A 284716-nucleotide genomic window follows, 5' to 3' on the forward strand; every position below is an offset into this window, starting at 1 on the left:
CAGGTGATGCCCCAGGCTGAGGTCCTCACCCCCTCCAGTCAGGTGATGCCCCAGGCTGAGGGCCTCACCCCCTCCATGCTGGTGATGCTCCAGGCTGAGGGCCTCACCCCCTCCAGTCAGGTGATGCCCCAGGCTGAGGTCCTCACCCACTCCAGTCAGGTGATGCCCCAGGCTGAGGGCCTCACCCCCCCCAGGCTGGGGATGCCCCAGGCTTATGGCCTCACCCCCTCCATGCTGGTGATGCCCCAGGCTGAGGTCCTCACCCCCTCCAGTCAGGTGATGCCCCAGGCTGAAGGCCTCACCCCCTCCAGGCTGGTGATGCCCCAGACTGAGGTCCTCACCCCCTCCATGCTGGTGATGCCCCAGGCTGAGGGCCTCACTCCCTCCAGGCTGCTGATGCCCCAGACTGAGGGCCTCACCCCCTCCAGGCTGGTGATGCCCCAGACTGAGGTCCTCACCCCCTCCATGCTGGTGATGCCCCAGACTGAGGTCCTCACCCCCTCCATGCTGGTGATGCCCCAGGCTGAGGGCCTCACTCCCTCCAGGCTGCTGATGCCACAGGCTGAGGGCCTCACCCCCTCCAGGCTGGTGATGCCCCAGGCTGAGGGCCTCACCCCCTCCATGCTGGTGATGCCCCAGGATGAGGGCCTCACCCACTCCATGCTGGTGATGCCCCAGGCTGAGGGCCTCACCCCCTCCAGGCTGGTGATGCCCCAGACAGAGGTCCTCACCCCCTTCATGCTGGTGATGCCCCAGGCTGAGGTCCTCACCCCCTCCATGCTGGTGATGCCCCAGGCTGAGGGCCTCACTCCAGGCTGGTGATGCCCCAGGCTGAGGGCCTCACCCCCTCCAGGCTGGTGATGCCCCAGGCTGAGGGCCTCACTCCAGGCTGGTGATCCCCCAGGCTGAGGTCCTCACCCCCTCCAGGCTGGTGATGCCCCAGACAGAGGTCCTCACCCCCTTCATGCTGGTGATGCCCCAGGCTGAGGTCCTCACCCCCTCCACGCTGGTGATGCCCCAGGCTGAGGGCCTCACCCCCTCCAGGCTGGTGGTGGCCCAGGCTGAGGGCCTCACCCCCTCCAGGCTGCTGATGCCCCAGGCTGAGGGCCTCACCCCCTCCAGGCTGCTGATGCCCCAGGGTGAGGGCCTCACCCCCTCCAGGCTGCTGATGCCCCAGGCTGAGGGCCTCACCCCCTCCAGGCTGCTGATGCCCCAGGCTGAGGGCCTCACCCCCTCCAGGCTGCTGATGCCCCGGGCTGAGGGCCTCACCCCCTCCAGGCTGCTGATGCCCCGGGCTGAGGGCCTCACCCCCTCCAGGCTGCTGATGCCCCGGGCTGAGGGCCTCACCCCCTCCAGGCTGCTGATGCCCCGGGCTGAGGGCCTCACCCCCTCCAGGCTGCTGATGCCCCGGGCTGAGGGCCTCACCCCCTCCAGGCTGCTGATGCCCCGGGCTGAGGGCCTCAGCCCTCCAGGCTGCTGATGCCCCGGGCTGAGGGCCTCACCCCCTCCAGGCTGCTGATGCCCCAGGCTGAGGGTCTCACCCCCTCCAGGCTGCTGATGCCCCGGGCTGAGGGCCTCACCCCCTCCAGGCTGCTGATGCCCCAGGCTGAGGGCCTCACCCCCTCCAGGCTGGTGATGCCCCAGGCTGAGGGCCTCACTCCAGGCTGGTGATGCCCCAGGCTGAGGGCCTCACCCCCTCCATGCTGGTGATGCCCCAGGCTGAGGGCCTCACTCCAGGCTGGTGATGCTCCAGGCTGAGGGCCTCACCCCCTCCAGTCAGGTGATGCCCCAGGCTGAGGTCCTCACCCCCTCCAGTCAGGTGATGCCCCAGGCTGAGGGCCTCACCCCCTCCTGGCTGGGGATGCCCCAGGCTGAGGTCCTCACCCCCTCCAGTCAGGTGATGCCCCAGGCTGAGGTCCTCACCCCCTCCAGTCAGGTGATGCCCCAGGCTGAGGGCCTCACCCCCTCCAGGCTGGTGATGCCCCAGACTGAGGTCCTCACCCCCTCCATGCTGGTGATGCCCCAGGCTGAGGGCCTCACTCCCTCCAGGCTGCTGATGCCCCAGAATGAGGTCCTCACCCCCTCCAGTCAGGTGATGCCCCAGGCTGAGGGCCTCACCCCCTCCTGGCTGGGGATGCCCCAGGCTGAGGTCCTCACCCCCTCCAGTCAGGTGATGCCCCAGGCTGAGGTCCTCACCCCCTCCAGTCAGGTGATGCCCCAGGCTGAGGGCCTCACCCCCTCCAGGCTGGTGATGCCCCAGACTGAGGTTCTCACCCCCTCCACGCTGGTGATGCCCCAGGCTGAGGGCCTCACTCCCTCCAGGCTGCTGATGCCCCAGGCTGAGGGCCTCACCCCCTCCAGGCTGGTGATGCCCCAGGCTGAGGGCCTCACCCCCTCCATGCTGGTGATGCCCCAGGCTGAGGGCCTCACCCCCTCCATGCTGGTGATGCCCCAGGCTGAGGGCCTCACCCCCTCCAGGCTGGTGATGCCCCAGACAGAGGTCCTCACCCCCTTCATGCTGGTGATGCCCCAGGCTGAGGTCCTCACCCCCTCCATGCTGGTGATGCCCCAGGCTGAGGTCCTCACCCCCTCCATGCTGGTGATGCCCCAGGCTGAGGTCCTCACCCCCTCCATGCTGGTGATGCCCCAGGCTGAGGTCCTCACCCCCTCCATGCTGGTGATGCCCCAGGCTGAGGGCCTCACCCCCTCCATGCTGGTGATGCCCCAGGCTGAGGGCCTCACCCCCTCCAGGCTGCTGATGCCCCAGGCTGATGGCCTCACCCCCTCCATGCTGGTTATGCCCCAGGCTGAGGGCCTCACCCCCTCCAGGCTGCTGATGCCCCAGGCTGAGGGCCTCACCCCCTCCAGGCTGGTGATGCCCCAGGCTTATGGCCTCACCCCCTCCATGCTGGTGATGCCCCAGGCTGAGGGCCTCACCCCCTCCATGCTGGTGATGCCCCAGGCTGAGGGCCTCACCCCCTCCAGGCTGCTGATGCCCCAGGCTGAGGGCCTCACCCCCTCCATGCTGGTGATGCCCCAGGCTGAGGGCCTCTCCCCCTCCATGCTGGTGATGCCCCAGGCTGAGGGCCTCTCCCCCTCCATGCTGGTGATGCCCCAGGCTGATGGCCTCACTCCAGGCGAGGCTCTCCCCCAGCCCCTTGGCTTTGCCATCAGTCAGACACACTTTGCTCTGTTCTCCCTTCAAGAGAAGGGCATAGATGCGAATCACTAACATTTATTGAGTACAAAAATCAAGGCTGGGCACTTGCACTGGAGTTAGTGAGTGGAAGACAGAATGTGGGAAGTCTGGGATCCCCACCCACTCCTGAGCCCAGGAGGAGCCAGCCTGCGTGCCCGGGCATGGCACCCATCTTCAGTCAGCCATGGCAGGTCTCCAAACTGGGTTCCTCACGCTTTTCTGGCTCGCTCCTGCCTTGGAACCTTTGCTTCTGGTTGTTTCCTCCTTCAAGGTTCTTTTCCGAGACACTTCAACGGATATCTTGTTTCCTTCCCGGCTGATGTCCACCTTCACACTGTCCTGGACCTCACGCTTCCTTTGCACCTCATTGCTGCCTGCAGGCGGGAGGGGTGCCGTGAAGTCAGCACCGGTTCTGCCTTAACTCAGCATCACCAGTCTCCACCATTCCTAGGGGTGGGGGGAGGACAGGGCAGGGTGGAGTGGAAGGCCTGAGGACCTGGCCTTGTAGACCTGCAGGTGCTTCTGAAGAAAAACCCCTGCCCAGCAAGCTATTCTCCCCGAATTTGAGACAAAAATAAATGGAGCATGGAATTACAGAACCTTAGAACTACACAATTTAAATGAAGTGATCAACCTTTTTGTCTCAGAGTTAAACCAAATTCCAGATATGACCAATATAAGGTTTAAAATGACATTCATCCATGTGTAAGGATATACAACTTTAATTCTGCGAATACAGGATTCTTTTCTTACTGTAATTCTGCTTTCCACAGTGGCTTCAGACTGTGACCTTCGTCATTATCTTTGCTTTCTGAGGCATTTCGGACTGTCACTGAAATGAGGAAGTCAGCCATTACTGCAGCCAAGGTCATTATCATAAAGCCTATGGATTCCATAAATGGAGCTTCTGGCCCCTGAGCTGCAGGTCACAGTGGAGGCAGCTTTTACTTGTGGGTAATGACACACGTGTGTCTGCCCTTCTTGGGCAGCGTGTGGGCTGCCCGCGTGTTGGAACAGATATTACAGCAGTTAAACTAAGGCCTCCTTGAGGAACCCAGGCTGTCGGGAGGTTATTCTGAGGTTATTGCCTCGGCCTGCGACTCCTGCTAGGACCCTCCCTCACTCTTCCATGCCTTGGCGTTGCCGGCCCTGGGACTCAATGCCACAGGCCTGGGAGCAGTCATGCACACCCCCTTCCTCCCTTTATAGAAAGAAGCTGTGCAGGTGCACCCATAGGGCTCGGTCAGCTCGAACCGAGGAAACATCTGGATCTTTCTATGTCTCAGGGAACAGCACTCAAGGCCTTTCCTTCCACTAGTGACAGTGTGTCTCCAGCAGAAGCAGGGAGCTGGATGTGTCCAGCTTTGAGCCAGTTCGTGGCCAGAGTCCCCGGGGTCAGGGGGTGAGGAAGACAGAAGCAAAAGTAGGAACCACGAAAGAGTGAGGCTCTTACCCGACTTCTCCACGGACTTGTCGCAATTCTCTTTCCGCTGGATCTTCGGGGCCCTTTTAGGCGCCATGATCTCTGGTCCTGTCTGAGCCTCAGTGCCGCCCCGAGGAGAGAATTTATTCTGTTTCTTATCTTAGAGCCAATCTCGCCCTGTGATGTTTAAAGTTCAGGAGGTCACCTCACCTAAGTTCACTGAATGCAAAGCAGGTTTTGTTCCTATAAATCCCTTAGCTCCTCTCCTGAACTCTCACTGAATTGAAACAGGATAAGCATGCCTGCTCTTTCTTAAACTACAACTTGCGGAACGTTTGCTTAAAGAATTAGAAGGCATAGGATCTGAAGGAAGGCTTTTTGGCTGTGAGGTTCAAAGTGCACGCTACATCGGAGGTAATTTGGAGCATAAATCAAGTAACAGCTGGGCAGTGAGACTTAATGGCTACTCTACTTTCTCAATAGCCACTTCCTTGTAAGTAAGACTTTCGGGCCAAGTGCAGCTACACAATCAAAGTTAATAAGACACTGACACTGAAAATCCACTCACTTTCAAACGTGTCACTGCCCCGTTTTCTGGGGTTGTTGGGGGCTCAGGCCCGCCCCCCCCCCCACACCTGGTGGGGAGCCTGGCCCGCATGCAGACTCGGCCAGCTTGTGTTTTGCCTTCGAATGGTGATGGGCCTGTGTGTGTGTGTGTGGCGGGGGGGGGGGGGGTTGGGGGGGAGAGGGGGGTCAAGATGCAGAAAGGAGGCCGGGTAACATGCAAACTCCCATCAGAGAGTCAGCTTCGAGGCTGTCACACCGCTAGCTGAAACCTTCCCTTCTCCGCTCTCCCTGCCCTGCCTTCTGCAAACCGGGCCCAGGGGACATGGGGACTCATGCGTGGGGGACCGGGGTGGAGGGTCCCAGGGAGGGAGTGCAGGACTCAGCCTCTCCCAGCACAGGCTCCCGCCCGCCAGGCCCCAGGACACTGTGAGCTGTGAGCAGAGCGAGGTCACTGTGCACCAGCTGAGCGAAGTGATCCCTGAACACGGCTGCTGTGAGGGGACGTGACTGCCGAGCCCGTGGTTACCGCTGGGCAGGGGAGCAGCTACCGGGCAAGCCCAGACCCCTCCAGGCCCGGGGAGCGATGGCCACACATCTGAGCAGACTGGAACCCGGCCAGGTTTACATCTGGTGCCCCCGGGGACCCCTTTCAGGGAGCTGCTCACTGTCCATTCCATCAGCCGGGCCATTGCAGGGCGGTGGCCACCAGCCCCAGGTGTGGCGTGGTGATCGCACCTGCTCTCGCTGGTCAGTCCGTCCTCCAGGGCAGAGAAGGAACGGCATGAACGGGGCCTTAGGGCTCCTGCTGTGTGTGCAGCCTCGCCTCCCCTCTGCCCCGAGCCCCCATGTCCTCCAGGTTCTGTCACAGGCAGGGTCTGCTGTGCAGGCCACGCATCGCTGCCTCTCCCAGGAGGCTGCCCTGTGCCCGCGAGGCCCGCCCTCCTCCCTCAGCCTTTCAGAACCTGCTTTGCAGTCCCCAGTTGGTTGCCTTTTTTTGCTGGAGGGGAAGTGGTCTGTGTCAGGGGAGGGGGCTGAACTCGAGGAGGGGAGTCTGGAAAGTCCCGCCAACCCTGCAGGGGCTCCGCTCTCTCTCACCCTGAGCCACTGCAGCCCAGAGACTGAGGCCTGTGCAGGGCTGTCCTAGAGGCTGTGCCTGGCAGACTGCTTGGTTTCCTCCCCGAAGACCATGAGTGGCAGCAGCTGGGGGTGGGGTGGAGTGTGTGTGTGGGGGGGCACATGTGCAGTGGGAGGGGCTGCCTTCTCAGGACCTGGAGGGTCAGCCCAGTGACCTGCAGCCAGGGATTGTGACCTCCACCTCCTCCTTGACTCTAATCCCAGACGCCTCAGGATGAATATGTGTGTGTGTGTGTGTGTGTGTGTGTGTGTGTGTGTGGAGGGGGGGGGGGTGGTGCTCCTCTCCTGCCCGCACATGTGCCCCCCACACAGAGGCAGGCTAGTTGCATGGTCTTTGCTCCTCACCCCACATCCCACACCCAAACCTTAGGTTTCCGTCTGTTTTCTTTTTTTAAGAAAAACTGTTCTTTTGAGCCCATTTCCAACTGGCCATGACCTTCCAGCCTTGGCCATGACCTTCCAGCCTCGGCCTCAGGCTATCTACCTCCTCCCAGCCTGTCGTTATCATCTGTCCCCATCGCCTGCTGTCTGCCATCTACACTGCAGCTGGCTTGCTGCCACCCGTGTCCTGCCACCACCCAGGTGACCCCAAACCCATGTGGAGAAGCCACTTGTCATTCTGGCCTCCCAGCTCCTGAACCATAAAACCTTCTCATGATTCAGCAACACCCTCACCGCGACTCCTCCACCCTCTTTCACACAAAACTTGTCTTTAACAACCGTCTGTATCCGTTTCCTCGTCTTGTCCCCTCACCTGTGCTGTATCCTGCTGCTGCCTCCTCGCTGCTGCTCATCGCGGGGCCCACACGCCCCCCTGGTCCGCATGTACCCCCCCACCCCCCCGGCCCTGCACCTCTCGGAACCTGCGTGTGTGTTGCCTTCTGCTGCTCCTCCATCGGCCTCCCTGCTCAGCAGCCACGTCTGTTGGGCCCAGCGCTTTCTCCTCCTGCCCCGTCCATGTGAACCTACGTCCCCGAGGGTCCTGCCCTCGCCTTCCCTCCTGGTCTGCTCTCCCACCGCCCGCATGGGAAACCTGCTCTCCAAACACCCCGCACGGGAAACCACACTGTGGACGCTGCAAATGCAGGGCCACCCCCAGACCGCCACCTCCATGCGAGCCCCAGCCCTCACCCTCTGTGAGAGCCTCAGCCCTCACCCCCAGGCCTCACCCTGCGTGTCCATATCCATCGGGGGTCCCGCAGCCTCACCGTCCCACGTTCTAAACCACATCGGCCAGCCCACGTCCTTCCCATTCCCGCTTGGTTATACAGGCGCCATCCTTCTCATCGGGCTCACGCGCCTTCTTTCTGCCTCACAGGTAGCGCCATGGACTGTGCACAGCCCTGGGGGTGCACTGTGTGTCCTGGCTCCACTTCCTGTCACAGTGACCCTGTCCAGCCACAGTGGCCCTGAGCCAGCCACAGACCCTGATCAGCCACAGCTGGTCAGGTCAGGTCAGGTCAGTTTCCCAAAGAGGGGTGGCAGCAGGGGTTCACAGCCAGGGATCGGAGGCTCCAGTACTAGGAAGCAGGGACACCCAGTGCAGGAGAGGCATAGGCTGTGGGAAGTGAGCCTGCGAGGCGGCGGGCGTGGACAAGGGCCCAAGCACTGGCTGCCGCTGCTGGACAGTCAGACCTGGCTCAGTGGAGCGCTGTTCTGGGAGCCACTGAGGAGCCAGGGACTTTTTTTCTTAAGATACTTGTGTTTGGGAAGCCACCCCCCCCCCCGCACCCCCTCACCCCCAGCCCGACCTAAAATCAAAAGCAAGCAGGACCCAATTTTGAATGCAGGCACGCTGCATCTAGGCTATTTCGGTTAATGCTGCCACCAGAAGCTTCAGGGCTCTCTCCCGCCAGGCTTCCCACACTCCCCCAGGCCTTTCTTTCTATCCAAATAACCACCTCCCCGTAAGCACTGTACTACCCCTGCTGGCTTCCAACTTCGGGGCACCAGCTTCTGCCGCCATGCTCCACCCTAAGATTCCCAAAGGCAAACAGAACAGCTGATAAGAAGTTGGTTAGATGCTCAGGAAGGCAAATACGGCCTCCTGTAAGCAGAACACATGCAGATTATCACTGGAAGGCAAGTCAAGTCAGCCTCACCTCCAGCTCAAGGGATGGAGATAAACGTGGGTGCACACATGTTCCACACATGTTCCCGGGGCAGGTGCATTTGGACCATGCCTCCTCTGGCCACGCGGGGAAAAGGACGGAAGAGGTACTACCATTTACTGGGTGCCAGCCGCCTGGGCCCTAGGGGAAGGCAGAACCAGGCCAGCGGGGACTGTGGGGGGAGGAGGGGGAGATAAGGGCACTCAGGGTTCCAGGAAAAGAATCCAAATAATCTGGTTCATGCACCAAAAATACTGAAATTTTCTTACCATACATTCTGGTGCATTGACTTGCTTTGCAGCACAAATTTACGTGAATTGTCTCCCCTGTCAGAGTCATAAGTGTTCTTTACGGGGGGGACTATCTTCTTTACCATCTTCCCAGCCTCCACAGTCCCTCCCGTAATACCTTGAACAGGGAAGAAATCCAGGATTTATTCAGTTATATTTTGTTGCACCAACAGCATTGGTGACAACTGCCCAGCTCTAAAGAGAACTGTCACGGGGGCTGGAAGCAGTAATGATGGAGGAGGAAACGGACGGAGGGGCCTAAGGATGCTGGGGTGGCCTGAGATATGGTTGTTTTCAGCGACCACCAACACAGTCCTGTTCACAAAGTACTTGATGATCTCTTCCTGGCAGAGTAGTGAAATGGTCCCTCCCTGTCAGGCTCCTTCAGGTACTGGTGAGGGACACGCACGAGCCACGCCCCCGTGGATGGCTCCTCTTTAATCCCAGGAAGCAGTCTCAGAGTGCTGGCGCTGAGCAGCCCCGGGAGACCCAGAGGCCATGTCCTCCAGCCTCAGCAGGACCGGTCTCCACCACAGCACAGTGGTGTGTGGCCAGCAGTCTGTCCTGGATCCCGAGGGTGTGCATCTGCCTGGGTGCGGGGAGGGCCACGCGGGACAGGCTGTGAATGAAGGGCCTCTCCACCTGCCGCTCACACACGCAGGGACCTCCGCAGTGGAGCTCGGTCTCCTTTATTTCATGGTGCAGGGTTCATAGGAGATTTCATTTTAAAATAGAGGAGACATTCCTCTGCTTTTTAAGGATTAAAAACAACTCAATGGGGCCAAGGTCACTTAATTGACAGGCAGACATAGATGACAAAGATGGCAGAACCCACAACCTTAAAATATCTTCATCCTCATCAGCAGAGCAAACAACCAGCTTTTGTTTTATTGGAAGGCGGAGGGACAGTCTCAGTGGGTGGAGACTGGAGGTGAGTCAGCACAGGGCCCATCTGCTCTCATGAAGCGATTGAACAAGCTTCTAGGTGAGGGTGTGCCGATGCCATAGGCACCATCTGGAATAACAGTGCGAGCTGAGTGGATGCCTCGTGGTCCTGCCACCCACCAGACACTCACCAGAACTGGGCATTGTTCTAAGTGTGGGAGATGTCAGCATGGTAACAGCGGTTACCTCAGGAAATGGGATCGCAGATCGTTTTATTGCTGTGCTTTTTCATATTTTCTAAACTTTCTCAAAGAAAATTAACTAGAAGTTGGGGAGGAAGGTTTTTGAAAGCAAGTTAGGAAATAAATGAGGCCACCTGCGCCAAAGCTCCTCCTTAGTGATTTCTGACGTGGGATCAGAGCAGGAGGGGCGTCAGCGTGGGATTGCTGTGAGGGTGGCTGCTCGTCAACCTGCCCTTCATGGAGCTCTGACTCCCGAGGAAGCTTTGACGCCCACACCTATAAATGTCCCCGGGAGGAAACAGACTTACTTTCCCTTCCAGCCCGGTGACCTCGGTGTCAGAAGGTCCTCGGGAGACCCAGGTTTGGAATGGTGGAGAAGGCAGCTCCACGCCTCATCCCTCCACGGAGACCTGGGGAATGAGCAGGGACTGTCCCGAGCAGTTGTCAGGACTCGGCAACAGTCAGAGGCTTGCAGATCTGAGCCAACACTGAGTCAGTGACATGAAGAAGACGTGGGCAGAATCGAGGGAGAATAGACAGTTCTGCAGTAACAGTTGAAAGTTCAACACCCGCTGTCAGTAATGGGTGCAACATCCAGACAGAAGGTCGGTAAGAAAGCAGGAACTTGAATGGCACTGTAACCACCAGACTAACAGACATGGAGTTGTACCCACCAGCCCCAGAATCCATGCTCCTTTGCTCGGCAGCCTCAATGATGGGACAGGTCATGCATGAACTTTAGAAAGTGGGAAAACTAAACTTTATAAAGTCTCAATGTTGCCACCTCACTAAAGAGTCCTACACAAATCCCAGGTCCCAGCAAGCAAGAGGCTGTGCTTATACATCGCGTCCTCTGCTCTCACTACACCCGGCAGCCTGAGCCTGGATCAGCACCCATAGATAATGGGTGTCAGATGGCACAGGGCTGTGGGGGCAGTGAGCCTGGATAAGCACCCACTGATAATGGGTGTCAGATGGCACAGGGCTGTGGGGACAGTGAGCCAGACTGCTTTGGTTCCAGTCCTAGATCAGCACTTCTTGACTGTCATGTTGTCCAAGTTCCATAACCCCTCTTTAGTTTCCCCATCTGTTAAATGAGGGTCGCAGTGTTGGTTCTTGTGTCGAGCCGTGAGCATTAACACGCATTGATTTTTAAGAGGCATTTCAACGTCTGCTCATTACAGATATCACAAAAGTGTGCGAGGTACACTGAACTTCATCTCAGCTAGTGCTGTGTTCTGTGGATAAAACACTTATTTATAGTTTACAATGCTCTCTTTGTATTTTGGAGCCAATTTGTATTTTGAAGATATTTTATGTCCTGGGAACCAGCCTTTTCATGTGTGGTTACAAATTAAAATAAGGATGGAAAGAACACATCCTTATTAAGTGTGCGACAGGCCTCCTATAACTCATGGAGGCCACATAACCAGCATGTGGGGAAGGAGGCCTATGGAAACATGAGTTTAGATGCTGCGGGAGTCTGTGAGAGCTTCAGCCACTTCCTGGTAACACCTATCACAGTGGTTTCTGTTCGTTTCTACCTCCAGATTCTGTCCTAGGCTGGATTCGAAGCTCTATGGGGACAACAGATCTGTCTCATCCATCGCTGAGTTCAGATTAGCTGGAGCGGGGTGAGCTGACCAGCACAGGCTTATCTGTGTGTAAGCCCCAGAACACAAGTGGGAAGGCTGGCTGGCTGTCCACCGGCCCAGGTATCATCCAGCTACAATGATTAATGTTTTCTGTGTGTGAGAGGGACATGGGTGCACGGAACTGAGACCATCCTGGTCTTGGAGACCTCACGGCCTGCCCGTGGCAAGTGAACCCACTGGGTCCAGAGTGCTGGTGTGATACTGGCGAGCCCTCTGTGCTGTGGGAACACAGGAGGCACACTCAGGGGCCTAGGTGTTAAGTAAGGGCCATCCTCATTCCAGTTTTTCTGTCCAAGTACATGTTGAAACAAAGACATTCTGGGTCATATTTGTCCTTTGATATCCTTATTATCTTGATATCTTCTTTTAAAAAAAATACATAGAAATGATTACAACAGGACAGCAAAAATGGGGGAACAAAGAAACAATCCCCAAAGGAAAGAAAAGGAGGAATTGCCAGAAAATAACTAAATGAAATGGAGGCAAGTAATTTGTCAGAATAATGGTTATATGGATGTTCAAACATCTGGACGAAAAATGTATGCAGCTTAATGAGAATTATAAGGAGCCAAATGAGAATTTCACCAATATGAGAAAGAATCAAGAGCAAATGAAGAATGACATAGCTGTGATAACACAATAGAAGGTTTCAATAGTAGGTCTGAAGAAACTGAGGCCTGAGTGGGCGAGTTAGAAGACAAGGTAAAAAAAAATTATCTAAAGGAAAACCAAGAAATGGCAGTAAGCACATACTCCTTGACCTGAAGCACCTTGGGTATGTTTTTTTGTGAAAGAGGGGGAGCACAGTTCTCTGGCTCCAGGTGCTTCCTGTGGTGTGAGCAGTGGAGCAGAACTGTCTGAAAAGAACACCTTATACCACTGTCCTCTGGGACATGAGCTTGGGACTAGGCAGAGGTCCAGGAGAGCTTCCTCCCTCCCCAGGCTCCACTCCTCCTCCACACACAGGAGTCCTGCCCACTTACTACTGGGCAGGACTTGCCTTCCCTCTTCTCTTACTGGTTATCTGGCTGCCACCGAAGGCAGGACTTTCACAGAGTTCTCAGTGGGAGTGGTGAGGGACCAGAGACGCCCTCGGAACACTCTTTTGATAATTTGCTCCATGGCCCTACATTTTGCTACTTCTGCCACTTCCTGCTGACTCTGCCTGCTGATTGTGACGTCTCTTCCAACTAGTAGCCTGAAGGTGGTTGTTGAACCTGGTGGTCATAAGTATACATCACCTTGCATGTCAGTACACGCTGAGGGTCACCCTACATATCAGTACACACTGAATGAGTGTCACTCTGCACGTCAGCACACTCAGAATGCGTGTCAGCCTGTACGTCAGCAGTCAGAACGAGTGTTACCCTGCACGTCAGCACACTCAGAATGAGTGTAATCCTGCACGTCAGCACAAGCAGACCCAGTGAATCTGTTGATGACAGTCTTAATAACTATCTTACCAGTGGCTTTATTATTGAATACTTGATGCCTGACACACAGTGCTGTTATAAAACCAACGGAAGCCACTTTGGGGTTTGTTCAGGAGGAAGAGAAGGAGTTTTTGCGTTGCTTCTGTTTAGTTTGGAAGTTGGCATGAAGAAGCCTTTGCCAGGTATTGCCAACTGCCCAATGCAGCATGCCCAGCCCTTCTGGACTCCTCCTACTGAAAGGCACCTGCCCCGGAGGCCTTCAAAGAGCTCATGTCCATGACCATCAGGTGGCAGTCTCATCCTAGGGTTGGGAAACAGCAAGTGGCAGCAGAGGGTCAAGAGCATTTCATACCCCTTGGAAGTGCCTCCTCAGACAGCATCTCACCCACCCCGCCCCATCTGCAGGTGCCAGGGCTGGCATTCTGCCAGGCTCTAGCTGCTCGTGGGAAAATGGCTGTTACAGTTAGTCCCCGTGGGCTCACAGGAACGGGGCCTGTGTAAAATGCACATGTGGGGCTCCTGGTTGAGAATTTCCTGAGTGTTAGTGCAGTCACAGCCGTGAGGCAGCATGCTGAGGGGTTCAGAGGTCACTCCCTTTCCACCTCTGCCATCGCAGCTGCTGTGACACAGAGCACGGCACTTAACGGAGTCACTGCATGCTGTTCACCGACCATGGAATCTGGCACCGGGACGGGGGTGTAGGGACCATCTAGTCCAATGGCCTCGTAAAGAGGACTGAACTACGTTCCAAGAGACCAAGTGACTCCTGTGCCCTGAGCTGATGATGTCACAGACTGCCCTGAACTCAGGGTCCTCACTCCCAGGCGAGACTCTTCCTCCCGCCCCCCAGGCTGGTGATGCCCCAGGCTGAGGGCCTCACTCCAGGCGAGGCTCTCCCCCAGCCCCTTGGCTTTGCCATCAGTCAGACACACTTTGCTCTGTTCTCCCTTCAAGAGAAGGGCATAGATGCGAATCACTAACATTTATTGAGTACAAAAATCAAGGCTGGGCACTGGCACTGGAGTTAGTGAGTGGAAGACAGAATGTGGGAAGTCTGGGATCCCCATCCACTCCTGAGCCCAGGAGGAGCCAGCCTGCGTGCCTGGCATGGCACCCATCTTCAGTCAGCGATGGCAGGTCTTGAAACTGTGCCCATCAGGCTCGCTCCAGCCTTGGAACCTTTGCTGCTGGATGTTCCCTCCATCACGGTTTTTTGAGATATTACAACGGATGATACGTTTCCTTGTCGGCCGTAGTTCACCTTCACCTTTTCCTCCTGGACCGCACGCACCCTTTGCTGCAAATTGCTGCCTGCAAACGCGAGGGGTGCAGTGAAGTCAGCACCGGTTCTGCCTTAACTCAGCGTCACCAGTCTCCACCATTCCTAGGGGTGGGGGAAGGACAGGGCAGGGTGGGGTGGAAGGCCTGAGGACCTGGCCTTGTAGACCTGCAGGTGCTTCTGAAGAAAAAGTCTCTGCCCAGCAAGCTATTCTCCCCGAATTTGAGACAAAAATAAATGGAGCATGGAATTACAGAACCTTAGAACTACACAATTTAAATGAAGTGATCAACCTTTTTGTCTCAGAGTTAAACCAAATTCCACATATGGCCAATGAAGGTTCAAAATGACATTCATCCATGTGTAAGGATATACAACTTTAATTCTACAAATACAGGATTCTTTTCTTATTTCAACTCTGCTTTCCACAGTGGCTTCAGATTGTGACCTTCGTCATTATCTTTGCTTTCAGAGGCATTTCGGACTGTCACCGAAATGAGGAAGTCAGCCATTACTGCAGCCAAGGTCATTATCATAAAGCCTATGGATTCCATAAATGGAGCTTCTGGCCCCTGAGCTGCAGGTCACAGTGGAGGCAGCTTTTACTTGTGGGTAATGACACACGTGTGTCTGCCCTTCTTGGGCAGTGTGTGGGCTGCCCGCGTGTTGGAACAGATATTACAGCAGTTAAACTACGGCCTTCTTGAGGATCCCTACGTTGTCGGGAGGTTATTCTGAGGTTATTGCCTCGGCCTGCGACTCCTGCTAGGACCCTCCCTCACTGTTCCATGCCTTGGTGTCGCTGGCCCTGGGACTGAATGCCACAGGCCTGGGAGCAGTCATGCACACCCCCTTCCTCCCTTTATAGAAAGAAGCTGTGCAGGTGCACCCATAGGGCTCGGTCAGCTCGAACCTGAGGAAACATCTGGATCTTTCTATGTCTCAGGGAACAGCACTCAAGGCCTTTCCTTCCACTAGTGACAGTGTGTCTCCAGCAGAAGCCAGGAGCTGAGTGTGCCCTGCTCTGTGCCAGCACCCGGCTGGAGCCCCCGGAGTCATGGGGTGAAGAAGACGGAAGCAAAAGAAGGAACCACGAAAGAGTGAGGCCCTTACCCCTCTTCTCCAGGGATGTGTTATAGTTCTCTTCCCGCTGGATCTTCGAGGCCCCATTAAACGCCATGATCTCTGGTCCTGTCTGAGCCTCAGTGCCGCCCTGAGGAGAGAGTTTATTCTGTTTCTTATCTTAGAGCCAATCTCGCCCTGTGATGTTTAAATTTAAAACTCAGGAGGTCACCTCACCTAAGTTCACTGAATGCAAAGCAGGTTTTGTTCCTATAAATCCCTTAGCTCCTCTCCTGAACTCTCACTGAATTGAAACTGCTCTTTCTTAAACTACAACTTGCGGGACATTAGAAGGCCTAGGATCTGAAGGAAGGCTTTTTGGTGCGAGGTTCAAAGTGCACGCTGCATCGGAGGTAATCTGGAGCATAAGTAACAGCTGGGCAGTGAGACGCAATGGCTACTCCGCTTTCTCAATAGCCACTTCCTTGTAAGACTTTCGGGCCAAGTGCAGCTGCACAACCAAAGTTAATAAGACGCTGACACTGAAAATCCACTCGCTTTCAAACAAATGTGTCACTGCCCCGTGTTCTGGGGTTGCTGGGAGTTCGGGCCACGCCCGCACCTGGTGAGGAGCCTGGCCCATGTGCAGACTCGGCCGGCCCGCTTGTGTTTTGCCCTTGAATGGTGATGGGCCTGCGGGGCCTGGGGGCGGGGGGTGGCAGTGGGGGGTCAAGATGCAGAAAGGAGGCTGGGTAACCTGCAAACTCCCATCAGAGAGAGCCAGCTTCAAGGCTGTCACAGGGCTAGCTGAAACCTTTCCTTCTCAGCTCTCCCTGCCCTGCCCTCCGCAAACCTGGCCCAGGGGAATTAGCGACTCATGTGTGTGTGGGGTGGGGGGGAGCCCGGGTGGAGGATGGGAGGGGACGGGACTGCCGAACCCGTGGTTACCGCTAGTCAGGGGAGCAGCTACCAGGCCAGCCCAGACCCCTCCAGGCGCGGGGAGCGATGGCCACACATCTGAGCAGACTGGGACCCAGCCAGGTTTACATCTGCTGGTGCCCCCGGGACCCCCTTTCAGGGAGCTGCCCACTGTCCATTCCATTAGCCGGGCCATTGCAGGGCGGTGGCCACCAGCCCCAGGTGTGGCGTGGTAATCGCACCTGCTCTCGCTGGTCAGTCCGTCCTCCAGGGCAGAGAAGGAACGACATGGGCATGAAGGGGCCGTAGGGCTCCTGCTGTGTCTGCAGCCTCGCCTCCCCTCTGCCCCGCGCCCCCATGCCCTCCAGGTTCTGTCACAGGCAGGGTCTGTTGTGCAGGCCACACAATGCTGCCTCTCCCAGGAGCCGCCCTGTGCCCGCGAGGCCCGCCCTCCTCCCTCAGGGTTTCAGAACCTGCTTTGCAGTCCCAAGTTGGTTGACTTTTCTTGCTGGAGGGGAAGTGGTCTGTGTCAGGGGAGGGGGCTGAACTCGAGGAGGGGGGTCTGGAAAGTCCCGCCAACCCTACTGGGGCTCCCCTCTCTCTCACCCTGAGCCACTGCAGCCCAGAGACTGAGGCCTGCGCAGGGCTGTCCTAGAGGCTGTGACTGGAGGGCTGCTTGGTTTCCTCCCCAAAGACCATGAGTGGCAGCAGCTTGGGGCAGGGGGTCGGGGGGGGCACATGTGCAGTGGGAGGGGCTGCCTTCTCAGGACCTGGAGGGTCAGCCCAGTGACCTGCAGCCAGGGATTGTGACCTCCACCTCCTCCTTGACTCTAATCCCAGACGCCTCAGGATGCGTGTGTGTGTGGGGGGGGGGGGGGGGCGGGGAGGGGGGCGGGGGTGCTCCTCTCCTTCCTGCGCATGTGCCCCCCACACAGAGGCAGGCCAGTCGCATTGTCTATGCTCCCCACGCCACATCCCACACCCAAATCTTAGGTTTCCACCTTTTTATTTTTTTTAAAGAAAAGCTTTTCTTTTGAGCCCATTTTCAACTGGCCATGACCTTCCAGCCTTGGACTCATCCTATCTATCTCCTCCCGTTATCATCTGTCGTTATCATCTGTCACCATCGCCTGCTATCTGCCATCTACACTGCAGCTGGCTCGCTGCCACCCGTGTCCTGCCACCACCCAGGTGACCCCAAATCCATGTGGAGAAGCCACTTGTCATCTGGCCTCCCAGCTCCTGAACCATAAAACCTTCTCATGATTCAGCAACACCCTCACCGCGACTCCTCCACCCTCTTTCACACAAAACTTGTCTTTAGCAACTGTCTGTATCCGTTTCCTCGTCTTGTCCCCTCACCTGCGCTGTATCCCGCTGCTGCCTCCTCGCTGCTGCTCATCGCGGGGCCCACACGCCCCTGGTCCGCGCGGAACCCCCGGCCCTGCACCTCTCAGATCCTGCATGTGTGTTGCCTTCTGCTGCTCGAACTTCGGCCTCCCTGCTCAGCAGCCACGTCCGGCCCAATGCTTTCTCCTTCTGCCCCGTCCATGTGAACCTATGTTCCCGAGTGTCCTGCCCTTGCAGGGAACCATGCCGTGGACGCTGTGAATTTAGGGCCAGCCCCAGACCGCCGCCTCCGTGGGAGCCCCAGCCCTCACTCTGAGTGTCCGTATCCACCAGGGCTCCCGCAGCCTCACCGTCCCACGCTGTAAACCACATGGGCCGGCCCTCCTCCTTCCCATTCCCGCTTGGTTGTTCAGGTGCCATCCTTCTCATCAGGCTCACCCGCCTTCTCTCTGCCTCACAGGTAGCGCCATGGACTGTGCACGGCCGTGGGGGTGCACTGTGTGTCCTGGCTCCACTTCCTGTCACAGTGACCCTGACCAGCCACAGTGGCCCTGAGCCAGCCACAGACCCTGATCAGCCACAGCTGGTGAGGTCAGGTCAGTTTCCCAAAGAGGGGTGGCAGCAGGCGGTCACAGCCAGGGATTGGAGGCTCCAGTACTAGGAAGCAGGGACACCCAGTGCAGGAGAGGCATAGGCTGTGGGAAGTGAGCCTGCGAGGCGGCGGGCGTGGACAAGGGCCCAAGCACTGGCTGCCGCTGCTGGACAGTCAGACCTGGCTCAGTGGAGCGCTGTTCTGGGGGCCACTGAGGAGCGGGGGGACTTTTTTTCTTAAGATACTTGTGTTTGGGAAGCCCCCCCATCCGGACCTAAAATCAAAAGCAAGCAGGGCCCAATTTTGAATGCAGGCACGCTGCATCTAGCGCAGTCGTCTGCAAACTGCGGCTCACGGGCCACATGCGGCTCTTTGGCCCCTTGAGTGTGACACTTCCACAAAATACCATGTGCGGGCACGCACGTACAGTGCGATTGAAACTTCGTGGCCCATGCGAAGTCAGTATTTTGTGGAAGAGCCACACTCAAGGGGCCAAAGAGCCTCATGTGGCTCATGAGCCAAAGTTTGCCGATCACCGATCTAGGGCATTTCGGTTAATGCTGCCACCAGAAGCTTCAGGGCTCTCTCCCGCCAGGCTTCCCACACTCCCCCAGGCCTTTCTTTCTATCCAATTAACCAAGGGTAGTAAGCACTGTACTACCCCTGCTGACTTCCAACTTCAGGCGCCAGCTTCTGCCGCCATGCTCCTCCCCTAAGATTCCCAGAGGCAAACAGAACAGCTGATAAGTTGGTTAGATGCTCAGGAAGGCAAATACGGCCTCCTGTAAGCAGAACACACGCAGATTATCACTGGAAGGCAAGTCAAGTCGGCCTCACCTCCAGCTCAAGGGATGGAGATAAACGTGGGCGCACACATGTTCCACACATGTTCCCGGGGCAGGTGCATTTGGACCATGCCTCCTCTGGCGACTTGGCAGAAAGGACGGAAGAGGTACTACCATTTACTGGGTGCCAGCCGCCTGGGCCCTAGAGGAAGGCAGAACCAGGCCAGCGGGGACTATGGGGGGAGGAGGGAGGGGGAAGGGCACTCAGAGTTCCAGGAAAAGAAATCCAAATAATCTGGTTCATGCGCCTGGTGGGGGCGGGAGGAGGGGGGCGTCGGGGAGGAGGGGGAGCTCCCAGATGGCCTGCAAGGAGGAGAAAGCAGAGTAGAAGCTGCTCTGGAGAAAGGGCAGCCCTGGGCGTGGGGAGCTAGGCCAGAGCACAGGGGAGCCCAGTAGGTCAGGGATGGGGAGAGGGAGCCGGAGGACGCGCTCCACATGAAGGCCAGGGGGAAAGCGCCAGGCGAGCCTGGAGACCGTGACCAGGCCACCGCGGGGAAAAGATAAAAGATGAAATGACCGAACTGGTCAGAGGGCCCTACATCCCACCCGGGCACTCACCTGGGCCCCCGCACGGATCGCAGCTGCAGCCTTGACAGGGCACAACTGGCTCAAACCTAGTCAGGCTCTCTGACAATGGCAGCAGCAGCGGCAGCGTGGACTCGCTCCCTCCTGGGAAATGAGGTTGTGGACCCGCCTTTCCTGGCCCACTGACATGCGCTGAACTCCGTGGGCGGCGGTCACGTGGGTTGCCCGGTCCATTTCCTCCCCCGCACTGGTGGCCTGGGGAAGAAGGACAGAGGTGGGCGGAACGGGCTTAGGGTACTGGGCGCGCACTGATGGTTGGCTTACTGTATGGTCCAAATAGGGACAAGGGCTTAGGGTATTTGGCAGGTGCGGATTGTTGCTGCAATGTATAGTCCATATAAAGTACATGGTTAGTCACTCAGGTATCTCCTTGCTGCAGGTTAGGTCATACTCCGCCCACCAGTTGGGGGAAGGATCTATCAGTTGCCTGACTTTTGGCATGAAATCTGGAGGTTTTGACTTAGGTTAGATTCTAACCTTCTAACCCTTAGAAGGTCCGAGGAGGTTTCCCTGAGAAAGTGGCCCATAAACTTGTAGTTAATCAGGCCAAGAACTGGGGAAGAGCATTCCAGGCCGAAGGAAGAACACATGGGAAAGCACTGTGGTCTGAATGAACCTGGCACATCCTAAATATTGGTAGCCTGTCAAGGACTCTAGGATGTAACCGGAACTAAAGCTCATGAGCCTGGTGCGGTCATGAGGAGCCAGATCCTCTGGGTCTGATAGTCCAGGTCCAGGATATTGGCTCTTACTCTGAGAGCAACGGGAAGCCATTGAAAGGTTTATAAGCAGTAGGGGGATTCAGATTTCCTTTTTTTTTCAGTATTTTTTTTAACGATATATTTTTATTGCCCTAGCTGGTTTTGCTCAGTGGATAGAGTATTGATCTGCAGATTAAAGGGTCATGGGTTTGATTTAAAAAAAAAAAAAGATACTTGTGATTGTGCTGGGCTGGGTAACAGCATAGATCCCATGTACAGGACTGAGGTCAGGGCCTCAGCTCCTGGGTCACCGTGGCCTCCGACACAGCAGACAAGCTAGTGAACAACATGCCAGTTTCTCCACCTTCAAATGCGGTTAGCATGTGCCTTTCCCCACTTCAGGTGTGTGGAGACCCTGAGCCAGAGAGGTGAGCTTAGAGAGGGACAGGTGCCCTGAGCCTTTGCTTTTACAAAAGCATGTGAAAATCTAAATCCTGTTTCCTCTGTGAAGTTTTCAGTGAAGTTATAACCTAACAGTGGGTTTGAGGGCTCGCTTTTGCAGAAGGGCAGGTGTTCTCCAATCTGTGCATTTACATCTTGTGCTCACATCTCTTTCTAGTTCTCATGTATCTGCCATGTGCACACACCCAGCAGGACAGTGCTGGATCATGGCTAGGATGACGTACATGGCAATTGTGACCTTCATAGTATGAATAAGAGGCAGTCAAAACAAAAGCTCATAGAGACTCACAAAATATCAACCGCCTCTCCACCCCCTGATGCACACCCTCCTGTAATGCAGCTGCTGGAAGAAGATAAAGTGGTACATCGTGTGAGAACATGAGAAAGTGGTACATCACATGAGAACATGAGAAAGTGATACATCATGTGAGAACACAAGAAAGTGGTACATCATGTGAGAACATGAGAAAGTGGCACATCACATGAGAACATGAGAAAGTGATACATCATGTGAGAACACAAGAAAGTGGTACATCATGTGAGAACATGAGAAAGTGGTACATCCTGTGAGAACATGAGAAAGTGATACATCATGTGAGAACACAAGAAAGTGGTACATCGTGTGAGAACGTGAGAAAGTGGTACATCACATGAGAACATGAGAAAGTGATACATCATGTGAGAACACAAGAAAGTGGTACATCGTGTGAGAACGTGAGAAAGTGGTACATCATGTGAGAACACAAGAAAGTGGTACATCGTGTGAGAACATGAGAAAGTGGCACATCCTGTGAGAACATGAGAAAGTGTACATCGTGTGAGAACATGAGAAAGTGGTACATTGTGTGAGAACATGAGAAAGTGGTGCATCCTGTGAGAACATGAGAAAGTGGCACATCCTGTGAGAACATGAGAAAGTGGTACATCGTGTGAGAACATGAGAAAGTGGTACATCGTGTGAGAACATGAGAAAGTGGCGCATCCTGTGAGAACATGAGAAAGTGGCGCATCCTGTGAGAACATGAGAAAGTGGTACATCGTGTGAGAACATGAGAAAGTGGTACATCGTGTGAGAACATGAGAAAGTGTACATCGTGTGAGAACATGAGAAAGTGGTGCATCCTGTGAGAACATGAGAAAGGAAAAGGCCGCCCCAGGTGGTTCTGCTGCGGCGCGGTCGCATCGCCTGGCCCTCGCCGCTCCCGGAGCCCTTTCCAGCCACTTCCTGGCTGTCGTGTTGGTCAAGTTCCATAGCCCCTCTTCCTCAGTTACCCCTCGGTTAAGTGAGGGTTGCAGTGCTGGTTCTCGTGTGGTCCGTGAGCATTAACACACATTGATTTTTAAGAGGCACTTCGACAGCGTCTGCTCATTACAGACATCACGAAGGTGGGGCGAGGTGCACTGAACTTCATCTCAGCTCGTGCTGTGTTCTGTGGATAAAATATTTGTAGTTTGCAATGCTGTCTTCGTATTTTGGAGCCAATTTGAATTTTGAAGATAATTTTAGGTCCTGGGAACCAGACGTTTCATGTCCAGTTACAAATTAAGTAAGGATGGAAAGAACACATCCTTATCAAGTGTGCGACAGGCCTCCTATAACTCAGGGAGGCCACATAACCGGCATGTGGGGAAGGAGGCCCATGGAAACATAAGTTTAGATGCTGCATGAGTTTGTGAGAGCTTTGGCCATTTCCTTGTAATGCCTATCACAGTGGTTTCTGTTCGTTTCTACCTCCAGATTCTTTCCTAGGCTCGATTCGAAGCTCTATGGGGACAACACAAGTCTGTCTCATCCATCGCTGAGTTCACATTAGCTGGAGTGGGGCGAACTGCCCAGCACAGGATTATCTGTGTGTAAGCCTCAGAACACAGGTGAGGATGCTGGCTGGCTGCCCGCAGGCCCTGGTATCATCCAGCTACAATGATTGTTTGCTGTATGTGAGAGGGACATGGGTGCACAGAACTGAGACCATCCTGGTCTTGGAGACCTCACGGCCTGCAGGCGGCAAGTGAACCCACTGGGTCCAGAGTGCTGGTGTGATACTGGCGAGCCCTCTGTGCTGGGGGCACAAAGGAGGCACACTCAGTGGCCTTGGTGTGAAGTAAGGGCCATCCTCCTTCCAGTTTTCTGTCCAAGTACATGTTGAAACAAAGATATTCTAGGTCATATTTGTCCTTTGATATCCTTATTATCTTGATATCGTCTTTAAAAAAAATACATAGAAATGATTACAACAGGACAGCAAAAATGGGGAAACAAAGAAACAATCCCCAAAGAAAAGAAAAGGAGGCATTGCCAGAAAAGTAACTAAATGAAATGAAGGCAAGTAATTTGTCAGAATAATGATTATATGGATGTTCAAACATCTGGATGAAAAACACATGCAGCTCAATGAGAATTATAAGGAGCCAAATGAGAATTTCACCAGTTTGAGTAAGAATCAAGAGCAAATGAAGAGTGACATAGCTGCGATAACAAAATAGAAGGTTTTAACAGTAGTCTAGAAGAAACTGAGGACTGAATTGTCAAGTTAGAAGACAAGGTAAAAAAATTACCTAAAGGAAAACCAAGAAATGGAAGCAAGCACATACTCCTTAACCTGAAGCACTTTGGGTATGTTTCTTGGTGAAAGAGGGAGAGCACAGTTCTCTGGCTCCAGGTGCTTCCTGTGGTGAGTGTGGGCCGTGGAGCAGAACTGTCTGAAAAGAACACCTTATACCACTGTCCTCTGGGACATGACCTTGTGACTGGGCAGAGGTCCAGGAGAGCTTCCTCCCTCCCCAGGCTCCACTCCTCCTCCCCACACAGGAGTCCTGCCCACTTACTACTGGGCAGGACTTGCCTTCCCTCTTCTCTTACTGGTTATCTGGCTGTCCCTGAAGGCAGGACTTTCACAGAGTTCTCAGTGGGAGTGGGGAGGGACCAGAGAAGGCCTCTGAACACTCTTCTGATAATTTGCTCCATGGCCCTACATTTTGCTACTTCTGCCACTTCCTGCTGACTCTGCCTGCTGATTGTGACGTCTCTTCCAACTAGTAGCCTGAAGGTGGTTGTTGAACCTGGTGGTCATAAGTATACATCACCTTGTATGTCAGTACATGCTGAGGGTCACCCTATGTATCAGTACACACTGAATGAGTGTCACCATGTACGTCAGCACACACACGTGTGTCACCATGCACACCACACACTCAGAATAAGTGTCACCCTCCCCGTCAGGACACACAGAACTAGTGAATCCGGTGATGACTTTCTTAATAACTATCTTACCAGTGGCATTTAGTATTGAATACTTGATGCCTGACACACAGTGCTGTTATAAAACCAATGAAAGCCACTTTGGGGGTTATTCAGGAGGACAGAGAAGGAGTTTTTGTGTTGCTTCTGTTTAGTTTGGACGTTGGCATGAGGAAGCCTTTGCCAAGTATTGAAACTGCTGAATGCAGCATGCCCAGTCCTTCTGGACTCCTCCTATTGAAAGGCACCAGCCCTGGAGGCCTTAAAGAGCTCATGTCCATGACCAGCAGGTGGGACTCTCATCCTAGGGTTGAGAAACAGCACGTGGCAGCAGAGGGTCAAGAGCATTTCATACCCCTTGGAAGTGCCTCCTCAGACAGCATCTCACCCACCTTGCCCGTCTGCAGGCGCCAGGGCTGGCATTCTGCCAGACTCTAGCTGCTCGTGGGAAAATGGCTGTTACAGTTAGTCCCCGCGGGCTCACAGGAACGGGGCCTGTGTAAAATGCACATGCAGGGCTCCTGGTTCAGAATTTCCTGAGTGTTAGTGCAGTCACAGCTGTGAGGCAGCATGCTGAGGGGTTCAGAGGTCACTCCCTTTCCACCTCTGCCATCGCATCTGCTGTGACACACAGCAGGGCACTTAAGGGAGTCACTGCATGCTGTTCACCGACCATGGAATCTGGCACCAGGACGGGGGTGTAGGGACCATCTAGTCCAATGGCCTCGTAAAGAGGACGGAACTACGTTCCAAGAGACCAAGTGACTCCCATGTCCTGAGCTGGTGATGTCACAGCTGGTGATGAACTCAGGGTCCTCACTCCCAGGCCAGGCTCTTCCCCCCACCCCCCTCCAGTCAGGTGATGCCCCAAGCTGAGGTCCTCACCCCCTTCATGCTGGTGATGCCCCAGGCTGAGGTCCTCACCCCCGTCATGCTGGTGATGCCCCAGGCTGAGGTCCTCACCCCCTCCATGCTGGTGATGCCCCAGGCTGAGGGCCTCAACCCCTTCATGCTGGTGATGCCCCAGGCTGAGGTCCTCACCCCCTTCATGCTGGTGATGCCCCAGGCTGAGGGCCTCACCCCCTTCATGCTGGTGATGCCCCAGGCTGAGGTCCTCACCCCCTTCATGCTGGTGATGCCCCAGGCTGAGGTCCTCACCCCCTCCATGCTGGTGATGCCCCAGGCTGAGGTCCTCACCCCCTTCATGCTGGTGATGCCCCAGGCTGAGGTCCTCACCCCCTCCATGCTGGTGATGCCCCAGGCTGAGGTCCTCACCCCCTCCATGCTGGTGATGCCCCAGGCTGAGGGCCTCAACCCCTTCATGCTGGTGATGCCCCAGGCTGAGGTCCTCACCCCCTTCATGCTGGTGATGCCCCAGGCTGAGGGCCTCACCCCCTTCATGCTGGTGATGCCCCAGGCTGAGGTCCTCACCCCCTTCATGCTGGTGATGCCCCAGGCTGAGGTCCTCACCCCCTCCATGCTGGTGATGCCCCAGGCTGAGGTCCTCACCCCCTCCATGCTGGTGATGCCCCAGGCTGAGGGCCTCACCCCCTTCATGCTGGTGATGCCCCAGGCTGAGGTCCTCACCCCCTTCATGCTGGTGATGCCCCAGGCTGAGGGCCTCACCCCCTTCATGCTGGTGATGCCCCAGGCTGAGGGCCTCACCCCCTTCATGCTGGTGATGCCCCAGGCTGAGGTCCTCACCCCCTTCATGCTGGTGATGCCCCAGGCTGAGGTCCTCACCCCCTCCATGCTGGTGATGCCCCAGGCTGAGGTCCTCACCCCCTTCATGCTGGTGATGCCCCAGGCTGAGGGCCTCACCCCCTTCATGCTGGTGATGCCCCAGGCTGAGGTCCTCACCCCCTTCATGCTGGTGATGCCCCAGGCTGAGGGCCTCACCCCCTTCATGCTGGTGATGCCCCAGGCTGAGGGCCTCACCCCCTTCATGCTGGTGATGCCCCAGGCTGAGGTCCTCACCCCCTTCATGCTGGTGATGCCCCAGGCTGAGGTCCTCACCCCCTCCATGCTGGTGATGCCCCAGGCTGAGGTCCTCACCCCCTTCATGCTGGTGATGCCCCAGGCTGAGGGCCTCACCCCCTTCATGCTGGTGATGCCCCAGGCTGAGGTCCTCACCCCCTTCATGCTGGTGATGCCCCAGGCTGAGGTCCTCACCCCCTTCATGCTGGTGATGCCCCAGGCTGAGGGCCTCACCCCCTTCATGCTGGTGATGCCCCAGGCTGAGGGCCTCACCCCCTCCATGCTGGTGATGCCCCAGGCTGAGGGCCTCACTCCAGGCGAGGCTCTCCCCCAGCCCCTTGGCTTTGCCATCAGTCAGACACACTTTGCTCTGTTCTCCCTTCAAGAGAAGGGCATAGATGCGAATCACTAACATTTATTGAGTACAAAAATCAAGGCTGGGCACTTGCACTGGAGTTAGTGAGTGGAAGACAGAGTGTGGGAGGTCTGGGATCCCCACCCACTCCTGAGCCCAGGAGGAGCCAGCCTGCGTGCCCGGGCATGGCACCCATCTTCAGTCAGCGATGGCAGGTCTCCAAACTGGGTTCCTCACGCTTTTCTGGCTCGCTCCTGCCTTGGAACCTTTGCTTCTGGTTGTTTCCTCCTTCAAGGTTCTTTTCCGAGACACTTCAACGGATATCTTGTTTCCTTCCCGGCTGATGTCCACCTTCACACTGTCCTGGACCTCACGCTTCCTTTGCACCTCATTGCTGCCTGCAAGCGGGAGGGGTGCCGTGAAGTCAGCACCGGTTCTGCCTTAACTCAGCATCACCAGTCTCCACCATTCCTAGGGGTGGGGGGAGGACAGGGCAGGGTGGAGTGGAAGGCCTGAGGACCTGGCCTTGTAGACCTGCAGGTGCTTCTGAAGAAAAAGCCCCTGCCCAGCAAGGTATTCTCCCCGAATTTGAGAAAAAAAATAAATGGAGCATGGAATTACAGAACCTTAGAACTACACAATTTAAATGAAGTGATCAACCTTTTTGTCTCAGAGTTAAACCAAATTCCAGATATGACCAATATAAGGTTTAAAATGACATTCATCCATGTGTAAGGATATACAACTTTAATTCTGCGAATACAGGATTCTTTTCTTACTGCAGTTCTGCTTTCCACAGTGGCTTCAGACTGTGACCTTCGTCATTATCTTTATTTCTGAGGCATTTCTGACTGTCACTGAAATGAGGAAGTCAGCCATTACTGCAGTCAGGGTCATTATCATAAAGCCTATGGATTCCATAAATGGAGCTTCTGGCCCCTGAGCTGCAGGTCACAGTGGAGGCAGCTTTTACTTGTGGGTAATGACACACGTGTGTCTGCCCTTCTTGGGCAGCGTGTGGGCTGCCCGCGTGTTGGAACAGATATTAAAGCAGTTAAACTAAGGCCTCCTTGAGGAACCCAGGCTGTCGGGAGGTTATTCTGAGGTTATTGCCCTGGCCTGCGACTCCTGCTAGGACCCTCCCTCACGCTTCCATGCCTTGGCGTTGCCGGCCCTGGGACTCAATGCCACAGGCCTGGGAGCAGTCATGCACACCCCCTTCCTCCGTTTATAGAAAGAAGCTGTGCAGGTGCACCCATAGGGCTCGGTCAGCTCGAACTCGAGGAATCATCTGGATCTTTCTATGTCTCAGGGAACAGCACTCAAGGCCTTTCCTTCCACTAGTGACAGTTTGTCTCCAGCAGAAGCAGGGAGCTGGGTGTGCCCTGCTCTGTGCCAGCACCCGGCTGGAGCCCCCGGGGTCATGGGGTGAAGAAGACGGAAGCAAAAGAAGGAACCAGGAAAGAGTGAGAACCTTACCCGACTTCTCCACGGACTAGTCACAATTCTCTTTCTGCTGGGTCTTCCGGGCCCTTTTAGGCGCCATGATCTTTGGTCCTGTCCAAGCCTCAGTGCTGCCCTGAGGAGAGAATTTTTTGTTTCTTTTCTTAGAGGCAATCTCTTCCTGCGAAATTTAAGTTTAAAGTTCAGGAGGTCACCTCACCTAAGTTCACTGATGCAAAGCAGGTTTTGTTCCTATAAATCCCTTAGTTCAGTGATGATGAACCTTTTGAGCTCGGCGTGTCGGCATTTTGAAAAACCCTAACTTAACTCTGGTGCTGTGTCATATATAGAAAATTTTTGATATTTACAACCATAGTAAAACAAAGATTTATATTTTTGATATTTATTTTATATATTTAAATGCCATTTAACAAAGAAAAATCAACCAAAAAAATGAGTTTGCATGTCACCTCTGACACACGTGTCATAGGTTCACCATCACTGCCTTAGTTCCTCTCCTGAAATCTCACTGAATTGAAACTGCTCTTTTTTTAAAAAATATATTTTATCAATTTTTTACAGAGAGGAAGGGAGAGGGATAGAGAGTTAGAAGCATCGATGAGAGAGAAACATTGATCAGCTGTTTCCTGCACATTCCCTACTGGAGATGTGCCCACAACCAAGGTACATGTCCTTGACTGGAATCAAACCTGGGACCCTTGAGTCCACAGGCTGACGCTCTATCCACAGAGCCAGACCGGCTAGGGCAATACTGCTCTTTCTTAAACTACAACTCGTGGGACTTTTGCTTAAAGAATTAGAAGGCCTGGGATCTGAAGGAAGGCTTTTTTGCTGCGAGGTTCAAAGTGCACGCTGCATCGGAGGTAATCTGGAGCATAAGTAACAGCTGGGCAGTGAGACTTAGTGGCTACTCCGCTTTCTCAATAGCCACTTCCTTGTAAGTAAGACTTTCGGGCCAAGTGCAGCTGCAAGACCAATGTTAATACGACGCTAAAACTGAAAATCCATTCGCTTTCAAATGTGTCACTGCCCCATGTACTGGGGTTGCTGGGAGTTTGGGTCACCCCCGCACCTGGTTCGGAGCCTGGCCTGTGTGCAGACTCTGCCCGCTTGTGTTTTGCCCTTGAATGGTGATGGGCCTGCGGGGGGTGTCAAGATGCAGAAAGGAGGCTGGGTAACATGAAAACTCCCATCAGAGAGAGTCAGCTTCAATGCTGTCACACCGCTAGCTGAAACATTCCATTCTCGGCTCTCCCTGCCCTGCCCTCTGCAAACCTGGCCCAGGGGGACTTGGGGACTCATGTGTGGGGAGCCAGGGTAGAGAGTGGGAGGGTCCCAGGGAGGGTGGGACAGACTCAGCCTCTCCCAGCACTGGCTCCTGCCCGCCAGGCCCCAGGAAACCATGAGCTGTGTGCAGAGCGAGTTCACTGTGCAGCAGCTGAACGCAGTGATTCCTGAAGACAGCTGTTGTGAGAGGACGTGACTGCCGAGCCCGTGGTTACTGCTGGTCAGGGGAGCAGCTACCGGGCAAGCCCAGACCCCTCCAGGCCCGGGGAGCGATGGACACACATCTGAACAGACTGGGGCCAGGCCAGGTTTACATCTGCTGGTGCCCCCAGGGCCCCCTTTCAGGGAGCTGCCCACTGTCCAATCCATCAGCCAGGCCATTGCAGGGCAGTGGCCACCAGTCCCAGGTGTGGCGTGGCGATGGCACCTGCTCTCGCTGGCCTGTCAGTCCTCCAGGGCAGAAAAGGAACCGCGTGAATGGGGCTTAGGGCTCCTGCAGTGTCTACAACCTCGCCTCCCCTCCGCCCTGTGCACCCATGCCCTCCAGGTGCTGTCACAGGCACAGGTCGCTGCATCTCCCAGGAGCCTGCCCTGTGCCCGAGAGGCCCGCCCTCCTCCCTCAGGGTTTCAGAAGCTGCTTTGCAGTCCCCCAGTTGGTTGACTTTTCTCACTGGAGGGGAGTGGTCTGTGTTGGGGGAGGGGGATGAACTCAAGGAGAGGGGTCTGGAAACTCCCACCAACCCTACAGGGGCTCCCCTCTTGCTCACCCTGAGCCACCGCAGCCCAGAGACTGAGGCCTGCGCAGGGCTGACCTAGAGGCTGTGCCTGGAGGGCTGCTTGGTTTCCTCCCTGAAGACCATGAGTGGCAGCAGCTGGAGGAGAGGGGGAGGGGGACACATGTGCAGCGGGAGGGGCTGCCTTCTCAGGACCTGGAGGGTCAGCCACGTGACCTGCAGCCAGGGATTGTGACCTCCACCTCCTCCCTGACTCTAATCCCAGACACCTCAGGATGCCTGGGGGGGGGGGGGGGCGGGTGTTGCAGGGGGAGGGACTCCTCTCCTGCCGGCGCATGTGCCCCACACACAGAGGGAGGCTGGTCACATCGTCTTTGCTCCCCATGCCACATCCCACACGCAAACCTTAGGTATCTGCCTTTTTTTTTTTTTTTTTTTTTTTTTTTTTTAAGAAAAGCTTTTCTTTTGAGCCCATTTCCAAGGGGGCATGACCTTCCAGCCTCAGCTATGACCTTCCAGCCTCGGCCTCAGGCTATCTACCTCCTCCTGGCCTGTCGTTATCATCTGTCCCCATCGCCTGCTGTCTGCCATCTACACTGCAGCTGGCTCGCTGCCACCCGTGTCCTGCCACCACCCAGGTGACCCCAAACCCATGTGGAGAAGCCACTTGTCATTCTGGCCTCCCAGCTCCTGAACCATAAAACCTTCTCATGATTCAGCAACACCCTCACCGCGACTCCTCCACCCTCTTTCACACAGAACTTGTCTTTAGCAACTGTCTGTATCCGTTTCCTCATCTTGTCCCCTCGCCTTCGCGGTATCCCGCAGCTGCCTCCTCGCTGCTGCTCATCGTGGGGCCCACACCCCCCTGGTCCGCATGTACCCCCCCACCCCCCCGGCCCTGCACCTCTCGGAACCTGCGTGTGTGTTGCCTTCTGCTGCTCCTCCGTTGGCCTCCCTGCTCAGCAGCCACGTCCCTCGGGCCCAGCGCTTTCTCCTCCTGCCCTCTCCATGTGAACCTACATCCCCGAGGGTCCTGCCCTCGCCTTCCCTCCGGGCCTACCCTTCCACCGCCCCGAACTGGAAACCACGCCGTGGACGCCACGAATCCAGGGCTACCCCCAGACCATAGCTTCCGTGGGAGCCCCAGCCCTCACCCTCCTGCCAGTCATTCCTGCCTGTCCATATCCATCGGGGGTCCCGCAGCCTCACCGTCCCACGTTCTACACCACATTGGCCAGCCCTCCTCCTTCCCATCCCCGCTTGGTTATACAGGCGCCATCCTTCTCATCGGGCTCACCCGCCTTCTCTCTGCCTCACAGGTAGCGCCATGGACTGTGCACGGCCGTGGGGGTGCACTGTGTGTCCTGGCTCCACTTCCTGCCACGGTGACCCTGGCCAGCCACAGAGACCCTGACCAGCCACAGTGACCCTGACCAGCCACAGACCCTGACCAGCCACAGCTGGTCAGGTCAGGTCAGTTTCCCAAAGAGGGGTGGCAGCAGGCGGTCACAGCCAGGGATTGGAGGCTCCAGTACTAGGAAGCAGGGACACCCAGTGCAGGAGAGGCATAGGCTGTGGGAAGTGAGCCTGGGAGGCGGTGGGCGTGGACCAGGGCCCAAGCACTGGCTGCCACTGCTGGACAGTCAGACCTGGCTCATTGGAGCGCTGTTCTGGGGGCCACTGAGGAGCGGGGGGACTTTTTTTCTTAAGATACTTGTGTTTGGGAAGCCCCCCCAGCCCAACCTAAAATCAAAAGCAAGCAGGACCCAATTTTGAATGCAGGCACGCTGCATCTTGGCTATTTCGGTTAATGCTGCCACCAGAAGCTTCAGGGCTCTCTCCCGCCAGGCTTCCCACAGTCCCCCAGGCCTTTCTTTCTATCCAAATAACCACCTCCCCGTAAGCACTGTACTACCCCTGCTGACTTCCAACTTCGGGCACCAGCTTCTGCCGCCATGCTCCTCCCCTAAGATTCCCAGAGGCAAACAGAACAGCTGATAAGAAGTTGGTTAGATGCTCAACAAGGCAAAAAACGGCCTCCTGTAAGCAGAACACACGCAAATTATCACTGGAAGGCAAGTCAAGTCAGCCTCACCTCCAGCTCAAGGGATGGAGATAAACGTGGGTGCACACATGTTCCACACATGTTCCCGGGGCAGATGCATTTGGACCATGCCTCCTCTGGCCACGCGGGGAAAAGGACGGAAGAGGTACTACCATTTACTGGGTGCCAGCCGCCTGGGCCCTAGGGGAAGGCAGAACCAGGCCAGCGGGGACTGTGGGGGGAGGAGGGGGAGAGAAGGGCACTCAGGGTTCCAGGAAAAGAATCCAAATAATCTGGTTCATGCACCAAAAATACTGAAATTTTCTTACCATACATTCTGGTGCGTTGACTTGCTTTGTTTGCAGCACAAATTTACGTGAATTGTCTCCCCTGTCAGAGTAATAAGTGTTCTTTACGGGGGGGACTATCTTCTTTACCATCTTCGCAGCCTCCACATTCCCTCCCGTAGTACCTTGAACAGGGAAGAAATCCAGGATTTATTCAGTTATATTTTGTTGCACCAACAGCATTGGTGACAACTGCCCAGCTCTAAAGAGAACTGTCACGGGGGCTGGAAGCAGTAATGATGGAGGAGGAAACGGACGGAGGGGCCTAAGGATGCTGGGGTGGCCTGAGATATGGTTGTTTTCAGCGACCACCAACACAGTCCTGTTCACAAAGTACTTGATGATCTCTTCCTGGCAGAGTAGTGAAATGGTCCCTCCCTGTCAGGCTCCTTCAGGTACTGGTGAGGGACACGCACGAGCCACGCCCCCGTGGATGGCTCCTCTTTAATCCCAGGAAGCAGTCTCAGAGTGCTGGCGCTGAGCAGCCCCGGGAGACCCAGAGGCCATGTCCTCCAGCCTCAGCAGGACCGGTCTCCACCACAGCACAGTGGTGTGTGGCCAGCAGTCTGTCCTGGATCCCGAGGGTGTGCATCTGCCTGGGTGCGGGGAGGGCCACGCGGGACAGGCTGTGAATGAAGGGCCTCTCCACCTGCCGCTCACACACGCAGGGACCTCCGCAGTGGAGCTCGGTCTCCTTTATTTCATGGTGCAGGGTTCATAGGAGATTTCATTTTAAAATAGAGGAGACATTCCTCTGCTTTTTAAGGATTAAAAACAACTCAATGGGTCAAAGGTCACTTAATTGACAGGCAGACATAGATGACAAAGATGGCGGAACCCACAACCTTAAATTATCTTCATCCTCATCAGCAGAGCAAGCAACCAGCTTTTGTTTTATTGGAAGGTGGAGGGACAGTCTCAGTGGGTGGAGACTGCAGGTGAGTCAGCACAGGGCCCATCTGCTCTCATGAAGCGATTGAACAGGCTTCCAGGTGAGGGCGTCCCGATGCCATAGGCGCCATCTGGAATAACAGTGCGAACTGAGTGGATGCCAGGTGGTCCTGCCACCCACCAGACACTCACCAGAACTGGGCATTGTTCTAAGTGTGGGAGATGTCAGCATGCTAACAGCAGTTACCTCAGGAAATGGGATCACAGATCGTTTTAGTGCTGTGCTTTTTCATATTTTCTAAACTTTCTCAAAGAAAATACATTAACTAGAAGTTGGGGAGGAAGGTTTTTGAAAGCAAGTTAGGAAATAAATGAGGCCACCTGCGCCAAAGCTCCTCCTTAGTGATTTCTGATGTGGGATCAGAGCAGGAGGGGCGTCAGCGTGGGATTGCTGTGAGGGTGGCTGCTCCTCAACCTGCCCTTCATGGAGCTCTGACCACCAAGGAAGCTTTGACGCCCACACCTATAAATGTCCCCGGGAGGGAACAGACTTACTTTCCCTTCCAGCCCGGTGACCTCAGTGTCAGAAGGTCCTTGGGAGACCCAGGTTTGGAATGGTGGAGAAGGCAGCTCCACGCCTCATCCCTCCACGGAGACCTGGGGAATGAGTTGGGACTGTCCCGAGCAGTTGTCAGGACTCGGCACAGTCAGAGGCTTGCAGATCTGAGCCAACACTGAGTCAGTGACGTGATGAAGACGTGGGCAGAATCAAGGGAGAATAGACAGTTCTGCAGTAACAGTTGAAAGTTCAACACCCGCTTTCAGTAACGGGTTCAACAACCAGACAGAAGGTCGGTAAGAAAGCAGGAACTTGAATGGCATTGTAACCACCAGACTAACAGACATGGAGTTGTACCCAGCAGCCCCAGAATCCATGCTCCTTTGCTCCGCAGCCTGAATGATGGGACAGGTCATGCATGAACTTTAGAAAGTGGGAAAAGTAAACTTTATAAAGTCTCAATGTTTCCACCTCACTAAAGAGTACTGCACAAATCCCAGCTCCCAGCAAGCAAGAGGCTGTGCTTGTACATCGCGTCCTCTGCTCTCACTACACCTGGCAGCCTGAGCCTGGATAAGCACCCATAGATAATGGGTGTCAGATGGCACAGGGCTGTGGGGACAGTGAGCCTGGATCAGCACCCATAGATAATGGGTGTCAGATGGCACAGGGCTGTGGGGACAGTGAGCCTGGATCAGCACCCATAGATACATAGATAATGGGTGTCAGACGGCACAGTGCTTTGGGGGCAGTGAGCCTGGATCAGCACCCATAGATAATGGGTGTCAATGGCACAGGGCTGTGGGGGCAGTGAGCCTGGATCAGCCACTTCTTGACTGTCATGTTGTCCAAGTTCCATAACCCCTCTTATTTAGTTTCCTCATCTGTTAAGTGAGGGTTGCAGCGCTGGTTCTCGTGTGGTCCGTGAGCATTAACACGCATTGATTTTTAAGAGGCATTTCAACGTCTGCTCATTACAGACATCACAAAAGTGGGCAAGGTGCACTGAACTTCATCTCAGCTAGTGCTGTGTTCTGTGGATAAAACACTTATTTATAGTTTACAATGCTCTCTTTGTATTTTGGAGCCAATTTGTATTTTGAAGATATTTTATGTCCTGGGAACCAGCCTTTTCATGTCTGGTTACAAATTAAAATAAGGATGGAAAGAACACATCCTTATTAAGTGTGGGACAGGCCTCCTATAACTCAGGGAGGCCACATAACCAGCATGTGGGGAAGGAGGCCCATGGAAACATGAGTTTAGATGCTGCGGGAGTCTGTAAGAGCTTTGACCACTTCCTGGTAACACCTATCACAGTGGTTTCTGTTTGTTTCTACCTCCAGATTCTGTCCTAGGCTGGATTCGAAGCTCTATGGGGACAACACAGGTCTGTCTCATCCATCGCTGAGTTCAGATTAGCTGGAGCGGGGCAAGCTGACCAGCACAGGGTTATCTTTGTGTAAGCCCCAGAACACAAGTGGGAAGGCTGCCTGGCTGTCCACCGGCCCAGGTATCATCCAGCTACAATGATTAATGTTTGCTTTGTGTGAGAGGATATGGGTGCACAGAACTGAGACCATCCTGGTCTTGCAGAGCTCACGGCCTGCAGGTGGCAAGTGAACCCACTGGGTCCAGAGTGCTGGTGTGATACTGGGGAGCCCTCTGTGCTGTGGGAACACAGGAGGCACACTCAGGGGCCTAGGTGTGAAGTAAGGGCCATCCTCATTCTAGTTTTTCTGTCCAAGTACATGTTGAAACAAAGACATTCTGGGTCATATTTGTCGTTTGATATCCTTATTATCTTGATATCTTCTTTTTTAAAAAAAAAATACATAGAAATGATTACAACAGGACAGCAAAAATGGGGGAACAAAGAAACAATCCCCAAAGGAAAGAAAAGGAGGAGTTGCCAGAAAATAACTAAATGAAATGGAGGCAAGTAATTTGTCAGAATAATGGTTATATGGATGTTCAAACATCTGGATGAAAAATACATGCAGCTCAATGAGAATTATAAGGAGCCAAATGAGAATTTCACCAGTATGAGTAAGAATCAAGAGCAAATGAAGAATTACATAGCTGTGATAACACAATAGAAGGTTTCAATAGTAGGTCTGAAGAAACTGAGGACTGAATGGGTGAGTTAGAAGACTCGGTAAAAAAAAAAAATTATCTAAAGGAAAACCAAGAAATGGAAGTAAGCACATACTCCTTGACCTGAAGCACTTTGGGTTTTTTACTTTGTGAAAGAGGGAGAGCACAGTTCTCTAGCTTCAGGTGCTTCCTGTGGTGAGTGTGGACTGTGGAGCAGAACTGTCTGAAAAAACGCCTTATACCACTGTCCTCTGGGACGTGACCTTGTGTCTGGGCAGAGGTCCAGGAGAGCTTCCTCCCTCCCCAGGCTCCACTCCACCTCCCCACACAGGAGTCCTGCCCACTTACTACTGGGCAGGACTTGCCTTCCCTCTTCTGTTCCTGGTTATCTGGCTGTCACCAAAGGCAAGACTTTCACGGAGTTCTCAGTGGGAGTGGGGAGGGACCAGAGAAGCCCTCAGAACACTCTTCTGATAATTTGCTCCATGGCCCTACATTTTTCAACTTCTGCCACTTCCTGCTGACTCTGCCTGCTGATTGTGACGTCTCTTCCAACTAGTAGCCTGAAGGTGGTTGTTGAACCTGTTGTTCAAAAGTATACATCACCTTGCATGTCAGTACACACTGAGGGTCACCCTGCACATCAGCACACTCAGAATGAGTGTCACCCTGCACGTCAGCAGTCAGAACGAGTGTTACCCTGCATGTCAGCACACTCAGAATGAGTGTCACCCTGCACGTCAGCACACGCAGACCCAGTGAATCTGTTTATGACATTCTTAATAACTATCTTACCAGTGGCATTTATTATTGAATACTTGATGCCTGACACACAGTGCTGTTATAAAACCAATGAAAGCCACTTTGGGGTTTGTTCAGGAGGACAGAGAAGGAGTTTTTGCGTTGTTTCTGTTTAGTTTGTAAGTTGGCATGAGGAAGCCTTTGCCAAGTATTGCCAACTGCCCAATGCAGCATGCCCAGCCCTTCTGGACTCCTCCTACTGAAAGGCACCTGCCCCGGAGGCCTTCAAAGAGCTCATGCCCATGACCAGCAGGTGGCAGTCTCATCCTAGGGTTGAGAAACAGCAAGTGGCAGCAGAGGGTCAAGAGCATTTCATACCCCTTGGAAGTGCCTCCTCAGACAGCATCTCACCCACCCTGCCCCATCTGCAGGCGCCAGGGCTGGCATTCTGCCAGGCTCTAGCTGCTCGTGGGAAAATGGCTGTTACAGTTAGGCCCCGCGGGCTCACAGGAACGGGGCCTGTGTAAAATGCACATGCGGGGCTCCTGGTTCAGAATTTCCTGAGTGTTAGTGCAGTCACAGCCGTGAGGCAGCATGCTGAGGGGTTCAGAGGTCACTCCCTTTCCACCTCTGCCATCGCAGCTGCTGTGACACACAGCACGGCACTTAACGGAGTCACTGCATGCTGTTCACCGACCATGGAATCTGGCACCGGGACGGGGTTGTAGGGACCATCTAGTCCAATGGCTTCGTAAAGAGGACTGAACTATGTTCCAAGAGACCAAGTGACTCCTGTGTCCTGAGCTGGTGATGTCACAGACTGCTCTGAACTCAGGGTCCTCACTCCCAGGCGCGACTCTTCCACCCACCCTCCAGTCAGGTGATGCCCCAGGCTGAGGGCCTCCCCCCAGGTTGGTGATACCCCAGACTGAGGGCCGCCCCCGGGAGGCTGTAGGCCTTACCCGTCCCCCCCCCCCCAAGGCTGGTGATACCCCAGACTGAGGGCCCCCCCCGCAGGCTGTGTGCCTTACCCGCCGCCCCCCCCTCCAGGCTGGTGATGTCCCAGACAGAGGGCCTCACTCCAGGCGAGGCTCTCCCCTGACCCCTAGGCTTTTTCATCAGTCAGAAACACTTTGCTCTGTTCTCCCTTCAAGAGAAGGGCATAGATGCGAATCACTAACATTTATTGAGTACAAAAATCAAGGCTGGGGACTTACACTTGAGTTAGTGAGTGGAAGACAGAGTGTGGGAAGTCTGGGATCCCCACCCACTTCTGAGCCCAGGAGGAGCCAGCCTGCATGCCTGGGCATCCACCCATCTTCAGTCAGTGCTGGCAGGTCTCAAAACTGTGCCCCTCAGGATCACTCCAGTTTGGAACCTTTGCTCGTGGATGTTCCCTCCGTCGTGCTTTTTTGAGTCATTTCAATGGATTTTATGTTTCCTTTTGGGCCGATGTTCACCTTCACCGTTTCCTCCTGGACCTTACGGATCGTTTGCTCCGAATCGCTGCCTGTAAACGCGAGGGGTGCAGTGAAGTCAGCACCGGTTCTGCCTTAACTCAGCATCACCATTCTACATCATTCGTAGGGGTTGGGGCAGGACAGGGCAGGGTGGGGTGGAAGTACTGAGGGCGTGGCCTTTGAGACCTGCAGGTGCTTCTGCAGAAAAATTCCCTGTTCAGCAAGCTACTCTCGCCGAATTTGAGAAAAAAAATAAATGGTGCTTGGAATTACAGAACCTTAGAACTACATAATTTAAATGAAGTGATCACCGTTTTTGTGTCAGAGTTAAACCAAATACCAGATATGACCAATGAAGGTTCAAAATGACATTCATCCATGTGTAAGGATATACAACTTTAATTCTATGAATACAGGATTCTTTTCTTACTGTAATTCTGCTTTCCACAGTGGCTTCAGATTGTGACCTTTGTCATTATCTTTGCTTTCAGAGGCATTTCTGATGCCACCGAAATGAGGAAGTCAGCCATTACTGCAGCCAAGGTTATTATCATAAAGCATATGGATTCCATCAATGGAGCTTCTGGCCCCTGAGCTGCTGGTCACAGTGGAGGCAGCTTTTACTTGTGGGTAATAACACACATGTGTCTGCCTTTCTTGGGCAGCGTGTGGGCTGCCCGCATGTTGGAACAGATATTAAAGCAGTTAAACTAAAGCCTCCTTGAGTAACCCCAGGTTGTCGGGAGGTTATTTTGAGGTTATTGCCTTGGCCTGCGACTCCTGCTAGGACCCTCCCTCACTCTTCCACGCCTTGGTGTTGCCAGCCCTGGCACTCAATGCCTCAGACCTGGGAGCAGTCATGCACACACCCTTCTCCCCTTTATAGAAAGAAGCTATGCACGTGGACCCATAGGGCTCGATCAGCTCGAATGCAAGGAAACATCTGGATCTTTCTGTGTCTCAGGGGACAGCACCCAAGGCCTTTCCTTCCACTAGTGATAGTGTGTCTCCAGCAGAAGCCGGGAGCTGGGTGTGCCCTGCTCTGTGCCAGCACTCAGCCAGAGCCCCTGGAGACAAGGGGTGAGGAGACAGAAGCACAAGAAGGAACCAGAAAGAGTGAGGCCCTTACCCGTCTTCTCCAGGGATGGGTTACAGTTCTCTTTCCGTTGGATCTTCCGGGCTTCTTTAGATGCCATGATCTCTGGTCCTGTCCGAGCCTCAGGTCCTCCTGGAGGAGATAATTTATTCTGTTCCTCATCTTAGAGCCAATCTTGCCCTGTGATGTTTAAGTTTAAAGTTCAGGAGGTGGACCAGCCAGAGGAGTCACCACAGCTGTGAACAGCACCCCCCCAGAGGAGCTGCTGTCCACTGAAGGGCAGCTGCTACCACAACAGTCTGAGGAGCAACCGCAGCTCAAGGAGCCACTGCCACCCAAGGAGCAGCCACTGAATGACTCAATATCTAGATATGTCGGTGAGATCAAACATGGGTAGACAAAGAAACCCCCAAAGGAAAGAAAAGGAGGATTCGCCAGAAAAGCAGCTAAGTGAAGCAGAGGCATGCAACATGACAGAAAAGAATTCAGATTACGGGTCCTAGAGTGCATAAAGCAGATGGAGGAAAAAAATCAACAACTTATGCAAGAATCAAGAAGAAACAGATGAAAAAATCAACAACTCATGTAAGAATCAAAAAGAAATGAATGAAAAAATCAATAACTTAGGTAAGAACCAAGAAGAAATGAAGAGTGATATAGCTGCAATAAAAAACACCATGGAAAGTTTCAACAGTAGACTAGGAGAAACGGCGGACCAAATTAGTGAATTAGAAGACAGGGAAGCAAAACACAACTGAACTGCAATTGGAGAAAAAAATTAAAAGACAGGAGGAGAGCCTAAGGGAACTATGGGACAACATGAGACGAAACAACATACGAATAATAGGGGTGCCAGAACAACAGAAAGAGGAACAAGGGGTTAGAAAACCGATTTGAAGAAATAACAACAGAAAACTTCCCTGAGGTGGGGAAGAAATAAGTCACATAAGCACAGAGAGTCCCAAACAAGGTGAACCCAAAAAGACCCAAATCAAGACACATCATAATTACCATGGCAAGTGTTCAGGACAAAGAGAGAATCTTACAGGCTGCAAGAGAGAGACGGAAAGCTACATACAAGGGATGTCCCATTAGATTATCAAATAATTTCTCAACAGAAACACATCAGGCCAGAAAAGAATGGACAGAAATTTACAAAGTGATGCAAAGCAAAGGACTGAATCCAAGAATACTCTATCCAGCAAGGTTATCATTCAAAATTGAAGGGGAAATAAGAAGCTTCACAGACAAAATAAAGGCTGAGGGAGTTTATCACCACCAAGCCGGCAATGCAAGAAATGCTGAAGGGACTTGTGTATAAAGAAGAAATAAAAAGCTAAGAAAGAAAACAGGCACAAAAAATAGAAATGGCTACAAACAAGTACCTTTCAAAAATAACTTTAAACGTAAATGGATTAAATGCTCCAATCAAAAGTCATCGAGTGGCTGATTGGATAAAAAAACATGACCCATATATTCACTGTGTACAAGAGACCCACCTCAGAATAAGGGACTCACACAGACTGAGAGTGAAGGGATGGGAAAATATCTTTCAGGCAAATCGAAATGAAAAAAAAGCTGGGGTAGCAGTATTTATATCTGACAAAGTAGACCTCAAAGTGAAGGCCATAACAAGAGATAAGGAAGGCCACTTCATAATACTAAAGGGATCAATACAACAAGAGGATATAACCCTGATAAACGTATATGCACCCAATGCAGGAGCACCCAAAGACATAAAAAAAAAACCTCCTGAAAGATATCAAAGGAGAGATCGACAACAATACAATCATAGTAGGCGGCCTTAATACACCACTGACATCAATGGATAAATCCTCTAGACAAAAAATCAGCAAAGGAACAGCAATCCTAAATGACTCACTAGATCAGATGGACTTAATTGACATCTTCAGAACATTTCACCCCAAAGCCATGGAATATACATTCTTCTCAAGTGCTCATGGGACATTTTCAAAAATAGACCACATATTGGGTCACAAACAAAGTCTTCCCAAATTCAAGAAGAATGAAATCATACCAAGCATCTTCTCAGACCACGATGGCATAATATTAGAAATAAACGACAATAAAAACAACCCAAAATACTCAAACACTTGGAAGCTGAATAGCATGTTATTAAATATTGATTGGGTTACCAATGAATCAAAGAAGAAATTAAAAACATCCTGTAAAATAATGACAATGAAAACACAACGATCCAAAACCTATGGGACACAATGAAAGCAGTCCTGAGAGGGAAGTTTATAGCTCTACAGGCCTATCTCAACAAACAAGAAAAAATGGTAGTAAATCATCTAACTCTACAACTCAAAGAATTAGAAAGAGAGCAACAAGAAAACCCCAGAGTGAGCATAAGGAAGGAGATAATAAAGATTAGAGCAGAAATAAATGACATAGAGACTAAAAAAAATAATAATACATAAAATCAATGAAACCAAGAGCTGGTTCTTTGAAAGGATAAACAAGATTGACGAACCTCTAGCCAGGCTCACCTAGAAGCAAAGAGAGAGGACCCAAATAAACAAAATCAGAAATGATAGAGGCGAAATAACAACAGACCCCACAGAAATACAAATGATTGTTAAAAAATACTATGGACAACTCTACTCCAACAAACTAGACAACCTGGAAGAAATGGACATATTCCTAGAAAAATACAACATTCAGAAACTCAATCAGAAAGAATCTAAAAACCTCAATAGGCCAATAACTATGGAAGAAATTAAAGCAGTCATCTAAAAGCTTCCAGCAAACAAAAGCCCAGGACCAGATGGCTTCACAGGGGAGTTTTACCAAACATTCAAGGACGAACTAAAACCTACCCTACTCAGACTACTACAAAAAATTCAAGAGGAAGGAACACTTCTAAGCTCATTCTACGAAGCCAGCATCACCCTAATACCAAAACCAGGTAAAGACAACACAATGAAAGAGAATTACAGGCCAATTTCCCTCATGAACATAGATGCCAAAATCCTCAACAAAATCTTAGCAAATTGGATCCAGCAGTACATCAGAAAGATCATACACCATGACCAAGTAAGATTTATCCCAGGAATGCAAGGATGGTATTATATCCGCAAATCAATAAACGTGGTACATTACATAAACAAATTGAAAGAAAAAAACCACATAGTCATATCAATTGATGCAGAAAAAGCATTTGACAAAATCCAACACCCATTTTTGATAAAAACTCTCAGCAAGATGGGAATAGAGGGTTCATACCTCAACATAATAAAAGCCATGTATGACAAACCCACAGCCAACATCATACTCAATGGACAAAAACTAACACCATTTCCCCTAAGAACAGGAACAAGACAGGGATGCCAACTCTCACCACTCCTGTTCAACATAGTACTGGAAGTATTAGCCATTGCAATTAGACAAGAAGAAGAAATAAAAGGCATCCAAATTGGAAAAGAAGTAAAACTGTCCTTATTTGCAGATGACATGATATTATACATAAAAAACCCTAAAGACTCCATCAAAAAACTATTAGACTTAATATATGAATTTGGCAATGTAGCTGGATACAAAACAAACCCAGGAAATCTGAGGCATTTCTATACACCAATAGTGAATGTGCAGAAAGAGAGACTAAAAAAAAATCCCATTTACCATCGCACCAAAAAAATTAAGCTACCTAGGAATAAACTTAACTAAGGAGGTAAAAGACCTCTACTCAGAAAACTACAGGACGTTGAAAAAAGAGATAGAGGAAGACATAAACAGATAGAAGAACATACCATGTTCATGGATTGGTAGAATCAACATCATTAAAGTGTCCATACTACCCAAAGCAATCTATAAATTCAACGCACTTCCCATCAAAATACCAATGACATATTTCACAGATGTAGAACGAACTCTCCAAAAATTCATCTGGAATAAAAAAAGACCCCGAATAGCTGCAGCGATCCTGAGAAAACAAAGTAGGTGGATCTCAATACCAGATATCAAGCTGTATTACAAAGCCACTGTTCTCAAAACTGCCTGGTACTGGCACAAGAACAGGCATATAGATCAATGGAATAGAATAGAGAGCCAAGAAATTGACCCGAACCAATATGCTCAATTAATATTTGACAAAGGAGGAAGAATATACAATGGAGTCAAGATAGTCTCTTCAATAAATGGTGTTGGGAAAATTGGACAGATACATGCAAAAAAATGAAACTAGACCACCAACTTACACCATACACAAAAATAAACTCAAAATGGATAAAGGACTTAAATGTACAACGGGAGACCATAAAAATACTAGAAGAATCCAAAGGCAACAAAATCTCAGACATATGCCGAAGCAATTTCTTCACCGATACAGCTCCGAGGACATTGGAAACTAAAGAGAAAATAAACAAATGGGACTACATCAAAATAAAAAGCTCTGCACAGCAAAAGAAACCATCAACAAAACAACAAGAAAGCCCACTGTGTGGGAAAACATATTTGCCAATGTCATATCTGATAAGGGCCTAATCTCCAAAATTTATAGGGAACACATACAACTTAACAAAAGGAAGATAAACAATCCAATCAAAAAATGGGCAAAGGACCTAAATAGACACCTTTCAAAAGAGGACATTCAGAAAGCCAAGAGACATATGAAAACATGCTCAAAGTCACTAATCATCCGAGAGATGCAAATCAAAACAGCAATGAGGTACCATCTCACACCTGTCAGACTGGCTATCATCAACAAATCAACAAACGACAAGTGCTGGAGAGGATGTGGAGAAAAAGGAACACTTGTGCACTGCTGGTGGGAATGCAGACTGGTGCAGCCACTATGGAAGACACTATGGAGTTTCCTCAAAAAACTGAAAATGGAACTCCCATTTGACCTTGTTATCCCACTTCTAGGAATATATCCCAAAAAACTAGAAACACCAATCAGAAAGGATGTATGCACCCATATGTTCATAGCAGCACAATTCACCATAGCTAAGTTCTGGAAACAGCCTAAGTGCCCATCAGCAGATGAATGGGTTAGAAAACTGTGGTACACCTACACGATGGAATACTATGCTGCTGTAAAAAAGAAGGAACTCTTACCATTTGCAACGGCATGGATGGAACTGGAGAGCATTATGCTATGTGAAATAAGCCAGTCAATGAAGGAAAAATACCACATGATCTCACTCATTCATGGATAATAAAGACCATTATAAACTTATGAACAATAATAGATACAGAGGCAGAGCATCCTCGAACAGACTGTCAAACTGCAGCGGGAAGGCCGGCGAGGGGAGGGGGGCAGGAGGGGGGGTAAGATATCAATTGAAGGACTTGTATGCATGCATATGAGCATATCCAATGGACATAAGACACTGGGGAGGGCCAGGGGACTGTCAAGGGTGGGGGAAAAAAAGACATATGTAATACCCTTTGTAATACTTTAAGCAATAAAAAAAAATAATAAAATAAAAAAAACTAAAAAAATACAAAACTAAAAATGGAACTCCCATTTGATGCCTTGATCCCACTTCTGGGAATATATCCCAAGAAAACGGAAACCAATCAGAAAGGATATATACACCCCTATGTTCATAGCAGCACAATTCACCATAGCTAAGATCTGGAAACAGCCTAAGTGCCCATCAGTAGATGAATGGATTAGAAAACTGTGGTACATCTACACGATGGAATACTATGCTGCTGTAAAAGAGAAGGAACTCTTACCATTTGCAACGTCATGGATGGAACTGGAGAGCATTATGCTAAGTGAAATAAGCCAGTCAATGAAGGAAAAATACCACATGATCTTACTCATTCATGGATAATAAAGACCATTATAAACTTATGAACAATAATAGATACAGAAGCAGAGCTGCCTCGAACAGACTGTCAAACTACAGCGGGAAGGCCGGGGAGGGTTGGGGGGCGGGGGGGAGGGGGTAAGAAATCAACCGAAGGACTTGTATGCATGCATATAAGCATAACCAATGGACATAAGACACTGAGGGGGTAGGGGAGGCCAGGGGATTGTTACGGGCGGGAAAAAAAGAGACATATGTGATACTCTTTGTAATACTTTAAGCAATAAAACAATTAAAAAAATAAAATAAAAAATGAATGAACTACAGCTACTCACAACAATATGGATGGTTCTTAAAAACAAATGAAAGAATAGAACAAAAGAATGCACACCGTAATTTATTTCATTTGCAAAAAGTTCAAAAACAGACAAAATTAAACTATAGTGTTGGAGATGCAAATACAAGTAAATAACAATAAAGAAAAGCAAGAAGCCCAGCAGGTGTGGCTCCCAGGTTCGATTCCAGTCAAGAGCACATGCCTAGGTTGCAGGCTCAATCCCCAGTGTGGGGCATGCAGGAGGCAGCCGATCGATGATTCTCTCTCATCATTAATGTTTCTTTCGCTTCCCCCCTTTCTCTTTCTCTCAGAAATCAATTTAAAAAATATTTTAAAAAAAGAAAACCTAGAAAATAACTTCCATGCAGTCAGGGGAAGGAAGGGTGTTGTAATTAAGAAGGGGTACACGGTGGCTCCTGGCCATGTTAGATGTCTTGATCTGAGTAGTATTTAGAAAAGTGTTTACAGGCATACCTCAGAAATATTGTGGGTTCGGTTCTAGACCATCGAAATAAAAAGTAACATGGAAAAAAAAAAAAAAAGCTCAGGAGGTCACCTCACCTAAGTTCACTGAATGCAAAGCAGGTTTTGTTCCTATAAATCCCTCAGCTCCTCTCCTGAAATCTCACAGAATTGAAACTGCTCTTTCTTAAACTACAACTTGCGGGACATTAGAAGGCCTAGGATCTGAAGGAAGGTTTTTTGGTGCGAGGTTCAAAGTGCACGCTGCATCGGAGGTAATCTGGAGCATAAGTAACAGCTGGGCAGTGAGACGCAATGGCTACTCCGCTTTCTCAATAGCCACTTCCTTGTAAGACTTTCTGGCCAAGTGCAGCTGCACAACCAAAGTTAATAAGACGCTGAGACTGAAAATCCACTCGCTTTCAAACAAATGTGTCACTGCCCCGTGTTCTGGGGTTGCTGGGAGTTCGGGTCACCCCCACACCCGGTGCGGAGCCTGGCCCACATGCAGACTCAGCCCGCTTGTGTTTTGCCCTTGAATGGTGATGGGCCTGCGGGGGCGGGGGGGGTAGGGGGGCGGGCGGTGAGGGGTCAAGATGCAGAAAGGGGGGTGGGTAACCTGAAAACTCTCATCAGAGAGAGCCAGCTTCAAGGCTGTCACACTGCTAGCTGAAACCTTCCCTTCTCAGCTCTCCCTGCCCTGCCCTCGGCAAACCTGGCCCAGGGGGCATGTCGGAAGCTGGTCCATCCTTGCTGCTTGACACAGTTGCTGCAGGAAAGAAACATCTGCACAGCATATGTTTCAAAGGACTTGGCGTATATAGCATACTGTTCTTAATATATTTGCTCCCCTTAGTGCTATGTGTTTTAACGAAGGTCACCTCTCAGAGAAAGGTTGTTTCCCCAGGTAGGGATTTTTCCCTGAAGTTAGAGAGGGTTTTATCCCCTTAACTAAGTGCCAGGCGGGTAGTTAATCACTTTAACTATAAACAATCACGCTTAAGCTCCATAATCTTTACTCCCTGGAATGGAGATAAGAAACGCCCTAACCTTTGGAATAGAAATTGATAGGATTGGAATCAACTGGTATAAATACAGATGTAACAAGACAACAGGACACAGAACCTAGACACAGAACCTAGCTACAGAACCTGGATAGAACATGGCAAGAGAACCTGACTAGAACCTGGTGACTGAACTTGGCAAGAGAACCTGAATAGAATCTGGCTAGAGAACCTGGCAACCGAACCTGGCTGGAGAGCCTGGACAGAACCTGGCTGGAGAACCTCTCTATGCTGATCAACAGAACCTGGCTGGAGAACCCAACTATGCTGATCAACTGAACGCTGTCTCTGTGTCATTCCTTCTTCGCTGACTCTGTCCACACCTTTGGGGACCCCTGGACCTGCTGGGGTTGGACCCCAGCAGGGGAAGTGGGGACTCATGTGTGTGGGGGGCGGGGGGGGGGAGCCCGGGTAGAGAGTGGGAGGGTCCCAGGGAGGGTGGGAGTGACTCAGCCTCTCTCAGCACAGGCTCCAGGCCCCAGGAAACCATGAACTGTGTGCAGAGCGAGTTCACTGTGCAGCAGCTGAGCGCAGTGATCCCTGAAGACGGCTGCTGTGAGGGGACGTGACTGCCGAGCCCATCCTTACCGTTGCTCAGGGGAGGAGCTACCGGGCAAGCCCAGACCCCTCCAGGTGCGGGGAACGATGGCCACACATCTGAGCAGCCTCCCCTCCCCTCCGCCCTGTGCACCCATGCCCTCCAGGTGCTGTCACAGGCACAGGTCGCTGCCTCTCCCAGGAGCCTGCCCTGTGCCCGCAAGGCCCGCCCTCCTCCCTCAGGGTTTCGGAACCTGCTTTGCAGTCCCCAGTTGGTTGACTTTTTTTTGCTGGAGGGGAGTGATCTGTGTCTGGGGAGGGGGCTGAACTCGAGGAGGGAGATCTGGAAACTCCCACCAACCCTGTAGGGGCTCCCCGCTTGCTCACCTTGAGCCACTGCAGCCCAGAGACTGAGGCCTGTGCAGGGCTGTCCTAGAGGCTGTGCCTGGAGGGCTGCTTGGTTTTCTCCCAGAAGACCAGGAGTGGCAGAAGCTGGTAGGCGGGGGGGACACCCATGCATTGGGAGGGGCTGCCTTCTCAGGACCTGGAGTGTCAGCCGAGTGACCTGCAGCCAGGGATTGTGACCTCCACCTCCTCCCTGACTCTAATCCCAGACGCCTCAGGATGCGTGTGTGTGTGTGTGTGTGTGTTTGGGGGTGGGGCGTGGGGAGGGGGGAGGGACTCTTCTCCTGCTTGGGCATGTGCCCCCCACACAGAGGCAGGCCGGTTGCATCATCTCTGTTCACCATACCACATCCCACACTCAAATCTTAGGTTTCGCCTTTTTTTTTATTTAAAGAAAAAGTTTTCTTTTGAGCCCATTTCCAAGGGGCCATGACCTTCCAGCTTCAGCTATGACCATCCAGCCTCTGCTATGACCTTTCAGCCTCGGCCATGACCTTCCAGCCTCGGCCTCAGGCTATCTACCTCCTCCCGGCCTGTCGTTATCATCTGTCCCCATCACGTGCTATCTGCCATCTACGCTGCAGCTGGCTCGCTGCCACCCGTGTCCTGCCACCACCCAGGTGACCCCAAATCCATGTGGAGAAGCCACTTGTCATCCTGGCCTCCCAGCTCCTGAACCATAAAACTCCTCATGATTCAGCAACACCCTCACTGCGATTCTTCCTCCCTCTTTCACACAAAACTTGTCTTTAACAACCATCTGTATCCGTTTCCTCCTCTTGTCCCTTCACCTGCGCTGTATCCCCTGGCTGCCTCCTCGCTGCTGCTCATTGTGGGCCCCATGCCCCCCTAGTCCTCACAGACCCCCGGCCCTGCACTTCTCAGAACCTGTGTGTGCATTGCCTTCTGCTGCTCCTCCATCCGCCTCCCTGCTCAGCAGCCATGTCTGTCCGGCCCAGTGCTTTCTCCTCCTGCCCCGTGCATGTGAACCTACGTCCCCGAGGGTCCTGCCCTCGCCTTCCCTCCCGGCCTGCCCTCCCACCGCCCCCCAGGGGAACCTGCTCTCCCACCGCCCCACACGGGAAACCACACTGTGGATGCTTCGATTCCAGGGCCACCCCAGGCTGCCGCTTCCGTGGGAGCCCCAGCCCTCACCCTCCTGCCAGTCGTTCCTGTTATGCCCAGATTTCAAGATCCCCAAAAGCCCACCAGGGAGCCAGCCGAGTCCGATGCAAAAGATAAGAATCTATTCGAGCTAGCTCGGCTCCCCGACCACACTCACCGACTCAACGGCAAGCCAAGTGGCAGAGAGAGAGAATTCTGTGTGGAGAGGGGTTTTATAGGGGGTTGGAGTAAGGGGAGGAGAAAGGACTGTGGGCCCTGCCGATTGGCCAGGTGCAAGTCGGTGTCTTGTTACACAGGATGTAGTCATATCTATGGCGCGCACTTCCCTTGATTGCCATTGGTTAGTTTAAAGAAGTCCTGGGTGTGGCTAGCAGAGGCTTGGGCTTCCGGGAAGAAGCTCCTTGCCGAGCACATGGCTGCACAAAAATGGAGGATCCAGGGTAAGATGGTGGGCGTAGCCCTTACCCTGGGGCAAGATGGAGGGCAAAGCCCTCACCCTTTCAGTTCCTGCGTGTCCATATCCATCGGGGGTCCCGCAGCCTCACTGCCCCACATTCTACACCACATGAGCCAGCCCTCTTCCTTCCCATCCCCGCTTGGTTATTCAGGCACCATCCTTCTTGTCCGGCTTACCCACCTTCTCTCTGCCTCACAGGTAGCGCCATGGACTGTGCACGGCCCTGGGAGTGCACTGTGTGTCCTGACTCCACTTCCTGCCATGGTAACCCTGACCAGCCACAGAGACCCTGACTAGCCACAGTGACCCTGATCAGCCACAGCTGGTCAGGTCAGGTCAGTTTCCCAAAGAGGGGTGGCAGCAGGCGGTCACAGCCAGGGATCGGCGGCTCCAATACTAGGAAGCAGGGACACCCAGTGCAGGAGAGGCATAGGCTGTGGGAAGTGAGCCTGCGGGGAGGCGGGCAGGGACCAGGGCCCAAGCACTGGCTGCCACTGCTGGACAGTCAGACCTGGCTCATTGGAGCGCTGTTCTGGGGGCCACTGAGGAGCGGGGGGACTTTTTTTCTTAAGATACTTGTGTTTGGGAAGCTCCCCCAGCCCAACCTAAAATCAAAAGCGAGCAGGGCCCAATTTTGAATGCAGGCACGCTGCATCTAGGCTATTTCGGTTAATGCTGCCACCAGAAGCTTCAGGGCTCTCTCCCGCCAGGCTTCTCACAGTCCCCCAGGCGGTTCTTTCTATCCAAATAACCACCTCCCCGTAAGCACTGTACTACCCCTGCTGGCTTCCAACTTCGGAGCGCCAGCTTCTGCCGCTATGCTCCTCCCCTAAGATTCCCAGAGGCAAACAGAACAGCTGATAAGAAGTTGGTTAGATGCTCAGGAAGGCAAATACGGCCTCCTGTAAGCAGAACACACGCAGATTATCACTGGAAAGCAAGTCAAGTCGGCCTCACCTCCAGCTCAAGGGATGGAGATAAACGTGGGCACACACATGTTCCACACATGTTCCCGGGGCAGATGCATTTGGACCATGCCTCCTCTGGCCACACGGGGAAAAGGATGGAAGAGGTACTACCATTTACTGGGTGCCAGCCGCCTGCGCCCTAGGGCAGTGATGGCGAACCTATGACATGCGTGTCAGAGGTGACACGCGAACTCATTGTTTTGGTTGATTTTTCATTGTTAAATGGCATTTAAATATATAAAATAAATATCAAAAATATAAATCTTTGTTTTACTATGGTTGCAAAGATCAAAAAATTTCTATATGTGACACAGCACCAGAGTTAAGTTAGGGTTTTTCAAAATGCTGACACTCTGAGCTCAAAAGGTTCGCCATCACTGCCCTAGGGGAAGGCAGATCCAGGCCAGCGGGGACTGTGGGGGGAGGAGGGGGAGAGAAGGGCACTCAGAGTTCCAGGAAAAGAAATCCAAATAATCTGGTTCATGCGCCTGCGGGGGGGGAGGTGGGGGGGGTGGGGGGTGGGGGCTCCAGACGGCCTGCAAGGAGGAGAAAGCAGGGTAGAAGCTGCTCCAGAAGCTGCTCCGGAGAAAGGGGGCGAGCCAGAGGACGTGCTCCACATGGAGGCCAGGGGGGAAGCGCCAGGAAAGCCCAGGGACCGTGACCCAGCCACCGCGGGGAAAAGATAAAAGATGAAATGACTTACCAGTCAGAGGGCCCTACATCCCACCCGGGCACTCACCTGGGCCTTGGCACTGATTGCAGATGCAGCCTGGACAGGGCACAACCAGCTCAAACCTCGTCCCTGCTCTCCCACGGCAGCAGTGGTAGCGTGGCCTTGCTCCCTCCTGGGAAATGAGGTTGTGGACCTGCCTTTCACCCGCTGATGGTTGGCTTACTGTATGGTCCACATAGGGACAAGGGCTTAGGGTATTTGGCAGGTGCGGATTGGTGCTTCAATGTACAGTCCATATAAGGTACATGGTTAGTCACTCAGGTATTTCCCTGCTGCAGGTTAGGTCATACTCCGCCCACCAGTTGGGAGAAGGGAGGATCTATCAGTTTGCTGACTCTTGGCATGAAATCTGGAGATTTTAACTTACAGCAGTTCTCAACCTGTGGGTCCCGACCCCTTTGGGGGTCGAACGACCCTTTCACAGGGGTCGCCTAAGGCCATCGGAAAACACATATATAATTACATATTGTTTTTGTGATGAATCACTATGCTTTCATTATGTTCAATTTGTAACAATGAAAATACATCCTGCATATCAGATATTTACATTACGATTCATAACAGTAGCAAAATTACAGTTGTGAAGTAGCAACGAAAATAATTTTATGGCTGGGGGTCTCCACAACATGAGGAACTGTATTAAAGGGTCGCGGCATTAGGAAGGTTGAGAACCGCTGACTTAGGGTATTTGGCAGGTGCTGATTGGTGCTTCAATGTATAGTCCATATAAGGTGCCTGGTTAGTGTTAGGTTAGGTGGCTCAGGAGGCGGCGAAGGGAATAAAGAGAGTTGATCAGAAAAGGAAGGAAGGAAGGAAGGAAAGTTTATTCTGCAGCCCCGGGAGACACACGTACCCCAAGGACAGGGCACCCCAAGGACAGGGCACGTGGATTCACACCAATAGGGAGGGGGGCGCTTTTTTTTATACTGCGGTTGGGTGAGGGGCAGGGCCATGAGCTGAGGTATTCAGTTGAGGAAGTTTCCCCTGCAGGGGGTCAGCAAGGTATTCAGGAAGGAGTCAGTATCTGTGTCTGGCACGTTGATCTGTGAGAAATTCCAGGGGAAGTCCATTGTCTCATCACATGTCTGATGTATCCGATTCTGGGCTCTCTCTGACCTAACAGGTACTCAGGTATTCCTGGGCTGCTGGTTAGGTCATACTCCACCCACCAGTTGGGGGAAGGGAGGATCTATCAGTTTGCTGACTCTTGGCATAGAATCTGGAGGTTTTGACTTAGGTTAGAAGGTCCAAGGAGGGTTCCCTGAGAAAGCGGCCCATAAACTTGTAGTTAATCAGGCCAAGAATTGGGGAAGAGCATTCCAGGCCGAAGGAAGAACACATGGGAAAGCACTGTGGTCTGAAGGAACCTGGCACATCCTAAATATTGGTAGCCTGTCAAGGACTCTAGGATGTAACCGGAACTAAAGCTCATGAGCATGGTGCAGTCATGAGGAGCCAGATCCTCTGGGTCTGATAGTCCAGGTCCAGGATATTGGCTCTTACTCTGAGAGCAACGGGAAGCCATTGAAAGGTTTATAAGCAGTAGGGGGATTCAGATTTCCTTTTTTTTTTTTTTCAGTATTTTTTTAACGATATATTTTTATTGCCCTAGCTGGTTTTGCTCAGTGGATAGAGTATTGACCTGCAGATTAAAGGGTCACGGGTTTGATTTAAAAAAAAAAAAAGATACTTGTGATTGTGCTGGGCCCGGTAACAGCATAGATCCCATGTACAGGACTGAGGTCAGGGCCTCAGCTCCTGGGTCACCGTGGCCTCCGACACAGCAGACAAGCTACTGAACAACATGCCAGTTTCTCCACCTTCAAATGCGGGTAGCTCCTGCCTTTCCCCACTTCAGGTGTGTGGAGACCCTGAGCCAGAGAGGTGAGCTTAGAGAGGGACAGGTGCCCTGAGCCTTTGCTTTTACAAAAGCATGTGAAAATCTAAATCCTGTTTCCTCTGTGAAGTTTTCAGTGAAGTTATAACCTAACAGTGGATTTGAGGGCTCGCTTTTGCAGAAGGGCAGGTGTTCTCCAATCTGTGCATTTACATCTGGTGCTCACACCTCTTTCTAGTTCTCATGTATCTGCCATGTGCACACACCCAGCAGGACAGTGCTGGATCATGGCTAGGATGACGTACATGGCAATTGTGACCTTCATAGTATGAAAAAGAGGCAGTCAAAACAAAAGCTCATAGAGACTCACAAAATATCAACCGCCTCGCCACCCCCTGATGCACACCCTCCTGTAATGCAGCTGCTGGAAGAAGATAAAGTGGTACATCGTGTGAGAACATGAGAAAGTGGTACATCATGTGAGAACATGAGAAAGTGGTACATCACATGAGAACATGAGAAAGTGGTACATCGTGTGAGAACGTGAGAAAGTGGTACATCATGTGAGAACATGAGAAAGTGGTACATCACATGAGAACATGAGAAAGTGATACATCATGTGAGAACACAAGAAAGTGGTACATCCTGTGAGAACATGAGAAAGTGGTACATCCTGTGAGAACATGAGAAAGTGATACATCATGTGAGAACACAAGAAAGTGGTACATCATGTGAGAACGTGAGAAAGTGGTATATCATGTGAGAACATGAGAAAGTGGTACATCACATGAGAACATGAGAAAGTGATACATCATGTGAGAACACAAGAAAGTGGTACATCCTGTGAGAACATGAGAAAGTGGTACATCCTGTGAGAACACGAGAAAGTGATACATCATGTGAGAACACAAGAAAGTGGTACATCGTGTGAGAACGTGAGAAAGTGGTACATCATGTGAGAATATGAGAAAGTGGTACATCATGTGAGAACATGAGAAAGTGGTACATCGTGTGAGAACACAAGAAAGTGGTACATCCTGTGAGAACATGAGAAAGTGGTACATCCTGTGAGAACATGAGAAAGTGGTACATCATATGAGAACATGAGAAAGTGGTACATCCTGTGAGAACATGAGAAAGTGGTACATCGTGTGAGAACATGAGAAAGTGGTACATCCTGTGAGAACATGAGAAAGTGGTACATCGTGTGAGAACATGAGAAAGTGGTACATCGGGTGAGAAAATGAGAAAGGAAAAGGCCTGGACCACACCATCAGTGATGCACGTGCTGATGAAGGGGGGTGGCAGGTGGCCCGGCTGGCATCTGCGGCCCTCGCTCTCAGATCCAGGAGCCCTGCCCAGAGGTTCTGCCCAGGGCTGGGTGGAGCGGAGGAGCGGAAACCTCCAAGCTCCTGGGGCCTGGGACCCCGGGCAGTCAGAGACACACAGGCCAGGCCTCTCCCTCACACATGGTCACATGGTTGGAAGTGATGCCTGTGGAGAAATGCCTGTTTCCACAGAGATGAGGCCGGGAGGGGTCTGCTAAGACCAGAATGCTGACCAGGCTGGGTCCTGGGCTGGTGCAGATATGAATTTCCCATGTGCTTTTCTACTTCTAAGTTTTCTGGTTGAATATATATTGTTTTTATAATAATATGTTTTACAAGAGGAAATATTTAAAACCAGGGCAGGATTGTAAAGACCCCCGTGCGGGCTATGCGTTTAGTTTTCCAAGTGTGTGAAAGAGCCCCAAACAGTCTGTCAATACGCAGGGTGACGTCGCGGAGCTTTTCCCTTTTTTAAAGGAGAGGCTGCCTGTAAAGTAATGTAGGAACATATTTATTCATCTTTTAGAAAATTTCAGATTCTTTCAAACACCAATCGGTGTACATCTGAGAGAGCGCACACCCTGTTAAACCCAAACTAGCTTTCACTTCTTTGCTCTGCCGGACGGGGACACGGAAGCCGGGTCGTTGACGAACGGGCTGGCCCGTCAGTTGACTGCACTCGGGAGGAGGCGGCCACAGCGCTGTCCCTGTGGGTCCGCCTGACCTGCAGGCATCGCTCACTCCTTCTTGAAGATCCTCTTGGCTTCTACCCCTTCGTACATGTAAGTCTGAAAGGTGTGAACAGACAGGAGGTGTTAACAGCATTAAGATTTAAGGCTAAATTAAGAAAAAGATTAAATTGATTCATATAATGTTATTGCTTTGAAGTGAATTCATAGTGTTTTTCCTTGTTCTTGATAGCAGTATTTTGTACAGATACAGAACACACCTAATTAAAAACATTCATTTTTCCTGGCTGGCATGATTCAGTGGTTGAGTATCGACCTATGAACCAAGAGGTCCCAGGTATGATTTCCAGTCAAGGCATGTGCCTGGGTTGCAGGCTTGATCCCCAGTGTGGGGCATGCAGGGGCAGTCGATCAATGATTCTCTCTCATCATTGATGTTTTTCTCTCTCCCTCTCCCTTCCTCTCTTACATCAATAAAAATATGTTTAAAAAAATGAAAAACATTCAGTTTGTAATCACATTTCAGTTAAAATAGGCATCGATGTATTAGACATAGATGTAAGTTCTCTTCAATACATAGGCACCAGAAAGGATGCATACTGTTAAAATCAGAAGGTTTATGAGAGTAATAGTCTGGTTATGGAGCTATAACTCAGGAACCACAAGGATAAAATTGCTGTTGTGTAGTTACTTGGCTTTGGGAAGCAGTATCATCAGTTACAACTCACCTGGACCAGCTCACCACCTACGATTTCTCGGACGGCGTGCAGCTCCTTGCCGTTGTCCACCCGCTTGAATCTCCCGACGAGTTTATCTCCCTCCAGGCTCCAGGTCCCCTACAGAACAGGAACGTCACAGGAATGAAATGGACCGCTGCGGTTGCCCACGTGTCAGGTGCTGCTCTGAGTCGGGTGGGTGGACGCCTCGCATCTTCACAACCACCCCGTGAGGTGGCCGTTGCTCTCCCTCTCATAGGTGAGAACACAGGTGGGAACCAGCCAGCCCGGAGCCGGACTGACCACAGCTAAGCTGTCACGCAGCCCCACGCGCTGGCTTGCAAACCCGCCTGGGAGCAGAGCGCCTGAACCGCTCTGTGGTTCTGGTCAGTTCCAGGGCCGGGCCGGCACCCCCGCTGGCTTTAGTTATGGACTGTTATAGGAACTTTATAAGGGACACAGCGGGTCAGATGCTAACACTTCCATCGTCACTGCAAGCATAGAATTTAACTAGAAAAAGTCCGAGGACAGAAAAGTTTTCAAAAAATCAGTTGAAACATGACTCCCTAAAATTTAGTATCTTAAACATGACACGGTATGAACTACAGTTAGCATTAGACCTTTCCCTCTCTCACTCATTCATAATTATTTTATTTAAATTACACTTATTAAACGTCTGTGATGTCTGGTTAGAGAGCTAAACGTTCTGGTTGCGTCAGGTATGGAAAGTTGGTCTATGAATAGGTCTAGAGTCAGTCATTCAACGGGCTTTTTCTAATTCTTATTGTTCAGTCCCGGTTCCTTACAGATACGGGTGGAAATAAAAATGTATCCAATCCTCCCTCTGCAGCTGTGTGATATGCAAGGTGGTAAACTCATAAGTGAGTGAGACCCGCCTTAGCCAACTGCCAGGGATGGGCAGCGGCTCCCGGGCTGGGCAGGGAAGCCAGAAGGCATCGTATGAAAATGTCTCACAGTGAGTTCTGTGCCGTCCGCAAGGCTGTAGTTGAAATTCACACCGAGCTCGAAAGCGATTTCAGCGGTCCGGAAGGTGCTAGACTCCTTGATGGTGAACTTGTTTCCTTCATGGCTGATGATCAGCTTCAGGTTGTCGTGGGCGGCCAGCTTCCTTTTCACCATGTTGATGCCTGCAAGCAGGAGGGTGCAGTGAAGTCAGCACCGGTTCCGGTTCTGCCTTAACAGCCTCACCTTTTGAGTTTGCAATGGGGGGCGGGGGGGGGGGAGGGAGGAAAGGCCCCAGGGCGCGGCCTTGCAGGCTGGCAGGTGCTTCTGCAGAGAAAGTCCCTGCCCAGCAGGTCCTGAGCCCTGACAAGCTATTCTCCCTGAATTTGTGAAAAAATAAATGGAGCATGGAACTACAGAACCTTAAAACTAAGTAATCTATAATAATAAAAGGGTAATATGCTAATTAGACCGGACGTTCTTCCTGATGAAGCTGGAGCAGAGGAAGCCAGACCTGGTCCCAGGTGCCTGCCGGCTGCTAGAGAAGGGAAGCCGGTGCCAGCAGCCGGGAGTAGAAAGGCCTACTCTCGCATGAATTTTCATGCATTGGGCCTCTAGTTTAAATAAAATGATCAACCTTTTTGTCTCAGAGTTAAACCAAATTCCAGATATGACCAATGAAGGATTAAAATGATATTCATACATGTGTAAGGATATACAACTTTAATTCTATGAATACAGGATTCTTTTCTTACTGCAACTCTGCTTTCCACAGTGGCTCAGATTGTGACCTTCATCAGTTTCTTTGCTTTCTTTTTTTTTGTTATAAGTATTTTTATTTTTTTAAATTGTTTTATTGCTTAAAGTATTAAGAAGAGTATTATATATCTCTCCTTTTTTTTTCTCCCCTTGACCCTCCCCTAGCCTCCCACGCCCCCCAGTGTCTTGTGTCCATTGGTTATGCTTGTATGCATGCGTACAAGTCCTTCGGTTGATCTCTTACCTCCGCCCCTGCACCCTATCTTTGCTTTCTGAGGCGTTTGGGCTGCCCACATATTGGAACAGATATTAAAGCAGTTAAACTAAGGCCTCCTTGAGGAACCCTAGGCTGTCGGGAGGTTATTTCAAGGTCATTGCCTCAGTCTGCAACTCCTGCTAGGACCCTCCCTCACTCTTCCATGCCTTGGCGTTGCCGGCCATGGGACTCAATGCCTCAGGCCTGGGAGCAGTCATGCACACCCCCTTCTTCCCTTTATAGAAAGAAGCTGTGCATGTGCACCCACAGGGCTCAGTCAGCTCAAACGCGAGGAAACATCTGGATCTTTCTGCGTCTCAGGAGACAGCACCCAAGGCCTTTTATTCCACTAGTGACAGTGTGTCTCCAGCAGAAGCAGGGAGCCGGGTGTGCCCTGCTCTGCGCCAGCACGCGGCCGGAGCCCCCGAGGTCAGGGGGTGAGGAAGAGGGAAGCAAAAGAAGGAACCAGGAAAGAGTGAGGCCCTTACCCATCTTCTCCATGAACTTGTCATAGTTGTCGTTCCGGTCAATCTTCCAGGCCCCGTCAAACGCCATGATGTCCGTTCCAGTCTGAACCTGTTGAGCGAGACTCAGGTCCGCCCGGAGGAGAGAATTTATTCTGTTTCTTATCTTAGAGCCAACCTCGCGCTGTGATGTGGAAGTTTAAAGTTCAGGAGGTCACCTCACCTAAGTTCACTGAATGCAAAGCAGGTTTTGTTCCTATAAATCCCTTAGCTCCTCTCCTGAACTCTCACTGAATTGAAACAGGATAAGCACGCCTGCTCTTTCTTAAACTACAACTTGTGGGACTTTTGCTTAAAGAATTAGAAGGCCTAGGATCTGAAGGAAGGCTTTTTTTGCTGCGAGGTTCAAAGTGCACGCTGCAGTGAAGGTAATCTGGAGCATAAATCAAGTAACAGCTGGGCAGTGAGACTTAGTGGCTACTCTGCTTTCTCAATAGCCACTTCCTTGTAAGTAAGACTTTCTGGCCAAGTGCTGCTGCAAGACCAAAGTTAATAAGACACTGACACTGAAAATCCACTCGCTTTCAAACAAACGTGTCACTGCCCCGTTTTCTGGCGTTGCTGGGAGTTCGGGCCACCCCCTGGACCTGGTGCGGAGCCTGGCCCGCATGCAGAATCCGCCCGCTTGTGTTTTGCCCTTGAATGGTGATGGGTCTGGGAGGGGGGGAAAAATTCAAGATGCAGAAAGGAGGCCGGGTAACATGAAAATTCACATCAGAGAGAGTCAGCTTCAAGGCTGTCACACCGCTAGCTGAAACCTTCCCCTCTCCGCTCTCCCTGCCCTGCCTTCTGCAAACCTGGCCCATGGGGGAAGTGGGGACTCATGTGTGGGAGACCGGGGTGGAGGGTTGCAGGGGGGATGGGAGGGACTCAGCCCCTCCCAGCGCAGGCTCCCGCCCGCCAGGCCCCAGGACACCGTGAGCTGTGAGCAGAGGGAGGTCACTGTGCAGCAGCTGAGCGCAGTGATCCCTGAAGACGGCTGTTCTGAGGGGACTTGACTGCCGAGCCCGTGGTTACTGCTGGTCAGGGGAGCAGCTACCGGGCAAGCCCAGACCCCTGCAGGCGCGGGGAGCGATGGCCACACATCTGAGCAGACTGGGGCTCAGCCAGGTTTACATCTGCTGGTGCCCCCGGGATCCCCTTTCAGGGAGCTGCCCACTGTCCATTTCATCAGCCGGGCCATTGCAGGGCAGTGGCCACCAGTCCCAGGTGTGGCGTGGCGATCGCACCTTCTCTTGCTGGCCTGTCCATCCTCCAGGGCAGAGAAGGAAAGGCATGAACGGGGCTTAGGGCTCCTGCTGTGTCTGCAGCCTCGCCTCCCCTCTGCGCCCCCCCCCCTCCAACCCCCACACCCCCCAGGTGCGGTCACAGGCACTGCCTGCAGGCCAGGCTCCAGCGGGTGTGCTGTCTGCTGTGTAGGCCATGCATTGCTGCCTCTCCTAGGGGCCTGCCCTGCGCCCACAAGGGTCAGCATCCCCCCCAGGGCAGTGACCTCCGGGGTCTCAGTGTCACTCAGAAGAGACACCAGAGACACGCAGCCCAGAGACTGAGGGAGGCGGTGCCATGTTGGGGGCTCACCCCAGAGGGCAGGCTCTGGAGGTCATGGGTCCTTCCCATCCGCCCCTGCTCAAGCCCCAGAGGCGGGAAAGGGCTTGGAGAGAATTGTGCCCAGGATCATTCATGGGAAGCAGCCTTGTCAGCCTCCCTTCTCCCTCAGCCTTTCAGAACCTGCTTTGCAGTCCCCAGTTGGTTGACTTTTCATGCTGGAGGTGTGTGGTCTGTGTCGGGGGAGGGGGCTGAACTCGAAGAGGGGGGCGTCTGGAAACTCCCACCACTCCTGCAGGGGCTCCCTTCTCGCTCACCCTGAGCTACTGCAGTCCAGGGACTGAGGCCTGCGCAGGGCTGTCCTAGAGGCTGTGCCTGGAGGGCTGTTTGGTTCCCCCCCCCCCGTCCCCCCGCCCCAAGACCACGAGTGGCAGGAGCTGGTGTGGGGCATCCGTGCAGCGGGAGGGGCTGCCTTCTCAGGACCTGGAGGGTCAGCAGAGTGACCTGCAGCCAGGGATTGTGACCTCCACCTCCTCCCTGACTCTAATCCCAGACGCCTCAGGATGTGTATGTGTGTGTGTGGGGCGGGGGGCACTTCTCTCCTGCCCGCACATGTGCCCCCCACACAGAGGCAGGCCAGTTGCATGATCTCTGCTGCTCCCCACACCACATCCCACACCTAAACCTTAAGTTTCTGCCTTTTTTTTTTTTTTTTTTTAGAAAAGCTTTTCTTTTGAGCCCATTTCCAAGGGGCCATGACCTTCTAGTTTCAGCTATGACCATCCAGCCTCAGCTATGACCTTCCATCCTCAGCCATGACCTTCCAGCCTCAGCCTCACGCTATCTACCTCCTCCTGGCCTGTCGTTATCATCTGTCCCCATCACGTGCTATCTGCCATCTACACTGCAGCTGGCTCACTGCCACCCATGTCCTGCCACCACCCAGGTGAGCCAAGTCTACGTGGAGAAGCCACTTGTCACTTTGGCCTCCCAGCTCCCGACCCATCACCTCATGCTTCATCTGCTGACACCCGGGCTGCATCTGCCATGGGCCCTGGTGGCAGCCCCTCCACCCTCGGCCACAGCTCTCAGCTCTCAGCTCCACTTTCCCTGATGCATGGCTGGGAGACGTCCGTCAGCGTGGCCTCTTCCCCCCACAGGCCAGCTGAAAGGGAGAGACCTCAACCTAGAGGCCCTGATGCCCAGTGCTCCCCGCGGTCGGTCTCGGCATTCTCCACGGGGGGCTCCCACCAGCCCATCCCCGCCCGTCTCCCGGCACCAGGGCACCAGCGCTGGGTTGGCTGCCCCTGATCTAGTTTCCTGCCCGGGAAGGCCGAGGGCCGTGGAGAGGGGGCAGGCCCGGGGCTCTGAGGGAGTAGGGGTGGCCTGAGCCCCCTCCAGCAGGGGAATGGCAACCCCGGGTTCCTGGGTGCTGGGGAGCGGCCTGCGGCCTTCAGGGAAGGACGCCTATCGAGGGGCGAGGAGGTGGGCTGTCGGAGCCGGGGTTGCGGTGCGGGGCCAGGGAGCTCGGGAGGGAGGGAACAGGGCAGTTCGCTGGAGGACTGGTGTGCTGGGCTCCCACCTGTGCTTGGGCTAGGAGGCCCCGCATGGCCCTGCGGACGGGGGGATGGTGGGGACCGCCCAGGCTGCAGCTGCCCAGAGCCGCGGGCCCATCCCAGGATGGCCTCCTTTTCCACGCAAGCAGAGACCAGCGGACGCGCAGCCCCCACCCTTCCCCGCACCCTTCCCCTCAGTGGAGGGGCGAGGACTGCGCCCTCCATCTTGCCCTGGGTCCTCCATTTCTGGGCAGAGCCATGTGCTCTGCGGGGCTTCTTCCCGGAGGCCCAGGCCCCTGCTGGCCACGCCCAGGATTTCTCTGGACTAACCAATGATAATCAAGGGAAGTGCACGCCATCAATATGACTACATCCTGTGTAATGAGACACCGACTAGCGCCTGGCCAATCAGCAGGGCCCACAGTCCCCTCTCCTGCCCTTACTCTACTCCCCTATAAAACCCCTCGTCCCATCAGGCTTTGCTCTCTCGGCCACCTGTTTCTGTGCCAGTAAGGAGGGTAGGGGAGCCAGACCTAGGTTTGAAATAAAGGACTCTTTGCTTTTGTATCTGGCTCCCTGGTGGGCTCTTGGGAATCTTGAAATCTGGGCATAACACCAGCCTCCTGGTTTATGCCCATTCTCCACCCAAGCAAGGTGCTGTTGCCAATAAGAAACCCCTCCCACTTTATCCTGTGCTGAGCAGGCGCTCCCCAACCCCTTCCCACTGCGTTTCCATTGCACCCCTTTCCTCCGCCTGGAAACCCCACCCTTTACCCTGCTTTTCTCCTAACACTCGCTTGGCCAGTAAGAAGCTGCTCAATGCCACGTCCAATAAGCCGGCCTCGCACTGGCTGCCTGCTTGTGGCCGTGCTAACCTCGCACCTGCTGCCTCCTCCACATGGACTGTCCTTCACACTCTTGGGTCGCGGTGCTGGCAGCGTGTTTCTCCAAGAGACGCCCAGGTGTGAGGGCAGAGATGCCCCCAAATGTGCAGAGATTCACGTGAGTAGCTAACGGTGAGTAACAGCAGCAGGGCCCGCGCTGGCTGCTCTGATTCTAGGGGGTTCCCGCCCTGCAGCTGAATTGAGGAGCCCCCTTCTCAGGCCCCCCCATTGCAGATACTCAGTCTCAAAGCTGGTCAGAGCCATAGCTTACATACTGTTTTGTAAACACTTTAAAAATGAACAACTATCACAACATTTTCCCATTTTATTAAATACTCCTTTACATCATTAAGAAAAAATTTTAGCCCAGCCACGCGTGGCTCAGTGGTTGAGCATCCACCTTTGAGCCAGGAGGTCATGGTTTGATTCCTGGTCTGGGCACATGCCTGCGTTGTAGGCTCAATCCCCAGTAGGGGCTGTGCAAGAGGCAGCCGATCCATGATTCTCTCTCATCATGGATGTTTCTATCTCTCTCTCCCTCTCCCTTCCTCTCTGAAATAAATAAAAATATAGTTAAAAAAAGAAAAAATTTAAATTATAGGTTAAGGAGTGGTCAATGCATGTAAGAAAGTGCTGGAAACCAAGATCAACAGTAATTAATATAAATGTGAGGAGTCCAACAGAAGGCTGACCTGGACTCCTTTGATATTCACAGGGTGAATTTGTATATTATTACCTACTGCTGACTCAATGGCCTAAAGCAAACTCCCCCCAAACCTGATAATCTTATTGTTTACTAAACATTACCATTGATACGTCTGTTTGCATTCCTAAAAGGCAATTGTGTATTCTAGTAAACAAAAACAGCTGGGAAAGGAGACTCAGTGGAACTTGACTACTACAGTTGAATTTTTCCCTGGCTTCCCCCCATAATTTCAAAATGAATATTTCTTGTCTTGTGTGTTAATTTGCGTGTCAGCTCTTTCTCCAAGCCTTTGAGCCCGAAAGCCACGCTGGCCGTGGCCTTTCACAAGGAAGTATTAAGAGGCATAAAGAAAACAATGAGTCAAGGACCCCTAACCCTACCAGCTGGACAGAACTGTGGCAATGTATAGGATTCTGTTAGCTTGACGTGCATATTTCATGTGGTCCCATGCACACAGGTGTGTGTATGTGCGTACACACATAACTTCATTTGGCACCAAATACAGGAGGGGTTTGGGAGACCATCGGGAAGAGGAAGACCGAGAGCAAAACTGGCGTGGAGAGAAGCAGCGGCAGGTAGCGACACCCAGGTGGCGGGCAGAGGAGCTTAGCCAGCAGACCGCGGTGCCAGCGGGGCCCCGTGTGCCCTATCTCCCAGCAGCATCAGGGCAGGATCGCTCCTCAGGGCGCTGCTGTGGGACAGGGACCTTTGAGGTGCAGATAAGGCCCTGCACACCTCAGTCAGTTGGACATTGAGCTCTGCCCTCCACATTCTGCTGTCCTTGGCAATAGCAATTTGCTTAACTCACCAGCTGATAAGGATGGGGTTAATTTAGAGAGAATTACTCTCCTTAACCACTTAATTGGCCTTTCACTCTCTGCTTATCCCTCCATCCCTCGTCCATCCTCCTGTGACAGCACAGCCATGGAGTTGGAACTAAAATGCAAGTTCCTTTTTGCCCTCGGCGAGAAGTGTGTTCCTGGGGCAGCATAAAAACCGCGCAGCTCCGTGTTTTCTGACCATGTGAGCAACCAACACTCTCAGGGCCCTCAGTGGCAGGACCCAGGGCACTGGGCATGGAGGTCTCTCCGGCCACCCTCCGATGGGTCATAAGGGGAAGTTGCGCAACCGCCTTGAGTCCTAAGGTCATGGTTTTAATCTTTAACATCAGTCACATTTTTAATTCTGTGTTTAGAAGGGATCTGCCTTCTCTATTAAAGCATACTTTACCCTGCCTTCAGTTAAGACATCTCGTCACCGCCTGCCTCCTCGGAGGGCCAGGCTGCAGGTCCGCCAGCCTCCTCAGGGAGGAGAGGGCTGCAAACCTTCCTTCCTGCTGGCCCCAGTGGGGGTGGGGGATGGGGGGGCGCAGAAGGTGCCCTCTGACTGCTCTGGCCCTCACACCCTTTCCCACTAGCAGGGTCTCCTCTGCACATGCTCACTGCCAGTGTCCTGGCTTCTGCTCACAGCAGCACATCCCAGGGCCGCCTACTCCAGGCAGTCCTCCAGCCTCTCAGACCTCCCTCCTGCCCAGGCTGCCCTGTAGATGACCCCAGGCTGGTATCCTGCCTCCCACGTCCATGTCATTGCTGGCCTTTGGGTACTTTGAGCCTCTGCTGGAGGAGGGAGGTGCCTGCTCAGCGCCCACCCAGTGGCCTGTCACAGCTGCTCAGCGCCCTGAGATTGGGGGAAGCTAGTGAGGCACTCACTTCCAGTACAGAATTGGGGGGGGGGGTTGGGGAGGGTGGGGGGCAAAAAACTCAGCAATCAAACTTTGTGTCAAAGATGCAGAGAGGCACATCATGCAGGCTCTGGGGATTTTTTTTGGAAACTTATTTTTTAAAAATACATCTTTATTGTTCAGATTTATTATAGATGTTCCTCTTTTTTCCCCCTATAGCTCCCTTCTACCTGGTTCCCACCCCACCCACTGCCCTTACCCCCCGCCACTGTCCTCATCCATAGGTGTAAGATTTTTGTCCAATCTCTTCCCGCATCCCCCCATACCCCCTTCCCCCAAGAATTGTCAATCCACTCCCTTTCCATGCCCCTGATTCTATTCTATTCACCAGTTTATTCTGTTCATCAGATTTTTTTTATTGACTTAATTTTTAGATTCACTTGTTGATAGATATGTATTTGTTGTCATTTTGTTGTTCATAATTTTTATCTTTACTTTTTTCTTCTTCTTCCTCTTCTTAAAGAACACCCTTCAGCATTTCATATAATCCTGGTTTGGTGGTGATGAACTCCTTTAGCTTTTTCTTATCTGTGAAGCTCTTTATTTGACCCTCAATTCTAAATGATAGCTTTGCTAGGTAGAGTAATCTTGGTTGTAGGTTCTTGCTATTCATCACTTTGAATATTTCTTACCACTCCTTTCTGGCCTGCATGGTTTCTGTTGAGAAATCAGCTGACAGTCGTATGGGTACTCCCTTGTAGGTAAGTAACTGTTTTTCTCTTGCTGCTTTTTATATTCTCTCTTTGTCTTTTGCCCTTGGCATTTTAATTATGATGTGTCTTGGTGTGATCCTCTTTGGATTCCTCTTGTTTTGGGTTCTCTGCGCTTCCTGGACTTGTAAGTCTATTTCTTTCACCAGGTGGGGGAAGTTTTCTGTCATTATTTCTTCAAATAGGTTTTCAATATCTTGCTCTCTCTCTTCTTCTGGCACCCCCATAATTTGGATGTTGGTACGCTTGAAGTTGTTCCAGAAGCTTCTTACACTATCTTCATATTTTTGGATTCTTTTTTCTTTTTCCTCTTCTGGTTGGGTGTTTTTTGCTTCCTCGTATTTTAAATCTTTGACTTGATTCTTGGGATCCTCTAGTCTGCTGTTGAATCCCTGCATATTATTCTCTATTTCAGTCAGTGTATGCTTAATTTCTAACTGGTCCTTTTCCATTTTTGTTGGCATTCTCACTAAGATCCTTGAAGGTCTCATTAAGTTCCTTGGAGGTTTGTAGAAGATTCTTGAGTAACCTTATAACTGTGGTTTTGAACTCTATATCCAGTAGTGTGCTTTCCTCCATTTCTTTCATTTGTGACATGTTTCTTTGTGTCCGCAGTTTGGCTGCTTCCCTGTGTTGATAGAGTGGCTTTGTGTGTTAGGTGTCCTATTGGGCCCAGTGGCTCAGCCTCCCCAATCACCTGAGGTGGACACTCTTGGTGTACCCCTTTGTGGGCTGGGTGCACAGTCTTGCTGTAGTTAAGCCTTGATTGCTGTTGGTATCCCTAGGAGGAAATGACCTCCAGGCCAATTGACTGTGAGGACCCACTGTGTTTATAGTGGAAGAACTGCTGTGCTGGAGACACCCTTATGGGGCAGGACTTGCTTCAGTGGGGCTTTGGTGCTCACTGAGTCTGCCTCTTCAGTGTGTCACTTATGGATGTGAGGAGTTGAGATCTGGAATCTGACCACTGGGTACACTGGCTCCTGGATCTCCAAGGAGGTGCAAAGTCAGCTGAGTCCACCCAGCAGGCGCTACAGTGAGATATGCAGATTTCTCTTCTTTGTTTGGGGTTTGGAAGTTTTGGAGCTCTCTGACCCAGCTGCAGTTTGTTAGGTTAGGCTGCGAAAGGACAGGAGATTCATTTGTACCACTGCACACAGCTTGGGTGGAGTTGTAAATTGGGTGGGGCGTAGTCTCAGAGAATCACCAGGATGGAGAAAACAGTGATGGCTGTTCGTCAGCCGTCTCTGTCTCCACGTCTCCGGGTCTCCGCATCACTGAGTCCCCGAGTCCCGTGCCCCCACAGTAACAATAATCCCTGCGAGCAGCTCTGTGAGAAAGCCACCCTCGCTTTCTGACCCCCTGCCAGACAGTCCAGTTTCTCCCTGTAGGAGTCTGGGTCCCCAGAGTCTCACCAGAAATGAGTTCAGAGCAGTCAGGAGCTTGTATCTCCCTTCCAATGGAAAACAACCGTGCACCCAGTTGCAGCCCATTTCGCGTGCCTCCGCACCTCCTACCCAGTCTCAATGCGCTTTTTTCTTTCCTTCTAGTTGTAGCACTTCCACTCAGCCAGCTTTCCCATGGCTCTGGATGATAGCCGTTTTGTCTTTTAGTTTTAGTTCTAATGTGGTTGTGGGGGGCAGCACGTACAGTTATATACCTTATGCTGCCATCTTGGCTCTCTCTGGAAACTTATTTTCAAAGTTTTTTTTTTTTTTTTTTTTTTTTTTACAGCTGGTGCACTAAACGGGTAATTTAATCAATAAATATTTGTTATCTATTTAGTTTTTGACACAGAGTGATTATTGGTGCCAATGGTCAAAGATACCTCTACAGTCGCTGGCGGCACCTCTAGCCCATCCTGTAACTGGGTACAATGAGCACGGGGCAGGTGTGCCCATGGGAGACCCCTGGCAGACAAGGCGAGGGGCCTGGCGGGCAGAGTGCAGGGTCACTGGGGCTGTGCTCTGTGGGGATCTGGGACTGGATGGGTCTTTAGTGCTGTCCCTCACTTAGACAGGGTCAGGTCCTTGTCCCCCCTAGAGCCAGGCAGCCCCCCAGGGGTGGGACAGTTTCTGGGGAGGCCCACCTGTGAGCTGACACTTGCCAGCAACCTGGCACCTGGCATCTGCCCAGGGAGGAGGCAGAGGGGATCCTGAGGAGGGGCCCACAGCGACTTCTGCAGTCGGCCTCGTGCTCCATAAGACCAACCGCCTCATCTAACAGGTGCACCCACCTGGGAACTGCTCCTCCAGGCCCCGCTGGTCTCTGTCTGGGAAAAAGGGAAGGTTAGTGGGAGAGACTATTGAGCCTCCTGGTGGCAGCTGTCCTTGCAGTCACCACTTCTAATCGCACCCCTGTCCCTGAGCGTCCTGCCCTGGGGCTCCCCTGGGGCCCTGGAACCCTGGCCATCACTGATCCCACCCCAAGGCTGCTGAGCTTCTCCATTTCTTCTCAAACTTTGGGGAGAAGTCCTAGCACCACTGTGTTCACCTCCGCCCTCCCTTTTATCTCACGTAAGATAAGGAATGACGGGGGTGTGACTGGGATGGAGGGGTGACGGGGGGGTGGGGAGGTCGGATGGAGGACTGGACAGCATCAGTGAGGAGCATTCCTGAGAACAGCTGCCTGCACTCTGGTCCCAAGCCCCGTGGGTGGTAGGACTGTCACTCAGGACAGCATGCAGAGGGGGTGTGCAGGTCCGGGCGTTGGGGACCCTGGGAAGGTGTGTGTATCCGAGAGGTGGGGACCCTGGGAAGGTACGTGCAGCTCCTAGAGGTGGTCCAGGGGTGAGGGGGGGTGAGACTCTGGGAAGGTGTGTGCAGGCCAGGGAAGTGGTGGGAGGTGGGGATTCTGGGACAGGTGTGTGCAGGTCCTGAATGTGGTGGGAGTGGGGATTCTGGGATGGTATGTGTAGGTCTGGGAGGTGGTAGGAGGTTGGGCCCCTGGGAAAGTGTGTGCAGCCCCTAGAGGTGGTGGGCAGTGGGGATCCTGAGAAGGTGTGTTTAGGCCTGGAGAGGTCGGGGGTGGGGGGGCCCTGGGAAGGTATGTTTAGCCCTGAGAAGTGGTGGGAAGTGGGGACCCTGGGAGATGTGTTTAGGCCTGAGAGGTGGAGGGGGTGGGGACCCTGGGAAGGTGTCTGCAGACCTGAGAGGTAGGGACCTAGGGAAGGTGTGTGCAGGCCTGGGAGGTGGTGGGAGGTAGGGATTCTGGGACAGGTGTGTGAGGCCCAGGAGGTGGTGGGAGGTGGGGATTCTGGGACAAGTGTGTACAGGCCTGGGAGGTGGTGAGAGGTGGGGGTTCTGGGACAGGTGTGTGCAGGCCTGGGAGGTGGTGAGAGGTGGGGGTTCTGGGACAGGTGTGTGCAGGCCTGGGAGGTGGTGGGAGGTGGGGGTTCTGGGACAGGTGTGTGCAGGCCTGGGAGGTGGTGAGAGGTGGGGGTTCTGGGACAGGTGTGTGCAGGCCTGGGAGGTGGTGAGAGGTGGGGGTTCTGGGACAGGTGTGTGCAGGCCTGGGAGGTGGTGAGAGGTGGGGGTTCTGGGACAGGTGTGTGCAGGCCTGGGAGGTGGTGAGAGGTGGGGGTTCTGGGACAGGTGTGTGCAGGCCTGGGAGGTGGTGGGAGGTGGGGGTTCCGGGACAGGTGTGTGTAGGCCTGGGAGGTGGTAAGAGGTGGGGGTTCTGGGACAGGTGTGTGCAGGCCCAGGAAGTGGTGGGAAGTGGGGATTCTGGGAAGGTATGTGCAGGTCCAGGAAGTGGTGGTAGGTGGGGATTCTGGGAAGGTATGTGCAGGTCCAGGAAGTGGTGGTAGGTGGGGATTCTGGGAAGGTATGTGCAGGTCCAGGAAGTGGTGGTAGGTGGGGATTCTGGGACAGGTGTGTGCAGGCCCAGGAAGTGGTGGTAGGTGGGGATTCTGGGAAGGTATGTGCAGGTCCAGGAAGTGGTGGTAGGTGGGGTTCTGGGACAGGTGTGTGCAGGCCCAGGAAGTGGTGGGAAGTGGGGATTCTGGGAAGGTATGTGCAGGCCCAGGAAGTGGTGGTAGGTGGGGATTCTGGGACAGGTGTGTGTAGGCCTGGGAGGTGGTAAGAGGTGGGGGTTCTGGGACAGGTGTGTGCAGGCCCAGGAAGTGGTGGGAAGTGGGGATTCTGGGAAGGTGTGTGCAGGCCCAGGAAGTGGTGGGAAGTGGGGATTCTGGGACAGGTGTGTGCAGGTCCAGGAAGTGGTGGTAGGTGGGGATTCTGGGACAGGTGTGTGCAGGCCTGGGAGGTGGTGGGAGATGGGGGTTCTGGGACAGGTGTGTGTAGGCCTGGGAGGTGGTAAGAGGTGGGGGTTCTGGGACAGGTGTGTGCAGGCCTGGGAGGTGGTGGGAGGTGGGGGTTCTGGGACAGGTGTGTGTAGGCCTGGGAGGTGGTAAGAGGTGGGGGTTCTGGGACAGGTGTGTGCAGGCCTGGGAGGTGGTGGGAGGTGGGGGTTCTGGGACAGGTGTGTGTAGGCCTGGGAGGTGGTAAGAGGTGGGGGTTCTGGGACAGGTGTGTGCAGGCCCGGGAGGTGGTGGGATGTGGGGATTCTGGGATGCTATGTGCAGGCCCGGGAGGTGGTCGAAGGTGGGGATTCTAGGAAAGTGTGTACAGGCCCAAGAAGTGGTGGGAGGTGTGGATTCTGGAAAGGTATGTGCAGACCCGGGGGTGGTTAGAGGTGGGGTTCTGGGACAGGTGTGTGCAGGCCTGGGAGTTGGCCAAAGGGTGGGAGGCTGGGAAGGTTTGTTTAGACCCGGAGAGGTTGCCGGGGTTGGTACCCTGAGAAGGTTTGTGCAGCCCTGAGAGGTGGTCAGGGGTTGGGGGGTGAAACCCTGGGAAGGTGTCTTTAAGCCCCTAGAGGTGGTAGGGTGTGGGGACCCTGGGAAGGTTTGTTTAGACCCCTGTAGGTGATGGGAGGTCTGGACTCTGAGAAGGTTTGTGCAGGCTGCGAAGTGGTGGGAGGTGGAGATTCTGGGACAGGTGTGTGGAGGCCCGGGAGGTGGTGGGAGGTGGGGATTTTGGGACAGGTGTGTGCAGGCCCAGGAATTCGTGAGAGGTGAAATTCTGGGAAGGTGTGTGCAGCCCCAGGAAGTGGTGGGAGGTGGGGACTCTGGGACAGGTGTGTGCAGGCCTGGGAGTTGGCCAAAGAGTGGGGACCCTGAGAAGGTGTGTGCAGCCCTGAGAGGTGGTTTTAAGGAACGGGGGTTAAGACCCTGGGAAGGTGTGTGCAGGCCCGGGAGGTGGTGGAAGGTGGGTATTCTGGGACAGATGTGTGCTGGCCTGGGAGGTGGTGGGAGGTGGGGATTCTGGGACAGGTGTGTGCAGGCCTGGGAAGTGGTGGGAGGTGGAGATTCTGGGACTGGTGGGTGCAGGCCCTGGAATTCGTGGGAGGTGAGGATTCTGGGAAGGTGTGTGCAGCCCCAGGAAGTGGTGGGAGGTGGAGATTCTGGGACATGTGTGTGCAGGCCCGAGAGGTGATGGGAGGTTGGGATTCTGGGAAGGTGTGTGCAGGCCCAGGAAGTGGTAGGAGGAGGGGATTCTGGGAAGGTATGTGAACCCCCGGGAGGTGGTGGGAGATGTGGATTCTGGGTCAGGTGTGTGCAGGCCTGGGAATTGTCCAAAGGGTGGGGCCCCTGTGAAGGTGTTTTTAGACCCTGAGAGGTGCCCAGGGGATGGGGATCCTGAGAAGGTGTGTGCAGCTCCTAGAGGTGGTGCGGGGGTGGGGGGGGGGTAAGACTCTGGAATGGTATGTGCAGGCCTGGGAAGTGGTCGGAGGTGGGGATTCTGGGATGGTGTGTGCAGGCCCGGGAAGTGGTGGGAAGTGGATATTCTTGGATGTTGTGTGTAAGCCTGGGATGTGGTGGGAGGTGGGGATTCTGGGATGGTTATGGGCAGGCCCAGGATATGTTGTGAAGTGGAGATTCTGGGATGGTATTTGCAGGCCTGGGAGTTAGTGGGAGTTGGTGCCCCTGGGTAGGTGTGTGCAGCCCCCAGAGGTGTTGGGCGGTGGGGACCCTGAATATGTGTGTGAAGCCCTGAGAGGTGGCAGGGCGTTAGATTCTGGGAAGGTGTGTTTAGGCCCTGGGAGCTGGTGAGAGGTGGGGATTCTTGGAAGGTGTGTGCAGCCCCAGGAAGTGGTGGGAGGTGGGGATTCTGTAAAGGTATGTGCAGGCCCGGGGGTGGTTAGAGGTGGGGTTCTGGGACAGGTGTGTGCAGGCCTGGCAGGTGGTGGGAGGAGGGGATTCTGGGAAGGTATGTGCAGGCACTGGAAGTGGTGGGAGGTGGGGACTCTGGGACAGGTGTGTGCAGGCCTGGCAGGTGGCCAATGGGTGGGACCCTGGGAAGGTGTGTTTAGGCTCTGGGAGGTGGCTGGGGGGTGGGGACCCTGATAATGTGTGTGCAGCCCTGAGAGGTGGTCGGGAGTGGGGGTTGGGTGAGACAGACCCTGGAAAGGAGTGTTTAGGCCCAGGGAGGTGGTCAGCGGGGGCGGCTGGGTGGCTCCTGTGCTCTCCAGTGATCAGTGGCCTGAAGTGATGTCTCAGAGACCAGGGTAGGCCCACTGGAAGCCTTGGGCTGGGCAGCGTGGAGGTGGGAGGGGAAGACCCTCGCTGCCCCTGCTGACCTTGGAGTCATGGTCCATCAGGGAGGATGCAACTGCTCTGAGGGGGCAGCTGATGCCAGGGGCCTGCTGACGCCCAGGTGAGAGAGGAAGCACTGGGACCAGCCACTGCCCTGCCCCCAGGGCCTTGGTGTCCCCTGCCTACAGAGGGAGCTGCTGCCTGTGGGGAGAGAGGGGAAGTCCTGTAACCAGAGAGGGAGGGGGGAGGGAGCAGGGTGGGGGGCAGTGAGAGGAAGGGTGGGTTCTCAGCTGTCTCACACTCAGGGAGCATTGGAGCAGCTGAGGTGGAGGTCAGAGGTCAGGTAGGGGCCGGGACTTGCATTGCCTGCAGATGCTGCTTTGGCCTGGGAGCCGCAGGCGGGAAGTTAGTGACATAACACAGGCTGGAGGAGACCCTCGGAGAGGAGAGGGGGCACAGCGGCGCTGTGCGCAGGCGTGGGCTCAAGGGCACCTCAGAACAGTACCTGTGACCTGTGGTGAAGCGCTGAGCCTCGGCTCTGAAATCGGGGGGCAGGCGGGGGGCACCGCCAGCTGCACAGAGTCGCTGTTGGGGGAGGGCAGCACAGGGACCCACAGGAAAGGGCTCGGCAAGCGCAAACATGACGAACATGACGCAAGTTGAATTCATTCTGGATGTGGTTTCAATAGTCACGTGGCATCTCAGCGGGAGAGCTTTTGTTTTTCCTTCTGGGACAGAAACCCTCCATCAGGACCCCCCCTCCCCCCCAACCCAGGTAGAGCCCGCTCCCCTCTCCTGGCTGCGGGCACTGGGCGTTGTTTACAGCCTCCACTTCAGCAGGTGCACTCTCTGCCCCTCAGAGCAGGCAGCATGTGACAGCGACCTGTGCTCCGAAATTCCCTGTCCCGGGGACCCTGACTGGGTGACGGACAGCCCAGACCCTAGACCTGGCCGCAGGAGCTGTGCAGCGTGACTGACTGCTGAGCATCTGAAGTGGAAGGCTGTCCGGACCACCTGGGTGGGCCTGGTGTTGCCACAGGGCCCTTCCCAGAGGGAGACGGAGTCAGAGAAGGAGACGCGAGGGTGGAAGCAGAGGCCGGGTGTGTGTGTGTGTGTGTGTGTGTGTGTGTGTGTGTGTGTGTGTGTGTAGAGGCGGGGGGTGGGGGAAGGACACGGAGGGTACCCATTAGTTTAGAGGAGGAGGAGGAGGCCGCCAGGGCTGAGCGGGGGCCCTTGAAGAGCAGGGCAGGGGCCACCACAGGAAGCAGGCTGGGTTTTGAGGCTGTTTTTGAGACTGTTTTTGAGGCTGGTGTTGAGGCTGGGTTTTGAGGCTGTTTTTGAGGCTGGTGTTGAGGCTGGGTTTTGAGGCTGGGTTTTGAGGTTGGGTTTGAGGCTGGGTTTGGGGCTGGGTTTGAGGTTGGGTTTGGGCCTGGGTTTGAGGCTGGGTTTGGGGCTGGGTTTTGAGGTTGGGTTTGAGGCTTGGTTTGGGGCTGGGTTTGGGGCTGGGTTTGGGGCTGGGTTTGAGGTTGGGTTTGGGCCTGGGTTTGGGGCTGGGTTTTTTTTTTTTTTTTTTTATTGCTTAAGGTATTACAAAGGGTATTACATATGTATCCATTTTATCCCCCCGCCCTAGACAGTCCCCTTGAGGCTGGGTTTTGAGGTTGGGTTTGAGGCTGGGTTTGGGGCTGGGTTTTGAGGCTGGGTTTGAGGCTGGGTTTGGGGCTGGGTTTGAGGCTGGGTTTGAGGCTGGGTTTGAGGCTGGGTTTGGGGCTGGGTTTGAGGCTGGGTTTTGAGGCTGGGTTTGGGGCTGGGTTTGAGGCTGGGTTTGAGGCTGGGTTTGAGGCTGGGTTTTGAGATTGGGTTTGAGGCTGGGTTTGGGGCTGGGTTTGAGGCTGGGTTTTGAGGTTGGGTTTGAGGCTGGGTTTGGGGCTGGGTTTGAGGTTGGGTTTGAGGCTGGGTTTGGGGCTGGGTTTGAGGCTGGGTTTGGGGCTGGGTTTGAGGTTGGGTTTGGGCCTGGGTTTGAGGCTGGGTTTGGGGCTGGGTTTTGAGGTTGGGTTTGAGGCTGGGTTTGGGGCTGGGTTTGAGGCTGGGTTTGGGGCTGGGTTTGAGGTTGGGTTTGGGCCTGGGTTTGGGGCTGGGTTTGGGGCTGGGGTTTTTTTTTTTTTTTTTATTGCTTAAGGTATTACAAAGGGTATTACATATGTATCCATTTTATCCCCCCGCCCTAGACAGTCCCCTTGAGGCTGGGTTTTGAGGTTGGGTTTGAGGCTGGGTTTGGGGCTGGGTTTGAGGCTGGGTTTTGAGATTGGGTTTGAGGCTGGGTTTGGGGCTGGGTTTGAGGTTGGGTTTGAGGCTGGGTTTGAGGTTGGGTTTGGGCCTGGGTTTGAGGCTGGGTTTGGGGCTGGGTTTGAGGTTGGGTTTGGGCCTGGGTTTGGGGCTGGGTTTGAGGTTGGGTTTGAGGCTGGGTTTGAGGTTGGGTTTGGGGCTGGGTTTGGGGCTGGGTTTGAGGTTGGGTTTGGGCCTGGGTTTGGGGCTGGGTTTGAGGTTGGTTTTGGGGATGGGTTTGGGGCTGGGTTTGAGGCTGGGTTTGGGGCTGGTTTGATCTGAAAGGTGAGATGCTGTGTCGGTTGTTCTAAGTCCATACACTGTGGTCATGTTACACACAATGGGAAATGAATACGGTTTTGAATGGAAATTTGGAAACTTGAGTCCGAAGAGGAATTCCCACACTTTGTTGTCCAGCTGGTGCATGTGGGGTCTGTCCCCCGGGCAGTGTCTGGGCCATGTGCTCCGCGTGTCCCCACCAGGCGTGCCCCATCCCCACTCCTTGAGCGCCCGCAGCAGGAACAGCTCAGCGCCAGGCCTTCAGACCTGTCTGCGTGGAAATAGCGCGGGTCTCGTCCCTGATGCGCTGGCCCTGCTGATAGCTCAGGATGCCGCCTGCCAACAGCTTCCATTCCCAGGACTCAGCATCCCCGTCACCCCAGCGGACGGCGGAGAACGGGCAGGAGAAAAGGCGAATGCTCGTGGCTGGTCACGCTCCATCGGCTTTTCCAACAGCAGCCCTGGTGGCTCAGGGGTGAGTGGCGGCCCAGGCACCAAAGGGTCTAGGGCTCGATTCCTGGTCAAGGGCTGGTACCTGGGTCGCAGATTCGACACACAGCCTTGGTCAGGGTGTATGCAGGAGGCAGCCCATTGATGTGTCTCTCTCACATCAATGTTCCTCTCTCTCTCTCTAACCCCCTCCCCCTCCTCTTCCCTTCCCTCCACTCCCTATACAAATCAATGGGAAAAACATCCTTGGGTGAGGATTAAACAAAAACAAACACACATACATAAACACAAATCCTCAAACCGCCCCTCCCCCCACCACAAGAACAGATCTTTCAGCCACACCTCTCTCTCCCTGCACAGGGCCACACCATGGCCCTCCTAGTCTGGGGTCACTCAGGGTGGACTTCACCCACCGCCTAGGAGGAGGGAGCACACTCTATCCCTGGAACTTCACGGCCGTGGCAGGCCCAGGAGAGATGGTGGACGCCAACCAGAGGCAGGGGCAGCGAGGGAGAAGGCCGTGGGCCCGGCAGAGTGGCCGTCAGGAGCCCTGGCGGGAGCTAGGGCAGCGCTCCAAGGTCCCTGAGGTCACGGGCGGGAGCGAGCTAGTTGGGAAAGGAAGTGTGTCCTTTCCTCTCTGAGCTGTCCCTGCTGGGGGCGCTCAAGGAGTGGGGATGGGGCACGCCTGGTGGGGACACGCCGAGCACATGGCCCAGACACTGCCCGAAGTGACACATCGATGGGCTGCCTCCTGCATACAGGAGGAATTAGCTGGATCTGGTCACATAAAGCCTGAATCACTCCTGCTGGGCAAGGGGATACAGGGCAGGGATGTGACATGGCTCTAGGAGTAGTCACTGCAGGAGACAGCACAGCCTATGTCCGTTGCTCCCTCGACCCCCTCCCAGCGACCCCTCAGCCATGCAATCTTGTCCCTTAGTTTAGAAAGAGGGATCGAAAATGTGCCCGTGGGAAGCTATCAGATGACTGAGTCAGCTTAGTTGGTGTTTATCACATGCACACACACACACACTCACTCACACACACACACACACACACACACACACTCATACACACACTCACACACACATACACACATACACACACTCACATACACTCACACATACACACTCACACACACTCATACACACACTCACACACACATACACACATACACACACTCACATACACTCACACATACACACTCACACACACTCATACACACACTCACACACACATACACACATACACACACTCACATACACTCACACAAACACACATACACACTCACACACACTCATACACACACTCACACACACATTCTCTCTCTCTTTCTTCTTAAAATGAAGCAAGTGGAGAGGGAGATCATACATGACAATTAGATCTCTTCTTTAAAAATGTTTTTTTTTATTGGTTTCAGAGAGGAAGGCAGAGGGAGAAAGAAACATCAATAATGAGAGAGAATCATGGATCAGCTGCCCCCTGCACGCCCCACACTGGGAGCCCACAATCCGGGCATGTTCCCTGACAGGGAATCAAACCGTGACCTCCTGGTTCATAGGTCGACGCTCAACCACTGAGCCATGCCAGCTGGGCTAGCCAGATCTCTTTGATGCAAATATTTTGATTCCATTCATAACTCCCATGGATTTCCATTTTGAATAAGTGGTTTGTGAAATGGAAACATGTCACGTTGTTCCTTTCGAGGCTGAATGTAGCTTGAAATCAGAGTATCATCTCTGCCCATTCAATGTGTTTGTCCACTCGCTCTCCTGTGGCTTAAACACAGAGTCACCCCCACACCAGCCTCTGTCACTCAGGGCCCATCGGGTGGGAGGCAGCACAGCCGGCTGCAGGACGGGGTGCAGAGCTGCCGGCTGCTCTTCAGTGAGAGGGAGCCTCGAGGAGGGGTGTCGAGGGTCAGGGGGACCCTCCTGGTGGTCAGTTATTGTTCATTTGGAGAAAATCAGGAAGAAATGTCACTGGACAAAGGGCAGCCAGTCTTCTTTCTCCATTGATTTTTCCCATTTATTTCTCCTTTGCTAATAAAACCTTTTTATTTTTATTATTTTCTAAAACATATTTTTAGTGTTCATAGTATTATAGATGTCGCCCTTCCCCCTTCTCCCCCTCCTCCAACCCCCTCCCTGCAGATCTTACCCACCCTATTGCCCATGTCCATGGGCTGTGCCTATCTATACTATAAAAGGGTAATATGCTATTTAGACTTGGAGACCTTCCGGAAGTCCTTCCAGACAAAGCCATGGTAGCAGGGCCAAGGCAGAGGCAGTTAGGTGTGATCATTGTGTTCATTAGGTTCCACAAATAAGTGAGATCATGTGACATTTGTCTTTTTCAGTTTGGCTTATTTCACTCAGCGTGGTATTTTGCAGCTCCTAAAAACTTTTAAAAGCAGCTCTATTCACTGTGCCCAGTGTGTGTGTGTGTGTGTGTGTGTGTCTTTGGGGGGGGGGGGGGGCGGAGAGATGATCATTTTTAAATATAACTCAAACTCTGGAGCCCTCTAGTGGCCTGGAAGCCTGAACTCTGGCTGCAGGCGAGCTCCCTGTACTTGGCCTTCAGCCCTGACATGCAGGCCCAGCCCCTCGGCCATGGGAAGGGGCTTGTCTAGGCAGAACCTACGAGGTCTGCGACCCTGCGCTGAACCCCACCTCCCGCCCCTGCCCCGCGCTGGAGGGCCCTGTGCTGGAGGAACAAAAGGGTCACTGTGGATCCCAAACACACCTATCTGCAGGGTGAGTGACGCCCATCTCTGCGCTTCCAGGTGCCCACCTGACCCACCACCCATGGACTGGGGGCCTCTTACAATGAAAACGTAAAAGGAGGGCTGGGTGGAGTCGCACTTACTTGGAAACTGGGCAGCTGGGCTGGGATCCAGCCCATGTACGTGGCCAGCATCCCCCCCACGCCTGCACCTCTGTGGCATGAGGCTGGGCCCGTCCTCCGGAGCGTGGCTGGGCTCTTGGAGTGAGATGGGGAATGTGGCCGCAGTGGGTGGCAAAGGACACTGTTAAAAAAAGAGGAGCGCAGGCTGGGCTGAGGGACACCCTGGCTGCCGAGAGGAGTCTGGGCCGGGGAAGGACTTTTCCCAGCTGGCAGGACCCAGGTTAGCAAGGTCTAAAGTCTCTCCATCTCTTCGACCCATTCCCACTGCCTCAAATCCACACCCAATAACCGCTCCACACTCATGCGTGGCTGCTCATTCTTTCTTTTATTTTTACAAAGCGTGGCAACACGAGGGAACAACGCACAGTGAGGAGCCGCCCTCTGGGGGCAACCCTGACTGTGGCCTGTAGGGCTGGTCCCCGAGGACGTGCCTCTGAAATGCTTCTCCCGGTGGAGGTGGGGGTGGGGGAGGGGAAGATGAGAAATCAACACCCACAGTTATTCAAGTGGACTTAACCGCTAAACACAATATACACAGTACCTCCGTTATCCTAGTACAAAAATAGTGCCAGAAACTATATATTTGTTCAAATATGTTGAAAAGGTATAAGAATACAAATAGATATTAACAGTGGCTAGTGATGATTCATCAGGTTTTCTTAAACTGTAATAGAAATTTCTATTTCCCACTATTTACACGGCTTTCAACAGCATTCGTTCGGACGTGTCTCCACAGGCTTTGAGGGGGGTGTGGACGGCGGCGTGAGCTGCCGAAGGGCCCCCATGTGCATGGGACAGGGTGTGGCCAGCAACCTGGGGACAGTGCAGCACACGGCCCCACCCCAGCAGCGGCGCCCTCGGGGCTGGCGACAAGCTCGCAGGAAGACAGGTGTCCTGACGGATCTCCTAAGGTCCAGGTGAGGAAATGCATGACCACAGGTTATCGATGAAAACAAAAGTGACACAGTGGGACACAGGCAGGCTCAGCGCTGAGCTGGTCCCACCAGCGCCGCCCACGAGGCTGGGAGCCCACGAGGCTGCTGTGCTGTCTTCTCAGCGGCCTGCGCCTGGCGCATGGCAGGGACCGAGGCGGACACAGTTCAGCAGGGACCGTGGCAGGGACCGAGGCGGACACAGTTCAGCAGGGACCATGGCAGGGACTGAGGCGGACACAGGTCAGCAGGGACCGTGGCAGGGACCGAGGCGGACACAGTTCAGCAGGGACCATGGCAGGAACTGAGGCGGACACAGGTCAGCAGGGACCATGGCAGGGACCGTGGCAGGGACCGAGGCAGACACAGGTCAGCAGGGACCGAGGCGGGCCAGGCAGAGTGGTACTGCCCCCGTGTAAGCAGGCGCTTGGGGAGGCAATGGCGGGGCCATGGTTTCCTTCTCTCATCGCCAAGGATCTCAGCAGGAAGCAGAGCAGCATCGCTTGTGCGGCCGTGAAGTGTGAGGAGCACAGACGATGAGAAACACAGGAAACGTGAAATCCACGGGGTCCAACACGCATGCTCTGTGCCGGACACGGGCAGGTCCCGGCGAGGCAGGCTCGCAGCTGGGCCCTCCCCCCCGAGAGCTAGCACTCCGGCAGGTTCCCACGCTCCAGGCCAGCAGGGCTGGGAGGAAACCGCTGGGGATTAGGAGACAGGTGACCACCTCACAGCCAGCTGTGCTCTGAGGCCACGCTCAGCCCGAGTCCCCCGCGCACCAGCCGTCTGGTCTGCGTGAGCAGCGAGTGAGCGCATGTCTCTGAGGAGCCACCCGTGGGATCACAGCCCTGTGGCCGCCTGTCTCGTGCGACAGTGGTCTCGGCTGCTGGGCGGACAGAGCAGCCGCCACCTGTGACATCCTGGGGGAGACAGAGGCTTCGCCCGAACACAGCGCCTCCATGTCCAGGTGACAGAGGTTGTGACCCACCGAGTTCGCACAGGATCGCGGCCGGCAGAGCCCACGCTCCGAAAAGTACCCGGCCAGGCACGTTCACAGATTCAAACAGCTGAGTGAGCAGTGGGGGCTCGGGGGCTGACCATGGAAATGAAATAATGGTGCAATGTCACTCAGCTAAAACCACACCAACCGCTTTCTCTGGAGCAGAGCGCATGCCTGCTGGTTTGGGTGACAGACACACAGGGGAAGGCGGAGACCTCCACCAGGGGGGGCAGGCGGAGGGCTACAGCTGTGAGCACATGGAACAGCGTTTTCTTGTAGCGTGACTTACTAATTGCTGTGTTACTTTCCATACCAACAACTGTAAACCCACTACCGGCCCACCCTGGACATGTATTTCCCACCTAGGAAGCGACAGGAAAGGAAATATTCACATGAGAATGAAAACTTTGTGCCACATACCAGGTAGGAGCCCATGTATGGAATGATTTTCCTAACAAGTCAAATGGCTGCAACCAGCTCTAAAGACGTCTTCTGCAGGGACTACAGTGCCAGGCGTGGCACAGCCTAACTTCTAATTTCTAAACGAGTGAAGTAAAACCAGCGCATCTACAGGCAAACCGAATGGTTTCTAGTCTAAGTGTATCTCTCTGCCTGTTAAAACGGCCCCTCACACCCTCCCAGACTCATCTGCGGTGGCTTTTACGGTCTCAGTGACATGTGGCGGGGAGGTCGGAACCGAAGCGTATGACGCAGACGGAGGCACAGTCACAGGGCACGGTGACAAGTAGGTTATGAGAGACACCGTTCAGTGTTCCACGCTGAGGAACATGCGTACACGGGGATGTGCACAGGATGCAGGTGTGTGATTCAGGGGCAGCCTGTGGCAGACACACCCGTGCCCCCAAGAGGTGCCTTGGCTCATCTGAATGACATGAGATAGAAATAGGGTCACATCCTGAACATACAAGTGTCATGACAATCACACACACAGCATCACCCAGTCCCTAACGCTGCAGACTGGCCGTTCTCACAGAGTAAAGGCCGTAGATTTGCCCGCCCACCCTTTTTTTTTTAAACCTGAATGGTAAGAATGCAGATACATTATCCCAAGGCACATGTACATATACAACTTCACCTGCTGTTAGGCAGTTTAGAGGACAATGCTACCCATGGGAACCTTGTTTCCATGAAAGCTTTGCTCATGCTGTTACCGGCCCCCCAGAAACTTCCCTCCAAAACAGAAACTTGTTTGGAGTTGGGGGGCAGGTAACAAACCAAACAAACGTCGCTCTTCCTGCTCAGTCCAGACATCTGCACGGATTTGAGCGGATTATCTTTCTGGAAGCAGCCGCCTGCCCCCTGTGTCTCCACTGCTGGACTGCACAGGAGCACACACTACAAGTGGAGCTCAAATGCTAAAAATGTTCACATTTTCTAAATGGATGGGAAGCGAGAGATGTGAATACACCAGGCCCAGCTCAGGACCTGTGGTTAGGGCACACGCCCACATCCTGTGATCCCGGGCGGACTGGTCCCACGAGCCCACACTGGGCACTGCCTCAGGCACAAAACAGACTGCTGACCATCCCTCAGGCCTGGGTGTCCTGCTGCCGCCCCCACGGGCTCATTTCCAGCCCATGTCCAGGTGGCCTTCTGCTGCGCTCTCCTATTGGCAGTCACATCTCACGCCAGCTCTGGGCTCCAACGGCCACTTGGTTCTTGTTTTCCCACTGGGGTGCAAACCGGCCCCCTATAAACTATGCTGTATGATGAACCGATGATAAACGCTGAGGGAGTTACACACAAGAAAGGGGCAGAACTGGTGACCGTAGTGTTTCTGGGTCACACTGCCTGTTGATAAGATCAGCGATGGTCAGTGAAACAATTCTGCCCGCAGCACTTTCCATTGCTTGGGAGTTTTAACTGTTTTTTTAACATAATACGTTGTTGACAAATAGACCCCTCCCCCCTTCACATCCACGCAGCCCAAACTTTTCTCTATCTTACGAAGGTTTTACGTGTCACGAAATATATTCCATTTGCTCTGGGCCTATTTTTGAGAAATAAAAGATTCCAAACATTCTTGAAAGGTCGGCGATTCCAAAACCACAAAACCAATCACTTAAAATTCCCAAGCCAAACAGCCAACTGAACGCGAGACGCAGCCCGCACTCTCAGCACCAATTCCTGCGTGGACCTGCGGTGGGGGGTCGGTCCCGTGGTGGGGTGGGGCGGTCCTGTGCTTAGCGAGCCTCAGCTCAGTGGGCAGCACACACACACAGGCAGGCGGGACCGCCCCCTGAAAAGTCCCCGCTGTGCTCTCAGAAGCTGTGCAAACACACCAGGACACCGTGGAAGGGCACACGCAGCCTGTGCAGCATCCAGCGAGGCCGGGCCGTGCAGACCACGGTCGCCAGCATCCCGTCCGGGGCCCAGGCGGTCAGCTGCGTGGGGCGGGGCCGCCAGCCCCGTTGACCAGTGTGTCCTGCTGCTCAGCCAGCGCCTGCCACTTCTGCCTGTTGTGCCTGCAGCCATCCAGCAGGGGGGAGCAGTCAGGGGACACGTGCGCCAGTGCCTGGGGAAGAAGAGAGAGCCGCCTTAGGGGGTGCTGGGCAGCAGCCCTCCCCATGTGCCAGCCGCACCGCTCATTGCGGGCAGCCCGCGGCTTTCACAGGCTTCGTGATCACCCAGAGACCATGGCTGTGACACACAGAAGGTCCCCTGGGAATGAGTCCGTGCTGAGACAGGGCAAACACGCGTCACAAACCACAGCACTGGGCTGGGCGGCCCCGCGAGCTGCTGGCAGGGCAACAAGGGATTTTGCCTTTTTACGTAGCACAGACGTCGCCCCCTGCTTGTGACTGTCCTGGACACTCTGTTTATGCGTTTTTCTATAAAACTAGAGGCCCAGTGCATGAAATTTGTGCGGGGGCGGGGGGGTCCCCTCAGCCCAGCCCACACCCTCTCCATACGGGACCCCTCAGGGGATGCCCAACTGCCAGTTAGGCCCAATCCCCAACCGGGCCTAAACCGGCAATTGGACATTCCTCTCACAATTCAGGACTGCTGGCTCCTAACTGCTCACCTGCCTGCCTGCCTGCCTGATTGCCCCTAACTAGCCCCCCTGCCAGCCTGATCACCCCTAACCACCTCTGCCTGCTGACCTGATTGCCCTTAACTGCCCCCCCTCCAGCCTGGTCACCCCCAACTGGCCCCCCCTGCTGGCCTGGTCACCCCTCATTGACCCCCTCTGCTGGTCTGGTGGCCCATCACTGCCTCCCCCTGCCGGCCTGGTTGCCCCAAACTGACCCCCCTGCTGGCCTGGTAGCCCCCAACTGCCGCCCCCCCTGCTGGCCTGGTCACCCCTCACTGCCCCCCCGCCGGCCTGGTTGCCACCAACTGCACCCCCTGCCAGCCTGGTCACCCCTAACTGCCCCCCTCTGCCAACCTGGTCGCCCCTCACTGCTTCCCCCCCCTCCCCTCCCGGCCTGGTTGCCCCACGCAGCCTGCTGTTCAGTTGTTTGGCCGCCCCTCACTAACCCCCCTGCTGGCCTGGTTACCCCTAACTGCCCACCCTTGCCTGCCTGGTTACCCCTCACTGCCCCACCTACCAGCCTGGTTGCACCTCACTGACCCCCTCTGCTGGCCTGGTCACCCCATACAGCCTGCTGTTCAGTCATTTGGTTGCCCCTCACTGCCCCCCACTGCCCTCCTGGTTACCCCCTCACTGCCCAACCCTGCCGGCCTGGTTGCCCTTCACTGCCCCCCCTTGCTGGCCTGGTTTCCGCCAACTGCGCCCCCCGACGCCCTGGTCGCCCCTCACTACCCGCCTCTGCTGGCCTGTCATCCCTCACTGTCCCCCCTGCCGGCCTGGTCGCCCTACGCAGCCTGCTGCTCAGTCGTTTGGTCATCCCTCACTAACCCCCCTGCCGGCCTGGTCACTCCACGCAGCCTGGTGTTCAATTGTTTGGTCGTTCCTCACCAACCCCCTTGCCGGCCTGGTCACCCCACGCAGCCTGCTGCTTAGTCATTTGGTTGTCCCTCACTAACCCCCCTGCTGGCCTTGTCACCCCACTTAGCCTTGATCGGTCATCTGTTTGGTTGTTTTGGATGTGATGGCCCCTGGCTCTTTATATATATAGATTTTTTTCTTATCATGTACTTAAATCCATTTTTATCCACGATTACAATAAAGATGGATTCATAATTCTTTGTGGTGCTATTATTTTCCTGCTATAGTGTCATAAATATTTAGAAAAAAGGATGTTCATGGCAGATTTCTTCATAATAGAGAAACAATGACTTAAACACCCAACAACAGGGTTAGGTGATGGGATACCATTTAAACTTGGAAAGACAAGGGCAGCATCTATCTTCTGTACGTGGGGCATTAAAAATCTAAACGAGTGAACTGGTTGTGTTAGGGCAAATATCTTCAACTCGAAAATAAAGACCCCAAGCAGCAGGAGCCTGGAGGTAGGACTTGCAATAGTCTCCCAGCCACTCCGTTACCCTCACAGACACATATCAACAGTATTCAGCTGCACTGTTCACTGAGAAAGAGTTGGATAATTAGTTTCTCTATTTAGGCCAGAGTTAACGTAAAAGGAATAACACTGACAGAGAGTGTGCCCAGCATATGTCCTCAGGGAGGTCACCGGGACATCAGTCCTAATGTCCCTCACCGCTGGGACTAGCACATAGCAGGCACTCACTAGATGGCTGCACTCGATGACGTGAAGTGTCTGGGAAACTGCAAATACGAAATGTAGGGGTTTAGCAGCCTAGCAGTGTGCATGGAGATACCTCATACAGCTGCAGGCAGATGGCGTCGATGAAGCCCACCTGCATACTCGGGATCTTGTTCTTCTTCTCCCTGTTCATGAGGTCCTGAAGCACAAACACAGGAGAGACACTCAGAACTGCAGCCATGGAAAGAGCACAGTGCCCGTCCCGGGCCAGGGGAGGACGGGCTGGCACCTACTCACCGCCTCCTGACCTTTGCCAGCCTCCGGCACTGCCCGAGGCAGCACCCTCAGGAAGGCCCGATCCTCAGCCTTTTGTCCTGACGGTGACCTTCCCACATCACCCAGAATTAACCGCTGCCCTAGAGCTGACACTGCCCTAGAGCTGACACTGCCCTAGAGCTGACATTGTCCTAGAGCTGACACTCCTAGAGCTGACACTGCCCTAGAGCTGACTGTCCTAGAGCTGACACTGCCCTGGAGCTGACACTGCCCTAGAGCTGACACTGCCCTGGAGCTGACACTGTCCTGGAGCTGACACTGCCCTAGAGCTGACACTGCCCTAGAGCTGACACTGCCCTGGAGCTGACACTGTCCTGGAGCTGACACTGCCCTGGAGCTGACACTGCCCTAGAGCTGACACTGTCCTAGAGCTGACACTGCCCTAGAGCTGACACTGTCCTAGAGCTGACACTCCTAGAGCTCACACTGCCCTGGAGCTGACTGTCCTAGAGCTGACACTGCCCTGGAGCTGACACTGCCCTGGAGCTGACACTGCCCTGGAGCTGACACTGTCCTAGAGCTGACACTGTCCTAGAGCTGACACTGCCCTAGAGCTGACACTGCCCTAGAGCTGACACTGTCCTGGAGATGACACTGTCCTGGAGCTGACACTGTTCTGGAGCTAACACTGTCCTAGAGCTGGCTCACACTGCCCTAGAGCTGACACTGTCCTAGAGCTGACACTGCCCTGGAGCTGACACTGCCCTGGAGCTGACACTGTCCTGGAGCTGACACTGCCCTGGAGCTGACACTGCCCTGGAGCTGACACTGCCCTGGAGCTGACACTGCCCTAGAGCTGACACTGTCCTAGAGCTGACACTGCCCTAGAGCTGACACCGTCCTAGAGCTGACACCGTCCTAGAGCTGACACTGTTCTGGAGCTGGCTCACACTGCCCTAGAGCTGACACTGCCCTAGAGCTGACACTGCCCTAGAGCTGACACTGCCCTAGAGCTGACACTGTCCTAGAGCTGACACTGCCCTAGAGCTGACACTGCCCTAGAGCTGACACCGTCCTGGAGCTGACACCGTCCTAGAGCTGACACTGTTCTGGAGCTGACACTGTCCTGGAGCTGGCTCACACTGCCCTAGAGCTGACACTGCCCTAGAGCTGACACTGCCCTAGAGCTGACACTCCTAGAGCTGACACTGCCCTAGAGCTGACACTGTCCTAGAGCTGACACTGCCCTAGAGCTGACACTGCCCTAGAGCTGACACTGTCCTGGAGCTGACACTCCTAGAGCTGACACTGCCTTAGAACCGACACTGCCTTAGAACCGACACTGTCCTAGAACCGACACTGTCCTAGAGCTGACACTGCCCTAGAGCTGACACTGCCCTAGAGCTGACACTGCCTGGAGCTGACACTGCCCTGGAGCTGACACTCCTAGAGCTGACACTGTCCTAGAGCTGACACTGCCCTAGAGCCGACACTGCCCTAGAGCCGACACTGTCCTAGAGCCGACACTGTCCTAGAGCCGACACTGTCCTAGAGCCGACACTGCCCTAGAGCCGACACTGCCCTGGAGCCGACACTGCCCTGGAGCCGACACTGCCCTGGAGCTGACACTGCCCTGGAGCTTATACTGTCCTGGAGCTGACACTGTCCTAGAGCTGACATTGTCCTAGAGCTGACACTCCTAGAGCTGACACTGTCCTAGAGCTGACACTGCCCTAGAGCTGACACTGTCCTAGAGCTGACACTGCCCTAGAGCTGACACTGCCCTAGAGCTGACTGTCCTAGAGCTGACACTGCCCTGGAGCTGACACTGCCCTGGAGCTGACACTGTCCTGGAGCTGACACTGCCCTGGAGCTGACACTGCCCTGGAGCTGACACTGTCCTGGAGCTGACACTGCCCTAGAGCTGACACTGCCCTAGAGCTGACACTGTCCTAGAGCTGACACCGCCCTAGAGCTGACACCGTCCTAGAGCTGACACTGTCCTAGAGCTGACACTGTTCTGGAGCTGGCTCACACTGCCCTAGAGCTGACACTGCCCTAGAGCTGACACTGCCCTAGAGCTGACACTCCTAGAGCTGACACTGCCCTAGAGCTGACACTGTCCTAGAGCTGACACTGCCCTAGAGCTGACACTGCCCTAGAGCTGACACCGTCCTGGAGCTGACACCGTCCTAGAGCTGACACTGTTCTGGAGCTGACACTGTCCTGGAGCTGGCTCACACTGCCCTAGAGCTGACACTGCCCTAGAGCTGACACTGCCCTAGAGCTGACACTCCTAGAGCTGACACTGCCCTGGAGCTGACACTCCTAGAGCTGACACTGTCCTAGAGCTGACACTGTCCTAGAGCCGACACTGCCCTAGAGCCGACACTGTCCTAGAGCCAACACTGTCCTAGAGCCGACACTGCCCTAGAGCCGACACTGCCCTAGAGCCGACACTGCCCTGGAGCCGACACTGCCCTGGAGCTGACACTGCCCTGGAGCTTATACTGTCCTGGAGCTGACACTGTCCTAGAGCTGACATTGTCCTAGAGCTGACACTCCTAGAGCTGACACTGTCCTAGAGCTGACACTGCCCTAGAGCTGACACTGTCCTAGAGCTGACACTGCCCTAGAGCTGACACTGCCCTAGAGCTGACTGTCCTAGAGCTGACACTGTCCTAGAGCTGACACTGCCCTGGAGCTGACACTGCCCTGGAGCTGACACTGTCCTGGAGCTGACACTGCCCTGGAGCTGACACTGCCCTGGAGCTGACACTGTCCTGGAGCTGACACTGCCCTAGAGCTGACACTGCCCTAGAGCTGACACTGTCCTAGAGCTGACACTGCCCTAGAGCTGACACCGTCCTAGAGCTGACACCGCCCTAGAGCTGACACCGTCCTGGAGCTGACACCGTCCTAGAGCTGACACTGTTCTGGAGCTGACACTGTCCTGGAGCTGGCTCACACTGCCCTAGAGCTGACACTGCCCTGGAGCTGACACTGCCCTAGAGCTGACACTCCTAGAGCTGACACTGCCCTAGAGCTGACACTGCCCTAGAGCTGACACTGCCCTAGAGCTGACACTGCCCTGGAGCTGACACTGTCCTGGAGCTGACACTCCTAGAGCTGACACTGCCTTAGAACCGACACTGCCTTAGAACCGACACTGTCCTAGAACCGACACTGTCCTAGAGCTGACACTGCCCTAGAGCTGACACTGCCCTAGAGCTGACACTGCCCTGGAGCTGACACTGTCCTAGAGCTGACACTGCCCTAGAGCCGACACTGTCCTAGAGCCGACACTGTCCTAGAGCCGACACTGCCCTAGAGCCGACACTGCCCTAGAGCCGACACTGCCCTGGAGCCGACACTGCCCTGGAGCTGACACTGCCCTGGAGCTTATACTGTCCTGGAGCTGACACTGTCCTAGAGCTGACATTGTCCTAGAGCTGACACTCCTAGAGCTGACACTGTCCTAGAGCTGACCACTGACTTGCATCCAACTACTGACCTAACATTCATTTCTGATGTAGAACCGACTGCTGACGTGTACTTGAAGGACACACAAGCTGTGAACTGCATTCAGCTATGGATCTAACACCTTCTCGGTGGGAGGCGCCGAGACCACAGTGGGTACAACTCAGGTCATGAGCCTCCAAGAGAGGCTCTGCAGGTGCTGCTGCTGCTTTGCCCAAGAGCTCGTGACGAGACCAGGTGAGCCAGCACCCGCGTGGGAAGCACCGCGTCTGTCTGGGGCTTTCAGTCAAGCACATCCTCCCTCGCTGTCGCCACCACTCTGCCCACCACTTTCTAAGAAGATTCTGAGCTTCAAACAGCCCACCTCACACTGTGCAACTGGAAGAGATGAGTGAGACACAGCCTGGGCCTTTGTTAACCACGGCCCATTCACCATGGGCCCAATAAACGTCCACTGGAATTGGAAAAAATGACTATGCTTCATGTGCAGGAAAACTCGTTCCAAATAGTTCAAGGGGAATCTTTTTCTTGTATTTGAGATCCATACCCTATGCAAAAGGAAGTAGGTATTCAAAAAAACCTTCAAAATCCATGTGCCCTTCTGGGAATCCATCCTAACAGGACGATGGACATGCTCAGCAACACAGATGGTTATCACGGTGCTGGGTGGGATGGTGAGCATCGCAAATATCCACCGAGGGACGTGGGTAAGTGACGGTTAGATCTGCTTTATGTAACCACGATAAACAATATTTGGAGGGTAGCATTGTTAGAATGAAAAGTGGCTGATGATACTTAAATGGAAAAAACAAATTACAAAACAGTAGGTATAACAGGATGGGAAACAGAATGAGAAGCCGTGTTCCTAAGGAAAGACCTCACTGGCACCTAAAGAGAAGTTCATAACAAAAGAGCTTCTGAGTCATTATTTAATAATTCCTAGCTATGGGCCTCACACTCACCGCAGGCTCTATGTTGAGTTCTCTTCTCTCTTTGTCTCCTTGGTCAAAGAATTCCGCCGCCACAAGCTCTGCGATCTGAAACAGACAGCACAGGGCGTTCGGGGGTTACACCCTCTTCTCTGTGAAATAGACAACACAGGGCATCTGGGGGTCACAGCCTTTTCTCTGAAGGAGACTGAAGTCCTGGATCTCCAAAGTTCAATGGCTCTTTGGAGTTTCAGATAAACAGCATTAGAATTCTTATCAGTTTTTCAAATGTTGATAGTTTATATAAATAGAACAAAGAATGTTCCTGTATTTTTGACAGAAATCTTAAAAGTTACAATAGCATTTTCAATGCTTTCCAAATACAAGTCATCAATATAAGGACAAATAATTCACAAAACATAGGCTCGAAAGCAATTATAAAGAGGAAAATATAAATACTTTATGTTGTATTATTAAAAAAGGGTAATCCTACATAGTTATACCATTTTATATGCTAAAACACCATAAAACTTTTAAAATGTGTCAATGTTATAAACTACAGAATTAGGAGTATTTATGATGTGTAAGTACATGGTAAAATATTGATAAAAAATACCAAGTTATGAATTTTGCAAATAGAATATTACTTGTACCTCTCAAGACCTGTATATCCATTCCTAACACTTTTACCCTACTACACCTGCACAAGTAACTGTGCCCTAAATTTTGTGTATTTCATTTATTATGTTACCAAATGTGTGTGGGCATTGAAAAAAAAATTGTTTGGTTTTATCTGTTTTTGAAATATATATGATTTTAAGCTAAAAATAAAAGGTACTAAAACCGGTCAGGTCTACAGCTTTCAAACACATCAGTACACTTAGGACCAGGCAGGAACGGGGAATGAAATTGTATCCCCTTTGCTTTTAATGTGTGCTGGTCACCAAGGTGGAGTCCGCACCCTCTCACTACGCAGAAAAAGCTGCCGTCACATCTTCAGCGCTTAGCGGGGAAAAGCAGGGAGCCTGTGTGGGAGTGCAATCAGCGAGGCATCAGGCACAGGTTCCCCGGGCTGTGAATATACAACAGGTAGGCGCGTCCTTTGCACTCCATTCATAGGCCTTGTGGCTTTAACCTCCCGGGCCCTCCCTTCTCCTTCTAAGCCAGTGGTTCTCAATCTGTGGGTCGCAACCCCTGAAAATACATCCTGCATATCAAATATTTACATTACGATTCATAACAGTAGCAAAACGACAGTTATGAAGTAGCAACGAAAATAATTTTATGGGTGGGGGTCACCACAACATGAGGAGCTGTATTAAAGGGTCGCGGCATTAGGAAGGTTGGGAACCACTGCAAGCGCTTCCCTTATGATTTCTGTGGTTGTTCTTATTGAATATGTTGAATACGCTGGGTTTTGCCGCCTGCAGTTCCCACTGTCTAGGCTTTGCTGACTGCGTCTCGGGTGGATTGGGCACCTGTGCTATTTCTGTCACTGGTGATGAGATGTGGAGCTGCGATGAGATCGAGACGGGATCTTTCTAACTTGCATCTTTGCTCAGAGGCAGCGTCCTCCTGCCGCGGATCCGAGCGAACGCCTGGTTGACTCTTTTCGTGACCTTAGCAACTGCGGATGACCTCTGTCTACCTCCAGTGATGTAGGGGCTGCAAAGCTGACAGCCAACCAATCATTCCTTTCTGCTTTATTAGGTGAAATACAATGAAGAGAAAGTTAATTGGTTCCCCTAAAGCACCGCTGGCATAAAAAAGCAGGGGAAATGCGTGTTCCCCACTTTTGTTACCATTTTAAAACTAACTTGGTTCTCCCAAAGCACCCGCCAAAGATGACCAGGCGAGGCTTTGCTTCCTTACCTTGATTATTACTTCAAACTCTGAAATTCAAACGTATTTAACGTATTCTGATCCCTCATGATGCTCAGATTGTCCCCTTTCAGCCAGTGGATGCTCAGCGCGTGACTTCTCTGGTACCACCAGGACCCGCTCAGCCTGCACCTCCTCGCTCCCTGCTGCTCCAGGTCACCTGGTCACCTGCCAGGACCATTTCCTGGCCGTCTCCTGCTTCAGCCCCAGGACCAGCCATTTCTCTCCGGAGCCCGCGCTCCTCTCCAGGGAGGTATTCAGAAACCTCAGTGGCACCAGGTTTGCTCATTAACCATGGTGACCCATGTAAGCCCTGTGAGGGGGGCGAAGCTGGGGCACAACACAGGTTCCTACAAACTCTCATTCCCGGCATCCGCATCCCTGCCTGACTTTGTCCATGATCTTCATCACCACTTACTCCCAAATCCTACTTCTCAACACCCCATGGACTCTCTTACCTGCTTCTACCCTCATCACCTACAACACGGGCTGAACAGTTACACAGCATCGCACTAACGACACCATCCCCGAGAGCAGCTTCCAGGGCTTGTTTTGATGACGCTGTCGTTTTGAAGGCGCATCCTACTAGAGATACATGATTCGGTTGTTGTGTTAATGTCACCTGAAATGCAACAGTCGCCCTCGGTGTGGTTTCACAACCCAAATCAGGTTCATGTTACTTTCAAGGCTGAGTGATGTTCAAAATTTAATCCTATATAATAGAAGCCTAATATGCTAAGTATCTGGTCATCCGTTCAACCAATCAAAGCGTAATCCTATCTAATAAAAGAGAAACATGGTAATTGGCGTACGACCGATACCCTTTTCATTGGCTAATCAGCGAGATATGCAAATTAACTGTCAGCCAAGATGGCGGCCGGCAGCCAGGCAGCTTGAAACTAACATGAGGCTTGGTTGCCTCAGTGACGGAGGAAACCAACATTCCCCGCCTGCGGCTGCAGGCCTCTGAGCGGGCAGTTTAAGAAACATTGTAACAAATACGCCCAACTTCAGCCAGCAGATTGGCAACATTGTAAGCAAAGGCCAGAAACCTACTTTCAGCCAGAGGCCTAAGAGCTGGAGCCAAGCCTCAAGCTAAAGCTGGCCCAGAATTAAAAAAAAAAAAAGGAAAAAAGGAGCGTTTGGGAGTTCAGTCACCCCCAGCCTGAAAACAGCCCTCAGCCCCTCAGCCAGACTGGCCAGGCACCCCAGTGGGGACCCCCACCCTGATCCAGAACACCCTTCAGGGCAAACCAGCCGGCCCCACCCATGCACCAGGCCTCAATCCTATATAGTAAAAGGGTAATATGCCTCCCAGCACCGGGATCAGCGGAGCCGTGAGGCCTCCCGGCACTGGAATCAGCATGACAGGGGGCAGCACCCAAACCCCCTGATCGCCCTGCGGCTCTGTGTGTGACAGGGGGCGGGGCCACAACCTCCCTATCCACCCTGCTCTGTGCCTGATAGGGGGGAGCTCCCCCCCCCCCCCACGGGCCCTGCTCTGTGTGTGACGGGGTAGAGCCATAACCTCCCCATCAGCCCTGCCCTGAGTGTGAGAGTGGCGGCGCCCCAACCCCCTGATCCGCCCTGCTCTGTGGGTGATAGAGGGCAGCACCCCAACCCCCTGATGGGCCCTGCTCTGTGCGTGACAGGGTACAGAGCCCCAACCCCCCTGATCGGCCCTGCTCTGTGTGTGACAGGGGGTTGCTCCACAACCTCCCCATCGACCTGCCTTGAGTGTGACAGGGGGCGGTGCCCCAACTCCCCAATCAGCCCTGCTCTGAGCCCGACCAGGGGCTGCACCTAGGGATTGGGCCTGCCCTCTGCCACCCGGGAGCAGGCCTAAGCCAGCAGGTCGTTATCTCCCGAGGGGTCCTAGACTGCGAGAGGGCACAGGCCAGGCTGAGGGACCCCCCCTCTCCCCCCGAGTGCACAAATTTTTGTGCACCGGGCCTCTAGTATACTAATGATATACTAAGGCTGCTCAACCACTTGCTATGACATGCACTGACCATCAGGGGGCAGATGCTCCAACCAGTAAGTTAGCTTGCTGCTGGGGTCTGGCCAATTGGGACTGAGTGAGAAGGGCCGGACACACCCTGGAGCCCTTCTGTGGTCCCTCCCTGGCTGGCCAAACTCCCGCATCCCTCCCTGGCCCTGATTGTGCACCGGTGGGGTCCCTCGGCCTGATGGCAATCCAAGACTCCTTGGAGGATGTCAGAGGGCCGGTTTTGGCCTGATCTTGCAGGCCTGGCCCAGGGACCCCATTGGTACATGAATTTGTGCACTGGGCCTCTAGTTTTATTCTATAACTAGTGGCTCTGCGCACGAATCCATGCACGAGTAGCTGTCACTGCCTCAGCTGGCCGCCCCACCCACCGCTGCTCTTAGCTCTCTGCCGCACTTAGCTTGCTGCCCTGCCCTCCTGTAGCTCTCGGCCCACTACCCCGCCCTCCTGTAGCTCTCTGCCACTCATACCTTGCTGCCCTGTCCTCCTGTAGCTCTCTACCACTCGTAGCTCACTGCCCTGTCCTCCTGTACTCTCTGCTGCTTATAGCTCGCTGCCCTGCCCTCCTGTAGCTTTCCACTGCTCATAGTTTGCTGCCCCACCCTCCTGCTGATTGGACGTTACGTGTTATGGCATAATGACCATTTGCATACTACCTCTTTAATATATAGGACTAGGGGCCTGATGCATGAAATTCATGCACTTGGGGGGGGGGGCGGTCCCTCAGCCCAGCCTGCACCCTCTCGCAGTCTGGGAGCCGTCAGTTGGACATCCTTAGTGCTACCGAGGAGGTGGAAGAGGCTCCTGCCACCACCGCTGCACTCGCCAGCCGTGAGCCCGGCTTCTGGCTGAGCGGTGCTCTCCCTGTGGGAGCGCATTGACCATCAGGGGGCAGCCCTTGCATTGAGCGTCTGCCCCCTAGTGGTCAGTGTGCATCATAATGCCTGGTCATTCTGCCATTCGGTTGATTTGCATATTAATCTTTTATTATATAGGAATATAAGCACTATTTATATGGTTCCAAAGTTAAATCTACAAAACAAGCCTAGCGATGCAGCTCTGGCTAGCATCTCTGTTCCTCACCCCTCTTCCCTCCTTAACTTGCCTTGTGGTTAATCCTTCTGTTTTTTTTTTTCCTCTCACAGAAAATGCACCCTTGCGATCACTCCATGATGGTTACAGATGATGCTCAATTCCTGTCCCAGCCCCATGGAACTCGTGGTGTAAAGTACTCGGCTTACTAGTCAGTACCCTGGGGATGAACTTTGGGCCGATGCTCTATCCACTGAGCCAAACCGGCAAGGGCTCTTCTTTGTTTTTCAAAAGTTCTTTAATATTAGTGATATTAACTATCAGGAAGAAGTTGCAAATATTTTTATCAGTGTATCATGGTCTTTTGCTTTGCTTATACTGTCTTTTGCCATGCAGAAGTTCTTAATGTTTCCATTTGTATGGAATCAAATGCATTCATCTTTTCCTGTAATGGTTTTGCACGCTGAGCCACAGTCCGGAAGGTCTTCTCATTCCTGGGCCGCAGAAGACTCCAGTGATCGTATTTAGCACCCGGATGGCTTAATTCTCTGCACGGAGCTCTCTGCTCCACGCAGACTTTACCTTTGCAGACTGGGTCCTACTCTGCCTCTCGCTATCTGGCTGTGGAGACAGGGAAGACATCCTCACACTATTTAAGTCTGCCCTTGCCCGGTTATTTTAAACGCCACCTCTACTGTCCACCGAGTGTTCTGCGCAGTGCCTAATGTTCTATGGACTCCGTGTCTGTCGCCCTCACCACCTGCTTTGATTACAGAGGTCTTACAGTGTTGCTTTGTAGGTCCAGACCCAGCCTCACCACTCTGCCTTCCCAGGTCTGATGTGGAAGAAAGAAAAGGGAAATGAAAATGCCAATCTTTCCCTGTTCCACTGTTAAAGGGATGCGTTAAAACCATTGCTAAGCTAACCAGAAGTGGTACTTACCAAAGTCAAACTTACCAACCGTGAGGTGTCCTCCTCCTTCAGATACCTCACAAGTCTCATTAAGTACTAATGAATCTTCCACGAAGAACACTTACGTCCAACTGCCTGCTTTTCATGCCACTTAAAAATGACATCATAATTACCACTAATATGCCAGAAGCCGCCATGGAGAGTGAAGACATTCCTGACTTTGATTTTTAAGTGTTTATTGCGCGTCACTAAGCGACGTACCCGTTGCTGAATGGGCCAGGGCTTCGTGATGGCAGAGAGGTCACACGCGGTCATCAGCATCGCCCTGCAGGGGGGAGGGGAGGGGAGAAGACCAGCAGCCCCGTTAGATCTGAGCAGCACCCACCCTCAGCAACAGCTTCCAGCGAAAGGCAAAGTCAAAACCCTCTACCCAGGAATGGCAGTTTATAAAGATGAAGAAACAGGATTTACACAGACATGTGACTGATCCCGGTGGATCAGAGGGTCACTGTTTTGGTTACCCAGTGAAAGATTGGAATTTTCCCTAAAACCACCTCTGTTAGCCCCAGACAGCAAAGGAGAGAAATCATTGCCATTGGGCAAATCATGCCTTTTCTATCATTATTTCCACCTGGGTATTCCATTCTTAGTGATCACATGAAGAAAACACACTGATGACTAATGAATAGCCATCGAATGGCAAGAATCCTACTGCAACACACCACTTTGGCAACACACCCCACTGGCAACAAACCCCACTGGCACACACCCCACTGGCAGCATACCCCAATGGCAAACCCGACTCGCAGCACTCCCAACTGTAAACACTCTCTACTGGTCACACAGACTACCGTAACACATCGTACTGTGACACAGCATACTGAAACACATCCTACTGTGACATAACCTACTGTGACAAACGTACCGATCACACAACCTACTGGTCACACAGCCTATTGTGAGACAAACTACTGACACAGCCTACTGTGACAAATCCTACTGTGACACATCCTACTGTGACACATCCTACTGTGACATATCCTACTGTGAAACAGACTACTGTGAAACAGCCTACTGGTCACAAAACCGACAGGTCAAACAGCCTACTGTGACACAGCCTACGGTGACACATCCTACAGGTCACACAGCACACTGGTCACACAGCCTAATCTGACACAGCCTACTGTAACACAGCCTACTATGACATAGCCTACTGTAACAGAGCCGGCTGTGACACAGCCTACTGGTCACACAACCAACTGGTCATAGCCTACTGTGACACAGCCTACTATGACACATCCTACTGTGACACAGCCTACTATAACATAGAATACTGGTCACACAGACTACTGGTCACAGCCTACTGTGACACAGCCTACTGGTAACACAGCCTACTGTGACATAATCTACTGTGACACAGTGTACTGGTCACACAGCCTACTGAGACATATCCTATTGTGACGGCATACTGGTCACATTTCTACTGTGACAGATCCTAATGTGACACAGCCTATTGGTCACAAAACCTACTGTGACACACCATACTGGTCACACATCCTACTGGTCACACAACCTAGTGTAACACAACTTACTGTAACAGCCTACTGTGACACAGCCTACTGGTCACACAGGCTACAGTGACAGTGTCTACTGTAACACAGCCTACTATGAAACAAGCTAATGGTTACATAGCCAACTGTGACATATGCTACTGTGACATAGCCTACTAGTCACACAGCCTACAGTGACATACCCACATGTGACACAGCCTATAGGTCACACCGCCTACTGTGACATCCTACTGGTCACTCAGAATACTGTGACAGAGCCTACTGGTCACACAACATACTGTGACACAGCCGACTGGTCATATAGCCTACTGTGACAAAGCCTACTGTGATATATCCTACTGTGACACAGACTACTGATCACATCCTACTGTGACATATCCTACTGTGAGTCACACAGCCTTCTTTGAAATATCCTATTGTGAAACATCCAACTGGTTACATTTCTACTATGACATATCCTACTGTGACACAACCTCCTGATCACACAGCCTAAGGTGACAAAGCCTACTGTTCACACAGCCTACTATGACATATTCAACTGTGAAACAGCCTATTGGTCACACAGCTTACTGTGCCATATCCTATTGTGACTCAGTCTACTGGTCACAATTTTACTGTGACACATCCTAATGTGATACAGCATATTCGCACAACCTACTGTGACACAGTCTACAGTGACATATCCTAATTTGACACAGCCTACTGGTCACAAAGCCTACTGTGACATAACCTATTGTGACAGCCTACTGGTCACAATTCTACTGTGACACAGCCTCTGGTCACACAGCCTACTGTGACAAAGCCTACTATGATATAACCTACTGTGATGCAGGCAAATGGTCATAGAGCATACTCTGACATATCGTATTGTGACAAGGCAAGAGGTCACACAACATACTGTGACACAGCCTAAAGGTCACACAGCCTACTGTGACACAGCCTACTGGTCAGAAAACCTACTGTGACATATCCTACTTAGACAGAGCCTACTGTTCACAGAACCTACTGTCACATATCCTATTGTGACACAGCCTACCAGTCAATTCTACTATGACACATCCTACTGGTCACACACCTACTGTGACAAAGCCTACTGTGATATATCCTACTGTGAAACAGGCAACTGGTCACACAGCATACTGTGAAATATCCTACTGTGAAACAGCCAAGAGGTCACACGGCCTACTGTGACACAGCCTAAAAGTCACACAGCCTACTGTGACAGTCTACTGGTCACAGTCTACTGTGACAGAGCCTACTGGTCAAAATTCTACTGTGACACATCCTACTATGATAGCCTACTGGTCATACAGCCTACAGTGACAAAGCCTACTGTGATATATCCTACTGTGACACAGCCTAGTATAACAGAGCCTACTGTAACACAGCCTACTTTGACAGACAATATAATAGAGCCTAATGTAACACAGCCTACTGTGACACAGCCTAGTGTAATAGAGCCTACTCTGACACAATCTACTGGTCCCACATCCTACTGTGACACAGCCTACTGGTCACAACATCCTGTGACACATCCTATTGTGACATCTTACTGTGAAACAGCGTACTGGTCACACATCCTATTGAGACATATCATACTATGACACAGCCTACTGGTCACATAGGCTACTGTGACAAAGCCTACTGTGATATATCCTACTGTGACACAGGCTACTGGTCACACAGCCTACTGTGACAAAGCGTATTGTTCACACAGCCTACTTTGACATATCCTACTGTGACACAGCCTACTGCTCACACAGTCTACTGTGACATATCCAATTTTGACATATCCTACTGGTCACGATTTTACTGTGATACATCCTAATGTGACAGCCTATTCACACAGCCTACTGGACACAGTCTACAGTAACATATCCTACTTTGACACAGCCTACTGGTCACATAGCCTACTGTGACACAGCCTACTGGTGACACAGCCTACTCTGAAAGAGCCTACTGGTCACAAAATGTACTGTTACATAGCCTACTGGTCATACAGTCTTTTGTGACAACGCCTACTTTGACATATCCTATTGTGACACAACCTCCTGTTCACACAGCCTAAGGTGACACAGCCTACTGGTCACAGCCTACTCTGAAATATCCAACTGTGAAACAGCCTATTGGTCACACGGCTTACTCAGTCTACTGGTCACAATTTTACTGTGACACATCCCATTGTGACACAGCCTACTGTGACAGTGTACAGTGACATATCCTACTTTGACACAGCCTACAGGTCACAAAACCTACTGTGACATAAAATATTGTGACACAGCCTAATGGTCACACAACCTACTGTGACAAAGCCTACTATGATATAAACTACTGTGACACAGGCAACTGGTCACAGAGCCTACTGTGACGACACAGCCAAGAGGTCACACAACGTACTGTGACACAGCCTAAAGGTCATACAGCCCACTGTGTCACAGCCTACTGGTCACATATCCTACTGTGACAGCCTAATTGTCACACAAACTATGACACAGCCTAAAGGTCACACAGCCTACTGTGACACAACCTACTAGTCACAGAGCCTACTCTGACACAGACTACTATGATATATCCTACTGTGACACAACCTACTATGACATAGCCTACTGGTCATAATTAAACTGTGACACAACCTACTGGTCACACAGCCTACTGTTACACAGCCTACTGGTCACACTCTACTGTGACACATCCTACTGTCACAGCCTACTGGTCATATAGCCTACTGTGACAAAGCCTCCTGTGATATATCCTACTGTGTCACAGCCTAGTGTTAGAGCCTACTGTAACATAGTCTACTTTGACAGCTAATCTAATCTAATCTAATATAATATAATAAATATAATATAATAAATATAATATAATATAGCCTAATGTAACACAGCCTAGTGTATCAGAGCCTACTCTGACACAACCTAGTGGTCACACATCCTACAGTGACACAGCCTACTGGTCACAAAACCTACTGTGACACAGCTCACTGTGACACAGCCTACTGGTCACATAGCCTAGTGTGACACAACCTATTGTTCACACAGCCTACTGTGACATATCCTATTGTGACACAGCCTACTGCACACACAGTCTACTGTGACATATCCAATTTTGACAGAGTACTGGTCACGATTTTACTGTGACACATCCTAATGTGACAGCCTATTCAAACAGCCTTCTATGACACAGTCTACAGTGACATATCCTACTGTGAGTCACAGCCTTCTTTGAAATATCCTACTGTGAAACAGTGGACTGGTTACATTTCTACTATGACATATCCTACTGTGACACAACCCCCTGATCACACAGCCTAAGGTGACAAAGTCTACTGTTCACACAGCCTACTCTGACATATTCAACTGTGACACAGCCTATTGGTCATACAGCTTACTGTGACATATCCTATTGTGACTCAGTCTACTGGTCACAATTTTACTGTGACACATCCTAATGTGACACAGCCTATTCACACAGCCTACTTTGACACAGTCTACAGTGACATATCCTACTTTGACACAGCCTACTGGTCACAAAGCCTACTGGGACATAACCTATTGTGACACAGCCTAAAAGTCACACAGCCTACTGTGACAGTCTACTGTGACAGAGCCTACTGGTCACACAACCTACCGTGACACAGCCTACTGGTCACAATTCTACTGTGACATATCCTACTGTGACAGCCTACGTGTCATACACCCTACTATGACATAGCCTACCTAGATATATCCTACTGTGACACAGCCTAGTATAACAGTCTAGTGTAACACAGCCTACTGTGACAGCCAATATAATAGAGCCTAATGGAACACAGCCTACTGTGACACAGTGTAGTGTAACAGAGCCTCCTCTGATACAACCTACTGGTCACACATCCTACTTTACACAGACTACTGTGACACAGCTCACTGTGAAACATCCAATTGTGACATATCCTAGTGTGAAAAAGCGTACTGGTCACACATCCTATTGTGACATATCCTACTGTGACACAGCCTACTGGTCACATAGCCTACTATGACAAAGCCTACTGTGATATATCCTACTGTGACACAGCCTACTGGTCACACAGCCTACTGTGACACAGTCAACTGGTCAACATCTTACTGTGAAATATCCTATTGTGACACTACCTACTGGTCACACAGCCTACTGTGACATCCTATTGTGACACAGTCTACTGGTCACAATTCTACTGTGACAAAGGCTTATGTCACACAGCCTACTGTGACAAAGCCTACTGTGATATATCCTAGTGTTTCACAGCCAACTGGTCACACATCCTACTGAATCACAGCATACTGTTCAGCCTACTGTGAAATGTCCTACTGTGACACAGCTTAGAGGTAACACAGCCTACTGTGACACAGCCTAGTGTAACAGAGCCTACTGTGACACATCCTACTGATCACACATCCTAATGTGACACAGATCAATGTGACACATCCTATTGTGACATATCCTAATGTGAAACAGAGTACTGTACACATATTCTATGGTGACATATCCTACTGTGACACAGCCTACTGGTCACAGTTCTAATGTGACAGAACCTACTGGTCACACAGCCTACTGTGACAAATCCTACTGTGATATAATCCTACTGGGACACAGCCTACAGGTCACACAGCCCACTGTGACATATCCTAGTGTGACACAGCCTACTCACACAGTCTCTTGTGACATCCAATTTTGACACAGCATACTGGTCACAATTTTACTGTGACACATCCTAATGTGACAGCCTATTCACACAGCCTACTGTGAAACCGTCTACTGTGACATATCCTACTTTGACACAGCCTACTGTGACATATCCTATTGTGACACAGCCTACCGGTCACAATTCTACTGTGACAAAGCCTACTGTGAAATATCCTACTGTGACACAGGCAACTGGTCACACAGCATACTGTGACGAATTCTATAGTGACACAGACTACTGGTCACAACTCTACTGTGACACAGCCTTCAGGTCACACAGCCTACCATTACAAAGCCAACTGTTCACACAGCCTACTGTGACATATCCTACTTTGACTCAGCCTACTGTGACACAGTCTACTGTGACAGAGCCTACTGGTCACACATCCTGTGACACAGCCTACTAGTCACACAGCCTACTGTGAAATATCTTTATGTGACACTGTCTACTGGTCACAAAGCCTACTGTGAAACAGTCTACTGGTCACAAAGCCTACTGTGAAATATCCTACTGAGACACTGTCTATTGGTCACACAGCCTACTGTGACATATACTATTTTGGCACAGTCTAATGGTCACAATTCTACTGTGATACAGCCTACTGCTCAGTCTACTGTGACAAAGCCTACAGTGTTATATCCTATTGTGACACAGCCTACTGGTCACACAGCCTAGTGTAAGACAGCCTACTCTAACAACCTACTATGACAGCCTAGTGTAATAGAGCCTACCATAACACTGCCTACTGTGACAGCGTAGGGTAATAGAGCCTACTGTGACGGAGCCTACTGGTCACACGACGTAATGTGACAGCCTACAGGTCACACAGCCTACTGTGAATAAGCTCACTGTGACACATCCTATTGTGACATAACCTAGTGTTAAACAGCCTACTGTTCACACATCCTATTGTGAATATCCTACTGTGACACAGGCTAATGGTCACAAACCCTGCTGTGACATATACTAGTGTGACACAGCCTAGAGATCATACAGCCTACTGTGACACAGCCTAAAGGTCAGCCTACTGTGACACAGCCTACTGGGACAGAGCATATTGGTCTCACAACCTACTGTGACACAGCCTACAGGTTACAATTCTACTGAGACACATTCTCCTGGTCATACAGCCAACTGTGACAAAGCCCACTGTGATATATCTCACTGTGACACAGCCTATTGGTCACATCCTTCTGTGATATATGGTACTTTGACACAGCCTACTGGTCACACAGCCTACTGTGACATATCCTATTGTGAAACAGCAGACTGGTTACAATTCAACTAAGACATATCCTACTGTGACACAACTTCGTGATCACACAGCGTAAGGTGACACAGCCTACTGTTCACACAGCCTATTCTGACATATCCAACTGTAACAGCCTATTGGTCACACAGCTTACTGTGCCATATCCTATTGTGATAATCTACTGGTCACATGTTTACTGTGACACATCCTAATGTGACACAGCCTAATCACACAGCCTATTGTGACACAGTCTACAGTGACATATCCTACTTTGACACAGCCTACTGGTCACAAAGCGGACTGTGACATAACCTCTTGTGACACAGACTACTGGTTACAATTCTCCCATGACACAGCCTACTGGTCACAAAGCTGACTCTGACAAAGCCTACTATAATATAAACTACTGTGACTCAGGCAACTGGTCACACAGCCTACTGATATATCCTACTGTGACACAGCCAACTGGTCACACAGCCTACTGAGACAAGGCCTACAGGTAACACAGCCTACTGTGACACAGACTAAAGGTCACACAGCCTACTGTGACACAGCCTACTGGTCACACAGCCTACTCTGACAGAGCTTACTGGTCACACAACCTGTGACACTGCCTACTGGTCATACAGTCTGTGACAAAGCCTACTGTGACATATCCTACTGTGACACAGCATACTAGTCACATCCTACTGTGACATATCCTACTCTGAGTCACACAGCCTTCTTTGAAATATCCTATTGTGAAACAGCCAACTGGTTACATTTCTACTATGGCATATCCTACTGTGACACAACCTCCTGATCACACAGCCTAAGGTGACACAGCCTACTGTTCACACAGCCTACTCTGACATATCCAACTGTGACACAGCCTATTGGTCACACAGCTTACTGTGCCATATCCTATTGTGACTCAGTTTACTGGTCACAATTTTACTGTGACACATCCTAATGTGACATAGCCTAATCACACAACCTACTGTGACACAATCTACAGTGACAAATCCTATAGTGACACAGCCTACTGGTCACAATTCTACTGTGACACAGCCTTCAGGTCACGCAGCCTACCATTACAAAGCCAACTGTGATATATCCTACTGTGACACAGCCTACTGGTAACACAGCCTACTGTGACATATCCTACTGTGACACAGCCAAGAGGTCACAGAGCCTATTGTGAAACAGCCTAAAGGTAACAAAGCCTACTGTGACACAGTCTACTGTGACAGAGCCTACTGGTCACACATCCTACTGTGACACAGCCTACTAATCACACAGCCTACTGTGAAATATCTTTATGTGACACTGCCTACTGGTCACAAAGCCTACTGTGAAACACTCTGCTAGTCACAAAGCCTACTGTGAAATATCCTACTGAGACACTGTCTAATGGTCACACAGCCTACAATGACATACTATTTTGGCACAGCCTAATGGTCACAATTCTACTGTGACACAACCTACTGCTCAATCAGCCTACTGTGACAAAGCCTACATTGTTATATCCTATTGTGACACAGCCTATTGGTCACACAGCCTAGTGTAAGACAGCCTACTCTAACAGCCTACTGTGACAAAGCCTAGTGTAGTAAAGCCTACTGTAACACTGCCTACTGTGACACAGCCTAAAAGTCACAGCCTACTGTGACACAACTTACTTGTCACACAGCCTACTGTGACACAGGCACTGTGATATATCCTCCCGTGACACAGCCAACTGGTCACACAGCCTACTGAGAAACAGCCTACTGTTCACACAGCCTAGTGTGACACAGCCTAGAGGTAACACAGCCTACTGTGACACAGCCTAAATGTCACACAGCCTATTGTGACACAGCCTACTGTGACAGAGCCTAATGGTCAAAAATCACTGTGACACAGACTACTGGTCATACAGTCTACTGTGACAAAGCCTACTATAATAGAACCTACTGTGACACAGGCAACTGGTCACAGAGCCTACGGTGACATATTGTATTGTGACTCAGCCAAGAGGTCACACAACGTACGATGACACAGCCTATAAGTCAGCCTACTGTGACATATCCTGTAGTGACACAGCCTACTGGTCACAATTCTACAGTGAGAAAGGCTAGGTTACACAGCCTACTGTGACAAAGCCTACTGTGATATATCCTACTGTAACACAGCCAACTGGTCACACAGCCTACTGTGAAATATCCTACTGTGACACAGCCTAGAGGTAACACAGCCTTTTGTGACACAGGCTAGTGTAACAGAGCCTACTCAGACACAACCTACTTGTCACACATCCTACTGTGACAGAACAGAGCCTACTGTTACAGAGCCTACTATGACACAGCTGAATGTGACACATCCTATTGTGACATACCTATGTGAATCAGCATACTGGTTACACATCTTATTGTGACATATCCTATTGTGACACAGCCTACTGGTCACAATTCTACTGTGACACAACCTACTGGTCACACAGCCTACTGTGACAAAGCCTATTCACACAGCCCACTGTGACATATCCTACTGTGACACAGCCTACTGGTCACACAGTCTACTGTGACATACCCAATTATGACAACCTACTGGCCATGATTTTATTGTGAGACATCCTAATGTGTCAGCCTATTCACACTGCCTACTGTGACACAGTCTACTGTGACATATCCTACTTTGACAGCCTTCTGGTCACAAAGCCTACTGTGACATATCCTATAGTGAAACAGCCAACTGGTCACACTTCTAAGGTGGCAAAGGATAGGTCTCACAGCCTACTGTGACAAAGCCTTCTGTGATATATCCTACTGTGACACAGCCTACTGGTCACATAGCCTACTGTGACATATCCTAGTGTGAGTCACATAGCCTTCTTAGACATATCCTATTGTGAAACAGCCGACTGGTTACATGTGTACTATGACATATCCTACTGTGACACAACCTCCTGATCACACAGCCTAAGGTGACACAGCCTATCTTCAAACAGCCTACTCTGACATATCCAACTGTGACACAGCTTATTGGTCACACAGCTTATTGGTCACACAGCTTACTGTGCCATATACTATTGTGACTCAGTCTACTGGTCACAATTTTACTGTGACACATCCTAATGTGACACAGCATAATCACACAGCCTACTTGACACAGTCTACAGTTACATATCCGACTTTGACACAACCTAATGATCACAAAGCCTACTGTGAAATAACCTATTGTGGCATAGCCTACTTGTCACAATTCTACTGTGACACAGCCTACTAGTCACACAGCCTATCGTGACATATAGTCTGGTGACACAGCCTGCTGGTCACAATTCTACTGTGACACATGCTACTCTGATACAGCCTACAGTGCACAATTGTACTGTGACACACCCTACTCTGACATCTTGTGACACAGCATAGTGTTCACACAGCCTACTGTGACAAAGCCTACTGTGATATATCCTACTGTAACACAGCCTACTTTTCACACATCCTACTGTGACAGTGTACTGGTCATACTGGCTACTGTGACATATCCTACTGTGACACAGCCTACTGGTCACATATCCTACTGTGACATATCCTACTGTGACAGTCTCCTGGTCACACATCCTACTGTGATATATCCTACTTTGACACGACCTACTGGTCACAGAGCCTAATGTGATATGTCCTACTGTGACACAGCCTACTGGTCACAATTTTACAGTGACACATCCTACTTTGTCACAGCCTACTGGTCACTCAACCTAAGATATATCGTACTGTGACACAGCCTACCCGTGAAACAACCGACTGTGACATATCCTCCTGTGACACAGCCATGAGGTCCCATAGGCTACGAAGACAGCCTACAGGTCAAAAAGCCTACTGAGACTCATTCTATAGGTCACACAGCATACTGGGACAGAGCATCCTGGTCACCAACCTACTGTGACAAGTGTACTCGTCACAATTCTATTGTGACAAATCCCACTTTGACCTTCGTGATGCAGTGTACTGGTCACACACACTGTAACAAAGACTACTGTGATATATCCTACAGTAATACAGTCTACTGTTCACACATCCTACTGTGACACAGCCTACTGTTCACAAAGCCTACAGTGACATATATACTGTGACACAGCCAACTGGTCACACAGCGTACCGTGACAGAATTGTGACACAGCCTGCTGGTCACAACTCTACTGTGTACATCCTACTGTGACACACCTGACTGGTCACACAGCCTACTGTGACATATCCTATTGACAGAGCCTACTGTTCACAATTCTACTGTGACACATCCTACTGTAACACAGTGTACTGGTTACAGACTACTGTGACAAAGCCTACTGTAATATATCCTGTGACACAGCCAACCATTCACACAGCCTACTGTGACATATCATACTGTGACACAGCCAATTGGTCACACAGCCTCCCATGACATATATTATTGTGACACATCCTACTGTGACACAGCCTACTGGTCACACTGCCTACTGTGACACAGCCTACTGGTCACACATCCTACTGTGACATATCCTACTGTGACACATCCTACTGTTCACACATCCTACTGTGAGACCGCCTACTGTTCACACAGCCTACACTGACATATATACTGTGAAACAGCCAATTGGTCACACAGCCTACTGTTACAGATAGTATTGTGACACAGAGTGATGGTCACAACGCTACTGTGACACATACTACTGTGACATCCTGTGACACAGCGTACTGCTCACACAGCCTACTGTGACAAAGCCTACTGTGACATATCCTACTGTAACAGCCTACTGGTAACACAGAACATTATGACACAGCCTACTCTTCACACAGCCTACTGTGACGTATCCTACTGTGAAAGCATACTGATCACACAGCCTACTGTGCCGTATATACTGAGACACACTCAATTGGTCACACAGCCTACCTTTACATATAGTATTGTGACACAGCCTGCTGGTCACAATTCTACTGTGTACATTCTACTGTGACAAACCATGCTGGTCACACAGCCTACTGTGACAAATCCTATTTTGACAGAGCCTACTGTTCACAATTCTGTGACATATCCTACTGTGACAAAGTGTACTAGTTACAGATTACTGTGACAAAGCCTACTGTGATATTTCCTACTGTGACAGAGCCTACCATTCACACATCCTACTGTGAAACAGCCTACAGTTCACACAGCCATTGTGACATATCCTACTGTGACACAGCCTACTGATCACACAGCCTACTGTGACTTATCCTACTGTGACACAGCCTAGTGTTCACAACTCTACTGTAACACATCCTACTGTGACATCCTGTGACACAGCGTACTGTTCACACAGCCTACTGTGACAAAGCCTACTGTGACATATCCTCCTGTGACAGCCTACTGGTCACACAGACCACTATGACACAGCCTACTTTTCACATAGAGTACTGTGACTTTCCTAATGTGACACAGCATACTGTTCACACAGCCTACTGTGACAAAGTGTACTAGTTCCAGACTACTGTGACAAAGATTACTGTGATATAACCTAATTTGACACAGCCTACCGTTCACACATCGAACTGTGACACAGCCTACTGATCACACAGCCTACTGTGATTTATCCTATTGTGACACAGCCTACTGTTCACAACTCTACTGTGACACATCCTACTGTGACATTCTGTGACACAGCGTACTGTTCACACAGCCTACTGTGACAAAGCCTACTGTGACATATCCTACTGAGACACAGCCTACTGAAACACAGACCACTATAACACACCCTACTTTTCACACAGCCTACTTTGACATATCCTACTGTGACACAGCATACTGTTCACACAGCCTACTGTGCCATATATACTGTGACACAGCCAATTGGTCACACAGCCTACCTTTACACATAGTATTGTGACACAGCCTGGTGGTCACAATTCTACTGTGTACATCCAACTATGACACACCCGACTGGTCAAACAGTCTACTGTGACATATCCTATTTTGATGGAGCCTACTCTTTGAAATTCTAATGTGACACATCCTACTGTGACAAAGTGTACTAGTTACAGACTACTGTGACAAAGCCTACTGTGATATATCCTACTGTGACACAGCCTACTAATCACAACTCTACTGTGACACATCCTCCTGTGACATCCTGTGACACAGGGTACTGTTCACACAGCCTACTGTGAGAAAGCCTAGTGATATATCCTACTGTGACACAGCCTACAGTTCACACAGCCATTGTGACATATTCTACTGTTAGCCTACTGATCACACAGCGTACTGTGACGCATCCTACTGTGAGAGAGCTTACTGTTCACAACTCTACTGTGACACATTCTACCGTGACAACCTTGATACAGCATACTGTTGACACAGCCTACTGTGACGTATCCTACTGTGACATAGCCTACTGGTCATACTTGCTACTATGACATATCCTACTTTGACACAGCCTACTGGTCACACATCCAAATGTGACATATCCTACTGTGACACAGTCTCCTGGTCACACATCCTACTGAGACACATCCTACTGTGACATCCTGTGACAGCCTACTGTTCACACAGCCTACTGTGACAAAGCCTACTGTGATATATCCTAATGTAACAGAGCCTACCTTTCTCACATCCTACTCAGACACAGCGTACTGGACATACTGGCTACTGTGACATATCCTACTGTGACACAGCCTACTGGTACATATCCTAGTGTGATATATCCTACTGTGAAACAGCCTAATGGTCACACAGCATACTGTGACAAAGCCTACCGTAATATATCCTACATTAACACAACCTACTGTTCACACATCCTACTGTGTCACAGCTTGCAATTCATAAAGCCTACTGTGACATATATACTGTGACACAGCCAATTGGTCATACAGCTTAACGATACATATAGTATTGTGACAGTGCTGGTCACAATTTTACTGTGTACATCCTACTATGACACACCCTACTGGTCACACAGCCTACTGTGACATATCCTATTTTGACAGAGCCTACTGTTCACAATGCTACTGTTACACATCCTACTCAGACATCTTGTGACATAGCGTACTGTTCACACAACCTACTGTAGCACAGCCTACTGTTCACACATCCTACTATGACACAGCATACAGTTCAAACAGCCACTGTGACACATCCGACTGTGACACAGCCTCCTGGTGACAATTCTACTGTGACACAGCCTACTGGTCATACTTGCTACTATGACATATCCTATTGTGACACAGTCTAATATACAAAATTCTACTGTGTCATATACTACTGTGACATATTGTGACTCAGCGTACTAGTCACACAGCCTATGGTGACAAAGCCTACTGTGATTTACCCTACATTAACAGAGCCTACTGTGACACATCCTACTGTGCACACAGCCTACTGTGCCATATATACTGAGACATGGCCAATTGGTCACACATCATACCTTTACATATAGTATTGTGACAGCCTGCTAGTCACAATTCTACTGTGTACATCCTACTATGACACACACTACTGGTCACAAAGCCTGCTGTCAAATATCCTATTTTGTCAGTGCCTACTGTTTACAATTCTACTGTGACACATCCTACTGTGACAAACTGCACTAGTTACAGACTACTGTGACAAAGCCTACTGTGATATATCCTACTGTGACACAGCATACAATTCACACAGCCATTGTGACATATCCTACTGCGACACAACCTACTGATCACACACCCTACTGTCACTTATCCTATTGTGAAACAGCCTACTGTTCACAACTCTACTGTGACACATCCTACTGAGACATCCTATGACACAGCATACTGTTCGCACAGCCTACTGTGAAATATCCTACTGTGACACAGCCTACTGGTCACAAAGACCACTATGACACAGCCTACTCTTCACACAGCCTACTGTGACGTATCCTATTCAGACACAGCATACTGCTCACAGAGACTACTGTGACAAAGCCTACTTTGAAATATCCCACTGTAACACAGCCTACCTTTCACACATTCTACTGTGACATAGCCTACAGTTCACACAGACATTGTGACATATCCTACTCTGACACAGCCTCCTGATCACACAGCCTACTGTGATTCACTCTACTGTGACACAGCCTACTGTTCACAACTCTACTCTGACACATCGTACTGTGACATCCTGTGACACAGCGTACTGTTGACACAGCCTACTGTGACATATTCTAGTGTGGCACAGGCTACTGGTCACAGACCACTATGACACCACGTACTCTTCACACAGCCTACTAGGACGTATCCTACTCAGACACAGCATACTGTTAACACGGCCAACTGTGACAAAGTCTACTGTGATATATTACACTGTAACACAGCCTACTTTTCACACAACCTACTGTGACACAGCCTACTGGTCATACTTGCTACTCTGACATATCCTACTGAGACAGCCTACTGCTTACACATCCAAATGTGACATATCCTACTGTGACACAGTCTCCTGGTCACACATCCTACTGAGACACATCCTACTGTGACATCCTGTGACACAGCCTACTGTTCAACGGCCTACTGTGACAAAGCCTACTGTGATATATCCTAATGTAACAGAGCCTGCCTTTCACACATCCTACTAGACACAGCGTACTGGTCATACTGACTACTTTGACATATTCTACTGTGACACATCCTACTGATCACACACCCTACTGTGCCATATATACTGTGACACAGACAATTGGTCACACAGCCTATCTTTACATATAGTATTGTGACACAGCCTGCTGGTCCACAATTCTATTGTGTACATCCTACTATGACACACACTCCTGGTCACTCAGCCTGTAGCATATCCTATTTTGACAGAGCCTACTGTTCACAATGCTACTGTGACACATCCTACTGTAACATCCTGTGACACAGCGTACTGTTCACACTGCCTACTGCGGCAAAGCCTACTGTGACATATTATACTGTGACACAGCCTACTGGTCACACAGACCTCTATGACACAGCCTACTCTTCACACAGCCTACTGTGCCATATTTTGTGTGACACAGCCCATTGGTAACACAGCCTACTGTGACATATAGTATTGTGACACAGCCTGGTGGTCACAATTATATTGTGTACATCCTACTATGACACACTACTGGTCACACAGCCTACTGTGACATATCCTATTTTGACAGATCCTACTCTTCACAATTCTACTGTGACACATCCTCTGTGACAAAGTGTACTAGTTGCAGATAACTGTGACAAAGCCTACTGTGACATATCCTACTCTGACACAGCCTACTGATCACACAGCCTACTGTGATTCACCCTACTGTGACACAGCCTACTGTTCACAACTCTACTCTGACACATCGTACTGTGGCATCCTGTGACACAGTGTACTGTTGACAGAGCCTACTGTGACATATCCTAGTGTGACACAGGCTACTGGTCACACAGACCACTATGACACCGCGTACTCTTCACACAGCCTACTATGACGTGTCCTACTCAGACACAGCATACTGTTCACACGGCCAACAGTCACAAAGTCTACTGTGATATATCACAATGTAACACAGCCTACTTTTCACACAACCTACTGTGACACAGCCTACTGGTCATACTTGCTACTCTGACATATCCAACTGTGACACAGAATACTGGTCACACATCCAAATGTGACATATCCTACTGTGACACAGTCTCCTGGTCACACATCCTACTGAGACACATCCTACTGTGACATCCTGTGACACAGCTTACTGTTCACACAGCCTACTGTGACAAAGCCTACTGTGATATATCCTACTGTAACAGAGCCTACCTTTCACACATCCTACTGAGACACAGAGTACTGGTCATACTGGCTACTTTGATATATCCTACTGTAAAACATCCTACAGATCACACACCCGACTATGCCATATATACTGTGACAGACAATTGGTCACAGAGCCTACCTTTACATATAGTATTGTGACACAGCCTACTGGTCCACAATTCTACTGTGTACATCCTACTATGACACACACTCCTGGTCACTCAGCCTGTAGCATATCCTATTTTGACAGAGCCTACTGTTCACAATGCTGTGACACATCTTACTGTGACATCCTGTGACACAGCGTACTGTTCACACAGCTTACTGCGACAAAGCCTACTGCGACAAAGCCTACTGTGACATATCGTACTGTGACACAGCCTATGGTCACACAGACCTCTATGACACAGCCTACTCTTCACACAGCCTACTGTGCCATATTTCCTGCAACACAGCCAATTGGTAACACAGCCAACTGTTACATATAGTATTGTGACACAGCCTGGTGGTCACAATTCTACTGTGTACATCCTACTTTGACACACACTACCGGTCACACAGCCTACTGTGACATATCCTATTTTGACAGAGCCTACTGTTCAGAATTCTACTGTGACACATCCTACTGTGACAAAGGGTACTAGTTGCAGATTACTGTGACAAGGCCTACTGTGATATATCCTACTGTGACACAGCCTACAGTTCACACAGCCATTGTGATATATCCTACTGTGACACAGCATACTGATCACACAGCGTAGTGTGACTTAACCTATTGTGACACAGCCTACTGTTCACAACTCTACTGTGACACATCCTACGGGGACATCCTGTGACACAGCATACTGCTCACACAGCCTACTGTGACAAAGCCTACGTGATATATCCCACTGTAACAGCCTACCTTTCAAACATCCTACTGTGACACAGCCTACAGTTCACACAGCCATTTTGACATATCCTACTGTGACACAGCCTATTGATCACACAGCCTTCTGTGACTTAACCTATTGTGACACAGCCTAATGTTCACAACTCTAATGTGATACATCCTACTGTGACATCCTGTGACACAGCGTACTGTTCACACAGCCTACTGTGACAAAACCTACTGTGACATATCCTACTGTGACACAGACTACTGGTCACACAGACCATTATGAAACAGCCTATTTTTAACACAGCCTACTCTTACATATCCTACCGTGACACAGCATACTGTTCACACAGCCTACTGTGAAGTATCCTACTCTGACACAGCATACTCCTCACACAGACTACTGTGACAAAGCCTACTGTGATATACCCCACTGTAACACAGCCTACCTTTCACAAATCCTACTGTGACACAGCCTACAGTTCACACAGACATTGTGACATATTCTACTGTGACACAGCAATCTGATCACACAGCCTACTGTGATTAACCCTACTGTGACACAGCCTACTGTTCACAACTCTACTGTGACACATTCTACTGTGACATACTGTGACACAGCGTACTGTTGACACAGCCTACTTTGACATATCCTAGTGTGACATAGGCTACTGCTCACACAGACCACTATGACACAGCCTACTCTTCACACAGCCTACTGTGCCATATTTCCTGTGACACAGCCAACTGGTAACACAGCCAACTGTTACATATAGTATTGTGACACAGCCTGGTGGTCACAATTCTACTGTGTACATCCTACTTTGACACACACTACTGGTCACACAGCCTACTGTGACATATCCTATTTTGACAGAGCCTACTGTTCACAATTCTACTGTGACACATCCTACTGTGACAAAGGGTACTAGTTGCAGACTACTGTGACAAAGCCTACTGTGATATATCCTACTGTGACACGGCCTACAGTTCACACAGTCATTGTGATATATCCTACTGTGACACAGCATACTGATCACACAGCGTAGTGTGACTTAACCTATTGTGACACAGCCTACTGTTCACAACTCTACTGTGACACATCCTACTGGGACATCCTGTGACACAGCATACTGTTCACACAGCTTACTGTGACAAAGCCTACTGTGATATATCCCACTGTAACAGCCTACCTTTCAAACATCCTACTGTGACACAGCCTACAGTTCATACAGCCATTTTGACATATCCTACTGTGACACAGCCTATTGATCACACAGCCTTCTGTGACAACCTATTGTGAGACAGCCTAATGTTCACAACTCTACTGTGACACATCCTACTGTGACATCCTGTGACACAGCGTATTCTTCACACAGCCTAATGTGACAAAACCTACTGTGACGTATCGTACTGTGACACAGACTACTGGTCACACAGACCATTATGAAACAGCCTATTTTTAACACAGCCTACTGTTATGTATCCTACCGTGACACAGCATACTGTTCACACAGCCTACTGTGAAGTATCCTACTCAGACACAGCATACTGCTCACACAGACTACTGTGACACAGCCTACTTGTCATACTTGCTACTCTGACATATCCTACTGTGACACAGCCTACTGGTCACACATCCAAATGTGACATATCCTACTGTGACACAGTCTCCTGGTCACACATCCTACTGAGACACATCCTACTGTGACATCCTTGAAATAGCGTACTGCTCACACAGCCTACTGTGACAAAGCCTACTGTGATATATCCTACTGTAACAGAGCCTACCTTTCACACATCCCACTGAGACACAGTGTACTGGTCATACTAGCTACTTTGACGTATCCTACTGTGACACATCCTACTGATCACACACCCTACTGTGCCATATATACTGTGACACAGACAATTGGTCACACAGCCTACCTTTACATATAGTATTGTGACACAGCCTGCTGGTCCACAATTCTACTGTGTACATCCTACTATGACACACTCTCCTGGTCACTCAGCCTGTAGCATATCCTATTTTGACATAGCCTACTGTTCACAATGCTACTGTGACACATCCTACTGTGACATCCTGTGACACAGCGTACTGTTCACCCAGCCTACTGCGACAAAGCCTACTGTGACATATAGTATTGTGACACAGCCTGGTGGTCACAATTCTACTGTGTACATCCTACTATGACACACACTACTGTTCACACAGCCTACTCTGACATATTCTATTTTGACAGAGACTACTGTTCACAATTCTACTGTGACACATCCTACTGTGACAAACTGCACTAGTTACAGACTACTGTGACAAAGCCTATTGTGATATATACAACTGTGACACGGCCTACAGTTCACACAGCCATTGTGACATATCCTACTGTGACACAGCATACTGATCACACAGCGTACTGTGACTTAACCTATTGTGATACAGCCTACTTTTCCCAACTCTACTGTGACACATCCTACTGTGACATCCTATGACACAGCATACTGTTCACACAGCCTACTGTGAAATATCCTACTGTGACACAGCCTATGGTCACAAAGACCACTATGACACAGCCTACTCTTCACAGAGCCGACTGTGACATATCCTATTCTGACACAGCATACTGCTCACACAGACTACTGTGACAAAGCCTACTTTGATATATCCCACTGTAACACAGCCTACCTTTCACACATTCTACTGTGACATAGCCTACAGTTCACACAGACATTGTGACATATCCGACTCTGACAAAGCCTACTGATCACACAGCCTACTGTGATTCACCCTACTGTGACACAGCCTACTGTTCACAACTCTACTCTGACACATCGTACTGTGACATCCTGTGACACAGTGTACTGTTGACACAGCCTATTGTGACATATCCTAGAGTGACACAGGTTACTGGTCACACAGACCACTATGACACCGCGTACTCTTCACACAGCCTACTGTGATGTATCCTACTCAGACACAGCATACTGTTCACACGCCCAATTGTGACAAAGTCTACTGTGATATATCACACTGTAACACAGCCTACTTTTCACACAACCTACTGTGACACAGCCTATTGGTCATACTTGCTACTCTGACATATCCTACTGTGACACAGCCTACTGGTCACATATCCAAATGTGACATATCCTACTGTGACAGTCTCCTCATCACACATCCTACTGAGACACATCCTACTGTGACATCCTGTGACACACCCTATTGTTCAACGGCCTAATGTGACAAAGCCTACTGTGATATATCCTACTGTAACAGAGCCTACCTTTCACACATCCTACTGAGACACAGCGTACTGGTCATACTGACTACTTTGACATATCCTACTGTGACACATCCTACTGATCACACACCCTACTGTGCCATATATACTGTGAAATAGACAATTGGTCACACAGCCTACCTTTACATATAGTATTGTGACACAGCCTACTGGTCCACAATTCTATTGTGTACATCCTACTATGACACACACTCCTGGTCACTCAGCCTGTAGCATATCCTATTTTGACAGAGCCTACTGTTCACAATGCTACTGTGACACATCCTACTGTGACATCCTGTGACACAGCGTACTGTTCACACAGCCTACTGCGACAAAGCCTACTGTGACATATTATACTGTGACATAGCCTACTGGTCACACAGACCTCTATGACACAGCCTACTCTTCACACAGCCTACTGTGAGAAAGCCTACTGTGACATATCGTACTGTGAAATAGGCTACTAGTCACATAGACCACTATGACACAGCCGACTCTTCACACAGCCTACTGTGACGTATCCTACTGTGACACGCATACTGTTCACACAGCCTATTGTGCCATATTTACTGTGACACAGCCAATTGGTAACATAGCCTACTGTTACATATAGTATTGTAACACAGCCTGGTTGTCACAATTCTACTGTGTACATCTTACTATGGCACACACTACTGGTCACACAGCCTACTGTGACATATCCTATTTTGACACAGGCTACTGTTCACAATTCTACTGTGACACATCCTACTGTGAGAAAGTGTACTAGTTACAGTGTACTGTGACAAAGCCTACTGTGATATATCCTACTGTGACACAGCCTACCGTTCACACAGCCATAGTGACATATCCGACTGTGACACAGCCTACTGATCACACAGCCTACTGTGACTTATCCTATTGTGACACAGCCTACTGTTCACAACTCTACTGTGACACATCCTACTGTGAAATCCTGTGAGACAGGGTACTGTTCACACAGCCTACTGTGAAATATCCTACTGTGACACAGCCTATTTGTCACAAAGACCACTATGACACAGCCAACTTTTCACACAGCCTTCTGTGACGTATCCTACTCTGACACAGCATACTCTTCACACAGCCTGTGACAAAGCCTACTTTGACATATCCTACTATGACACTGTGTACTCTTCACACAGCCTACTGTGACGTATCCTACTCTGACACAGCATACTGTTAACACAGCCTACTGTGACAAAGTGTACTAGTTACAGACTACTGTGACAAAGCCTACTGTGATATATCCTGTGACGCAGCCGAAGTTTCACACAGCCTACTGTGACACCGCCTATATTTCACACTGCCATTGTGAGATATCCTACTGTGACAGTCTACTGATCACACAGCCTATTGTGACATCCTGTAACACAGCACTGTTCACACAGCCTACAGTGCCATATATAGTGTGACACAGCCAATTGGTCACATAGCCTACCTTTACATATAGTATTGTGAAACAGCATGCTGGTCACAATTCTACTGTGTACATCCCACCATGACACAGCCTACTGGTCAAACAGCCTACTGTGACACATCCTATTTTGACAGAGCCTACTCTTAACAATTCTAATGTGACACATCCTACAGTGACAAAGTGTACTAGTTACAGATGACTGTGACAAAGCCTACTGTGATATATCCAACTGTAAGACAGCCTACCTTTCACACATCCTACTGTGACACAGCCTACTGGTCATACTTGCTACTATGACATATCCTACTGTGACACAGTCTTCTGGTCACACATCCAAATGTAACATATCTTACTGTGACACTGTATCCTGGTCACACATCCTACTGAGACACATACGACTGTGACATCTTGTGACACAGCGTAGTGTTCACACAGCCTACTGTGACAAAGCCTACTGCGATATATCCCAGTGTAACACAGCCTAGCTTTAACACATTCTACTGTGACACAGACTACTGGTCATAGTGGCTACTGTGACCTATCCTACTGTGACACAGCCGACTGGTCACCCAGACCACTATGACAGAGCCTAATCTTGACACAGCTTACTGTGACGTATCCTACTGTGACACAGCATACTGTTCAAACAGCCTATTGTGCCATGTATACTGTGACACAGTCAATTGGTCACACAGCCTGCTGGTCACAATTCTACTGTGTACATCCTACTATGACACACTCTACCGGTCACACAGCCTACTGTGACACATCCTACTGAGACAAAGTGTACTAGTTACAGACTACTGTGACAAAGCCTTCCCTCATATATCCTACTGTGAAATAGCCTACCATTCGTACATCCAACTGAGAAACAGCCTACAGTTCACACAGCCATTGTGACATATCCTACTGTGACCCAGCCTACTGTTCATAATTCTACTGTGACACACTGTGACACAGCGTATTGTTCACACAGCCTACTGAGACAAAGCTGACTGTGACATATCCTTTAACACAGCCTACTGGACACACAGACACGATGACACAGCCCACTTTCACACAGCCTACTGTGACGTATCCTACTGTGACACAGCATACTGTTCACACAGCCTACTGTGCCATATATATTGTGATGCAGCCAATAGGTCACGAAGCCTGTTGGTCACAATTCTACTGTGTACATCCTACTATGACATACCCTACTGCTCACACAGCCTACTGTGACATATTATATTATGACAGAGCATACTTTTCACAATTCTAAAGTTACACATCCTACTGTGACACAACCTACTGTCACAAAATGTACTATTTATAGACTACTGTGACAAAGCCTACTTTGGTATATCCTTCTGTGACACAGGCTAACGTTCACACATCCTACTGTGAAACAGCCTAAAGTTCACACAGCCATTGTGACATATCCTACTGTGACACAGCCTACTGATCACACAGCCTACTGTGACATCCTATTGTGACTCAGCCTACTGTTCACAACTCTATTGTGACACATCCTACTGTGAAATCCTGTGAGACAGTGTACTGTTCACACAGTCTACTGTGAAAAATCCTACTGTGAAACAGCCTACTGGTCACAAAGACCACTATGACACAGCAAACTCTTCACACAGCCTTCTGTAACATATCCTACTCTGACAGAGCATACTCTACTAGTTAAGGACTACTATTACAAAGCCTACTGTGATATATCCTATTGTGACATAGCCTACAGTTCACACAGCCATTGAGTCATATCCTACTGTGACACAGCCTACTGATCACATCTCTACTGTGACACAACCTACTGTGACATCCTGTGACACAGCGTAGTACTCACACAGCCTACTGTGACTAAGCCTACTGTGATATATCCCAGTGTAACACAGCCTACCTTTCACACATTCTACTGTGACACAGCCTACTGGTTATAGTGGCTTCTGTGAAATATCCTGCTGTGACACAGCATACTGGTCACACACACCACTATGACACAGAATACTCTTCACAAACCCTACAGTGATTTATCCTACTGTGACAGAGTAGACGGTTCGCACAGCAGACTGTGACAAAGTGTACTAGTTACAGACAACTGTGACAAAGTCTACAGTGATATAACGTACTGAGACACAGCCTAGAGTTCACACAGCCATTGTGACATATCCTACTTTGACCCGGCCAACTGTTCACACAGCCTACAGTGACTTATCCTATTGTGACACAGCCTAGTGTTCACAACTCTACTGTAACACATCCTACTGTGACATCCTGTCACACAGCGTACTGTTCACACAGTCTACTGTGACAAAGCCTACTGTGACATATCCTACTGTGACATAGGCTACTGGTCACACAGACCATTATGACACAGTCTAATCTTTACACAGCCTACTGACTTATCCTACTGTGACACAGTATACTGTTACACAGCCTACTGTGACAAAGTGTACTAGTTACAGACTACTGTGACAAAGCCTACTGTGTTATATCCTACTGTGATGCAGCCGAACGTTCACACATCCTACTGTGACGGAGCCTAGAGTTCACACAGCCATTGTGACATATCCTACTGTGACAGTCTACTGTGACTTATCCCATTGTGACATCCTGTAACACAGCATACTGTTCACACAGCCTACTGTGCCATATATACAGTGACACAGCCAATGGGTCACAGAGCCTACCTTTACATATACTATTGTGTCACAGCCTGCTGGTCACAATTCAACTGTGTACATCCTACTATGACACACCCTACTGGTCACACAGCCTACTGTGACATATCCTAATTTGACAGAGCCTACTGTTCACAATTATAATGTGACAAATCCTATTGTGTCACATCCTTCTGTGACAAAGTGTACTAGTTACAGACTACTGTGACAGCCTACTGTGATATATCCTACTGAGAAACAGCCTACAGTTCACACAGCCATTGTGACATATCCTACTGTGACTTATCCTATTGTGACACAGCCTTCTGTTCAAAACTCTACTGTGACACATCCTACTGTGACATCCTGACACAGCGTACTGTTCACACAGCCTACTCTGATAAAGCATACTGTGACATATCCTACTGTGACAGTGTACTGGTCTCACAGACCACTATGACACAGCCTACCCTTGACATAGCCTACTGTGACTCATCATACTGTGACACAGCATACTGTTCACACATCCTACTGTGACACAGCCTACAGTTCACACAGCCATTGTGACATATCCTACTGTGACACAGCCTACTGATCACATCTCTATTGTGACACATCCTACTGTGACATCCAGTGACACAGCGTAGTATTCACACAGCCTACTGTGACTAAGCCTACTGTGATATATCCCAGTGTAACACAGCCTACCTTTCACACATTCTACTGTGACACAGCCTATTGGTTATAGTGGCTGCTGTGAAATATCCTGCTGTGACATAGCCTACTGGTCACACACACCACTATGACACAGCATACCCTTCACAAACCCTATTGTGATTTATCCTACTGTGACAGAGTAGACTGTTCGTACAGCAGACTGTGACAAAGTGTACTAGTTACAGACAACTGTGACAAAGCCTACTGTGATATAACGTACTGAGACACAGCCTAGAGTTCACACAGCCATTGTGACATATCCTACTGTGACCCGGCCTACTGTTCACACAGCCTACAGTAACTTATTCTATTGTGACACAGCCAAGTGTTCACAACTCTACTGTAACACATCCTACTGTGACATCCTGTCACACAGCATACTGTTCACACAGCCTACTGTGACAAAGCCTACTGTGACATATCCTACTGTGACACAGGCTACTGGTCACACAGACCACTATGACACAGCCTACTCCTTACACAGCCAACTGTGACTTATCCTACTCTGACATAGCATACTGTTCACACAGCCTACTGTGACAAAGTGTACTAGTTACAGACTACTGCGACAAAGCCTGTCATATATCCTACTGTGAGGCAGCCAAAGTTTCACACATCCTACTGTGACAGAAACTACAGTTCACACAGCCATTGTGACATAGCCTACTGTGACAGTCTACTGATCACACAGCCTACAGTGACATCCTATTGTGACATCCTGTAACACAGTATACTGTTCATACAGCCTACTGTGCCATATATACTGTGACAAAGCCAATTGGTCACACAGCCTACCTTTACATATAGTATTGTGAAACAGCATGCTGGTCACAATTCTACTGGGTACATACTACTATGACACACCCTACTGGTCACACAGCCTACTTTGACACATCCTATTTTGAGAGAGCCTACTGTTAACAATTCTAATGTGACACATGCTACTGTGACAAAGTGTAGTAGTTACAGACTACTGTGACAGCCTACTGTGATATATCCTACTGTGACAGAGCCTACCATTCACACATCGTACTGAGAAACAGCCTATAGTTCACACAGCCATTGTGACATATCCTACTGTGACACATCCTACTGATCACACAGCCTACTGTAACTTACCCTATTGTAACACAGATTACTGTTCACAACTCTAATGTTACACATCCTACTCTGACATCCTCTGACACAGCGTACTGTTCACGCAGCCTACTGTGACCAAGCCTACTCTGACATATCCTACTGTGACACAGCCTACTGGTCACACAGACCACAATGACACAGCCCACTCTTCACACAGCCTACTTTGACTTATCCTATTGTGACACAGTATACTGTTACACAGCCTAATGTGACAAAGTGTACTAGTTAGAGACTACTGTGACACAGCCTATTATGATATATCCTATTGTGATGCAGCAGAACGTTCACACATCCTACTGTGACACAGCCTACAGTTCACACAGCCATTGTGACATATCCTACTGTGACAGTCTAATGTGACTTATCCCATTGTGACATCCTGTAACACAGCATACTGTTCACACAGCCTACTGGGCCATATATACAGTGACACAGCCAATGGGTCACAGAGCCTACCTTTACATATAGTATTGTGACACAGCCTGCTGGTCACAATTCTACAGTGTACATCCTACTATGACACACCCTACTGGTCACACAACCTACTGTGACATATCCTAATTTGACAGAGCCTACTGTTCACAATTCTAATGTGACAATTACAATTGTGCCACATCCTTCTGTGACAAAGTGTACTAGTTACAGACTACTGTGACAGCCTACTGAGAATTATCCTACTGTGAAACAGCCTACAGTTCACACAGCCATTGTGACATATCCTACTGTGACTTATCCTATTGTGACACAGCCTACTGTTCAAAACTCTACTGTGACACATCCTACTGTGACATCCTGACACAGCGTACTGTTCACACAGCAAACTGTGATAAAGCATACTGTGACATATCCTACTGTGACACAGTGTACTGGTCACACAGACCACTATGACACAGCCTACCCTTCACACAGCCTACTGTGATTGATCATACTGTGACACAGCATACTGTTCACACATCCTACTGTGACACAGCCTACACTTCACACAGCCATTGTGACATAACATGTGACACAGCCTACTAATCACATCCTACAGTGACTTATCTTTTGTGACAGCCTACAGTTCACAACTCCACTGTGACACATCCTACTCTGACATCCTGTGACACAGCGTACTGTTCATACAGCCTCCTGTGAAATATTCTGCTGTGACACAGCCTACTGGTCATGCAGACCACTATGACACAGCCTACTCTTAGCACACCTTACTGTGACTTATCCTACTGTGCCACAGTATACTGTTCCCACAGCCTACTCTGACAAAGTGCACTAGTTACAGACTACTGTGACAAATCCTACTGTGATATATCCTACTGTGACACAGCCTATAGTTCACATAGCCATTGTGACATATCCTACTGTGACACAGCCAACTGATCACACAGCCTACTATGACTTATCGTATTGTGACAAAACCTAGTGTTCACAACTCTACTGTGACACATCCTCCTGTGACATTCTGTGACCCAGCATACTGTTCACACAGCCTACTGTGACATAGCCTACTGTGACATATACTATGGTAACAGAACCTACTAGTCACACAGACCACTATGACACAGCCTACTCTTCGCACAGCCTACGTTGACCTATCCTACTGTGACACAGCATACTATTCACACGCCTTCTGTGTCATATATACTGTGACACACCCAATGGTCACAGAGCCTACCTTTACATATAGTATTGCGACACAGCCTGCTGGTCACAATTCTACTGTGTACATCCTACTATGACACACACTACTGGTCACACAGCCTACTGTGACATATCCTAATTTGACAGAGCCTACTGTTCACAATTCTAATGTGATACATCCTATTGTGTCACATACTTCTGTGACAGTGTACTAGTTACAGACTACTGTGACAGCCTACTGTGATATATCCTACTGTGAAACAGCCTACAGGTCACACAGCCATTGTGACATATCCTACTGTGACTTATCCTAGTGTGACACAGCCTACCGTTTAAAACTGTACTGAAACACATGCTACTGTGACATCCTTACACAGCGTACTGTTCACACAGCCTACTGTGATAAAGCATACTGTGACATATCCTACTGTGACACCGTGTACTGGTCACACAGACCACTATGACACAGCCTACCCTTCGCACAGCCTACTGTGACATCATACTGTGACACAGCATACTGTTCACACATCGTACTGTGATACAGCCTGCAGTTCACACAGCTATTGTTACATAACATGTGACACAGTCTACTAATCACACATCCTACAGTGAGTTATCCTATTGTGACACAGCCTACAGTTCACAACTCCACTGTGACACATCCTACTCTGACATCCTGTGACACAGCGTACTGTTCACACAGCCTACTGTGAAATATTCTGCTGTGACACAGCCTACCGGTCACGCAGACCACTATGACACAGCATACTCTTCCCAAACCTTACTGTGACTTATCCTACTGTGCCACAGTATACTGTTCCCACAGACTACTGTGACAAAGTGCACTAGTTACAGACTACTGTGACAAAGCCTACTGTGATATATCCTACTGTGACACGGCGTACAGTTCACACAGCCATTGTGACATATACAAATGTGACACAGCCAACTGATCACAAAGCCTACTGTGACTTCTCGTATTGTGACACAACCTAGTGTTCACAACTCTACTGTGACACATCCTCCTGTGACATGCTGTAACCCAGTGTACTGTTCACACAGCCTACTGTGACAAAGCCTATTGTGACACATCCTACTGTGACACAGCCTACTGGTCACACAGACCACTATGACACAGCCTACTGTGAGGTATCCTAATGTGACACAGCATACTGTTCACACAGCCTACTGTGACAAAGTGTCCTAGTTACAGACTACTGTGACAAACCCTACTGTGATATATCCTACTGTGACGCAGCCGAATGTTCACACATCGTACTGTGACAGCCTACAGTTAACACAGCCATTGTGAGATATCCTACTGACAGTCTACTGATCACACAGCCTACTGTGACTTATCCTCTTGTGACATCCTGTAACACAGCATACTGTTCACACAGCCTACTGTGTCATATATACTGTGACACACCCAATGGGTCACAGAGCCTACCTTTACATATAGTATTGTGACACAGCCTGCTGGTCACAATTCAACTGAGTACATCCTACTATGACACACACTACTGTTCACACAGCCTACTGTGACATATCCTAATTTGACAGAGCCTACCTTTCACAATTCTAATATGAAACATCCTATTGTGTCACATTCTTCTGTGACAAAGTGTACTAGTTACAGACTACTGTGACAGCCTACTGTGATATATCCTACTTTGAAACAGCCTACAGTTCACACAGCCATTGTGACATAGCCTACTGTGACTTATCCTATTGTGACACAGCCTACTGTTCAAAACTCTACTGACACATCCTACTGTGACAACCTGACAGAGCGTACTGTTCACACAGCCTACTGTGATAAAGCATACTGTGACATATCCTACTGTGACCCAGTGTACTGGTCACACAGAGCACTATGACACAGCCTACCCTTCACACTGCCTACTGTGACATCATACTGTGACACAGCATACTGTTCACACATCCTACTGTGACACAGCCTACAGTTCACACAGCTATTGTGACATAACATGTGACACAGCCTACTAATCACACATCCTACAGTGACTTATCCTATTGTGACACAGCCTACAGTTCACAACTCCACTGTGACACATCCTACTCTGACATCCTGTGACACAGCGTACTGTTCATACAGCCTACTGTGAAATATTCTGCTGTGACACAGCCTACTGGTCACGCAGACCACTATGACACAGCCTACTCTTCGCACACCTTACTGTGACTTATCCTACTGTGCCACAGTATACTGTTCCCACAGCCTACTCTGACAAAGTGCACTAGTTACAGACTACTGTGACAAATCCTACTGTGATATATCCTTCTGTGACACAGCCTAAAGTTCACATAGCCATTGTGACATATTCTGTGACACAGCCAACTGATCACACAGCCTACTATGACTTATCGTGTTGTGACAAAACCTAGTGTTCACATATCTACTGTGACACATCCTCCTGTGACATTCTGTGACCCAGCGTACTGTTCACACAGCCTACTGTGACATAGCCTACTGTGACATATACTATGGTAACAGAGCCTACTGGTCACACAGACCACTATGACACAGCCTACTCTTCATACAGCCTACTGTGACCTATCCTACTGTGACAGCATATTGTTCACACAACCTACTGTGTCATATATACTGTGACACACCCAATGGGTCACAGAGCCTACTGTTACATATAGTATTGTGACACAGCCTGCTGGTCACAATTCTACTGTGTACATCGTACTATGACACACTACTGTTCACACAGCCTACTGTGACATATCCTAATTTGACAGAGCCTACTGTTCACAATTCTAATGTGACACATCCTATTTTGTCACATCCTTCAAGACAAAGTACTAGTTACAGACTACTGTGACAAAGCCTACTGTGATACATCCTACTGTGACACAGCCAACTGATCACACAACCTACTGTGACTTATCGTATTGTGACACATCCTAGTGTTCACAACTCTATTGTGACACATCCTCCTGTGATATTCTGTGACCCAGCGTACTGTTCACACAGACTACTGTGACAAAGCCTACTGTGACATATCCTACTGTTACACAGCCTACTGGTCACACAGACCACTATGACACAGCCTACTGTGACCTATCCTACTGTGACACAGCCTAGTGATCACACAGCCTACTGTGACTTATCTTATTGTGACACAGCCTAGTGTTTACAACTCTACTGTGACTCATCCTACTGTGACATCCAGTTTGACAGCGTACTGTTCACACAGCCTACTGTGACAATGCCTACTGTGGCATGTCCTACTGTGACAGAGCCTACTCGTCATACAGACCACTATGGCACAGCCTACTGTGAGGTATCCTACTCTGACACCGTAGACTGTTCACACAGCCTACTGTGACAAAGTGTCCTAGTTACAGCCTACTGTGACTTATCTTCTTGTGACATCCTGTAACACCATACTGTTCACACAGCCTACTGTGGCATATATACTGTGACACAGCCAATTGGTCACAAAGCCTACCTTTACATACTGTGACACAGCCTGCTGGTCACAATTGTACTGTGTACATCCTACAATGACACACCCAACAGTCACACAGCCAACTGTGGCACATGCTATTTTGACAGAGCCTACTGTTAACAATTCTCATGTGACACATCCTACTGTGACAAAGTGTACTAGTTACAGACTACTGTGACAAAGCCTACTGTTATATATCCTACAGTGACAGAGCCTACCATTCACACATCCTACTGTGAAACAGCCTACAGTTCACATAGACATTGTGACATATCCGGCTGTGACTCAGCCTACTGTTCACAACCCTACTTTGACACATCCTCCTGTGACATCCTGTGATCCAGCATACTGTTCTCACAGCCTACTGTGAGAAAGCATACTGTGACATATCCTACTGTGACACGGCGTACAGTTCACACAGCCATTGTGACATATCCTAATGTGATACAGCCAACTGATCACACAGCCTACTGTGACTTATCGTATTGTGACACAGCCTAGTGTTCACAACTCTACTGTGACACATCCTCCTGTGACATGCTGTAACCCAGTGTACTGTTCACACAGCCTACTGTGACAAAGCCTACTGTGACACATCCTACTGTGACACAGCCTACTGGTCACACAGACCACTATGACACAGCCTACTGTGAGGTATCCTAATGTGACACAGCATACTGTTCACACAGCCTACTGTGACAAAGTGTCCTAGTTACCGACTACTGTGACAAACCCTACTGTGATATATCCTACTGTGACGCCGCCGAATGTTCACACATCGTACTGTGACAGCCTACAGTTAACACAGCCATTGTGAGATATCCTACTGACAGTCTACTGATCACACAGCCTACTGTGACTTATCCTCTTGTGACATCCTGTAACACAGCATACTGTTCACACAGCCTACTGTGCCATATATACTGTGACACAGCCAATTGGTCACAGAGCCTACCTTTACATATAGTATTGTGACACAGCCTGCTGGTCACAATTCAACTGAGTACATCCTACTATGACACACACTACTGTTCACACAGCCTACTGTGACATATCCTAATTTGACAGAGCCTACCTTTCACAATTCTAATATGAAACATCCTATTGTGTCACATTCTTCTGTGACAAAGTGTACTAGTTACAGACTACTGTGACAGCCTACTGTGATATATCCTACTTTGAAACAGCCTACAGTTCACACAGCCATTGTGACATAGCCTACTGTGACTTATCCTATTGTGACACAGCCTACTGTTCAAAACTCTACTGACACATCCTACTGTGACAACCTGACAGAGCGTACTGTTCACACAGCCTACTGTGATAAAGCATACTGTGACATATCCTACTGTGACCCAGTGTACTGGTCACACAGAGCACTATGACACAGCCTACCCTTCACACTGCCTACTGTGACATCATACTGTGACACAGCATACTGTTCACACATCCTACTGTGACACAGCCTACAGTTCACACAGCTATTGTGACATAACATGTGACACAGCCTACTAATCACACATCCTACAGTGACTTATCCTATTGTGACACAGCCTACAGTTCACAACTCCACTGTGACACATCCTACTCTGACATCCTGTGACACAGCGTACTGTTCATACAGCCTACTGTGAAATATTCTGCTGTGACACAGCCTACTGGTCACGCAGACCACTATGACACAGCCTACTCTTCGCACACCTTACTGTGACTTATCCTACTGTGCCACAGTATACTGTTCCCACAGCCTACTCTGACAAAGTGCACTAGTTACAGACTACTGTGACAAATCCTACTGTGATATATCCTTCTGTGACACAGCCTAAAGTTCACATAGCCATTGTGACATATTCTGTGACACAGCCAACTGATCACACAGCCTACTATGACTTATCGTGTTGTGACAAAACCTAGTGTTCACATATCTACTGTGACACATCCTCCTGTGACATTCTGTGACCCAGCGTACTGTTCACACAGCCTACTGTGACATAGCCTACTGTGACATATACTATGGTAACAGAGCCTACTGGTCACACAGACCACTATGACACAGCCTACTCTTCATACAGCCTACTGTGACCTATCCTACTGTGACAGCATATTGTTCACACAACCTACTGTGTCATATATACTGTGACACACCCAATGGGTCACAGAGCCTACTGTTACATATAGTATTGTGACACAGCCTGCTGGTCACAATTCTACTGTGTACATCGTACTATGACACACTACTGTTCACACAGCCTACTGTGACATATCCTAATTTGACAGAGCCTACTGTTCACAATTCTAATGTGACACATCCTATTTTGTCACATCCTTCAAGACAAAGTACTAGTTACAGACTACTGTGACAAAGCCTACTGTGATACATCCTACTGTGACACAGCCAACTGATCACACAACCTACTGTGACTTATCGTATTGTGACACATCCTAGTGTTCACAACTCTATTGTGACACATCCTCCTGTGATATTCTGTGACCCAGCGTACTGTTCACACAGACTACTGTGACAAAGCCTACTGTGACATATCCTACTGTTACACAGCCTACTGGTCACACAGACCACTATGACACAGCCTACTGTGACCTATCCTACTGTGACACAGCCTAGTGATCACACAGCCTACTGTGACTTATCTTATTGTGACACAGCCTAGTGTTTACAACTCTACTGTGACTCATCCTACTGTGACATCCAGTTTGACAGCGTACTGTTCACACAGCCTACTGTGACAATGCCTACTGTGGCATGTCCTACTGTGACAGAGCCTACTCGTCATACAGACCACTATGGCACAGCCTACTGTGAGGTATCCTACTCTGACACCGTAGACTGTTCACACAGCCTACTGTGACAAAGTGTCCTAGTTACAGCCTACTGTGACTTATCTTCTTGTGACATCCTGTAACACCATACTGTTCACACAGCCTACTGTGGCATATATACTGTGACACAGCCAATTGGTCACAAAGCCTACCTTTACATACTGTGACACAGCCTGCTGGTCACAATTGTACTGTGTACATCCTACAATGACACACCCAACAGGTCACACAGCCAACTGTGGCACATGCTATTTTGACAGAGCCTACTGTTAACAATTCTCATGTGACACATCCTACTGTGACAAAGTGTACTAGTTACAGACTACTGTGACAAAGCCTACTGTTATATATCCTACAGTGACAGAGCCTACCATTCACACATCCTACTGTGAAACAGCCTACAGTTCACATAGACATTGTGACATATCCGGCTGTGACTCAGCCTACTGTTCACAACCCTACTTTGACACATCCTCCTGTGACATCCTGTGATCCAGCATACTGTTCTCACAGCCTACTGTGAGAAAGCATACTGTGACATATCCTACTGTGACACGGCGTACAGTTCACACAGCCATTGTGACATATCCTAATGTGATACAGCCAACTGATCACACAGCCTACTGTGACTTATCGTATTGTGACACAGCCTAGTGTTCACAACTCTACTGTGACACATCCTCCTGTGACATGCTGTAACCCAGTGTACTGTTCACACAGCCTACTGTGACAAAGCCTACTGTGACACATCCTACTGTGACACAGCCTACTGGTCACACAGACCACTATGACACAGCCTACTGTGAGGTATCCTAATGTGACACAGCATACTGTTCACACAGCCTACTGTGACAAAGTGTCCTAGTTACCGACTACTGTGACAAACCCTACTGTGATATATCCTACTGTGACGCCGCCGAATGTTCACACATCGTACTGTGACAGCCTACAGTTAACACAGCCATTGTGAGATATCCTACTGACAGTCTACTGATCACACAGCCTACTGTGACTTATCCTCTTGTGACATCCTGTAACACAGCATACTGTTCACACAGCCTACTGTGCCATATATACTGTGACACAGCCAATTGGTCACACAGCCTACCTTTACATACTGTGACACAGCCTGCTGGTCACAATTCTACTGTGTACATCCTACAATGACACACCCTACAGGACACACAGCCAACTGTGGCACATGCTATTTTGACAGAGCCTACTGTTAACAATTCTCATGTGACACATCCTACTGTGACAAAGTGTACTAGTTACAGACTACTGTGACAAAGCCTACTGTTATATATCCTACAGTGACAGAGCCTACCATTCACACATCCTACTGTGAAACAGCCTACAGTTTACAGAGACATTGTGACATATCTGACTGTGACACAGCCTACTGTTCATAACCCTACTTTTACACATCCTCCTGTCACATCCTGTGACCTAGCGTACTGTTCTCACAGCCTACTGTGACAAAGCCTACTGTGATATATACTACGGTAACATAGCCTACTGGTCACACAGACCAGTATGACAAAGTCTACTCTTCACACAGCCTTTTGTGATGTATCCTACTGTGACACAGCATACTGTTCACACAGCCTTCTGTTTCATATATACTGTGACACACCCAATGGGTCACAGAGCCTACCTTTACATATAGTATTGTGACACAGCCTGCTGGTCACAATTCAACTGAGTACATCCTACTATGACACACACTACTGTTCACACAGCCTACTGTGACATATCCTAATTTGACAGAGCCTACCTTTCACAATTCTAATGTGAAACATCCTATTGTGTCACATCCTTCTGTGACAAAGTGTACTAGTTACAGACTACTGTGACAGCCTACTGTGATATATCCTACTTTGAAACAGCCTACAGTTCACACAGCCATGGTGACATAGCCTACTGTGACTTATCCTATTGTGACACAGCCTACTGTTCAAAACTCTACTGTGACACATCCTACTGTGACAACCTGACAGAGCGTACTGTTCACACAGCCTACTGTGATAAAGCATACTGTGACATATCCTACTGTGACCCAGTGTACTGGTCACACAGAGCACTATGACACAGCCTACCCTTCACACTGCCTACTGTGACATCATACTGTGACACAGCATACTGTTCACACATCCTACTGTGACACAGCCTACAGTTCACACAGCTATTGTGACATAACATGTGACACAGCCTACTAATCACACATCCTACAGTGACTTCTTATCCTATTGTGACACAGACTACAGTTCACAACTCCACTGTGACACATCCTACTCTGACATCCTGTGACACAGCGTACTGTTCATACAGCCTCCTGTGAAATATTCTGCTGTGACACAGCCTACTGGTCACGCAGACCACTATGACATAGCCTACTCTTCGCACACCTTACTGTGACTTATCCTACTGTGCCACAGTATACTGTTCCCACAGCCTACTTTGACAAAGTGCACTAGTTACAGACTACTGTGACAAATCCTACTGTGATATATCCTACTGTGACACAGCCTAAAGTTCACACAGCCATTGTGACATATCCTAATGTGACACATCCAACTGATCACACAGCCTACTATGACTTATCGTATTATGACACAACCTATTGTTCACACCTCTACTGTGACACATCCTCCTGTGACATTCTGTGACCCAGCGTACTGTTCACACAGCCTACTGTGACATAGCGTACTGTGACATATACTATGGTAACAGAGCCTACTGGTCACACAGACCACTATGACACAGCCTACTCTTCATACAGCCTACTGTGACGTATCCCACTGTGACACAGCATACTGTTCACACAGCCTACTGTGTCATATATACTGTGACACACCCAATGGGTCACAGAGCCTACTGTTACATATAGTATTGTGACACAGCCTGCTGGTCACAATTCTACTGTGTACATCCTACTATGACACACTACTGTTCCCACAGCCTACTGTGACATATCCTAATTTGACAGAGCCTACTGTTCACAATTCTAATGTGACACATCCTATTTTGTCACATCCTTCAAGACAAAGTGTACTAGTTACAGACTACTGTGACAAAGCCTACTGTGATATATCCTACTGTGACACATCCTACAGTTCACACAGCCATTGTGAGATATCCTACTGTGACACAGCCAACTGATCACACAGCCTACTGTGACTTATCGTATTGTGACACAACCTAGTGTTCACAACTCTACTGTGACACATCCTCCTGTAACATCCTGTAACCCAGCGTACTGTTCACACAGCCTACTGTAACAAAGCCTACTGTTACACATCCTACTGTGACAGCCTACTGGTCACACAGACCACTATGACACAGCCTACTGTGAGGAATCCTACTGTGACACAGCATACTGTTCACACAGCCTACTGTGACAAAGTGTCCTAGTTACAGCCTACTGTGACTTATCTTCTTGTGACATCCTGTAACACAGCATAGTGTTCACAGAGCCTACTGTGCCATATATACTGTGACACAGCCAATTGGTCACAAAGACTACCTGTACATCTTGTGACAAGCCTGCTGGTCACAATTCTACTGTGTACATCCTACAATGACACACCCAACAGGTCACACAGCCAAGTGTGGCACATGCTATTTTGACAGAGCCTACTGTTACCAATTCTCATGTGACACATCCTACTGTGACAAAGTGTAATAGAGACTACTGTGACAAAGCCTACTGTGCGATATCCTACAGTGACAGAGCCTACCATTCAAACATCCTACTGTGAAACAGACTACAGTTCACATAGACATTGTGACATATCCGACTGTGACACAGCCTACTGTTCACAACCCTACTTTGACACATCCTCCTATGACATCCTGTGACCCAGCGTACTGTTCTCACAGCCTACTGTGACATAGCCTACTGTGACATATACTACGGTAACATAGCCTACTAGTCACACAGGCCACTATGACAAATTCTACTCTTCAGACAGCCTATTGTGACGTATTCTACTTTGACACAGCATACTCTTCACACAGCCTTCTGTGTCATATATACTGTGACACACCCAATGGGTCACAGAGCCTACCTTTACATATAGTGTTGTGGCACAGCCTGCTGGTCACAATTCTACTGTGTACATCCTACTATGACACACACTACTGTTCACACAGCCTACTGTGACGTATCCTAATTTGACAGAGCCTTCTGTTCACAATTCTAATGTGACACATCCTATTGTGTCACATACTTCTGTGACAAAGTGTACTAGTTACAGACTACTGTGACAGCCTACTGTGATATATCCTACTGTGAAACAGCCTACAGTTCATACAGCCATTGTGACATATCCTACTGTGACTTATCCTATTGTGACACAGCCTACTGTTCAAAACTCTACTGTAACACATGCTACTGTGACATCCTTACACAGCGTACTGTTCACACAGCCTACTGTTATAAAGCTTACTGTGACATATCCTACTGTGACACAGTGTACTGGTCACAAAGACCACTATGACACAGCCTACCTTTCGCACAGCCTACTGTGACGACTTATACTGTGACAAGGCATACTGTTCACACATCCTACTATGATACAGCCTGCAGTTCACACAGCTATTGTGACATAATATGTGACACAGCCTACTAATCACACATCCTACAGTGATTTATTCTATTGTGACACAGCCTACAGTTCACAACTCCACTGTGACACATCCTACTCTGACATCCTGTGACACAGCGTACTGTTCACACAGCCTACTGTGAAATATTCTGCTGTGACACAGCCTACTGGTCACGCAGACCACTTATGACAGAGCCTACTCTTCACAAACCTGTGACTTATCCTACTGTGCCACAGTATACTGTTCCCACTGACTACTGGGACAAGGTGCACTAGTTACAGACTATTGTGACAAAGCCTACTGTGATATATCCTACTGTGACACGGCGTACAGTTCACACAGCCATTGTGACATATCCTAATGTGACACATCAACTGATCACACAGCCTACTGTGACTTATCGTATTGTGACACAACCTAGTGTTCACAACTCTACTGTGACACATCCTCCTGTGACATGCTGTAACCCAGCGTACTGTTCACACAGCCTACTGTGACAAATCCTACTGTAACACATCCTACGGTGACACAGCCTATTGGTCACACAGACCACTATGACACAGCCTAATGTGAGGTATCCTAATGTGACACAGCATACTGTTCACACAGCCTACTGTGACAAAGTGTCCTAGTTACAGACTACTGTGACAAACCCTACTGTGATATATCCTACTGTTACACAGCGTACAGTTCACACAGCCATTGTGACATATCCTACTGTGACACATCCTACTGATCACACACCCTACTGTGCCATTTATACTGTGAAACAGACAATTGGTCACACAGCCTACCTTTACATATAGTATTGTGACACAGCCTGCTGGTCCACAATTCTACTGTGTACATTCTACTATGACACACACTCCGGGTCACTCAGCCTGTAGCATATCCTATTTTGAAAGGGCCTACTGTTCACAATGCTACTGTGACACATCCTATTGTGACATCCTGGGACACAGCGTACTGTTCACACAGCCTACTGCGACAAAGCCTACTGTGACATATTATACTGTGACACAGCCTACTGGTCACACAGACCTCTATCACAGCCTACTCTTCACACAACCTACTGTGCCATATTTCCTGCGACACAGCCAATTGGTAACACAGCCTACAGTTACATGTAGTATTGTGAACAGCATTCTGGTCACAATTCTACTGTGTACAGCCTACCATGACACAGCTTCCTGGTCAAACAGCCTACTGTGACACATCCTATTTTGACAGAGCCTACTCTTAACAATTCTAATGTGACACATCCTACAGTGACAAAGTGTACTAGTTACAGATGACTGTGACAAAGCCTACTGTGATATATCCCACTGTAAGACAGCCTACCTTTCACACATCCTACTGTGACACAGCCTACTGGTCATACTTGCTAGTATGACATATCCTACTGTGACACCGCCAAATGATCACACAACCTGCTGTGACTTATCGTATTGTGACACAACCTAGTGTTCACAACTCTACTGTGACATATCCTCCTGTGACATTCTGTGACCCAGCGTACTGTTCGCACAGCCGACTGTGATAAAGACTACTGTGACATATCCTATTGTGACACAGCCTACTGGTCACACAGACCACTATGACACAGCCTACTGTGTCGTATCCTACTGTGACACAGCATACTGTTCACACAGCGTACTGTGACAAAGTGTCCTAGTTACAGAGTACTGTGACAAAACCTACTGTGATATATCCTACTGTGACCCAGCCGAATGTTGACACATCCTACTGTGACACAGCCTATAGTTCACACAGCCATTGTGAGATATCCTACTGTGACAGTGTACTGATCATACAGCTTACTGTGACTTATCCTCTTGTGACATCCTGTATCACAGCATACTGTTCACACAGCCTACTGTGCCATATATACTGTGACACAGCCAATTGGTCACAAAGCCTACCTTTACGTATTGTGACAAGCCTGCTGGTCACAATTCTACTGTATACATCCTACTATGACAGACCCTACTGTTCACACAGCCTAAAGTGGCACATGCTATTTTGACAGAGCCTACTGTTACCAATTCTCATGTGACACATCCTACTGTGACAAAGTGTACTAGTAACAGACTACGGTGACAAAGCCTACTGTGATATATCCTACAGTGACAGAGCCTACCATTCACACATCCTACTGTGAAACAACCTACAGTTCACAGAGCCATTGTGACATATCCGACTGTGACACAGCCTACTGTACACAACCTTACTTGGACACATCCTCCTGTGACATCCTGTGACCCAGCGTACTGTTCTCACAGCCTACTGTGACAAAGCCTGTTGTGACATATACTACGATAACATAGCCTACTGGTCACACAGACAATTATGACAAAGTCTACTCTTCACACAGTGTATTGTGACGTATCCTACTGTGACACAGCATACTGTTCACACAGCCTTCTGTTTCATATATACTGTGACACATCCAATGGGTCACAGAGCCTACCTTTACATATAGTATTGTGACACAGCCTGCTGGTCACAATTCTACTGTGTACATCGTACTATGACACACTACTGTTCACACAGCCTACTGTGACATATCTTACTGTGACACATCCTACTGGTCACAAAGACCACTGTGACACAGCCTACTCTTCACACAGCCTACTGTGACTTATCCTACTGTGACACAGCATACTGTTACACCGCCTACTGTAACAAAGTGTACTAGGTCCAGACTATTGTGAAAGCCTACTGTGATAAAACCTACTGTGACACTGCCTACCGTTCACATATCCTACTGTGACACAGCCTACAGTTCACATAGCCATTGTGACATATCATACTGTGACACAGCCTGCTGATCACACAGCCTACAGTGACTTATCCTATTGTGACATCCTGTGACAAAGTGTACTGTTCACACAACCTACTGTGCAATATCCTGCTGTGACATAGCCTACTGGTCACACAGACCACTATGAAACAGCCTACTCTTCACACACCCTACTGTGACTTATTCTACTGTGACACAATATACTGTTCCCACAGCCTACTGTGACCAAGTGTACTAGTTACAGACTACTGTGATAAAGCCTACTGTGATATATCCTACCTTGACCCAGCCTACAGTTCACACAGCCATTGCGACATATCCTACTGTGACACAGCTTACTGATCACAGAGCCTATGGTGACTTATCCTATTGTGACACAACCTAGTGTTCACAATTCTACTGAGACAATCCTCCTGTGACATCCTGTGACCCAGCGTACTGTACACACAGCCTACTGTGACAAAGCCTAAGGTGACATATACTACGGTAACATAGCCTATGGTCACACAGACCACTATGACAAAGCCTACTCTTCACACAGCCTATTTTGATGTATCCTACTGTGACACAGCATACTGTTCACACAGCCTTCTGTGTCATATATACTGAAACACACCCAATGGGTCAGAGCCTACCTTTACATATAGTGTTGTGGCACAGACTGCTGGTCACAATTGTACTGTGTACATCTTACTATGACACACACTACTGTTCACACAGCCTACTGTGACATATCCTATTTTGACAGAGCCTACTGTTCACAATTCTAATGTGACACATCCTATTGTTTCACATCCTTCTGTGACAAAGTGTACTAGTTACAGACTACTATGAAAACGCCTACTATTATATATCCTACTGTGAAACAGCCTCAAGTTCACACAGCCATTGTGACATATCCTACTGTGACTTATCCTATTGTGACACAGCCTACTGTTCAAAACTCTACTGTGACACATCCTACTCTGACATCCTGACACAGCGTACTGTTCACACAGCCTACTGTGAAATATCCTGCTGTGACACAGCCTACTGGTCACACAGACCATTACGACACAGCCTACTCTTCACACACCTTACTGTGACTTATCTTACTGTGACACAGTATACTGTTTCCACAGCCTACTGTGACAAAGTGACCTAGTTACAGACTACTGTGACAGCCTACTATGATATATCCTACTGTGACACAGCCTAACGTTCACAAATCCTACTGTGACACAGCCTACCGTTCACACAGCCATTGTGACATCCAACTGTGACACAGCGTACTGATTACACAGCCAACTGTGACTTATCCTGTTGTGACATTCTGTAACACAGCATACTGTTCACATAGTCTACTGTGACTCAGCCTACAGTTCGCACAGCCATTGTGACATATCCTAGTGTGACACAGCGTACTGATCACACAGCCTATGGTTAGTTATCCTATTGTGACACAACCTAGTGTTCACAAGTCTACTGTGACAATCGTCCTCTGACATCCTGTGACCTAGCGTCCTGTTCACACAGCCTACTGTGAAATGTCCTATTTTGACACAGCCTACACTTCACACACCTTACTGTGACTTATCCTACTGTGAGAGTATACTGTTCCCACAGCCTACTGTGACAAAGTGTACTAGTTACAGACTACTGTGACAAAGCCTACTGTGATATATCCTACTGTGACACAGCCTACAGTTCACACAGCCATTCTGACGTATCCTACTGGTCACACAGACCACTATGACACAGCCTACTGTGATGTATACTACTGTGACACAGCATACAGTTCACACAGCCTATTGTGACAAAGTGTCCTAGTTACAGAGTACTGTGACAAAGCCTACTGTGATATATTCTACTGTGACGCAGCTGAATGTTCACATATCCTACTGTGACACAGCCTAGAGTTCACACAGCCATTGTGAGATACTACTGTGACAGTCTACTGATCACACAGCCTACTGTGACTTATCCTGTTGTGACATCCTGTAACACAGCATACTGTTCACACGGCCTACTGTGCCATATATACTGTGACACAGCCAATTGGTCACAAAGACTACCTGTACGTCTTGTGACAAGCCTGCTGGTCACAATTCTACTGGGTATATCCTACTATGACAGACCCTACTGGTCACACAGCCTACTGTGCAATATCCTGCTCTGACACAGCCTACTGGTCACACAGACCACTATGACAAAGCCTACTCTTCACACAGCCTATTTTGACGTATCCTACTGTGACACAGCATACTGATCACACAGCCTTCTGTGTCATATATACTGTGACACACCCAATGGGTCACAGAGCCTACCTTTACATATAGTATTGTGGCACAGACTGCTGGTCATAATTCTACTGTGTACATCTTACCATGACACACACTACTGTTCACACAGCCTACTGTGACATATCCTATTTTGACAGAGCCTACTATTCACAATTCTAATGTGACACATCCTATTGGTTCACATCCTTCTGTGACAAAGTGTACTAGTTACAGACTACTGTGATAAGACCTACTATTATATATCCTACTGTGAAACAGCCTCAAGTTCACACAGCCATTGTGACATATCCTACTGTGACATCCTATTGGGACACAGCCTACTGTTCAAAATTCTACTGTGAAACATCCTACTCTGACATCCTGACACAGCGTACTGTTCACACAGCCTACTGTGAAATATCCTACTTTGACACAGCCTACTGGTCACACAGACCATTACGACACAGCCTACTCTTCACACACCTTACTGTGACTTATCTTACTGTGACACAGTATACTGTTTCCACAGCCTACTGTGACAAAGTGTACTAGTTACAGACTACTGTGACAAAGCCTACTGTGATATATCCTACTGTGACAAGGACTACAATTCACACAGACATTTTGACATATCCTACTGTGACACAGCCAACTGTTCACACAACCTACTGTGACTTATCGTATTGTGACACATCCTAGTGTTCACAACTCTATTGTGACACATCCTCCTGTGATATTCTGTTACCCAGCGTACTGTTCACACAGACTACTGTGACAAAGCCTACTGTGACATATCCTACTGTGACACAGCCTACTGGTCACACAGACCATTATGACACAGCCTACTGTGACTTATCCTACTGTGACTCAGCCTAGTGATCACACAGCCTACTATGACTTATCGTATTATGACACAGCCTAGTGTTTACAACTCTACTGCAACATATCCTACTGTGACATTCAGTTTGACAGCGTACTGTTCACACAGCCTACTGTTAAAATGCCTACTGTGGCTTGTCCTACTGTGACACAGCCTACTCGTCACACAGACCACTATGGCACAGCCTACTGTGACAAAGTGAACTACTTAAAGACTACTGTGACAGCCTACTATGATATATCGTACTGTGACACAGCCTAACGTTCACATATCCTACTGTGACACAGCCTACCGTTCACACAGCCATTGTGAGATATCCTACTGTGACAGTCTACTGATCACACAGCCTACAGTGACTTATCCTTTGTGACATCCTGTAACACAGCATACTGTTCACACAGCCTACTGTGCCATATATACTGTGACACAGCCAATTGGTCACACAGCCTACCTTTACGTACTATGACAAGCCTGCTGGTCACAATTCTACTGTGTACATCCTACTATGACAGAACCTACTGTTCACACAGCCAAAAGTGGCACATCCTACTTTGACAGAGCCTACTGTTACCACTTCTCATGTGACACATCCTACGGTGACAAAGTGTACTAGTAACAGACTACTGTGACAAAGCCTACTGTGATATATCCTACTGTGACACTGCCTACCATTCACATATCCTACTGTGACATAGCCTACAGTTTACACAGCCATTGTGACATATCGTACTGTGACACAGCCTGCTGATCACACAGCCTACAGTGACTTATCCTATTGTGACATCCTGTGACAAAGTGTACTGTTCACACAGCCTATTGTGCAATATCCTGCTGTGACATAGCCTACTGGTCACACAGACCACTATGAAACAGCCTATTTTTCACACACCCTACTGTGACTTATCGTACTGTGACACAATATACTGTTCCCACAGCCTACTGTGAGAAAGTGTACTAGTTACAGATTACTGTGATAAAGCCTACTGTGATATATCCTACTGTGACACAGCCTACAGATCACACAGCCATTGTGACATATCCTACTGTGACACAGCCTACTGATCACAGAGCCTATGGTGGCTTATCCTATTGTGACACAACCTAGTGTTCAAATTCTACTGAGACAATCCTCCTGTGACATCCTGTGACCCAGCGTACTGTTCTCACAGCCTACTGTGACAAAGCCTAAGGTGACATATACTACGGTAACATAGCCTCTGGTCACACAGACCACTATGACAAAGCCTACTCTTCACACAGCCTATTTTGCCGTATCCTACTGTGACACAGCATACTGTTCACACAGCCTTCTGTGTCAATATATGTGACACACCCAATGGGTCACAGAGCCTACCTTTACATATAGTATTGTGGCACAGCCTGCTGGTCACAATTCTACTGTATACATCTTACTATGACACACACTACTGTTCACACAGCCTACTGTGACATATCCTATTTTGACAGAGCCTACTGTTCACAATTCTAATGTGACACATCCTATTGTTTCACATCCTTCTGTGACAAAGTGTACTAGTTACAGACTACTGTGAAAAAGCCTACTATCATATATCCTACTGTGAAACAGCCTCAAGTTCACACAGCCATTGTGACATATCCTACTGTGACATCCTATTGGGACACAGCCTACTGTTCAAAACTCTACTGTGACACATCCTACTCTGACATCCTGACACAGCGTACTGTTCACACAGCCTACTGTGAAATATCCTGCTGTGACACAGCCTACTGGTCACAAAGACCATTACGACACAGCCTACTCTTCACACACCTTACTGTGACATATCTTACTGTGACACAGTATACTGTTTCCACAGCCTACTGTGAAAAAGTGTACTAGTTACACACTACTGTGACAAAGCCTAATGTGATATATCCTACTGTGACACAGCCTACAGTTCACACAGACATTTTGACATATCCTACTGTGACACAGCCAACTGATCACACAACCAACTGTGACTTACCGTATGTGACACATCCTAGTGTTCACAACTCTATTGTGACACATCCTCCTGTGACATTCTGTGACCCAGCGTACTGTTCACACAGACTACTGTGACAAAGCCTACTGCGACATATCCTACTGTGACACAGCCTTCTGGTCACACAGACCACTATGACACAGCCTACTGTGACTTATCCTGTGACACAGCCAAGTGATCACACAGCCTACTGTGACTTATCGTATTGTGACACAGCCTAGTGTTTACAACTCTACTGTAACACATCCTACTGTGACATCCAGTTTGACAGCGTACTATTCACACAGCCTACTGTTAAAATGTCTACTGTGGCTTGTCCTACTGTGACACAGCCTACTCGTCATACAGACCACTATGGCACAGCCTACTGTGACGTATTCTACTGTGACACCGTAGACTATTCACACAGCCTACTGTGACAAAGTGAACTAGTTACAGACTACTGTGACAGCCTACTATGGTATATCCTACTGTGACAGCCTAACGTTCACACATCCTACTGTGACACAGCCTACCATTCACACAGCCATTGTGACATATCCAACTGTGACACAGCCTACTGATTACACCGCCTACTGTGACTTATCCTATTGTGACATCCTGTGACACAGAGTACTGTTTACACGGCCTTTTGAGACAAAGCCTACTGTGACATATCCTACTGTGACACAGCCTACTGGTCACACAGACAACTATGACACAGCCTACTCTTCACACAGCCTACTGTGACGTATGCTACTGTGACACAGCATACTGTTCACACAGCCTACTTTGCCATATATACTGTGACACTGCCAATAGGGCACACAGCCTACCTTTACATATAGTATTGTGACACAACCTGCTGGTCAGATTCTACTGTGTACATCCTACTATGACACACCGTCCTGGTCACACAGCCTACTGTGACATATGCTATATTGACAGAGCAAACTGTTCACAATTCTAATGTGACACATCCTACTGTGACACAACCTATTGTGACAAAGTGTACTAGTTACAGACTACTGTGACAAAGCCTACTGTGATATATCCATCTGGGAACCAGCCTACCATTCCCACATGCTACTGTGAAATAGCCTAAAGGTTACACAGCCATTGTGACATATCCTACTGTGACAGAGCCTACTGATCACACAGCCTACTGTGATTTATCCTATTGTGACACAGCCTAGGGTTCACAACTCTACTGTGACACATCCTACTGTGACATCCTGTCACAGAGCGTACTGTTCACACAGCCTACTGTGACACATCCTACTGTGATACAGCCTACTGGTCACACAGACCACTATGACACAAACTACTGTGTCGTATCCTACAGTGACACAGCATACTGTTCACACAGCCTACTGTGACAAAGTGTCCTAGTTACAGACTACTGTGACAAAGCCTCCTGTGATATATCCTACTGTGACGCAGCCGAATGTTCACACATCCTACTGTGACACAGCCTACAGTTCACACAGCCATTGTGAGATATCCTACTGTGACAGTCTACTGATCACACAGCCTACTGTGACTTATCCTGTTGTGACATCCTGTAACACAGCATACTGTTCACATAGCCTACTGTGACTCAGCCTACAGTTCACACAGCCATTGTGACATATCCTAGTGTGACACAGCGCACTGATCACACAGCTTATGGTTAGTTATCCTATTGTGACACAACCTAGTGTTCACAAGTCTACTGTGACAATCGTCCTCTGACATCCTGTGACCTAGCGTCCTGTTCACACAGCCTACTGTGAAATATCCTACTTTGACACAGCCTACTGGTCACACAGACCACTATGACGCAGCCTACTCTTCACACACCTTACTGTGACTTATCCTACTGTGACACAGTATACTGTTCCCACAGCCTACTGTGACAAAGTGTACTAGTTACAGACTACTGTGACAAAGCCTACTGTGATATATCCTACTGTGACACAGCCTACAGTTCACACAGCCATTTTGACATATCCTACTGTGACACAGCCAACTGATCACACAGCCTACTGAGACTTATCGTATTGTGACACAACCAAGTGTTCACAACTCTACTGTGACACATCCTCCTGTGATATTCTGTGACCCAGCGTACTGTTCAACCACCAACTGTGACAAAGTCTACTGTGACATATCCTACTGTGACACAGCCTACTGGTCACACAGACCACTATGACACAGCCTACTGTGACGTATCCTACTGTGACACAGCATACTGTTCACACAGCCTACTGTGACAAAGTGTCCTAGTTACAGACTACTGTGACAAAGCCTACTGTGATATATCCTACTGTGACGCAGCCGAATGTTCACGCATCCTCCTGTGACACAGCCTACAGTTCACACAGCCATTGTGAGATAGCCTACTGTGACAGTCTACTGATCACACAGCCTACTGTGACTTATCCTTTGTGACATCCTGTAACACAGCATACTGTTCACACAGCCTACTGTGCCATATATACTGTGACACAGCCAATTGGTCAAACAGACTACCTGTATGTCTTGTGACAAGCCTGCTGGTCACAATTCTACTGTGTATATCCTACTATGACAGACCCTACTGGTCACACAGCCTACTGTGTCACATCCTACTTTGACAGAGCCTACTTTTACCAATTCTAATGTGACACATCCGACTGTGACAAAGTGTACTAATTACAAACTACTGTGACAAAGCCTACAGTGATATATCCTACAGTGACAGAGCCTACCATTCACACATCCTACTGTGAAACAGCCTACAGTTCACAGAGCCATTGTGACAAGTCTGACTTTGACACAGCCTACTGATCACACAGCCTACTGTGACTTATCCTATTGTGACACAGCCTACTGTTCACAACTATGCTGTGACACATCCTACTATGACATCCTGTGACCCAGCGTACTGTTCACACAGCCTACTGTGACAAAGCCTACTGTGACATATCCTACTGTGATACAGCCTACTGTTCACAAATCCTACTGTGATACAGCCTACTATTCACACAGCCTACTGTGACACAGCCTAGAGTTCACACAGCCATTGTGACATATAGTACTGACACACCCTACTGGTCACACAGCCTACTGTGACATATCCTATTGTGACACAGCCTACTGTTCACAATTCTACCGTGACACATCCTACTCTGACAACTGTAACACAGTGTACTCTTCACACAGCCTACTGTGACAAAGCCTACTGTGATATATCCTACTGTAACACAGCCTACCTTTCACACATCCTACAGTGACACAGCCTACTGGTCACACTGCCTACTGTGACACATCCTATTGTGTCAAGCCTACTGGTCACTCATCTTAGTAAGATATATCCTACTGTGACACAGCCTACCCGTCACACAGCCTACTGTGACAAAGTGTACTAGTTACAGACTATTGTGACAAAGCCTACTGTGATATATCCTACTGTGACACAGCCTACAGTTCACACAGCCATTCTGACGTATCCTACTGTGACACAACCTACTGATCACACAACCTACTGATCACACAGCCTACTGTGACTTATCCTATTGTTACACAGCCTACTTTTCACAACTCTACTGTGACACATCCTACTGTGACATCCTGTGACACAGCGTGCTGTTCACATAGCCTACTGTGAAATACCCTACTGTAACACAGCCTACCCATCACACAGCCTACTGTGACAAAGCCTACTGTGATATATCCTACATAAACACAGCCTATTGTTCACACATCCTACTGTGACACAGCCTATAGTTCACGCAGCCTACTGTGACATATATATTGTGACACAGCCAATTGTTCACACAGCCTACTGTTAACATATAGTATTGTGATACAGCCTGCTGGTCACAATTCTACTGTGTACATCCTACTGTGACACACCCTACTGGTCACACAGCCTACTGTGATATACCCTATTTTGACAGAGCCTACTGTTCACAATTCTACTGTGACACATCCTACTGTGACACATCCTAATTAACACAGTGTACTGGTTACAGACTTCTGTGACAAAGCCTACTCTGATATATCCTGTGACACAGCCTACCGTTCACACAGCCTACTGTGACATATCATACTTTGAAACAGCCAATTGGTCTCACAGCCTCCCATGACATATAGTATTGTGACACAACCTGCTGGTCACAATTCTACTGCGACACAACCTACTCTGACACAGCCTACTCGTAACACTGCCTACTGTGACATATCCTACTGTGACACAGCCTACTGTTCACACATCCTACTGTGATAGAGCCTACTTTTCACACAGCCTAGAGTTCACACAGCCATTGTGGCATATCGTACTGACACACCCTACTGGTCACACAGCCTACTGTGACATATCCTATTGTGACACAGCCTACTGTTCACAATTCTACCGTGACACAGCCTACTCTGACAACTGTGACACAGTGTACTCTTCACACAGCCTACTGTGACAAAGCCTACTGTGATATATCCTACTGTAACACAGCCTACCTTTCCCACATCCTACGGTGACACAGCCTACTGGTCACACTGCCTACTGTGTGTGACATCCTATTGTGTCAAGCCTACTGGTCACTCATCTTAGTAAGATATATCCTACTGTGACACAGCCTACCCGTCACACAGCCTACTGTGACAAAGTGTACTAGTTACAGACTGTTGTGACAAAGCCTACTGTGATATATCCTACTGTGACACAGCCTACAGTTCACACAGCCATTCTGACGTATCCTACTGTGACACAACCTACTGATCACACAACCTACTGATCACACAGCCTACTGTGACTTATCCTATTGTTACACAGCCTACTTTTCACAACTCTACTGTGACACATCCTACTGTGACATCCTGTGACACAGCGTGCTGTTCACATAGCCTACTGTGAAATACCCTACTGTAACACAGCCTACCCATCACACAGCCTACTGTGACAAAGCCTACTGTGATATATCCTACATAAACACAGCCTATTGTTCACACATCCTACTGTGACACAGCCTACAGTTCACGCAGCCTACTGTGACATATATATTGTGACACAGCCAATTGTTCACACAGCCTACTGTTAACATATAGTATTGTGATACAGCCTGCTGGTCACAATTCTACTGTGTACATCCTACTGTGACACACCCTACTGGTCACACAGCCTACTGTGATATACCCTATTTTGACAGAGCCTACTGTTCACAATTCTACTGTGACACATCCTACTGTGACACATCCTAATTAACACAGTGTACTGGTTACAGACTTCTGTGACAAAGCCTACTCTGATATATCCTGTGACACAGCCTACAGTTCACACAGCCTACTGTGACATATCATACTTTGAAACAGCCTCAGCGCCAAGTGCTGATGCTCCACCACTTCCTAACGTCCCCCCAGAACAAAGGCATGGCTCCTTCAGGTGACTTTGCAACACATTTCCTTTTGTTTAACATTCACGTCCTGCGCTTGGTTCAACGCGGGAATTCCCACAGCCTCTAGGTCACCGGGTTGTTGCAAGTGCTCGCAACACAACCTGCCACTAATCACATTTACTGGAAATTAGACCTCCACGTGGAGGTGGACAGAGGCCACTTACAGAAACAGCTCCTTCTGGTGCGGGTCTCCTAAGTTGAACTGGTTTTTCCTTATAAGTTCAAAAAACTCCCCTCGCCTCCTTGGAAAGAAAGAAAAACATTGATTGTTATGAGGAGTCCCTAGGTCTCATCTTATTCCTTTGGTCGAGAAAGAATCATGGACTCAATTTTTGGGGGGAGAAATTCTCCAGTGGATTTTACCCATCTTAGAACCCAACATAAAAACCATCATTTAAACATTGTGAATGCCTCCCTTTTCCTCCTTCTACCATTTCTTTTGGGTGAAGCATTGACCTCACCTGTACAGACCACAGACAGTGGTAATCTCATTCCTAAACACAACTTCATGAAAGTGAGATGGGCTGGCCGGTGTGGCTCAGTGGTCGAGCGTTGACCTATGAACCAGGAGGTCATGGTTGGATTCCCGGTCACGGCACATGCCTGGGTTGCAGGCTCCATCCCCAGTCGGGGGCATGCAGGATGCAGCTGATCAATGATTCTCTCTCATCATTGATGTTTCTATCGCTCTCTCCCTCTCCCTTTCTCTCTGAAATTTTTTTAAAAAGTATATTAAAAAAGTGAGACAGTGTGAGTTAAAATGGGATGCTGAGAATGATTTAAGGAATTTTAAGTGCATGGCAAAGAAGAACTATATGATTTCAGTGTAATTTCATATAATGCACCTATATTATGAGATAGGGTAAATAAAAAGGCATAACAAGTGCTCTATGTCAGTGTAAAGTTGTGAACTGCTTCTGAGGCAAAGAAACATGGAGACACCGGGAAGAAGCCTCTATTGGAGGCCAGGGAGTTCCTCAGTGCCCAGTGCTGTCGACATCTCCAGAAGCCATGATGCCAGAGAAATCAGGAAAACAGGGAACTTATGGAACAGAATGGACGGCCTGTGACCAAGAACCAACAATGAAACGCCGGTTCCAGAGAGACCCGTGGCCTGGGAAGGTAGGAGGCATGTGGTTACAGGTGTTTTTCTAATTCTTGGTTATATGATCATCTTTACTCCGCCATCATGTTGAACCAGCTGAAATGGACTCAGTTCTCTACTGTCCTGGTTGAGTTTAAAGTGCTCCCCAATTCAGGAAGCAGGGATGCCAGCGGCAGCTCCCTTTAGGTGTCCGTGCTCCTGTTTTCTCTGTGTGTGCTTACTCCTCATCAATGGCCTACGCACAGGGTGACTCCCCGTGCGAGGGGAGAGAGGGCCACGTGTCCAGGGAAATCACGTGAGTGTGACCATCTTCTCCCCTCACTGCACACGCCACCCAGACTACGGTCCCATGTGCAAACCACAGCCTGTCCACGCAGTACACGCACACTCACCCATGAATGCACGCTACGTCCTGCGTCAGTAATGTCCAAGTTCCACATTTCCGCCTCTAAGAACTGCACACAGTAGTCCTATAACCTGGACGTGTCCCCATGTGAAACACGGCACACTCTTCCCACACCCACTCATCGCAGGGCACTGGGGAGACTTACTTAATGTACAGGGCCAGGTCTGTGGCCAGAATCGCCTGCTTGATGATCTTCAATGCGGTCTTATACTCTTCGATGGAGAGGCCACTGAGGATCTGGTTCCCCTTCACAGAGAAGAAAACCATCGTCAGGAGCACCACACGGGAGCACCGCACGGGAGCACCGCACAGGAGCACCGCACGGGAGCACCGCACAGGAGCACCCCATGGGAGCACCGCACGGGAGCACCGCATAGGAGCACCCCACGGGAGCACCGCACAGGAGCACCTCCAGGAGTACCCCACAGGAGCACCCCACAAGGACAGCGGAAAACGCGGTCACAGCTAAACCACGGGCCTGGGGTTCGGAGTCGTGCGCATGGGCCACCTGCTTCCAGAGAGTGAATGCCTAATGCCACGGCCTGGTCTCCTAGGAAACGCCGGCTTCCCGCTGGTGCACCCACCTCCTGTGCCTGTCTGCCAACTGCCTACCCCCCGGGCCTCCGCCAGCCTGAAGGCTAACTATCTAGCCATGGGCAGCTTACTTGCTATATTGCAACTGGAAGTGAAGCTTGAAAACTCAAAGCCACATTAATGAAGAACGGAATGGTGAAACTTCTAAATAATTGATGACTAACACATTTTTTTCTCTATGGTTTTTGTAATAAATCCAGTGACACATTGGCACACGTTTATGTAATTTTAACTTAATATCAAGAGCAGCACGTAGTCCTTGGGAACATGCCTACAGGTGGGCTTCCTGGTGGGAAGCACACACGGTGTGAAACCAAGAAGGACTCTTTAAAAGGGGCTAATCCCCGGGCAAACACTCAAACGCCATAACTACATAATTATTGTGTTGTGCCTGCCTGGAATTTAAAGCAAATCTCTCATCTCGAATTGAGTAAAACGTGCCTCGGTTCTCAGAATAAACTCAGTATCTGCATGGGAGGCAGGCGTGCTTTCTAAGTCCCAGGGCTGAGGGAACCAGCGGCTCAGGACTGGGGTCCAGGGCAGCAGGTGCTTCTGAACACGGGGCACTCGGGGGTGCCGGGCCCAGATAAGATCTTCGCTTAGTGGAGAGCTGGAGGCTGAAATCGGGCATGTGTCTAACTGACGAACTGACGAACATTACTTTTAAATATCAAGTCATTTTAGATTCTGGGCTGAACAGAAAACTATTCAGAAAATATCTTCCGATATTTTCATTGGCTGTAAGGTCAAACCATTTCAGGGGAAAGGAGATGTCTTAAAAGGAAATGTCTTCGGTGTTATGTGCTTATTTCCCCTTTCCCAGGCAAAGGCTGTAAACCGCTGCATGTGGGGGCCTCCAGGGACAGAGAGTAGGGAGGGGTCTGCTTCGAGGTGGGGAGTCTGCTGTAGGAGGATGTCCCAGCAGCAGCTATAACTCATGCTTCTTACTATAATGCCATGCATGCACACAACAGACCATGCGAGTAACGGAGGAACCAGAACATAACAAGTATTAACTTGGCAGAAACAACCATGGCTAACGGGTTGGTATACATGTTCTCAAGCTTACTTCCCTCCACAGAAATACGTCTAGCATAGCATGTCATGTGCTTTCTCACACGGATAGACATCCGTCTCCACCAGGCGTTGAACAGCTTCATCCCTTAACAATTTGTTCGCGGTCAGAAGTTTCAGTAAAAAGAGGAAAAGGTTCTTGAGCATTGTATCACCCACTTAATTTTACGCCCCCAAAGGCGGAATTAACGGAGAGCCAGAAAACACCAGCTTTGCTTGCTTCTAGTTTGGAACAATGTGGAGTAACGAAGTGAGGCGAGTAAGCAAACCCCCTTATCAGGCAGCTGGCAGCTTAGGGTGCACAGGGACGAGGCTGTGGGGACCTCGGCCTTCCTTACCCAAAAAAGAATGACGCACACCCAGGAATTAGGATCCTGGGCATGAACCCAAACACTTAAAATATCCCCGCGTTTGTGCAGCCTCCGGGCCGCCACGCGCCGGGCCTCACCGGGCTATTGAGGACCATCAGGCACTGGTCAAAGTGGTGGTGCTCCAGGGTCGAGTGGCAGTACAGTTGGGCCAGCGGGTGTTCGCTCCTGTGGGGGAATCACAGAGACAGGGCTTAGAGAGGATAGTCAGGCGCTGCATGGGCCGGCTGTCACTCTTTTCTTACTGGCTCCTTAAGAAAGAGGCTAAAATCCATCAAACCAACCACGCTCTCTCCTTTGGCTGAGGGAGGTCATCTCTGGGAAATAAGTATAAAGAGCCAGGCTGTTCTCAAAGACTGGTTCAAACCGTGAACAATCCCATCGTCAGTATCAAGGACAAGGTACTAATTTCTCTAGATACAGAGAGAGGATCCCTGAAGTACTCGTACCAATCATCGCTTTCAATGTCAAGACTCTAATTCATTTAGAATATGAAACAAACGTCCATGAGGCTTTTCCTGAGAAAGAAGGCTCACGGCCAGGCCCCCTCATGCCTCAAGAAAAGGGAGAACTGTCTGAGAGGAACTGGTGAAGGTGCCAGATGGAAGGCACAGGGGGAGTCTGTTCCCCACAGGGACCCAGTAGGTCAGGGAGCTCGCTAGACTGAACTCGGGAGGACTGCTGAGGTGCCTGGCTGAGGGAGGGAGGCAAGAAGGGGTCCTGCACTCAGTTCATCACATGTAACAGATGGTTACAAATCAAGTTCCAAAGCGTGACAAGGACAGTCCTCAGGTCTCTCATGATCGTCCCATGTGAGCAGAGAGTACAGTGTCCACTGTTCTTTACAAGGGAAAAGCCAAGTTCCTGCACATCTCTGTATCTCAAGGGGCAGCACAGGAGTTTATGAATAAAGCACCACAAGGTTAGAGAACACACAATCTTATTTCCTTACTAGAGGCCTGGTGCATTAAATTCGTGCAGGGGGGTGGGGGTGTCCCTCAGCCCTGCCTGCTCCCTCTCCAATCTGGGACCCCTTGGGGGATGTCTGACTGCCGGTTTAGGCCCAATCCCTCTCACAATCCAGGACTGCTGGCCCCTAACCGCTTGCTTGCCTGCCTGCCTGATTGCCCCTAACCGCTCCCCTGCCGGCTTGATTGATGCCTAACTGCTCCCCTGCTGGCCTGATTGCCCCCAACTGCCCTACTCTGTAGACCTGGTTGCCCCCAACTGCCTTCCCCTGTCGGCCTGGCCACCCCCAACTGCCCTCTCCTGCTGGCCTGGTTGCCCCCAACTGCCCTCCCGTGCCGGCCATCTTGTGGTGGCCATCTTGTGGTGGCCATCTTGTGATGACATTGCATGTGACGCCACCTAGGCTTTTATTATATAGGAGACCATATGAACATTCTGTTACTCTGCAGTTAATTCGTGGAAGAGAGAGAAGCTCCTGAAGACTGAAGAACTGTGACACAGGAAACAAATGAGCAGAGTGAGAGAAGCGTAGGGAAAGCAAGCACAGTCAAGTGAAGTTAAAGCTTTCTATTGCTTCATCTCCCACCCACAGGGCTGCCCAAACAGGCCATTGTGACCTGGTCCCAGTTAGCCCCTGCCTGCTGCCAGCTTTGTCCCTCCCATCCTTAGTTAGTGGTCCTGTGGGTGGATGCTGCACTCATCGTTGGGCAATGGACGGAGTCAAATGGGCAGACGTGTGGATTTATGTGGCCTCTGACCCTGGTTCTTTGACCTCCTGGAGTTCAGAAATTGTCTCATTTCACACACTCTCTTTTGAGTACCACAGCCTCCAGGTGTCCCTGGTACAGGCCCTGGCCACCCACCATCCCTCCACATGGGATGAGGCAGGGTCCTGAACTCCTTGGTGCCCTTGAAGGGTCCCCATGAAACAGCTAAAACCTGCAGAGCATGTATGCATGCCGGGAGCTGTAAAACACCCAAATCAGTGATGCCCTTTGATCCTGACCCCATCACACAGAGAAGGAAGTATGAGGAGGCAGGTATGGCTGCCCCAGGGTCACGTGGCCAGAGGAGGAGCATGGTTCCCACCTGCAATTGGGCACCTGACTCCAGAGGGACTCTAAGAATCATCACAATCCTAGCCACTGCATGTTGGTGTGAGGACCAATTCTTATCTATAAAGAGGTCAGAAGAGTCCCAAGAGCTCATAATGAGAGGTACAATGATGTTGGCCTATACTCTTATTATGTGATTGGCCACTGGCAGGAGGACCAACGGAACTACTAACAGGAGGACCAACTGACCTACTGACAGGAGGACCGACTGAACTACGGATGGGAGGACTGACTGAACTACTGATGGAGGACCGACTGAATTACTGATGGAGGAGGACTGACTGAACTACTGATGGAGGAGGACTGACTGAACTACTGATGGAGGAGGACCGACTGAACTACTGATGGAGGACCGACTGAATTACTGATGGAGGAGGACTGACTGAACTACTGATGGAGGAGGACTGACTGAACTACTGATGGAGGAGGACCGACTGAACTACTGATGGAGGAGGACCTACTGAACTACTGATGGAGGACTGACTGAATTACTGATGGAGGACTGACTGAACTACTGATGGAGGACCGACTGAACTACTGATGGAGGACTGACTGAACTACTGATGGAGGACCGACTGAACTACTGATGGAGGACTGGCTGAACTACTGATGGAGGACCGACTGAACTACTGATGGAGGACTGACTGAACTACTGGCTGGAGGACCTACTGAACTACTGATGGGGAGGACTGACTGAACTACTGCTGTGAACACTGTTTGAACTTGCACGTTACCCATGTTCAGCTCTGTTGCCTCTCGAGCCTCCAGGGATGATCTCATCCTCCTCTGGGAAGCCCTGCCCACTCTAAACTTCACCAGTGGTGACTCCTGTGCTGTCTCGGCTCCCCTTTGAATCTCAAAGCCTGCTGACCCTGTGACCTGCACACCAGCCCATGACTCCCGCTCATTCCTGTCACTGTGTCACATACAGAGCAGGCAAGGTCTGTGGGAAAATACAGTTTGACATGTTTTCCTGATTTAACTGAATTGTTAATCTTGAAAAAAAATAATTTTATCAATTTACCTCTTCTTTTTTTTTAATATATATTTTTATTGATTTTTTACAGAGAGAAAGGGAGAGAGACAGAGAGTTAGAAACATTGATGAGAGAGAAACATCGATCAGCTGCCTCCTGCACACTCCCCACTGGGGATGTGCCCGCAACCCAGGTACATGCCCCTGACCGGAATCGAACCTGGGACCTTTCAGTCCGCAGGCCGACGCTCTATCCACTGAGCCAAACCGGTCTTGGCAATTTACCTCTTCTTAAACCAACCTACTTATAATTTTCTTTTCTTTGCCACGCTCCTGTACCTTCTCTTTTTCATGGCTGCCTCCAGAGCACACAAACCTGCATACACACATACACATACCTACATGTCTGCACACAAACCTACACACACCTGCCCTCATACCTACACACACCTGTACACACACCGATGCACACCTGCACACACCTGCACATACACCTACACACATACCTGCACACACACCCCCACACACACCTGCCCACACATCCGCATACACAACTGCACATGCACACACACCTGCCCACTTCCCAGTTTTCACTTTCTTCAACGGCACCATCCTTGTTCCAATTTCCTGGACCAGAAATCATGATTTCCCTTTCTTTCATGCACAGAACTAGCTGTTCAACAGGGAATTAAAATGTTTCTCCTCCAGTCTCTCCCCTGTGTAGCCAGGATGTGATTTTCAGCATGCTCCTAGCTGGCTAGCTGAACCCTGAGGCTCTACTTCCTACCATTTTCCTGGTACCTTCAGACTCTTCCTCCTAAACAATGCCCTTGCTTCCTCCTGTACCCCCTGAACGCACTGCAGATGTTTAGAGCTCTCCCTCCCACGGAATGTACCTCCTAGCTGTTCATCTCTCAGTTCATCCCTGGTCAGCATGTCCCAGGGCAACGCCCACCTCCTGGGTTTCTGGAACATTTCATCTATTCTCTCAAATCCTCCCCCTTCTCAAGATCCAGTGGAAATCTCACTTCCTCCATTCATGGTGGGGAGGAGCCTGGGTGCTGACCACTCCTGTGCTGAGTGGTGCAGCCAGCTCATCAAGCAGCTTGGAACTTACCAGCTATCTCCTCGCATTGATCACCATTGTGTCTGAGACAATGGAAATCCAGACACAGGCACCACATTTCATATCTCTCTCCCTGCAGCTAACGCCAGGTCTCCATCATTGGTTCTCATCCACCTGCCTAAAATGTAGGCTAATTTCACTGAGCTACTTTATAAAGCACCAAAGCTGAATCTAACCAAATCAATGACTGACTTCTTATGCTGACTGCAGGCCTAAGGTTCTCTACGTGACCACGCGTCACGACCAGCTGTCTCCAGCCTCCTGGTGCTCACCGCTGCTCATTTTTAAAAATAATTTAGCATCTATGGGAAACCCGTCTGTCCTTCCCCCACCATGTGGGAGACATCACAGGAGCGAACTCCCCCTACTCCCTCAAGGTCTCCCTGTGAACCAGGTCCTCCTAGGCCCATCTTTACCACCCAGGAAGGACTCAAAGAATCTGAGAATGAATCAAAACAAGCCTCGGCTGAAAGGGAAAATAAGACATTTGGGGGTGGAGTAGCTATCTGAATCTGTGCCAGTAACCTGCATTCTGATGCACACTCTTGCTAGCCAATAATTAATTCCATTCTTACCTATGACTAGAGGCCCAGCATGCAAAATCGTACATGGTAACCCACTGCTGCTCGCAGCCCTGCCTACCTGCCCGCCACTGCTTGCTGTACTGGCTGCCCCGCCTGCCCGCCACCCGCCTTGCTGTGATCTGAGCCTGTGGCTGTGGGGGAGGGACCAAGAAGTGCTCAATGCACCTCATGGTGACTGGTCGTTTGGTCATCACAGTTGTTATGGACACTGGCTTTTTATATATATATAGACTAGAGGTCCAGTGCACAAAAATTCGTGCACTCGTGGGGGAGGGGTCCCTCAGCCCAGCCTGTGCCCTCTCACAGTCCGGGACCACTTGGGGGATGTCCACCTGCCAGTTTAGGCCCACTCCCCAGGGGATCATGCCTAAGCTTGCAGTCAGACATCCCTCTGGCAGCCCGGGCGCCCCCGGGGGATGTCCAACTGATGGCTTGTGGCTAAGCAGAGCTCCCCCTGTGGGAACAGACTGGCCACCAGGGGGCAGCTCCTGCATTGAGCATCTGCCCCCTGGTGGTCAGTGCATGTCATAGCGACAGGCTGTTCTGGTCGTTCCACTGTTAGTGCATATTACCCTTTTATTATATAGGATGCCTGTCCTGCATTGAAGAACATGTTTCCTGGAATACTCCCATTTTACAGAGGCCATAAACAATGAACCATATACAACCCCCAGAGGGGGTTGGCAGCACTGGCGCCAAGCCTCTGAGTGTAATCTCACTTCCCCCATCCCAACTCATGGGGGCTGCAAAGCCTGCAAAAAGTCTGGAAGCCATATTTGGGAGACAAAGAAACTAAGGGTATAAAGGGAAAGTTCCTCCATATTCACCACTCAGGCTTTGGAAACAGACTCCCCTGAGTCACCGTGCTAGTACATCTGCAAATAAAGGGTTTTTCCTGAACTTCCAAGTACCCGTTGTGTGTTTTCAGTCATCTGGTAAATTCTGCAACACAGCTTCCAACTGATTTTCGGAAAAGATGATGGAGAACAAAATGGCAGAGGTTCTGTTTCTAACTGTGCTGCCCCGTGAGGGCGTGTCTCTCTCTGATGTGTTCCTCTCACTTCCGTGCCTCCTTTTGTGGTTTGGGGTTCCTTTCTATCGTGTCTGAATATCTGAGGAGGTGGGGACAGCAGACCTTTCAGAAGCTAGTCCTTCGTGTGGGAATGTCCACGCTCTTCTCGTCCTCCCACGAGTGGCGTCACCCCTCTCCCACTGGGGACAGAGGAAAGAAACGTCCCAGGAAGTCAGGGTTCCCTCTGCTCGAACCACAGGGACGGAGGAAGAAGTAAACATCTCTGGCCCTCCTTCAGGTTTCCACTGACGTTATTGTGATGTGGGGGAGTCTGCCTCATGGTGAGTGTGAAAGCAGCGGCTGTGATCCGTGACTTTTCCCAGGGCTTTTTTTTAAAAAGAGAAGATGACGTTTCTCCAGATGTTTTTCCGGGTGGAAACAAAGGGAAAATGGCCGTGTTCTTCCCTCTCCACAGGACAGTGCGGTGTCTGACCCGAACACTAACAGCATGTGCGGCCCTGTGACCTTCCAGCCGCGCTCGGGGCTGCATCTCCTGGTGGCCTTGTCCCCTTTGGTCATGACAGGTCAGCATTGCAGCCACACGGCAAAGCACACACGTTAGACTTTAAAGAGGAAACAGCCAGGCTTGGACCCTGGGGCCGGAGCTTGCTCTCTCCTCCCGTCGGAGGTCAGCAGAGGACGTGGCTGCTACATCACTGTGATTCTTTCTACATGAAGTTGTCTATTTATTTAGATAAAGGAATGTGATTAGAGAGCTTCCCGAAATTCCCTCAAGACAGCAGACATCTGGAATTTCCTGAAGAGATCCCATCCGCGGGATCACTCGCATACTTAACAATGCTCAGCACTAAGAGGTTTTCCCACTAAAATGTAGGCTTTTAAACTAAGTGGCTGCAAGAAAATAAGAATGTCGTGGTGGCTCAAAAACCTGACGAGAAGTGGGGTTGCCTTCACATCTCATTTGCTATTGCAAATGCCCCTCAAGCGAGGTCCGCGGGGAACCTGAAGCCCTTGTCTGTGGAGTTAGTATCTTAGTCTCAGAATCGGCCGAAGAGCAGGCTGGCGATGAGAACGCGGTCACCAGCATGGCTGCTGGGGCTGGCTCACACTGTGCATGAGCCAGGCGTTCCCCGTGGTGGTGACGTGTTAGCTCCTGAACCGGCGCCAACCCCATGAGGTGGGAATGCGATCACCTCCATGTATAAGTCAGGAAACTGGGGTGCAGAGCGGCACGTGCCCTTGCCCATGGTCACGCGGGGACTGTGTGAGAGGAAGGATTTGAATCCAAGTCTGGCTGCCAAGCCTGGGGTCCTCAGCACTGCGCTGCGCCCTGCACCTTCCCCGAGGCCACAGCCCCCTCAGGAGCCCGGGATCGAACGAGGCCCTTCCCGGCATCACCTTGTCTATTAGGGTGGAATCTTACCTTCTCTGAACTAGTTTTTAAAGTTTGCTATGAAGCCCTAACTCAACCTGAAACAAAACTCCTGGTAATTACCTCATGAAATAAGATTCTCACATAAATATTTTCCCACTTTAGGCCAGAAATGTTACCAACACAGTACTGGACTTTCATTTTCCACCATTTCCCTTAAATAAAACTAGCCCTGCTGGTGTGGCTCAGTAGTTGAGTGTTGACCTATAAACCAGGAGGTCAGGGTTTGATTCCCAGTCAGGACACATGCCTAGGTTAAGGGCTCGATCCCCAGTGTGGGGCGTGCAGGAGGCAGCCGATCCATGATTCTCTCTCATCACTGATGTTCCTATCTCTCTCTCCCTCTCCCTTCCTCTTTGAAATCAATAAAAATATCCTATATAATAAAACCCTAATATGCAAATCGACTGAACGGAGGAACGACTGGTTGCTATGACATGCACTGACCACCAGAGGGCAGATGCTCAATGCAAGAGCTGCTGCCCCCACCCCGGCTGACTGGGGGTAGCTCCTGCGTTGGGAGTCTGTTGAGCTCCCTGGAGAGGGAGGTGACTAGTGGCGACAACTGGGGGGGAGGGGCCGGCCAGTGGGTTGCACCAGGCTACCAGCCAAGGCGTGTGCCAGCGGGGGCCCCCCTATTACCCCACCCGCTGGTCACTCCACATATTGCCCTGATCGCCAGCCAGGCATAGGGACCTACCCTATATATTGGGAACAGGCTTTTAGATTTAAAAATTAAAACCTGGCAAGGCTACTCTAACACTGAAAAAACAAGATGATGCAGCGATGACATGCATGGACTCTGGCTTGTACATTTTGTGGTCATCCCTGATTCTGACACTTATAACTGGGTGACAAAGCCAATTACTTAACTTCTCTCTGCTTCAGTTTTCCACCCATAAGATGGGGAAGATGGTACTACTGCCTCAGAAGGATCATGTTCTGTACTACTTTTTATAATCAGGGGGGAAAAAAATGCAGCTGCCCATACAACAGCAAGATTCACGTGTGTGAAAAGTATGGTCACTGGTGCATGCAGCATCCCAGATTGCGAGAGGGATGTCCAACTGCCGGTTTAGGCCCAATATCCCCCGAGGGGTCCCAGATTACAAGAGGATGCAGGCCGGGCTCAGGGACTCCCCTTTTCCTCCCCCAACCCCGTGCATAAATTTCATGTACGAGGCCTCTAGTATTTAAATAAAACCAGAGTATGTTATGGGATCTTAACCAGTTGATATTTTGGACCTTGACCAATGCAATTTTGCCGTGGGTTTTGCTTTAATAAGGACAACCCCACAGTTGAAAAGGTCACCCTGTCTGGCAGGGTGACCACCTCACCGCTGAATGTAGGAGTTGTTCACGCCGCGGTGGTCCAGGTCGTGGCTCAGGGCGGCGACCAGCAGGGCCAGCACCTCCAGGTCCGACAGCTTGCTCTACACGGCGGGCGTGGGGAGGAGAGAGAGAAGGACCTGTAAGGATGCTAGGCCATCTCTGTGAATCTCAGCGCTTCACACAGGCCTGCTTCAAGGTAGCGGCACGCCCGCTCCACAGGGGAAGAGCTGCACCTCGCCCTCAGAGCGGGGCTATCGCCAATGTCACTGACCCACGGAGAGGGCGGAAATGCCTCACCAACCACCTGTCCCCCACAGTCAACGCCACTCCTTCCTAATGGTCTACGTATGCATGTGTGATAAGCACATGAACTTTGAATCGCCGGCTTCTCTTAACCTTTAACTCCTGCAGCTTCCATGGCTTCCATGCTCTACCCTCAGGGGCTGTGCCTAAAGGCACCAGACAATGAGTATATTTGGCAAAAGAATACACAAAAGGGATTAGGGATGAAAAGTTGGCTTTAAAAAGTTACATAATATTCTGGCTGGTGTGGCTCAGCGGTTGAGCGTCGACCCATGAACCATGATTCGGGGGTCGATTCCTGGTGCAGGGCACATGCCCAGGTTGAGGGCTTGATCCGTTAGGAGGCATTCAGGAGGCAGCCCATCAATGATTCTCTGTCATCACTGATGTTTGTCCCTCTCCCTCTCCTTTCCTCTCTCTGGAATCAATAAAAAAATATATATTTTGAAAAAAGTTACATGATGTATTGCAAAGTGAACCCCAGGTTATTTTGAGTGGCTGCCATCTGTATTCTCTGTACTACTGTTCTTCTTCATAAGAAAACACAAGCTGAAATTCCTATTGGCTCTATCTGCCGGAATTCTCAGCACTCGAAGTGGCATATTCACAGCACTCACATCAGCCTTTTGTTTTTCTCTGCCAGAGCCCGGATAGCACGGGTGGTTTAACCCTCCTGACGTTCCCAGGTCCTCCTAACAGGAGTGGATCCTGCTTCCCATGGGCGTTTGCCCCTGCGGGACTCTGGCAAGAGGCTCCCAGACAAGCCCTGCCCTTGGTTCTGTGTTCAAATGCGCCCCCTTTGGGAGCAGAGAAGAACAGCAGTCCTAGAATTCAATAACAAAGCATGGAAGCTCCTGGCCGGCGTAGGTAAGTGGTTAGAGCCCTGGCCTTCACACCAAAGGGTTGCGGGTTCAATTCGCAGTCAAGGGCACCTACCTGGGTTACAGGGTCAATCCCTGGCCCCAGTCTGGATGAGTGCAGGAGGCAACCTATCAATGTGTCTGTTTCTCTCTCTCTTCCCCTCCCTTCCACTCTCTCTCTAAAAATCAAAATGTCCTTTGGTGAGGATTACCAACAACAACAAAAGACACTCACCTGGAAAGCATGGGAGCTCTGGACTGAAGAGCTCTGTGATGGGGCCTGGACTCACTCACCTAGAATAACGAGTCGGTGCCCGCTGATGGTGGAATCTAAGGACAGAGCTAAGCATAAAAAGGCCTGGCAAGGACCTAGGTGCTGAACGTTGTCTGCGTTGATGTCCTGTGAACAGGGTGTGGTCCACGCACTGGTAAGGTTAACGGGGTGAAGAGAACCCGCGACAGGGCCCTGGCTGCATCTAGGGAGCCACGGTCAGGACCTGCGTGGTGTGGAGCAGCACGAATGTGAGCAGACGGATGCTGCTGTAGTTTCCCTCTGAAGGACATACTGACCTTCCCAAGCGCCATTGGACTTTAGCGTGGAGCTACTTAAAGGTTATGCTAACATGCCGCATACATTCCATAGGAGAGGACGTTATCAACCACGTACTCTGCCACACTAGACTTCTTTCCTTAAAATACAATTTATTTTGTAACTGGCAACAAGCAGTACCCTCAATCACCACTAATGCAGATTTTAAAAAGTACTTGAAAGCATGTGCTGTAAATTTTACCACGAAAGCCACCAAACGTCTTAAGCAAACGGCTCCAGAGTAGAACTTGTACCTGGATCTTGCCTGCCTTCAGGGCGGCGAACATGCACTGCGCCGTGTTGAAGGCGTGTCTCCAGTTGTGGTAGGCCACGTTCTTCCGGTAATTCTTCTTCACACTCAGGATCCACCGGCAGAGGACCTGCGGGCGGAAAGCGGACGTGTCACAGCGACTGCGGAAGTTGGTCACATGCTCACTGCGACCCGGGCGATGCGCACAGCACACCCAATCCCCGGCTCGAGGGATGCGGGGGGGACTAGGATGTAATCACTTAACAGATCAGGACACTGACACACACATGTGGCTCCATGTGACCAGGTCATGTAGCTCCTAAGGGGGGGGCCAGAGTTCATACCTGAGCCTCCGACGGCAGAGCCCACCCTGCTAACCAACCCGCTAAATTAGTGCAAAATGCAAGGCAGCCGTACGGGAGGCCTGGGGGCCTGGAGGGCACCGACTAGCTTTGTGAAAGACACCAGGTCCACGTGTCACCATTAGGAGAGTCCCGCACGTGTGGGTTCCCGGTCGGACAGCCACACAAGCAGCCTGCTGTCTGCTGCAACGGCTTCGGTGCGAGGCTCGGGCTGACGGGACAGGGAGGGGCACATGTGCCACTCCAGTGCCTGGCCCGATGCGTCCTGAGCTCTTTGTCCCTTTTGCACCAGCTTGGGCATTCAGACAGAGGCACTGCGTGGTTACCGAGAAGCAATTAAAAAAATAACATGCCAAGGTCCATATGAAAAAAGCATTTTAAAGATGGAGCGAAAAAGGAGAGACGGCTGAGCAACACGTCACAGCTGGGTTTCACTCAGCTTCTCAGTGGTGTGTGTGCAAGGATGCCTGGGGCTCAGGTCCCCCGCGGGGCTGTGACTGCATCAGCATCCAGTCGCCGCTGTTCAATCCTGAGTGGTTCCCTGTGCTCTTGGGAGCCTGGACAAGGAACAAAGATGCATGCTTCTCCCCGCACACATGGCTGGAGGCGCTTCTGCCACAGAGCACTGCCTGGGAAGTGGAGGTTTCCAGAAAGAATGCTGCAGATGCAGGTCCAAACCACAGTTTTCTCATCGGTGGAACCACTGGGAGAGGGTGGGTGGAGGGTCTGCGGTTTCTTGCCCGCCCTGTTCTCCCGAGGCCGCAGGGAACCAAGTGCCCTTCCCCTCCCTCCCAGGCACCGCACGTGGCAGAGGATCGGGTGTTAACTGGCACCTCAGACAGAGTGGCCAGGAGGTGGCAGCTTCGTCCTGTTGGGAGGCTACGTAACAGCTATGAGCTTCCAAGCTCTGCAGGGAGGGGTTGTGGCAATTGCTGGGATTGACTGCAAAACCCGGGAAAATGTAGAAACCCAGCCAATAGTCGTTTGATCTGAGGGTGACAGCAGCTTCGGGGACACTGAGGGGAGAACGAGGTTGAGCCCCCGTAACGTGGTGAGGGACATGTCCCCCGCCCTCCCCTGCATCAGCCGGTGTCCGTCCGAGGCGAGGCGTCTGAGCACGGACCCCACTGCGGACGGGGCCCCAGCCCAGTGCCAGGCGCACTGTCCCAGTATCAACCGCATTTCATGATTAACCGTCAGCTGAACAGCGAGGCCTCAGAGGTCCTTAAGTTCCAGGGGAGGAGACCTGTGCAAGGAGAGCAGACATCCGACCGAGCAGAGAAAATGGCTTGAAGGCAAATGACTGGACTTTGTTCTCCGAGGTCTTCTCCCTCCTCTCTCCTCCGTGTCCCTGATGCTCCTTCTCCATGGACGGTGGGGAGGGACACGTCCAGTCCTGCTGTGTCCCAGGAGGCTAACGAGGTTGTCAACGCGGTAAAATCCTGTGTTCACCTTCTCCCCAGACGGTGGCCCGGGGGCGCCCAGAGCTGGCCTGTCATTGGCCCTGTACCCCCTTTTCCCCAGGAGCCCTCTCAGTCCTGGCCCTTCCCTGAGAGGTTGTGACCTATGCCATCCGACATGTCACCCCCCCTTCAAACTCCTGTTGACACCACTGTTTTCAGGACAAAATCCTGATTCCTCTGAGCAGCCTACAGGGGTCTATACGATGGGCTTCCTCCTTCCCCTCCTGTGCTTGCCTGCAGCCTCACCCCTGCACAGCGCTCTCCACAGCCCCCCACCTCCTGCCCACCCGCCTCTGCACATCCACTCCCAGGGTGGGAAACCCCCCCAGTTGACAACGGGGACTGGATACCTGGTGGGAACCCGATAAATGCCTTCACGGTGGCTGGTCGTTTCCTTTAAAATTCTCTGATAGGCATTAGTGACAGTAGATCAGTCGCTGAAACTTAAAATCTGCATTTCACACCAGCATCCAAAGCCAATTCTCTCTTCCACACAGGCATACACACGTGTGCACACACGCTAACCCACACACATGCACACGGGCTCACACACGCACACATATATATACGCGCCCCCACCTCATGCTTCATCTGGAAGTTCTGCACCAGGTTGAGGTCAGTGAACATCTGGATGGTGCACACGCATGCACACATGCACAGATGCTCATACACGTACACACATGTGCACATGCTTGCATACACACACGTGTGTGCCTCACCTCATGCTTCATCTGGAAGTTCTGCACCAGGTTGAGGTCGGTGAACATCCGGATGGTGCACAGCGCAGTTTCCAGGTCCGACAGCTCGAAGTCGCTGAAGCTGAAGTCGGTGATCCGCAGGGTCTGGGCAGAGGGCACCACGGCCGCCTGGGGGAGGGGACACGAGTAAGCCCGGCTCACAGTCCTCGGCTTCACGGCGGGGAACAGTGCGTGTGCCGTCCCTTGGGAATGGGACACACGGGAGACCCTCATCTAGGAGGCGGGCGGAGGCAGCGAGGCTGCTGCCGGACGCTGAGCCCAGAACAGGACGCAGGCCTCCGGAGGTGCCCTGTAGGCTGCCTGGCCTGTGCCAATGATGACTCTGAGTGGCGGTCCTGGGCCATGCCAGGGCCGTGGGCAAAGATTGAGGGGCAGCAGCAGTGACGATGCTCGGAGTGCTTCACGTTTCATCCCCAGGCAACACTCCCTCAGGGGCAGAAACTAAAGCCCAGACGGGGTTAGCCTCCTCCCCCTGAGCCGAGTGCCCAGCCCTGCCCCGTCCCCTGGGTGTGCTCGGGAGACAGGTGCCCGGCTCAGGTCTGGGCCGGCCCGAGAAGCCGGTTTTGCTCCCTGGAGGACCTGCGCTCTGACTGCCACCCTTGGTGTTGCTCTGACGCTCATTTCACTGCGCTTCATGCGGCAGCTTCATCCGATGCGCCTGGCTCCTTTCCCTCGATCTCATCCATATTCCCTTCTACCCCCGCTTCTCTCTCCAGGTGCTGAGCTCCCACCCACAGAAAGGTCAAAGGTCAAATGCCGCAGAGCTGACCCAGCTGGGAATGCCCGTTCCCTCCGCGAAGTTCACGGGCACGTGGTTTCCTGCGTCAACTGGCCACACGGGGACCTGCGCTTCCACTGTGGCTGCTGGCGGCTGCGGCAGTGACTGCTCACCAGGGACGGCTATGGAATGAACGCGAGGAACCCCATTCCCTCACTTGGTCTGAGCTGTCAGCTCCGGTGCAAAGGACCCCAAGCTCAGCGGAGATGCCCTCCAGCGGGTGGGAGACAGCAGCCCCCACAGCTGCCGGCTGACCTCTCTAGTCTGAGACGGGATGTTAATAAAAATCACCAAACTGGTTATGGTATTGGAATTGGGGGAGATTAAGCAAAAATAAAGGGTTTCCGGTTTCTCCTGAGAAAGACTACACAGAGCTCAACTCCCAGGAAGCAACAGAGGCCAAGGCCTTGGCACACAGGCACCTGCAGAGTTGAGCTGCGGGGTCTCCCCTAGATTTCCTGCGGGGCCGGGGCCCAGGGTCGGCACTGGCAGGAGTCCCCATGCCCCCCTCTCTGTACCGGCCACCCCTCCCACACCTTAGCTGATGGGGCTCAGTGTGGAGAGGGCACAGGTAAGTGGGGTCCCCCCTTAAGGCGTTCCCCTGACTCCCCCCACCCCCCGAGGTTCCCTGTGAATAGCTGGATGTCACTACTCCGCTCCACTCCCACCTTCTGTGAAGCACAGAGGTGACAATGAAACCCCACGGCCAACCCAGAGCTTTCCCTCCCACTCCCCGCGACCTTCACGTCGGACTTACGCTCACCAGACATGTTTACACTTTATACGCATGCCCCCCGCTCCCCCTGCACGCAGACTCTCCCAGCCCAAACTCCACGAGAAAGCACGCAGCTGCTCCGTTAGCCCCGGGCCGGGACCGGCGTGGCTGCACAGGGAGGGGTTGGGTGTTACATAAAGGCCTTGTGCTTCCAGCAGCCCCTGTCAGCGCAGCTGGGAGTGAGGGGTGGGAACAGCCCCCTTTAACTCACAGCTAGAGCAGTGCCCGCCCCCCTCCGCCACACACACACACACACACACACACACACACACACACACTGCATGGCCGGAGGACTGTCCCCCAGGGCATCACTGTTCGTGCAGCCGGAGTGTCTTTCGTTCCTTCCACGAGGACGCTCTAAGGAAGGCTACAGGAAGAGGCCAACACAGCCGAGCCTCTCCCCACGGACACTGGCTTGGCCTTGCTCTCCCAAAGCCAGCCTCTCCCTGATGCCCGCCGGGCCAGGGGTCAGCCCACCACGGCCAGCTTCCTGAGCTGACCTCCGGGGACAGGCAGCCACATCTGTCCAGAGCCGTGTGGTGCTGTGGTCAGTGATGCGGGGGCTCGGGACTCTTGGGATCCAGGACTGACCGGCCATGAGAAAGTCCCCGTCATTTACAGCTCGCGGACCATCCCCAGGGACCCGACTTCCTGTCCGCCCCACGGGCTTGGAAAGGCGATTTTAACTCCATTTTATGAAACAGAACTCAGCATTTTACCACGAGCAGGGAGGGCGGTGGGTGCCCTTTCAGGGGCAGCTCTCGCTGCGCACACAGTCTGCATCCCCATGTGCCCTGCAGGGCTGCCTGGTGGTCAGAGTCTGCCGAGTGAGAGTCCGACTTGGTTTCCTTCAGGGGCTAATGCACCTGACTGCCCTGTGGTGCTGGAGACGGACAGAAAGCGCGCATTTTAGAGGTTCTGTAAAGCACTAGGTGTGACAGGTGTGTACATGTCCAGTCACCGAATAAGCCAACCCAAACTGGGCCGCTGCCGCCTCCTGCCACCCAGCTGGGCGCGCCCCTCCGATGCCTCCTGTCACCCAGCATGCCCCGCCCCTCCGTGGGCTTCAACCTCAGACAATCTGCTGAGGTACCTCGGTGATCAGTACGAATGTAGTTCCACTCTTATGTTCAGGAAAGCAGCTCACTTTAGTCTGAAGCTGATATAACAAACACATCATTTAAAGCTACACCATTGGCTCAAACTTGGCCAAGTTTAATTCCAGTCGTGTTTTTAAACAACTGCCTTCAGTCGTTCGTGCTCCTGTGCACAGTTAGGAAAACTACCTTGGCGTCAACGGCCATGTTCACGTTGGCATTTGGGAAGCCAGCCGCCTGGAGGTGGCCCGGCTGAGGCCTGTGCCCGCAGCTTGTGGAAGCCCTCAAGCTGCCCGCCCGGCAGCCACCGCATCGCACTTCCCAGGAGGTCGACGGCTCCCCTCCCCATTCAACACGCACAGGACACATGCTTTTAAGGAAAAAACGTACATGATTCATTTACAAGGCCATTAGCACTTATGAAGTGAGTCCATGCACTAATGAGAGAAGAAGCCACAGCACAATTCACCATAGCTAAGATCTGGAAACAGCCTAAGTGCCCATCAATAGATGAATGGATTAGAAAACTGTGGTACATCTACACGATGGAATACTATGCTGCTCTAAAAAGGAAGGAACTCTTACCATTTGCAACGGCATGGATGGAACTGGAGAGCATTATGCTAAGTGAAATAAGCCAGTCAATGAAGGAAAAATACCACATGATCTCACTCATTCATGGATAATAGAGACCATTATAAACTTTTGAACAATAATAGATACAGAGGCAGAGCTGCCTCAAACAGATTGTCAAACTGCAGCGGGAAGGCCGGGGACGGTGGGGGGGCAGGAGGTAGGGGGGTAAGAGATCAACTAAAGGACTTGTATGCATGCATATAAGCATAACCAATGGACATAAGACACTGGGTGATAGGGGAGGCTAGGGGACTGTCTAGGGCGGGGGGAAAAAATGGACACATATGTAATACCCTTTATAATACTTTAAGCAATAAAAAAAAATAAAAATAAAACAGGAACAAATACAATATTTGTATTTGCATGTGGCCCGCGGGCCGTAGTTTGAGGACCCCTGCTTGTAAGTAAAACTTTAGAGGGAACTTGACTACAACTGGGACGAGGACCCACGGAACTGGGTGACACCTAAGTGCGTAAGAATTTCCAGAACAGAGCTGTGATATTTCGGAGCTAAGGACAGCAGTAGAGCCCTGGTTGGTGTTGCTCAGTGGATAGAGCGAGCCTGCGGACTGAAGGGACCCAGGTTTGTTTCCGGTCAAGGGCACATGCCCGGTTGTAGGCTCGATCCCCAGTGGGGGGTGTGCAGGAGGCAGCCGATCAATGATTCTCTCTCATCATTGTTGTTTCCATCTCTCTCTCCAAAATCAATAAAAATATATATATTTTTTAAAGAATAGCAGTAGCAATAATCCACTAGCAACATCAAAGCAAAACAGGTAGGATTAGCTTATTGGGTGAAAGAGGAAGAATCAAACAGAATCCGCTGTCTTATCCAGGTGAACTGGATGGATCTGGTCACGCCCTGCACGTCTGTAAGGATGACGTCTGGATGGTCTGAAGGGCCCACATTGTCCCGAGCGCGTCCCTAGCACCGTGTGAGGAAGAGGTATCTTCTCAGTTGCCGTGGGTTACGACAGCTCAGTGACACTGGTTAATGAGACCAGAGCATCAACTCTTCTTTGCTATTATTTGCTCAAATTTTTCCATTAATGAAATGGTTACCAATAGAGATTTGCCCAAAGAGGGAGGGAATGTGACCATCTGACAGGAGGTGCTGGGTCGCACCCTAACACTGACCGAGGCATCAGGGGTGGTGGTCTGCCCCTCACTGCTGTCTCTGGCAGCGATCGCACCTCGCACTGTGCCCGAGGGAGGGGTCCCCGCCTGATGGGAGAAGATCCCGCCCGATGGAGAGGATCCTGCCCGATGGAGGGGATACCGCCCGATAGAGAGGGTCCCTGTCTGATAGAGAGGATCCCGCCTGATGGAGAGGGTCCCTGCTTGATGGAGAGGATCCCGCCCGATAGAGAGGGTCCCTGTCTGATGGAGAGGATCCCGCCCGATGGAGGGGTCCCCGCCTGATAGATGGGTCCCCGCCTGGTGGAGGGGTCCCCTCCCAGGGCTGGCTCTGAGCGCTGGTCCAACGAGGCCCATCTGTCCTGGGGAACCTGCCTAAGTGGCCAGCTGCTCCCTCTCTGGCTGTTTTGACACAGAAGACCTTTCACAGCAGCGTCTCGACTTGCTTTTAGAGACATTCCCGTGATGACAGAAGTCACAGCAGGAACCGGATTGGCCCCGGCTCCATGACGAAACCGGGAGCTTGGTTTACACAATGAACTCCAGGACATGCCTGGAAGAGGCAGCCAGCCAGGCTGTGGAACATCCAGCTATCTATAATGCAGTGGTTCTCAACCTTGGCTGCACATTAGAATCACCTGGGAATCTTTTTAAAAACCTGATTTCTGGGCCTCATCCTCGGGAAATTCTGTTTCTTTGTTACTAATGTTGTGGCCCCACCCCATAACAAAAAAACAGAATTTCTGGAGGATGAGGCCCAGAAATCAGGATTTTAAAAAGATTCCCAGGTGATTCTAATGTGCAGCCAAGGTTGAGAACCACTGCTATAATGAGTGAACACAGCGCGTCCCGATAACTGTCTAATAGCCAGACCCAGGCCAACTGGCCTCCTTTCATTTTCATCAGTAACTGCTGACCAAGGGCTATTCAAACGTCCACAGCAGAATGCTTTGCTTAAGCCTCTACTTGTGCTACACCCAATTCTAAGCCAGGCAATGATCAGATTAATAACAGCAAACTCAATAAACTCAACAATAATAATAATAAAAAACCTCAGGGAAAGTAGGGGGAGAAAATAAAGATGCTGAATTTCCTACCAACAAATTTATTCTGTATAACTAGTGAGCTTTTCTGGGCTCAGGCGTAAATGTTTAGTGCACTATTTCATTCTCTTCAGAACTAATTTTTTAAAATAAAAGTTAAAACATGTGACAGCTTTTCCACGTATTTTAGGTTTAAGTTGGGATAAACAGTCAGACACATGATGAAGCCAGCGATTTTGTCATTTCTGGAGGACAGACACCTGTGTGGCTGGGGCTGTACAGGAATCTGTATAAGACTGAGAGAAAACGAGAATTGCAATCAGATGCTAAATTTCAACCGATTTAAACAAGTCCTTTGACCTCCCAGCTTTGTAAGCCTGAATTTCTGAACGCAGCTGCCAGAATTCTATGTTCTGAATAGAAAACAGATGGTTTTGAACAATACTGCCCTTTTCAGTTGCTCCAACGTCTTTTTCTCTTGCTAAAATTATGAACATAATTGAGAAAATAATTTTCAGATTTTTCTGAAAGACTATTGCTATTTTCAAAGTGAAAAGCGAGTTTACTAGCCTGGTGGTTTTTTAGCAGGATCTTTGGGAATTGCTCTATAAGCTAGTTTGTATTTATCTAAAACAGCGGTTCTCAACCTGTGGGTCACGACCCCTTTGGCGGTTGAATGACCCTTTCACAGGAGCCTCCTAAGACCATCCTGCATATCAGATATTTACATGACGATTCATAACAGTAGCAACATTACAGTTATGAAGTAGCAACGACAATAATTTTATGGTTGGGTCACAACATGAGGAACTGTATTTAAAGGGCCAGAAAGTTGAGAACCACTGAAACAACTCAGGGCGGAGTGTAAGCTTGACCTCATTTTAGAACCACCTGAGTGACGCCCCAGTGCCCACACTGAAAATGTGCCTCTCCTGTGATCATTTCCAGCCCACAGCAGGCGGTCAGCCCCAAACGCCAGCATTCTGGGAGGTTAGACAAATGGGCCAATTGAGTCTGAGGTGAAGGAGTCTTTAAATCTATAACCCTTTGTCAATAATTGGGGGGAAAGCTCATTTCTTCAAATACCATCGAAGGCAAAATAAGTACAGCCGATTCCGAATGAGCTGACCCCAGCAAAGCCTAGCCTTTGGGGAAAATCATCCCAAGTCCCTGACGCTCCTTGGCAGATGGCTCAGCTCAGCTCGCCGCTCGCCCCTCGCCCCTCGCCCCTCGCCCCTCGACGACTTAATTGCGATCCAGCCCTGCCCTCCCCCTGCCTCCCCAGCTCACTCTCTCTGCGTGTGGGCGCGGGCTTTGGCCTGGACCGCCTGGGCATACACGGGCACATCTCTGCCAACCTGTGTAGGACGCCCTAAATGCTCAACCTCGAGTTGCCTTAAAAATGCTAATAATAGCGGCATGTGGAATTGTTGTGGATTAAATACACTCAGTTAACACACACGAACTTCACACATGCCACGCCGGTGGTAAGCGCTCCCTAAATGTGGCTCTTCTTCTTACCACCCCTTCCCCTGGCAGGGCAGAGGGGTGGCTCTCTCTAACGCTCAACCCCGCCCAGGCCTGGATGGCGCCCCGTCCTGCACTGTGGGCCTCGCCCACCTCTCCTTCCCTCTCTGTCCGAGAACGTGCCGACCTCAAGCTTGGGAGCTATCCCTGCTCAAAAGCCCAAACCGAACAGAACAGAACCGAACCGAACCGAACCATAAAAACTCATCATTCAGCAACACCCTCATCGCGACTCCTCCACCCTCTTTCACACAAAACTTGTCTTTAACAACCGTCTGTATCTGTTTCCTCGTCTTGTCCCCTCGCCTGCGCTGTATCCCGCTGCTGCCTCCTCGCTGCTGCTCATGGCGGGCCCCACACCCCCCTGGTCCGCGCGGACCCCCGGCCCGGCACCTCTTGGAACCTGCATGTGCGTTGCCTTCTGCTGCTCTTCCGTTGGCCTCCCTGCTCAGCGGCCACGTCCGGCCCAACGCTTTCTCCTCCTGCCCCGTCCATGTGAACCTACGTTCCCGAGGGTCCTGCCCTCGCCTTCCCTCCGGGCCTACTCTCCCACCGCCCCGCACGGGAAACCTGCTCTCCCACCTCCCCGCACGGGAAACCTGCTCTCCCACCGCCCCGCACAGGAAACCTGCTCTCCCACCGCCCCGCACGGGAAACCTGCTCTCCCACCGCCCCGCACAGGAAACCTGCTCTCCCACCGCCCCGCACGGAAAACCTGCTCTCCCACCGCCCCGCACGGGAAACCTGCTCTCCCACCGCCCCGCACGGGAAACCTGCTCTCCCACCGCCCCCACGGGAAACCTGCTCTCCCACCGCCCGCACAGGAAACCTGCTCTCCCACCGCCCCGCACAGGAAACCTGCTCTCCCACCGCCCCGCACAGGAAACCTGCTCTCCCACCGCCCCGCACAGGAAACCTGCTCTCCCACCGCCCCACACGGGAAACCAAGCTGTGGACGCTGAGAATCCAGGGCCACCCCCAGACTGCGGCCTCCGTGGGAGCCCCAGCCCTCACCCTCCAGCTGGTCGTTCCTGAGTGTCCATATCCATCGGGGGTCCCGCAGCCTCACCGTCCCACGTTCTAAACCACATCGGCCGGCCCACGTCCTTCCCATTCCCACTTGGTTATTCAGGCGCCATCCTTCTCATCAGGCTCACCCGCCTTCTCTCTGCCTCACAGGTAGCACCATGGACTGTGCACGGCCCTGGGGGTGCACTGTGTGTCCTGGCTCCACTTCCTGTCACAGTGACCCTGACCAGCCACAGTAGCCCTGAGCCAGCCAAGGCCACCTTGAGCCAGCCACGAAGACCCTGACCAGCCACAGTGACCCTGAGCACACCACAGTGGCCCTGAGCCAGCCATGGCAACCCTGACCAGCCACAGTGGCCCTGAGCCAGCCAAGGCTACCCTGAGCCAGCTAGGAGCCAGCCACGGAGACCCTGACCAGCCACGGCCTCTCTAGGTTCAGCGAGGCCTCCGTGGCACAGCTGTACAGTCACAGGGAAAATGCAGGGACCGCTCAGAGGGCTGGGGTTTGGCAGTTGAGATGCTGATGACCTCAACAGAGAACCTCGGTGACTGGCCACGCCCTTCTCGTTCCTTACCTGACCCTCGTCACATCTCACACCGACCGGATCCCTGAGGTCTCAAATTTAAACAGGAGGCCAGCGTGGCTGCCAAGATTTAAATGCCTCAGACCTGCATGGACCTCAACCAAGACCATCCCCGTCAAAACCCAGAACGCACGGCATCCCAGCCCCAGCCCAGGCGCTCTCTCCCCGCTCACTGGAGGGAGGCACGGAGAAGTCAGCACAGGCCCCTGGGAGCCCAATTCAAACAGCCTCAAGCCATGTGGTCGGAATGCAAATCGCTTGTTCCTCAAGAACACGGGGCAGGGACTCAGTAACAAACCACGACACCTCGTCACCACGACCCCAACCGGACAACCACTTTGCAGCTGCCCGGCCCCTTCCCCCAGGAACTGAAACGGAGTTTAATGTTGGCCTCAGCTGGATGTAAAGATGAGAACAATTATTAGAAAAACCCAGAATCATCGAATGGAGGACAAGGTCCATTGGAGTTATTCTCTCTGCTTTGCATCGGCGGTGACTGCAGCCCTGCAGGGAATGGATTGCTTGAATATTTGTGAGCGTCCCTCTAACTATCCGCCACATTGGCTGAATGTCTCCCACCGTTACTGGTGGGAGCAGATCCCCGGGAAAGGCGTGTGTGTGGATGACCGCGCTGTGCCGCCCGTCATTACCGCTAAGGCCTGCAGCTCCCGGGTCTCCTCCTCCGCGGCCGAGGCGTGATAGGACAGGACCTGCGGGGAAGCGGGGACAGGTTACACGAGAGGGCGGAGATTTCAGCCTGGGGTCCCGCTAACACCTCCCAGAAAGAGAACTAGACCCCTCAGACTCTCAGGCCTTGTTTTGTTTGTTTCCTTCAACAGAGAGAAAAACCCCAGATTTCAATTCAATTGTTCCAGAAAACAGTCAGGCGCCCACTCCCCCAACCCCCATGTTCAAAGAAAAGGGCTCACTTCAGTCTGACATTGTTGGTATAACAAACACATGATTTACAGCCACACTATTGGCTCAAATTTGGCAGACAATTTTTTTTCAATTGTATGTGTGTGTGTGTGTGTGTGTGTGTGTGTGTGTGTGTGTTTAAAATCCTGACTTTAGTTATTTGTGCTTGTGGGCAGAATTAGGGAAGCAATCTTTGTGAAAACTGACGTTTTAAAGCCAGCCGCCTGGAAGTGGCTCAGGGGAGGCCTGTGTGCTGCAGAATCCACAAAGAAGACGGCGTGGCTGGGATAGGGATGCCGCAGACCCAGGGCCGAGGGGCACCGGAGCTGAGCAGTGTGGCCGAGGGACCCGCCTGCTCACGGCTGCGGCCACCCAGGAGCGAGGACTCTCCTAACTTGGCTGCGGGCTCACCCAGGGAGAGGAGGGGCCTGGGTACCAGCTTCCACATCTCACAGTTCTGGCTCTAGAACTTCCCATTGCCCTAGAGGGCTAGGAAGTCAGGCTCACCATGTCTTATAACTGAACCTGAGGAGCAGCAATGCCCATTTTCAAAAGTGAGACCCTCTAGCAATGCGACAATATTTCCGACACCGTTTTAACCAGGGTGGTGGTTGGATTTAAAATGTCTATCATACTTTTAAAACATTTTTGAAAGTTCATTTTTGACAGAGATAATACAAGATTTATTTTTAAAAAAATCCCCCACAGTTTTAGGATCATTGTTAAAAGGTACTCATTTTCAGACCTTTGAGTGACAGGTACACGTGCATGTGTGTCATTTGGGTGTGTGTAAGTGCGTATTTGCAAGTGGGGCTTCCCCTGGTTATGGTCTGAGGTCTCATCTGAAATGATTCTCTAGCAAAGTGTTACATATTCATTTTAGGGAGTGGAGAACCAGATGGGTTACTGATGAATCTCAACATATCTATAATAATAAAAGTGTAACATGCTAATTAGACCAGACAGCCGAACGACCTTCCAGACATCACTCCAGACGTCCTTCCAGACGAAGCCGCGGCAGAGGGGGCCAAGGCAGTGGTGGTTAGGGGTGATCAGGCAGGCAGGCGAGCAGTTAGAGGTAATCAGGCAAGCAGGCAGAGGGGTTAGGGGCAATCAGGCAGGCAGTCGAATGGTTAGGGGTGATCAGGTAGGCAGGCAGGCAGAGTGGTTAGGGGCAATCAGGCAGGCAGGCAGGCGAGCGGTTAGGAGCCAGCAGTCCTGGATTATGAGAGGGGCCTAAACTGGCATTCGGACATCCCCCAAGGGGTCTCAGATTGCGAGAGGGTGCAGGCTGGGCTGAGGGACCTGCCCCCCATCCCTGTGCACAAATTTTGTGCACTGGGCCTCTTGCATCGCATAACTTTCTAGCTCTTTAGTTGGGTGTTTATTAGGGGTGGAGAGAAGCTTACATTCCACCACGGATTCCAGCTCATGGCAACTGGATAAGAGAGGCGTGCATTTTACACCAACACTGAGTGATGGGCAGACATGTGCACCCTCTGACATCTGCTTCCCTGGACTGGCCCAGGGGGAAGACATGTTGTGTTACATGAAGTGCATGTTTCATGGATGTTGGTGAGGTCCCCCTGGAAGGGGCTGCCCCACCAGAGAGGGACCTGCCCGGGTCAGCCCCCAGCCAGCATTCATGGGGTCCCTGTGTGTCCAGGATCCTTGCAGATGCTCAAGAACATGCAGATCCCCAGCCTTCACCCAAGACTCACACTCAGGAGTAGGCCATAAATCTCTAAACGGAGTTTCTGATGATGGTGAGGTGGCCAGTGTAAGAGTTTGAACTGTGCCAGATGCATCTTTTCTTTTCCTTATTTCTGCTTCTCTAAGAGCACTTAGGATTTCTGTCTTTGTCTTTTGTTTTGTTTTTGTTGTTAATCCTCACACAAGGTTATTTTTCCACTGATTTTTTTTTTTTTTAGAGAGAGTGGGAGGGGGAGAGACAGAGAGAGAAACATCGATGTGAGAAGAGAGACACATCAATGGGCTGCCTCCTAACACAACCCGACCAGGACCAGCGCTCGAGCCTGCAATAACGAGGTACGTGCCCTTGATTGAAATCAAACCCGGAACTCTGCAGTCGCAGGCCGACACTCTATCCACTGAGCTGAACCAGCTAGGTCCGTCTTTGTTTTTGAAACTGTGACTAGAGCTGTTGGCAAGGTGAGATGGGCCGGGTGACTGCTGTGGCAGTTCTGTCCATGGGAGTGGATGGCCTGGGTCACGGGCTGCTTTCCATAATAAAGCAGATGGACTGAGCAAGCCGTGGGCCTGAGTTGTGGTTTGGTCACGTGACCTTTGACAAGTATGGACACCAAGAGGTCCCCCAGGTGCGCTCACCTCCAACGTGACCATCTGCTTGGCCATGGCCCTCTCCACCGCCTCATACATCTGCGTGTTCTGGATCCCCAGGCCACAGAAGATTACGAAAGCTTCCAGGAACTGCTCATCGTTCCGGTTGAATGGCTTCACCTTGCCGGTGTTCTCCTCCATCTTGTTCACGAGCTGGCAAACCCCTGTGATGACACATGGAAAGGAGCCGGTGTTACTGGAGGTCACAATGCTCAATGACTCTCACTCCGAGAGACTGCCTGATAATCTCCTCTTAGGAACGCCTGGCACCTCAGAACAGTATCAACCAGAAAAGCCTACGGGATTTATCTACATGAGCCCTCATTCCACATGGTCTGGAATGTGGGCTGTTCAAAAATCCTGAGCTATTTTCTCGCAGAGGTGCCCTGAAAGTTAGGCTGCTGGATCCCCAGAGACAGCCTGTCCGTGGGAGACTAATTGGGTTTTTGTGCACTCGCCAAGAGAACAATTTTGATGCACATCTGAATTCTGGGCCAGGCAGCCTGCCTCTCCTTCCTGAGAAAGCAAAGGCTCAAAGCCACAGTTACACACAAGGTGGGACACAGAGAACAGGGTAGTCACAGGATGCTCTCACAGCTCACGCAGGGGCCTGCGTCTTGGAGAATCATGCTTGTAGATGGCTTCTGATACTTCAAATAAAAATGACACTTTGCATAGAAATAAAGGCAGAACGCATTCCTGAAGGAAACCATGACCTCCTATGTCCCAGCCTCTCTTTCAAGGTCAAACATGTCATTTACAGGACTGGAAGAGGACGTCAACATTCTGACCGATCTCTACTGAACCATATGCCCATGGACTCCTGAGTCTCATGGTCCCTGGGAGGACTGGGTACCTCCCTCACTTCCTTGCTCATCCATACTTATTTCTCTTATATCTTCACTAGAGGCCTGGTGCACAAAAATTCGTGCACTTGGCAGGGAAAGGGGTGTCCCTCAGTTCGGCCTGTGCCCTATCGCAGTCTGAGAGCCCTCTTGCCAGCTGTGAGCCCGGCTTCTGGCTGAGCAGTGCTCCTGCTGTGGGCGCGCACTGACCACCAGGGGGAAGCTCCTGCATTGAGCGTCTGCCCCCTGGTGGTCAGTGCACATCATAGCAACTGGTCGTTCTGCTATTCGGTTGATTTGCATATTAGCCTTTTATTATAGAGGGTGGTCTGCTGGAGGTTTATTATTATTGTGTTTGCACATTATCTCTTATTTTAATCCCTTCCCAGTTCATAAGTTTATCTTTTCATCGTTTTCCCTCTGCTTTATTTCTTCCTATTATTTATTTATTTGGGGGGGGGAAAAGTGTAGAGGGTGAAAAAGAGAAAGTCCTGTTTTTCTAATGTCTTCAGTTGACCACTTAATTCAAATAATTTTGTTATTAATAATAACAAAATATTTACAACTATATATCTCCCGAGTGTATAGCTTTGACCATGTACCTTGAGTATTTGTTGTATCAATACAACCATTAATTTTCTAAAATGCTCCCTTATCCTCGGGGGATACATCCAAAGACCCCAAGTGGAGGCCTGAGACCATGGCGAGTCCCAGACCCCCTATCTAGTAAGATTTCTCCTGTACATACACAGCAAGGATGAAGTGTAATTGATAAATTAGGCACAGTAATAATGAAATAAGGCAATGCTAAAAATAGGCGGGCTTCTACAGGTGGAGATGGGGGGAAGGGATGGTCACATCCCACACGAGATGGCATGAGACTCTCGAGATTTCATCACTATCCTCAGAAGGTCATCCGATTTAAAATGTATAAATTGCCTATTTTTGGAATTTTCCATTTAATGAATTAGGACATGGAGTAGTTGAAACCACGGAACTACTGTGCTCTCGTTCTGACTTTGGAGTTCTTCTGTGTCATTCAGAACACGTCCAGTTTCTGAGAGTTTTCTCCTTCCCACTGACCCTTTCATTCTGCACATCCAGCTTTAATGCATCACGGTCCAGGAGAGTGGCTGTCAATTCCACTCCTCAGAAGTCACTGAGCTCGTGTTGTGTGTGTGACCATCAACAGTATTTGAGAAATCTGGATGAATATTTGACAGGAATTTGTATTTTTAAATTATGAGATAAAAAGTATACATATGCCGAGTAGGTCCATTTCATTTTTATATTAATCAATTCTAATATTCCCTCACTTCCCCCTTTCTTTAGCATTGCGTGGATTGCCATTTTGTCCATTTCTCCTTGTATTTTTAACAGCTTTGGCTTTTATATGTCAATGATGTTTTCCAGTTTATTAGAAGCACTTATGACAATTACACTTTCCTCTGTGGACTTTAAATCTAATCAATGTGGAGACCTGCCGGGGGTGACCAGCGGACCCTGAGCAACAGATGAATGGATTACTCTGACAACGTTTGCTGTGAAAGAGAGGACCAGGCAGCCCAGATTGCCTGCCTCGCTAGGCTTTTATTACAGTTTGAGATAAAGTTTATATTTTAGATAAAATCAATAGTGTGAGTAATCTTGGGAGGACACGTGTGTTCACACTATCCTCTAGGTAAGGGCATTCAGAGATTAAGCGAAAGGATTCCAGTAAACACCCGGGGGTCTACACGTGCACAGACTTGTTTGGAAAAGTCAAGGAATAATTAGGGGCGCTGCCTTTGACACTCCCCTAAGTCTCCCCTAAGTCGGAATTCCGATAAACAGGGCAGACAGCCTTCCTCCCTTTCCTCGCAATGTCCTCCTCACAACTTTCCAACCAAGTCTCAGGCTTCCCCACAGAGACCCTTTACATGATGTTTTCTCCTTATATTCCATTTTGTCTGATGTTATTATCTCTATTCAAATTTTGTCCCTTTGTGTGAAATGTGTTCTTGCAAGCGGCGTATTCTTCAGATCTTTCAGAAACTCCTCGGCATTTCTGGCCCAACAGGCAGCCTTCTCTGTCTCCTGGTGCTAGAATGACATCTGTCTCATTTCTCTGTTTCTTCAATCAATTCTTGAAACCTTAACATCCATATTTGTTTTCACTTTGTAAATTTTCACTTTGATAATTTTAAGCTATAATGTCTTAGTGTTACTTTTTCTCATTCCAGTCCGATTCCAGTCTCATTTCTGGGTGCTTATTATAACGAGGCATACCTTTCAGTTCTCTGACTGGGGAAACACTGGGTACTTTAAGCATTAAAACATCAGCGTGCTCCATGCAGGCCACAGTGCAGCTCAATCACGCCTGCATCGGGAAAACCCTAGCGAGTGTCTTATAAACAATGGAGCCATCAGCGATAGAGCCACATGATTGAGTTTAATGTGAAACATAAAATGAAGCAGAAGTCAAAGTTAAACACATGTAATTTTAGGATATGAGCTTGTGCTGTGGAATCGGGCTGCAACACAAGGGTGAGTGGAGGAGGCGGGGGAGACGAATCCATTTGGAATCACATTCAGTAAAAAGGCCTATTTCTCATGCCACCCAGTCAGGCAGTGTGTGGTAGACACTGTACTTTGTATTAGACTTTGCACTAACAAAGACATGGAAACATAAGTTATTTACAGTGGAGATGGACTAAACTTTTATTTCTTTGGATGGGAATGGGATAATTCCTTTTAAAAAATGCCCTGGAGTTTGTGTGAACAATAGGAGGAGCTGCTGTGAGCAATAGGAGTTGGTGTGAACAAGCAGGGGGAATTGGGGAGAATGATAGGAGTTTGTGTAAATGATAGGAGTTGGTGTGAACATAGGAGTTGTGAATAATAGCAGGAGTTGGTGTGAACAAGAGGAAGAGTTGGTATGAACAGTAGGAGTTGGTTGGTGAACAATAGGAGGAACTGGTGTGAACAAGAGGAGGTATTGGTGAGAATAGGAATTGGTGTGAACATAGGAATTGTGAATAATAGGAGTTGGTGTGAACAATAGGGGAGTTGGTATGAACAATAGGAGTTGGTGTGAACATGAGGAGGAATTGGTGGGAACAATAGGAGTTGGTGTGAATGATAGAAGTTGGTGGGAACATAGGAATTGTGACTAATAGAAGGAGTTGGTGTGAACATTAGGAGTTGGTGTGAATAACAGGCAGAAGGATTTCTGGTAAATACAATATGGGAAAAAGGCACATTTAGCCTAATAAGTAGGGGGACTAGTTGGTTAAATAAATGAATGTTGAATAGGAAAGTGTTTCCTTTACAGCGTTGGAAGCAAAGTGGTGGAAACACTGTCAGCCAGAGCACCGAGGAGACACGTGTGGGAAACAAAACCTCAGGGTACATCTGTCAAGACAACAGGCCCCCACTGGCCTAACGTCTGTGGTGTCACCTTAATGTCAGTAACGGACAAGGATGAGCAGGGGAGGGAGGGAAAGATGACAGAAAACACATGGCCCATCTGTGTTCTGTGTGTAGCTCTGTGGGGTTCTCTAGTAGAACGACACAATCACAGAATCTGGTCTGTGACAGGAAAGGAAAACGGTCTACAGCCCTGACATTTTCCAGGCTGCCTCTGGGGCGCACAGTCTAGTCACGCATTGAAATGCTTTGTCTCTCCCACTCATGAAACAGCAGGAACACTGGCAAGTTCCTCCTCTACTTGGCACCAGCGTGAGCCCCCAGCTAAAACCCCACCCGGGGGATCATTTTTAAATCCTTTTGATTTACAGGGAATTTTCCTTTCCAAAAACAGCATCTGCTTACTGCAGACTCTGTTCTCAAGTGGGGACACAAAATGTACGCCAAGAGTGGTCTGATGGTTCCCACTGGCATTTTTAAATTTTTTTGCTCACTTGTTGACTGTTTCACCCCAGAGCCTAGAGCGGTAGGGAGCTCGCTAGATACTTCTGATGAATGAATCAGTACAACCTACAATCTAAACCACATGTTCTAGAAAGAAAAAACAGAAACCAAGAAATGAGACTCTATAACAATGCACATGATCAACTCGATGTTTCTCTGTCTACTAACTCTCAACACGTCATCCTTAAACAAAAACGCTGTTAAAACAGGATTACAATAATTACAGAAAGTACATCATAGTTAATAAGACATGCACCAAATGCCTGTGGTTAGTTGAGCATCCTTTTATCATTTCAATTTTTATCTTTTACACATTTTATTCTTTATATTTACACTTGAAAGACAGAAGTTTCTGGGAATACATTATTTTTTTCTTTAGTAAGGGCAGGGTGGAGGTTAATGAAAAGCTTACTTACCTATCACTTTATTCTTCTTTCCATTTTTTATAGGCGTACAAAGCAAACTTCGAATGCCCTGCTGGCTTATGTTCCCCATGTTTTCATTCTAAACAAAACAAAACAACAGTAAAAAATTACAAAAAGAGTGATTTTCCCAATAGATGCTGTTATGTAAACTATATTGGACATCTGAACCCACTAACATAGTCATCTTTTATTAGCTGGAGTGATAAGAGTGCAGAAAATATACTAAGTACAATGGCATTCACATGAATGCAATAGAAAGCAATTAGTTTTTATTATTAAAAATACAAATAACCTAGCCCCGGTTGGTTTGCTCAGTGGTCAGCCCACGGACCAAAGGGTCACAGGTTTGATTCCTATTCAAGGGCATGTGCCTCAGTTGTAGGCTCAATAGGGGTGCATGCAGAAGGCAACCAATTGATGTGTCTCTCTCACACCGATGTTTCTCTCTCTCTCTCTCTCCCTTCCTCTCTCTCTAAAAACATCAATTGGGCAAGTATATATCCTAGATTTCTTTTTTCCCATTTTAAACGTTCCCAGCAGCTTACAGTACTAGCATGCACTGTACCTGGAGGAGGCGTCTCTGGTCGCCTAACAAGAGGAGCCGAATCCAGAAGAGTCAACCATCCCCCCTGACACCACGTGTTACACACTGGCCCTCTGTGGACACATGACCACTGTGTCCACTGCCCATACTGCTGACTTCTAAGAGGCCTCCTAGATATGAAACAACAGCAGCAAGGCAGCTGCCTCCACATGCAATGCTTCTCTGAAGTAAAAGGAGAGAAAATACCAGGATTCAAAGTTTCCCATGGCCGAGAAACGGGTCTTTGCCGCCTTGTTGTCAGGGAAAACAGATATTCATTCTCCATGGAGCTGCTCCCTGTGGTGGGTCACCAGGTACGTCACTTCAAGCCATGGAAAACTTACCTTTTGAGGATAAACTCAAGAACGCTAGCAAGCCTGTCTTGGGGCCATCACTGACATGAAGTGGGCAATCGAGCAATCATCTCACGTGCCAATGAATTATTTAAAAACGGGTGAAAGTACACAGGGAAGTACTCAAGCATCGCAGCCCGGCTCCCGGCAGGTGCTAAGGGCATCTAGTCAGGGAAGGCTGCCCGCACTCCGAGCCCCACACCGGCTACTCACCGCCCAGGGGAATCTGCTGTCCTTGCTGACGTCGGGGATGTTGAGCGCCTCCATGGTGCTGGCGACATACTGAGCGTACATGTAGTTGATCTGGCTCCCATCCCGGTCCCTGTGGGAGGAACGCAGGTGAGCGCTCTGTGGGCAGCGGAGTTAAAGAAACGACATAAGAGAGACAAACAGGTCTCCGGCCATCGGGCAAGTACATGTCGTACTTAGGAGAGGCGGCTTGAAATGCACTTCCCGATTGACAACTTGGGTGGTTACTAGAACTGAAATGGTTTGAAAAGACAAAGACCCACAATTTTCCAACGACCCACAGCAAGTTTTTAAACGCCCTGAGTCATCTCCTTGCCATCGCCGACGGGCCTGTTGATTTTTGTGCCGCTGAATGTAAAATCCACCAGAATTCCCTGCCAGGTCTCATTTTCATCAGACGATAGCGTGACCAAGGACCAGCCTGTCCTATTCCTCGGTTATTTTCTCTACGTACCCGCCCCAACAACCTCTCCCACATTTCAAATCCAGGGAGAGCCGACACGCGGAGACGACCTTCACTCAGCAAGCTCGCGTCTCCTTTCTTTCAGATCTTTTAGGATACTTTTAAGATCATAAAAAGCATAAAAAATGTATCTTCTTCAAAAGATTCTCATTCACTTAGAACAGCGGTTCTCAACCTGTGGGTCGCGACCCCTTTGGTGGTCGAACGACCCTTTCACAGGGGTCGCCTAAGACCATCCTGCATATCAGATATTTACATTATGACTCATAACAGTAGCAACATGACAGTTATGAAGTAGCAATGAAAATAATTTTATGGTGTGGTCACAACATGAGGAACTGTATTTAAAGGGCCAGAAGGTTGAGAACCACTGACTTAGAATATTTTCCCAGTGACCATGTGCCTGGTATTACGTGTGAGTGAAGAAGAGTGAGGAGTCAGAAGAAAGCCAACCCGCTCCACACAGATAATCTGGAGGGAATCCCAGGAAAAGCTCGAGATAAGCGTGGGCTTTAGGCTCATTAAGCAAACTTTAAAACTGCGGATCCTCCACGGACAGCAAGAGTCTCGTGGAAGGAAGACAGGCTTTTGGGAAGATAAGAAACGCGAGGTCACTGTGAGAAAGAGGGGCTGGAGAGGAAGTGATAATGATGCTATTAATGGCTTTATTATCCTTACCATCATCCTGTTCACAGCGGGAGCCGGATGAAACCCAAAATAGTTAGTCACTTGCAGGGGAGGGTAAAATCCGACTTAGAGACGCTGACAGGGAGAAGTAGCGACACGTCCATGACTTTTCAGACACCCCGTTCTTTTAATTCCCTGAAGCTTTCCAGTTCCTAATGGTCACTTTAGGGAAAAGTGGTGTTGGGGTTACTGAGTTATCATTTCCTCTCTCACTCGGAGAGGAATGCGGAGGGAGCTTCCTTCCCACGCTCAGTAGGCGCAGCCTGAGTGCCCCGGGCCGGGGAGGCCTGGTCAGTGTCCCGCGGAGCCTGCCCACGCGGGTCACGCCGCTGTGGTCGGCGTGCAGCTGCACACGCTGCCGGGCAGCGCCCAGTCTCCGGACGCCCCCTTGCACCTGCACCCCTGTCCCCAGAAGGAAGGCTCGGGCTCAGCCACCTGGGGCTGGATGCCATGTAAGTTCAAGTCCATAGGATAAGAGAGAAAACGTGATGGCTTCTAGAAACCTCCGCGAAGAGGCAGCTGCTGCATTTCTCTGCCCATCCTGCCTGGTCCCCCACAGCCCTCTGACCCCAGGAAAGGACGCAGGAGCGGCCTCCCTGACCCCAAAGGGGAGGGTCACACCTGACGGCCGGGTGCCTGGGTCCCCAGGCCTGTGAGCACCTGAGCCGCCACCTCCAGCTCTTCCAGGAGCAGCAGCACTGCGCTCGCTGAGCGCCTTTCACTGGGGTTTTTATGATGCACGATCCAGCCTGACCCTAAGGAATGCAGCTGGCAGTAGTACCACCCTGTGCAGAGGAGAGGGCGGGGTGTATTGAGAGGGCAGGGCGTGTGAAGAGGGCGGGGCGTTGGGAGGAAAGGGCGGGGCCTGTGGAGGAGGAGAGGGCGGGGCCTGTGGAGGAGAGGGCGGGGCATTGGGAGGAGAGGGCGGGGCCTGTGGAGGAGAGGGCGGGGCATTGGGAGGAGAGGGCGGGGCCTGTGGAAGAGGACAGGGCGGGGCGTGGGTAGGACAGGGCGGGGCCTGTGGAGGAGGAGAGGGCGGGGCGTGTGGAGGAGGAGAGGGCGGGGCCTGTGGAGGAGGAGAGGGCGGGGCGTGGGGAGGAGGTGAGGGCTGGTGCACCTAAGAGGAGCTGGTCAGGGAGGAGGCGGTGCTGGAGGGACCCTGAAAGTCTGGTAAGATTCAGGAAGTAAGGATGTGAAGAAAGACGGGGGGGGGGGGGGGGGGGGGGGGGGGGCGCCCAGGAAGGGAATAAAAACAGCACAAAACACGACAGTGTTGAAACTGAGTCTGCGCGTCTGGAAGCCATTGCATCACCAGTCATCGGGCGTGCGGCGATGGCTTCGGGCCCACGACATTGGCCAAGATCAGCTAAGAGGGCAGCAGGTAGCATGGAAGGTGCCATGCAAAGAATAGGGCCTCAGGCTTAAATCACAGGGATCTCCCGGTGGCCTTGCAATGCGCCTCCGGCTCCAGCTGCGGGGAGCGGCTCTAAGCCACGGCCACGGCTGCAAGGAGGCCACGCCGGCCAGCGCTGCGAGGGACGGTGCCACCACAGCTGGGACTCTCCCGACAGGAGGGCTCCCCGCAGCCCTGCCCCACGCCTCACCCCTGTCTGAGACGCCTTCACAGACCCTCCCCGCCCTCTCTCCCTCCTGAATGTCTTGCATATTTAGCCCAGTCTCAGCACCCGCTTCTCCGAGGCCCTGGCTCACTCAGACGTCCGAGGCTCTTCGCAAAGCGGGTATCAGTGGGCGTATGGGAGGACACCTCGGGAAGGGGGGGGGGTGGGGGGGTGGAGAGGGGAGACACACTGAGAAATGTCTGTGCTTTAGAGCTAATTGGAAGCTACAGGCAGTGTAAGCCAAAGACAGAAAGATACAGCCGAGAGACAGAAAGAGCAGCGAATGCGGAGAACTTACTATGTCCCGGAATTATCTCGCTCAGCGGGAGCCACAGCCCTGCAAGTGTGCCCATTTCTCAGATGGAGAAACTGAGGCCTCCAGAGGTACAATGATTTACACAAAGCCCTAGAGCCGGTAAAGTGGTGGAACTTAAACGCAACTAGTCTGATTTCAGAGTCTGCACTCTCCTCCTCCGCCTCCAGTTTTTTCAACGTGGTAAAATCCTTATCACTACATTTTTAAGTTGTAGGTGTTACTGTATTTAACTAAAATTATGTTTCTAATATAATTATCATCAATAAGTATTAATTAGTACCGTATATATATTCCAAGAAAGTGAGTTTAGAGGATTAACCCTATGTATGTGTTGTTTTATGATAAAAACGTGGATTTATAAATTAACAGGGAATGAATATGGAATCATAGCACTATTTCCTAAAATTAAATGCTAACGTAAACGGTGCACCGTCACACTGCCTTTCCCCTTCTAATTGGTGGCTCTTCGGTTTGAATGAACTGAAACCCCCCCATCTGGAAATGCGCTTCCCTCCCCGAGTCCTCGGGGCCCACCTCCCAGCGCAGCCCTCGCTTCCTCCCACGGTGATCCGACGCTAAAAATTCTGCATCCTGTGCACCCTGAGTGTTTCACACTTAACGTTTCACAGCTGTCTTTAACACATCACTTTATTTATGAAAGATAAGCGGGCTGGCTGGAAAGATACCAAATGAGCCAGGCTTTTAAGCGGACACATACTGCCTACAAGGACTGATTTCCTCACTGCTTACCTCTCCCTCCAAGGACAATCCATGGAAGAGGGTCTGGACTGCAAAGTGTGGGCCAGTGAAGGCGAGAGGGCCCGAGTTCTATCAATAAGCAATTTTAGAAAGAGAACGAAGACTCTGATGGTGACAATGAGTACCAGGTTAGTCCTATTTCAAAATGCAGGAGCTATTAAACATCATTCTAATCAGCGTTTTTGCAAAACTCAGCCTCATATCTAATTTTTATTTTTTTAAAAATCACTAAAATGTCTTTAAATGCATCATTAGAATAGCAGTTAAGTTTAAAATGTTTAGCGGAAATAAGGCATTTGTATTAAATAATTTTCATTACTGTAAAATCAGTTAATGAATCAGTTAAAATGATCCATGCAAATTAGTCTCCTTTAAGGTAATCATACCCAACTAGCTACCTTTATAAGGAAATATATTTATACTAAGACTGTTTTGAAATGATTAAAAACATAAATGAAAAGATACCGCTATTTTGCTTACAGAAAGGGAATATGGTATTCACCAGGAACTAATCAAATATATAGTAAGAAAGTAAATATACTATATAGCAGTGGTTCTCAACCTTCCTAATGCCACGACCCTTTAATATAGTTCCTCATGTTGTGGTGACCCGCAACCATAAAATTATTTTCGTTGCTACTTCATAACTGTAATGTTGCTACTGTTATGAATCGTAATGTAAATATTTGATATGCAGGATGTATTTTCATTGTTAGAAATTGAACATAATTAAAGCATAGTGATTAATCACAAAAACAATATGTAATTATATATGTTTTCCGATGGCCTTAGGGGACCCCTGTGAAAGGGTCATTCGACCCCCAAAGGGGGTGCGACCCACAGGTTAAAAACTGCTGCTGTGTAGTAAGACTTCGCTTTAAAAAAAAAAAAGCATATTCACCAGTAGGGGTCACTATTACACCAAGTCACTGGGCTAGTTCAGCTCTCACTGCCAGGAATTAGAGGACCTGGCTGAATTAATAACAACACTCAAAATGCGAATGAAAATAATTACACATACATGCTGCTGCACAAATATTCAAAGGTAAATGTAGGTACTTCATAATTTTACACATTTAATATTCCCTGTCACACCAATTTCCTAATCTCATCACATATGTAAAGTCTTCAATATACATGTTTATATTTGTACCTATGTAAATTCATTATTTATGCAAGCCAAAAAGTAAACTAGTCCAATAATTATGTGTCTTATCTGGAAGCTTTCTAAAATGTTCTTTATAAAAAAGCAACAAAAATGTCACAGCATCCTAAAATCAAAGTGAACTAGATGAGTGCCCGTCCCAAGAATGAGGAACTCCGCCGCTGAACGAGGCAGTCCGGCCTGCAGCCCACATGTGGGAGGCAGAGATGTTGTTAAGATAATGTCCTATTTCCACGATCAAACGATATAATATCAATAATTTCTGGGAAAATGATTGGAAGGAAATGAAAAACAGGTCCCGTGATAAGCAGCATTTGCCAGGCCTTCCGGTCGCTGGAGGCTGGCGGACCACACTCCGCAGGAAGGCTCTGGCAAGCCAGCGCCAGCAGCTCGCACGGGGTGCACGGGGCGGTGGGAGCACACAGACAAAACAGGGCCAGGAACACCACACCCTCCAGCACATCAACACTTTGCTGTTTCTGAGCAACAATTGAAAGGCGAATAAGAATTTAAACATAAAAAAAAAAAAAACATGAAAAACCAGTGCCCTGGCCTGTGCTCATCGGGACCGTTCACTCTGTGAAAGACTTCTTAGCTGGAGTAAACACAACACAACACAAACCCCGGGACTTTACAACATCCAACAGCAAAGTATTTTCACAAACCAAATTATTTGCGGGGAACATAAAAGTCAACAGCATCTGTGTCTGAAATTAACTGGGTCACGGAAGGATGCTGTAGCCTGTTTCGCAGGCTGGTGAATGAATGCAGGCGGAGTTCTTTTACCTTGTCACAGTGTCGGATGATCGCTCCAGCTCCTCACACTCCATGTGGAACACGCTGGAAAAGGAGTCCTGGAAACACAGCGACAAGGCCGGAGTAAGTGTGACGAGGCTGTACCAGGCGTCCGCGCAGACACGGGCCTGAGGAATGACCGCGCTGGTGTTTGTTACGTTTGTCTACTTGCTCTCCGAGGGAGCTGGACCGAGCGCTCACTTCACCACATCATGCTATTAAAGCCATGTTCCTATAGCTTCTGATCGCCACTGCCTAGAATGCTTCTTTGAGCACTCCTTTTTTTTTCTACCAGGTGTTAATGTTAGCTTCAAAATTTCTCTCTATTTCTTCAAAACCCTCCAGTTCCTGCTTTCATGCAGACATCGATTGCTGCTGCTAGATCCCAGGAGAGGGATGGCTTTTTAGAAAGACATCCCATGCAGTCATATTCTGTGAGAGCCAAACAATTGGGAAGGGTTGAGCAACAGAGAGAAACCCTTTTGAAGTTACACTGAAAAGCAGGTACGTATTTGCAGCCGAGCTATACTTGCGCCTGAAGAATAGGAAGGAAGCTGGACTAAAACACTGATGTTAGCGTGACGTGGGGACAGGAGAGAGGAGCGCGTTTTTTTTTTTTTTTTCTTGCTCACATTTTGATTTTGGCTCAGGCTGTTGAAATACTTTTAATCGGTAACTAACTGCAACGTAAATCAAGTCACTTAATTCCCGATCTAAACCCAACAACCGAAGCTGTTAAAAGTGAGCAAAGTGCATCAGTGGGCCTGTGGCTGGGCTTTATTCAAAGCACCAGCGAGCCGAGGCAGACGCTGCCGTGACAGGGTTAACGGGGAAGCTGGAGCCGAATGCTAATGACATTTCCGGTGTCTGAAAAAGGGGGGGCCTCCTATATAACTTTCCAACAGTAAATCGCAGGGGAAACGTGCTAAGTTGACAGACTGCATTAGTGAGTGCTGACCTGAACTTTAAAAGGGTGGCTAGCCGAAACCGGTTTGGCTCAGTGGATAGAGCGTCGGCCTGCGGACTGGAGGGTCCCAGGTTCGATTCCGGTCAAGGGCATGTACCTGGGTTGCGGGCATATCCCCAGTGGGAGATGTGCAGGAGGCAGCTGATCGATGTTTCTCTCATCGATGTTTCTAACTCTCTATCTCTCTCCCTTCCTCTCTGTAAAAAATCAATAAAATATATTTAAAAAAATAAATAAATAAAAAATAAAAGGGTGGCTACTCTCTTATAATCATCTCTACATTTCAGGTTTTATAACTGATTAGGCATATGAAGTAGTATCTACGAGAATACCAGTTACCTTACAGCATAGAGAGTTCCTAATTGATATCCTATTAATGAGAATAACACACACACACACACACACACACACACACACACACACACTGATTCGGATAATGTTGGGTCCTACAGTGCAATCTTACTACCTAAAACAATGTAAAGACTTTAGATATAAGTATTAAATATATTTTATTCTGCTTCCTCCCAAAAACATAAACTCAAGATATCACACATGGTGGAAGCTGACTGATACAAGTGGCGACCCCACTCTCTTTCCTACTAACCCCCCAATAAGGAGCCTATCGCCAGGGTCTAAAGGGAAAAGAAGAGGAACAAGGACATCAAACAGAAGCCCCCTGGCAGCAGTGGTTCACAGGCTGAGAAGGGAAAGAAACTGCAGAAAGGAAAACTGCCTTCAGCCAGGGGCCCCGATTCTAACAGCAAGCGCAGCTGGCCCATCGAGAGGCAACCAGCCCCCTACGAGAACCACCTCTCACACACATCTCTTTCTTGCTTTTTCTTTTTTTAATCCTCACCCGAGGATATTTTCCCATTGATTTTTTAGGCACAGTGGAAGAGAGAGGAAAAGACAGAGAGAAACATCGATGTGAGAGAAACATCGATGGGTTGCCTCCTGCATGAGCCCTGACCAGGGCCCAGGCCAGGGAGAAGCCTGCAACCAAGGTGCATGCCCTTGACCAGAACCAAACCCAGGACCCTTCAGTCCGCAGGCCGAAGCTCTATCCACTGAGCCAAATAGGCCAGGGCCCATCCCTTTCTGTACATTACAAATCGGTGGATTGGAATTTACCACTCAGAACTGTCTGGTGGCTTCCCATTGCTGGTAAAGGAATGGGGGCCCACAGGCAGCTTTAATAATGGAGGCTCTACTGGGCCATCCCTTTGTTTTTTAAAGTATTTCTGGAAAAGGAAACATGGCCCTAGCCGGTTTGGCTCAGTAGATAGAGCATCGGCCTGTGGGCTGAAGGGTCCCGGGTTCGATTCCTGTCAAAGGCACATGCCCTGATTGCGGGCTCAATCCCCAGTAGGGGGTGTGCAAGAGGGAGCCGATCCATGATTCTCTCTCATCATTGATGTTTCTCTCTCTCTCTCCCTCTCCCTTCCTCTCTGAAATCAATAAAAATATATTTTAAAAAATAAATAAGATGAGAAACCTATTTTAAAAAGAAAAGAAAATGTGCTACCCAACCCGTTCAGAATGGGGATCTCCCTGCTCCTAGCAGCCGTGGCACTGCTCTTACAACCATGGGAGGTCAGCACTAATGACAATGCGTTTCCCCATCGAGGCCATGGAGCCGCTGACCACAGCAGCACAGGACACGCCCATGGTGACCGCTTTGAGGAGGGACACTGAGGCACCCTCCCCCCACCCCTACCTGTCTTCAAGCAGGACAGGTCTACTGCCATCAGCTTTGCATGACCAACCACACAGGGTTTAGGAGAGGGTTCAAGGCTAACATGGGGTTTACAAGCAGTGGCCCAAAGAATCTCCGTTTCTGTCTTTCTAACAAGAAAAAAGCCATACTCTGTACTCACGGAGCAGTCTCCATCCACGATGAAGATGGTGCACTTCTGCACCTGCATGAAGGAGATAATCGTGGCAGCGATCTTCTTCAGAATGACCTCCAAGGATTGCTGCTCTTCAAAAATCAGGCTGGCCAGGTCAAGCAGCACCTGACAAAAAGACACCACAAGCTTCAAATTTAGTAACTAGAGGCCCGGTGCGCGAATCCGTGCACCAGTGGGGTCCCTCGGCCTGGCTTGCAGGATTGGGCTGAAACCGGCTCTCTGACATCCCCTAAGGGGTCCTGGAGTGCAAGAGGGTGCAGGCCAAGCCAACAAACCCCACTGGTGCATGATCGGGGCCGGGGAGGGATATGGGAGGTTGGACTCCAGGGCATATCTGACCCCTCTCGCTCAGTCCCAATTGGCCAGACCCCAGCAGCAAGCTAACCTACAAGTCGGTGCGTCTGTCCCCCAGTGGCCAGTGCACATCATAGCGAGCACTTGAGTGACCTTAGCATATCATTAGCATATTATGCTTTGATTGGTTGAATGGACAACTGGACGACCAGACACTTAGCATATTAGGCTTTTATTATATAGGATTGCTTGTGACCACTAAAGCAATATAATGATATATATGAGCTATACGTTGTTTATATATATTTAATCTAACATGTTACAAGCAAGTTTGCATTCTGCTTACTAACAATTGTTATTACAGTTAGTACAGTGGTCCTATCATAGACTCTGAACCCAGCCAGAGTCATTAGATTTTAATTCTGACTTCCCTTCCTGCCAGCTTTGTGATTTAGGGAAAATTTCTTGAAAATGGGGATAACAGTAGTACCAAAATCATAGGAATGCCGTAAGAACAAAATAAGTTAACATTTATAAGGCATTTTGAACAGCATATGACACTTAAAACATGTTGTTCATAAATAATAAATGTGTATTAATGTTTATCGACATTTTCACAGGACATATTAAATACTGTCCAAAGTAAACAAAGTATTAGTTCTTTTTGTGATTTTCCTGGTAAGTTCTCTTTCCTTTGAATTCCACAGAATTTCTTCCAATGTCACAAAGAATGTGTGTGATGAGGGGGTAGAAAGTGTACATATTACAGAAAATTTATTGGAGGTGATACTGTCCTAGCCCAGGCCTGAAAGATGAGTAGAAATCATTGAGGTGAAGTGGGGGAGGGGGACTATTTCAGTCAAAAAGAACTGAATTGAGAAAAAGCAGCACACTACACTACTAGCTTCGATCAAGTTTCATGTGCTTATGGAGTGTAAAGAGGAGAGCTGGGCAGATGAGGCTGGAGAGTGAAGCAGAGAAACAACCCCAAACCCTGTATATCTCTTGAAGCAGTTGGATGGTGACAGTTTGCAGGAAGGAAGTGACAGGGTCACAGTTGTGTTCGTGAACACGGGTTCTGGGTGCATGGATGACAAGCACAGAGCATGGGAACAGTTAGGGAGATACCGCGGATGAAGGCAATGGAAGGTCCAATGTCTTATTTATACAAGTTCAAAAGAGAAAAAATAGAGAGCAGGGGAGAAGAGTCATCAAATAAATAATGAAAAAGAATCACATAAAACGGAAGGGTATGAGTCTCCAGGCTGAAAGGGATGACCAGGTATCAGCATGATAAATTAAAAGGGAAAAGAAAAAGTCATATTGTGATATTAAGTTACCAAAGCAAAGATAAAGAAATAATCCAAAAAGCTCACAGACATTTAAAAAAATCTACAAAGAACCAAGAATCAGAACAACATGGATACTAGTTAGAAGACAAAGCACTACCTTTAAAATCTGAGGAACTGATTTTTTTTCATTTAAGAATTTTGTACCCAGCAAAACTTGCCAGGATGGTACAATAGACATTTTCATACATGCCAGGATTCAGAAAGCTTCCTTCACCACTCCCCTTCTCATGGAGTTAACTTGAGAATGTGCGGCAATACAGCAAGGGGATGCGCTGAGAGAGGAGTTGTGGGATCCATGGCTGCAGATGAGCCTTAAGCCGTGAAGGACAGTTCTATGCTGACACCTGGGCAGCAGTCATGGGGTGACACAGTTTGGCTTGAAAGAGGCAAGATGGAGAACGTCTACTTGGAGGTCTCCGAGAAAAAGAACTCCACAGAATGCCTAAATAATGCAGAGTCACGGTGTGGGAGGACCAACAGCATGAGATGACACCAAAGCAAACAGTTCAAGGGAAAAAGAATGGAATTCAGAAACATCCAGAAAAACTAACATGAACAACATTCTCTCAGCCCTGGCACTTCTGAACACCTTGTTTGAAATTGCAACTTTAGAATTAACCTAGAGGTAAAAAACAAAACAAAACAACAATCAAAAACCCACACAGTTAATCAAGGTTGTAGACAATTTATATGTCATCCACGTGGGCGACATAAAAGAAAAAGTCCAGATGGGAAAACAGAGGTGAGGAGGAGTAGTTGGGAAGCGTTATTTAGCATGACAAATGCAACCCACCCCGTAACTCAAAACAGTGACCGATGATACTAGTTCGCTAAGGGTCATGCAAGCAAAGGGTGGTGAAAGCCAAATAAGCCCTCCCCTGTTCATTAGTGAACACTGCCCAACGGTTATGAACTTGGGAAGAAGGAAGCAGAAATAACTATTAGAAGGAACAACTGACCTATTTAGAAACTGAATCTGTGCTATTGGCATTTTCAGTCGTGCACAGAGATTGGCTAAAAATCACACGCATATATTAGATAAACATTTAACACATTTAAAGAGAATCTCTGAGCTCTCTCTCTAGGCCCCGGACTTGCCTGATTCCTCTTGTTCTCCAGCAGCGATGTCTCGTAGAGTTGTGCGTTGTGAAGAACAATCCCACAAAATGCCAAGTACGCGGCGAAGTCCTAGAAAACGGGCCAGACAACACCAAGTGAGAATTGTCTCTACAACTGTCTGGGTCTGTTGCCGGAAACACAAAGGGCATCCAAGGTTAGGGAGAGTTGAAATAAATACGGGAAAGCCCGAAGGAGAGATGTTTATTCTACATAAAATCAGGAAATGAGGCAGAGCGGGTGTGAGCGAAATGGCACCCCCAAGTGGGTGACCAGCACCGACACAGCCTCCTATGTTGTAAGTTAGGTAAACATGAACAAGGAGAGAGAGAGTGGTATGGAGACCTGGTCTCTTTATTAGAAATGGGAACCTGCTCTTATGCAAAAACTCGTGTGGCCTCTGAATGACGGTGACTCGGATCCATGCCGAGGAGATGCAAATGGCTTATAACTTCTTCCCGGGGCAAATAAAGCTCACGTGCTCGTTAGGAGAAGACGGGCAATTACACTTCCCTCTAAAGTTGCAGATATTAGTTGAATTGTGTTCCTTTTAACAGGTAACTGTTGTCCTCAATATACTATACTCAGGTGGTGTGCTCACACTTACATTGCTCGTTGGTTAAAATAGATCTTTACCTGGCACGCTGGACCCACAATCGTGGATTCATTTTGCCAAGTGGTGATACGGCCTAAGGATCCTGGCCTTCCTAGAGGGGTTCACATTTCATGAACTATAAACAGATAATGGCACAGAAAGCTGCCTAGCGCCATGCGTCCACCACACACGCTCAGGAGGCATTCACAGACGGGAGAGTGGATGCCCAGGACCCTGACTTTACAGGCACTTGCTTTGTTCTGGAGCAATTTAGACACAGGGACCGACACCAGGGCCAACACAGCCCCAGCGTGGAGACAAGTCTTGTCTCCCAAAGCGCCTAACTTTCAGGGAGTGACGGGCACAGCACTGGGCTTGGGTAGGAGGGACTGGGGGGTGGGGGGGGGGGAGAGGACGGGAGCAGGGAGGATGGAGGCGCCCTGGCACACGTGTAACGCCTCTTCAGGAAGAGGGATGGCAAACCCGCCAGTAGATGCAGCCGTGACCAGGTGTGCGGGCCGCAGTCCTGAGCGGAGGCAGATGGTGTGTGGCCTGTCACAGGACAATGCCGACGCCCTCTTTCCGGAGCTGGTTGGCACGCTCAGCCTGAATGCACGCCTCGGTGCCCTGTGTCTATGTGCCCAGCTTAGAGGACACTGTGATTGGGCTTCACAGGGGGCAGGTCCGACGCCCAGCTGACCTGTGGTGCTGGCCTTGGAGCACGGCTCCAGGGGGTTTACTCCAGGCTGAATTTCTTTTTTTTCTTTTAAATAGATTTTTATCGATTTCAGAGAGGGAGAGGGACAGAGAGATAGAAACATCAATGATGAGAGAGAATCACTGATTGGCTGCCTCCTGCATGCCCCTACTGGGGATTAAGCCCGCAACCTGAGCATGTGCCCTTAACCACAATCAAACCTGGGACCCTTCAGTCCACAGGCCAACACTCCACCCACTGATCCAAACCAGCCAGGGCAAGGCTGAATTTCTTAATAGTAGTGATGAAAGGTAGTGAGCAAACTGCAAGTCCATGTCACCCTCTGTATGGCCCCAATGTGCACGCGCACACATACACACACACACGCGCGCCCACGCACGCACACATACACGCCGTGGGGGAGGTGTGGCCACACAGAGCGGAGCTGACTAAGTGGATGGCACAGGTTCCCCTGCAGGTCCCTGTGTCTGCCGCAGGCGGCATCCGGACCATTTCAGATCACGTTAACCCGCAGCCTGCTAAGTGAGGGCAGCGTCAGCAGCAGCTCCTCTGCAGGTCTGTCCACCCTGAGGAGACACCACACCAGACGCACGCTCTGTACCTTCTCATCTTTCTCAGTGAATGTCCCGCCGTTTCCCGACTTCTTGTTGATGGCCTGGGCGACGCCGACAACCTGGTGTAAGGAGAGAAAAGTGTCCGAAATGATTGGTATGAACGCACCGGTGTGTTCGCAGCAGAATTTAAAACAGCAAACAAAACCAGGCTGCCAACCCGAGACAAAGCCCCGGCCGCTGCGCGAGCTCTGCAGCATCTACTGCAGTCTTTCGCCCTGACAAGAGTTTGGAAGTTTTTAACTTCCTGGGTCCCAACGACACCTGACTTTGTGACATCACCTGGCATTGTGTTCTAGGCAGTGAGGCGCGGGCAGAACAAGAGAGATGGCAGATGCCATAATGGTGACATTCCAGTCAGTGTGAGGCTCAGGAGGAAGTCCCACCAACCCCCTTCACCACCCCGTTTTACAGACCAGCTAACAGGAAGCGAGGGGCCGACGTGGCCCACGCAGGCTTTCCACCTCTCTTCCAAACCCTAGGCCAGTGATGGCGAACCTTTTGAGCTCGGCGTGTCAGCATTTTGAAAACCCTAACTTAACTCTGGTGCCGTGTCACATATAGACATTTTTTGATATTTGCAACCATAGTAAAACAAAGATTTATATTTTTGATATTTAGTTTATATATTTAAATGCCATTTAACAAAGAAAAATCAACCAAAAAAATGAGTTCGTGTGTCACCTCTGACACGCGTGTCATAGGTTCGCCATCACTGCCCTAGGCAGTCATCAAGTTACAGACATATTCACGCCGTAGGCAAACAACAGCCCCAGACACGGCCTCATCCTAATCCCTGGAGCCTGGGAAGAGGTCACCTTACATGGCTAAGGGACTCTGCAGATGCGATTAAGTTATAGGTCACACGAGTCATGTGGGGGGTGAGGGGCCCAGTGCTGGAGCAGGAGGCAGGATAGCCGGTCAGAGACGGGAAGATCTGGGCTGCAGGGATGTGGGCAGCCTGCAGGCAAGAGAAGGATTCCTCCCGGACTCCACACAGGAGCACAGCCCACCCACACCGATGTTAGCCCAGGGAGAACCCGTCTGCGCTCTGGCCTCCAAACCATACCATGGCACATTCGTGCTGATTTAAGGCACTACCTTCCCGGTAGACTTCTACAGCAGCAGGGGCACACAGACGGCCATTAGAGGTGCTCTCACAATCCTCTCCCCCTCTCACTCCTCCGCACCCCATCCTGCATCTGCTTCACCAGAGAAACCTCATTCTCTTCGAAGCCTGACATCTCACTGCTGATGGTTTTCCTGATGGTTAGTCCATCTCTTACACTAGGCTAGGCCTATCTTCCTGGGACACTGCTTTGGGCATAAAAGTTATCCCATCACTCAGCAGTTTTAATGCTCTACCCATCCATCCATCCATTCATCCACCCACTCACTCATTCATCCATCCATCCATCCATCCATCCATCCATCCATCCATCCATCCATCCACTAATCCACTAATCCATCCATCCATCCATCCATCCATCCATCCATCCATCCATCCATCCATCCATCCATTCATACATCCAGGATAAAAATCGCAGATGGATTCCACACCCTCAACGTGCACTGAGATCGCTTACATGGCCTTTGAGTTAGAATCCTGCGACCTTTGTTCACGGGGTTCTTTGAACTATGACCTTCCTCTCTCTCGACAGAGGCCGAGTTTCCAAAGAGCGGCCCGCAACCCCCCCACCCCCCTGAGTCCTCTGTGGCAGTCATAATGCCAGACATCTGACAGCCAGGCCTTCCGGTCCTGCACCTCATCTTCTCACACACCCTGAGTCTCCAACTAGCTTGTTTCCTGAGGACATGATGTAGGTCTAGCCCCTCAAAGTGGCCTGGGGCCTGTGCCGTCCTGACGTCCTCCATGCCGGTTGGTTGTTGTAGATGACGAGGGAGGGGTGTCCGAGGGACCACAATTTTCAGGCTGATGTACTTACTGGACAACCCACATTTGAATAAGAGTTAATAAATCTGCCCACTTTCTCTCTGCCTTTGGCTTGATATTAAGAGATCTGCCCAAACCCGAGGCTTACATGGCAGTGATAAGTCTGTGCTCTTAATCAGCCTTTAGTGATGAAGTTAACACAGCCCAGAGGGACTTGGGGAGAATGGAAAAGAAAAGCTTGTGTTTATTTCAGTTTTTAATTTAAAAAATATAGAAAATCACAGAGAACAAGATGGTAAACACCATGTCGTTGTCAACTAGAACAATGGTAATGAGGGCTGTGTTCAAACTCAGCTGTGACCTGGTCAGGGTGGCTCAGTTGGCTGGGCATCCTCCCATAAACCGAGGGGTGGCTGGTTTAAGTCCCCCATGGGGCACCTGCCCAGGTTTCGGGCTTGATCTCCAGTAGGGGGTGTGCAGGAGGCAGCCAATGGCTGTCTCTCTCTTTCCCTCTCCCTTCCTCTCTCTCTGAAATCAATTGAAAAGACATATTTAAAAATTTCAGCTTGCAGGTCCCACCCCGGTGGGTCCGACTCAGGAGGTCTGGGTTGGGCCTGAGAATTTATTTCGCTGAAAGTTCTCAAGTGACGCCAAATGCTGAGGTTTAGGGACAAAAACCACTTTTAGAACCACTGATAATAGAACTACAAAGTGTTAATACTCCGTGGTTTCTTTTCTTTTAAGTTACATTAAGATAAAACTATCCCAGTAGGCGTGGCTAGTGGTTGAGCATTGACCTACGAACCAGGAGGTCACGGCTCAATTCCCAGTCAGGGCACATGCATGGGTTGCTCGCTCCATCCCCAGTGTGGGGCGTGCAGGAGGCAGCTGATCAATGACTCTCATCATTGATGTTTCTATCTCTCTCTTCCTTCCTCTCTGAAATTAATTATATATAACTAAATGGGACTTTCTCCTTTCCAGTCCCATTGTACTCTCTACCAAATTTTGGTCATGTGACCCCCAGATATCTGCATCACCAGCAGGCTCTTGCTGTTACGAACCATCTCCAGTGTCCATCTGTACATGGGTCTCCTGGACACAAGGAGAGCCCTCCTTCGATGCCACCTTCAGAGGCCGACAGAAACGTACACCTTCCCAGCCATGCCCGAGAGCTCCTGCCAACCTCACAGCCTGACCAGCCCCCTGCGTCCTCAGGCTTTTAAATCTCGGCCAGTCTGCTGGGCACAAACTGCGTCTCATTGTCGCTCTCATTTACATTTTCTGGATTACCAGAGAGAAGGCACAGCTTTTGCATTTTTATTAGCTGCATCCATTTGCCTGTTCCGTGCTGCCTCTGTGCACCTTTGCCAGTTTGGGGCTTTTAATAACCTAGAGGCCTGGTGCACAAAATTCGTGTGTGGGGGGGGTCTTCAGCCCAGCCTGCACCCGCTCCAATCCAGGACCCCTCTCACAATCTGGAACCACTGGCTCCTAACTGCTCACCTGCCAGCTTGATGGCCCTAACTGCTCTCCCCTGCTGGCCTGATCCCCCTAACTGTTCTCCCCTCCTGGCCTGATCCCCCTAACTGCCTATCTGCCCTCCCCTCCTGGCCTGATTCCTCTAACTGCCTATCTGCTCTCCCCTCCTGGCCTGATCCCCCTAACTGCCTGTCTGCTCTCCCTTCCTCTCCGCGCCCTTCGAACCCCCAGCACAGGCATGCTGAGAGCTCTCCGCTGTGGCCCCGCCCCCGTCCTGATCGGTAGTGACGTTATGGGGTCCCCGGAGAATTCGCATATTCCTCTATTATTAGTATAGATTTAAGAATTGAGGTTTGCCATTTCTTTAAATGACTGCTAAGGCCCCTGTCTGTTGCGGTCCACTTTGTCCACCTGTATGTATAAGCAGTACACCGACTGTCTCCATCTTCTGAGTGTCTTCCTGGGTGTGGTGGGCGGGGGACTGGCTGCTTTGGGCTTCCTCACATGCCTGGGACAGGGAAAGGCCCCAGTGGACGAGAGGCAAGTCGCAAGACACAAGCAGCAGGGCCCTGAGGGTAACCGGTGTCGGACATACTTGACTGAGGGCCAGTGCCGCTAACAGAGTTGATGACTCTATTCCCAGCCGACATAAGCAAGAGTCAGAACGCGGAAAAGTTTGCCATTTCAGGAAGTGAAGGGAGGCCGGGTACAGGGCAGGCCCCTGGCATCTGCTCATTCACTGAACCTTTAGAGCAACACCTTCAGCTGGGCATTACCCTCCCCATGTTACCACGGGGGCAGCCGGAGCTCAGAAAAGTTAAGTGGGTCACCCCAACATGGCAGCCGACCTCTCCAGTCTGATTCCAAAGCCTGTGTCCTTTTTTAAAAAAAAAAAAAATGTTTTCATTGATTTCAGGGAGAGAAAGGGAGAAGGAGAAAGATAGAAACGTCAATGATGAGAGAGAATCATTGACCGGCTGCCTCCTGCACGCCCCTACTGAGGATCAACCCAGGCCTGTGCCCTGATTCGGAATCAACAGTGATCTCCTGGTTCATGGGTGGATGTTCAACCACTGAGCCACGCCGACTGGGAAAAAGCCAGCACTCTTTCTGCTCCCGCCCGGGCCCGGGGCAAAGTGCGAGCAGGCCCGCTGTGGGCACGGGCTCTGAAGCGCCATTCTGCAATGGAACCGCTCAGCCCGGGGTCCCCAGTGCAGCCGGGGCTGTCTCCCCACGTCCCCCGCCCCAGCCTCCACACACATGCTCATATGGTTAATGCATATTTCCACCCGAGGCAATGGAACAATTTCAGCATGAGAACTTTGAGAAACAAAGATGAATCCAGAGTGGCCGCTAGACATGCTGTTTTCTTGACTGTGATTATAAATCTCATGACACATTCTTACAGCCAAGAATCACTCATGCAACATAAAAAAAGTCCTACATTTCAGGGAGGAACAGATAATAATGCCTTTTCAAAAGCCAGTAGGTTCTTGCAGAAAAAGCCGGAGGGACTGATGGTGATCGCAGTCAGAACAGCGGGGGCTGAGGGTCCGTGTTCTAGCTCTTGACTGGGCTGTCAGTTACACAGATGTAAACACGTTTGTCGTAACACGTCAAATTGTACATTCAGGTCTGTGTCTTTTACTGTATGTAAATTTAGTCAGTTTTCAAAACAGGATTTAAAAGTGAAAAGTGAACTTGTAGTTGCTGGTGGTCCGTGTGCCAGTGCCCGCTGCCGCGGTGACGGTGGCACAGGCGGAGGTGTGACCGTCTACTGGGTGCCGTGAGCAGGATTGATGTCCCCAGACGGGGCGGGACAAACCCAGCCCGGACCAGCAGCCTCCCTGCCCTCGGAACGGCCTGGGGGAGCGGTCCACCCAGCTGGCTGCGTCCAGGGAACGCTTGGCACAACTCTCCATCCTACTGTTTATTCTTGTCCCTTCGCTCACAAAAACCCCTCTCCCCTGCCAAGTCCTAGCGTCTCTGCCACCTCGCCCGGCACAGGCACTGCGGCTCCGGCTCCTTAGTCAGCATGTCTGCCCCCAGGACGCGGAAATGCGGCTCTCAGGCAGAGCAGCCCGTGGCCACTGTGAGACTCCCGCCAGGTGCCCTTTATTTTTAAAAAAATATATTTTTATTGATTTCAGAGAGAAAGGAGTCATCCATGATGAGAGAGAATCATTGATTGGCCTCCTGCACACGCCACACTGGGATGGAGCCCACAATCCAGGCATGTGCCCTGACCGGGAATCGAACCGTGACCTCCTGGTTCATAGGTCGACGCTCAACCACGGAGCCACACCGGCTGGCTCCCCAGGTGCCCTTTAAAAACTGCCAGAGACACACAGGTTACAGGTTACGTAGCAGAGAGCCTTGTGTCCCACGGGGGCACGTCCAGGCTTAGGGGGGTCAACTTCTCATTCCCCCTTTGTCTGGGCGCTGGGCGACACGCTGAGAGAGCCATCGTGCACCCTCTGAACCTTGCGGTGAGTCTCGGCGGCGGCCACTGGCACCTTCCTGCCTCCGAGCCAGCCTGGGGGTTTGTGCTTCACGTGGAAACTGCCAGCGAGTCCCGGAAGGCGCCGGGAGCAGAGGGACTTGCTCCGGGTCCTGCTCCTCAGCCAGCGCACAGGCCACACGCTTCCTGCCACACAGTCAGGCTCTTTCCTGCACACTCTGTCTCTGCTCAATTAGGAACACAGTCGAAACAACAAACACATTTGCCTGCGCAGTCTGTGTGCACACACTGTACCCTGCACCAGGGTACTCCCAGCTCCGCCGCGCCCCCTCCACACGCCACGCTGCCAAGAACGACCCGGAGCCTCGCGCTGTTCCGCAGCTGAGATTTGTTTTCAGGGCGGTGTCCGTGCTCTGCCAGGAGCTGGCGGCCGAAGCGCGGGCTCTCCCCTGGCACGGCTGTTGGGCTTGGACTCTGTTACACGAGAATCCAGTCTGTTCCAGCTCAGCCTGCCCCAGTGACAGGCCCGCATCTCTCCAGCAGGGGGCGATGCTGTGCTGGCGACATTCGGAATTACAGGGTAAAGAGGGCGTCCTGCAGGTGCTCCTGACCCACACCGATGGGAAACGACACAGCACGAGTGGAAAAAGCAAGTTCCATGCATCAAACCCTGATGAGGCTGTGTCTCACTTATATTCAGTATTATTTTATGCTAGAGGCCTGGTGCATGAAAATTCATGCACTTGGGGGGGGGGCTCAGCCCAACCTGTGCCTTCTCGCAGTCAGGGACCCCTTGGGGGATGTCCACCTGCTGGCTTAGGCCTGCTCCCCAGGGGATCGGGCCTAAGCTGGCAGTTGGACAACCTTAGTGCTGCCGCAGAGACGGGAGAGGCTCCGACCACCACAGCTGCACTCGCAGCTGTGAGCCCGGCTTCTGGCTGCGCAGAGCTCCCCATGTGGGAGTGCACTGACCACCAGGGGGCAGCTCCTGCGTTGAGCGTCTGCCCCCTGGTGGTCAGTGCACATCACTGCGACCGGTCGTTCCGCTGTTAGGGTCCATTTGCATATGACCCTTTCATTAGAGAGGACTGCTTTCAGGTGTCCAGCATAGTGGTTAGACAATCATATGCTTTACAAAGTGCCCACCTGCCCCCAGAGTCATCCCAAGGTTACTGCCTGTATGTCCCACCCTGTACTTCACATCCCGGGACATCCTGTAACTGCCCATCTGTTAGGGGTGCTCAGTCTGCGATGCTGCAGACACGCCCAGGCTGGGGGCCCTGACCATGTGAGTCTGAGGAGGAGGGACAGGACACATGTGAGTGGCATTTAAAGCCAGGCGAGTAGGCGACATCGCTACAGGAGCGGGTGTCGTCAGAGCAGACACGGGTCCAGGCTGGGTCCCTGCCCCGTGTGCGGTGCGACCCCAGTTGAGGACCCAGGCAGGGCGTCGGGGGTCGGGACGCTGGGTAGCCTGAGGTTCTGGAAGGCAAGGGAACACATCTGTCTGGAGGAAGACTGACCAACAATGTCACCTGCCACTGAGGGGCGAGAAGACGAGGCCTGAGGAGGATTGCAGCCTCGTCCACAGCATCATGGGTCCTCGCCCAGAGTGGTTTCCACAGGGTGGGGGTGGGGGAGCTGGGTGGCAGGGATGGCAGTGCCCCCGGACCAGGGCGGGGCCCTGTGGTCAGCAGACACGGTGGCCCCGGAGGGGCAGCCAGTGGGCTGTCTCAGAGGGAGCGTGGCAGCCTGGTGTGTGCCCAGGAGCCCGCGGGCACGGAGGAATTCTGATGAGCGGGGCGTGGGGGGTCTCTCTTGAAACCCTTCTGAGGGCTTTGTTTCCACGGAACCGACAGGCAAGTGTTGGCTGAAAGCGGGTAGGGAGGCCGCACGGAGCCCGAGGAGAGAGGAGAGGATTAGCCATGAGCAACGCGTCCATAAAAGGAGCTAATGGTTTGCTCCCCATAAAGCAGTTCCCTCCACTGCATGCTTTATTTTAGGGCCTCTCACACTCTCTCCGGTTACGGCCCATCTAAACAACGGGGATGTATCCTGGATTCTTCCTGCTACAATTCCTGCCTCAGGCCAGTCCTCACCATCTCACACGGAGCAGCAAACCCACTCCCGGCCCCTTGGCCTCAGCCGGGGCCAGCCTGCTCGGGAGCACTCACTCATCACGGCCCCCTCCACGGATGAGCACATGGGAAGTGCTGACTATCCACACCCATCAAGTGTCAAATGGCGGGCTCTGGGTTAGAATGAAGCAAAGAAAGCTGCTGGTTCTTAAGTTCAAACAACAGCAAATGTCTCCTGGTTTCAGCCCTCCCCGTGCCCAGCAGGAGCGGCTCCCCCTGATGCCGGCTGCCTGCACAGGCTCCTGCCGGGCCAGCCTCCTGCAGCCTGAACCCTGGAGGACCCCAGGCACTGCCCTCTGCACTGCTCCACTGGGAGGAGCAGGACCCCAGGGGGCCGATGAGAAGGATCTGAGGGAGCATTTCCTGTGGGCGGAGAAGCAAGGACTTCCATCCAGGCAAACAGCCACCTCCTGTAGTGCAGCCTTTGTGACACTTGAAGCCCCTTAGTGCCTCAACCATATGCCAGGGCCCTTGGAGCACAGCTCATGCCCCTGCCCACCCCCCTCTGCACCCCCTCCTTTCCCTCATCCCCTGACCCTCCTCCTCCCCTGTCCTCTCCCTCATCCCCTGACCCTCCCCCTCCTCCATCCTCTCCCTCATCCCCTGACCCTCCCCCTTCCCTGTCCTCTCCCTCATCCCCTGACCCTCCCCCTCCCATCCTCTCCCTCATCCCCTGACCCTCCCCCTTCCCTGTCCTCTCCCTCATCCCCTGACCCTCCCCCTCCCATCCTCTCCCTCATCCCCTGACCCTCCCCCTTCCCTGTCCTCTCCCTCATCCCCTGACCCTCCCCCTTCCCTGTCCTCTCCCTCATCCCCTGACCCTCCCCCTTCCCTGTCCTCTCCCTCATCCCCTGACCCTCCCCCTCCTCCATCCTCTCCCTCATCCCCTGACCCTCCCCCTCCTCCATCCTCTCCCTCATCCCCTGACCCTCCCCCTCCCCTGTCCCTGTGACACAGGCTGGTCAGCTCAGCACACACACGGACCCATCACCTTTCGGCAAAACCAGCCCATGTTGCCTCGGGTAGTTCATATGATGTTTTCGTCTACGAAGGACTGAAAGAAATTTTACTAGTAAGTGTTAGTTTAATCGACAAGCAGAGGCTTCCTATGTCATCCAACCAGTTTTCAGGAAAGATATGAGTCCACAAAATGTATTTAGTCCTTCCTTCTGGTGGTTTCCGCCTGTCTCCATGTCCTTCCACCCTCCTCCCCTCAGGGGCGGGGCCTAGAGTCCCTCCGGTGGCTGTGACCTGCACATGACAGCTGGCTGCTGAGGATCAGAGCGAGAGGGAAGATGACCGAGCAAGCGGGAGACCTGGTCTCCGCAGCCGCTGCTTCCCCCCCGCCGGCTGTCCACCAGGTGGTGCGGCCGATGGGGAGGCCCCGTGGAGAGGAGCTACAGCCCTGGAGGAGCCTCTGGGAGGCGGCTCACCTGGAGTCAAGCCCCGGGCCCCTCCTGAGGCGGCAGCCTGGGCAGGGCGGCCTGGCCTGCCGTGCCCTCGGGAATTCACCCACAACCGCAGGGCGATTTGTTATGCTGCAGGAGATCACTCTCACGGTCCTCATGGTCATCAGACAATGCGTAATAATCAGCCCTGGGAGTCTAAATCCAGGCACTTTTACTTCATTTCACTTCTAGGAAGTGATGCAATAAACAAACGAACAACATGATTCAAAACTTCTATTAGATACCACCTCCTTCTCTTTAATGTGATTTAATCCTGGAATATCAATTTCCTCTCTATGCTACAAGAGAAACAAGTGGGCATGTTTAGATGAGGATTTAATACGAAGAAATCAGAGTATGTAAAGCTCTTGACCGTGTAGCCGTAACCCTTCGTAGACGAACACAGACGTTTGTACATGTTAATCTATCGAGGGCAGCAATTTCACCAGCAGCCACCTGACTCGCTAAGAAAAATGAAAACTGTTCAATACTGAAAACCCGCCCCAGGTCTGGGTATGCGACTCCGGGGCTGCGTTCCCCGCAGCAATAGTCCATGCTCCTCTGCAACGGGCCCCAGACCACGGCTCTCGTCCTCAGGGCCTGTGGACAGCTCCTCAGAAGCAAACAAGCACGACCCGATCCACGAAAATCCTGGGCATCCAACACGTGCTGCCAGGCTGCCCGGGAGGCAGCGACGGAGGCCACCGTCCCAGTGTGAAGGAAAGCTGCCTCGCCATGCCTCTGAGCATCACAGAGCTGCCTGGGTGGGTGGGTGGAGCTGAGCCTAATGCCACCTGCGTCACAGCTCTGGGCCCTTGCTCCTCCTCCTGGTCAGGAGGGGGCTGCAGGGGTAACCTGTCAGGGCGGCATTTTCACCTGTGGCTCCTAAGACGCGCTTTGCCTGAGGGAAGCGGCTGCTGGCTTCTTTGTAAAATACTTGTTTACAATGAAAAGGGGAGCGTGGAAAAGGGGAAAGCAAAGATCACCGGCACAGTGACATCCAGAGCAAGCGCCGCTCGGTGAGGACTGAGCTCCAGAAAGGACATCGAGGGGGGAACCATGCTTTTAAAACCAGTTTGTGAGCTTTTAAAACCAGTGAGTCGCCGGTTCTTCAGGACCAGAACAGAGCCGATCGGCCCCCCGCCTGCGGTGGAACCACTGACTTTTGTGGCATCTCATCAGACTTGTCAGGAAGGAGGACGCACAATGCCGTCAAGTTTATCTGTTCCAAGCTGACGCGTCAAAGGGAGGAGGCCCCGTGGCTCTGTGAGCGGGACCGCAGGCCAGGGTCCTGCCTGAGTCCTCCCAGGCTGCGGGCCCACCAGCCGGGCCCTGTCCTTTCTCCAGCTCCCCGCCCGCAGCCTGCCTTCCCAACTTGCGTGATGAGTATCAACCTCACTTAACCCGTGTCCTGCTACTGGGTACTGAGCTTTAGTCTTCGGTGCACAAGTTCTTCATCCACGAGGAAGGCAGGTTTAAAGCAAGGGCCTTCCTTGCCTGTGTTTCCCACACCCTCATTGCCGAGACCAGGAAGCGACACATCCCGGCAAGTCCACCATTACATGTCCAAACAGGACAGTTCGGGGGGAAATGGGAAGAGTTAACAGTGAGCGTCAGGCACCTCGGCTGCATGTGCTTCTGTGCACGGCAAACACTTATCTTCTTGCATCGCAGCTGGGTACACCTCTGGTTCCATTAATGCTTTATTTTGTGGCTTTCACCAGGTACTCAGTCTCTTCAGTTCATTAAAGTATTTATCTTCTAAAAAAGCTCATAAATATTAGCTGATATTTTTTGAAAATTTTTAGTTTTTTTCCCCCCAAAGGAAGATATACACTGAGTGGCCAGATTATTATGACCACCTGAAGTTTGTAGGCAAATTAGCTATAATTTCCCACTGAAGTTGCTAGAGGGCCAGATCATTATAAACGTCTGAATAGCACAACATACCTAAGTATCGCTGCTGATCAGGTTCATCCTATCATGTTGATGGCATATCCCAATGGAGATGGCTTCTTCCAACAAGACAATGCACCATGCCACGGTGATGGTATTGTGCAGGAGTGGTTTCAAGAACATGAGGGAGACTTTACCTTGCTTAGGTGGCCCCACAATCACCAGATCTCAATCCAATTGAGCTTTTGTGTAAAAGAGCCATCAGGTAGCTGGTTCCACAACCATCAAATCTCACAGAACTGGACAGTGCTATTCATCAGACATGGTATCAGATTCCTCGCTTCACCTTTCAACATCTTGTGGAGTCAATGCCAAGAAGAATCGTCACAGTATTGAAGGCAAAAGGTGGCCCAACGAAGTACTGATGGGGTGGTCATAATAATCTGGCCAGTCATAATAATCTGGCCACTCTGTGTGTGTGTGTGTGTGTGTGTGTGTGTGTGTGTATACTCTCATATAAATATTTATATAAAGATATAAAGACATAAAGAAAGATGTATATTTATATATATACTAGAGGCCCGGTGCACAAAAATTTGTGCACTCGGGGGTGGGGGAGGGGGTCCCTCAGCCCAGCCTGTGCCCCCTCGCAGTCTGGGACCCCTTGGGAGATAACGACCTGCTGGCTTAGGCCTGCTCCCGGGTGGCAGAGGGCAGGCCCAATCCCTAGGTGCAGCCCCTGGTCGGGCTCAGAGCAGGGCCGATTGGGGAGTTGGGGCGCCGCCCCCTGTCATGCACAGAGCAGGGCGGATCAGGAGGTTGCGATGCCACCATCAGTCACACACAGGGTAGGGCCGATTGGGGGGTTGGGGCACCGCCCCCTGTCACGCACAGAACAGGGCCAATTAGGGGGTTGGGGCGCTGCCCCCTGTCACTCACAGAGCAGGGCCCATCAGGGGGGTTGGGGCTCCGTACCCTGTCACACACAGAGCAGGGTCGATCAGGGGGTTGGGGAGCTCCCCCCTGCCACACACAGAGCAGAGCCGATCAGGAGATTGGGGAGCTCCCTCCTGTCATGCACAGAGCAGGGCGGATCGGGAGGTTGCGATGCCACCCTCAGTCACGCTCAGGGTAGGGCCGATTGGGGGGTTGGGGCACCGCCCCCTGTCACACTCAAGGCAGGATCTATGGGGAGGTTGCGGCGCCACCCCCTGTCACGCACAGAGCAGGGCCCATCAGGGGGGTTGGGGCTACGTACCCCGTCACTCACAGAGCAGGGCCAATCAGGGGGTTGGGGAGCTCCCCCCTGTCACGCACAGAGCAGGGCAGATCAGGAGGTTGCGATGCCACCCTCAGTCACGCTCAGGGTAGAGCCGATTGGGGGGTTGGGGCACCGCCCCCTGTCACACTCAAGGCAGGATCGATGGGGAGGTTGCTGCGCCACCCCGTCACTCACAGAGCAGGGCCCATCAGGGGGTTGGGGCACTGCCCCATCACTCACAGAGCAGGGCCAATCAGGGGGTTGGGGCTCCGTACCCTGTCACGCACAGAGCAGGGCGTATCAGGGGGTTGGGGCGCTGCACCCTGTCACACTCAGGGCAGGGCCAATGGGGAGGTTATGGCTCTACCCCGTCACACACAGAGCAGGGCCCGTTGTGGGGGGGGGGTGGGTTGGGGCACCGCACCCTGTCACACACAGAGCCGCAGGGATGATCAGGGGGTTGGGGCGCCGCACCCTGTCACACACAGAGCCGCAGGGCGATCAGGGGGTTGGGGAGCTCCCCCCTATCAGGCACAGAGCAGGGCCAATCAGGGGGTTGGGGCGCCGCCACTCTCACACTCAGGGCAGGGCCGATAGGGAGGTTATGGTTCTACCCCGTCACACACAGAGCAGGGCCCTTGGGGAGGGGGGGGGGGTTGGGGCACCGCACCCTGTCACACACAGAGCAGGGCCGATCAGGGGGTTGGGGCGCCACACGCTGTCACACACAGAGCCACAGGGCGATCAGGGGGTTGGGGAGCTCCCCCCTATCAGGTACAGAGCAGGGCTGATCAGGGGGTTGGGGCGCCTTCCCCTGTCACGAACAGAGCAGGGCAGATAGGGAGGTTGTGGCCCCGCCCCCTGTCACACACAGAGCCGCAGGGCAATCAGGGGGTTTGGGCGCTGCCCCCTGTCACGCTGATCCCGGTGCCAGGATGCCTCATGGCTCCGCTGATCCTGGTGCTGGGAGGCATATTACCCTTTTACTATATAGGAGAGAGGCCTGGTGCATGGGTAGGGGCCGGCTGGTTTGCCCTGAAGGGTGTCCTGGATCAGGATGGGGGTCCCCACTGGGGTTCCTGGCCAGCCTGGATGAGGGGATGATGGCTGTTTGCAGCTGGTCACATACCCTTCAGGGTGGGGGTCCCCACTGGGGTGCCTGGCCAGTCTGGATGAGGGGCTGAGGGCTGTTTTCAGGCTGGCAGGTGACTGAAGCTCCCAACTGCTCCTTTTTTTCTTTTTTTTTTCATTCTGGGCCAGCTTTAGCTCTGACTCCAGCTCTGAGGCCTCTGCTGCTGAAAGCAGGTATCTGGTTTGTTTGTGTTCTATAATCGAAACACTGTTTCAACTCCAGCTCTGAGATCCCGGCTCGCTGAAAGCAGGTTTTTGGGGTTTTGTTTAGCTTCTATATTTGTAACTATGTTTCAAACTGCAAGCTCAGAGGCCAGCAAGGCAGGCGGGGAACGTTGGTTTCCTCCGTCACTGAAGCAAGCAAGCCTCATGTTAGTTTCAAGCTGCCTGGCTGCCGGCCACCATCTTGGCTGGCAGTTAATTTGCATATCGCCCTGATTAGCCAATGGGAAGGGTAGCGACATACGCTAATTACCATGTTTCTCTTTTATTAGATAGGATACAAATAATTAGATATTTAGCTAAAAATGCTCCTTTATAAAACTGTTCAAACACTTATCATAAATCCTGTTGTATTTGCATCAAGAATTATATCATCACATCTGATGAAATGACATCAAGATGCTAAAATAAAGCAGAGGAGGAGGGAAGAGCCCTGATTCTCAGATTTCCACTCAGTACCTGGAGCTGACAGTCAGCCGAGGAAAACGGGTGTTTCAGCTCAAAGGCATCCCTGGCTGTCCCTTCTGCAAAGCAATTCAAGGGTGATTTTGCTTTGCAAAAGGGTGACTTTGAAATGGAAAACCTGTGATGTCACCAGGACGTCACAGGGGAGGCGGCACCGCAGAACTAGGTGGTCCGAGCGGCGGAAAAAGCCTGCTGTCCCCGCCCCTCTTGACGGAACATAAAGATCTGTCTGGTTATAGAACCACCTGATGCGTGACACACATTAACACAGGCCCAGGTGTCCAGGCCCCGAATCCAGCCCGACGTGGGGAGGAAACGGAGGAGCGGCTCTGAAACCCGCACGCCCTGCGGATCGTCTCTCTGTGCCGTGGGCTCGGCGTGGGCCCCTCCGAGCGCCGCCTGGATTCACAGGACACGGACGTTTCCATCCCTGGGAACCACGGATCCCCCAGGGACATCACAGAGGATGTGGCTCCCTCCTCCTTCCTCTCCCGTCTGAAAGGAGCCTGTCCCCGTGGTAGCCGCACTGTGAACTCTGAGAGCCAGCAGCACACAGTGGGCCTCCTCCCCCGCCCTCTTCCAGACCGCCTCTGGGCGGGGCCACGTCAGACGCGGAATGTGAAGAAACCCTCCTTTCCACCCACGACCCTGGGGTCAGACGGCCAGGTTCGACCCTCAGCTTTGCCAGTTCTACATATGTATTTATTCATGTCAGAGAGGAGGGGAGAGGGAGAGAGAGAAACATCAATGATGAGAGAGAATCATGGATCGGCTGCCTCCTGCGCGCCCCACCCTGGGGATGGAACCCACAACCCAGGCATGCACCCTGACGAGGATCGAACCGTGACCTCCTGGTTCATTGGTCGATGCTCAACCGCTGAGCCATGCTGGCCAGGCGATGCTCTATGATTTTTAAAAGAAACTGTCACAGAAGTTTAGGACTGAGATCTGACCTCTAAAATCTGCTACTCTGGAGACGATGACATCATGGAAAGAGCGCCTGAGAGTTCTCAGTAGTTGAAATACTTCCCAGGAAGAGGAGACTAGTGAGGAGACCACATCTTTTTCCGGGTCTCAGGGGTTTCCCTGAACTTTCTGTCCCGTGTCAGAGGCAGCTCAGCCTCTCGTGGCCAACACTACCTGCTCCGTCCCTCAGCCCCTCAGGGGCGTGCCTGTGCCTGTGCCTGGAGCATCGGGGTCACTAAAGGTGCCTCGACATTTAACTAGAACCACCTTCCTTGGCACAGAGGGACTGGCTCAGAGACGACACCAAACTCACTGGCCCCACGAGGAGGCACGCCAGCGCGGGCGCTTTTCTTTCCGGCTTCCTGTTTGCTCCACGGCAGGCCAGTTCGTCAGGGACGGCGCTCGTTTCCCTGCGACCCCGGCGGCTGGCGGGTCTGCGGCCGGTGACCTCCTCGTACAGCGTGGCCCGTCCTGGTCTGTCTGGACAGCCCTGGGAGTTCTGTCTCTTTTAAAAATTAGCAGCTACTGTGCATTGGTCACTCCCAGTTGCCAGGAGCTGAGAAGGCCTCTGCACGCGTGAAATCTAATCTCCACGACCTTCAGAGCAGGTCCCTGTGGAAGGCCCAGGAGGCAGATGGGACATGGCAGGGACTGGCCGATTCCATCAAGTTCAATGGTCACTCATCAAGTTCAGTGGTAAAGACCAGGTTTAACCCAAGAGCAAAGCATCTAGGCATCGCCCCCAACCCTTACGGTGGCTCCCACTTTGATCTCAAAGCTGAGAGAGAGAGAGAGAGAGAGAGAGAGAGAGAGAGAGAGAGAGAGAGAGAGGTGGGTGGGTGGGGGCTGTGCGCACAGCCAGCGCGGCCGAGTTTGCCTGCGCGGCTCCAGGTGAGGCTCGGCCTGTAAGTCACTGGGAGCATCTGCCCAGCGGCCTTGCTCCCGGAGCCAAGTTCCTCTTGTGCAGCAGCAGCCGTGCGAGAGCTGGGCTGCTCTTCCCGCTGTTTCTCATCACCCTCCCCTCTGGAGAGGCCTTCTCCCGGGACATGGGGACATTGGGACGTCGTCTCCAGCTGGGTAGTGGCCGCGGGAGGAGAGCGGGGGCCAGAGGAGGAGAGTGGGGGCAGAGAGATGTTTAAAAGCTGCATGTGGAGACCCTCCCTTCTGCAAAGTCATCTAGTCTCCAGGCGGTGACTGATGGCTCCTTATCTCAGGAAATGCTCGGGCCAGTGGGCTGTGGCCACCAGTGACGAGGCAGCTTCACACGGGGTCACCACAGGTCAAACAGGGCACAGAGAGGATGTGGGAGCGGGGTGGGGGGGGTCAACTCCAGGAGGCTGGGGACCCAGCAGGAGGCTCAGGGGAGCTGTGGCAGCCAAGTCTGGGGGCCTGGCTGACCCGCTTCAAGGAGATCTGGGAGGGAGCAGCCGCCCTGGGCTGAGAGGGGGTTACAGATCCACGGAAGCAACTTTAAATCAGCCACGGGAATGGCTAGACTTTCACACACCGACAGTGCCCAGTGCTGCTGGGGACGGGGAGCCGGATGCGCAGGCCCCACCGCTGAGCAGACACTGCTTCAGCCACTTCCCTGGAGAGTGCGTGTTCCTCACAAAGTGAACATGCACCTGGCACAGGGCCTTTTGTTTTTTTAATCCTCACCCAAGGATCTTTTTCCCGTTGATTTGTTTAGAGAGAGTGAAGGGGAGAGGGGGAGGGGGAGGGGAGAGAGAAACATGGATGTGAGAGAGGCACATCGATCAGTCCCCTCCCACATGTACAGGACCGAGCCTGCAAGTGAGGAGGCACACGGTCTAAGGGCTGACACTCTAACCACTGAGCAAACTGGCCAGGGTGCAATTCCCCTTCTTGGACAACACGGGTTCGAGCCATGCAGGTACACTCACACGTGGATTTTTTTCAATAAACACATTGGGAAAATATTTGGAGACTTGCGACAATTAGAAAATTATAGCAGATTCACATTTTCTGACGATCACTGCAGTTAGATAACCACGTATGAAAGGAACTCTATTCAGCCACTTAAAATATAACGTGAAATAATCTGATTACAACCACGACCACAGTGATATATCGGACAGAATAAAGTCATGAGGGGGATGGTAGGGGAAGGACATGACACGTCTGCGATTTATTCCTACGTCCCAGTGAAATCCCCGTCAGGATTCAATCCTATAACTAAACTCTAAATTGAAAATATCAAGTGGAACAGGTGCGTGCTTTGGCGTTCCCTTGTCACGGTAGGAGTAGTTCACACGTGTGCAAAGCAAATCGTTTTCTTCAAAAAGAAAACTGTTTTCAAATGACCTTTTATAAAATGGAACCTGCTCACCTCTTCGCGGTGGTTCTTAATCGGCATACAGAGGATGCTCTGTGTCCGGTAGCCGGTGATCTGGTCAACCTCTGCGTTGAAGCGAGGGTCCTAGGAAGGAAAAGGAAATTCGCTTTAACGACTGACCTGGTCAGACACTGATTTGATTCTCCTAATCGATAAGGTTAGAGAACTCTAACCGTCAGCGTTCCTTGCTGGTCTGCACGCCGATCTTATTGTTGGAAGAGGCCTCAAATCACGTAAGTTCGTATCATTCTTGACAAAGATAAATCTAAGTCTTTTTGAGATGCTAATGTGTATGAGAACCAAAAATAAAAAAATACAGACTCAAACAACATGTTCAGAAATAAAGGAAATTCAAAATACTAACGGACTTCAACAGCCTTAGTTACATCCGGGCCATGGGGCGGCTCCGCACCTGCATGCAGCTTGCCCCTCGGATCGCGCTGCCGCATTCTTCCGAGCCACCCCAGGCCCAGCATCGCGGCTCTGAAACTTGCCCTGTAAAACCAACGCCCCCCACACAACCTTCCCAACATCGCCTTCACTTCCAGGGTGACGATGGCTTGCACATTTCCTCAGCATCCTGCTCTACTATCTCAGGGGTTCACACGAATTTAAATCTTATCCTTTCTTCCTTTTTTTTAATATGTAAAAAAGCCATCTGGCCCTGGCTGGTGTGGTTCAGTGGCGAGAGCATCGGCCTGCAGACTTAAGGGTCCCAGGTTCGATTCCAGTCCAGGCTCCTCCCTAGCCCAGCCCTGATCTGGGCTCCTCCTACAGGAGGCAACCAATTGATGTGTTTCTCTCACTTGCATCAATGTTTCTCTCTGTCCTTCCCTCTCTCTTCCACTCTCTCTAAAAATTAATGGGAAAATATCCTCGGGTGAGGATTAAAAAAAGAGAAAAAAGCCATCTGGCCTCAATCACACTGCAAAAAACTCCTTAATCTTTTGAATGGTTTTCCCTTTTCACAAAGTACACCACGCACGTCCAGTAGTCACAAGGGACTCTGGGAGGTGCGACAGGCCTAAATGCGGGTGGAGAAAGGCAGGTACAGGCTGTTGGCATTAAGCTTTAGGCGGGGAGACGAAAGGTAGGCTGTCCACCCAGGAGGGGCTGTGCCTGGTTCATCGGTGCGGTCCCCATAGTCGCACAGGAGTCCACAGCGTGTGCTAAATTAACGAGGGACTTCATTCACCCTCGGCCTCATCCTTATCAAATGCGATGACTCTTAGCTTGCTATCCTTCAAAGCAGACGCGGAGGCGGTGCTGGTGGGAAAGCATGCTGGCGGAAATGGACAGATACCGCTATACAGGGTGAGGTTCAAATGGAAACACACATACCAGAACATAAACACTGGAATGAGTGCAGAGCGTGGCCTGGGAAGTTATAGGCTCAGCCTAATAATAGCATCGCTGCTCTCCCACGCCGCGTCTGGAATTCCTTCAGAGAATAGGGAAGAGCCAGGCTGGAAAAGCGCGTCTGCGAAGGTCAATGCTATGTCCTGTCATTAGTCTAACGTCGTGCAAAGCCGAAGCTGTAAGTGAAGTAAATGATTGCACCGGATTCACTCAATTGGGGTCAGAAAGGAGGCCAATTTCCCCACCGAGAGAACCAAACTTGGCATTAAAGACAATTTCAAAGGGAAAGTTATGAAATGGTGGATCGTCGGTATATTTTATAAGTAGTCACTACTGTATCTGTGCCTTCTTCTTGCAAATAAGCTGAAAGTTAGTTATATTGAGACACAGTGGAAACCTTGGCCGAGGGTCTCTGAGAAGTAGTTCTTAAATGACACTGAACTGCAAAGTATCTGAAGGAGGCAGACAGGATACGGACATTGATGAATTAAAGAAGTAGAGAATTAGCTCTTGCAGCGAGTTATTCTATATCAAAAGTGAATAAAAAGGCACCGTCCGCAGTTGTTTTGTTAATGAAGTAGGAAGCTCTGAGCGACTGGCCCACGCAGGGCGGGGGCGGGGGGGGGGGGGGAGCTGGGAGGGGTGCACAGAGCAGGGTCAGGGGACTGAGTGGCGATTCACATCAGACAAGCTGAGAGGCCTGGCAAAGCGACCCGCTGCTGGCTGAGAGCAGACCGTGACACGGGTCAGGGAGGGGCTCAGGCCCTGGGAGGGGACCCTGCTCAGCACTCAGGCACTCAGCGGAGACATACATAGCAAGTGTCCTTAGGAGCAACGACCAGGCCCTGGATCGATGCTGCCCAGGAGGGACCGTCCACAACACAGCTGGCCTGCATTCTTCTAAAACACCAAGGCAGACAGAGAATCAGGGAGAACGCAGCCCCGAGTTAAAGGAGACGAAGGAGACGCCCGGTGTGTGCAGGGCATGAGATGAGACCCTCGATCCGAAGGAAAAGATAGCTACAAAGCATATTAAGGGGACCACTGACCAGGTCTGACCACAGGCTTTTAGATAACAGCATCATGTCATAAAATTGCCTGACTTTTTAACATTTTTTTTAAATCTTCACCTGAGGTTATGTTTTTTAAATTGATTTTTAGAGCAAGAGAGAGAGAGAGAGAGAGAGAGAGAGAGAGAGAGAGAGAGAGAGAGAAACATTGATTGGCTGCCTCCCATTAGTGCCCAACTGGGGACTGAACCTGCGACCAGGTACCTGGCCTGACTCAGAACCGAGCACGCAGCCTCCTGACTATGGGACGCCGCCCCAACCCACTGAGCACCCGACCATTTTGCTTGTACAGAATTAATTCTGAGAAATATTCCCGGATTTCATCCACTTAAACTCTCCCATCCCTCCACAAATCCCTGCCCTCAGTATTTCTCCCCAGTTACTATTATTTAGTTACTTACCCACCTTCAAAACCCAAGCCCCCTACCCCCCCTTCACCCCCCCCCCCTCTTCTGCTTCCATCTCCTCTGGGCAGCCACGCCCAGCAGCTTCTGCTCCTCATGGAGACCCACTCCCCCTCACCTTTGCGGCCAGTGCCCTCTGCAGACCCTCACTCCCCAGGCCGTTAAAATCCTTTCTCCTCCCACCTCCAGTGTTTCCCTCCACGTAACTTATGGCCGCCATAAGACTCATCGTCCCAAGCACAGTCTGAGTCAGGGGTCCTCAAACTTTTTAAACAGGGGGCCAGTTCACTGTCCCTCAGACCGTTGGAGGGCCGGACTATAGTTTAAAAAAAAACTATGAACAAATTCCTATGCACACTGCACATATCTTATTTTGAAGTAAAAAAACAAAACGGGAACAAATACAATATTTGTATTTGCATGTGGCCCGCGGGCCGTAGTTTGAGGACCCCTGGTCTGAGTCATAGGGTCCCCTTCGGACCGCTCCTCCCGCCCTGGGCCACGTTCCCCTCCTCAGCTGGCATGGGGACCTGTTCCCTCCGGCTCTGCCCCACAGCTGGCATGGGGACCCGTTCCCCCAGGCTCTGCCCCGCAGCTGGCATGGGGACCCGTTCCCTCCGGCTCTGCCCCGCAGCTCTGCAGCGTCTGGACATGACCCACACATTCCCATACAAGCAGCACGTCCAGCAGAGACGGGGTCTCCGCTTAAAAGGTCTCTGTCCATCCGCACCCACCGTGCACACAACTCCATCCACTCAGGTCTCACCTGCTGTCCAGGGTCCACTCCCCAAACAGCGGTCACCTCCTGCGTCCCTGCCCCCACCCTGTTCCCCAGCGTCTATTACGATCAGCTCTCTAGTCTATTTATCTGTCTTCTCTTCTATGATTTTTGCTGAACCAATATTTATAAAGATGAGGCGGCACCAGGCACTGTACCCGGCTCGAGGGACGCGGGGTGAATAACAGAGCGATGACCCCTGGGGTTACATAGAGGAGCGGCAAGCGGGGTACCCTGGGCCCTTCACGGGGTGGCCCACTACTCCACAAGCTAACGGCTCCTTCACAGCTAGAAACTATCTCCTCCACATCCCACGTGCCATTCCCGGAAGATGCTTTGCTTACAGCCCAAAATTCTACTAGTGAGAGGATCGTTTTAAGTGTGGAATTTGAGGGATTTTAACACCTAATCTTTAAGTCCATAAGTAAAGGCCCACATATACTGTAGCAGAAGTGAAAGAAATAGCAAATCTTTCCACGGAAATATCTTAGGCTAAAAGGGCACTCAGAAGTTAATTTGCTTAATTAAAAATGGGAGAAAGATCGGAAAGAAAGAAAATCAAACTCCGGTGTCCAGGGAACTTTGAGTGGATGAGTATGAATTTGAAGGAATGAATGAAGGAATGAATGAAAAGGTCTACAGGGTTTTGGGTTTTTTTGACAGTTTTGCACCTTTCATTTTAGAATCTCAGGAGAACGCCCAGGAGTTGATGTGGAGGGAGTATAGCTGGGGCTACGCTCAGAGGTCGGGTAAGAGCTGAGATCAGCGAGGAGACGGGCTATGATCAAATCCTCGTTAGGGAGAAAAGCAGGACAGGCCACTCAGTGCCTTATCCCTGACTCAGCCACCAAACACTCTTACCACAACGTGCAGCTTCAAATAAATGTGCAAATTATTACAATGCAGTTTCAAATATCCCCACAACCATAGTGCCACCATCCACAGCACCGCCCAGTACCCACCACCCACAGCACCGCCCAGTGTCCACCATCCACAGCACCGCCCAGTGTCCACCATCCACAGCACCGCCCAGTGCCTACCACCCACAGCACCACCCAGTGCCCACCACCCACAGCACCGCCCAGTGCCCACCATCCACAGCACCGCCCAGTGCCTACCACCCACAGCACCACCCAGTGCCCACCACCCACAGCACCGCCCAGTGCCCACCACCCACAGCACCGCCCAGTGTCCACCATCCACAGCACCGCCCAGTGCCTACCACCCACAGCACCACCCAGTGCCCACCACCCACAGCACCGCCCAGTGCCCACCATCCACAGCACCGCCCAGTGATCACCATCCACATGGCCGCCCAGTGCCCACCACCCACAGTGATGCCCAGTGCCCACCATCCACAGCACCGCCCAGTACCCACCATCCACAGCACCGCCCAGTGCCCACCACCCACAGCACCGCCCAGTGCCCCACCCACGTTCCCACCCAAGGCTCCTGCCCTGCTCAGGCTCCTCCTCACCTCGTAGGCGTCCTTGATGTTGAGGGGCTCGCCCCGTGCGGCCACGTGCCCCACGATGCCCTTGTTCCACTCCAGGCGGATGCAGCTGCTGGACGCCTCCTCCAGGGTGGAGCCCTCGGCCACGTCGAAGAGGCGGCTGACCAGGAACTTGTCGTTGGAGCTGTCCTCGCAGACGAGGAACAGCGAGTAGCGGTCGGCGGCGATGAGGCCGTGGATGTGCAGGAAAATCTTGTGGCACAGCGCGGTGACATCCAGGTGGCTGGCGATGTCCTTCACCAGGTCCAGCAGCCGGGCGCACTGGTCCCCGTCGTCGCGGTCGAACCGGCGGGGCGTGAGCGGCATCTGCTGCTTCTTGTCCGCGTCCGAGAGGAAGCTGACCGCGCCCTCCGAGTCCTTCACCACGATGGGCCGGAGCGGCCGGTCGAACTCCGAGGCGGAGATTTTGCGGGTGGGGGTGCCCGGGGTGCTGCCCTCGGCGCGGGGGCTGTGCTGCGGGGGGCACGGGCAGGACTCCACGCGGCTGTGGGCGCCTTCCTTGCCAACGGGGATGGTGTGGACTCGCTCAGCAAACCAGGCGTTGACCATCTCTCTACGGGACAGAGCAGGAGCAGTTACCTCCTGGCCGGGGATGGGGCGCCCTAAAGCTGCAAGTCCCCCCACGTCAACTCACTAGGTAATAATCCACCGTCATCGGGAATATTAACAAGCTGCCTTACTGACGACAGCTGCATCTTGAAAACACTACGGAGGACCATTGGTCCAAAGGACATTTTAATTAAATATGATTTTAAATATGGTGTCCATGCACACAGTCCAGATGTCTGACCTAGAACACACCAGCATCAAGTCTGCTTCTCTCAAAATCAGCGGGTATTCAAGTGTAAGCCGGCATGGGACGCCAGTCTCAGGAAACATATATGTGGAAGGTTAATCTGTCGTTTAAAACACACTTGTTCTGCAGTTAAGTATGTGAAAGGTAAAAGCAAGGGTTTAGCTAAATGTGGCTCGCTCACAGGCCTGCTTTTAGAAGGCTTTCTCTATATCACTACACACAGATTCGATTTAGAAGAGGAAACAGAAAACAGCAACAACTTGATCTGGTTTGCAGGAAGACTGTGGACTTCTGGGTACATTCCCCGGATGATGCCTGCTCATAGCAGCACCTTTCCCTCCTCTAGATCATCCGCTGGTGGGAAGGGTGAAGATTTTAAAGGAGGCAATACCTAAGTGTAAGCACTCAGCCCAAAGATTTTAAATCACTCGTTGTTCATGTGCCCTCCTGTGACGGAAACCTACTAAATACCACATCACACACATGCAAGCAAGGCTTGGCTGATTCAAACACTCCCCCTTGCACAGCTGTAATCTCACACCAGGCGGCAGTGCCCTTACTTTAGACATTTTAAAACTCTTCTTTCCAGGCTAACTTCTAAGAAAATTCGTAAGCCGCAGAGGAGCGTTATTTTATCTAAAAGTTAGACTTGTTTCTCACTAAGCCTCTCTCTCCAAACAAACAGGTAAAACAAAATCCACCCCCCACCCAAACCTAGAGTGACAGCTACCTTAAAATCTAGGTTATGAGTGAGACGTGACTTTTTCCAGAACGAAAATTTACCTTCTAAAGAGAAACACTTGCTTTCACTGCAGATACGTAAAGAGTTTGCCTGTAGCCCTGGCCAGTTTGGCTTAGTGGATAGAGCATCGGCCTGCAGACTGAAGGGTCCCAGGTTAAATTCCGGTCAAGGGCATGTACCTTGGTTGGTTGCGGGCACATCCCCAGTAGGGGATGTGCAGGAGGCAGCTGATCGATGTTTCTAACTCTCTTATCGCTCTCCCTTCCTCTCTGTAAAAAATCAATAAAATACATTGTTAAAAAAAGAGTTTGCCTGTAGTGAGAGCAACGCAGCCTCCACGCTAGAAGATCATACAGGTTAATCGCACCAAATGCCAGGAGAGAAGAGGTTGGGCCAGGCATTCCTTTGAGGAGTGTCACGATACAGACACTCACCAGTCTCTCAGGTGGTGGTAGAAATGGATATCACCTCTTGGGAGGCAAACAGGCAACATCTAACACATTTTAAAATGCGTTTATCCTTTGTTCCAGAGGTGGCACGCCTGTGACAAAGGCAGGGCCAGGGGAGTTGCTGTGCACGGTCGGTTATAGCAGAGATCAGAACCACCTAACCCCCAGCGGGAGGCTGGCTGCATGCGTCAGGGCACGTTGACGCGATGGGACGAGAGGCAGGCGCGGAAAGATGGGCGCGTGTGGCGATGTGAATGATGGCCACCACTGACAGAGTGAAAAGAAGGATGTGAAAGAGGAGGAGGAAGAGGCTGCCTCACTTCTGAGTTCATTATGGGATGTTCCCTTAATTATTTCATTTTGAGCAAAAACGCACTGTTTGGTGAACGAATCTTATTCTGAAATGCTCCCGGTCTAGAACGGGATGGGTAAAGAAGGTAACAGATGTTATAAGGACGACTCACAATTTCAAGTGATGGATACAGTTACTAGTATAAAAGCCCTTTAAAGCTCTCTCTTAAAAGTAACAGAGTAGGTAGGTCTAGTGGACAGACCACAAGCATATACAGTACCCACAGCACAGAGTTTTAAAAATGCCCGTGTCCTGCCCTGGCTGGTGGCTCAGTGGTTGAGGATCACGTCCGCTGCCCCAAAAGGGTGCAGGGCACATTCCTAGGTTCTGAGTTTGATCCCTGGTCAGGGCCCGTATGGGAGGCAACCGATCAATGCTTCTCTCTCACATCGATGTTTCTCTCTCTCTCTCTCTCTCTCTCTCTCTCTCTCTCTCTCTCTCTCCTCTCTCTCTCAACATATCCTCAGATGAGGATTTAAAAAAAAGTAAGTGTCCTAATGTTTTATAAATTCATGTTGTGGCTTAGAACAAACAGTGACAACAAAGTGCACTGATTAAAATAATGCCAAATCTTAAAAACGTAGACGTGAGGGTGCCATACTCTAGGAGAGGTTACTGTACCCCCTCAAAATCGCACTGTAGGGTCAGACATTGATGTCAGAGATGCATGAGCCGGTCAAAAATGCAGGAGACCCCGGAATAAAACTGTCTTGTAAAATGTGAGACAGGGAGAAAGCAATGTGTCTGCAAGCACATAAGTCACGTGACTTAAAACATATGTACATGGTACTTACACTGGTCAACCAACATAAACATAGGCATTTTAACCATTTCAGCTACAAGCCTCAACCTTAGCCACAACTATCTTACCTGCTGATTGGAAAGTAGCAATGAGCTTTTTTCTTTTTTAACCAAACCATCTTCTCTTGCAATCTGTTCATTTCCACCTCCTGCCCTCCACGTGGCCAGAGCCCTACCACGCCTCCCGGAGGTGGCCATGGCCCCTCCTGCCCGCCACCTCCCCTGTATTATACTTGCCCCTTTCAATCCTCTCTCCACCCAGCGGCAAGTAATCTTGTCACAAAGTGGATTTTAGCATCTTTTGTTGTTGTTGTTAATCCTCACCCCAGGGTATTTTTCCCATTCATTTTTAGATTTTTAGAGAGTGGAAGGGTGGGAGGGATTAGAGCAGCGGTTCTCAACCTGTGGGTCGCGACCATCGGAAAACACATCTATAATTACATATTGTTTTTGTGATGAATCACTATGCTTTCATTATGTTCAATTTGTAACAATGAAAATACATCCTGCATATCAGATATTTACATGACGATTCATAACAGTAGCAACATTACAGTTATGAAGTAGAAACTAAAATAATTTTATGGCTGGGGGTCACCACAGCATGAGGAACTGTATTTAAAGGGTCGCGGCAATAGGAAGGTTGAGAACCACTGGATTAAAGGGAAGAGAGAGACAGAGACAGAGAGACACACAGAGAGAAACACTGATGTAAGAGAGACACATTGGTTGCCTCTTGCATGTGCCCCCAGAGCTGGTACGTGCCCTTGACTGGGAATTGAGCCCGAGACCCTTCAGTGCGAAGGCTAGTGCTCTAACCACTGAACACACCAGTAGGGGTGATCTTAGCATCTTCACTACCCCACTTGGCTTCTCACTTGAACTGAGAATGAAACCCAAACTCAAGCGCACGAAGCTCTGCCTGTGCCCAGTCTGGGACCCTCTCCCCTCCCATCGCCCGGCTGCTCTCAGCTCCCACCCCCTGCTCAGCCAGGCCTTCCCTGGCCCCACCTAACGTGCCTCCAGCCCAGCCAGTCCCACTCCCCCCGGCTTCTCACTGAGGGACACTGTCCTTGGTTATTAACCCACTGGTGCATCGCCTGTCTCCTCCCACCAGACGTAAGTGCCACCGGGTCACCTGTCCGTCTGACTCCCTCCTCAGCCCTGCACTTACAAGGCGCCTGCCACACGCTATGTCCTCCACGAGTAGTTCTTTCTTTAAAAAAATTTTTTATTGATTTCAGAGAGGAAAGGAGAGGGAGAGAGAGATAGAAACATCAATGATGAGAATGTGGATCATCTGCCTCCTGCACAGCCCCCACGGGGGACGGAGCCCCCAACCTGGGCATTTGCTCCGACGGGGAATCGAACCGTGACCTCCTGGCTCATAAGTTGATCTCAACCACTGAGCCACGCCGGCCAGACTGAGCTCAACAAGTAAAAGGCCCTAACGAGCTGCGTCGCAGGAGCAGCAGTCTGTGGGTCTGAGAGCCCGCACACTCGCTGCAGAAACCAGCATCGTGTGTAGCAGTTACTGCTCACTGCTCTCCTGCGGAGGCCGCTCCCTGCGGGGCCTGGTGCACGTCTCAGACAGAGGCGGGGCTGGCACACTGGTTCTGGGTCTTTGTTGCTGTGTTTAAATGATCTGAGTGCCTGGAGGGACATGTGTGCGCAGGAAAACACATGTTACGATGACATCACAGCAGCCAATTAGGGATCGGCCACAAGGAAGGGGAAACAGTCTTGCACGCCCGCCCCTCCCTTCCGGCGGCCCTGGGAGCTGCACTGGCACGGCCTGTGGCACAGCCTGTGGAACGGCCTGTGGCCCACGTGGCCACTGGAGGGGACGCCAGCCTTTTCTCTTAGACCAGTGGTTGCCAAACCGTGGCTCGCGAGCCACATGTGGCTCTTTGGCCCCTTGAGTGTGGCTCTTCCACAAAATACCACGTGCAGGCACACACGTACAATGCGATTGAACTTCGTGGCCCATGCGCAGAAGTCGGTTTTCAGCCTGGGCGAGTCTATTTTGAAGAAGTGGCGTTAGGAGAAGTGGGGGTGTCGGTCGGTCGGGCCACAGGATATGCAGCGCAGGGGAGGCGCTCGCGATTCATGCAGGAGTTGAGTGAGCCAGTCAGTCAGCAGTCTGGTGCAGTGGTTAGTGCTAGTCACGTCCGCAAATCGCCCACGGGTGACAAAAGTACCTACTCAAAGCATAAAGTTACCTGTATTTTTCCAACCAGCTGCAAATCCTACAGGTATTTTTGTCATCAATTTAAGAATTGTAATTATTTTGTGTTGGTGGCTTTATTATTATAAAATGAGGACGTTTTTAGCAAAGGCCAGCTTAGGAGAACGCTAATTAAGTTCATAACAACGTACCTACCTATATAGTTTAAGTTTAAAAAATTTGGCTCTCAAAAGAAATTTCAGTTGTTGTACTGTTGATATTTGGCTCTGTTGACTAATGAGTTTGCCGACCACTGTCTTAGACGGATATTCCTCCCCTCCCGTGGCTCCCTGTCCAGGTGCGAGTCACCTGGGAATGGAAGTTAAAGTTCTTGTGCGCGATGCGGACTTTCTCGAAGGGGACAGAGGACACTGGGGCCTATTCTATGACACCAGCCATGGGCAGCGAAGGGCTGTGCCGGTGACTGGGCTGCTAACACATGAAGGACAATGACATTCGTACTTGAAAAGAGAATCTACTCAAACAACTACATTCTAGATTAAGGCCCCTTGGGAAAGCGGAGGAAGTCTTCACATATTAACTCAAGAGCAGTAATTGGGGAGAAAAAGATTCTCTTGATCTAGCTGTGAACGTCAAGCCAGAAGTAAAGGTATTGTGCACGGTATGGCTTTGCCAGAAAACTAACTGCTTATTCTAAAAACTAGCATTGAGTGTTCACGATCACCTGAATTTTATTACATCTAAAATAAATTCACTTTCAGTAACCTGCAGTTCCATTTTTCAAGATAGAGTCCCCATCAAAACCTCCTCACTAGTATTTTTCCGCTTTAATTGGATTCCGTTTTAAGTGTCCTGTGCTTCTAGAATAAATTATTCTCTGGGGGGAAGATCCGTGGGCTCGCCAGGCCCTGACCCGGGCGCCAGGGATACGGGAATGAGGCCCCAGTTCATATTGTGTTCGGAGGCTAATGTCCACGCCCACTGGAGTTCGCTGTCATATGGAGTGAGATGTGAAGGCACGCATGTGAATAAGGTGGAGAAGGTGCCGTGAGCCTGGCAGGTGTGAGGGTGAAAGTACTGAGGGGACTGGAGAGGCCGGGAGCCCTGCCCTGCTCTGGGACAGGGTCTCTCTACGGCCCCTTCCCTCGCTTCCTCGGTTCTACGGGATGCGGACAAGTACGCACATTCAGGACATGGGGCAAACCAGCACCGTGGGCGTTAGGGCCTTTTTCTTCTTTCTTTCCTTTCCTTTCCTTCCCTTTCCTTTTTCTTTACTGTCTTTTCCCCTTCTTATTTATTTATTTATTTATTTATTTATTTATTTTTAAAAATATATTTTATTGATTTTTTACAGGGAGGAAGGGAGAGAGATAGAGAGAGTTAGAAACATCGATGAGAGAGAAACATCAATCAGCTGCCTCCTGCACATCTTCTATTGGGGATGTGCCCGCAACCCAGGTACATGCCCCTGACCGGAATCGAACCTGTGACCTTTCAGTCCGCAGGCCGACACTCCATCCACTGAGCCAAACCGGTTTCGGCTCTTTTCCCCCTTTTAAAAAAAATACATTTTATTGATTTTTTAGAGAGAGAGAGACAGGCAAGGAGAGGGAGAAACATCGATGCGAGAGGGAAACATCAATCCGTTGCCTCCTGCATGTCCCCCACTGGGGATCGAACCCACAGGCTAGGTATGTGCCCTGACTGGGAACTGAACCAGCAACCTCTCAGCACAACCCACTGAGCCCCATGGCCAGGGCCAGGGCCCTACTTTCTAAATTATGAAGCTCAAGCCCTGGCCGGTGTAGCTCAGTGGAGAGAGCGTTGGCTGCAGACCAAAGGGTCCTGCCTGAGTTCGATTCTGGCTAAAGGCACATACCTTGGCTGCAGGCTCCTCTCAGCCCCAGCCCTGGCCAGGGCTCAGGAGGCAACGAATCGATGTTTCTCTCTCACATCGATGTTTCTCTCTGTCTTTCCCTCCTTCTCCCACTCTCCCTAAAAAGTCAATGGGAAAACATCCTCAGGTGAGGATTAAATAAGTAAGTAAATAAATAATGACGCTAAAGTAAACGGCTGAACCAAACACACCCTGCCATTCCGCAGCAACACCGGGACTCGAACCCGGGGCTCGTGGCCCACGAGCTCATCGCTGTTCCCGCACATCAACGCTGGTCGTGCAAAAGGCACCCGGTGACGCCCCGCTGCCTCCGAGGGGGTCAGAGTCCAGCGCAGGCGCACAAGGCCCAGGAACGAGACCGCCTCCAGCCACTCACGCGCTGACTTCACTCCTTCACGCCAGACGGCGACAGGGACTCAACGCGGAGGGAGAAGCCCGGCCCCGGGCCTCGGAGGGCGGCCTCTTCGGGAGGTGTCCTCGCAGCACCAGGTGCCACGGCTCTCTGAAAACAGGGCACGTTCTACATCTAAAGCAGCGCATGGCAAGAACACGTAACAGACGTGTTGCAGAGGAGACACGTGCTCAGCGTTGCTGGGTTTAGCAAATAAAAGCACAGGCCTCCGAGCTGACACGGAGCGTCAGGCAAACAGTGAAGGATTTTTAGCGTCCGTCGCCCTGACATGCAAGCGTGGCCGGTGCACTGAGCTGCAGCCGCCACATGGTGCGTCCCTGTTCTGCTTCCGGCTGCCACGGCTGGTCACAGACGGCGGAGAGGAGGCCGGTGCTGTGCAGCGAGTTAGTGAGCTCCAGGCTAGCGACTCACCAATCCCAGCATCATCATCGCAAGAGCAGGAAGGACCCCGTGGACCAGCCACACTGGGGACCCTGTACCAGCCACACCACGACCCCGTGTACCAGCCACAGTGCGACCCCGTGTACCAGCCACAGTGCGACCCCGTGTACCAGCCACAGTGCGACCCCCTGTACCAGCCACAGTGCGACCCCGTGTACCAGCCACAGTGCGACCCCGTGTACCAGCCACAGTTCGACCCCCTGTACCAGCCACAGTGTGACCCCGTGTACCAGCCACACCACGACCCCCTGTACCAGCCTCAGTGCGACCCCGTGTACCAGCCACAGTGTGACCCGGTGTACCAGCCACAGTGTGACCCTGTATACCAGCCACAGTGCGACCCCCTGTACCAGCCAGAGAGCGACCCCATGTACCAGCCATAGAGTGACCCCGTGTACCAGCCACACCACGACCCCCGTACCAGCCTCAGTGTGACCCCGTTACCAGCCACAGTGCGACCCCCTGTACCAGCCACAGAGCGACCCCGTGTACCAGCCACAGAGCGACCCCGTGTACCAGCCACAGTGAGACCCGTGTACCAGCCACAGTGCGACCCCGTGTACCAGCCACAGTGCGACCCCGTGTACCAGCCACAGTGCGACCCGTGTACCAGCCACAGTGCGACCCGTGTACCAGCCACACCATGACCCCGTGTACCAGCCACAGTGCGACCCCCTGTACCAGCCACAGTGCGACCCCGTGTACCAGCCACAGTGCGACCCCGTGTACCAGCCACAGTGCGACCCCCTGTACCAGCCACAGTGCGACCCCGTGTAGGATAACTGGGCCGTAGAAAGCTCTTGGATTAATAATTTGTGGCATCAAATTCCTCCCTAATCCGGGCCTTTTCCTCTCTCTCGGAAAGCCACAGCGTCTCATGTGCTTAACGGAGATAAAGCGGCTGCAGGCCCCGTGGGGGTGGGAGACGGACTCAGGCTGACGGCTAAGCCCTCGGGCTGCACAGCCCTGGGCGGGGTGTGCGTCACGCGCGCCCCGAATTCTCCTCTAACCTGGGCCTCGCTGCTCCCGGGACCCCTTTCTTCCCAGCTTCAACCTCGTCCTGCAGGGACAGGAGGCCACCTGCCCCGTGAAGGCGGGGGCTGGCGTCTCCACGGGGCAGAACGGACCCCACACTGTGCTGGGGGCACAGCGCCCCGGTGGCCCTCCCGGAGCGGCCAGTGCCACTCAGGGCGGAAGGGCAGCCCGGAGAGCAGCCCCACAGCGCGGACACCAGCCGCCGGCGGGGACCCGGTCAGCCGCCCGCCCAGGCCTTCCTGCCCCGCATCCCCTCATTTCTAAGGAGAGAAAGCCCTCCACGCTCCGCACTCCTCACCAGGCGGTGATGGCTCAGCGCAGAGAATCCGCAGGAGGCTAGGGAGAGGCTGAGGGGAGGTGGGGGGAGGCTAGGAGGACTGGGGGGAGGCTGGGAGGAAGTTGGGGGAGGCTGGGGAGGCTGGGGGGGAGGCTGAGGGGAGGCTGAGGGGAGGCCGGGAGGAAGTTGGGGGAGGCTAGGGAGGCTGGGGGGGAGGCCGAGGGGAGGCTGAGGGGAGGCCGAGGGGGAGGCTGAGGGGACTGGGGGGAGGCAGAGGGGAGCCTGGTGGGGGAGGCTGGGGGGAGGTTGGGGGGAGGCTGAGGGGAGGCCATGCTCCTGCTGGTACAAGACCACAGGCTGAGCGGCCTCTCAGGCCTGGAAACAGGCGGTTGCACACACCTGAGCCCTGACTCTGTGGCCAAAGCTGATGCTTCAAAGGTCATTCCTCACAGACTCTCACTAAGTCCCCGCCCCAAGAGAGTCCCATCGCGCTCTCCGCGGGTGACAGCACAGCCATCTCAGCCGGAAAAGCAGGACGCGCGCTCCACGCAGGTGCCCCACGCAGGGGCCCCACGCTCAGCCCCACGCTCAGCCCCACGCAGGGGCCCCACGCTCAGCCCCACGCAGGGGCCCCACGCTCAGCCCCACGCTCAGCCCCACGCAGGTGTCCCACGCAGGGGCCCCACGCTCAGCCCCACGCAGGGGCCCCACGCTCAACCCCACGCAGGGGCCCCACGCTCAGCCCCACGCTCAGCCCCACGCAGGTGCCCCACGCTCAGCCCCACGCTCAGCCCCACGCAGGTGCCCCACGCTCAGCCCCATGCTCAGCCCCACGCAGGTGCCCCACGCTCAGCCCCATGCTCAGCCCCACGCAGGTGCCCCACGCTCAGCCCCACGCTCAGCCCCACGCTCAGCCCCACGCAGGGGCCCCACGCTCAGCCCCACACTCAGCCCCGCGCACTAGGACAGCGCGGTCCTGGCCCACACAGCGGCCCTTGCTCACCGCACACCCCGGAGCAAGGAAAGAGCCGAGGACTGACAGGAACTGGGAGCAGTGCTGTTCATTGAAAAAATGAAAGGTCCCTCTAAGGCAGTGGTTCTCAACCTGTGGGTCGCGACCCCTTTGGGGGTCGAACGACCCTTTCACAGGGGTTGCCTAAGACCATCGGAAAACACATATATAATTACATATTGTTCTTGTGATTAATCACTATGCTTGAACTGTATTAAAGGGTCGCGGCTTTAGGAAGGTTGAGAACCACTGCTCTAAGGCATAAGCGCTCTCCAGAATGAAAACGTCCTCCCTTTCCCAGTTTCTCACGTGCACTGAAGACTATTGTAAATGTATCGCAGGAAACAAAGTTACGAGGCATAGTTTGTGTTCTAGAAATTTCCCACTGAGCTAGGCAAGCCACAGCCCCTCCCACACACCCACTATCTAGGAGCAATAAACAGGACAGTACAAAACCCACTGACAGGACAGGGAAGCCCCCTCTCCCACAGCCTTTCACATAGGATTAGCCAAAGGGACACACACGTGCACATGCACACACACTCAGAGACATATGCACAGGCACACATGAGCACACGTGTGCGCACACACGCACATGCAGACACACACATGTGCACGTGTGCACATAACACACACGTGCACACATGCCTGCACACATATGTCCAGAGACACAGCATACGTTGTCTCGCAGCCAGAGCTGAGCTGCTCACTCATCCGACAAAACGACTCGTGAATAGGCAGGAATGCCTTAAAACACATATTCAATATTCCAGATGGCTAGAAAGGAGAAAGCTGGACAGCCTTCACCAGGTTTTATAGGAGATTCCTTGGCACCCGGAAGAGCAGGGAGAAAAGTTTACAAGGCCAAGGAAAAATGCGAATAAGCATCACTTATGAGTTAAAATATTAGATGAAACCTACTTGAAAAGCAACTAAAGTGTTTTTGTACTCTTGCCTAAGCCAATGTATCGAAGGATAAAATAATTCTTTGAAAATATACTCTCCTTAGGGTCTTTGGTTCTAAAACTAAAAACAGAATGGCCACGGCCTAGCACTTGAGTCTCCAGCCACCCTATTCAGAAATGTCGTCTGGAGTTCCACTCTTACATGTAAACTTATCCGGGCAAAGGGACCCTCTGGGCGCGTCCCGGCACCAGGCGGCGGGTGCTGGCGGTCAGGGGCCCCGCGGGAAAATCGGCCTCGTCCTGAGTCCTGAGTTAGGTCCGAGGGAGGCGCCTCCGCCAGCCCCTGCTCTGCTGCCATTCACATCGATGGGAACTTCGGTGAGCATGGAGGTCAGGGCCCCAGGCGGGAAGGACGGGCTTCCACCCCAGAAATACTGCTTTTTCTATAATCCTCGCCTGAGGACATGCTTAGAGAGAGAGAGGGAGGGAGGGAGGAAGAGAGAGACAGAGACAGAGAAAGAGAGAGAGAGAGAGAGAGAGAGAGAGAGAGAGAGAGAGAGAAAATGGAAGGGAGGGAGGGAGGGAAGGAGGGAGGGAGAGAAACATCAATGTGAGAGTGGAACACCAATCTACCGGTTGCCTTCCATATGTGCCTGGCCGGGAATCAAACCGCAGTCCCTCGGTGCACAGGATGATGCCGACCAGCTGAGCCACTCTGGCCAGCCCAGAGCTACTGCTTTGGAAGGTGACACCTTAGGGGCGTAACTTACTCTCCCTATACAGTAGAGACAATGGCACTGCCCCTCACAGGTCTCTAAAGAACTAAAGGAAAGGAAGTGTTTAAAGGGACAGCATGGAGTCCAGTCCCCAGTGTTTCATGCACAATAGGTATTGTTTCTAAGGTAATTGACTATTAAGCGGGGTGTATTTTCAAAAGCGCTTTCCTTTGGTAAATATAACAAGAAATTATTCAATAGGCTGCTACAGGAAAACGAGGCGTTAGCAATGCTGCTTCTTAAGCTCCTGATTTAAATGCACTAATTTCTCTACAGAAACACTCATACTAAAAACAAAAAGTTGTTTGAACATAAGCATTTCCTCAAAGTAGAAGTGGAACACACAGACTCCCCAGACCAATAACTACACTTACATCTAACAATTTTCTGAATAATGCATAAATATTAAGAGCCTAACATTTAGCTGAGAAAAATAAATGCAAGAATGTAACTTTTTTTCCCCCCATCATTACCTTGAAATTACTTTTTTTTTTCAAAAATAAGTTATAGATTTGGGGGACAATTTCCCCCCAAATATCAAAGATATAATAAAACTGACAACAAAATTAAGAAAACACACAGCCAATGACCGATGATGATGATGATGAGAACCACAGCAACATTTCATCATGGCCCCAACTCTAACCGGAGGGGGCGCGGATGCTCAGCCCCAGGGGGTCGGGATGGCGGTGGGCGGGTTAGCTCCTCTCTGAGGGGTTACCTGGGGCCATGCTGCAGGCAGGCCGACCCCTGGGCCTCCAGGTCAGCCACTGGCAAGTCGCTGGAGCAGGAGCATCTGCAGAGATCAGCGAGTGAGAAGCCGCAGACCCTGAAGGATCGGACACACAGGGCGCCTCCATGTGCTTGAGTCTGCCCTTCCGACACCACCCCTTCCCTCTCTCCCGGGCTTTTGTCGCTAGCTGTGTGAACTCACCACGAAGGACCCGATTGCAAAGAGTGCGCGGACTTCCTGCCGGAGGAGGGGCGCCTGGTAAGGTATGGGGACCTGCTAAAACGGTCTGCAGCGGAAACACCCACATCGCTGCCGTGAAACATAACGTTAGACGTTTTCCCTGCTCTCGGCTGCTGTTTCAGACAGTCTGAGTCGCGTTATTTGCATAATCTGAGGAGGGCGGCCCAGTCCTGCTGCGAAAGTACTTACAGGAGGACCGGTTCCCTCTGAGAAGCTGGTGCCCTGCTCTCCCGGGAGAGTCACCGAGAAACTGAAGCTCCTGCATGACTTTCTCTGCCCCGACCACTCCCTCCTTCTTGTTTTAATGCGAGGCGTCCGAACCCCGGCCAGTCACAGAGCTAGTTAGTAGCCAAGCTGGGAACTAAACCCAGGCTCTGGCCTCCACTCCAACCCCCTCCAGCGCCTTACAAACGCCACCGAGTCCTGTTCACCGTGAATGAAAATGCATCTGAGAGATGAGAGAGAGACGCAGCCCCTCAAATCGCTGTCCTGCTCTTCTCGTTGGGGGAGGGCCGTGGACGTTCGTGATTCCACCTACGGCACCGACGACTCTCAAGGCTAAAGAGTGGACACCTGGAAACTGCTACTGAGAGAGAAGGAATGTGCGGTGCTGCTCACAGATTCTTAAGAAGCCTAGGAAACAGAATGCCAGTGCTTCCGTTTCAGAGGGAGCAAATGCAGTTCCGAAGGTCGGGGGGCAGCTGTCTATCCTATCCCGGGCCCTCAACCGCCATCAATAGAAACAGATGTTAAGGGGTTTAGCACAGTAGCTCCCAGCCGAGTGGAGGTGCCAGCCGTTGGGGGGCATTTGGAAATGTGGGTCACAGCGATGGGGGTGCTCCCAGCAGCCAGTGTTAAACCTCCCGCATGCGCTCAACAGCCTCTCCCAGCCAGGACACCAGCACCACGGCAGAGCGTGGCCTCCCAGAAGCCTTGGTTTCGAGGAAGGAAATGTTACATACAATAGCAGGTGTCACAGGAAACAGGGGCGGTTCGGGGCGCCTCCACGGACACCCCCAAATTCAAACTTCATGTCCCAGTAAGGAAGCCCCTTGGGGCTGGGGGAGGAAGTGAAGGCTCTGCCTAAAGTTATGTGGTGGCCCCAGGCTCTCCCGCTGGGAGAGCATCCGAGACGCTAGCTGGAACCCACTGCAAACAAGATGCCAAAAGCTTCAGCTGCTCTCACCGGCGCACGGGAAACGCCTTTAAAGGAAACCCACTGACATCGGAGGGGAACACCCCCCTGAGAGCCATGCTGTCCTGCGTCCGCGATGCAAAGTGCAGCCAGACACGGAGCCTGGACTGCCCGGCGGCCTCAGCTCGAGGGCCCAGGACCCCTGGGCGGCCGAGCAAGTATGTCATGGACGTCTGTCCCTTTGCCATGAAAATACTTTCCTTCTGTGTGTTCACACCGACGGCAGGTAAAACGAAAGACAGGTGGAAGGAGTGCACTTCGCATCCCCGCGATGCCCACCTGGACCCAGGCCCCGCCCGCAGTCCGGCACCAGGTTCTTTCCGGGGGCATCAGTCATGCTGCGGCCTGGCCCGCGGGACCGAGAGCGGAAGGGGTGGACATGACATGCAAACACACTTCCACGCCAAGAGCACCCAGAGAGCCACGAGCTGTGCTTGGGACTTGGTCTCATGATTGTTTAGAGACCCCGGGAGCGGGGGTTGTCATGGGGCAGCGACTTCGGAGGCAGCCGACCGGGCTCTCTGTCACCAGACGGGGCCACATTCCCTCTGCAGGTGTTTGGTGGATGCTGTCAAGTGACATTTGGTTGGAGGGCTTTCACCTATATATATAAAAGCCTAAGCAACTGAACGACCAAACAGCCGAATGACTGGTCGACCAGTCGCTATGATGCGCACTGGCCACCAGGGCGAAGATGCTCAATGCAAGGAGATTCCCCCTGGTGGTCAGTGTGTTCCCATAGCCAACCTCCCACGGCTGGCCAATCTCCAGTGGTCTCTCCCCCTGCCTGGCCCTGATTGGCCCTGATCGCCGGCCAGACCAAGGGACCCCACCTGTGCATGAATTCGTGCACTGGGCCTCTAGTTTTATTCATAATTAACTTATCCACTTATTACAGTTGCACACATGTTGTCACTGTGATGAACTCACACGAATCTTAAAAATTCCACGTTGAAATAATGTTAAAACTAAAGGGAGTCAGCACTGGGCACGGCTGTAGCCCGGGACTTGGGGGTGCCCTCGTCATGTCCTTTGGGAACCCCCTGCCCCCAAGAACATGGTCACACTTGGACTCTCTGCCTCGACAAAGCAGTGGGACAACACTGTTCCCGACACAGTGGCGGGACCAGAGCAGGCATGTGACCCCATGAGGCCAGAGTAGTTTTGAGGCTGGGGATGGCAAAGAAGGGACTGCTCTAGTGTCAGAAGTGAAGGTCCTCGTACACTTGCCCAGAAGAAACGTTCCAGCACACGAAGAGAGCGTGCAGGGCAACAAAGCCACACAACACAGGGCCCATTGAGGGATGGACGGATGGACGGATGGAAGAACAGATAGATTAACTAGACATATAGAGGAAGTGACAGAATTTTGACGATTATTTGATCTGCTGAATTTCACAGCCAAACCCAATTCCCAGGAACTTCAACTTTAGGCGTCGGTTCTGTATGAGTTCGAGTTGGGTTTCTGTCACTTATGACCAAAGCTTTCTAACTACTGAAAGGAGACCAATAGAATGTCTCTTTAACAGAGGTACATTACAGACTCGGGATCACATGATCTCCATTACCTCTAAAAGTCAACAAACTCTGTGTGTGTGTGTGTGTGTGTGTGTGTTTGTATGTGTTTCCATTATTTCATCAACTCAAAAGATCAGGGTCTTTTCTCTTCTTATAATATCAGCACCACTAGTCAATGGAGTAGAAATGAGGATTCTTATTGTTTACTAGTGGCCCGGTGCACGAAATTCATGCGGGGGGGGGGGGGTGTCCCTCAGCCCGGCCTGCACCCTCTCCAATCTGGGAACTGGCAGTCGGACGTCCCTCTCGCAATCTGGGACTGCTGGCTCCTAACCACTCTGCCTGCTGGCCTGCTCGCCCCCAACTGGCCCCCTGCTGGCCTGATTGTCCCCAACTGCCCCCCCCGCCAGCCTGCTCACCCCCAACTGCCCCCCACTGGCCTGCTCACCCCCAACTGCCCTCCCCTCCTGGCCTGATCACCCCTAACTGCCTCTTCCTCGGCCCCACCACCATGGCTTTGTCCGGAAGGACGTCTGGAAGGTCTCCCGGTCTAATGAGCAAATTACCCTTTTATTAGTATAGATACTTATCATTAAGGACAGGATATCAAATGGGGCTCTTGGATTGCTCAAGTTTGGGTGAACTAAAATCATTCAGAGAAAATGAGCTGCAGAAAAGCTAGCCTGACTTCACAATTCACACTCAAGGGGAACGTCTCCGCAAACACAGAGGCCAACAGTGGCCCACGAGACTTTAAAAGGCATGGCCGCCTCGAACTAAGTACCAGGGGATTACACATGTGGAAGAGCTTTTTAGAGGGCTTCGCACAATGATTCCTATGAACTTAACACTCAGGTGGCTTCCCTCTGCTTTGACCATTTGTTTGGCAATCAGTATACATTCCCACCATTTAGAGAACACGAATGAGGCACTTACATCATAAGCACACGCATGTAATTCAACATGAAATGAGAAGACCACGTCCGTTGATACGGTTACGGAGCTAAATAGCAAACGGTGACTCACGTGGAAAGACTTCCTTCAGCTTTTATTCCGAGGAATGCAGCCCGCAGGCACTTTTCAGCGAGAAGCTGACACTGTGACAGGTATTTCCGAGGCCCCATCCATCAGCTGGACCACAGGGCAACCGACCTACGTCTGCGCAGCTAAACCGAGTGCATAGGGAGCCCCGCAGAGGCAGCAGCTAGTCTGCATCCTAAATGCAGGAACTGGTCATTTCTCCACCCTCCACCGTCAATGAAGCCGGTGACTTGCTGAGCTGTCCTGCAGTCCTTACTCAGGGCATTTATCCTCGGGAGAGGCCTTCCGCCCACAGTCAGCTCCGAGAACAAAGAACGCATTGGACGCGACACAACAGTGTGGGTCTCATGAACTATTAGGTTGAAAATGTTTGGAGGATAAACTTTTTACCAAGCAGGTCCGTTCAGCCTTTTTGACGACAAGGAAATCTTTCCCGGGTCTTATTCTTAAAACACACTAGGACGCGGAACCAAAGTTCTAAGGTAACTTGTGTTTCCCAATCTGGAGGAGGAGCCCTGGGAGGAAGGTCTCTGTCCTTCACCTCCACACCTCGGAAGGCGTCTCACACGCTTTGAAAAGAAATGGTATCCGAGGCCAGAGTGAACTCATCTACGTGGGTGGAATTATTTATGAAACCGATGCACTACCCACTGCACTGAGGAGGCACCGGGGAATTACTTAAAAGGGGAATTGTTACACACCGTAATCAGAGTGCGAAAAACTTGCTCCTCTCGGGTGCTGACGACCCGGTCTTGTGAAGATATTGGCGATTTCTATGCATTTCAGACCACAAGCTGAAAGAAAAGCTACCGAATGGCCCTGCCAGCCGCCTTACATTTGTGTGATACGAAGCAAAGAGAGTGATTTCACAGTGTCCATCTCGGGCTGTCGCTACATCATTCCAGCACAATTTTTAGAAGCTGGTCTTAGCGGTTCCCAACCTTTTTTTGGCCATGCCCTCCCAAGCATCTCTAACAATCCTGATGCCCCCTGAGACACAGAATTCTTATGATTCAAAAAGTGAGCGCCCATTCACGTGGAGGAAGCCTCCAAGGCCATGAACTCGGTCTAAACAGGCTTCCAAAGGACATGGCACCCATGAAAGAGACAAATAAAAGAACAAAAGGACAGTCAGAGTACCGAGGAGGAAATCACTACGAAGTTGTTAAAAAATAGTAATAATATGAAGTGATGTGAAAAAGTAGCAAATAAAGTTTCAAAACACATAATAGAGAACTGAAATGCGTAAATATGTCACAGTGCACATTTATATACTGTAGATGAGGTCCCTAGGGCCATCAGGAATGCAAAAAATTCACTGTTAATAACCCGAATTGCCCCCCTTAAAATCAAACTGCCCCCCTGTGGGGCGTGTGCCCCAAGTTGGGAACCACCGGTCTACATGGCTCTGAAAGGGAAACCCTGGGATAGAAAGGCAGTGAGAGGCGTCATTTCAGGGGCTCTGGGGGCTCTTAGTCAATCACACCAGTGCTCTCAGGTCACTAAAACCGCCTCGAGCAGGCGCTGTGCACCCAGGTTACAGACAACACAAGCACGAGAAGCCGTTCCTGCACCAGAATCACCATCAAAAACATGCAGGTGAGGCAAAGGGAGGCTCCCAGCTGTGCGCGCCCTAAGCGGAGTTTATTCTTGCATTATTATTAATTGTTGTATTATTTTCCACATGAACAACTGTAACCCACTTCTGTGGCACTCTGATTTAGAAATAACGCCAGTCAGACTGAGGCCAGGCCCACAGAGTCTCATTACCTCTAACACTAGTGACTGCTTAACAAAATATGCTGAACATATCATTTGTCTGAAAATTGTGAGATTTACATTCTTATATAATTATAGAAACTGTCATTAAAATTTTTAAAAATATGTTTTCATTGATTTCAGAGAGGACTGGAGAGAGAGATAGAAACATCAATGATGAACGAGAATCACTGGTGGGCTGCCTCCTGCACACCCCCTATTGGGGATCGAGCCTGTAACCCAGGCCTGTGGCCTGTCCGGGAATCGAACCATGACCTCCTGGTTCATAGGCGGATGCTCAACCAATGAGCCACGGTGGCCGGGCCAGAAACAGTAATTTGTAAGAGTGGAGAGTGATATTTATATTCCATCCACCATCTCTCTCTTTTTTAAAAAAAAATATATATTTTATTGATTTTTTACAGAGAGGAAGGGTGAGGGATAGAGAATTAGAAACATCGATGAGAGAGAAACATCGATCAGCTGCCTCCTACACGCCCCCTACTGGGGATGTGCTCTCAACCAAGGTACATGCCCTTGACCAGAATCAAACCTGGGACCTTTCAGTCCGCAGGCCGAAGCTCTATCCACTGAGCAAGACCGGTTAGGGCCACCATCTCTTTTAATAGGAATACCATGCAAATAAAAATGTTACAGCGTTTAGAGGTGGGAAATAATCATAAAAGAGAAAGTAAAAAGAAAGACAAGGACAAGCCCAAATACGGGACCTGGAGCAGCCACACCTCAGCCAGCCCTGCAGTGTCAACGGGGAGTGGGTCACAGCACCCCACACGGGAGGGGAGCTTCTGTTTCTGGACTTTGATCTCAGGGGCCATAAAAGCTCATCCCTCTTAATACCCCCCTCCCGTAATACCCTGCTCCCCAGCAGACGCCGGCTACTCTCAAGCTTGTGCCCAGCGCAAAACAAAGCAGTAAGAAGCCGATGGGGTGGCCCCTCCGATACCAACAGACCAGAGCGCGGCCCAGGGTCACAGGGCGGGTTAGTGGCTTGTGAAAGGTACCATCACTTGAACAGGCTGCCAGGAATCGCAGCCTCCGGGACAGTGGCCTGTGCACCGGGAAGGGGTCATCTGAGAGGCAGGGGCACCGGAGCCCTTCCGCCGTCTCTAGGCAAGGGCAGGGTGGTCTCCCACCCGAGGGCGTGGCTCCCGTGCTGGGGTAACGACCTCCAACGGACTTTCATGCCAGTAGGTTATGTGACGAATTGTTCAACAGACACGCCAACTCACACACACGGGTAGTAATTACTAAGGAGCGTCTACTTCTATGCCCCGGGCTATGGCTTTTAAGGAGTTGCTTCACTCTGCACTTGGAGGAAACAGTATCGCAGCACAGCGGCTCTGAAGGCCGACCCTGGTCCACAGGTGATTAAAGGGGAACTGAGGGAGGCCAGGACCTCCCCCTGTCCAGTGCCTGCCGCGGGGAGCGACCACGGAGCCTGCGGAAGGACAGAAAGGCGTGCGTGGCTGTCAGGGGCACTCCCACGGAGCGCAGACGCCGTGCCATCCGCTGAAGCTAAGGCAGCGGTTCTCAACCTGTGGGTCGCGACCCCTTTGGCAGCCGAACGACCCTTTCACAGGGGTCGCCTAAGACCATCCTGCATCTCAGATATTTACATGACGATTCATAACAGTAGCAACACGACAGTGATGAAGTAGCAACGAAAATAATTCTATGGTTGGGTCACAACATGAGGAGCTGTATTTAAAGGGCCAGAAGGTTGAGAACCACTGGACTCTAAGGGAATCCAAGCGCGTTTTAAACCTACAGTGGACGCCCCCTCCCCCGCCCCCCAAGTCGCCAACAGTGTTCACTGCACTTACAATGGTAACAAAATGTGAGCTTCCAGTTAAGGAACAAGATCTTGGCTGTGACATGAAACTGTCTGCAGTAAGTTCTTACCACAACCCAGCGAGTCACACTGGGGTTCGACGTCTGGCCATGCTATAAGCAGCTCAGATCCCACCTCTCCTTGTCACTTTGGGCTCTTATTTTAAGTCGGTGCCCCCGAATACAGCCCGAGCTGGACGATTGTTTTAGGAAGCACCCCCAGCTACACACTGGCCGTTTCCAGCACTTTGCAACTCCTAAAACCGAGGCCTGACGTACTCTCCACTATCGCATACTTTCGTTTTCCAATTTGAACTCAACATACACTCCTCTCTGAAGAGTACACACACATATTCTCTCTCTCTCTCTCTCTCTCTCTCTCTCTCTCTCTCTCTCTCTCATCACAGAAAATGTGCAGCCGCCTGTCTGCATCATCTGTCCTACAAAAACCCGACTGGAGGAAAGTACAGTCTCAGATAACCTACATTTTACACTGCGAGCATCCTTTTGAGAACTGGGATTTTCATCCCTTGCTAATTGGGAGAAAACCTAACGTGTAAAGGACGTAACAACATTTTCAACTGACTTCCCACTGAAGGACCACTTTAGAGTTCTGGCCGGCTCTGAAAGTCCCCTGTCGGTTGCTGTGACTAGTTAAAAACCAACCCCAAGCAACCCCGCTTTTGTCTTTAAAGGAAGGGGGGGGGGGGCGGGGGCGAGAAAGGCATTCAAGCTGATTTGCAAAACAAGTAACTTTTTTCCTTCCAACTGTTGTTAAGCTGCCTAAAGAACACACCCCGCACTTAAAACATCAGCCCTTCCCCCGCCTGCCCCCCATCCTGTGGCCACCGCTCAGTGAGGGCAGGGGGTGAAGTGTGCGGGGTGGGGTTGGGGGGACCGGACAGGACGGATGCGCTGGGGCCTCTGAAACTGTCCCCCCAGCACTGGACACCTCCGGACCTCGCCGGCACCCGCGCTCACCCCAAACTCCCAGAGGGCGCCTTTGGGAAGAGACCGCTCTCTGCGCAGGGTGTACGCGGGGCGCTTCAGGCGTGGGTTTCCCAGGGGGAAGGCGAGAGCGGGGAGGGAGGCGCACTTTAGGGGCCACAGCAATTCACCCGGGAGATGAGATCTGTCCCGAGCCGCCGCCTCAGTCAGAAACCCCAAGCGGTCAAGGCGACCCCCAACATGGGACGTTTCTTGGGAGAAATGGGGTTCAAAGAGCCCCGTCCAAGATGGCAAAGGAACACCCCGAAGAGTCAGCGGGCCCCGATGTCGCAAGGTCCACGGTCAGCGAAGCATCGCCTGCACCCGACCCGCCACCCAGCCCCGCGCCGCGCCCCGGGAGTGGTGGTGGTGGTGGGGGGGGTGCTGGGGAGGTACCTCGTTCTGTCTCCAAAGGGCAACATAGCAGACGTGGGGAGCGAGGTGCGCACCGCGCGGCCCGGCGGGCCCGGGACTTCAGCAGCGCGGGGGGCGACGCCGCGCCCAGGTGAGGCGGCGCCCGGAGCCCGCGCCCCTAGCGCCCCCGCCGCCCGCTCGCCCCGCGCCAAGCCGCCCCCTGGCGGGGAGCGCCCCGCACAGCGGCGGCCTCGCGCCGGCGGGTGGGAGCCCGGCGGGTGGGAGCCCAGCCCGGAGCCGGGACCGGCGCCCCCACCATCACCCCCGGCCCCGCGGCCGGCGCCGGCTCGGGCCTTTCCCCGAAGCTCGCCCGGAGGCAGCCCCAGCGCGCAGGAGCCCGGCGGGCGCCCCGGCTGCGCCCCGAGTCCGCGGGCTTCGGGGATCCGCCCGCCAGGCACGCTGCTCCCTCCCCGTCACCCGGCTCCGGCCTCGGGTCCTCCCAACTCTCCGCGAGCCTTTCCCACGCGCGCCCAGGGCCCGCGGCGCGGCGCCTCCCAGGGGACAGAGCGTCCCCGCCCCGCGCGGCCCTCGCCTTGGCTCCCGACCAGGCAGCGTGGCCCTGGGGTCACCGCCCGCCCCGGGGCCGCTCCACGCCGCGCCGCCTTCCCCGGAGCCTGGTCCACGGGTGCGGGGCGAGCGAAAGGAGGTGCGCGGGGCGGCCGGGGCCGGAGGGGACGCGGCGCGGCACTCACTCGGGGAGGCTCCTGCGCGCTGCGCCGAGCTGCCCGCCGCCTCGCCCCCTCGCGGCTCCCCGCCCCGCCGCCGGGCGCGGGGCCGGGGGAGGAGCGCGGCCGCGGGACGGGCTGGGACGGAGCTTCCGGGGCTCAGGGAAGGGGCTCGGGCTGCGGGAGGCGGACGGGGCTGCGGGAGGCCGGGGCGCGGCGCACGGAACCGCTCCCGGGAAGCGGGCTGCAGGGGCCCGGCCGCGGGGAAATGTTTGCATTTGAACTTTGCCAGCAAGTTGGACCGAATCCACGCTCGGGTGTTTCGCCCGCGCTCGCCTTCAAGTCGAGGTCTCGGCACCAAACATGATCGGGACCTCCTGCAGAACCGAGGCCCGGGTCCGAGGCTGCTCACGGCTGCGGGAAGGGGACGGAGCCGGGGGTTGGGGGTGGGGGGTCAGCCGGTCGGCTCCGCGCCCCGCCGGGTCCGCCGGGCCCTCTTACCTGGTGGCTTTCTTGACAAAGTACGAGAAGGCGAAGTCCCGGTGATCGTCCAGCCACGCTTCCACCGCGTCGTGGTGCCGCGGCCGCGCGCAGCCGGGGCTCGCCCGCTCCATGCCCGCGCCGCCGCCCCTGCGCTCCCGGGGACCCGCTCCTCCCCCGCCGGGGTCTCTCCCCGGAGCCGCGGCCTCGGCCTGGAGACCCTCCCCCACGCCTCGCTCCGGTCCGGCGGCTCCAGCGAGCAGCTCGGGCGCCCGGCCAGCCTGCGGCCCCGCCCCGCCTCTCCGAGCCTGACTCCAGGTGCGGCGGGCGGGGCCGGGGCTGCAGCCGCGCCTCCGGGGGTCCGGCCCAGACCGGCTCCAGCGGCCTCCGGAGTCCCCGATTCCCCGGCAGCCGCGGCGGCGGCGAGCAGCGCTCCGGAAGCCCGTGGCCACGGCCTGGAGCCGCGCGCGTCCACTGGGGTGCGCTGCGCGCCGCGCGGGCTCGGGTCGCCGGGAGGTGACGGGGTGTTCGCGAGTGTCCCTCTAGGAAAGGGGGTGGAGACCGGAGCCGCATTCCCAGCGCAGAGAGCGGTCGCCAGGGGAGTCTCCCCAGAGGGATAGGGGCACCACCCGGAATCTCTTCCTTGGGCCTGTGCCCTGCGCTGGAGTGTGGGAGCGCGGGGACCCCACCTCTGAGCCCGGCCATTCAGCGCACCGGGACGGAGTCGGGGCGTGGGCCCCCGGACAGGTTGGCGGGTGACTTCCAACATGGCCTTTCCTGGGCTCCATGTTAATCGGAACAGCAGCGATCATTATAAATTATGTACCTTTGCATCAAACACACCCTTTGCATGACTCAGACGAAGATTTTCTGTAAAAGAAAGGGGCATATCATGGTGGCCTTGTGTGCAGTCAGAACCCCATCCGCTTAACTTGAGACCATGGGCGGTGCTGGTGCAGGCAGAGTAGCCCTCAGCCCAATTTTACATGAACGCTCATTGCGTTGAACTGGACTGAACTCGCCCCCCCCCCCCCCCCACCTCAGAAGTGTCCCTCTGAGAGGGCCCCTCTCCCCACCCTGCTCTGTCCCACCTCCGTGGCTGCTTTAGGAAAAGGAATGTGTGTCTGCCTTTGCTTTGTTCTCATCTCCATACCCCCGAGCACCTGCAGTTTTAATCCGGTGTTTTTCTCAATGAACTAATTTTGGGGGCAGAATGAAACCCGGCCTTGTATGTTTCACAACCTGTGAAGGACCTATTAGCAGCGATATACCCACCGCGATTTCCCTACTTACTTTCAACAAACTCCTTTCAAACTGTTCTTGACAACAGTGTAAGAAACTAGTACTGCATAACGACACATAATAAACTTGATAACAGGAGAATTTTAAAGGTGGCTCCCAGTCCCTCCCCGCAGTGGCTGGTCCTCCCTGCATTAACGAAGTGTCCTTTTGTAACTTCAGCTTCTCCCGAGCTTTGTGTTGTAGGCAAGTAACCACAACCCCAAACCGTGGGCGGGCAAAGGGGTAGAGAGTGAAGCCACGCCTGATCAATTATGTCAGATTTTACAGGATCAGAAATCAGGGAGGTTTCTGAAAAATTCCTGCAAGAGAAACGGTTCCTGCAATCTTCCCTGTGTCAGCCCTGGGCCCTGCAGATGGCGGGGGGCAGCGGGAAGGCCGGGCACCTGGGCGGAGGTGTTTAAAACTGTTCTCTCGAACACACAGGTAACATTTGTAGCAACACCTCTTGTAACCGGAAGCTACTGACAGGCAAGCATATTGGGGACACGTTTCTGTTGTCCAGCTCTAGTTTATTGTCTCCACGTGCTCAGCTATTTTATGTTGTAACGCATCGGTCTGGATTGCACCAAGCTGCTCAAATCTTCTCTCAGAGTGAGTTGAAGAAGGAGTAAATAACAAACTGAAAGGGCGAGTCGTCTCGGGGCCTGACCACGCTGCTGGCGGCCTCGGGCACCGACTCCCCAGCCCACGGCGGGAGCCCGGCGCAGGCTGCCACCCGCCCGCCGCCCCCGGACCGGACCCACGTGGCAGCAGCGGGGGCGGGGCGCGTGCCCTCGCCCGAGGAGATGGAGGAGGAGGCGATCGCCGACGCCCCCGGGAACGAGACGGAGGACGTGGACTTCCTGCCTGGGCTGGAACTGGTCGATCTACTGGACCCCCAGCAACCGGACTGGCCCCTGGAGCCCGGGCTCAGCTCGCCCTGGGGGGGGCTAGGACTGCGCCCTCCATCTTGCCCTGGGTCCTCCATTTTTGGGGCGGCCGCCATGTGCTCAGGAGAGTGCCTTCTTCCCGGAAGCCCAGGCCCCTGCTGGCCATGCCCAGGATTTCTTTAAACTAACCAATGACAATCAAGGGACGTACGCGCCATAGAGATGACCCGACGCGCCTGGCCAATCGGCGGGGCCCACAGTCCCCTCTCCTGCCCTCACTCCACCCCCCTTTAAAACCCCCTGTCCCATCAGGCCTCTCTCTCTCTCGGCCACTGGAGCTTACCGTTGCATCGGTGAGTGTGGCAGGGGAGCCAAACCTAGGTTTGAAAATAAATGACTCTTTGCTTTTGCATCGGACTGACTGGCTCCCTGGAGGTCTTGGGAACTTTGAAATCTGGACACAACACAAACATCACCAGGAAATAACACGTGGGACACTGTTCATGCTATTTACAACACACACGTGTGCAACGACTTAACGGAGAGCCCTCCCATGCTGCGAGAATGAAGCCCCAATCCTGCACATGCCTTTCGAGGTTCCCCCGGAATTCATTCGGAATTCACTTTTATCTGCCTCTACTGTCACAGGTTTGGGTTACCCAAGTAGAAAAACAAACAAAACCATGGGTGATCAAATTCCTTTCCCAGAAAGGGTAACACAAAGGGGAAGAGTGATGGCATCTTCCCTGCCTTGCCTTTAAAACCAAACAAACAAAAAGACACCACCCAGCACCATCTGGCCTCTTGCATTAATCCTATATATTCTAGACTTGAGAAAATTGGGTAAGTATATTTGCACATAAAAGGAGATCCACCTTCCTCACTGCCGAAGGGGAAAGACCAGAAGGTACATGATGGCCCTATCCAGTTTGGCTCAGTGGATAGAGCAGTGGTTCTCAACCTTCTGGCCCTTTAAATACAGTTCCTCATGTTGTGACCCAACCATAAAATTATTTTCGTTGCTACTTCATAACTGTCATGTTGCTACTGTTATGAATCATCATGTAAATATCTGAAATGCAGGGTGGTCTTAGGCGACTCCTGTGAAAGGGTCGTTTGACCGCCAAATGGGGTCGGGACCCACAGGTTGAGAACCGCTGGGATAGAGGGTCGGCCTGCGGACTGAAAGGTCTCAGGTTCGATTCTGGCCAAGGGCATGTACCTTGGTAGGTGGTGTGCAGGAGGCAGCTGATTGATGTTCCTCTCTCATCGATGTTTCTAATTCTCTATCCCTCTCCCTTCCTCTCTGTAAAAAATCCATAAAATATATTTTTTTAAAAAGAAGGTACATGATGATGTTGAAATGAAGTTAAAAGCTCAGTGTGTGTGTGTGTGTGTGTGTGTGTGTGTGCATGTGCACGCGCATCATATGGGAAATTCCATGTGCAGGCAGTTTCTAAGAGCTGTGGGCAGCCTTTAGCTAACAGCCTATAAGGAGCTTGAGCAAGAAAATCCTCAGTCTTAAATGTGGGAAACCGCTTATTGTCTTCACTAGCTGATAAGCATAGACAGAGCCCCCCCCCCCCCCCCCCCGCCCAAGGCTGGGTACCTTTGAAGCCCTAGCAAAGGTCTGAGCTGGGCACCACCTCTGTTTGTCCAGACAGTGGAAGCTGAAGCAACTTCCCCATCTATTATTATGTAAATCTTTGCTGATGGGCTAGTCTGCCTGTTGCCAGGGGTCGCCTGCCTAAGGGCTATGCTATGGGTGTATCCCAGACCAATAAAAGCTTGGTGAGGCCTGAGCACCAGTGGAAGTCCTTCCCCTTGAGTTGGACTTGCCCGCCTGGCCCCCCAATATTTCCAATTATCTCTTGTCTTTTCTCTTTCATTTGTGTGCGGCTCCTCTTCCAGGTCCTGAACCCTGAACCACGCAGGACGTGGAGGGAAACACACTCAACACTTAAAACTGAGTATAAGACGCCCCCCCACTTTTCAAACCCAAAATTAAGAAATCAATATTTTAAACATGTTGCTGGTTTTCCTCTCAAGGCTTCTTCTTTTTTGGCATCTTCAGGAGCTGTTCTTCCTGTTTTCTCCACTGTCTGATCCTACACTCCGTGGGAGGGGGCCACATGGTCTCTCTGCAGTTCTGTTTCCATGCTCTTTGTGCAGCTGATTACATTCAATTTGAATTTTGCAGAGTAAGACAATCACTTACCGGTATTTATCTTTTTATTTTTTTACATCTTTATGAGCTCAGAACGCTCCGGTCCCTGTTGCAACTGCGCACTCTCCACCTCCATCTTCAATTACGGCATCAGCTGATGTCAGTAACAATAAGGCCTGTGATTGGAGGTGGCCTGTTTGACAAGGTGTGTGCAGCTATGCACCCGCATGGCTCCCTCCTTGGCTGACTTCCGTGTGTAAGACGCCCCTCGATTTTCAGTCTAATGATTTTAGAAAAAAAATAGCGTCTTATAACATGGAAAAATATAGTATGTTCCAGCTCCGTCACAAAGAGATGCTGGAAGCGATGACAGTTCAGGAGCGATGTACACTTGGTCCTCATAATTTGGCTGCTAAATACCATTCTTCATTTTAAAAAAGAAACCAAGAGTCTTTGAGAAAAGATCCAGGTCTGGGACAGGGAAAGTACAAAATGTACCTGAAAAATCATGTTTTACCGGAAAATAAGAAAGGCTTAGCAATGATGCCAATATATCAGAGGGACAGAAGATATATCTGGAGGGGGCGTACAATTTGAATATCAGAATATATCATGATAGTAACAAATGATCACTTACTGCGGCTCCGGACTGACATCAGTAAATAACTAGATAAGCAAATAAACAGAAGCCATGATCCTCACAGGGGGGTGGCACCTAGTGACTATAAGAGGGAGCGTGCACTTAGAAAAGCACTAATGGTTGCTCAAACTAATGGGTGAGCAGCATCATGAGTGGATTTCTACAGAAAGGATCTTCTCACAAGTTACTCATTCGTTCCCAGGGGAAGTATCTGTCATTACTAGGAAAAACATGCTGGATGCTCTAACCAAGTGACCGATCTAGAATCACTTATATTGGGATGAACAGCAGCCCCCTTACAATAGGCTATATATACAGAGCAGGACACAGCTCACCTATGTCTCATTCCCGCCAGAAATCCAAATCTGTTCACGATGATGAAGAGGGGTGTTCACACCGGCACGCCCAGGCTGGGGGGCTTTCCACAATGATGTCAAGGTTGAGAAAGACAAAGAGAGGGGGAGGCGCTGCAGATTAGCTCTTTACTGCTATGCAACAAGGTGACCACCACACTCTTAGAGGCTTAAAGCCACACACACTGGGCACTCCCAGGGCCAGCCGATGGGGAGTCAGGAGTCAGCCAGAGCTGCAGGCTCCTGGGAGCTGAGCTGGAGAGGGACCCCTTCTACCCTCCTGGGGCTGTTGGCAGAATGCAGTTCCTTCGATGTCAGAAAGGAGGGATTCCTTTCCTTGCTGGGTGCCGATGAGTGCCCCTGGGGGCCCGCAGGCTGTGGGTGGAGGCCTCTCTGCCTGGGGAGCCACCTCCGTTCCCTGGCCCCCCAAGGCTCCCGCAGGCTTCCGCGTCCTCACAGCCAGACCGCAGGGAGACTCCCACGGGACGGGCACTGTGCTCTCACGGAATGAAGCCCCACTCTCACGTGCTCAGTCACTTACTAGTACATCCCGTCACCTCTGCTGAAAGCAAGTCACAGTCCTGCCCTCCCACAGGGAGGGGTCACCCCATGAGGCGGGGACCACGAGGTCTTCAGGGGTGACCCCGTGTGGTCAGGCAGTGACTGGACATAGCCTGTGTCCATAGCTATTTGTTGGGTCCACATACGAAGAAGGGGACAGGTCCTCTGAGCACTTGGCAGAAGGGCTGTGTGGGGTGTGACTCTGCCAGCCACTGCCCTCTGACCCAGGGCCGTGCTGTCAGGGGTCTTTGGAGTCTCAGCTCCTAGTGAGCTCAGCCCTTCCTCTGTCGCCGTGTGACAGCGGTTTTCTGAGGACAGAGTTGGGGAGCAGGTTTCAGCTGTTGCACAGTAGAGATCAGCTGGATGTTTCTTCTTTCATTTTTTATTTATTAAATTTATTGGGGTGATTGGGCAACATGAACATACTGTATAGGTTGCAGGTGTGGGTTTCTATGTTACAAGATCTGTGTGCCCACCCCCCAAAGTCAGATCTTCCCCTGTCACTTCATATCAGGACCCCCTTCTCCCCTCACCCCTTCCATCTGGCAACCGAACTGCTATTTGTGTTCACGAGTTTCAGTTTTATTTACTTTTTTACTTTATTATTATTTTTAAATATATTTTATTGATTTTTTACAGAGAGAAAGGGAGAGGGATAGAGAGTTAGAAACATGGATGAGAGAGAAACATGGATGAGAGAGAAACATTGATGAGCTGCCTCTTGCACGCCCCCTACTGAGGATGTGCCCACAGCCAAGGTACATGCCCTTGACCAGAATCGAACCTGGGACACTTCAGTCCACAGGCCAACATGCTGTCCACTGAGCCAAACCTGTCAGGGCACGAGTTTCAGTTTGATATCCCACGTATGAGTGAAATCATATGGTCCTTATCTTGTTCTGACTGACATATTTCCCTTCGCATGTGTTCCCAAGGCCCATCCATGCTGTGGCAAATGGCGCTATTTCATCCTTTCTTACAGCTGAGTGGTATTCCACTGTGTGCATGGACCACATCTTCCTCACCCAGTCCTCTATCACGGGACACTTTGGCTGCTTCCATGTCTGGGCCACGTGAATAACGCTGCAAGGAACACGGGGTGCATGTATCTTTGTGAATACATGGCTTCGTGTTTTCCGGGAATAGACCCAGGAGAGGGGCTGCTGGGTCGGATGGTAGCTCTGTTCTCACTCCTTTGAGGAATCGCCAGACTGCTTTCCATCGTGGTTGTCACCGCTGACACTGGCAGCAGCAGTGAGTGAGGGTTCGCTTTCCTCCACGGCCTCTCCCACACGTGCTATTGCTTGTCTTGTTGATAATGACAGTCAGATATTTTAAATGTGTGAACTGAAGTCTCGTCATAATTCTCAGTTTCAAAGTCAGAGCCAACTTATGAATAATAGGACCTAGTCATCGTGCAATGACTCCAGTCAGTACCCCGCCTTTCCTCTCCCAACTCACTCCTGGGATTGCTGCCCAAGACTTCAGGCTGATGAGCAGAGGCTGGTCCATGTGAAGGGACATCGCACCGGGGATCGTGAGCAGCTGCCCCTCGGATCAGCCAGGTCCCACACTGAGACAGGGACTGACGGGAAATGGGAGGGAGTCCGGGCAGGTACTAACTAGACACACTTTCCGACCGAGGGTGCAAGGCACGTGGCTCCATGACAGCAAACAATGGTGGGTTTTCCCTGAGAAAGACCCCCAGGAGCGGAGGGGGACAGCCATCTGGGGCGATGCTTTCTGGCCCTGCCTCAGGAGCAGGCAGCTCAGGGGTCCTGCCTGACCTGCACCCCTGGGGGAGGGGGATGTGCTACACAGAGGGATGACGTCACTCTCATTGCTAAACAATATGAACCATCACAGAGACAGACGATAGCGTAAGACACTCCGACCCAGAACGCATCCACACTCCTCTCGTCCACTTTTCTATTGAAGTGGAGAGTTCACTCCCCAGGGAAGCAGCCGGCACTGGTCAGAATGATGGAAAATAGCCCCCTTGGAAAGAAATCGAGAGAAACGGAACACTTTGAAGTCAACGGCAGGCAGGTGTGACACACTTGACTAAAAGCCAGTTGAAAAGGAGGCCATTTAAAAGTAGGTCTTTAAAGAGGGAAGGAACAAAAAGGTGACCTTTAAAAAGAAAGCCGAGAGAAACAGGGCTTCTGGTCTTCGTTTCCAGTCTAGGCAGCGCCTGCCCTCGCTGTAGACGCCATGGGTAGTGACGCTCAGCCCCATTTCAGAAACCTCCGCTGGCGGCATGGACGCCATGTGGGGCCGGCCTCCTCCCGAGCATGGAAGGAGAAGTGCAGCTTAGTGACCAGGCAGAGAAAAGGGAAGAACCGCAGGATCGGAGATAACTCTCATCTTTAAAAAGCAGCCGTTGAATGACTTCTTTGAATCAGTCATTTTCAAGGAAAAACCAACACTTTGCAATTTAATGAAATCAGTGAAAACTCAGGCAAGGCCCCAGTGTGACATACGCTTGGAAAATACTGAAGTTTTAGAATAAACAAGGGTCGTATGGCTACACCGACTCAGCCAGAAGTTCATTCTTCACAGGTACAGCCCCAGGGATTCAGTCTTCCCACCCCTACGCACAGCGAGAGGAAAACACTGAAAGGCAGGGACTTGCGCTGTAGGAACCTGGCGGTGCCAGGACAGAGTTTCCAGCTCCGCTGACCGAACTCACTGCCCTTAACGACAGCTCCTCCGAGAAGAGGAATCCATGCCTGAGCGGCGAGAGGGACTGGCTCCACGCAGCAGGCCCGGCCCTGGTTCATTAGTTTTCCTTCTTCTCTGCCCCCGCTGTTGGAGCAGGGGAGTGAGGCCTGCAGAGCCTCCTGCATGTCAGGCGGGGCTCTGCACAGCATCTCCGTGAGGCCTGGAAAACACACGGAATCCGTCAGTGAAGTGGCTCTCTCTGCACTAGGTGCCTGGGGAGGCCGGTGTTTTTACCAGTGGTGCTGCCGCTGCTGCAAACATTCTGGGAGATTCCTCTTTGGGTGCTTTCAGCGTTGGCAGTGGTCTTGTGGCATCGCTTCAGTAGTGGCAGTAGTTTGGCGTGTTTGCTTGTTGGTTTGTTTATTTATTTACTAGGGGCCCAGTGCACGAATTCCTGCACCTTGAAAGGAACTGTGGGCCGCGAGGCTGCAGTGGGCACAGAGGCGGATCTCGGCCAATCCTCTGCGCCCCTGCTCTGCCCCTCCCACCGAGGCCCCTGGTCCCCTGTCTGCAGGCAGTCCCGCTCCCATGCACTGATGGCGTGGAGCAATTGGGCAGCGCCAGCAGCAGTTGCTAGTGGGGCCAGCACTGTCAGTGGGTGCGAGCAGCGGCTGCTGCCTCAATCACCCCTCTGGAGCAGGGGGAGGTGGAGAAGCCCTCAGGGGCAACCAGGGCCAGCAGCCACCACTTGCACTGAGTGATCCGGACCGGCGCCGGGCACCAGCTGCAGGTACGAGTGGGGCCTGTGCTGGCAGTGGGTGCGAGCACCGGGCGGGACCATGGCATGCAGGAGTAAAGAATTTTAAGTAACCTTCAGAGGTTCGCCCCAGTGATAGCAACCAGCACCCCGGCTCACCTGCTCCACCATCCTGCCGCAGCCAATGCCCGCCATGTTCCGCACACGCCCCCTGGTGGTCAGCACATGTCATAGAAACCGGTTGTTCCGTTGTTAGGTTGTTCTGGTTGTTCCGCTGTTTGGTCTATTTGCATATTAGCCTTTAATTATATAGGATTGTAAAATGAGAAATGGTGATACAGTCACAGAGCGGATTGTTGTTCTCTGGATTGGAAGTTTGCATCATCCTTTTCACTTGCTAGCTGAGTGCCCATGGGCAATGTGTGCACTCAGCTTCCCAGGGCCTCCGTCTCCTTCCCTGTGGCAGGAGTACAATGGCTCCTGGGACTGGTTATGTCTACTAAGCGGTAGCATAAATGTACAGCAGCCATCTGAGCCCCAGCACCAGTCAGAGCTCAGAAATCCTCACCAGAGAAGGCGACCTGGAGGGAGCTCGCGCCCTCCCCTTCCCACCCAACGCCTCGCTCCACCTGCTCAAATCCAACGTTTCTCAACAGACTCTCTTCCATTCTCTGGAGTCAGCTCCCCTCTCTGTGCAACTAATTCATTCTGTAACCCTCTCTGTCCAGCCAGCCATGGAGTGCCGACGCTTGGCCTCACACCAGGACTCTTCAATCCGCTCCCTTGCCCCCTCCTCCTTCTCGGCCTCATTCACAGACCCAGGCACTCACTGTCCATGGGGCCGGCAGTGCTCACTCCGAAGCAGCGTCTTTCAACCCCTTTCACCTCATGGCACAGACACTGGATGCTAGAATTCTGTGGCACACGAAAAAGTGGATTATGTGTCGTGCCGATCTGGCCAAAAAAAAAAGGTATAATATTGATTCATCCACACTGAATGGCTATTGTGGTGTTGGCTGTGGTCATTTTATATTGACCATCTAAGGGAAAGGGATCAGGGCCCCTGACTAAGTATCGGGGATTGATGTTTTGAACATTCTCGCTGCACACGGTGACGATCGCTGGTGCAGAGTGTAGGGGACATGGGGCGGGGCATCTGTGATGCTTTCCATAATAAAGATAAACTTATAAAGAAGCAGCTTCAGGAAGAGAAACCTAAAGACTATCTTCTGCTTTGAAATGCACAAGAAGAGAGTAACAGAACGCTGGGGAGAGTGAGGGGGTGAATTTAACATAAATGCACAAAAACACATACTAAACAAAGAAAAGGAAAGAAATGAAGTGAAAGCCGGGTGGTGTCACTGCCCCCGGAAGGCCCTGGGCTGCCCACACTGTCCTCCACCCCAAGGGGCATCCGCAGGGCTGCAGGCCGCTGGCTCTCTGCCGGGGTCTCCTGCAGGGGCCTCGCCGCCCCCCCCCCCTCCCGTGGAGCGAGCTGCCATGTGTCCGGACTTCCGTGGAGCTGAAATCCGCTGTCACTCGGGGCTTCTGGCAAATTCCACCGCTTCCTCTGGATGTAATGTAGACCTGGATCTTCGGGAACCTCACATTCCCAGGGCCCTGAGGCCCACCTGCCACCCAGGCTCCCTCAGTGACCCTCGGAGGAATAAAGAACGTGCATTCATTTCAGAACGCAACCTGGACTGAAACGACACAGAGCATCTGTATGGGGTTTTAAGCTGAGACTGTCTCAAGCAATTAATGTGAAAATAATGTGTCCACTTTGTTGAAAGATTTAGCAGAGAAGAAGTAGTGCTTTATGAGTTACCATCTTATTTGCATCCAAATCCAAAATGTTTTCATGATTCGAATAAACATGCTCTTGGAGTGTAAAATGGGACCAACGTTTACCTTAAAAATTCAAGTGGTTTTACTTGTTAAGTGAATATTTATGGTCTCTAGTCCAATTATAACTGATTTTTATTTTCTTAAAAAGGGATTTACTTTCTTTGTAAAGAAAGATTACTTCTTGTGCTGCACCAGCATGGCCAAGGGTGAACCTGAGGAGGGGCGGTGAAGGATTAAAGAAGACAGACAAAGAGAATACAGGTGGGGCCCGGTGGATCTCCCGTGCCTGGATGAGGACACAGAAAGATCCACTGGCAAGCTGAGGCTTTATTTTATAGCCAGAGAAAAACAAGGTTAGATGAACATGTATACAAATGTTCTTGTTTTGGCAACACTTGCTGCACCTCCCACAGCCCATTAGCTACTTCAGAAGGAATTAGGGAGGGCTACAAGGTCAGGCTTCATTATGCTAGGAGAGCTCTGCCCTCCAGGCTGGGACTTGTTCGTGGCCCTGCCACAGGTCAGCCCGAGGCTTGACCCTAGAGCTGCTCCCTACAATTTCTTACGGTTGCTTTTCCCTTCTCAAATAGCATGCATGACACATTCACTCAGAGTAGAGTCAGCACCAGTTCCTCTCCATGTGAGCTACAGGATTGGCTTTTGGAGTCCTAGAGAGATTCCTTCTTTGTATTTTGCAAAAAAACAATAATTCTACTGCTTTATAAGACTTGGATAAGTAGCGGTATATCTATTCTGTTGTTCATATATAATCACAATATTGTCCCTGACTGATCTTCTAGTAATTTTTCCAACTCATTCTGAAACTGATAGTTTATGATGTTAAACATCGATTGCTTCGTGTGAAATAGCTACAATCTTTAAACCAAATTACAAAGACTTATTGAAGACCACTATTGGCAAAGCGCTGGGTTTTAGTATTATTAATTTCTCTGTTGGACGTAAGAACTCTGGTTGTTTAAGTCACATCATCACCTTCTAAGGTGGAGACCGTATTCCCAACGGCCTAATTTATAGCACAGAAAACCTGCTCGCCACCTGCAAGACACTCTAGTTGCAAACCAAGTGAGTGAAAGTACGAATAGTGTCAATGATCAGACCCAACGCGCTCTGAGTGCTGGATTTAGAAAACACAGCTGTGTCTCCTAATGCCTTGTGAAATGTGTCACCTGGCCCGTGCCAGCCTTTTTGCCAGATAGACTTACCCTTGATGGCATAAAGTTTATGTTACTTTTTCTACAAAAGCTAACTGCTTTCAGAGCATATAAAACTCTTTTGTTTTGCTGTAGGACCCACGCAGGCGATGGTCTAGGAGGGGAGGCCAGCCATGCACAGAAGAATAATTCTCCTATTCAGAGGCAGAAAGCTCCTCCGTGTCTCGTCAAGGTCGATCCATCCACACATGCGCTCGTTGACAAAGGATTTGTGAATGCCTCCCGTGCGACAGAAATGCAGTCACTTAAATATGTTTTAGGAAAATGCACGGTTACTGGAAAGACAGCGACTGGGCCATTTGTTTCCTGTTTATTTCGCAGGGAAACGGGCGCTCTGTGCTTGTCTGGCTTGGACGTGGGTTCCTGAAGTAAGCGCTGCTGGTGGTGGCTCCTGCTTGATGTCAGGCCAGCCGAGTGGCGCGAGAAACCGCCCAGTTGCTTTACATGCATCTGTTGCTTCCGACGTCATTGCTTTCATAGTATTTGCTATGTGAACACCAACTACTTCCTATATTCAAACTTGTACAGCATTTTATTCTTACACTCACTAAGAGACACATCACTTTACACAAACAATAGCATCGTTTTCAAGCAATGAGACTATATCTCATTCAGGCCAACACTTAGCATACGTCCCATTAATTTTTAGACAGAAACGAAATGAATTATCCTGGCTTCCTGGTCCTTGGGAGTTATTTATTCCCCCTGTTTTCTTCTCTGCACAATTAGGTTCCAGCCCATCCATCAGCATCCCTTCATCTGGACCCGCATCTGTGCTTCCCACAGGAGCACAGACCAGCCTCCCTGGGCACCCGGCCCCTGCGCCGCCAGCTCAGCCGCTCCCTCTCCGCTCGGCCGCCCTCTCTCTTCCACATTGTTCTTTCCTTTTGCACCCAGCTATTCCACCAGCGTGAATGCATGCAGAATGGCTCTGTCTCTTTAAGAAGAGGCCCTCTCATGACCCACTCTGCATCCCACTCTCGATGCCCACTTCCTGCCCCTTTTGTTCCCATCCCTGCCTCCTGCTCTGCCTGCATCTTGCACTTGAACTCACTTCCTTTACTCCTCCACGCCACTCCCCCTGGAACCATGGCAGCCAGACTGTCTCCCATGTCCACCCCCAAGGCCAGGGATTGCTCAGGGCCCCTCTGATCCTCCACGCTGTGTCCAGGATGAAACGCTCGGCCCCTGTCCAGTAACTTCTGAGCAGCGCTGGGGCAAGCAGCCACCCTCTCCCATCACCGCCACCTGGTCTCCAGGGCACCTCCTGACCCGCCTCCAGTCACCCCAGGGCAGCTGCGGGCTCTGCCTCCTCTTCCTGGCCGGCCACGTCTCCGGCCCCTTTCCAACTCGCACTCATTTCCTCAGCAAGCTCGTCTCTGAGCTGACAGCTTCCAAGGTCACACGCTTGCCACGCAGAGCCAGACTGACTCGTTTCTCACTGTGATGCACAGACGAGGAGAGCAGGCCCCGTGGCATCCCCCTTGCCTGATGCCCTTGTCACCCCTCGTCCTCCTGTCTCCTTGGGACCAAACACGAAGGCCACTTGCTCATCATCTGGCCAATCACTGAGCAATAGGAGCCCGGCCCTGCGCCCTCTAACCCATAGTCCAGGACCCAATGCTTTCTGGTCTCTGCCCTCCTTTCCTTCCTCTTGGTCCCTCTTGACCAATGGAATCCACTCCTGTCACTTCAGGCGTGTTCTTGTGACCCCTCACATGTATATCTCAGCCCAGACTGCCTCCCCCAAGCTGCCGGCTCAAGTTTCTACCGACCAGATTCCTAAGCCTGGAACACACTTCAAATTCCACATTAGATTCAAGCACAGTCCGTTAGCAACGCAGAGACCCATGCCTTTCACTCTTCCCGCGAGTCTCAGGTGAGCCCGCCTCACGCCCTCCCCCTTGGGCCCTTCCTGAGCATCTCCACGCTGGTCCCCTGGCCTCTGCTCCCCCCACCAGGGCTTCCTCCTTCCTTGCTGGACCCATTAGTCTCTAACGGTCTCTCAGCCTCCACGTTCCTTGTCCTCCAGTCCCTGCCCACGCTGTCGCCAGCTTGATGGGCTTGCATTGAAATCTGAGTATTTCACTTCCTTGAATAGCACCTTTGAAGGTTCTCCATTGCTTACGGAGAAAGCTCACAGCTTCGCTCCTTGTAAGGACACACCCTGTAAGCCTCGTCAGCTCTTCTTCTGCAAACACCCCGACGTTCTGGCCCAACAGGATGCCAGGAGGGTCTGCGAGGCTGGCGTGCCCTTCCAGGCTTCTTGGTGTCCGCACCGCTTTCATCCCTGTCTGTCCAGGCATCTTCCATCGAGACGCGGACCAAGTTATACTACGGTTGAATGGTGAGTACTGAGTGTATTGTTCAGGCCCCGATGCCACCAGGATTAGGCCTCTCTCCTTTGTGTCATTATACCTGGGACAGATCTCTTTATTCCCCCCATGAATTTCAATAGTGTCATTACTTGTCTGTGTGTCTGTCTACTGCACTGTATGGGGAACTCATGCGAGCAGAGACCCTGTAGTTAATCTCATAATTTCAGTCTTTTTTTGTTCTTATTTCATCTTTTATAAAGAAGAGGGAACAGCTGTATACACTCTCTGTTCAATAAATATTAGATTATAAACCCCCAAAATTTTATAAACCACAATAGCGATTTTCTTTCTATCAGTTACTCACGTATACAGGTTTATAAAAAATTAAAATATGATACACGTATCATAAAATTAACCCTTTTAAAGAGGAAAATTTGGTGGTTTTTAGTATATTTGCAAAGTTGTATAGCCTCACCACTGTGATTTTAGAATAGCAGTCGCCAACCGGTGGTCCGTGGACCACTGGTGATCCGTGAGGTCCGAAAGGTTGGCAACCGCTGTTTCAGAGCATTTCTAATTCTAGAGTATTTTGTTCCCCCCATAGACACTCTGGCCTGTTAGCTGTCGTCCCCTCCCCAACCCTCTCTAGGCCAGCCTCCCGCCTCTATGGTCCTCCTGCTCTGGCCACGTGATGTAAGTGGGATGTACAGTGCGTGGCCTTGGTGACTGGCTTCCTGCATTCAGCACACTGTTTCAAGACTCATCCAGGATGTCTGGAAGGATGTCTGGTCTAATTAACTTTTATTATTATAGACTAGAGGCCCAGTGTACAAATTCGTGCACAGGTCAGATCCCTTGGCCTGGCTGGTGATTGGGGCCCACCGGGGCTGTGGGAGGTTGGCTGGCTCGGGGGAGGGGCCACAGGAGGTTGACCGGCCATTGGAGGTTGGCTGTGGGAGCGCACTGACCACCCGTGGGCAGCTCCTGCATTGAGCATCTGCCCCCGGCTGGTCAGTGTACACTATAGCAACCGGTCGACTGGTTGACCAGTTGTTCGGTCATTCGGTAGTTTAGGCTTTTATATATATAGATAACTAGAGGCCTGGTGCATGAATTTGTGCATGGGTGGGGTCCCTCAGTGTGGCCTGTGGCGATCAGGCTGAAACCTGCAGTACAACGCCGCCTGCAGCTCCTACCTGCCACTCCCACTCATCCCGGCCCCACTGTGCCTGCTGCAGGCTCGTGCCCAATCAGTCCTGATTGGGAGAGGCTTGTGCTGCCATAGCAGGACTTGCCAGCTGTGAGCCCTGCATTTGGTGCCCTCCTGACGGGGGTGGCCTGCAGGATTGGGCCAAAACCAGCTCTCCAACATCCCCGAGGGGTCCTGGATTGCAAGAAGGCACAGGCCAGGCCGAGGGACACCACTGGTGCACAATTAGGGCCAGAGAGGGATCGCAGGAGGGCTCCAGGGTGTGTCCAGCCCTGTGTCACTCAGTCCCGATCAGGGCTGATTGGAGCCAGGCAGCTAGTGAGGGACCAAGGGAGGGCTCCAGGGTGTGTCTAGCGGCTAGACTCTAGCCCATCTCACTTAGTCCCAATCAGCCAGACCCCAGCAGCAAGCTAACCTACCAGTTGGAGGGTCTGCCTCCTAGTGGTCAGAGCATGTCATAGCAACTGGTTGAGTGGCCTTAGCATATCATTAGCATATTACACTTTGATTGGTTCAACAGTTGACTGGTCTCCAGACGACTGGACACTTAGCATATTAGGCTTTTGTTATATAGGATGCTTTATGAAATACATGTACACATTTTTGTGTGAATATGTGTTTTCAATTCTCTTAAGGACACTAGGGGCACCATCACTGAGTCCTCACTCTGTTTAACCTTTTAAGGAACAGCCAAACTGCCTTCTAAAGTGGCTGCACAATTTTACACAATTTTCCATTCCCACAATCTACGTATGAGAGTTCCAATTCCTCTCCATCCTCCTCAGCACTCGCTGCTGTCCCTCTTTGATGCTGGCCTCCCAGTGAGTATAAAACGGCATCTCATTTTGGTTACACAGGGTTCATTCCCATCCTGTCAGAAAAGGATTATAGAGTCCCGTGCCATCTAAAATCAGTAAGCAAGTGCTTTGTTTTATATTTACTCTGAAATAAATGGAAGGTAAGCCTCTCAGAGGACAAAATTATTCTTTGTTTTCTTATCTAAACATCTTTAATGTTTCATAGGAACATTAACATACCTTAAATTATTTATTCTTCTTAAGATTCCTCCAAGATTCTCTCCTGTTTCCAATTTTTGGGGCACCATATGGCTTCCAAATACAAGGCTCTTAATTAAAATTTGATGCAAGTTAACTTCAAGGGGAAAATGATTTCTGGTGCCCATCTTTCTGCCTATACTTCTTGTAAGCACTAAATGGAAGTTTCGGGCAGCCCCTCATGATTCTAGACTTTTTTGTCTTTTTTGTTCTACCAGTCTTTCCTGGTGGCTAGCTATCACCTTGTTTTTGTCTGTACCCACAGCCTCCTTAGTATATTTGAAGACTTTAAGAAACCTACTATCCATTCCTTCCTGCTGCCCAACAAGCTGTTCAGCATAGATAGCGGTTGTAGAAATTGGATGATGTATTTGAACATGTGGCAGGGGAGGGACTTTTGCTACAGCGGCTGCTTGTACCTTCACACTCACATTCCCTTGGTCAAGCTTTTCAAGTGAGGTGCCCGAGGTGGCGGCCAGCACTCCAGTCTCCATGAAGGACAGGCTGGCTCCAGTTTACACGTGTAGATGTGGCGACAGTGATTTGCCCAGAGGGAGTCCTGAAGCTGATGTGGCCGGATGTGCGGCCACTTTCTGTGTGTTAGGGCTTTGGGGTGACTCTGCTTGTCCCTGTTTATGGAAATGCTTGTCCAGCCCTAGCTGGTTTGGCTCAGTGGATAGAGCGTTGGCCTGTGAACTGAAGGGTCTTGGGTTTGATTCCCAGTCGGGGCACATGCCCAGGTTGTGGGCTTGATCCCCAGTGGGGGTCATGCAGGAGGCAGCTGATCAATGATTCTTTCTCATCATTAATGTTTCTCTCTCTCTCTCTCTCTCTCTCTCTCTCTCTCTCTCTCTCTCCCTCTCCTTTACTCTCTGAAATCAATCAATCAATCAATCAATCTATCAATCCTATATAATAAACAGCTATATGCAAATTGTCCCCTTGATCAGGAGTTTGACTGGAAGTTTGACCCACCCACAGCCCCTCCCCCCAGCCAGCCTCTCCCCTGATCAGCGCCCCTAATCCAAACTGGGGGCAGGGCTAGCCAGCCAACCTCCCGCATCCACTCCCCCTAGCTGGCCTGGTCCAATCGGCTCTGGTTGGGGAGTCCGGCTAAACCCCACCCATGCATGAATTCATGCACTGGGCCTCTAGTATGTGTGTGTGTGTGTATATATATATATATATATATATATATATATATATATATAGAGAGAGAGAGAGAGAGAGAGAGAGAGAGAGAGATGCTTGTCCAGTGCTTTGTGCTCAGACACTGCATTTCTCAGGGTTTTTTTGTTTTTGGGTTTTTTTGCCTAGTCATTGACCAAATGCTTTATTCACTCACAGTTCATTCCCCTGGGATCCATGGTGGTGTGTCTATAATATTTTTCATCATCATCATTATTATTAAACCACTAGTGGCCCGGTGCATGAAATTTGTGCACGAGGGGGGCTGTCCCTCAGCCCGGCCTGCACACTCTCCAATCTGGGGCCCCTTGGGAGATGTCCAACTGCTCTTTTAGGTCCACAGGAATCGGGCCTAAACTGGCAGTTGGGCATCCCTCTCGCAATCTGGGACCGCTGGCTCATAACTGCTCACCTGCCTGCCTGATCACCCCTAACCACTCTGCCTGCCGGCCTGCTCACCCCAAACTGCCCCCCACCAACCTTCTTGCTCCCAACTGCCCCCACATGGACCTGCCACGCTGGCCAGACAAGATGGAGGAACTCTCAGTCCTTGGCTTCCACAGATGCCGAGAGTGATGTGATGACAGGAGACGTAGAGCAGGAGCCGCGGAAGCCATGGGATTTGGTTTCTGGGGCCAAGCTGCCTCTCTCCCTCAGAGAGAGTGACTGCAGCTGGCACGGGAGGGGACGCCCCCAGAAGGGCATGTTCAAGGGCCATTTGGTGCAGAGAACACTGGGAAGAGTGAGGACATCTGTAGCCATGAAACTGTGCCCTCCACGCCCATGCCTCCTCCTGCCCGAGCAGACGGGCTGTGAGTGGGAGATGGCTCACAACCCGAATGCGAGCCAATGACGCAGCACCTGTGGGAGCTCCGGGTACCACCCTGCACTTAGAGATGGGCCGGTGAGTCCCCAACTCCACAGGTGGGCATGCTGAGCGCGGCCGGCCGTGGAGAGTCCCTCAGGGCGTGTGCCGGGTGGGAATGGGAGGGGCTGCACAGCACCTTGGCATTTCATGCCAATTCCAAAAACACAAACTCTGTTCATTCCCCCTCTTCATGTATTCGAGGGGAGAGTCTCGGCTTCAAATGTTTAGTGAGAGAAGCATAATACCCTGTGGGAGGAGGGAGAGACAATCATGTTTTATGGCCCATAATTAGAGCTCCCACGGCACAGATTGAACGTAATGTTGTTAGAGATGTGACAACAAGACTAGGAGGTTTTCCTGGTGAGAAAGACATGGTTGGGCTGGGACGTGACTGAGGTGTGTTCACGTTATGAAAATTCACTAAGGTGTGTGCTTGTGTATATGCGGCTGGTGCATATACTTTCCTACATACAGGTTACGTTTGTGATTAAAAATAAAACATATGAAGGAGTACAATTATTTCCAGTCTCTGTGTTTTCAATGTCAGATGGTGCTAGTTTTCCTCTGTCACAAAGAAACGAGAATTTTCTTGCAGTCTGTTTTATAACAAGTGTTTGTGACGGTTATAAGAGACAGTCTTTTCACTGCTTTTTGTGTGGGTGTGTCCCTAGGTTCCACCTCAAGTCCGTGCTGTGGGTTTTCTGTGTTTTTAGTTCTGGCCCAACCCTGTGCCCCATCACTTTCCCATCTGCCTTTTATGTCGCAGTAGAGCTCTGATAGAATCCCCGTCAAACACTAAACAAAGGTCAGTCTGCGTGGGAGACATTCCATCGGCCATTAAAGGAATGACAGTCCCCTAAGAACGATGGGACATTCATTTCCTGTGGGTGTGAGGCCTGTGGCTGAAACAGCCTAGATCAGTGGTGGGCAAACTGCGGCTCGCGAGCCACATGAGGCTCTTTGGCCCCTTGAGTGTGGCTCTTCCACAAAATACCACGTGCAGGCATGTACGTACAGTGTGATTGAAACTTCGTGGCCCATGCGCAGAAGTCGGTATTTTGTGGAAGAGCCACACTCAAGGGGCCAAAGAGCCACATGTGGCTCATGAACTGCAGTTTTCTGACCACGGGCCTAGATGATGGGTGGATACAGGGTTTATTCTGTCAGGAGACAAGCCACTCGCCTTCACAGCTTCGCACATCCCCCTCCACCACCCGGTGTAGCCCACGGCGTCACCTGGGCGGTCGGGTTGGAAAGACTCGGTTTCTGGGCTCATCACACAGCTCTGACTAACAGTGCTCATTGGGGGTGTGTCCAGCCCTCTGCACTTCAAGTGACTTCTCTATAAAAGTGGGAATAAACGAATCCGCATCATAAAACTGTTGCAAGGGTTTCAGTTACACAGTTAAATGTCTCTGCCCTAATATTCAGCACATCGAGATGTTCCAAAGATGAAACGCTATTTTCCTTTCTACACTTTACCTTTTTAGGCAAAAATATGTCTTTGCAATAGTTTGCGATCCTGTTTGAGTTTTTGATTCACGAGAATCTGGCTTTGGAAATGAGAGGCTCTGTGATACTCATTTATTTCATAAATACATGTGGGATCCATAATTTTTTCTTACAGTTTCCTCTCTCTCTCTCTCTCTCTCTCTCTCTCTCTCTCTCTCTCTCTCTCTCTCTCCCTTTAGAATTTTCTAGGTGAAATATCTATGCTAAATGGGATAAGAAATAATCATATTGGTAAAATTCCTTTAATTGGAAAGAAGACATTTTAAGATTTGATCTCCTATCTTAAAAGAATAGAGAGAGATAGTGTAGATGGGAATTTATTTTGTATGTTTAGTTCTATTTCAAAGTCTCACAAATTTGAAGGAATCTCTGTTGAGACCTGGACACGATTATAATGTTTTTAAAGACATGAACACGTGGCTGCTTTTGATGATAACCAGTTGAATGTGACTTTTAAAACAGTGTCACTGGGGAGGCTGTGCATGAAATAGTTGGAGGAAAGTTCAGTGCTGAGCCATCTCCTCATTTTATATCTAAAAGCCTGCAGGAGCCCTGGCCGGTTTGGCTCAGTGGATAGAGAGTCGGCCCATGGACTGAAGGGTCTCAGGTTCGATTCCAGTCAAGGACATCTTCCAGGGTTGTGGACTTGATCCCCAATGTGGGGCGTGCAGGAGGCAGCTGATCAATGATTCTCTCTCATCATTGATGTTTCTCTCTCTCGCTCTCCCTCTCTGAAATCAATAAAAATATATTTAAAAAATAAATAGAAACCTGCGTGAGGTGAAGCAACCTGCCTGAGGTGGCCAGTGAAAGTTGGGGTCAATGGGTCACCCCTCCCTCTTTCTGAGTCCTACGTGGTAGAAAATAGATGCACAAAAGCAAAGAGTCGCTGCATTATGGCTGGTAAAACTCAGGTAGAAAATGCAGCCGGGCTGAGGTCAGAAAGGCCTGGGAGCCCTGGCGCCCTGCTCAGCCGGCTCTACCACGGGCACTGGCCCGGCCACCTCTCCGGGCAACTCAGGACAGAAAGGCGCTCCCGTAACTCCTGGGCAGTGAGCGTCCCTGTCCCAGGATGCCCAGGAGGTCAGCAGGCCAGCCAATGTTTATTCTGAATATGACTTGCTCTGTAGTCTTACCTAGAGTTTCATTTATTTAGCGTGCTTCTTTGAACTACTTATGCCATCTCAGGGAAGATGTCAGCCTGCCAAGCAATCATAACTCCAAATTATTATTATTACTAGAGGCCTTGTGCATGAAATTAGTGCACGGGGGGAGGTGTCCCTCAGCCCTGCCTGCACCCTCTCCAATCTGGGACCCCTTGGGGGATGTCCAACTGCTGGTTGGACATCCCTCTCACAATCTGGGACCTTTGGCTCCTAACCGCTCGCCTGCCTGCCTGATTGCCCCTAACTGCTTCTGCCTGCCAGCCTGATTGCCCCCTCACTGCTCACCGGCTGGCCTGATTGATGCCTAAGTCTCCCCTGCCAGCCTGATTGCCCACAACTGCCCTCCCCTGCCACGACCCACCTCCTCTGCCAGGCCCCGCCTCTGCTGTGCACAGGGCGATCTTGTGATGGCCATCTTGTGACAATGTTAGGGCGTGATGCCTGAGGGTGTGATGGCCACCTAGGCTATTATTAGTGTAGGTTTTTATTATTATTGTTTGATCACTTTTCTTACTGTTTGGCAGATTTCCTCCTTAGCATCAAACAACTTCGTATAACACCTCGCAAAGGGAAGTCCTTGGAGGATTAAAGAGAACGTTGAATCTTTTGTTTGTGCTCATTGACATGGGCCACTTCTCCAGGTTCCCAAGGAGCCATTTTATTGTGGTCTCACATTTTAAAACTGCTCCATAAGACTGCAAGGCCCGAAGGGAAAGAAAGAAAAATATAAACCACGTGATACCTAAAGACTATTTGCCGCGTGGCTGTCAAGATGAATCTAGGTACACGAGCGAGTTTCTGGTCAGAAATTTCAGTTTATTCCCTAAGTTAAGAACCTCAGCGTGAAATGTAAGTAACGAGCTATAATTCACTTTAATAAGCCGCGTCGTTAGCAAATCACTTTGCTCTCAGTGTAGGAATAAACACGGCAGCCTGTGGGGACACGTATATGAAATCACTTCTTTACCCCCATCTTGCCACGGAGGATTTGAGGCACCTAAGCCATAATTGAGAAAAGATTTTTTTTTTTTCAGGAATCAGGCCCCCAACACAACTGCATGTAGCAGTGTGGATACGAATGAAACACACAAAAGCAGCGTGGCGAATAGTTCACATACGTGGCTGCTCTGTGCATGAGGAAAACTCCAGGAGCTAGAATTATGGAGGGAGGGGGGGTGCCTGTGAAAAGGACCCGCATCATGTCTCCACTCGGAGTCAGGGGCTCGCAGGGGAGACACACAGGCGAGTGTAAGTTATTTCCTGGTGACACGCGGCTCAGCCTTTTCTCATGTCACCCCTTTCTGCTCCTCTCCTCCTGCCCTCTCTCCCCCAAGTAGTCTTGTGCTCGGGGACAGAGTAAATCGTCTCAGTGGGTGAACCTTGCATCTCTGGGTTCTCCTATTGCACATTAAAGTGGTTAAAGATATGTTGCCTAGTTCTGAGCATGAAGCACAGGTTTAAAAAGACATTCCTTGTCCTGTAGAAAGGATGGAATCTGCGGCTGCACTTGTGGCTGGGTGGTGGCTGCCTGACCTGGGACGTCTCCCCGTCTGTTGATGGAGAGGCACCCTGCCCCTGGGGCGGCAGAGGTACAGCTCATCTGCCTTCCGTCGCCTCTGGACTTAATTTCTTTTTTAAAAATAATATATTTTTATTGACTTCAGAGAGGAAGGGAGAGGGAGAGAGATATATAAAAATCAATGATGAGAGAGAATCATTGATTGGCTGCCTCCTGTACACCCCCTACCGGGGATCCAGCCCACAACCCTGGCATGTGCCCTTGACCGGAATTGAACCCGGGACCCTTCGGTCTGCTCTATCCACTGAGCCAAACCATCTACAGCTATTTTGCTCTTTTTGATGCTATTATCAATGGAATTGTTTTCTTAAGTTCACTTCTAGTTTGTTCATTGCTGATGTGTAAGTAATAAGCTGATTTTTGTCTATTGGTTTTGCATCTTGAAACCGGGCTGAACTCTAATTGTGTGTGTGTGTGTGTGTGTGTGTGTGTGTGTGATATAAAAACCATGTCATCTGCAAATAGAGAATGTTTTACTCCCCTCCTTCCCAATTTTGCTGTTTCTCTTTCCGTTTCTTGTCTCACCGCTCTGGCTCGCACCTCCACATCATGTTGTGTAGAAGTGGGGAGGGTGAATACTCTCCTTATGCCTCATCACAGGGGAGCGTTTTCAGTTTTTCCACCTTCGAGCAGGAGGTAAGCTGTGAGGTTCCATGCTTGCTTGTTTGTTGTTGGTTTTTTGTTTGTTTTCTAAGATGTCCTTTATTCAGTTGGGGGAGTTCCTTTATATTCCTCATTTGTTAAGTGTTTTTATTATGAAAGAATTTTAGATTTTGCCAGATATTTTGTCTGTACCTATTGAGATGACCGTGTGGCTTAAAAAAAAATCTGCTACTTATTAATATTCTGTATCACAATGACTGATTTTCATTGTTGAGCCAACCTTGCATTTATGGCTTAAACCCCACTTGGGTATTATTCCTTTTAAACCCCTGGCCTAAACAATGTTTCTATTGGTCTAGACCAGCGGTTCTCAACCTGTGGGTCGAGACCCTTTTGGGGGTTGAATGACCCTTTCACAGGGGTTGCCTAAGACCATCGGAAAACACATATATAATTACATATTGTTTTTGTGATTAATCACTATGCTTTCATTATGTTCAATTTGTAAAAATGAAAATACATCCTGCATATCAGATATTTACATTATGATTCATAACAGTAGCAACATTACAGTTATGAAGTAGCAACGAAAATAATTTTATGGTTGGGGGTCACCACAACATGAGGAACTGTATTAAAGGGCCGCGGCATTGGGAAGGTTGAGAACCACTGGTCTAGACAACGTGTCCTGAGTGTGAGCTTTAGAGCAATCATTCCAAGGATGCAATAGTTGCTCCAAGAAAAACAGGTACATTAAGTCATTGAGAAATGATGTGAGTTAAATAGGTGTTTTTTTGTTTGTTTGTTTTACAAAAGACTGTCTCAGAGAATATAATATACTTTGAAAACCTCCAAAAGGGAGATATGCTATGCTATGCTTTATATTTATCTGGCAAAGGTATTTTGTGAAATTAATTTCCCATCGAATACACCTGGAGAAATATGGTACCAAGAATTTTGATTAAAGTTCTCTATCATGTAATGGTGACCCAGAAAAGCTTGACACTAATAGAGTCTTCAATTTTTTAAGCATATATTGCGATCTAGAAAAATTCATTCAACATTCAACGAATATGTATGGAGTGTCTGTTATGTGCCAGGTACTCTTCTAGGCATGGAAATATGGCAGAGGGAAAAAAAAATGACCAAAGAAATCTCTACTCTTGTGGAACTGACATTCTGGGAGAGAGGCAAACAAGAAGCATTAAAATCATGCAAATTATAAAGTATGACAGAGAGCATTGTATGTTATGTAAAAAAAAAGAAAAATCAGTTAAGCTCCCTGATATCAATCTTGGTGATAATTGTTTTTGGATTTGACACCCAAAGCAAAGTTAATCAAAGGAAAAATAAACAAGTGGGACTACCTCCAACCAGAAAGCTTCTGCACAGCAAAGGAAGCCATCAGCAAAACGAAAAGACAGCCTGGTGAACGGGAGAAATGATTTGCAAGTCATATATCTGACAAGGGGCTACTGGTCAAAATATATAAAGAACTCATGCAACTCAATAGAAAGGAAACAATCTGATGAAAAAGTGGGAAGCAGATCTGAATAGACATTTTTCCAAGGAGGAGATACAGATGGCCCACAGGTATGTGAAAAGTTCTCAATATCACAAATCGCCAGAGAAATGTAGACCAAACCCACAGTGAGATATCACCCCCCACCTGTCAGAATGTCTGTTATAAACATGACAAGAGATAACACGTGTTGGAGACAATGTGGAGAAAAGGGAGGCCTTGCGCGCTGTCGGTGGCTTTGTAAATTGGTGCAGTCGCTATGGAAAACAGTACGGAGGTTCCGCAAACATTTAAAAATAGAACGAGCGATTCTACTTCTGGGAAGTTATCTGAAGAAGACAAAAACACTTCTTAGAGACATATGTATCCCCAAGTTCATGGCAGCGCATTTACAATAATCAAGAGAAGGGAAAACCCCAAGTGGATGGATGAATGGATGAAGATGTGGTGTACAAGGACAAGAGAACACTACTCAGCCATTGAATAGGATAAAGTCTTGCCATTTGCAACCCCATGGATGGACCTTGAGGGCATTATTCTAAGTGAAATAAGTCAACAATGAAGGAAAAGAATGTGGGTGGAGCAGATTAGTGTAGGAAAGCCAAGACTTCAGCTTTGGGACATGTTGCATTTGAGATTTCTCCTATGAGACCTTTCGTACATGCTGACTCAGCACAGGGGCTACCTAAGACACGCGGTCTCTGTGATTGCCTTGATACAGTAGAACTTGACCTAACATCAGTAGAGACACCCACCCACCAGTGCTTTTCATTGTGAGTAGCTATCGAGATAAGGAATTGAATAGATGCTATTGATAACATCTAGTATTTAATTTGTATCATCTCCTCCATTTTCCAGGAAATTCACTGCTTTTTATTTTATTTTTTTAAATAGATTTGTATTGATTTCAGAGAGGAAGGGAGAGAGTGAGAGAGAGAAATAGAAACATCAATGATGAGAGAGAATCATTGATCAGCTGCCTCCTGCATGCCCCCTACTGGAGTTCGAGCCTGCAACCCTAGCGCATGCTCTTGACCGTAATTGAACCTGGGACCCTTCAGTCCACAGGCCGACACGCTATCCATTGAGCCAAACCAGCCAGGGCAAATAGACTGCCTTTTAGAACTTGACTTCTTTGTGGACTAAGGGTCTCTTGCTTAAACTATTTTTCGATCCTCTCCCACCAAAACCCCACAAAACAACAACAAAGCAAACAAACAAACAAAAATCAAAACTCCCAGCTGCCTTTGCACTGAGGTTTGGCAGGGAGCTGAGTCCTAACCAGTGAAACAGGAGCGGAAGCGGTGAGCTCCTTCCCAGGTGGCTCCGGAAACCTTTCCACTTGCCACTGTCCATTCCTCCCCCTCTGATTGGTGGAGACCAACATGGCCATATTGGAAAAGACATGTTGAAAAATTTGGAGCCAAAATTGGTAGAAGCCCAGGGAATTCCTGCTGGAGGGAGAACCCCCATTTTGGACGTAACGCGAGTGGGCAATGTGTCCACTGCATGTGAGCTGGCAGCGATGTGTAAGTTTATGTTATAGCAGTGAGGCCGTTTTCTTCATTCTTCAAAAAGTCGGTGTTACCCTAACTCACCCCGGGTCAGATGGTGCTGGTCTCTGGATTGGTCCCTGTGGAGGTAATGAAATGATACCGCACAATTGCATGTGATTCTTAGAATGGCGCGTTCAAAGGAGTTCACTGCCAAGTACAGTAGCTCCAACAAGCTACGTGGGGCTATTTACCTTGGGAATGATTGCAAGGAATCACAACTAAAAACTCAGTTACTCGGTTGCACTGGTGGCGACCATAGCACAGACCAGAACATTCTCATCATCACGGGAAGTTCTGCTAGTCAGGCTGTCCTACAGAAAAAGAGAGTTCATAACATGAACCGATTGCGTCCATAGGCCATTCACAAATCTCACTTTGCTGGCGATTTCTTATTTTCCGCAACTTCCTCAAAGTTCTCAAACATTCCAGAATCCAAGTTCCTCTACTAAGGTGGCTGCCTGCGTTGGAAGTCTTGCCCGCCGCTGACTAAAGCGCTCGCTGTGGGAAAAGCCTGAGGAGAGAAGCGGCAGGAGGCACCGAGCCCATGGTCAGCTAGTGAGATCCAGAAAGTGGTCTGGCCCTCAGTGGATAGAGCACCAGCCTGTGGACTGAAGGGTCCTGGGTTCGATTCCAGTCAAGGGCACATACCTCCATTGGGTTGCAGGCTCCTCCTCCGCCCGGGGCCAATTAACGTGTTTCTCTCACATCGATGTTTCTCTCTGTCTTTCCCTCTCTCTCCCACTCTCTGTGAAAATCAATGGGAAAATATCCTCGGGTGAGGGTTAAAAAAAAGAAAGTGGTCCCTGAGACACCCTAGGGGGGTCACTTAGTCCTGCAGCTTCCGGGAGGAACCCTTCCTTAAAGCAGGCTCCATAGAGCTACTATGCAGCCCATCCGTTGGGCGACCTGGCCTAAGATCAAATAGTGTAAGTAGGGAAAGAAATTAGAAGCAGCAAATGCAATAGGACATAGTTCGATTTCAGGCCATTCAGTAACAGTGTCACCTGACCGCCACAGGGGGTGGCATTGTCTCTGCTGCGCCCACACTTACAGGACCAGGAGCCTGGAGCTTGCATCTCTGGGCAATCAGCCCGCCCTGGGGTGTCCCCAAGCCCAGGTCTCCCCTCGTGGCTGGAGCTCCCTCCAGATACCAGCACCTACTGTGAACTTTCCGCCCGGAATCCTGTCTCAGACCCAACACGACTGGTCCCATCCCAGGGGGTGTCCGAGGCCACGGCACAGTGTCAGCCGCTACCTGTTCCCGGAAGTTCCTATTTCCATTACAAATCCACTCCCGCCTCCCTTCTCGCTGACCAGGTCACGGCAGGCCCCTGGAAGTAGGTCTCTGACGGTTACCATCTTCTCTGCTTCAAGCTGTGTTCTGTCTCTTTTTCCCCCAAGACAATGAAATAAATATTACATTTCAGAAATGCACAAAGGACAGCAAAAGGAAAAAGGCGTTTGCACGTGGACGCAGACATAATTCACGGTGGTGTTTAATCTCAGTCTTTTTAAAACAAATTCTCGCTCCGAGAGGGACACTGCAGGAAATGGGGAAAGGAAACAACCTCTCAGACGCTTCAACACAGGCCCGAGCCCTGTCAACCAAGGATTTAACCATTTCACTGAGAACTGGCACTTTTCCTCCCCAGGCAGCCCCGAGTTCGTGGCTCACTACGGCTCGTTCATACATCGCGCTGTGTAAGAGGTGCCAATTTCATCTGGGGTGGAATGAATGAAGAATATTTGCCGGAGTACTTCAGGAAATCTTAAATCATTTTTGTGACTTACTTTGAACTAAGAAAATAGAAATATTAAAACTTATAATTTCTGCCCTAGCCAGTTTGGCTCAGTGGATAGAGTGTCGGCCTGCAGACCAAAGGGTCCCGGGTTCGATTCGGGTCAAGGGCATGTACCTTGGTTGCAGGCTCCTTCTGAGCCAGGCTATGGTCGGGGCGAGTACAAGAGGCAACCAATCAATGTGTTTCTCTCACATCGATGTTTCTCTGTCTTTCTCTCTCTCTTTCACTCTCTCTAAAAATTAATGGAAAAATATCCTTGGGTGAGGATTAACAAAAAACCAAAAAACAAACTATGATTTCTAATGGTTCCTTCTTAGGCTGCTGTGTCCAGACGCCGCTGGCTGTCCACCGGAGAGCCAGCCACCAGCGCACTCCTGTCCTGGCCAGGGCTCTGGGTTCTGTCTCCCTCTCAGGTTCCCGAGACAAATCGTTGGCTCTCTTCATTAATCCTCATTCACATCATAATCTTTGCTGTAAAAAAGGATTTAAAATAATACTTGGCATTGTTAGATTGTAAATATCTGGCATATTTGTACCCAGTCAATATTTATTGAATACTGAATGATAATTGAATAAAATGTGGGTCAAAAAAGGTTAAGACTATATATCTTTATTGATATAATTTATTGCCTGTCTTCCCATCGCACGGATTTTGAATATAACACTGATGTCATATCTGAGCTATTTGTTTACATGTAAATGCCAAAAATCAAGCCATCGAGACAAGCCATCTATATGCCCCCTGAGTTCCCTTGTCTCCAATGTACCTTCATGAAAATATATTTGGCGAAGTAACTAAGCTCTTAACCCCTTTTCTCAATCACATATTACTTTGCATAGTTCTGGTGTTGAGGTCCATTTGGAGGAAAAACAGGGACCGGGGCATTTTGGGAAACCTCCTGTCTTATGATGCTTTATGCTTCGCTGAAACCCACCTCTCTAGCCCGTAATTCACACAAACAAACAAAAAAGAAAGGAGCTCACTGCTCACTAGTCCTCAGTCATCTCAGGGCGCGTGGGTGGCTCCTGGCGCTGTCTCCTTGCCTGTACTCTCCATCTTCGCTTCTCTTCGTTCCCTCTGGCTTCCTGCCAGGGGGCCTCCGCGTTGTTCATGAGACAGGAGGGCTTGGAGACGTGGATCTCTCTTACTCTCCGTTCGCAGTTCTCCCCGAACTGTTGTTGCAGGAGGAGGAGGTCAAAGCCACTCACAAATAAACACTGTTTATATTTATCGGTTTCAAAGATCCGTGTAACGAAGGTGGAACTGCTTAACTTTACACATTGCAGAGGGGCTGGGAACACTATGGAAGGTGCTTAAATCTCTTGAATCTTACATTTGTCCACATGTCTCGGCTCACATTTCCCAGCGCTTCCCCAGCAGGTGCTGGCCTTGCTGAGCCGCTCAGCCTGTCCCGGAAGAAAAACAGTGGAGGATAAACAAAACGCCAGCTCCCGGAGAGCAGGGCCTTCCAAGAGAAATAAAGGACTAGTGTAATGCTCCGAGCACTGGAGTTTGCCGTGCTGCTGGCCAAACGGATATTTAGGGGGTTGCCCGCGTGTTCTGCGTCTGAGGGCAGAGCGCAGGGCAGGCAACCACATGCAGGACCAGTGACCCCGGCACGGAGGCTAAGGGTTGCAGAGAAATCCTTCCTTCTGGCGAGCACGGGTGTGGGTGTCTGTGTGGTGGCGGCGGGAGGGGGAGGAGGGGGAGCAGGCAGTGCAGAGGGGACAGCGAAGAGCCCACCTCACTGTCCCTGTGGACACTTGGAGGCGAGCAGCCGACATATCTGAGAGATGTTCCCGGATCGTGCCCAGGGCTGCCTCTGTCTCTCTCTCTCTCTCTCTCGTTTAAATATTATACTCGGCTCCACTCGGCACCTGACGTGGTCTCTCTGCCTCCCGCTGAGTGAGTGTGAGGACAGGTACGTGTGCTTTTCAGCAATGTCCCAGGAGACTGGGCAACAGCGGCCACATGCATGTAAGCACGCGGCGAATGTGAAGTTCCCCTTAAACATAACGTGCAGCGCCTCAGAGCCCAGAAACACATTGTTCAGGCGCAGAAGCGACACCCAGCTCCCTAACCCTCTCACCGCCCAGCCCCGAGGACCACACTTTAATGGAATCCACGTCCCCCGCCCCCCCCCCCCGTCCCCCCACGCTGCGTGCCCACAGCAGCCACTGGCGGGGGCCCGGGTTGTGGAGAAAGCCGCTGTGGGCCGTGCTTGGCAGCTCAGAGGACAGCAGGCACCGAGAGAAGCAAATCAAGCCTGAGGAACGCGTGGCTCCCAGAACTGCGTCCTGCCATGAGGCCGCCCTTCGCAGGGATGTCTGATCTCTCTCCCGGCCCTCAGGGATGAGGCCAGCCTTGTCCTGAGGAGGGTCAGGGAAGGGGGAGAACGGGCTTCCTATAGTGGTAGCGTGTGGGGACGTTAACTTTACTTTCTAATCGACATGCTTGTCTCTGAATAAAAGGCGATTGCAAATGTTTAACTCGAGGCCCACACTGTGACAGCCGTAGCAGAGCACAGCTTCCCCCGTCTCACCCTCAGAGATGGCGCCCCTTCATTCCCGATGGGCCCCTGAGGCCTGTGCAGGCTCCCTGCTTCCTGCACGCCCGCGGTCTCCCTTTTCCCCACAGGTTCCAGGGTTTGGTTTTGTGGGTCAAACACATTCCCCCTGAATCAACAGAGACACGCACTTCGCAAACCTGCATCTCAGCTGCTCGTGACCGGGTCGCTTTTCCTGCGTCAACCGACATCCTCTCCCGGAGTCACTCCCCTTAACCTCTCCGGCCACAAAAACGTCCGAGTGTTTTTCAGGAAAATGCACGTGTTACAAACCCAAACCACCCGGAGGCAGAAAACTCCCTTATCAAGCCAAAAGGAGGGACAATTAAGTCAAAAAAGACCTTCTATGTATAATTAAAATCAGAATTTAAATGGCTTTGCTGGAACCATGTAACCCCACACAGGGAAACATGAGAGCAAAAGTATGATATTGAATCGCAGTAACTTTTTTTACTTCCTAATGGTGGCATAATTAGACTATTAAAGGATTCACCCCAAGGTGCAATACACACACTTTTTAGTATCTGTGGTAGGCTTTTCTATAATACTTTTATTCTTCTTCTTTTTTTTTTTTTTTCTCTGCCCTGGTTTATTCTTTTTTTTTTTTTATTGCTTAAAGTATTACAAAGGGTATTACATATGTGTCCATTTTTTCCCCCCGCCCTAGACAGTCCCCTAGCCTCCCCTATCCCCCGGTGTCTTATGTCCATTAGTTATGCTTATATGCATGCATACAAGTCCTTTGGTTGATCTCTTACCCCCCTACCTCCTGCACCCACCCTCCCCTATTCTTCTTATCTATCAAGACAAAAGATTTAGGTTTCATCCTTTTCAAAATAACATGTAAGTAATTATACCTGGAATTTAGATATTTAGTAATCGTTCTACTTATCTATAATAATAAAAGCGTAATATGCTAATTAGGCCAGACATCCTACCAGACGTCCTTCCGGATGACCTTCCCGATGAAGCCTGGACTGCAAGGGAAGCCCGGGTCCCGGGTGCCGAGGGAAGCCAGAGCCAACAACCAGGGGAAGGAAGGCCTACTCTTGCATGAATTTTGTGCATTGGGCCTCTAGTCTACACTAATAAAAGAGAAAAATGGTAATTGGCGTACGGCGATACCCTTTTCATTGGCTACTCAGGGCTATATGCAAATTAACTGCCAACTAAGATTGGCAGTTAACTGCCAACTAAGATTGGCAGTTAACTGCCAACAAGATGGCGGTTAATTTGCATATGTAGGCACAATGCAGGGAGGCGAAAGGGAAAGCAGGAAGAAGCCCCCTGCCACTGACAGTGATTGGAAACCCAGGGGGGAGCTAAGAGCTGGGGGGCAGGGCAAAGGCGGCCCTGGGGCCGCCTTTGCCCTGCTCTCCAGCCATGATCGGAGAATCAGGTGCCTTTTCCGCCCTGGCCAGAGATAGCAGGAAGTAGGGGTGGAGTCAGCGATGGGAGCTGGGCATGGTCGAAGCTGGCAGTCCCAGGGGCTAGGGGTCCCTTGCCTGGGCCTAAAGTGAAGCCCATGATCACGGGGCCGCTGCAGCTGCGGGTCCCCGCTGCCCGGGCTGGACGCCTAGGCCAGAGGCGTTAGGCCTGGGCAGGGGCGGAGCCTGCAACCGCGGGGAGCTGGGGGTCCCCTGCCCAGGCCTGACACCTCTGCCGGAGGCCTCAGGCCTGGTCAAGGGGCCGATCGGGTGATTGGTGATTGAAGGGTGATGAGGGTCAACTCCTCTGGCCGAGGCATCAGGCCTGGGCGGGGGCCAGAGCCAGTGATCGGGGGGAGATGGGGGTCCCCTGTCCAAGCCTGACACCTCTGGCGGAGGCGTCAGGCCTGGGCAAGGGGCCGATCAGGTGATCAGAGGGTGATGGGGGTCTACGCCTCTGGCGGAGGCGTCAGGCCTGGGCAAGGGGCAGAGCCAGCAATCGGAGGGGTCTGGGGGTCCCCTTCCCAGGCCTGACGCCTGAGCCAGAGACATCAGGCCTGGGCGGGGGGCAGAACCAGTGATGGGGGGAAATGAGGGTCCCCTGCCCAGGCCTGACGCCTCTGGCCCAGGCGTCAGGCTGGGCAAGGGGCTGATCCTGCGATTGGAGGGTGATGGGGGTCAACGCCTGAGGGCTCCCAGTATGTGAGAGGGGGCAGGCTGGGCTGAGGGACACTCCCCCCCACACACACCCAGTGCACGAATTTCGTGCACCGGGCCCCTAGTTTATATATAAATACTTATCAATGTTAGTTACAGAATCTGATTTCTAAACATTTTGTTTGAATAATATTTCAAATGAATCATAAGTCAGCAATTGTATGACTATTACCAAAGCTTTCTGAATAAGAAAACAAATCTAAAAAAAAAAAAAAAGAAAAGAAAACAAATCTCCCCATAGAATTGTCTTTTGACAACTGTTACCCTAACCAGGAATGTAGTTAAGACCAACAAAACTCGATCTTTTTTATCTGTCTTTCTCAACAAAGTCAGGCCCACCTCCCGTGCCCCAGGGTCAGCTGACCCTGCGGGCATTCAACTCCCATTCCCGCCACACACCCAGGCCCCCGGGACTTCCATGCATGCCCATCCTGTTCCGGCTGGACCCGTCTGCTGTCCCTTGGCTCAGCCTCTTGCGGTCAGCCCTGCTCTGGGCTGTGGTTCTATTATTCATAGTTGGATTCTCCAGCTATGACTCCTTGTGCTTCTTAAGAGCGATGGTTTACGCCCGGCCGGTGTGGCTCAGTGGTTGAGCATTGACCTATGAGCCAGGAAGGCACAGTTTGATTCCTGGTTGGGACACATGCCCGGGTTGCAGGCTCGATCCCCAGTGTGGGGAGTGCAAGAGGCAGCCGATCCATGATTCTCTCTCATCATGGATGTTTCTATCTTTTTCTCTCTCTCTCTGAAATCAAGAAAAAAAATATTTAAAAAAGAACCCAAAAACAATGGTTTGCACCTTTTAATCCCTTTCTGGATTCTGGATTCTTCTTACTGAGTCCCCACGTCGCTTTAACATGTCAGACTCAGTCCCCAAGCTCGGTGGTGCCTGGCCAGGCCCTAGGAGATCCCACCCACCCTAGGGTGGGTGGTGGGAAGTGATCAACCAAAGACTTTGCAGGCATACGTTTAAGGGCAAATTAAATCAGATAGATAGAAATTGTGGTATACACATTTTTATGTTTAAATGAAAAGAAAACCCACCACTTTTCTGACCTATTTGTTCAAAACATGTTCATTTCTACTTGGAAAAATGCTCTATTTCCTTACCATTCATAAATGCCATTTGAGATATGAATTTAGGTTTTCGTTTTTTCCATTTTGACCAATCCAGAGAAGGTATTGAAATTGGTGACTGTGCCGGGACCTGATTAAACAGCGAAGCTCTGCGTGAGGACTTTTGTGCTTTTAGAGTCCCCTCCCCCACACCGCGTGTGACAGCAACATCCTGTCAAATGATACGGTGTCGTGGTGAGAACATGTGATTGGCCAACAAAAGCAGGGGCACCACAATTATCTTAAAGAACAACATGCAGTTCACTTGGAAAAGGAACATACATTTTTCTACATGTTAAAAGACAGGAAAGTTAGATCAATGTGGTTTTGTGTGCATTATTCCACGAGGAGAAATTTGAATGCTCTTCAACATATGGGTCAACTGAGCTTAATACACGTTTTGAAAATTATATGACTCTCTGACTTACGTAAGATACAAGGATCGTGTCACTGTCTATAAATGTGATTTATAACCCAGGTGGGAATGTATTCAATACACTTAGTGGGTGCTTTTCTAAATGGCAAACTCTTTATCAAAAATAGCTCTCAGTGGAAAAAATGTTCTTAACTATGTGTTTTGAAGCATAGGTGGACAAACATGCTAAAGTCCAAAGTCACATCAGAAAAACTGACCTCTAATAATTTTCTGGGGGGAAGCTCATGAATATTTACAACTCGTGGCACTCTGGCCCTGGCGGAAGACTTCGTAAAGCAAGTGGACTGGAGGCCAGAGGCTAGTTAGTACAAATAAGCAAAATCAGAGCGTGCATCTGACACATCTGTTACCGAAGATCTCCCCGCAAGGGCTCCAAGCGTTGAAATTCACAATGGGAAACCCAGTGTGTCCCTGGAATTCTAATGGGACTCATCAATTCTATGACATCTTTACACATGGCATATTGGGACCATGTGCTACGGCCTATTTGAAAAATCCTTATGATGCTTGATCTGGGGATATGCCTGCAATTTCAATTTCCCAATTTGGGATATCATGGAGCTTTATTAAAGGAAATGATTGCAGAGGGAAGATGGGGAGGGTGGGTGGTGGGAAGTGATCAACCAAAGACTTTGTATGAATATATGCATAACCCATGGGCACAGACAATAGGGTGGTGAAGGCTTGGGGTGGGGGGTGAGGGCAGGCTAGAAGGGCTCAATGGGGTAAAAGGGGGAGATATGGAATATTTTCAACAATAAAGATTAAAAAAATAAAAATAAAGGGAAATATAACTGCCAACTCTGTGCTAAGTAGATATAAGTCTTTTTATTGATAACTCTCGGCTTCTTATAGCAACAAACAAGGTAGACAGTCGACCCACAATTTACTGATGAAGACTCTGAGATTCATTCAAGCTGTGAAAACCAACTCTGTGGGGAGTTCTCAGACTTCATTTACTTATCTACCAGAGGCCCGATGCACGAAATTCGTGCAAGCGGCTCAGCCCTGGCTTCATCTGGAAGGTTGTTCGGCTGTCCGGTCTAATTAGCATATTACACTTTTATTATTATAGATTTATTTATCTTAGGCAAATAAAGTCACGCTTCACTCATTGAGAGAGATGCATTTGTCAACTGCAGACTGACAAGGAACTGGTGCGGCTCCCACGTCTGTGGAAGCACCGAGGCTGACGAGTATGTGATGGGCCGTTAATCAAGGGGTCCCTTTCAAGAAGGGGTGATGGAGGAGGTGTTTAGAATCTGTAAAGGGGGTCAGGGAAGGCTTGGAACATAGATAGACTCATGCATTTGGGAGAAGGTGCTATATAAGCATCTATAGCTGCACACTTTCCAGCTTCATGTTGAGTGACATGGTGTTGAGAGGCAGTGATTTCCGTATTCTTCATCCTTCTCCCTTTCCCTGTAGCTCCCCACCCTCAGGAGCCAGCCCATCACCAGCCACCACACACAGACAGGTCACAAGTCATGAATTAGCTCTAGGAACCCAAGCAAATACTACAAGCGACTCACTCCCCAGGGTCTTGAACCGCAGGTTCCACTGGAGAACCTGAGCAGCTCCTTCAATTCAATCCAGTTCAGTTTGATGAAATCGTGTTACCTTTCCCAGAAGGCCATGGGCGATGCTCCTCTCTGCTTGTTCGTTTCTCCCTCCTTCTGGGTCAACTTGAAAACATGGCCATCACTTCCACTTTTGGAAACTCTTCCCCCAGCCCCTGCCCTTTGAGGCAAAGAAGAGATGAGAGGTGCTTCTATTAAATCCCCTATTAAGTCCAGTAGGGCCTGCGGTGCCTGAAGGACTGGCTCTGGGTGGCTTGGGCCTGAGCCATCGCCAGCAGCCCTCCAGCAGAGGAACGTGGGGGTGTTGGGCTGGCAGAGTGCAGACAGCGATTGTATCGCCTTTGACGTAGCCTCCTGTGGGTCACATCCGCGTGCACCTGCCTCAGTATTTCATTTCCAGTAGAACATATGAAGAGTAAGACATCAAGTTTAAAATGTAGGTGCCTCCCAGCTTCTCTTAGCTACACACAACATAGGAGTTTAGAGCTAGAATGGACTTTTGTTCCTCCATTTAGTCCAATGCCTTCAACTACTTTAGGAAGAAAAAAATCAGAATACTTTCTGACATATGCCCATATTACATAAAGCTCTCCATGAACATACTCTCTCTATATATATTTCATACTGTCGCAAATTCTGACAATAACGGTCAGTGTAGAAATCCTCCTCCTCAATTTATGGGTGAGGGCACTGACATGCAGAGGATTCTGACAGATTGTTAAGAGCGGGGAAGCAGTCACTTTTTAAAAAATTACTCTGATTGTACCGTAGAGCATTTTCAGGGCACAGAAGTCGATGGGAGGGACATCAGCGTGGCTTATCGCGTTGGGGGATGAATGGGAGTGTGAATCGCATTATTTTGTGGGTTACACACTGGAGGCAGGTGCTGCGGCCGTGGAGCCCGAGAGGAGACATGAAGCTGCAGGTACATGGGTGTCCAAAGTCCATTCATCACATTTAAACAAAAATGACAGCAACGTGCGCTGTGGAACTAGCCCTGGAAGAGAGAGAACGTCCCAAGAGAAATGTTCGCACGATTGTTTAGCACAGAGCAGATCAAACAAAATAAGGTTGTGAGCCACTTTCTTCTGGGGAAGAAGAAAGGATGTTTACATTCTTAATTTTCCTTTTCATCCCAGTCCAAGTCTGAAGGGCTGAGGAGTCGAGGCTGGGTCTCCTCAGAGGAGCCATATTAGGAAAGGCAGCAGCTGCGATGGGGATGGGAAGCTGGGGAGATAGGGAGGAGCCTATAAAACAGTCAAGTCACCGGGGGAAGTACCTCCAAAACCCTGAATTCTGCCCTGTGGTTTGTGACCAGGCTTGAGCATCGGCATGACTCACGCAGCCTTTTCATAACCCAGTTGCCCAGATGCCACGCTGAAGCTTTCCAATCGGAAACTCTAGACGTGGGCTGTGGGCCGTGGGCCGTGGGCCGTGGGCAGGGGTGTTTTCACAAAGTGCCCCCAGCTATTCTGAAGCACATTCAGCTTGAGACCTACTTTTCTAGTTCCCCCTCCCGCCGTGTGCCCAGGCCTCACGACTCTGCTTACGAGACCACAGAAACAGCAACACTCGCATCCCGTGGCCTCCACATGTCATTACGGGTCTCACCTACCCGTTTCTGTCATCCCCACACACAGAGTGCGGGTGGCAAGCACTCCGCCAGATTTTCCTGCCCGGCGTCCCTTGTTGAGGCACCTCTGTGCCAGTGAAAACAGGCCCTAAGATTCTTCCTACAGTCCTGTCTCCATGGGGGTTCAGACGAATCCGTGGGACCCATGTATGACAGATACAGCATCTTTTATTCACACCCTTTCCACCTGTCGCACACCCTCCCCTCTGGATCACTTTCCCACTGTGCCAATTACCTTACCCCAGGCCCTCTTTGAGCTCTGGCTGCCTGTCGTAGCAAGCGCTCCCAGCTCCAAGGCCCAGTGTAGGATGAGATGAGATCCCTATGACACTGGCACTTCTCCTAGGACAGTGATGGAGAACCTTTTGAGCTCGGCGTGTCAGCATTTTGAAAAACCCTAACTAAACTCTGGTGCCGTGTCACATATAGAAATTTTTTGATATTTTCAACCATAGTAAAACAAAGACTTACATTTTTGATATTTATTTTATATATTTAAATGCCATTTAACAAAGAAAAATCAACCAAAAAAAATGAGTTCGTGTGTCACCTCTGACACACGTGTCATAGGTTCGCCATCACCGCCCTAGGACAACACCCTGTGTCCCCAGGCACCTAAAATCTGGCTAAGTCCAAGGAGTTCCCCCTGCCTCACCCGCACCCCCCAAATCTTCCCGTCAGGGCTCGTCATCATTGCAAGTGCGCCACTGCTCTCCAAGCCAAAGGCTGGCTGGCCCCTCTCTCCTCCCCCGCCCCCCCCCCCCACATTCAGCTGAGCCCCATGGCTTCTTGCTCTAAATCTCTGCTGGTTCTATTAGCTCCACCGCGACCCCCATGGCCTCTTGTTCAGGTTGACCTTGTGATGTGAGGCTGGGTGAGCCAGGGGAGAGCGGCTTTCTTTTGTAGAATCTATAGTTTTGAAAATACACTAGGTTAGTGACCTAATTCCTGGTTAATGAGTCATTGATTCCCCCACGTCACCCATCACTTTCAATCCCGGGGGAATTCTCATTTCCGGAGAGAAAGCTGAGAGATAATAACTGAGCCGCAATTCTTTTTTCGGTGCCAACATTTCAAATGTCCACTCTTTTCACTGGGAAAGCAGACGTCCCAGGTGCAGCAGGGACGAAAGGCCTGTTTCCATCCACTCTCCAGGAAGGAGAGGAGAGAGATGACCCTCCGGCCAAAAGAGCCATCACCCGCAGCCTCGCTGTTTACTTCCCAGCGGAAGGAGCCCGCGCCTCTGAAGAGAGGACACGCCAAGTTCAGGGGGAAAACAGTTTCTAGTCTTGGGAATGTAGTAACCTGGGGGCCAGCTGAGTGCCCCGAGCGGCTGACGGCCAGCTGCTGGGAAGAGGAGCCGAGCGGTGCCGGTGGCGGAGGGACAGTGCTAACCCACAGGCCTGCCCTCAGGGGCGCAGGGCTCCGTGAGAAAAGGAAGTGCTGTCCTTTCCACTGAGAAACTGTAGGACGTCACACTCATCCTCTTTTTTTATGCTGTCTCTGCTCTCTTTCACTAGCTTTGTGAAAATGCAAAAGCTGATTGTCCCTCTCAGGAGTGCTTCCCAGTCACCTGAGTATGTCAGGTTGATAGGTGACATTGATCTCTTTAAACATTCTAAAGAAGATGCATCTAAACGAGAGGTTGATGCCGACTGCACACAAGACGGAATGGAACCTGACGCTCTCTTTTTAAAAAAATATATATTTTATTGATTTTTACAGAGAGGAAGGGAGATGGATAGAGAGTTAGAAACATCAATGAGAGAGAAATATCGATCAGCTGCCTCCTGCACACTCCCCACTGGGGATGTGCCCACAACCAAGGTACATGCCCTTGACTGGAATCGAACCTGGGACCCTTCAGTCCCTAGGCCGATGCTCTATCCACTGAGCCAAACTGGTCAGGGTGAAACTGACACTCTTTATTCCGTGTTGTTCTTTCCTTAACTTACTCAGTTGATTTGGATTTATTATTCACTAGAGGCCCGGTGCACAGAATTCACGCCAGAGTGGGCCTTCCTTCCCTCGGCTGCCAGCACTGGCTTCCCTCCGGAACCCAGGACCCCGGCTTCCCTGCAAGCCCCAGCTTGGTCTGGAAGGTCGTCTGGAAGGACATCCAGTCTAATTAGCATATTACCCTTTTATTATTACAGATAAGGTGAAAGAAAACATTTCCCATCCAAACGTTTTCCCTTCATGGAATGGCTTTAAACAATTGATTTGCTCTATCCAAACTTTGGCATTTTGTTTTTACTTGGACGTTAGGGGAAATGTGAGTACCTACCTATTGTTATTAGAGAATGGATTTCAGATAAAAAGCCTAAGGGTGTACTCAAACATATTCCTTGGAACTATTCCAGCATAAGAACTAAAATAATATGTGATTAAGCTAATACTGCAGTTTCCATGACGCATCTGACAACGGTTGCAAGATGCCGTTTGAGGAGTTTTACGAGCCAATGTCAGGGCTAGGCATACACTCTCCAGGCCGAGATCTCTGGCGCCTTCCTATTACGCAGACCATGCAGTGGGTCCATGAAAATGGCCTTGGAAAAAGTTTTAGAAGGAAAATAAATGCCTTCTAGTTCTCCATGCCTAGTTCTTAAAAATGCAAGCTGTCCCTACCTCTTTCAGCAAAGGACTCACACACAGGCAGCGTAGGGACAGGGACAACCCCCGAGGGAGGCGTGGGGACCATCCGCTACTGCCCCACCCTGCCCTCTGCCACCTCCACCAATTTGTCATTTCCCATTCAGACACCTGCTGTTTTATCAATGGTATTCAAGTCATCTTTTGAAAACATCTCTATTTCCATTGATCTGTGATTTGTCATTTAAGTAAAAACAGATGACAAGTTCCCTAGTCCCCCCCTCCCCCCCCACTTCCTGCTGCCTCCTCCTCTCCAGGACAACATGCGCATCCCAGCAGATGAGGAAGTGAATGCAGAGATAGAGATGCCTTCCAGGCTCCTTGTCCTGGAAGGGGATGGAGAGAATAGGGCTGGTGCCCCATGAGGACCCCAACTGTTGTGCAAATAAGTCCTCACTGAGGGGAGACACGGTGATTCCCTGAGAACAGGACGGCCCTTTGGCTCTCTGGTGCATGCTGCTGGCGATGGCGGTGAAGTCCTATCACTGATCGCCTTTTACTCTATCACGTTTCTAAGTGAAGAGGACAGGGGTTGTCTGTGGAGCTTTTGTTTATTAGTCTTGAATTGCTTGGGCTTATTTCGAGGGTTTCTCTACACCACCTGCTTCTACACATCCACACGCACGCATGTAAGGACTATGACCCCCTCACGGGGAGGGGAGGAGAAACAGATGCAGCTCATCATTTCGGAGGGGGAGAGGAGTCATGAAGTGATGGAGCCGGAGAAATCTATATATATAAAAAGCCAGCGACCAGAATGCTATAACAACTGGAACAACCAGTAGCTATAATGCCCACTGCGGCCAGCGAACTGGCCCCATCAGTGGTGAAGCTGGCTGGCCAACCTCCTGCAGCCCCTCCACCCCAGCCGGCCCTGCCCCTGATGGGCCCTGACCACCGCGATCGGTTCACAGCCCTTCCCCCCAGCCAGCTCCGACCCTGATCAGCCCCCCCCCACCCCACTTAGATCAGGGGCAGGGCCGGCCAGCCAACCGCCTGCAGCCACTCCCCCTGACTGGCCCCATTCCCAATCAGCCCCCTCCCACCCATTTGGAAGTAGGGCTGGCCGGCCCACTGCCCACAGCCCCTCCCTATGGCTGGCCCCACCCCCAATCATCCCCCACCACCCCGATTGGCTCATGGCCCCTCCCCCCAGCCAGCTCCACCCCCGATCAGCCACACCCCACTCTAATCAGGGGTAAGGCTGGCAGCTACTGCCCACAGCTCCTCTCCCCAGCTTTCCCTACCCCCAATTGGCCCCCCACACACCAATCTGGGGTGGGGCCAGCCAGCCCACTGCCCACAGCACCACCCCAAGGCCAGCCCTACCTCTAATTGGCCCCCGCACCCCAATTGGGGGTGGGGCCCACCAGCCAATTGCCTGTGGCCCCTCCCCCCCCCCAGCCAGCCCAGCCCTGATTGGGCCTGAATGGGGTGGGCCAGTCAGCCAGCCTCCTGCCATTTCCTCCTTCCCACCAGGCCCAGACCACAGATTCGCACAGAGCTACTTCCCAGGCTATGCTCTCTCGTGTAAGGCAGCAACTCAAGTCAGTGTTTCAAGGGCAACCTCAGATTGGGCACCTCGAAGGTGCAGACTGCGTCCTATTTCACACACATATCAGACTCA

At 50.9% G+C, this 284716-nt stretch overlaps 2 protein-coding genes across 4 annotated transcripts; both read right to left on the bottom strand.

Moving 5' to 3' along the window:
• Positions 1-54555: 54555 nt before the first annotated feature.
• FABP2 (fatty acid binding protein 2) lies at positions 54556-58092 on the bottom strand. Its single transcript, XM_059695581.1, has 4 exons — positions 57937-58092; positions 56446-56618; positions 55483-55590; positions 54556-54853 (listed from the first exon to the last, which is right to left on the bottom strand). Exons 1-4 carry the CDS (start codon positions 58001-58003, stop codon positions 54803-54805), a joined length of 399 nt encoding a protein of 132 aa, XP_059551564.1. The 5' UTR covers positions 58004-58092; the 3' UTR covers positions 54556-54802.
• A 19881-nt stretch (positions 58093-77973) lies between these two features.
• On the bottom strand, positions 77974-242463 carry PDE5A (phosphodiesterase 5A). Of its 3 annotated transcripts, none has more exons than XM_059695583.1 (21): positions 242211-242463; positions 219189-219777; positions 214095-214184; positions 196371-196442; positions 194439-194528; positions 191662-191799; positions 188809-188876; positions 182978-183086; positions 181820-181907; positions 176635-176810; positions 174018-174077; positions 164723-164869; positions 162183-162308; positions 160183-160277; positions 151691-151778; positions 149720-149820; positions 148228-148305; positions 95031-95094; positions 88970-89044; positions 84367-84450; positions 77974-82135 (listed from the first exon to the last, which is right to left on the bottom strand). In XM_059695583.1, the coding sequence occupies exons 1-21, from the start codon at positions 242321-242323 to the stop codon at positions 82001-82003; spliced, it is 2586 nt and encodes an 861-aa protein (XP_059551566.1). In that variant the 5' UTR covers positions 242324-242463; the 3' UTR covers positions 77974-82000. The 3 variants fall into 3 exon arrangements, with proteins under 3 accessions (XP_059551566.1, XP_059551565.1, XP_059551567.1); XM_059695582.1 differs by lacking the exon at positions 242211-242463 and adding an exon at positions 241737-241837; XM_059695584.1 differs by lacking the exon at positions 242211-242463 and adding an exon at positions 241027-241650.
• Positions 242464-284716: the final 42253 nt, after the last annotated feature.

This window comes from Myotis daubentonii, chromosome 5, assembly GCF_963259705.1.
Source record: "Myotis daubentonii chromosome 5, mMyoDau2.1, whole genome shotgun sequence".
Classification (NCBI taxonomy): domain Eukaryota; kingdom Metazoa; phylum Chordata; class Mammalia; order Chiroptera; family Vespertilionidae; genus Myotis; species Myotis daubentonii.

Coding starts and splice junctions, on each gene's coding strand:
- FABP2 (XM_059695581.1), bottom strand. CDS start 58,003: ATGGCGTTTGACGGGGCCTGGAAGATTGACCGGAACGACAACTATGAC. Junction 56,619..57,936: donor CAAGTTCATGGAGAAGATGG/GTAAGGGCCTCA, acceptor TCCTGCTTGCAG/GCATCAACATGGTGAAAAGG. Junction 54,854..55,482: donor TAGGTGGTGAGCTGGTCCAG/GTGAGTTGTAAC, acceptor CACACCTTTCAG/ACTTACATGTACGAAGGGGT.
- PDE5A (XM_059695583.1), bottom strand. CDS start 242,323: ATGGAGCGGGCGAGCCCCGGCTGCGCGCGGCCGCGGCACCACGACGCG. Junction 164,870..174,017: donor GGGAGCTGCAGGCCTTAGCG/GTAATGACGGGC, acceptor CCCCTCCCCCAG/GCGGCCGTGGTGCCCTCTGC. Junction 149,821..151,690: donor TGATGGTCCTCAATAGCCCG/GTGAGGCCCGGC, acceptor TTCTCTGTGAAG/GGGAACCAGATCCTCAGTGG.